Source organism: Equus caballus, chromosome X (assembly GCF_041296265.1).
Source record: "Equus caballus isolate H_3958 breed thoroughbred chromosome X, TB-T2T, whole genome shotgun sequence".
In the NCBI taxonomy this organism is placed as follows: Eukaryota; Metazoa; Chordata; class Mammalia; order Perissodactyla; family Equidae; genus Equus; species Equus caballus.
The window spans coordinates 88,476,208-88,764,565 of record NC_091715.1 but is presented as its reverse complement, the minus strand read 5'-3'; the positions used below and the strand labels follow the sequence as shown (position 1 = coordinate 88,764,565).

General features: G+C 36.2%; 1 long non-coding RNA gene and 2 other non-coding genes across 6 annotated transcripts; 2 read left to right on the top strand and 1 right to left on the bottom strand.

Annotated features, from left to right (window-relative positions):
* Positions 1-128,918: 128,918 nt before the first annotated feature.
* On the bottom strand, positions 128,919-287,678 carry LOC138921827 (uncharacterized). Of its 4 annotated transcripts, XR_011434708.1 has the most exons (7): positions 287,554-287,678; positions 253,971-253,997; positions 225,086-225,169; positions 220,493-220,630; positions 178,171-178,265; positions 131,987-132,051; positions 128,919-129,682 (listed from the first exon to the last, which is right to left on the bottom strand). It is a non-coding gene; the product is annotated as an uncharacterized lncRNA (long non-coding RNA). The 4 variants fall into 4 exon arrangements; XR_011434710.1 differs by lacking the exon at positions 220,493-220,630; XR_011434709.1 differs by lacking the exon at positions 253,971-253,997.
* LOC111771684 (U6 spliceosomal RNA) lies at positions 274,452-274,558 on the top strand. Its single transcript, XR_002805612.1, has one exon. It is a non-coding gene; the product is annotated as a U6 spliceosomal RNA (small nuclear RNA).
* Positions 286,449-286,551, top strand: LOC111771686 (U6 spliceosomal RNA). Its single transcript, XR_002805614.1, has one exon. It is a non-coding gene; the product is annotated as a U6 spliceosomal RNA (small nuclear RNA).
* Positions 287,679-288,358: the final 680 nt, after the last annotated feature.

Below are 288,358 nucleotides of genomic sequence, written 5' to 3'. Positions count from 1 at the left end.
CACTTTACAGATTGTTAGGGTGTTCCTGTGGATTTTGTGGTAACTAAGTGTAGCTCCTGAAGTATAATAGAATTATTATCATACATGTTTTCTTGTGATATTCCTCCAGGTAACCCTATAATTAGTAGGTCAGAAAGCTAATCTGTGAGCATTATTGAGTACCCAGAAGCCATTCTTTACTCACAGCTAGTTGAGTTCCCACTGAATTCTGCTTGGAACTGGTTTTTTAAATTGAATATGAAGAGAAGTAGACAATTCTGGTGAATTAATAGATAAAAGAAATAACCTTATATCCAAGACACTATTTCTATGAGTTTCATTACATCGATCTGATTTGGTTTTGTGGCTATACTCTTACTTCTCATTGCAATGTTGAGTTATTCATCTGGTGACTTAACACCACTGCATTAAGTTGGAAAAAACCACCAAGCTCTCACACATTGGAGCTCTTAACTTTGAAATCGAACATAACTTCATCGTGTGTGAGAAATATCCCTGCCTTCCCATGTTAAAAAATATATATTCTTTAAGTGTGAGAGTAGCCAGATTAGGACAGACAGGAGTAGGAATGAACTATTTCAAGGAGGAGTTGGCACTTGATGGACAAATGGAAGTTGAATAAGAGTAGGGAGAATAGTGAAAGAGATGCTGAAAGGACACAAAACCATGTCAAAAAAGGAGACACTATTCAAGGAGGGCATGATATTTATCTTTAAACATTTTGAAATCTGTCATAGAGAAGAGGGAGTAGACTTGTTCTCCATGTCCCCTGTGAATCAAATTTAGACCAATGATGGGCATTTCAAAGAAACGGTCTTCTAGGGGAAGACAGATGGAAAATTGATAAGTGAAAATATATTGCTATAAATTGAAGTGCCATGAAATTAAATAATATTTTGATATGAGAAAAAATAAGATAAATAACAGAGACACTTACTATAGTTGAAACCTGTCTGAAGAAGGTTCTTATAATGAGACCAGAAAGATGAAGCTCTAGCAATGCACAAAGGTTTGGAATGAGGAGGAAGGATAGCGTTACAACCAGAAGTCACAGTATCTACAAAGGTCCTAAGGAGGGAAATAGCTTAGTGTGTTGCTGAAACTGAAAGAAAGTTTGCGTGGCTAGAGCATGAAGAGCAAAGAAGAGAGTAGCAAGAGATGATGTGGCACAAGTAGGCAAAGATCACATCATGCAGTGCCTTGTAGGCCACGATAGGCAATTTGGAATATTTTTAGGTGTCAGAGAAAGCCACCGACGAGTTTTGAGCAGGATGATCAGAATGGGGAAAGAACAGAACCATGAAGGCTGCATTAGAAACTGTCAAAGAAATCTAGGCATAAAGGGGAATGGGCCTGCAGTTAGAGAAATGTCAATGATTATAGCTACCATTTATGAACTTCACTTTATACCGGGAACTCTGCATGTGTGTGCAGTGTGCCTGCGCACGTATGTGTGTTTCTTACAGGAATCTTGTTAGATAATATCACTAAGTCCATTTTGCCAAAGAATAACTCGTGACTACAGTGAGCCAAAGTTCACAAATAGTAAAGGCATACTTAGAAGTCATACTTTGGTCTATTTGATTCTAAAGTCAACATATTTTCCGTTGCATCACACTGTCTCCTTAAGAAAGAAGAGAAATAAGAGAAATAAAGGACGGGTAACAAAAGTGCAGGAGATATTTTGAAGGGGAATTCTTGAGACATGATGAATGATTGGGGTCGGGGTGCATTGAGAGCACTAAAATTTGCTGAGTCCCTGATAAGGGCAGGTATTCTTGTTTATGCTTGAACTTCAAACACTATTTTATGTAATCCTTACAACAATTGTTTGATGTAGATATTATCACTATTTTATGGACTGATAAAATAAGGCTCATGGGACTTCAGTAAATCACCACGTCACACAGCTAGTAAGTGGCCTAAGGTCCCAATCAGGAAACGTTTGATTCCAAACTTTTCCCTTAACATGCTACCACACACGTACTTATAGAATAGCCCTCTCTTTTGGTATCCTTACCATGTCATAGGAGAGAGTAAGAAAATGCATGAATTGACTGAAGAACACGTAAAATATCATCAAAAACTGCAAAAGAAACAGAAGGTCTTAAAATTTACACTCATGTAAGTCCACTTTTTGGAATATTCTTACTTCAACCTGTGATTGCTCTCAAAATACTTTATCATGCCTAAGTAGGAATAAAACTGCTTGCAAATGATAGGATGGTGGTGTGAATAGTTCCGTATGCCTACAGAGATCCCATGAACATTATTCTCTAGCCATCTAAGGGAAGAGGGAAGGAATGTATAGGCAAAGATGTACTTGAAGGCTCCCTTCATTAAACTTGTTCAAAAATAACTCTCCTTCACATTCTACTAATTAGAGACTCATTTGGGTTAACAAGCTCCTTTTATAAAATGCAAATGGAGGGTTGTGCCTCAATGCATATCTTAATCAATTGTAATACCTCACTGAGGGCTTTGTAGCTCTGAAAAAAATGAGGTCTCTGATTGGGCGGAAAAGATGGTGGGCACATTTTTTTGTGTGGTGGGGGAGGTATGCAAGGCAAGTCTGGAGGACAGCTTCAAAGCAGCATATAGGCACTGAAGTTTTGGATTGAGGAGAGCCACACAAGAGGTGGGAGTGGCAAAGACAAATTTTGTCTACTTTGTAGTTATAACAATCTGCATATCATTGAAACTTTGCAGTAGTTTGGAGAAGACTTAATTAAGAATTCTGAGCTAATTTTTGAAGTCTTCAAATCTCAGGTTTCTCTGGGTTAAGAAGAATCACCCTTCCCAAGCTTTCTGTTTTGGCTTCTCCATTTGGTCTATTACTACTAGCAGACGGGTGATAGTGTCACCGGTCAATCTGTGCCACAGCCTACTTTTGGAGGAGAAGAAGGCAGGAGAGAAAAGGAGATCAAAGAGAAAATGTAGACATATGTATCCTTTATCTCCTCTCTAACTTAGTCACTATGTCTCAGTACATCATTAGAGGATTATTCTCTTTCTGGGATCTGTAACATAATCCCCACAAATATGGAGAATCGGCCTATAAACTGCGTACCTAAGTGTTGAAGGAACGTGAAGGACAGGGATATTTAGAGTGTGTGGGATTTGGCGAAAGTTTCATCAAGAAAAAGGCCTTGTAGAGTGTAGCTAAATCTTAATAAATATTAACTAGTTTGGTTAAGAGGACATAAGTTAGCAGGGAGCAAGAAGAACCAAAAGAGCAAATGCAAACTTGAGCATTCTTACAAACTACCTGTGTAAGTGCCAAGGAATCCATATATCTGGATAAGAGGAATTTTTTGAGTGGTAAAGAAATTTTTAAAACAATGGAGAGGCAAATGTGGCAAGACTGGAAGACCTCAAAAGTCAGGCTGTAGAATTTCTATTTGATAGTATAGACAAGAGGAAACCAGCACAAATTCTGAAATTGAGGATGAGGGAGAGTAATGTAATATTATCTGAGGAAGATAGAGTTGAGTTAATCCGGCTGTGAAAGATAGAATTAGCATGGTAAACGTGGAGTACGGAAGAAATTTAAGCGATAGCGCAAAGAGAGAATCATTCATATGAAAAAACATGGATTTGTTGTGGGTTAAGAGGAAGAGAGAAAAGTTTATAAAAGAAATCCCCCCATATTGTGAGCCTGAGAAAGAGAAAAGAATGCAATGCCAGTAAGTGGAATGTAGAAATTGAGTAAGGTTATTCCCTCTTTAGGGCTATCTAGACGCATTGTTTTAGTATCAAAAGAAAAGAAAAGTAGGGAGATTGTTTAAGCAATAGAATATAAGGGAACAGAAAAGGGGTGGGAAGTCAGGATGAGAAACGGAGATTTGAGAGTTGTACCAGAGAAAAGGCCACTGAGAAGATAGATATTGTCACGTTCTCCCATTTCATTACTTTCTCTCAGTACTTATATGAAGTTTGCAGTGGCTTCTTTGCTCTTGTGAATATATTGTTTTATCTGGTCTAATTCCATTGTATTTGCTTCCAAAATAGTCTGTAAACGTTCTAAAACATAGAGAATGTACTCTGTTTTTGGATTGTGTTTTGGCGGTTATGGTGATGATATTGGTAATGTACATAAACCACTCAGGATGAGGATCTGTCCAGTCAGGTGCTAAATTGAGGTTTGTGCTTAAAAAGTTATTACTGAATCTTCAAAATTAGAAATGGCTTCAATGTAGATAAGCATTGCTCTTTTACTTTTATTCTTAAAATAATAAAAACACTTAACTGTATTTTTTTAATTGTACATGACTTCACTAATTCAAATGTTTAGAAAACTCCAAAGTTTGAAGTTATTCAGCATCACAAAATAAACTCATCACTTGACCTGTAGAATTCACTCCTCTGTTGCTCAGCAGGATATCCATGTTGCTACCATATGGACCCTTTAATCACCATCTCCACCACGCTGGAATACGACTTCTGGAAGAGATGTTGGTGTCCTGGGGTAATGAATGGTGAAACAATCACAGTGGGAGTTTTGTTTTGTTTTGTGTTTTTGTTCACAGCATTGGTCTTATTCTCTTCATTAATTAGCAACATTTAACATTCTACAAACATCTGTGGCAACACTAGACGTTCTTCTCCTTGAAATCACTCTGACTATTTAGAACATATGAGAGCATCTTATCTTAGAAATGGTGCACACTAGCCCTTTTAGGCACTAAGTAGAAAAAAGAAAATGAGTTATCTATTTATAAGGAGTGTTTATTCAATATTAGTAGCATTATTTCAGCAAGGATTTTGATGGCATCTTTAAGGTTGACATCTGAACCTTAATCTGAAAATGTAATAAAGATAGAGGTTTATTAGAGAATTTGTGATTGCTATAGCACCATTTTCAGAGCTAATTGGGGCCTTCCATTTTTCCTAATTCAATTTCATGATCATAATTAGAAATTAAAAGATAGAATGATATGGTTGCTTTCTATTTTCCACATAATGATGATATAATCTCCTTTCTCAAGCTGTGGATGTATCAGTTGAAATTAGTACTTTTATTTAAGACAAGAGTTTTCAGTATAGTTCTTTCTTAAAAGGCATCACTTGATTTTAGTTTTGTACAAAATGTAAGGAAATACAATAATTACTAGAATGGCGTCTAACACTACTTCATGATCTGGCTGCCTGGTTGGTTGGGTTTTGGAAACTATTGTCATATTCCGAGGAGAAAATTGACTTTGCTGACTCTGAATTATTATATTTAAAATCATTTGATTCAGGTAAAATAGAGAATAAGTAAATTTACTATTGAAGAGTTTGTCCTTTTTCTACTAAAAATAGTTGATAATATATCATAGTTCATAAAACCACTATAGAATTGGATATGTCTAAAATAATTTCTGAGTTTATTTTTTACTGGGAATTACAAAAAGAAATATTTATAAGCCAGTGTTCATGTGTTCCCATTATTGTTCATGTGTATCCATTATTTTCCATGGGGCCACATAGATGAATGAGATTAAGTGGAAACACCTGTTTTGGTCACCTCATTTTCGCATATGCTTGTCTCATAATATCTGATTCCAAATTCACTTGCCCCCTTGAAAGAAACAAATGTAGCTCACCATAGCCAAATCAGTTTTTATTTGATAGAAAATGTTGTGTCTGGGGGGAACAAATTTGTCTTTGCTTTTCCTATTTTTTGAAATATATGACAAATACAGCAAATAGCTCCAGAGTTTAGTTGGTGGTTCACAACTATTGTTTCCTCACCCACATGCACTTTCATAAGAAACATTGTGTACATCACTGTGACATTACAGAGTAGTTCTCACCGTATTAAATATCCATTGCTCAATTCACTGCATAAATTAAAAGTTGACATTCTATTTTATAAAATGCTCACAGCTTGAACGAAAAAATTGCTGAGGAAGAAAGAACATTCAAACAAAATCAAAGAATGAACAAGAACAGAATAGAAAGAAATCTACTTTTAAAAAAGTGGTTCATATAAATGCTACTATTTGTTGTTCATTTCATCAAAATGACAAATTGCAACAATCATTTCTGAATTCAAATGGTAGCTAATAAATAGGTATAATTTAACTGCATTTATGAAAGGTTAAACTTCTTTATTGTTAACTAAGAAAATATTAGATTCTATATTTTGATAGTACTACATGAATTTTGCTTCTTAGTATTGTTATTTAAAAAACAAACGTTTGTCAATCCAATAATTAAAGTTTTACGTTTGTCCATGGTCTTTACTACATTATATATATATATACATCATTTCAGAACAATAATTTCACATTATGAAGAATAAACTCTCTTCATTTAAAGCAGGAGTAATATGCTTCTTTTAGCGGCATGAAGATCATGACATTGGGCCCAAAGAGAAGGAAATATAATTCTACCACATTACTTAGCTCTCTAGTGAATGATAATTATATAAGTGTGATATCATAAAGGCTGTTTATTGGTTTTCAATTAGAATACAGCTTCAGACAGAAAATGAAATATTTAATTATGACTACAGAGTAGAATGTAAATGATATCAATGTGAATATCAATATTGACAGTGCAAAGTAAATTACAGTTGACAGAAATGTGTTATTTGACGTGAGAAGAAATGATGGAGAGAAGATTAGAACTCTAATATCCTTTCTTACATTGTGGGAAGTTAGAAGAACAGTCTAAATTGAAAATAATAAGAAGGAAATATTTATTAAAAATTACAAAATAATCCATAGAAGAAACACAAATAATACAACTATCAAGAATTAGAAGGGAGCAGATGGCAGCATAGGAGGACTCTGAACTCTCCTCCTCTCGTGGACACAACAAATATAAAACTACCTGTGGAAAAACTGTCTCTATGAGAGAACTGGACACTGGATAAAAAGAACCTCCACAACAAGAGACAACACTGACAGAAAGAGAAGAGGCAGAAACGCTCCTCTGTTGAGGAAAAATCCACATTCTAGCCACAGTGCTTCATGTCTGGGAGCAATCTTAAGACGTGAAGCTCTTCTTGGAGGAGTAGGAGATCTGAGCAGGAGAGCTATGTCACAATAAACAGCTTCTGAATTCAGCACAACCGAGACATACACCATAATCCTGGCTTTGCTGGCTATTAAAACCAGTGGGGAATAACCCCATAAAATCTATTGAACATAAGAGAATGAAATTTTGCTCTTAAAGGGGCCATGCACAGATTCATATGTTTCAGAAACCAACACAAAATCACCAGAAAAGTGTATAATACTTTGGTAAGCAAGACTCACTTGATAACCTCTGAGCACATCCCAGAGAGGCAGGAGGTAGTTGGGCTCACCTCCCCAGGGACCGAAACACTGGCAGCAGCCATTATTGTGACCCAGTACAGGTGTGCTGACACAGACACTGGCAGATGCCATTGGATTTCTTCCTCTTGCCTATCAGCACGGAGGTTTGTCCCACCCTCTGAAACATCAATTTAATCTAGTTAAGCTAAGGCAGGCAGCATACCCTTAGAACTGGATTCACCCATCAGCCAGCTCATGGGGAACTGGTGGATCCATATAGTTGGGGTGTGTGGGACCTCTGCAGTGAGATGAGTGAGTATGCCTCAGCGAGACAGGGTGTGTGCGTGGGATGGGACTGCATTGGGAGAGTGTGTAGGACTGCAAGCAGTGGGGCATGTCAGCTGCAGCAGACTTCTGCTGCTGGCCATCTCAAACAGCCTCACAGAGGATTTGCCCCAACTTCCAACAACTGAAATGATTGTGTGCTGCCATGGCTGGGGCCAGCCCCACATAGCTACACTCCTGAGAGAGCTGACAACAGTTTTGTAAGCTGGATGACTAGAGCAATTGTGAGCTCCTGAGCCCAGCAACCAGCCATACTGGGGGTCTAATTCACTTAACAGCAAAACGGGAGCAGGTGAATGTTATTAGACCTTGCAGCCAGCCGTACTGGGGCTTGTCCCACCCAACAAAGTAACTAAGGTGGCAATAGCAGATGCACATGGCTGAGCCTTACTACAAGCCAGCCTGGGGGCCAGCCTCACCTACCTGGGTGCCTGCAGCAAGAGCAACACTACCACAACAGAAGAGCACATGTAGCCCACACAGAGTGACACTCCTGGAACATTTGGAACTGGTGAGGAGAGCAAAGAACATTTCTGGGCCCCATAAAGCATCTTTTCCAAAGGCCATATCTACAAGATCAGGAGACATAGCTGATCTACCTAGTACGTAGATACAAGCACAGAGAAGCAGGCAAAATGAGGAGGCAAACGAATATGTTTGAAATAAGGGAACAGGACAAATCCTAAGAAAAAAACTACACAAAACAGAAATAAACAATCTACCTGATAAAGAGTACAAACTAATTGTCATAAAGATGCTCACTGATCTTGGGAGAACGGATGAACACAGTGAGAACTTAAACAAAGAATTGGAAAATATGAAAAAGAACCAATCAGAACAGAAGAATGCAATAATGGAAATGAAAAATTCATTGGAGGGAGCCAAAAACAGAGTAGATGACACAGAAGAGTGGATCAGCAAGCTGGACAAAAGTGTAGAGGAAATTGCCTAAGCTGAACAGAAGAAAGAAAAAAGAATTAAGAAGAATGAGGATAGTCTCAGGGGGCTCTGGGACAACATCAAGTGTACTAACATCTGTATTAAAGGTGTCCCAGATGGAGAAGAGAGGGATAAGAAGGCAGAGAACCAATTTGAAGAAATAACAGCTGAAAAATTTCCTAACCTAAGGAAGGACACGGACATCCAGGTACAGGAAGCACAGAGCACACCAAACAAGATAAACCGAAAGAGGCCTACACCAAGACACATTACAATTAAGATGTCAAGAATTAAAGATAAAGAGAGAATCCTAAAAGCTACAAGAGAAAGACAACAAGTTACATACAACGGAAACCTCATAAGGCTATCAGTTGACTTCTCATTAGAAACCTTACAAGCAGGAAGGGAGTGGCATGATACACTTAAAGAGTTGAAAGGAAAAAAACCTACAGCCAAGAATACCATACCCAGCAAGGTTATCATTCAGAATGGAAGGAGAGATAAAGAGTTTTCCACACAAGCAAAATTGAAAGTAGTCTATTACCAATTAACTGACCTTAGAAGAAATATTAAAGGAACTTATTTGAGTGGAAAAGAAAAGACCATAAATAGGAATAAGGAAATTATCAAAGAAAAAAAATCACTGATAAAGGCAAATATCCAGTAAAGGTAGCAGAACAACCACCTATAAAACTAATATGAAGATCAAAAGATAAAAGTACTAAAAATATTTAACTCCATGACAAAAGGTTAAGGGATACACACACACAAAAGAAGTTAAACATGATATCAAAAACAAAATGTGGGGGGAGAGGAGTAAATGTGTAGATCTTTCAGTAAGAGGTAAAACATAACCAACTTAATATAGATTGCTATTTACATAGATTATTATGTATGAAACTCATGGTTATCCACAAAATAAAAACCTATAAAAATACACAAAAAATTAAGAGAAGGAACCCAAATATACTACTAAAGAAAGCCATTAAATCATGAGGAAGGAGCGCAAGAGAAGAAAAAGGAAGAGAGAACTACTAAAGCACCCAGAAAAAAAGTAACAAAATGGCGATAAGTTATCAATAGCTATTTTAAATGTCAACAGACTAAATGTTAAAGACATAGGGTGGCTGACTGGATAAAAAAACAAGACCCACATATGTGCTGTATACAGGAGACACATTTCAGACCTAAAGCACTCACAGACTGAAAGTAAAGAGATGGAAAAAAGATGATCCACACAAATGACAATAAAAAGACAGCTGGGATAGCAATACTTACATCAGACAAAGTAGACTTTAAAACAAAAATGTAACAGAAGACAAAGAAGGGCACTACATAATGATAAAAGGATCAATCCAGCAAGGGGACATAACACTTATAAATATCTATGCACCCAATGTAGGAACACCTAAATAAATAAAGTAATTATTAACAGACATAAATGGAGAAATAGTCAGTAACACAATAATAGTGGGGCACTTTAACACTCCACTTTCATCAATGAATAGATCATCCAAACAGAAGATCAATAAGGAAATATTGGCCTTCTAATGATGCACAAGACCAGATAGACTTAGTAGATATATACAGAACATTCCAATCAAAAACTGCAGGATACCCATTCTTTTTGAATGCACATAGAATGTTCTCCAGGATAGATCACATACTATGCCACAAAACAACTCTCAATAAATTTAAGAAGATTGAAATAATACCAAGCATCTTTTCAGACCAGAACAGTATGAAACAAGAAATCAACTACAATAAGAAAGCTAGAAAAGCCATAAATACATGGCAATTAAACAAAATACTACTGAACAAATACTGGGTCAATGAAGAAATCAAAGGAGAAATAAAAAAATACCTGGGACAAGTAAACATTAAAATGCAACATGCCAAAATTTATGGGATACAGCAATAGCAATACTAAAAGGGAAGTTTACAGGAATACAGGCCTACCTCAACAAGAAAAATCTCAAATAAATAATGAAACAGCACACTAAAGGAACTAGAAAAATAAGACCAAACAAAGCCCAAAATCAGTAGAAGCAAGGAAATAATAAAAATTAGACCAAAAATAAGTGAAATGGAGACTAAAAATACAATAGAAAAGATCAATGAAACTAAGAGCTGGTTCTTTACAAAGATAAACAAAATTGACAAACTTTCATCTAGACTCACCAAGAAAAAAAGACAGAAGGTTCAAATAAATAAACTCAGAAAAGAAAGAGGAAACATTACAACGGACACCTCAGAGATACAAAAGATAATCAGAGAATACTACAAAAAGCTATACACCAACTAATTGGATAATCTAGAAGAAATGGATAAATTCTCAGAATCATACAGCCTTCCAAAACTTAATCAAGAAGAAATAGAGAATTCTAATAGACAAATCACCGGTAAGGAGATTGAAACAGTAATCAAAAACCTCCCAAAAAAATTCCAGGGCTAGATGGCTTCCCCAGTGAACTCTACCAAGCATTCAAAGATGACGTAATACCTATCTTTCTCAAGCTGTTCCAAAACATTGAAGAGGAGGGATGTTTCCCAACTCATTCTACAGGGCCAACATTACCCTGATACCAAAACCAGACAAGGACAACACAAAAAAAGAAAATTACAGGCCAATATTACTGATGAACCTAGATGCAAAAATCCTCAACAAAATACTAGCAAACCGAATACAACAATACATTAATAAGATCATAGACCATGACTAAGTGGGATTTATGCTAGGGATGCAGGGATGGTTCAACATCCACAAATCAACCAACGTGATATACCACATCAACAAAATGAAGAATAAAAACCACATGATCATCTCAATAGATGCAGAGAAAGCATTTGACAGGACACAGCATCCATTTATGATTAAACCGCTAAATAAAATGAGTATAGAAGGAAAATACTTCAACATACTAAAGGCCATATATGACAAATCCACAGCTAATATACTCACTGGTGAAAAACTGAAAGTAATCCCTTTAAGAACAGGAACCAGGCAAAGATGCCCACTTTTGCCACTTTTATTAAACATAATATTAGAAGTCCTAGCCAGAGAAATCAGGCAAGAAAAGAAATAAAAAGGATCCAAATTGGAAAAGAAGAACTAAAACTCTCACTATTTGAAGATAATATGATTTTATACATAGAAAACCCTGAAATATCCACCAAAAAACTATTAGAAATAATAAACAAATACAATAAAGTTGTAGGATATAAAATTAACATAAAAAACTCAGCTGTATTTCTATACATGGACAATGAAATAGCAGAAAGAGAAATCAAGAATACAATCCCACTTACAATCACAACAAAAACCATAAAATATCTAGCAATAGATTTAACCAAGGAGGTTAAAGACCTGTACACTGAAAACTATAAACTGTTGTTGAAAGAAACCAAGGATACAAACAAATGGAAGGATATTCCGTGCTCATGAATCAGAAGAATTAACATAGTTAAAATGTCCATACTTCCTAAAATCATCTATGGATTCAATGCAATCCCTATCAAAGTCCCAAAGATGTTTTTCACAGAAATAGAACAAAGAATCCTAAAATTTATAGGGAGCAACAAAAGATTCTGAATAGCCAAAGGAATCCTGAGAAAAAAGAACAAAGCTGGAGGTATCACACTACCTGACTTCAAAATGTACTACAAAGATATAGTAACCAAAACAACATGGTACTGGCACAAAAACAGACACACAGATCAGTGAAACAAAATTGAGAGCCCTGAAATAAAACCACACATCTATGAACAGCTAATTTTCAATAAGGGAGCAAAGAACAGATAATGGAGAAAGAACAGTCTCTTCAATACACGGTGTCGGAAAAACTGGACAGTCACATGCAAAAGAATGAAAGCACACTATTATCTTACACCATACACAAAAATTAACTCAAAACGGATTAAGCACTTTAATGTAAGACCTGAAACTGTGAAACTTCTAGAAGAAAACATAGGCAATACTTTCTTTGACATTGGTCTTTGCAGCATCTTTTTGAATACCATGTCTCTCCAGGCAAGGGAAAGAAAAGAAAAAAATAAAGAAATGGGACTACATCAAACTAAAAAGCTTCTGCACAGCAAAGGAAACCATCAACAAAATGAAATGACAACCTAACAATTGGGAGAAGATATTTGCAAGCCCTATATGTGATAAGGGGTTAATATTCAAAGTACATAAAGAACTCATACAATTCAACAACAAAAAAATGGGCAAAGGATCTGAATAGACATTTTTCCAAAGAAGATATACAACTGGCCAACAGGCACATGAAAAGATGTTCAATATCATTATTTATTAGGTAATTGCAAATCAAAACTACGCTGAGATATCACCTCATGCCCATCAGAATGGTTATAATTAAGAAGACAAGAAATAAGTGCTGGACAGGATGTGGAGAAACAGGATCTTTCATACACTGCTCGTGGGAATGCAAACTGGTGCAGCCACTATGGAAGAGTACAGAGATTCCTAAAATAATTAAGAATAGAACTACCATATGATCCAGCCATTCCATTTTTGCGTACTTATCCAAAGAACATGAAAACATAAATATATAAAGATATATGCACCCCTGTGTTCATTGCAGCATTATTCACAATAGCCAAGACTTGGGAACAACCTAAGTACTTTCACTTATGAGTGAAATCATATGGTATCTGACTTTCTCCCTCTGACTTATTTCACTTAGCATAATACACCCAAAGTCCATCAATGTTGCTGCAAGTGGCAAGATTTCATCTTTTTTTTGTAGCTAAGTAGTATACCATTGTGTGTATATACCACATCTTCGCTATCCATTCATTCATTGATGAGTACTTAGGTTAGCTGTCAACCATTGCATTACTATCACGATATATTTGCCAACACCCAGATTTATCCAGTGTAGAAGGTAGAATTTTGGCCCTCTTGATCTTCATGCCTTTGGTTGCTCCCATGGTTATAGTATAGTTCATGATGCAAGGGACTTTCAAAATGTTATTTAAATTATTAATCATTTGCTCTTATAATAGGGAGACTATTTTGGATTATCCATGTGAGCCCAGTGCAATCACAGGAGCCGTTAAAATCAGAAGGGAGAGGTAGAGATATTTGAAGAATTAGAAGGGCTCAATATATTATTACTGACTTGAAGATGAAGACGTCTCATGGAAAGCATGAGAAGGAAATATATTCTGCCAACAATTGGTAAGCTTAGAAGACCTTGAGCCTTAGATGTGAACTGCAGCCGTGGCAAACACCTTGACTTGAACCTTGTGAGCAACGAGGAGAGAATTCAGTCATGCTGGGTCAGACTTCTGACTTACAGAACAACGAGTTAATAAATGAGAGTTGTTTTAAGCTGCTAAATTAGTAGGTAATTTGTTATGGCACCGATAGGACCCTATTACAACTAATTATCTTTAATTACAATTTCAAATTACAGCACAAATCAAATTAGATATAAACATTATTTCAGCCCTTTCACTATTCAGCTATTTACCTTTATGTTCACAATACTTTTAAAGAGCAGGCCAAACTGTGATAAGTTTACATAATTTTTATTTTGCTTTATATTGTCTTTAAATCTTTGTCTACTGAGCCACATATCAGTTCTCAATCTCTTAAGAGTCCTATGACTATACAGTGTCCCCCATCCTTTAGTATTTATTTCATGCTTAATATGTAGGAATTGTTTTTTATTTGATGAAAGATTAATGATCCTACCAGGAAAACCACTTTCCCTGGATCACAGTAACGTCATCAAAGAGAACTAATGGAAAGGAACGGAAATGACTTGAACTGAGTTGACAATACAGTGAATTCAGTGTGTATCAGTCAATTTTGCTCTGTCAATAAATAAATAATAAAGAGCTCCTCAGGAAGCCAAGGGGAGAAGAGTTGAGGAATTTAGAGGACAGAACAAATGAGAACTCAGCCTTAAAACAGAAAGAGACTTGCTTCAGGCTTGATGTCATGCTAGGTCTATTTGACACCAGTGGTTAAGATTATGCTGTCATTAGAAAGACCAAGATGAGAGGCACCATGGAATAGTGGAGAAAATAGTATAGACTAACTCCATTCCAGAAGCCAGATTATCATTGTTTAGTAACTAAGAGTTTGGCAGAAAGAAACGGTTCCAGTTTAATCCATAGTTAGATTAAGTTTAAATTAGAATTTAATTATCTTTAAAACACATCTATTTGTAGTTTGATATTCCGTAGTTTCTTCATTTGTCTTTTGAAAACATTCTGTTGTCTTACATAGCATGGTATAATATATTAACTTTCTTTTTTAATCTGGTGATTTTAGTTTTAAAAGTGACACAATGTTTATCTCCTTCATCTAATCAATCCCTGCTTCAATAGAGGGTCTTTGGTTTCCCCACACTTTTAACATCCCCATTGGAAATGGAAGTTATCTTGCCCTTGTTGTTGCTATAGGTGATACCTCCTGCCTTTGATGTTGCTTCCTCATTGTGGCCACTGAAAGGCCCACTGTGAAAAGTCCACCATGTGCTTAAACAGCCCTACTAAAGTAGGGAGAAACTCTTCACTAAAACACCCATCTACTCACTAACAGTGCCACTTTTTTATGATATTGTGTGCAAACACACCATTTCTGCTTCTGCTTCATCTTCCTATTTTCTGACTAATCAAACATTAGTCTCTGGGGTGTGGCCAGACGAGTAATATCTAATTCTCTGTGCTGTTCTTCCAGTAGTCCTCCTACAGCACGCCTGTGTCACAGCCAAAACCCACATACCTCTGTTGCTTGCTATCCTCACTTCCTCCTAGAATCCTGCAATCAGCCTATTAGATGCAAGATTTGTATTTAACTTTGAAGGTTTTGCTACATGTGATGAAAATTATTGAAATTCTTGACAACATTCATGACCTAAAATTATTTCAAATAACATGCTGACTTTCATCTGAAATATATCATGGACTATATACATAGGGGTAAGACCTGGATATCAGTTTGGCGTTTTTCAAACTCTCCAAGTGATTATTATGCACAGTGAACTTTGAGAATCATGCCTCCAATTAAGGCAGTGTTCTGCAAATTGAAGATCTTAAAATTCAAATTCGGATTCAGTAGGTCCTGGGTGAGAACTGATATTCTGTATTTTTAACAACCTCCCTTATGATGCCAATACTGCTGATCTGTTGACCACACTTTAAGTACTAAAGGCCTAAAGCATTATGTCTAGACTCAGACATCAGTATTAATTGGCAGAACCCGGATCTCTGCTGTTGTTAATTTTCCCTTCTTCATGTTTCCATGGGGTGGTGTCTATTTCCAGTAGAATTGCAGAATTAAAGAAGGTAACTTCCATCTTTCCTTTCACTCTCCTCATTCAGACCATCACAAAGAAGAAAAAGTAATTGATTTTATTGGTGAGATTAGAAAAAGAATCCTTACACACTTGCCTGTGCTAAGATTCATTTGTCTTTCTCATTTAGAGTAGCCTGCCCTTGGGATATGAGATTCTCAGGCATGCAGTTGTGGTTTCTAGTGACAGTGGAGATAAATTTAACTCTGGCAGGAAGCCTGATTCTGGGCTCAACTGCATTCTCAAAAACTGCTTTACCAGCCTTTGTTTGTTTAACAATTTGATCTTCCATCTGACTCTTGTGTTTTCCTTTCTCAGTTACGTTCATGCTTTGAATATGCAAAACATACAGGAATTCAGGCACATTTTGTTTTGCATATGAACATAAAAAAGAAAATATAAATCAATAGCAAGGAAGAACAAAATATGCTGAGTGGAAGTAACACTTGTATGTGCGTACACACATATATTTTGCTAGTAATCTGTTAAAGATTGAAGTAATGCTTTAGCCCAATCTGATTTTTCTTTCCTTTTGTTAATTTTTGTTTTTTAAAACTATTGATTTCCCTTTTACTGCTTTTGTTCTTTGTATTTAGTTAGCCTGTGCTTAGAGTATAGTGTTTGTAAAGCAAAATTTGCAGATTTGAGTGCTGTATACAATTCAGTTGCTTTTGCAGAAAACTATTTCACAACTTTTGCACTATACTTGAGTAAGTTAGTTACAAATAAAGGCCTTGAATTAAAATCAGGTCATGTTCATTGAAAATTTTTCACCATTTCAGAACAACAAAACATGCAGTTTATATCCTGGTATCATTTTATTATGTCCTATAAGACAATATTTAGTAGACTTACGTTTATCCTACATTAATCAATAGGTTAATGAAGAATTGGAGTTTGTTTCCTTTTTTGAACACCCTCCCTAAACACATCATCTTCAAGTAGCAATAGAAAATTACCTTAATTCCACTAATAACTTCCCCCGTGTTTTTCAGAAAAGGAGCAGCATGCATTTTTGCCTGGATGTGTCAGGGATCAGAAGACTATTTCTAAGAAGTTATAACTCCAAACCTTTATTTTCTGACCACAGGCAAATTGACTGAAACTGCCCATATTGAGAAATATAGTGTTTTTAATTCTACATTTCAGTTGTACCATTTTTTTGGAAATCATTAATTAAGTTACCTCAGAATCAATACAAATGTTTTAGCATATTGCAGTAGATGCTTTTGAGGAGACTAGCAGGTAACACTTAATTTTATAAGTCTAGATGAGTCTAAGAAATGTGTATATTTTTGGAAAACATTTCACTTGTTTCTTCACAAAATAATTTGTGCTTTAATTTCTTCTTGTCTATATTTTTCTCCCTCCAGAAAGACTTTCTGAGACCTATTAGGCTTTTATTATATATGTAGTTTTTAAATTAAACATTATATACAAAAGGAGAAATAATACTGTGATTGACCTCAAGAAGGGAGGATGGGAAGTGTATTATGTGTATGTAGGAAAAGTTTCTTACCTAGAATTCCAAAAGGAAATTTTAAAATGCTGAATTACCACTTAAATGAGTATCTTAAAATTCGGGAATCCACTAAGGTCATTGTGTGTCAATTAGCACAAGTTCCTCAAGAACTCTGTTAAGTAGTTCTATGATTGTTTGTATCAGATTCACATTGAGAATCTTTATTCCTGACTTTGTGGGAAAGGATTATTTTAGACAATGATTCTGAAGGACAACGACATTGTCACAGAAGAGCGATTTTCCAGGGGAGCTCATCGAGGTGCTACCATTGTAGGAGTTTTGGAGCATGGTAGGTTAAGTGTGAAACTAAAACAACTATCATGTGCTGAGTGTAAGAAATCAGTTAAACAATTCTCATCTCTTCTAAGCCAGTATTTGTGTTTAATTGAATTAGAGCAAAGAATATGGTATCTTCTTCAGCAATTCCACTCCCTACATTTCTAAATTCAAGGCATCAATATGAGCCTTGTTCTTATTCCTATATTTTCCACCCAGAATCTTGCTGTTTCTTGAAACACAGCATACACTTTGGAGGCAGTTGTATTTAGAACTTAGTGGATATTTCCTAGCCTATATATTTTGTAATTACCACTCTTTTTTTCAAATAATCACAAAAAGTGTTTTTGTTAAGGTACATTAAGGCTTTTCCCAATCTAACTGACTAACATCATAGTTGTGGAAATCTCTGCCTGTCTTCTGTAGGGGATCAGAATTTGCCAACTCAAAATGTGTGTCTTTGGCTTGATTATTTGGGGCTGAACTTCCCTCTAACTGCCTAAAAGAATTTGATAGAAGGCCTGTTCCAGGAAGGAGCTATCACCATAGAGAACTATAGTATAATATGAACGAGGTATGGTAGACACTGAAGAACCTTGCAAGGCCCATTTGATCAAAGTCCTCCCCACGTCCCATTGTCTCTGCAAGGCATGGCAAACATTTGTTTACCAAACATTTGCTTTTCCATCTCCAAGTGAATTGCCTTCCTCCCATTTGAAGACTACCCCTAACATCATCTTTTGTCTTTATCTGAAGATAGCATTCAAGGTGGTGGCTTTGGCCATTTTGGCAAGTTACTCAATTTTCCTCGGTTTTTCCCATGTATACACATTATTAAACTTCGATTTCTTCTTATCATTCTGTCTCATTTCAATTTAATTCTTACAGTAGTCAGAAGAAACTAGAAAAGTAGAGGAAAATTTCTTCATCCCCTACAGTTGGTGATGAGTATAGGATGAACTTAACTGCCTTGATGCTGCTGACCCAGGGACTACTGCAGCTGAGAGATCCTGCATCTCTGACAAGAGCAAGCAAGAGGTAAGAATTCTTACCAGGTCGGTCTCCTGAACCTCTGCCTGCAGGGTCCAACAAAAGTGAGAGTAGTGAGGGGTTTTTTTTTCTTTTCTAAATTTAGATTAGCAGGAGAAAATATTTGCGTAACTAGTTTCTTGGACTTAGTGATTCTGGCAAATTTGGTAGCATACTCTTTGGTTTTTATTGATCCCTTTCCTCCTAGAGATGGTCACTACTTTTCTTTGTCCATGTCTTTTGTGTCATTTGTCATAAAAAGGGAAATTCATAGGGCAGGACACAGACATAGGTTTATAAGCCCATTGTCTGGACCAGTCCCACAATCTGGTGACAAACTTTTCTGTGGGTTAGTATGCACATGAGGTAAAAGCTAATACTAAGGGGCATATTGGAAACCAAAGCTACAAAATTAGTGGGCAGGTGAAGCATTTAAGAACCATTAGAGCACTCACCACTTCAAGAAGTCTCCCATGATAGAATAAGTTGGTCATAGAATGGGTTAGATTGACACTAGGTCACCCACCAACCTCAATAAAACTTCAGTGCAATAAGACACACTGCAAGAACAACACACAATCCCTACCCCATGGTACCTCTTTCCTAGATGTTAGTTTGGCTCCAAGAGACCCAAGGCTTAGTCAAAACTATTAATGTGCATGTTAAAGAAAAAAAAACTAAGCGAGGTTTTCCATTTTGTCTTGCTCTGTGTCTTGAGAGCTTGGCTTTGTGGCCAGTGAGAACATCCTCTTTGGCCTCTGCCATCTGGAGGATGCACGAATCAGCATGCATCTTGGAAGACAATCCAATAGACTGGAGTTCTGAGATGCAGCACTGTCTTTGTTCTGCTATGCCAGCTCTCAGGGGAATTTGTCATAAGGGGCCCCAGTCCATTAGGGGCCTTTGTCGTCTCAACTTCTGTTGCTTGTTTGTGCTAGAAAAATCTTATTCCAGTAGCTCCTGCCCAGTGTTCACAGATTAGTGAGTTTGGAATTGGAGGTGTCCCATGTTCCTGTCAGAGGCTGGAAACTCCATTTTTACTACACCATACTTACTGCCTGTGTGAAGGCCTTTGCTTTCTTAGACTATTTTTTGGAGTGAAATTTCTGGATCTTGTGAAGGCTACTTCCTTTACACTCTCTTTTGGGGATGCTTCTTAAGTCCATGGTTAAGCCACAAAGGGCTTATTGGTTTCAGTCACTATTAAGATCCTACTAATCAGTGGACAGATGATGGATCCTTTAAATTGGAAAAACTTCTAAATTAGAAAGATTTTTTTAAAGAGCTCTCATCATAAACATCTGTTTTATTGTCACTTATGAAAAGGCCAAATTAAAAAGGTGGATACAAAGAAATGTAACAAGAAGCCTTAAGAACTATTTGAGGGGCCGGCCCAGTGGCTGAGTGTTTAAGTTCGCATACTCTGCTTTGGTGGCCCAGGGTTTCTCTGGTTCGGATCCTGGGCGCAGACATGGCACCGCTCATTAGGCCACGTTGAGGTGGCATCCCACATGCCACAACTAGAAGGACCCACAAGTATAATATACAACTATGTACTGGAGGGATTTGGGGAGAAAAAGCAGAAAAAAAAAGATTGGCAACAGTTGTTAGCTCAGGTGCCAATCTTTAAAAAAAAAAAAGAGAGAGAGAACTAATTGAATTTGCAGTCTCAGCTTCCACTCATGGGTTTTACAGATGCTAACAAAAACATTAGTTTAATTAACAAGAGAATGGGAAGAAATCAAAGGGAAAGTCAAAGAACTCTTCCCAACAAGGTCGAAACTTTTTAAAGGGCTATTAAGAAATAGTATAACTAAAGGAAATGATGAAAGGGGGAAAGAAAGAAGAATCAGAAAATGAAGAGTCACAGGACTCATCCCAGTAGGATGGAAATCTTTACATGGTTATTAAAAAATGGGATGAATAAAATGAATATTGATAGGGTTAAAACGAAGGTTTTAATACAGCACTGCCTAAGAGTAAGAAAACCAAAGTTACCTACCTCCTACTGGTCCCCCTAACATTAAACAGACCCAAACAAGTCCACTCTATTTACCCCAGTTTGGAGAAATTTAAAAAGCTGAAAGGCAGAAATTAGGAAAAGACTAACCAACAATCACTTTGGGCAACAGTAATGCTGCTAATCAAATTAAAGATTGACAAAAGGACCAGGATCCCTTGGCTCAACCTTTTGCTGGGGACCCAAAGCCTTTTGCCCAGGAATGGGCAAAATGACCAGGATATGGAGAGGAGAAACTTTCAGGACTCTTTGACGTGGAAACCTCATGAGCTATAATACCAAAACCCATTGGTAGAACCTTGGCTCAGGCTATAATTAGATTGAGAATGTATAAAAGTGTAAGGATTCATAGGATTATAAAGGTTGGAATGTTTGAGCTAGTAATATTTGAAAAAGTTATATCCACTTTGCCTGAGTGTTTTGTAGAAATGGATGTTATATCTGACTGGGAATGGTATCCAGTATTATAAGACCAAGATTCGTTGATGGAGTCCTAATGGAAGCTATGGTTAGAGATATAAGAGTTGATGGAATTAAGATGAAAGTTTTTAGGAGAATTGGTGTACTTGGATGGGCTTTATGTAAAGTGATTACATTTCTTTTGCTTGATTGTATTATAGGGACAGACATTGTGTCTCACTGGGATCATTTCCCCTGCCTGATATTGTGAAACAGAGGGCATGTAAATCCAACCTTCAGTCAATGTTGATTAAAAATGCTAAAGGGAGTCAATAAAGCTGCCTGAGTCCACACATTGTGAGATGGAAACCTGAGGCTGACATTTGGAGGCTAACAGGAAAGATGATGGAAGCTCCCCTCTCCACCAAGGTGAATTGGTCTGAGGTTGAATTGTGCACTTAGAAAGAGGACTTTTGTTAAATGCTTCGTGCAGACTTTTTGAAGGTGTAGTATATTGTCTTGAAGTTCTAGAACATAAAAATGTTTTGATTTATCTCTTAGTTAGAAATCTCCCTGATGTAAAAAAACAAATTAAAAAAATATAATTAGATGAGAGGATCAACCTTTTAATGTGATTCAGGCTACAGCCCAAGTATATGAAGAATTAAAAGCAACTATCGTTCTCTTGCAAATCTCTACAAAATCAGAAATGTAAACATGGCCCACACTCACCTGAGACTAAGCCAGGTTACCTCAATCAGTTGAACCTTAACAAAAAAGGGAGGAAGTATTTGAAAATTTGGCAAATAAAAAAAAAGTCTTAAATGTCCTCTCCACAAGTATTAGTAAAAGTCTTTAGCAGGTAAACTTAACTCTTTGCAACTGCTCAAACAAAATTTGGATCTAACTATTTTTTTAGAAACTTGTGCATTTTGTATTGTACCTGGTTCATAGCAAAAATTTAGTGGAAGCTATAGGGTCTCTGTCGGTGTCTATCTGTATTCATGTGTGTCTATATACATATGCTGTAAATGTGAGATGTTTTTCTACCTTCAGATGGTATGGCCAAACTTAAGAGTTCTACTTAATTAGATTAAAACTCAAGGACTTATAAGGATTGGGCACTTTAAAGTTCTCAGAAATATAACAGAAACTAACACAAAATGTTTTTCAAATTAATATATAAAACAATCTTTGGTAAATAACAGCTTATTCAAGTTTGTTGGTTTGATTGAAATAGGTGTGTCCTCAAAGTTATCAGCATTGGGTATAATGCAGACATACAGCCTTTATTCTGCCCGAGTTTATTGGTCAAATAAGTTCATGTTATCTCTGTTACAGAATTTGTCAGCAAACATAATAGCTTAGAATGATAGCTCATTTGTCTAAGATCTCATGAAGCTTTCATGGGTAATCCAAAGATACTGTTGTGAACAAATGATTTAGATAGATGTAATTGAGATAAGAGTTTATAGATAATTTTTTTAGAAATAATTATATTTTCTGTCATATATACTTAAAATAGCTTCCAAAATTTCTTTGGTAACTTGAAATTTTAGAGTTTGCTGAGTTAAATTAAATGATAAAAAATTTGTTGAACATCTAACTCCTTTTCAAATAGAACAAAATACTGAAACATTAATTGCTAAACAAGTCTAAGTTTACCTACTTTTGTCTTCTTATTACAAGGAAACTAAAGATATTTAGGTTTACTTGTAAACATGTCTTGTGCTGTATTGAAAGATTGCACTATAAAGTAGTGTATGTTTCTATAAATTATGAAAATTATTTATAAATTTGCCAAGTCACATAATGGTAAAGTAAAAGACAGTTCATAATTGTTTACTTCTTTATTTTTTACTAGAAATTAAGGTTTTTAAAGATTTAAAATTCTAATATGAAGATACAATTTGTTAAGGAAAAGGAGAGTAATTTGTCTAAACTAGAATTTCTGGTTATGAAGGACAAAGCTAAATGCACGCAAAAAGTTGAAGAGACAAAAAGAGATTTACTTTGTGTAGTCAAGTTGGCTAAAAATTGAATTGTTACTACAAGGGTTTTAAAATTAAGCTTTAGGGGCCATCCCTGTGGCCCAGTTATTAAGTTCAGCATGTTCCACTTTGGCAGCCCAGGTTTGTGGGTTTGGATCCTGGGTGCTGACCTACACCAGTCATCAGCCATGCTGTGGCAGTGACCCACATATAAAATAGAGGAGGATCGACATAGATGTTAGCTCAGGACTAATGTTCATCAGCAAGAAAAAAATAAAAAATAAAATTAAGCTTTAATATCAATAGTGTACTTATGTAAGACTAGAACTTAATTTTCTTTTATTTTCTAAAAGGAAAATTTCTTTACCTTTTTAAGTGATCTGCCTAGAAGATGAAGATTCTATGTTTTACCAAAATAATTTGCTGTATTTGCTGTCTTTATCAAGTCCTTTATTACTTAGGAAACTGAGTCTTCTTAATATTAAAAGAGCTAGGCTTTGTTAACATCTATGTAATCTTCTGTATTTGCTTTTAAAATCTTTTATTGTCACTTTGGTTAAATGGATAATTGGCTCATATTGATCTGTGATCCTATGTAGTCAAGTGTCCAAACCGTTGATATCTTTAACAAGTTTCCCAAATTCAAATTCTAAAAAGAAGTCTTTTTGACCTGGAAGAAACTTTAGGATTTTTCCAGAGGACCCCTGGAACATTCCAAAGATTTGTCAAAATAATTAGGTTTGCTTGGTATGTTAAGTTGTGTAAGAAGCATTGTCAAGTAAGTGATGCTAAATGTCCTTTATGGATATCCTTGTATACAGATATGTCATTAATATAAATGTTCTAAGAAATTGAATAAAATTTTTAAAATCTGATATCTGTTAGTATAATGTTTTCAGTCATAATTCTAGTTGTTATCTTTAAATGTGTATGTCACAGAAATAACCAAATTTCCTTGTCAATTGCATTGTAATAAAATCTTTAACTGTGCCATGTTAAGTCTTTAGTCATTTGCAGCTATTGTTTTACTCAGATCTTTTGCAAATATGTTTCATCTTCAGAAAGAATCACAGAAAGGACTCTGACATTCTAGAAGACAGGTTTCTGATAAACTTTCAGATCATAAAACTGAACTGGGTAAGAAATTACAAAACTCTAACAGAAAAGCTGATGGCTTCATAAAACTGCTAAGAAAAGATCAAGATCAAGAATTGATTACATCGGACTAAATGAACTGATGAAGATGATGATAAGTTTTATGACTTTTTTGTTTGGAATATTGCTGATTTTGTTTTCTTTTTCCAGATTTAAGAAAATCTTTTTCTCTTTTCTCTTAAGCTAACTATGACTATAATTATGACAACAATTTTGTAAATATTACTTTTTCTAGCAGAATTGAAATATTTACCTTTTTCTACCTGATTCCTCCAGAATTTAGAAACTCTTACTGAATGAGTATTCTCATTCTCATGGTGATATAGTTATTTACATCAGTCCAATAAGAATCCCTTCTCCTTATTACACGACACAACTGGAAATATTGGTTATATTACCAAGGCTTTGACTGGAATGTCATATTTGAGAGAGACATGTGTAGACTCAGATACGATCAGACAGCTTTAATGAACAAAGGTAGACTTTATGGAACAAAATAAAGCCCCTTGGAAAAATTAGCCTGGTGCCTTCCTCACAGGATTTCCAGCAACCTTGCCAGATGAATAAAGAAGGTCACTTCTGACAAGTACAAGAAACTCAGGATATTGGGGGGACCCTGAGAAGAGAGGCATTTGCCCAAATCTATATATATTGCAAGCGGAGTCTGATGAAAAGTCCTTGGTTTGACTTTCTTGACCTTGAGATGTCTTTCAAAGTTCAATTTAAGATTCCTTAAGAAAACTTCCAGCAAAACAGATTTAAAAGAACCTACATGATCAATTGTTATTCTTGTTACACTTATGTAAATAATTGGGCCAAGTTTATTGAAACTAGACTTGTTTTGCAAACAAGTTAGTCTTAATTTGGCTCTTTGATAGAAATGAGGGTGATTTTAGAGAGAAAAAATATGTTTCAGTAGAAACTATACTACACACTTGTGGATATTACATTCTGGTTCTGTTAATTGTCTTTGAGGTTTTATTTTCCACCTGTAAACTAGAGCGGATCCTGAATTCTTCTAGTTTCCTCAGATATTTGGCTACAACTCTCCAAACTAATACCTCCAATTTTTCTCATACTTTTGACTTAGAATCTTTGAGAACTAGAGTTGCCCTTTTCCTGAAGCCTTGCAAACTGAAACAGAACAACTTGATATAAACTTGAAAGAGATCATCACAATAGCCCATGTATAAACAATCTTCATGCCTGTTGCTGTGTAAGCCACTCAAAAAGTTACCTGAACACCCAATGACATCATCAGAGACTTTTCAAACTGCAAAAGATGCTTTGACTCTGACCTCTAGAAATCTTCTTGACTGGTTTCCCCCGGGCTCAGAAACAGGTTTATAATTTGCTCTAACCATTAACCTTTGTTTTTCTTTTGTTTCCATAGAAATATCTGTTATAAAATACCTGATTGCTTGCTTGCACAATTTAGGCTTAACCTTGGGAGCCAACCTGCATCACTGCCTCTTGAAATGAATTTAACTGGACTAACCTATAGTCAGGACTAAGAGACTGGTTCAATGAGATGAAACAATCTACCAAGACAGTGTCTGGACTGTGAAACTTCTTGGAGAAGTTTCAAAGGTGGGACTGTTAGGGAGAAGATTTTGCCAGCCCAAAACGTGTGTCTTTGGCTTGACTGTAGTCAGCTGAACTTCCTGCTAACTGCCTAAAAAAATTTAATATAGAAGGTCTGTTCCAGGAAGGAGCTATCCTCATAGATAATTATAGTATAATGAGAACTAGGTGTGGTAGACAGGGAAGAATGTAGCAAGACCCATTTGATCAAAGTCCTCTCCATGTCCCATTGTCTCTGCAAGGCATGGCAAACCTTTGTTTACTAAACATTTGCTTTTCCATCACCAAGTGAATTGCCTTCCTCTCCTTTGAAGTCCCAAACCACTACCCCCAACATCCTCCTTTGTCTTTAGCTGAAGATGATATTTAAAATGATGGTTTCACCATTTTGAGGAGTTCCTCAGTTTTCCTGAATTTTTTCCCTGTATACAAGTTATTAAACTTTGTTTGATTTTCTCCTATTATTCTGTTTCATGTAGATTTAATTCTTAGACAGTCAGAAAAACCTAGAGGAGTACAAGAAAATTTCTTCCTCTCCTACAGTTTTAAGGGAGCTTATAAAGAGAAAGTGTTTTACTACTGGCTAAGACCTAAGAGTTTAATATACTTGAACCTATGTGTTAGAAGGAATGATATTTGTTTAAAATATTGTTCTCATTTGTAGTGAAAAGAGCGGCTGGTGCAATGAGGGATAATCAAGAAAATGTGCCTCCTTCAGTATGATGAGAAATACTATTTTAGCTATATGAGATGAGATAATAAGCACCCATCTTTCCTATGTGGTTTTTCTACTGGTTTGGATTGATATCTACTTTTAAAATAGATAGCCATTCACTCTTTCATTATACCTCCCACTTAGCCTTAGAATCAAATAAAAGACTCAAATGATTTCCACAATTAACCACAAAATATTTTCCTATTGTATGTTGATAATCAATCCATGTTTTCTATACAGCTTTATTTTTTTTTTCAGATCAGTGATTTAACTCCTTCTCTTCAAGAAGAGAATAAAAAGAATGCTTCTTTACATATAAATAATACATGCCTGTATGACAAAATTTCCCAAACTTTGTTGTGAGGGCTAACTGTATGTGCTTCTCGAAAAGGAGAAACATTGCATGACAAAGTTAAATAGTTCTTTAGCACAGGACTTCTTTAAAGCATTTGAGGTGCTACTGTGTTTCTTGAGGAGGGCCATAAAACGTGGCATGCAATCCCACCCTTTTGTTCTTGGAAGATATGTTAATATTTCCCAAACATTAGTGTACCAGGGAGCAGTCTGCTCATTACTAACAAGGTGTGAAAACGATATATCTCCTCTTACTTTGTTTAAGCTTGTGCTTTTTGTCTGTCTGTCTTCTGATTTTGGCATGAAGTAGTTGAAGATCTAAAGTGACTCAGGAGAGGTGTGATTAAACAGAATTTATAGGCAGCATTAATGCCCACTTTGTTTTGCTTAAACACCGGTGGTTTATCTCCACACTTAATCCTCTTACATTATAAAATTATTTTGTAAAATGTTTTGGAAGTATCTAGGGCATATGCAAAGTAACAGTAAGTCTATGAAACAACTATTAGTTCAGTGTAGTAAAATATATGAGAATCACAGCTTCAAAATTTACTCAGCTTTACTTAGAAGTTAAAATCTAATAGACTAATAATTGTGCCAAAAGGATGAGGTTATGGGATGGTGGATTAATTAGACACACTACTTAGGCAACTTGTTTCCTTAGTTTGACCATCAAAAATGCCTCTTTTGAATGTTTTTGTGGAACTTTCTTTGATAGTCTTTTTGTATTCACTCTTCTTTAAATCTCCATCCGGAGGGGTTCATTTTGAATAATTGCTGCTTCTGCTTGCAATTTCATTTATGTGCTTACTACTGCTCATTTGAATCTTTGAACATCTGGGAGAGATAATGTTTAAAATCCTATAATCTTTTGGCTTTATTGCAACACTCCAAGTCACCTAATCTCATCCACAGTGTAGAGAAGGCTGTTTGATGAGAGACGTGAAATACTTGATGGCTCAAATGACTAAAACTTCCTCTAGTGATGTCCTTCCTTTGGAAGACAGGTAACTGTGATTGTCACTGAATTTCTCTTTCCTGTTAAACTGTGTATGTTCCTTTTACAAAATCCATTCTAAAACATAGTGTGTTACATAATGATCTTCTAATAAAATAAGACTTGATTAGTATTGAAGTGTGGGAGTGCGATCTGCAGATGTCCTATGGTACAGAAAGCCTCCAGCTCTTTGTTAGAAAGGCCCAAAAGGCATACAGCTCTCTCCACTACATGCCTTTAACAGAAAGAAATAGCTAACAATGATGGCAATATAGTAATGATTTAAGTTGAAGCAATATGAAAAAAAACTGTTTTGACTGTCTTTACGTCCCAGCTGACCTCTTTCTAAATCAAGTATGAGTATAAAGGATTAATTACAAAACTCTAAAAGATGTTTTTTCTTTTTAAAAACCCTTTATGATGTCTTCTGAAAGAGTAAGCAAAACATTTTTGGTAAAGCAAAAGAATGATGTGGGACCTATTCTAACAGATACCAAATCATACTAGAAAAAATATATATCTACATAATGTACTATATATATTAAAAACTGTGGCTTAGAAGCAGAAAAAATCATCAATGTCTAAAGAAGAGTTAAAAAATAGGCCTATGTTTGTGTGGACATTTAAAATTGGAAGATTGGACTATTCAATACATTTTGTTAATACACTTTAAAATCCGTTTGGAAAAGTAAAATAGATGCTTGTGTACTTAAAAATAATTCCAGGGGCCGGCCCGGTGGCACAGTGGCTAAGTTCGCATGTCCCACTTCTCAGTGGACCAGAGTTCGCCGGTTCAGATCCTGGGTGCGGACACGGCACCCCTTGGCAAAAGCCATGCTGTGGTAGGCATCCCACATATAAAGTAGAGGAAGATGGGCACGGATGTTAGCTCAGGGCCAGTCTTCCTCAGCAAAAAGAGGAGGATTGGCAGTAGTTAGCTCAGGGTTAATCTTCTTCTTCAAAACAAATTATAATTCCAGATGCTTTAAATGTGTAAATTTTTAAAAAGCTATAAAATTCTAATACATATGTGTGTGTGTATATATATATATAAAATATCATTTGAGAGTTAAACAATTCTTTGGCACAGGACTTCTTAAAACAATTAGGATGCTACTAAGTATTTTGGGGGAGAGAATACTATGTGATTATAAAATATTAATATGTATATGAAATATTCGTAATATTGAAAAGAAGAAGGCTTTCCTAATAAAGACACAAAACTCAGACATGTCACAGAAGAAAAGAATGACATATTTGGTTATGTAAAATTGTAAAAGATCTACTCAGCAAAAGATATTACATACAAACAGAAGACAAATGACACACTGGGAAAAAGATTTGTAATACATATAACAAAGGGTTACTATCTCTAATATACAAATACCTCCTACAAATCAATATAGAAAAAGATAGGGGGAAAAATGAAAAAAGGAACAGATAATTCATAAAAGAACTGAAATCTCAAGCATATATTAGCATATATTCCCAATATCACTACTGATAATAAAAATGCAAATTAAAAACAGATAAATTTCTTTACCTGCCAGGTGGCAAAATTTAAAATTGTAATAATATTCATTACTAGCTAAGATATGAGGAAAGGATCACTATCAATATTTTGGTCAAAATGCAAAATGAAACAATCTTTTTAAGGGCAATTTGACAATAACCAATCAATATTTTTAAGCATTATCATTTACTGAGAAAAGTCACTTCTATAAATTTATCCTACCTACACAAATATTTAGACAAATTTGCAAAGATCCTTACTGCAGCTTTGCTTGTCCATGTTAAAAATGGAGACAAAATGTCCACTAATGTGGTAATTATGAAATCAAATATTGTAGACACAAATGATGGCATGCTACGCAGCTCTTTAAAAAAAAATAAAGCAGAGCTTAATGTAGTGAAACAGAAAATATGTTAATTGTATATATATTTTTAGGTATAAAAGAAAATTTTAGAAGAGTGTGTAGAGTCTAATTCCATTTTCAGGTTGAAGACACGCAAACAAATACAGGAGCGCTTACAACCTCACACCTACAAACAAGTCTGGAAAAAATACACCGCATTTGAGCAATGGGAGTTGCAAGGGGGACGTGAAGAAGGAGCTTTCACATATTACACAATAGAATTTTGTAGTGTGTAGATTTAATTTTATGAACCAATGACATAAAATTTCTAATTTTCAATCTGTTGAAAGTAAATCTGTTTGGGTATGTTAGAAAATTAGAAATAAAGTCCATGCTTTCATAAATACCACAGGGTTGTTTTTATTTATTTTTTCCCATGAGGTAAATTTTTCAAAAAGTGAAATATATTGACCTTAAGTGTTCAATTCAATGAGCTTTGACTAAGGAATACAAGCGTGTAGCAAATACCCTAATCAAGATATAGAATATTTTATATCACCCCAGAAAATCTCATCATGTGTCCTTCTACTAAATTCTCACAAAACTCAGAACTGCTCCTGGAAAACCACTATTCTGATTTTTATTACCAGAGATTGGTTCTGACTATTCTTGAACTTCACGTAAATTGAATAATGCAGTATATACTCTTTGCTATCTTGTTTATTTTTCTTAACATAATGTTTTCATATTCATCTAAATCATCTATTGTTCTACGTTATTTGTTTAAATGCTGAGTAATATTGTAATGTATGAATATACAACAATTTGTTTCTCCACTTTCCTTGTCCTTTGAAGGACAGGTGAGTTGTTTCCATTTCTGAGCTATTATGGATAACATTGTTACGAACATTCTTATTCAAAGCTTTTTGATGATACATGTTTTCACTTCTCTTGAGTAAATACAAAGAAGTGGAATTGCTGGATTATATAATAAATGTATGCTTAATTTCATAAGAAAACAACAAATGGTTTTACCAAGTGGTTGTAGTAGTTTTTACTCCTAACAATAATTCATGAGACTACCAGTTGTTCCATATTCTCACCAAGGTCTGAGATTTGTAAAACATTTAAATTTTAGCTATTGTAGTGACTGTTTGGTGGTATCTCATTATGGAATAATTTGTATTTCTCTAATAACTAATGATCTTGAACACTCCCATGTACTTATTGCCACTAATATATTTTCTTCATGAAGTACATTTATTGAAGTTTTTGTCTATTAAGTTGTCTTTTAATTTTTAAGATGTGAGCATTTTTCATATATACTGGATAAGAGATTTTCATCACATGTGTGTTTTACACATATTTTCTCTTACTCTGTGACTTGTCCTTGCATTTTTTAATGGTACCATTTGATGATAAGTTTTTTAAAATTTTGATAAAGTCTAATTCATCTTTTTGTTTTTAATTTTATGGTTAAGACTCCTCATGTCCTCTAGAAAAATCCTTTTACTGTCTCATAGTAGTGAGAATATTCTCTTAGAGGGTCTTCTAGATGCCTCATAGTTTTAGCTTTTACGTTTAGACCTGCAATCCATCTTAAATTAATTTTGTGCATGGTATGAGTTAGGGGTCTGTGTTAGTTTGCTAGGGCCGCCATAGTAAATTACCACAATTGGATATCTTAAAAGAACAGAAATTTTTTCTCTTAGTATTCTGAATGCCAGAAGTCCAAAGTCAAGGTGTCAACAGGGTCATGCTCTCTATAAAGGCTCTAGTGGAGGAAACTTCCTTGCCTCCTGTTATCTTCTGGTGGTTGCCAGCAATCCTTGATGTGCCTTGACTTGTAGCCATATCACTCAATTTCTGCCTCCATTGTCACATGGCATTCTCCTAGTATGTCTGTATGTCTCCTCTCTTCTTCCTATAAGAACACCATTCATAATGGATTTTAGGGCCCACCCTAATCCAGTATGACCTCATCTTAACTAATTACATCTGCAAAGATTGATTTCAAAATAAGGCCACATTCTAAGGTTCAGAGTGAAAATGAATTATTGGGGGACACAATTCACTCCATGAATATGAAGGGCTTTGATATGCCAGGAGTGGTCCATATGTCCATCCTGTCAGCCAGAGGAGCAGAATACTGCTTTTGGCAACCTGACATGACCGGAATAGGATGAGTCCCCTACAAGAAGTGGGGATGGCAAAAAACAATATGTGTCTATTATTTCTTCATCAAAAGATATTTTTCTTTTTAGATTAACATTTTTTATCCATTTAAGTCTTAGAAGATCATTTATATATGGTTTAACATGGAAAAGACATATTTGCTTATGCTGCTTAAGTCAATCAACCAAAAAAAATACAGATTACAAACTAAGGTAATTTTTTATTTTTTGATCTGTAATAGGCTGGTATCACATCTGCTCGACTTACTCCCCACCTATCACACAACATGGTTTTGTCATTTCCTGTAATTTCATGACTCCAGTCAATGCTATTGATAGCAATGGTGTTATGTAAAATAGTATTATGCCCAATTTAGATCATAACACATTTATGAACTCCTTGCTGTGTATATAACCAGAATTAATTTGAGATTCCTTTTGAACTCTGGCTTTTAGTCAACTTTAGGACTTTTTAAGACTTAGTTCCTTGTGAATCCTTGATTTTTGCTGAAGATACTCTACCAAGAAAATGAAAATAGCAATAACTCATGAATTTAGATAGTAGAGTCAATGATATCATTATACTAATGTGTTGTTGCGTCTCCCACATACGTTTTACAGTTATTTTACTAGCATAATTTAAAAAATACTCTCCCTATTTAAACAAATGATATAAGATCAACTTAAAGTATTTGCTGAGTCCAAATCTTTATTGTATTACGGAAGATATAAAAGAGGTATGAAACAAGTCCTTTCATTCAAGGAGACTGTTATATTGCCTTATGACGTCAAACAGAAAAGATTGTCATATCTGATCAACTTTTATGAAACGAATTTCAATTATAGACATAAATATGTGAAACTAATTTTATCAATATTAGTATACTTATGATAATTTTAACCCCAGTATTAGAAACACTACCAAGGTCATGACAAGAACCCACATAGCTTATTAAGTTGCTAAATAATGCCAATGCAGTTTTATAAGTAAACAAATTGATTTTTATAAGCATCTATAAAACACGTACTACATATAACTCTAAGAAAAAACTGGGTTCAGGAAATCAGAGGTATGCAGGATTCTGCAGGAGAATAGTGTGGCTACTCAAGAACGTTGCACTGCGAACAGCTCTGATTAAAATGTCAAGTGTTAAATGGATGTAATCAGTTTCGATTTTTTTTCTTTCTTCTGGTTGATTTGTGTTTGGCTGAGGGCAATCATTGTGTGTATGTATGTGCATGTCTCCACTGCTCTTTAATTTATGCCAGAAAAGAATGAGCATTCAATCCCCAAATTCAACCCAAATGTCACAAAATGAACAAAGAAACCTCTCAACAGGCAAGTTAAGCATTTTTCCCTGTTGCCTGTAATTTTTTTAGGAATAAATCGTCTAATCAGTCACGCTTTACAACTCTCCTGCAAAGTACACAATAACTATGTAGAAGATTGTTTTTAAAATGCAAAATCCTGGGAAATATCTCCTCTCCTCCATCCCAATTCAGATCTGAAGATCTGAAGTAAGATTGTAGATCTGAAGTAAGGCCCCCAAAATGTGCATTTTATAGAAGATATTCAGGTGATCCTAATGCAAAATGTATTGAACTACACTTGAACATAGAGTTCTCTACAGTGATTAGGTAATTATGGCCTGGTAGAGGGAACACCTGAAGTCAGTCAGTCAGTGTTTTATTCAATATACAGGGCAGGCAGTTTGTTGCTCATTCAAGACATAAGGACAAGGAAAATAAGGTCCTCAAGGACTTTACATTCTAATGAATGAAACTAACATAAGCTCTGTCAGTGATTATGGCTTATATAGTTCCTCTCTCTGGATATGATATTCAATAATCGTGCTTATTGTGCTCTTTAAATGCTTTAAAGTTATCGAAGATGAATGTTTCCAGCATGCTAAACCAATCTGACACCATAGTATTTCATAAGATTGTCTCATATAAACCCTATTTATCAGCTATGACTAACTCAGTGGTCCCTAAGTAACTCTCTACATACAAACTGAAAAGAATATTGCTGTTTTTATAAATGGAAAAAGAGATGGAAGGTTAAAAATGATGCTGAGATGAATACCTATATACCAAATACACATATATCTGAATACACAGATGGCTAGGCTTTTCTTTTTGATTTTTTGTTTATTTTTCATGTTTTGGGCCTCTGTCAGTGTATTGTTCTTACTAAAATAAAATTTGCATTTGGAATCTCTGAAAAATTTAACCTTATGAAGCAGTCCAGCTATATATATATGCACATAATATATATTGTACATAATACATATAATATATATATACATATGTAAATAATTAAAATATCACGAATGGAAACACTAATTAACATCCTATGCAACTAGGGTACCAATCATTGGAGTAGGTAAAATGAATAAATTACTCAATGTGTAACAACCATATAAAGATAGATTTAGAGTGATTAGAATTGGAAATGGACTCGTTGCTATGTATGATTCAAAACACTTTCATCTACACAAGAATATTCTTATTCAGAGACTAACTCTTCAGTTAAATGATATACGATCAACTCAGCCACGATTTACCAAGTCTCAATATTTATTGCATTGTGAAAGTTACATTGGACATATAAAACAAAGCCTTTCCTTCCGAGAAATTGCTATAATTCTTTATGGTACAGTTAAAATGTATATGCATAAAGTTGATAATTGAAGCAATGAGACCAGATGAAATAAACCAGGAACAAAATGCAGACCCCATATTTCAGAAACAGATGAAAGAAGATAAACTAGTGAAGAAAAGCATAAAGCATCCACTATATATCTCAGTTATAGCATGTGTATCACACTAACATCTTGTGTCTGACTTTTCAGATTCTGAGAAACACTGGCAGAGACATTTTGCTATTGGCAACATCATTTATTGAGCACTTTCCATATGCCAGGGTCTCTTCTAAACACTTCACACGTACTAATTAATTAATTTTTTCTTCATGACAAATATATGAGGTAGGGCACTGTTATTACTCCTGTTTTACCTATGGGGAGCTGATTCATAGAGAGGTTAAGTAGTTTACCCAATGTCACACAGTTGGTGAATGCTAGAGCTGGCATATAGATTCAAGGAGTCCAATGCTAGTGTCCATGCTCTTAACTGCTTCTCCACACAGCCTTCCATCATAATAAGCTATGTATCCTCCAACCCCTAACATTATGACTTACACAAAGTAGTTGCTGAAATAGCTGTTTAATAATGAAGAACAAAATGAGTAAACTGCGTGACCAGAAATTGAGAAAAGATTAGTGTGGTAGAAGCCAAAGAAGGAATAACCATGTATTTTGCAAAAGTAGAAATATTCTCAAAATGCCAATATTCTGATATATTTAATTGCTATAAATCTGAAATAAGAATGGTGATTGTATATTTAAAAAAATATGTAGCGGGCAAGTCTCATGGCCTAGTGGTTAAGTTTGGCACATTCTGCTTCAGCGGCCTGGGTTCAGTTCCCAGGCATGGACCTACACCACTCATCAGTGGCCATGCTGTGGTGGTGAACCACATATGAAATAGAGGATGATTGGCAAAGATGTTAACTCAGGGCAAATCTTCCTCAGGAAAAAAAAATATGTAGTCACCTTAATAAAAAACAGAGTAAAGAAAATATAAAACAAAAATATAATTACCATTATACAACTCTAGTAAATTCAAATTAAAACATCTCCCATTCATTCACTTTGAGTAGCTCAGAGTGATTATGAGTAATCATAGTCACTGGTACTAGCTCAGTACTCTTATGGGACAAGAAGTTAAGCAAAACTGTCTCGATGGAAATGTTTATGGGACAGACAAAATACATATTATGAATTAGTGTGCTGGTTATTTTTTCACATCTATCTAGTTCTTGCACATTTTAAACTCTTTCTATTAATACTAATAATAATGACATCCGCTCACCCATTTATTCTAGAAGCATTGAGTCAGCATCTGCTATTTATGAGGCATTGTACAGAGCATGTGTGTATCTGAAAGGGCCAAATTCTATAAGCACTACCCTTACAACTTACAAAATTACTTCACATATACATTCTGAGTTTATCCATGTAACAACCATATGAGAGGAACTCTTTTGTTCTTCCAGTTTGCTTTGTTCCTTAAATAAACCATTAGTTATTATTTTCTTTACAAACCAGTTTGCCCTTCTATATTGTGAATTTTTGAAGAGGAAAAAATGTAATTCACTACTTTTTTCAACCCTCCCACCACACACACACACACACACACACACACACTCATTCTTTTCACAGTTCCTGAAAATATTAAGTAGTTAATATACACTTTTAGAAAAAAACTGAAAGAACTTGTAATTGCCTTTAAAAAACTATATAAATCTGGCCCCTTCCTACCTCTCCATCCTCTTCCATTATGCTTCCTTTGCTCATTATATTCCAGATATAGTCATCTTTTTCTGTTACTTACTTATTCAGTCACTCATTCATTTAATAGATATTTATTGAGTATCTACCATTTGCCAAGTATTGGTAATACAGCAGTGAATAAAACTTGTAAAATATCTGCCATGATTCAGGTTATATTTTATTAGGGGAAGACAGATAATAAGCGAATTTATAATATGTCAGATGGTGATGAATGCTAAAAGGAAAGCAACTCTATTTTATATAGGAAGGCCAGGAAATGCATGTCTGAGGAGTTGACAGGTGTGTAGAAACTGAAATGGAGTGAGGGGGAAAGCCGTCTTGGGGGATTTGTGATAAAATGTAAAAACTTTAAGGTAGGAACACGCTTAGTGTATTTCAGAAAGACAAATGAGGTCAGAAAAGTAGTGGATATGATAGCCATATCACAGCAGTGTTTGACGAAAAAGAAGAGTTCCTGATAGCTGCAAAATTTCAGCCTGGGCGACAGTAGAGCAGAATTACCATTTACTGAGAAGGGGAAGAAACGAAGGGTACAGTTTTAGAGGGGGGAACTCAAGAATTCATTTGGGCGTATGTCAATTTTGACATGCCTATTACACATCCCAGGTAGAAATATTAAATCTATAGTTGAATAAAAGTCTGAATTTCAGAGGATAGGTAGGGCTGAAGCTAAACATGTGTCATAGCATAAAGATAGTATTTAAAGTCATATGTTGGATGAAATAAGAAGTGAGTGTAGACAAAGATGAGAGAAGGTCCAGTCTCTAAGCCCTGGGACACTACAATATTTGTGAGTCACAAAGAAGACAAAGAATGATCATCCAGTGAGGCAGGAAGGTAACTAAAAGTGTTCATGAGGCCAAAGGAGACAGGTATTTCAAGAAGAGAAGGCCCAACCTGGTCAAATGCCGCTGAAAGTCTGAATAAGATGAAAACCGAAAAATAACTTTTAGATTGGGCAACATGGAGAAACGGTATGCAGAAAAACCTGATTGAAATGAGGTCAAGTGAGACTATGCAAGAAAAATAGAGACAGAACATATAGACAACTCTTTCTAAAAGTTTTGCTGTAAGGAAAGCAGAGATGCGGTAGCAGCTAGCTAGAAGGAGACGTGAAGTCAAGGGAGTGCTTTTTAATGATGAGAAAAATTAGAGCCTATTCGTATGCTGATAGAAATGATTCAATAGAGATGAAAAAACCAGATGAATCTGCGGAGAGAAGAGACAACTGCAGGAGCGGGAGCAGGGTTGTATGTGTAAGTAAAGGGGTTGCAATCTAGAGACTAAAAGGGCAAGTTGGTATAGGGTGGGAGCATCGACAATTTATCCACACAACAGGAAGAAAGGCAGGGTGTATAGGTAGAGAGGTAGGAAGGTTGTTGTGTATACCTGATGGTGGAGGAATGTGGAATTCTATTATTTTCTAATGGCTTCTGTTTTCTTAGAGAAATAGGAAGACCATCAGTGGACAATGAAAAGGGAGGGAGGATGTAAAATAGCCACCATGTAGGAGACTGGATTACCTAGCAAAATATAGTAGAATTGCTGGGCATCTCTAATTTCCCACTTTAGGTGAATGGTCATTAACATAAAAGCAAGGCTGGACGTCATGGTTCTGTATTTCTCTCCACTAACTATGAGGTGCTCTCTTGCAGGTTGGCATAGAGTTGGTAGACCTGAATTTATCCGAGATTGAAGTTTTGCCAGGTGAGCACAATGAAAGACAAAGAGCCTGGGTGTTGAGGGTATTTGCAAATTAGTGACTACACTGTGTGATACTAGCTGGTGTGATAGGTAAGCACTGAAAAATTATTTGGTTAATACAATAGAAGCTTATTTCTCATTCGTGTGAAGTCCACTGCAGGTGTCTTTAATCAGTGGAAACCATCTTCCACTAAATTGTAAGTCTATGAGAGCAGAGACCGTTTTCTTTGTTAACACTGCTCTAATCCCAGATTCTGTAACAGTGCCTGAACATGGCAGGTTCTCAATAAACATATAAAACCCTAACTACAGATGGTCTTTCTTTAAATAAAATAAAGGAGATCAGTCTGGATTTACAAAGAAAGGTAAATACCAGCATCAACTTTTGCTTTACAACAGGATTTGCTCACGTTATGTTTTACCATAAACTTTTCATTGGATACTTGAAGATTCAGATGTGAATTTTTTGTGTATATGTTCCAAAAGCATATTGTACTAGGCAACATATACTGGAAAACATCTCAAAACCACAATTCCTACAGCTACATCACACGGCTAATTTTCAGAGTGTTGAAAGGAAGAGACAAGAGTCAGAAATGGAAAATTAAGAATCTTATGGGGGCGGCCCGGTGGCGCAGCAGTTAAGTGTGCATGTTCCGCTTCAGTGGCCTGGGGTTCACTGGTTCGGACCCTGGGTGTGGACATGGCACGGTTTGCCAAGCCATGCTGTGGTAGGCGTCCCACAAATAAAGTAGAGGAAGATGGGCATGGATGTTAGCTCAGGGCCAATCTTCCTCAGCAAAAAGAGGAGGATTGGCAGCAGATGTTAGCTCAGGGCTGATCTTCCTCAAAAAAAAAAAAAAAGAATCTTATATAGTACCTGGCACACCATCGAACATGAAAAAAGTTATCGTAATTTCAAGTTGGCAAAAATAAAATTAGAAATAAAAAACCCATCTATGCATAAACAAGAAATTTTATTTGCTTTTGAAGCCATAACAAGAATTAAATATAAACCCATTGTGAATTTGAAAGCCAGCCGCCAATGAGACAGTGCTTAGAGGAGAGTGTAGATAGGGGTATTAGAAAGAAAATATGCATTCCTTGTGCTGGACCCTGCCTTTTTATCAGGATTTTATCCCTCTGCTTATGGGAAGGCACATGCCTAGAGTTATTTCTTAATCCAATTGCTCCTCATATAGGTGGCAAAGCATCTTGTTCTCTTTGGTTGGGAGAACAGCAAAGACATTCAAAGGATCTGGTTAAACTGACCATTCCAGTTTCCTTTATCCAGGTGATCTCACACAGATTAACATGGGATTATTCCAATGAAATTTGAAAAATCGTACTTATCAGATAGGTTTATTTGATTGCAAGACACAGAAGCAGAAGGAGGGGATAAATAATTATTTTGTAGCAAAAGGAGATAGTTCAGAGACTTGAAGAAAAACCAGGCTCTGAAAAGAACAAAATCAGGGCAGCTTTGAGGATCGAGGTAGAAGTAACTCCTTTTTTTCTTCTTCTTTTTCTAAAATTCTACAACTTTAAACCATTAGTGAACTTATATTTTACTGAGTAAATATGGTCACATATTACTCTGCTTTAACAACTACCCTTAATTACTGAAATATTTGGTTGCATTACTTTAACACGTTCTGAACAGCCTATCGCTCGCTTCATATGCATCTTTATCATTTAATTGTTGTCATATAAAGATATGGATATTTGATCTGCAGGATACTTACCACGAACACTGTGTAATAGGACTGAGTGACAGCTGAGTGAACTACCAGTAAAAGACCTGAAACAGAAAGCCATAGACGATGGTAATTCAAGGCACTGAAACAGGCAGTGTTTGGAATGCCTTGAGGGAATGTGTCAGGGGATTTGAGCAGCTCGTTATTTGTGTAACTTCAGAGTCTACACTGCTAAAAAGCATATCTGTCTAAAATATGCATAACTGGTTGCTTTCCTTTGACTACCATCTAATCACTCCAACAGTTTCGAAATGGTACAAAAATCACTGCCAAGAATACTTTTTCTCATGCAGAAGAACAAGTAGCCACATTATGCTGCATTCTGCTTTCATAATCAAGCAACCCTTTTTCCATGTTACCCAATGCAATCATAAAGCTGATAGGCTTATACCCTAATTATAGTATTGCACTCTTTCTCTCAGCACATACTCTAGGCCTTGGGCAAAATGCTGTATGTGCTGTCAAAGCGAAGGTTTGTTGAACTGAGTCATTAACTGTATTCTCAGTTATAGCATTATCAACCTCGTTTCATCTTTTAAGTTAAAGGTGTTTATACAAATGTCTATGCTGTTTTCTTTGCATGGTTGTTTTCGAAGAAACGATTTATGTAGGCGACTAGTTTAATATTTCCCTTAAGGCGTTCTGTTCATTTACAGGTAAAGATTGAATCTGATAAATGTACACTGAGAATCCTGGGCAAGAACAGCAGCATTTTGGAAACCTTATCTGACAGTCACTGAACCCTGAACTGCAGATACAGGAGGCAGTCACTTCCTGTTCAGTAGACATTGGTAGAGATCTGATCTACATAATACCTACCACGATCACTGTGTAAAGGGGATTTGCTGCAAACCAGTAAATATTTAAAAAGATAGCTCCATGATCCTGTAAAAGGTTTTTGAGTAAGGCAACAAATTGGATAGCTAGACCCACTTATTTGCTGTTAATAAGTAATTTAGTTGCTCCAAAAGTTTCACTTTCAAAATTGTAGCCAGAGAATTTATTTCAGTCATGTGTTAAAGTTAGATATTTAAAGAAGTACATTAGGGGGTCGGCCCTGTGGCCAGCTGGTTAAGTTCACGCGCTCGCTTCAGGGGCACAAGGTTTCACTTGTTCGGATCCTGGGTGTGGACCTAGCATGGCTCATCCAGCCATGTTAAGGCAGGGTCCCACATAGCAGAACTAGAAGGACCTACAGCTAGAATATATACAACTGTGTACGGGGGAGCTTTGGGGAGAAGAAGAAGAAGAAGAAAACGAGATTGGCAACAGATGTTAGCTCAGGGCCAGTCTTAAAAAAAAACAAAACAAAGAAGTAAATTAATATTTGTTGAAAACCGATGACCATAAGAGAATCTAAAAAGTGCTTTGTTTTGTCTCTGAATTTATTCTGCTTAGGAATCATCCTGAAGGAACACACGATGTTGTTCTCATACTCCAGATCTAAATGGTTCGGTCCCTATCCCCTGTGCAGTTGGCAAATTATAGCCTCTTCCTTGTACCGCCTCTCAGTCTGAATCCTATCATGAAAATATATTAATAAACAGCTTCCAGGAATAGGGACTAAAGGAACAATGCTCCTGGACTTTTCCTGTAGCATCATTTACTATCTTCACCTCTCCCATCACATGAACTTCCCTTGGGAAACTATAGAAAACACACAAAGAAATTGACCTATGTGAACCTGAAGGACAGTGCCATTTGCCTTCCTTGCAGCTGGGTCATTAAAAATATGGATAACAAAACAGACTTTTGATATAGCCTATTATGCAGTTTGTTATTTGCTTCTCTTAATCCTCTAATTTTCCTGAAGGGAATTGGTACTTGAAAAGTAATTTGCAATTGGCATAATAAGGGCTTAATGACTACTGCTGGCCTGTTTTTAAATAAAGAGGTAATTACTATCTTTGAAATGGTATTTGACATAAAAATATCTCGGCCACTCCTTACCAACTTTGAAATTGAAACATTGTTACAAAGTCTAATGGATGTATTATACATCTTTCAATCTTTTTTTGTTGTAGTACTTTTCAGCATTCTATTATTTTCCTCCAAAACACACAACAAAATATGTAGTAATGGCGTTTGGACTGCCAGCATCAGCAAAGTCTGTTCCTCACAGTTATGACGAATGTACTGCAACTTTACTGACAAATTGATGCCATATATTTTCATTCATTGCTCCATCTAGCAACCTTGAGAGGAAAATTACATTGCCCATTACAGCACCATTTGGCATTTTCTCAGAGAAGGAAGAATTATCACGGATTAGTGTTTCATGGTAGAACTGAGTAATGTTCTCAGTACTATGCAATATCATATTCTGCAGAAACTACCAGAAAGAACTTTTTGGGAGAGACTTGAATATTTGTGAGTACTGTAGATGTCTAGATTTCTAGAAATATCTGAAATAAATAGTCAATTAACAAAGACTGATACTTTGTACGCTAAAAATCTAGAGTAAAAGAATATTTGTGATCTGAAACGAAGATTGTCTTAAAACACTGACTTCTCCCTAAAAACATACTCACAAACAAAGGTGCTTAATCATTATAAAAGTAGCCTGATCCCTTAAGCATGCTAATTAGAGAATAAAATAAGTGTCTTTTGTTTCAAATTGAGTGCTTAATGTATTTAGTCAATTTAGTAAGTCCAAATGTTTTAAATGTCTTGTCAGAATTTCAAAATTTAGCTGTGTTTCTATTTTCTTCTTCACCAGTTTAGACATACTCTCTTTATTATCCATTTATCACCAGAAAGAACAAACTTCTTTTCGAGGAAAATACCCTCAGAGTTCCTTTTCTTTGACATAATTTCTCTCAAACAATAACCAATATAAAGATGAGGCAGAACTTATATCTTTTACGCCTACCATCAGATGCCCTTCACGTTATACATAAGAGATTTCTGAGTTTTCTGAGCATGAACTTGTTATCATGACCAAGCAGGGAAATATTTAAAAAGAAAATTTATTTCCCCATTTTTATTGAGTTATAACACATGCAGCAAAGTACACAAATATTAAGTGCGCAGTTTGATGATTTTGGACAAATGACCACACCCACATAATAACCATCCAGATCAAAATATAGAGTATTTTCAACACCCCAGATGGTTCCTTCATGCCCTTTATCAGCCAACTTCTTACAGAGTTAACCACTATTCTGACATCTATAACTACAGATTAGTTTTTCCTGTTCTTGAACATCATATAAAGGAAATCATATAGTATGTACTCCTTTGTGTCTGACTTCTTTTGCTGTCCTTATTATCTGTGAGATTCATTCATGTTGTTGCATTTATTAGTAGTTCATTTCTCTTCATTACTGAGTAGTATTGCATTATGCTGATATGGTGCAATATGTTTATCCATTCCCCAGTTAGTGGACATTTCAGTTGTTTCCAGTTTTTTGCTATCGTGAATAAACTGTTATGGACACATTTATAAATATCTTTTGGTAGACTTATGTACTCATTGTTCTTTGTATTTGCCTACAAGTGGAACAGCTAATCCACAGGGAAGTCATATGGTTAACTTTAGTAGATGCTCTCAAATAGTTTTCCAAAGTAGGTGTACCATGTGACACTCCCACCAGCAATGTATGAAAATTATAGTTTCTCCACATCTTTGCCAAAACTTGGTCTTGTCGATCTTTAATTTTAGCCATTCTAAAGGGTGTGAAGTGTGTGGTTTCAATTTGAAGTTCCCTGATGAAGAATGATGTTACCTTTTTATGTGCATATTGGCCATGTGGACATCCTTGAATTGCCTGTTCAGGTCACTTACCATTAGTAACTGGATTGTTTGTCTTTTTTTCTAATTGCTTTGTGGGAGTTCTTTATAAATTCTGGATACAACTTCTTCGCTATGTGTCTGTGTGAGGTATGTGTCTGTGGGTACATATATATATATATAAAGAGAGAGAGAGATTTTTCCAATAAGTGGCTTACCTATTCACATTTTAACCTTGTCTTCTGATATCTAGAAGTTTTTAATTTTAATGAAATCTAATTTTCTATTTTTTTCTTTCATGTTTGGTGTTTTTTGTTTCTTACTTTAGAAGCCTTTGCTTACTCTCAAATCATGAAGTTATTATCCTATGTTTTTGTCAGAAAGCTTTATTTTTTGATCATATAGGTCTATAATCCATTTCAAATTGACTTTTGCTCATGACATGAGGGAGATTTAAGTCTTATTTTTTTATGTGAATTTTTAAATGGAGATTAGGTCCATTTACATTTATGGTAATTACTATAGTGAAATTTAAATCTACTATCTTGTTTTTTGTTTTCGGTTTTCCCATCTGTTCTGTTTCCTCTATTACTCTTTTCCTGCCTTATTTTGTGTTAAACACATATGTATGTAACTTTTATTTCATAATAGTGTTCATGGAAAAATCTCCCATGGATTTTGCAGCATTCCTGTTAAGTTTCTGCTTCCTAAAGTACAGAAATTGACATGCCATGAAAGATGTTCATTTTTATTTTCCCCAGAAACATTTGCTTCATACATAGCATGAAGATTAGATCTGCAGCCATTTTGTTTCCACACTGGTGGAGCTAACTGCTTCCAACCAAAATATAATAAACTTTCTCTTTTCTCCCCAAGAGCTAAATGATAACATTCCTGAGTAGTCACCAGAATTAATAGAAAGGGTGGTTGCACAACCCAGACACTTCCAAAGAAATTTAGAGCATTGTCTTCCTAGGATTTTATATTTCGAGAAGAAATGATCTTTCCCCCGGAAAGACTTATTTGTGTACCAAATGGTTAAATTGAAAACTCAGGATGCATCCCATTACTTTTACAAGGAGACACCCTCAGGAGAGAAGGGATAGCAGCTTCCATTATCATTTTCAAGCAGGAAAAAGTAATATTTCTGTGTCCCTTGCTAACAGAGTGATGTCACCACTTGTGGAGGATTTTATCAGACAGGCTTTCATCACATCACCTTGTGGGGTGCTAGGCTTGGGGAACTGATGCTTACAATGTTTCTCTGGCTGCTGATTTTGCTGTGAGTAAAATTAAATTCTGATCTCTGATCAGGTGCCTGGTGTTCATTCAAGTATTTCTGTCTATAAAAATGTATAACTGCACATGTATGGTAACATCTGAGACCATTCCGTTTCTGACATAATCTTCTGTTACTTATTTGTTATATATTTTAGTATGAGTTTTTAGTTACCCTAGAAATTACAATATTCATTCTCGACTCATTACAGTCTACTTATTACTTTTCCCATATCACAGACAATACAAAAACTTGACAAGATGTAACTCCACTTATATTCTCCAACTTTTTCTCTATTGTTGTCACATATTTTATGTCTACATAACTTATAAACTGCACAAGACATTTAAATGATTGTTTATTTAAACACTCAAGAATCTTTTATGTTTACCTGTTTATTTCATCTGCAAATTCATTTTGTCCATCTTTATCTTTATTTCTTTTACTATTTTAATTACAGGTATTTTGAAATTCCTCTGTGGACCATCTCTATGACTACTTTTTTTGCCTATTTTACCTCTTGGTCATCAACCACTTTTTTTCCTTGTTCACATGTCAAAAATTTTCTTATTGTGTGCCATGCATTATGGATGGTATAATTTACAAGTTCAGGTAATATTATCTTCCTCTTGGGAGTCTAGAATTCCTTTAGAGTCTAGAGTCTAGAATTGAATTTTGTTCTGTCAAGCAGTTAAATTACTGGAAGATCGCCTTGATCCTGCTAAGGTCTGTTTTTAGGATTTGTTAAGGTGAACCTATTTCAAATTTCCTGTATTCTAGGGCAAAGTTTTTACTCCTAGAGTGTGATTCTTCCTCATAAAATGTGACTTCTCAGCTGTCTCAACAGAACACCTGGGGAGTCTCTCAGAGTCCTCAGCAGCTATTCTCTGCTAGAGCTCCCAGGGTTCCACCCTTAACATGTACAACTTGACAACTGAACCGGACCCAAAGGGAATTTTTACACAGATTTTTTTTTTAATTGGCACCTGAGCTAACAATTGTTGCCAGTCTTCTGTTTTTTTCATTCTTCTCCCCAAAGCCCCCCAGTACATAGTTGTAGATTCTAGTTGTGAGTGCCTCTGGTTGTGCCATGTGGTACGCTGACTCAGCGTGGCCTGATGAGTGGTGCCATGTCTCTGCCCAGGATCCAAACTGGCAAAACCCTGGGCCGCTGAAGCAGAGCACACAAACTCAACCACTTGGCCACGGGGCTGGCCCCCAGATTTTTGAGACTCTTTCTCTGCAGTTCTGTCTTCTCAGGTATTCTACTCGCAAATCCCAGCCACCTTATTCACTACTAATCCTAATCTCTGTTTCTTCCATGCGATGAAACTGTCATTTTCTGCTTGGACTGAATATTCCCAAGCTACTTTTTGTAAAATGACATTTTTCAAACAACTGATTAAGGTAGGGTGAATATACAGCTTACCTTATGTGTTGCCCTTCTCTCAAGGATCATAGCTGTTTATTTATGGACATCACTTATGTGTAAATAGTTGTTTTATTAATTTTCAAGTTTTAAAAATTATGTATGGTGTGAGGGTAAGTCTGATACCAGCTCTCAAAAGTTAAACAATCAATATAATTTTAAACTAAAGCAGTCTTGAGTAACATGCAAACTGCTGAGTAATCAGTGAATGTTCCTTGAAGGAAATTTTTTTTTGCAGCTCCTAAGGCTATATTGGAGGTTATATAGCCTTAAAACATGAATTTAAGCAGGGTCTATCTATATCCTGTCGAATTGGCAAGGTTCCAGCTAAGTTCTTGTAGTTATGTTGAAATTCACACACTGCAGTCATGGATGAGAGGAAACCTTTCCTTTTTTTTTTTTTTTTACCACTTTATTGATATATATTTCATGTACAACACAATTGCATTTATACACTGATTTAAAGTGTACAGTTCAATGTTATTATTACATTCGCCAAGTTGTACAACCATCACGACAATTTAATTTTGGAACATTTTCAACACCCCAAAAAGAAACCCCATATCTATTAGCAGCCAATCTCCATTCCCATTCTCCTCCCCTAGTTCCAGCCCTGGGCGACCACTAATTGACTTTATGTTTCTGTGTATTTCCCTATTCTGGATATTTTACCTAAATAGAATGCTATGAAATGTATTTTGTGACTGGCTTCTTTCACTTTGCCTAAAGTTTCTAAGAGCTAAGGCTCTTATCTTCATAATTAGTTTACTTCCTATGTTCATTTTTTGTTAGGATATATATGGATAAAGATATAATTTACATTAACAAAATTTTCCATTTTAAAGTATATGATTTGGTGGATATTAGTGTATTCACAATGTTGTGAGAGCATCATTACAGTCTAATTCCAGAATATTTCCATCACCCTACAAAGTAATCCCATACCTGTTAGCAGTTACTTCCATTTCCCTATCCCCTGACAAACACTAATCTACTTTCTCTCTCCATTCATTTGCCTATTATGGACATTTTATATAGTAGTATGATATTTTAATATGTGGCCTGTTGTGTGTGATTTCTTTAACTTTGTGTAGTGTTTTCAAGTTTCATCCCTGTTGTAGCAGTATCATTACCTCACTCTTGTTAATTGGTGAACAATATTCCACTGTGTGCATATATCACATTGTGTTGACGAATTTATCAGGTAATGGATATTTGGGCTGTTTCTACATTTTGACTATTATTATGAATAATATTACTATGAACATTCCTGTGTATACGTGCTTTCAGTTCTCTTGAGCATATACCTAGGAGTGAAAATGCTGGGCCATATGGTAATTTTATGTTTATCATTTTGAGCAACTGTCAAACTGTTTTCCAGAGCGGCTACACAATTTACATCCCCATGAACAATGTGTGAGTGTTCCAGTTTCTCTACATCTTCACTAACACTTGTTATAGTTTGTCTTTTTTGACTCCCAAAATCATGTCATTTTCCTCTAGACTCCTATTTTACTATACACTCAAAAAGAATCAGTATTGAGACTTTTATTATTCCAAGCTTTACCCACCTTGTTTTTCCTGAGGCAATAAATAACATGGTTTAACATTAGTGGTTAAATTATTGTAGAAGTATAATCTACCTTACCGGTAAGGAAAATATATCAAAAGTCATTTGAAAATATCGTTTTTATACATTTTTGCTGTCTGTTCCTGGCTTGGAAGGGGTTCATGCATTTACAACTACCTTGTTAGATATATGAGCTATTTAAATGTGTACTTCAGATTCACTAAAGGGCTTTTGGGGAAAAAAATGCTAGAATCGCAATGTTAAAAATTCTGATTGGGCCTGATCCTACGTGTGTTTATAAAATTTCACAGATAAGTCTGACTTGCTGTTTGTATTGGGCAGCTCTGATAAACACGGTGATAATATGTGAACAAGATAAAATAGCTAGTATATTCTTAAAAAATGCTTCTCGTTGGAAGACAAGATAAGTCTTTAGAGAATATTACCTATGACAATAATATAGATAGGTTTACAGATGTTACCAGTTTGCTGTCTCTAAAAAAAAAAGGAAAGAAAGAAAGAAAATCTTCAACACTGTTAGCATCTGAAATTCTTCTCTGTTGACCTTGGGATACAATATAATGTCTGAAAACATTGCTCTTAAACCAAACTTCCTGGTTATATGCTAACTCTGCTACTTATAACTGTGCATGTAATTTGGGAAAGTCACCTGAGCATTCTGGGTCTCGTTTACTCATTTATTTGTCATTTGTAAAATGAGAAGATTAGTTAACTACTTCATGAGATTGCTGTAGGGACTAGTGAATACATGTGAGTACTTAGTACAGCATCTGATCCTGAAGTGTTTAATGAATGATCATTTTCTCTCTTGGAAGAGAAGACTTTATGCTTTGCACATTGGATTGTAGATACTTACAGTGAAATCATTTCCAGTGTAAAATTTCCAAATGCAGTTGAAATATGCCATATTCTCTCTTTGATAATTGTAAATTGAATGCATAAAATGTTTTCATTTGTTGAAAGGATGAAAGGGCACAGAGATTTATGCTGTAAGTGTTGACTTTTACCAAAGATGCTAGAGGGAAAACGTTATGGCAGTTTGTGAAAAATCAAAATCCTTAACATAATATTTATTTTGATTGTTTAAATATTAAAAACTGTATAAACATTCAACACTGTTTTAAATATGTTAAGCTCATTTCTCTAGCAAATAGCTAGTTCATTTCAAGGACTCACAATTTAATGTACTTTTATAGAATGGAAGTGCTATGACAGCTCTTTTGTGGTAGCAAAATATATTCCAGGAAAATGGAAAGTTATTGGCTTTCATTCATACAGAGAACTATATTATCTATCAATCTAACTCTAGGATATTTTTAGCAAGGATCATGAAGTGATTGAGTCTTTGTTCTTAATTCCCAAAATTTACAGTCTTACACAAAACTTCACAGACAAAATGACTTTCATTTGTGTATATGCTGAGTATTCGTATCAAGCTTAAGATATAAAGTGATATTTACTTTTCTCGATGTAATATTCAAAATACAGAAAATAATACTTACAAATTAAAAATGAATTTATGATAGAGGACAATATTGAGATAAATATCACAAATGAAGAAAAACAAAGAAAAAGATATTAAAGTGCTTACAGACAAAAATACAGATAAGGAAAATGGACAATCATCCGACATGTGGATAACTGTTGCACAGAAATAAAGAACCCAACAAAATGGAAAAGAGAAATATTAAAATATGTAACAGAATAAATTTTTTCTTAAAAAATGAAGTTAATATGCAAATCTGAAGAATATACTATGTTCTAGAAAATATGGTTGTACTATTGACATGAATATACATAGTGATATAGTAACTGAACTTCAGGGATGAAGAAGGAATTATTCAGGCATTTAAGCAGAAAAATCAATTCGCATAAAAAGAGAAAGATCATGCTGACTTTAGCCTTCTACACAGCATCCAACCAACTCAAGAGTAAATGGATTACTATCTACAAAGTTTTAAGGAAAGAACAGTGTGATCTGATGGTATTTTTTCCTAGTCATGTTGTTTTTCAATTATAAAGGCAAAACACAGATACTCTCAGATGCACGAGTGTTTAAGAAATAGCACACGAACATATTGCAAAAAACCCTATCAGGACTCTAGTAGAAATGCTATAGAAAAAAATAAGCAAAAAACAAAAAAACTTTGGAGGTGATTACCAAATCTATGACTCTATTAACATTTGGAACTGATGCTAAATAAAGGTGGAAATGTCTTTAATCTCTAATTTTTATAAAAATTGACAATACAAAATTCAAATATAACAAATTGAGGCATGAGGAATGTGATTGGATGAAATTGTGCACATAGCATGGTATAAATAATATATATTTAAAATGTAAGGAATAAAGCAAGAATATGTAAAATTATAGAGTATCCATGTTGTTTTTACAAAAGGTGAATAACACTAATTTCAAAATGATGCTGGTGGCACAAAGAAAATTAGAAATCAATCATACTTTAAAATATCAGTGCATAAATATTAATTAAACATAGAATGTAAATTTTATAATCTATCAAAATAGCAATTAAATATGACCAAGTGACATTTATCCAAGGAGTATGAGGACACTTTAATATTAAGAAAATTATCACCATAATTAGCCATGTTAATAAATGAAAGGAGAGTAAAATAACAATAGATGCTTTATTGATATTATAAATAATGTCATCACCATGTTTAATGGTGAAACATAAGAAACATTACTGATAAAGTCAAAAGAAGCAGCAAATGCACAATTGTATTTGATATTGTTCTCTAAGCAATAGCCCACACAATTAAACAAGATAAACAGACATAAAGACTAAAGACCTGGAAAAAGAGACAAAGGTTCATTAAGGTATCAGGTTATTAAAGTAGTATATAAATATCACTAACTTTCCTGTATAACAACAATGACCATTTAGAGCAGGCAATACAGGAGAGTATACCATTTCTAATAGCAGCCGAAAAAGAATAAACTTAACAAGAAATATATTGAACCTATATGAAGAAAACCTAACTCCACTGCAGTGAGAGAAGATAAATAAATGCTCCTTCAAGTGCTGGCACACTTCTCAATTTTTCTTTCAAGCAAATTTTTTGAAAGAGTTGTAGATGGAGACTCTATTTAGCTCTTCCTTTTCTCTATTGTGGCCAATTTTTCAACCAGCAAAACGCACAAATCTCAAGTGTACAATTTGATGAGTTTTGACAAACTCACACAGTCATGTAATTACCACCTCAGTCAAGAAACTGAACATTTCTATCACCCTAGGAAATTCCCTCCATCCCCCTTCCAGTCAATCCTCTCTCACCCATAGGCTAACACACTTCTTATTTCTATTAATTTAAATGTGTCTTGCATAATATTGAACTTTATAGAAGTGGAACTGTACAGTATGTATCTCCTATAGACTGAATGTCTATAGCAATGTCCCTACAAAATTCAGTTTTGAAATGCAATCCCCAATGTGATGATATTAAGAGGGAGGGCTTTGGGAGGTGATTAGGTCATGAGGGTGGAGCCCTCACGAACAAGATTAATGCTCTTTTAAAGGGGTCCTAGAGAGCTCCCTCACCCACCATGCGAGGTTACAATGAAAAGACTGCTATTTATGAACCAGGAAACAGGTTCTCACCAGCCCCCTGAACTGTGAGAAACAAATTTCTGTTGTTTATAAGCCACTCAGTCCATGGTATTTTGTAATAGCAGCCCGAATGGACTAAGAGAGTACCCTTTTCTTCTGTCTTCATTAGCTCAGCATAATGTTTTAGAGATTCATCTGTGTTGTTGCAATGTTTCACTGATATATTCTGATTTATTGCTGAGTAGTATACTACTATATATATATATACAACACAACTTGTTTATCCATTCTCTTTTTGAAGGATATAAAGATGGTTTCCAGTTTGAGGTCATTTTGAATAAAGTTACTATAAACATTCTTCTACAGATCATTGGTGGGCATATGTTAACATGTCTCTTGATCAAACACCTAGGAGTGGAATTACTGAGTATAGGTTAGATGTATATTTAAGTTCATGAGAAACTGACCAACAGTTTTCCAAAGTAGTTGAACCATTTTACCCTTTCATCAAGGTAGGAGCGTTTCTGTTAATCCACCTGTTCCTCAACACTTGGTATTGTCCATCTTTGCAATGAGTCATTTCATCCACTAGGATATGCTAGTGAATGTGTAGTGATATTCATTGCAGTTATAATTGTAATTTCTCTGATTAAAAATGACATTGAACACCTTTTTAATGTGCTTTAGATCATTCTTACATCTTGTTTTGTGAAGTGTCTATTCAAGTATTTTGCCCATTTGTTGCTTTTTGGCACTTTTTTTATTGACCTGTAGAAATTCTGTATATATTCTGGATACCTGTTATTTGTCAGTTATAAGAAATTGGAAATATTTTCCTCCAACTCTACATTTTGTTTTTTAAAATTTTTGTAATGATGTTATTTGATAAGCAGAAGTTTTAAAATATGTGCAGCACAATTTATCAATTTTGAAGCATGTTTATTTTATTTTTAAAGATTTTATTTTTTCCTTTTTCTCCCCAAAGCCTCATGGTACATAGTTGCATATTTTTAGTCGTAAGTCCTTCTAGTTGTGGCATGTGGGATGCCACCTCAGCATGGCTTGATGAGTGGTGCTAGGACCTCACCCAGAATCCAAACTGGTGAAACCCTGAGCCGCCAAAGTGGAGCGTGCAAAGTTAACCACTCGGGCACAGGGCCGGCCCCTCATTATTTTGTTTTTTGTTCTAGATAGGAAATATTTACCAACCCCAAGGTCACAAAGGTAATTGCCAATGATTTCTTCTTGAAGCTTTAGTGTTGAAACTTTCATGTTTGGGTCTGTGTTTAACCTCTGTTTATGTGTAGTGTGATGTAGATTAAGAAGGTCCATTTATTTCTCAATTTTATCTGGCTGTTCCAGCACCACCTGCTTTTTGGGTTTTTTAATTACTATTTTTATTAAGATATAAGTGTAAACTGGTGCAGCCACTATGGAGACAGCATGGCGTTTCCTCAGAAAATTAATAATAGATCTACCATGTGATCCAGCTATTCCACTGCTGAGTATTTATCCAAAGAACATGAAAATATGAATGCATAAAGATACGTGCACCCCTATGTTCATCGCAGCATCATTCACAATAGCCAAGACTTGGAACAGACCTAGGTGCCCATCAAGGGATGAATGGATGAAGAAGATGTGGTATGTTACACAATGGAATGCTGCTAAGCCATAAGAAATTATGAAATCTGGCCATTTGTGAGAACATGGATGGACCTTGAGGGTATTATGCTAAGTGAAATAAGTCAGAGGGAGAAAGTCAAATACCGTATGATCTCACTCATAAGTAGAAGATAAAAACAACAAACAATCACACAGAGAGAGAGATTGAATTGGTGGTTACCAGAGGGGAAGGGGGGAGGGAGGAGGGCCAAAGGGATGATTGGGCACAAATGTGTGGTGACGAATTGTAATTAGTCTTTGCGTGGTGAACATGATGCAATCTACACAGAACTCTAAATATATTACAATGTACACCTGAAAGTTATATAATAGTATAATCCAATGTTCCTGCAATAAAATTAAATAAATAAATAAAACTGGAAAAAAGTATAATATAAATTTATATTAGTTTCAGGTATATGAAATAATGATTCGATATTTGTATATGTTGCAAAATGATCACCACAATAAGTCTAGTAAACATTCATCTGTACATAGTTACAGAATTTTTTTCTTGTGGTGAGAACTTTTAAGATTTATTCTCTTAGCAACTTTCAAATATGCAATATAGTATTGTTAAATATAGGGCCCATGCTATACAATACTTATTTATTTTATAACTGGAAGTTTGTACCTTTTGAATCCATTTACGTATTTCAATCACCCTCCTCCAACCCCCCACCTCTGGCAACCACCAATCTGTTCTCTGTATCTATGACCTTTTTTTTCTTGACTTGCGCATATAGGTGAGATCATATGCTACTTGTCTTTCTCTGTCTGACATATTTCACATAGCATAATGTCCTCAAAGTCCATCCATTTTGTTGCAAATGGTAATATTTCCTTATTTTTGTGGCTGAATAATATTTCATTATATATATATATCAAATTTTCTTTATCCATTCATCCATCAAAAGACACTTAGGTTGCTTCTATATCTTGGCTATTGTAAATAATTCTGCAATGAACATGGGGATGCAGATTTCTTTTCAAGTTAGTGTTTTTGTTTTCTTTGAATAAAGACCCAGAAGTGGAACTGATGGATCATATAGTAGTTTTTTTTTTTTAAATTTTTTGAGGAACATCCATAATGGTTTCCATAATGGCTGTACCAATTTACATTTCCCTCAACAGCGCATGAGGGTCTCTTTTCCTCCACATCCTTGCCAACACTTGTTATTGCTTGTCTTTTTGATAATAGCCATTCTTACAGATGTGAGGTGGTATCTCATTGTAGTTTTGGTTTGCATTTCCCTGATGATTAGTAATGTTGAGCATCTTTTCATGTACATTTTGGCCATCTCTACATCTTCTTTGGAAAAATGTCTATTTAGATCCTGTATTCATATTTAATTGGATTCTGCTTTTGCTATTGAATTGTATGAGTTCTTTATGTATTTTGGATATTAACCCCTTATCTGATAAATTATTTGCAAATATTTTTCCTATTCAGTAGATTTCCTTTTCATTTTGTTGATGGTTTCCTTTGCTTTGTAGAAGCTTTTTAGTTTGATGTAGTCCATTTGCTTATTTTTGCTTTTGTTGTCTTTGCTTTTGATGTCAAATCCAAGAAATCATCACCGAGATCAACGTCAGCCAGCTTACTGCCTACGTTTTCTTCTAAGAGCTTTATGATTTCAAGTTTTACATTCAAGTCTTTAATCCACTTTGAGTTAATTTTTATATATAACGTAAGAGAATAGTTTAGTTTCATTCTTTTGCATGTGGCTGTCCAATCTTCCTAACGCTGTTTATTGACAAGACTGTCCATTCCCTATTGTATAGTCTTGGAAAATTTGTTGTAAATTAACTGACCTTATATGTGTGGGTTTATGTCTGGTCTCTCTATTCTGTTCCATTGATCCATGTGTCTGTTTTTATGCCAATACCATACTCTTGAGATTACTATAGCTTTGCAATATGGTTTGAAATCAGGAAGCATGTTGTCTCCAGCTTTGTTCTTCTTCCTCAAGATTGCTTTGGCTATTTGGGGTCTTTTCTGGTTCCATACAAATTTTAAGATTATCTGTTCTACGTCTGTGAAAAATGCCATTAGAATTTTGATAGGAATTGCATTGAATCTGCAGATTACTTTGAGTACTATTGACATTTGAACAATATTAATTCTTTTAATCCATGAGCACAGAATATCTTTCCATTTATTTGTATTTTATTTGGTTTATTTCATCAGCGTCCTATAATTTTCAGTGTACAGGTCTTTCAGCCCCTTACTTAAATTTGTCCTAGGTATTGTATTCTTTTTGATGCAATTGTAAGTGGGATTGTTTTCTTAATTTCTCTTTCTGATTGTTTGTTAATAACATATAGAAATACAACATATTTCTGTAAATTGGTTTTGTATCCTGCAACTTTATTGAATTCATTTATTAGTTCTAATAGTTTTTTGGTAGAGTCTTTAAGGTTTTCTATATATAATATGTCATCTGCAAAGAGTGACAGTTTTACTTCTTCCTTTCCAATTCGAATGACTTTTATTTCTTTTTCTTGCCTAACTACTCTGGCTAGGACTTCCAATACTATGTTGAATATAAGTGGCTAGTGTGGGCATTCTTGTCTTGTTCCTGATCTTAGAGGAAAAGCTTTCAGCTTTTCACCATTGAATATAATGTTAGCTGTAGGCTTGCCAGACATGGCCTTTATTATGTTGCGGTATTTTCCCTCTTTACCCACTTTGTTGAGAATTTTTATCATAAATGGATATTGAGCTTTGTCAAATGCTTTTGCTGTATCTATTGAGATGGTCATATGGTTTTTATCCTTCATTTTATTAATGTGCTGTATCAAATTGATTGATTTGCAGATGTTAAACTATCCTTGCATCCCTGGAATAAATCTCACTTGATCATGGTATATGATCATTTTAATGTATTGTTGAATTTAGTTTTCTAATATTTTGTTGAGGATTTTTGCATCTATGTTCATCAGAGATATTGGTTTATAATTTTATTTTTTGTGGCATTCTTGTCTGGTTTTGATATCAGAGTAATGCTGATCTCATTCACTTCTTTAGTTTTTTAAAGAAGTAGGGAAGGATTTATATTGATTCTTCTTTGAATTTTTGGTAGAATTTGTCAGAGAAGCCGTCTGGTCCTGGACTTTTGTTTGCTGGGAGGTTTTTGAATACTTGTTCAAATCTCCTTACTAGTAATTTGTCTGTTTAGATATTCTATTTCTTCATGATTCTGTTGTGGAAGGTTGCATGTTTCCAGGAATTTATCCCTTTCTTCTAGGTTGTCCAATTTGTTACCATATAATTGTAGTAATCTCTTATTATCCTTTGTTTTTCTGTGGTATCAGTTGTAACATCTCCTGTTTTCATGTCTGATTTTATTTATTTGAGTCCTCTCTCTTTTTTTCTTGGTGAATCTAGCTAAAGTTGTCTCAATTTTGTTTATCTATTCAAAGAACTAGTTGTTGGTTTCACTGATCTTCCCTATTGACTTTTTAGTTTCTATTTCATTTATTTCTGCTCTGATCTTTATTTCCCTCCTTCTACTAACTTTGGGCTTCATTTGTTCTTCTTTTACTACTTCCTTGAGGAGTAAAGTTAAGTCGTTTATTTGAGACTTTTCTTGTTTCTTGAAGTAGGCATTTATCACTGTGAACTTCCCTCTTAGAACTGCTTTTGCTGCATCCCATAAGTTTTGGCATGTTGTATATGCATTGTCATTTGTCTCAAGCTATTTTTTAATTTTTAAAGCATCTTTTTGTTGACCCATTGATTGTTCAGTAGCATGATGTTTAATCTTCACATATATGTGAATTTTCCTGTTTTCTTTCTGCAGTTGATTTCTAGTTTCATACCATTGTGGTTAGAAAAGATCCTTGATATTATTTCAATCTTCTTAAATTTGTTAAGACTTGTTTTCTGGCCTGACATATGATGTATCCTGGAGACTGCTCCATTCTTGTTCTTGAGAAGAATGTGTATTCTGGTGCTTTTGAATGGAATGCTCTGTACATAATTCTTAAGTCCATCTGGTCTAGTGAGTCATTTAAGGCAGATGTTTTCTTATTGATTTTCTGTCTGGATGATCTGTACATCTATTTAAGTGGGGTGTCAGAGTCCCTTACTAATATTGTACTGCTGTCTATTTCTCCCTTTATGCCTGTTAACATTTGCTTTATATGTTTAGGTGCTCCTATGTTAGGTGTATAAATATTTACAAATGTTATATCCTCTAGTTGGATTGACCCCTTTATGATTATGTAATGCCCTTCTTTATCTCTTATTACAGACTTTGTTTTAATGTCTATTTTGTTTGATCTAACTATATATACCTCAGCTTTCTTTTGGTTTCTATTTATATGGAATAACTTTTATCCATCCCTTCACTTTCAGTCTGTGTGTGTCTTTACATCTGAAGTGCGTCTCTTGTAGGCCAGCAGCATATGGATGAGCATTGTTTTTCGTCCATTCAGCCACTCTATCTCTTTTAATTGGAAAATTGAGTCCATTTACATTTAAGTAATTATTGATATGTATGTACTTATTGCCATTTTGTTAATTGTTTTCTGGCTGTTTTGTAGTTCTTCTGTTCCTTTCTTCTTCTCTTCTTCTCTTCCTCTCTTCCTTTGTGGTTTCAGTAGTTTCTCTAGTGGTATGCTTAGATTGCTTTCTCATTATCTTTGCATATCTACTATAGGTTTTTGTTTTGTGGTTACCATTAGGCTTATGTAAAACAACTTATATTCATAACTGTCTATTTTAAGTTGATAACAATGTAAGTTTGAACACATGCTAAAGCTCTACATTTTTAATCTCCCTCTTCATGTTTTGTTTTTGATGTCACATTTTATATCTTTTTTTCTTGTGTCCCCCTTAACTAACTATTGTAGTAACAGTTGTTTTTACTACTTTTGCCTTTTAACCTTCATGCTAGCTTTATAAGCGATTAGTCCACCACCTTTACTATATATTTTCTTTTATCAGTGAGATTTATACTTTCATATGTTTTCTTGTTACTAATTAGCACCCTTTCCCTACAACTTGAAGAAGTCCCTTTAACATTTCTTGTAAGGCAAGTTTAGTGGTGATGAACTCCTTCAGTCTTTGTCTCTCTGGAAAACTCTATCTCTCTTTCAATTCTGAATAATAACTTTGCTGGGTAGAATATTCTTAGGTGGAAGTTTTCTTTCTTTCAGCACTTTGAATGCATGTGCCCCTCTTTTCTGGCCTGCAAAGTTTCTGCTTAAATATCTGCTGCTAGTCTTATGAGGGTTCTCTTGTACATAACAAGGTATTTTCCTAATGATCCTTTTAAGACTCTCTCCTTGTCTTTAACTTTTGACATTTTAATCATAATGTGTCTTGGTGTGGCTCTCTGAGTTCATCTTATTTGGAACTCTCTAGGCTTCCTGGATCTGGATGTCTGTTTGCTCCCCTAGGTTAGGGATGTTTTTAGCCATTATCCCTTCAAATAATATTTATGCCCCTTTCTCTCTCTGTTCTCCTTCTAGGAGCCCTATAGTGTGAAGTTAGTCCATTTGATCTTTTTCCATAGTCCCTTAAGCTATTTCGCATTTTTTCATTCTTTTTTCTTTTTGCTGCTCTGCTTGGGTGCATTTCAGTATTTTGTCTTCAAGTTTACTGATCCCTTCTTCTACTTCCTCTAGTGCACTGTTGAACCCCTCTAGTGTATTTTTCAGTTCAGCTCTGTGGCTTTTATTTGGTATCTTCTATCTCTTTGTTGAGATTTTTGTGTTCATTCATTCTTCTCCTGAGTTCAGTGAGTGTTTTTATAACCATTACTTTGAACTCTTTATCGGGTAAATTATTTATCTCCACTTCATTAAAGTTTTCTTTCTGAGATTATTTCTTGTTTTTTAATTTGGAACATTTCTCTATTTTGCTTGACTTTCAGTTTGGGTTTCTATGCATTAGATGAAACAGTCATCTCTAACAGTCTTGAAGCTTGGGCTTTGTGTAGGAGATGAAACTTATCATTCAACACTGCCCTAGATCTTGGTTGTCTCTCAAACCTTTGTCATTTTCCAAGCAGTCTACTTTATATTTAAAAGCTCCCAGTAGTTGAGAGTGTGCCAAGACCAGTCCATGTCTCAAAGGTGAGGATCTCAGTCCACACCTAGATTCAGGCTAATTGGAAGCCAGACCATCAGGCAGCAGCTTTTTAAGAATGCAAATGTATACAGGCCTGTGAGACTGCCAGCATAAGCCCCACTGGCCGTCAGAGCAAGGTGATCTGGAGGTGCCTCTGGGCAGCAGTTACAAAATCAGGGCTACTGATGGTTAATAGGCTCAATTTTGGGAGACATAGTTGAGCTGTTTCTAGGCAGAGGGAACGTAGTCATCCCCCAGCCTATATTCCATAACAATACCTCCATATCCTCTAGATGTGCGTCAAGCCTGAAGCCTAACGATAAGGCCGGAGCTCCAGGTGAAGCAAGTAGGGCTCTTTCACAGAAAGACAGGTATGTTCTAGTCTGCTGTCTGTGCAATGCCCTGGGAGTGGTAGCCTTCTGGGAACTATCTCTCCAATTATTACTGTCTTGTGGTACCTAAGATTCCAAGTCCCTCTAGCCACCAGAACCAGGTGATCAAAGTTATCCCCCAGAGTGGCAGCAGCAAAAGCCAGGGCGCCAGACAAAAACTGGGGCCCAGACATATAAAATAGCTCCCCTGGTGCTGGTGCTCTGGAGCACATCAGAGGGAGAGCACGACGATAGTGCCAGCCCTTTGAGGTCTCAGGAAATGGAAATGTTTACAGTCAGCCCTTACGTGTTTAATTATATGCTTGTCCCTAGGTTGCAGCTATGATAATAAGCTAATAGGCCTCTTTCAGAGAAAGACTGAGCTCCTGGATTTGTTGCTTCTTCCTGTGGCCTGAAGATAGTAACCGTTAAATAACTCTTTTTTTCCACTGGTTACAGTCCCGTGGGACCCACAAGTGTAACTACTGGCCACCAGAGTCAGGTGATACAGAAGTATCCCCCATCAGCTGTCACAAAAATCAGGGCACAGATAAGGGTATAAGCTCCTTTCTGAAAGATTCCAGCAAGGTAGAGTGAGGCAGAGGGAAAGTGCAAACATTGCATCTCCTGGCCTCCATTCCCTAAGACCACCTCTGTAGACCACAATAAATGTACCAAACCAGAGGCCTGCCCCAGAAGCCAAAGCTCCTAGACAAGCAAAGAGGCCCATCTCAAAAAGACTGGGAGTGTGTTTCAGTCTGCTATCTGTGCAGTTCCCTGAGAGTAGTAATCTGCCAAGAACTGTCTCTCCAATTTTCATAGTCCCATAGGACCCAGGAATGCAAGCCCCGCTGGTCTCGAGAGCCAGGTGATCAACGTTGCATCCCCTGGGTGGCAGTCTCAAAAACTGGGTCACTAGATGTAAAAATAGGGGCACCACTGGGGCTGGCCCCGTGGCCGAGTGGTTAAGTTCGCACGCTCTGCTGCAGGCGGCCCAGCGTTTCATCAGTTCGAATCCTGGGCGCAGAGATGGCACTGCTCATCAGACCATGCTGAGGCAGCGTCCCACATACCACAACTGGAAGGACCCACAATGAAGAATATACAACTATGTACCGGGGGGCTTTGGGGAGAAAAAGGAAAAAATTAAAAAAAAAATCTTAAAAAAAAGAAAGTAGGGGCACCAGAATGTGTGTAGAAGCTCCCCTCTTGCAGATACTGTCATTCTGGAATGTGGCAGAGGGAGAGCAAGAAGATGGCACCCACTGTTTGGCACAAGGCTGAAGGGGAGTGAAAAGATGATATTTGCTAAAAAAATAAAAAGAAAGAAAGAAAGAAAAAAGAGAAAAAAAGAGGAAAAAAATAGGAAAACAAAAGATGCTATCCACCTGCTTTAGCAAGGCAGAAAGAAAGCAGGAAGATGGGTGCCCACCAGCTTCCATCCCCAGAGAATATCCTAGCAGGCTCCTGTCCTTCAGATCAACACTCTAAAATTAGCAAATGAGACTCTTTTACATAAAGTCTGGGTGCTTTCTAAGGGGCTGCTTTTGTGCTGGGCCCTGTGGCAAGTGAGTCTGTGTGCCAGCCCTTTAAGAATCTTTTTCAGTTTGCCAAAGCCCCGGAGGTCTTCTGCGTGTAAGCCCTGTTGGTCTTCAAAGCCAGATGTTTTGGGGGGCTCATCTCTCAGGTGTCAATCTTAAAATTTGTGGTGCCAAATACAAGGTGCAAACACTTTGCTTCTTGGGGAGAAGCTCTGAACTTTGAGTTCCCTCCCCATTGTGGGTCACTGCCCTGGGTGTGAGGGGTATTATGGCAAGATTGTGTCTCAGCCTTTCCTACCCACGTCAATGTGATTTCCCTCTCATTTGTGCAATGTGAAGGGTTCCCGCCACCAGTGTTAGTTCTTTTTCAGAGGAAATTGTTGCATATAGAGCTGTAGATTCTTGCGTCCATGGGAGGAGGTAAGTTCAGGATCTTTCTTTGTCATCATCTTGAACCGGAACTCAGCTGTAGGTTTTTCATATGCACTCCTAACAAGGTTGAGGAAGTCCCCTTCTATTCCTACTTCATTGAGAATGTTGTATCGTATTGACTGTCTATTACGTGCTGACCATTTGCATGATTGGGATGCATCAATGAACAAAACAAAGATTGCTGCTCTCATAGACCTTATATTCTAGCAGAGAGAGGCAGGAAATAAACAATGATACTTTACAAAAATAAGTAAATCATGCAGTGTGTTAGAAGGTGATAGAAAAAAGTAGAACAAGGTAAGTAGTTTATGAATGCCAGGGGTGTGGGTATCCCCTAGGTGATGAAGGTTGCAAAACTAAATAAAGTGGTCATATGGGAGCCCGTTTGAGAGAAGAATTGAAAAAATGTGAAGAAGTTAGCAAAGCAGACATCTTGGAGCAGAAGTTTCCAGGTAGAGTGTAGAAGAAACAGGTCCTCTCAACACATTTCCTTGGGGGGAGTATGAATTGAGAAAGCTTCATAGGAAACCGATTTGTCAATATTTTTTAAAGAGTATATATAGATTTTGATCCAATTTTTTGCAATGTTTCTTCATTTTTATTTTAAAAAAATAGAAAAAATGTGAAAGCCCATCAAGAAGGTTGAGTAAATAAATTATGATATACCTATAAAATAGACTACTATGCAGTAATTAAAAAAGAATAAGAAAAATCTCAATGTGCTCACTGATATGGAAGCATCATCAGGGTATATTATTTATTGAATAAAAAAGCAAAATCAAAAATCTGAATATAGAAGGATCCCATTTGTGTAAAACAATGTGTTGTATATATGATGGCACATAAAATGATAAACAAGAAAATGTTATTTTTTTGGTGAAAAGTAGAAGTTGGGGAGGACAGGGAGTATTTTGCCTTTGTCATTGTACATCTTTTTCTTCTGCTTGAATTGTGTATTTTGAACATATACTATTTATAATTTTAAGAATGAATATGCAAAGTCTCATGCCTATTATATCTGTGTTATCGTGGACATGCACTTTAATAAGGTGTTATTTTTATAAAGTGGTTTCTTTATGTTTAATTACACTATATATAAAGATGACTCACTTGCACTAGAAGTTTTAAGAGCACTAAAATAGCTTCACTCTTTTTTTAGCTTTACAGTAAACATTATATTTGCAATTTTCATTTTATGTGCAGATACTTAATAATAAGTGGAGACAACCAGAGTAATTTGCTCTTCTAGAGTTGGACATCGCTTAAGCTACCCAATGCTTTTACTTCTACACCAAAGTGATGATTTAGACCATTAATTAAAGCAAAAAATCTTTCTTCAAAGCCTAAACTAGGATCTCAATATTACAATTGAAAGAAAGGAATTGCTCTAGTTGAAGTTGAGAGACTAGAAGTCCTGCACCATTAGCCTTTCTTATCCTCCCAGGGATCAATTATAAAAATGGCTAAAAAGATGTTCAAGTATTTTCTGGTTCAACCCTCGATTATTTAAATTGAATGAAAAGGAAAAAAGATGAAAACATTTCTTGTATTTCTACACCAATGCGCTGGGTGCTAAGACAGAGACCTAAACAAAAAAACTACAAGGGCTGTAAGAATGGTATATACAAGATCCTATGGGAGGTTAGCAGGGGATAACATTAAGTTATATTAGGGGAATAACTAGAAAAATCGGAGAGATCTACAGGGAGGAACTTACTAATTACATCATAAAATCAGTTTTCCCCTGATCCACTCTGTCCTCCTCCCTGGGACTGGCATTAGCACTGGAGAAAGTCTATCTTTTTATAGAAATGGAAAATTAAGTCTAGTGGAATTAAGCGACTTCTTAAGTCAAGTTAAGAGTAGAAGCAAGTTAGTGAGTAGAAAATATTTAAGTGATTATTTTTTATATCATGGAATCAAACAAAGGTGGATGCTCTCGGATACTAAGGAAGATATTTAAAAGCCAAGTACCTATCTAAAAATGATTAGCTCTCTAATATTTGAGGGAGAGTTCATATGACTAAGAATGTCTTTGAAAAGTGTCATCATATACCTAATATATGTGCTTGTGCACATGTACACACACACAACACAAAACAAAAACAAAAAATCCAAATAACAAAACTTATTAAACAACAAGTAAGTTGGGAGACAATCAGTTAATAATTACTTGCTTGATACAACTGAATTATTTCCCATCTAGATTCTATATGCAGACATAGCTTAGCATAAGATCAATTCATTGGGAGTACCTTCTTCTCTTCCACAGTAGTTCTCAACGAGGTCAATTTTGCCCCAGAGGGGATATTTGGCAATATCTGGAAACATTTTTCGTTTTCAAAATGGAGGTAAAGGGAGAATGCTATTGGCATCTAGTGAGTAGAGGCCAGAGATTCTGCTAATCATCCTACAATGTACAAGACATGCTCTCAGTAAAAGTGGTTTTCCAGCCCAAGTTGTCAATAGTGCCAAAACTGAGAAAACCTGCTCTACCATGCAGATATTTCAAAACAAACATCAACACAATCCTTTTTTTGCTTCATTGGTACAACCTATGTTCCCCTATAGATAAGTACATTTACTTGTTTTCTAAGTAAACATCATTTTCTTCAACATGATTTACAAAGAAAGGTAACAGGTTAAGCTTGCTCTAAGCTGTGAGTAATTTTTTTCTTGTCCTTATGGTTTTAAGTCTTTGTATCATTAGCTTATTCAGCATGAGTAAAAACGTGCAAATCATGTCTCTTGATTTGCATTTTATCAAGTTGCACATTACAGAGACAACAGATGGAGTTATAGTGGCCTTTATTTCATATTCTGCATGTATTTTCTGCACATTTATGGTCTTTGAGCTCTCCAGGGTATAAAGAGGCACCCATCCAAACCCAGAGATGGCTGAACACTCTGTTTTAAGACAATACAGCTGTCTGAGAGTAGCTTTAAGTTTCTGGTATAAGTAAGCATGAAATGGACATAAGAAAGCCCTGAGATTATGGGACATACATAGGGCAAGGTCTACCTTCCGTTTTACTAATAACCGTGCATATTAGGCCTGTGTTTGCACCCTAGGCTGGTGAAAATCACTGAAATCAGTAGGAGGAAGATGGATGCTTTCAACTAGGCGAAACTTGGAAAACAAGTTATCCTCCTCCCAACTTTCCATCCTTGGCCTCTTCCCAGGATGTCATACACATTTCAAGTTTCTCCTCCTTCTCCCTCTCTTCCATCCGCCTCTCCCTCCTCCTCCTGTTCATCTCCCTCTTCCTTCTCCTCCACTTCTCCCTCCTGCACTTCCTCCTTTTCTATCTTCTAATCACCTCCCTGGAAGAGAGGATGTTTCCAACTTTTCCACTGACTTATTTATGCATTAAATTAATATATTACTGCTTGAACAAAGAAATAAAAGAAACACTAAGATCAATAAGTATACTACCGTCTGCATACATTTCCTAAACAGCTTTAAAAGTGGTTGAAAATTGGGGTCAGCCTGGTGGCACAGCAGTTGAGTTCACATGTTCTGCTTCAGCAATCTGGGGTTCATCGGTTTGGATCCCAGGTGTGGACCTATGCACTGTTTGTCAGGCCATGCTGTGGCAGACGTCCCACATATAAAGTAGAGGAAGATGGGCATGGGTGTTAGCTCAGGGCCAGTCTTCCTCAGCAAAAAAAAGAGGCAGATTGGCAGCAGATGTTAGCTCAGGCATAATCTTCCTTAAAAAAAAAAAGTAAAGAAGTAAAAAATAAAAAATGTGGTTGAAAATCTTGTGGAAATTATATCTTAACAGAAACTGCCTGTGGCTCAAGTGCCACTTTACTACATTATAATTATGGTATGACATTCTTAATAGCTTTATTATATAGGAATAAAGTACTTATCATTAAAAAGCACTTTTATAGTATTATTTGGAATATGGCATTTTATTTAGATGAGAAAATATCTATGTGGAATATGGGGATATTTTAAGAAATATAAATAAATTTTATAATTGCCTTCACATATGCAGCAATAGACATTCTGACTCTATCTTAATTCCGTAATACACAGGAAAGCATTATCTACTGCCACCTCAGTGCTTTAAAAAGCTTTCCCCTGAGCTTTCAAAGAAAAGAAATGTTATCACTGTAATTGGATAGTCTGTGACAACATGTTATAATTTCTTTATTAATTATGATTCCTAATGTAGAGGAAATGAAATCTCAGTGTGTTAGAATTCAGTTGCCCAGCCAAAGTTAATTGCTCCTCAAGAGATGCCAACCTTGGGATATGCTGGGAATGTGAAAGAGAGCAACTGCTGACTTTAGTATCTTATTTTCCAGTGAATTAACATTTTTCACGTAATTAGCCCCAGTGTTCTTTTTAGATTAATGGATCAACTAATAATATGTTATGTTTTAAAAGAAACAAACAACAGGAAAGTGGAAACACAACAGAAGCATGTTTAAAGGGCATAGACTCTTTACAATAAACTCATTTTAACAATAGCGCCAGTTTAACCTTTACAAAAGCATATTTCTCTTTTTCTGTGCTATCCAAAATAAGTACAGCATCAAGTTTAACATAAGGTAGTTTTACACCTTTAAGTAATTTGTGCTGCTTATTAATAAGAAGTAATGTTGCATTATCTTTCAGAGTATATTTTCTGCATAATATATTCCTCATAATAAAATCATTTTGGTAAAGACAATACAATTGCCAGACAATTGGTATCCAGTTCCTGATAAAAGGGTGTTTGAGACCACTGATATTCCAGAAGATGAGATGGTGCAGGGGGCTTTCAAAGCATTTTTTCCTCTGGTCTGACTTCTCTAATATCTATCTCTATTATCAAGCAAATCACTAGAAAGCTACATACTTTAACTGTAATACAATAATCCCCCGTATAAATGATTGCACTGATTTGCAATTTAATATTATTACCACAGTTTTTATTTACAGTCACTAAAAGAAGTGTCTATTTGACATGCTTTTCTACAGTTTTTGAAAAACAGCAGCAATGACACTAGCATTATATTATTTGATGCTCTTATAATGTACTCACGCAATAAATATATTTTTAAGGTCACTGTAAGAAAAAAAAGTTCTTAGTCTAGTGTTTTGCTTCATTTAACTGGCTAATAAGAGGTATGTAACCTGACACATTTCAAATTTCATAAATGAGCTGAGTATGATGAAAGTAACAAAAAATACATTTGAAGATATTAAACATTACATGTCAAATATTTTAGGTTAGATGAAATTTATATGTGATGCATTTAATTCAGATTTGGATTTGGGAAAACAGAGAGATGAAGGTTGGGGTGAGAGTTAAAGTAACAAACTATCAAGTAATTAGATCAATAGTCAAAATAGCCAGATCAAGCTCATCATTTTCAGACTTAATTATTTCAATCTTCTTAATGTGACGAATCTACCAACTGTTCATCTAGTTAATTCTGTGATAACTTACCTCTATTACATGCAGCACCAATTCTATCCCCATAATTCTGTAATCTCCCCTCCACCCCCTAAAAAAATGTTTCACAAAACAGAATTTTCTGCATAGATTTTATGGTCAAAAACTATAGATGCACTCAGAGAATCATAGAACTGAGAGATAGTTCTAAAGTTGGTTCAACCCAAAGCAGTGATGTGCTGGTAAATGTTTAACTAAAATGACTCTCCAAAAATGCAAAGTCCTGATTTGTAGCATTTTATGATTTCCATGGTGTAACCATTCCCTTAATGGCTAACTCCAAGCCAGCAATACATCATTGGTCATTGAACACAGAGTTGAGAAGAGATGAGTGCAGTTGGATCTCAGGAGCAAGTATTCTGGTTCCAGCACACCACTGGACCAAAGTGATCACCACTTAATCTAGGTAATCCTAGGACGATGGCAGCCAACAGATAGTGGTCACTTGGAAGCTTGTTAAACTATTGATCATCTCTGCACTTGTGTTCTTTCTTTCTAACTGAGCTCTTGTCACAACCTATTCTAATTTAATTTTGTTATTTTGTTTAATTATTTTGTTGAGGTTGTATTAGTTTATAATGTTGTGTGATTTCAAGTGTACATTATTGTATATCAGTTTCTGTATAGACTGCATCATGTTCACCCCCAATAGTCTAGATTTTATCCATCGCCATATATATGTGTATATATATATATATATATATATATATATATATATATATATATATATTCCTTTTACCCATTTAGCCCTCCCTCACCACCCCCTTTCCCTCTGGTAACCAGTAATCTGTTCTCCTTATCCATGTTTTTTTATCTTCCTCATATGAGTGAAATCATATGGTATTTGTCTTCCTCTATCTGGCTTATTTGGCTTAACATAATACCCTCAAGTTCCATCCAAGTTGTTGCAAATGGCATGATTTTGTCTTTTTTATGGCTGAGTAGTATTCCATTGTGTAGGTATCCCATCTCTTCTTTATCCATTCAACAGTTGGTGGGTACTTGGGATGCTTCCACCTCTTGGCTATAGTGAACAATGCTGCAATGAACATAGGGGTGCATAAATCTCTTTGAAATGTGGATTTCAAGTTCTTTGAATAAATACCTAGTGGTGGGATAGCTAGGTCGTATAGCATTCTATTTTTCATTTTTTTGAGAAATCTCCATGCTGTTTTCCTTAGTGACTGCACCAGTTTGCATTCCCACCAGCAGTCTATGAGGGTTCCCTTTTCTACAAATCCTCTCCAACATATGTTATTTTTTATCACGTTAACTATAGCCATTCTGATGGTATAAGATGATATCTCATGGTAGTTTTCGTTTGCATTTCCCTAATAATTAGTGATGTTGAACATCTTTTCATGTGCCTGTTGGCCATCTTTATATCTTCTTTGGAAAAACTTCTGTTCATATCCTCTGCCCATTTTTTGATCAGGTTGTTCATTTTTATGTTGTGTGTTCTTTATATATTTTGGGAATTAATCCCTTATTGGATATATGTCTTGCAAATATTTTCTCCCAGATGATGGGATATCTTTTCATTTTGATCATGGTTTCCTTTACCATGTAGAAGCTTTCTAGTCTGATGTAGTCCCATTTGTTTATTTTTAGTTTTGTTTCCTCTGCCTGAATAGACATGGTATGTGAAAATATACTCCTAAGACCCATGTCAAAGAGTGGATTGCCTTTTTTCCTTCTAGGAGTTTTATGGTTTCAGGTCTTACTTTCAAGTCTTTAATCCATTTTGAGTTAATTTTTGTGTATGGTGTAAGGTAATGGTCTACTTTCATTCTTTTGTGTATGTTGTAAGATAATGGTCTACTTTTCATTCCATCCAGTTTTCCCAGCACCAGTTATTCAAGAGACTTTTCTTTCTGTATTGTATGTTCTTGGCTCCTTTGTCAAAGATTAGCTGTCCATAGATGTGTGGTTTCATTTCTTGGCTTTCAGTTCTGTTCCATTGATCTATGTGCCTATTTTTGTGCCAGTACCATGCTGTTTTGATTACTAGAGCCTTGTAGTATATTTTGAAGTCAGGGATTGTGATGCCTCCAGCTTTTTTTTTTTTTTTTCTCAGAATAGTTTTCCCTATTTGAGGTCTTTTGTTGTTCCATATAAATTTTAGGATTCTTTGTTCTATTTCCATGAGAAAAGTCATTGGGATTCTGATTGGGATTGCATTGAATCCCAATTGCTTTAGGTAATATGGACATTTTGACTATGTTTATTCTTCCAATCCACGAGCATGGAATACCTTTCCATTTCTTTATGTCTTCTTTGATTTCTTTCAATAATGTCTTGTAGTGTTCCCTGTATAGGTCTTTCACCTCCTTGTTTAAATTTATTCCAAGATATTTTATCCTTTTTGTTGTGATTGTAAATTGGATTGTATACTTGACCTCTCTTTCTGTTAGTTCATTATTAGTGTATAGAGATGCAACTGACTTTTGTAAGTTGATTTTGTACCCTGCAACTTTGCTATGGATGTTGAGTATTTCTAATAGTTTTCTGATGGATTCTTTAGGGTTTTCTATATAGAGAATCACGTCATCCAAAATCAGTGAGAATTTCACTTCTTCCTTTCCAATTTGGATACTTTTTATTTCTTTTTCTTTCCTAATTGTTCTGGCCAAAACCTCCAGTACGATATTGAATAATAGTAGTGGTAGTGGGCACCCTAGTCTTGTTCCTGTTCTCAGAGGGATGGCTTTTAGTTTTTCACCCTTAAATATGATGTTGACTGTGGGTTTGTCATATATGGCCTTTATTACGTTGATGTCCTTTCCTTCTATACACGTTTTATTATGAGTTTTTATCATAAATGGATATTGGATCTTGTCAAATGCCTTCTCTGCATCTACTGAGATGATCATGTGATTTTTATTCCTCATTTGTTAATGTGATGTATCACATTGACTGATTTGTTGATGCTGAACCATCCCTGCATCCCTGGTATAAATCCCACTTGATCATGATGTATGATCTTTTTAATGTATTGGTGTATTCGATTTGCCAATATTTTGTTGGGGATTTTTGCATCTACATCCATCAGATATATTGGGCTATAATTTTCATTTTTTGTGTTATCCTTGTCTGCTGTTGGTATCAGGGTAATGTTTGGCTCATAGAATGAGTTAGGAAGTGTCTTATCTTCTTTAATTTTTTGAAGGGTTTGAGAAGGATAGGTATTAATTCTTCCTTGAATGTTTGATAGAATTCTCCAGAGAAGCCACTTGGTCCAGGACTTTTGTCTTTTGGGAGGTTTTTGATTACCATTTCTCTCTCTTTACTTGTGATTAGTCTATTCAGATTCTCTATTTCTTCTTGATTCAATTTTTGGAAGTTTTATGTGTGGGGGATCAGAATTGGCCACCCCAAAATGTGTCACCTTAGCATGAGGATTATTCTGGGCTGGTTATTTTTAAAAACTGCAGACATGGGAGAAGCTCTGAAAAGTAGAAGTTACCCTTTGTAAGAGACATTTACATTTGTAAGGGCAATCTCCATGTGTAAAGGTAGCTCCTTCTCTGAACCAGGAGGAAGTGGGGATGACCTTATCTCTAGAAACTCTTATTGATACAGAAGGCAAGGACTTAAATCTGCATAATAACCTTACTCTTGTCTACTATGTTTTTCTGATAATCTCCCATAACTGACTCCCCACACCCCCAACATCCTCCTTTGTCTGTAGCTGAAGTTGGTATTTAAGATGAGAGCCTCTACCATTTTGGTGAGTTGCTCAGTTTTCCTGAGTGTCTCCCATGTATACATGTTATAAAACTTTGTTTGATTTTCTCCTGTGATTCTGTCTCATGTGAATTTAATTTACAGCCCACTCAGAAGGACTCAGAGGGTAGAGGATTTGTCTTCCTCCCTTACATATGATTCCAAGAACTTATCCATTTCTTTTAGGTTATCATTACATAACCTTTTACATTCCCTTTGAAATGCTCACCTGAACCTGCTTCAATTTTTCTTTAAGGTACATGTAGTACTTTCTATCTCACATCACAAATCATATTTGGACAATATTTTGGCATGATTTAGAAAGTTTGTTCAAGTTGTACTGACTCTCCCATCATTCAGTAGCACTTTTATTAACTGCATGAGCAGAAAAGTATTTTCAGTTTATTTAAATTTTCTTGTTAATACTCTGCTACTTTTTGGTACATCTTATATATTTGGTCCTTTTCTTTGGACTCTCCAGTTTTCTTCCTTTCCTTTTCTTCTTTTCATTTTTCTTTACCTTCCTCTCCTTTGTATCTATCTACCTCTATCAACTTCTCTCTCTCTAAAAGCACTGATTGTAATTTTTCTAATAATAAATGATATTTCAACTTCACATACTAAGATGACACTACTGACTGACTACAGTAACAGTGATGGAGATGATAAAATTCAAGACAGGGCCAGCCCGATTGCCGAGAGGTTAAATTTGCATGCTCTGCTTGGCAGCCCAGGGTTTCACCTGTTCGGATCCTGGGCATGGACATGGCACTGCTCGTCAGGTCATGCTGAGGCAGCATCACAGAAGGACCTACAAGCAGACGGACTTACAACTAGAATATACAACTACGTATTGGGGGCTTTAGAGAGAAAAAGAAGAGAAAAGAAAAGAAGAAGATTGGCAGCAGATGTTAGCTCAGGTGCCCATCTTTAAAAAAAAAAAAATTCAAGACAGGCCAACGGTCAAATATCCTGGTAGCAATGGGGCCTTGAGTAAACCGCTTAAACCTGCTTAAATTCTTTGAGCCCTATTTCCTTTATTTGTAAAATGCAAATAACACCTACCTTATGAGGTTGTTGTAAGAATGAAATATTGTATGTATTGTTCCTGGCCTATTATAAGAGCTAAATAAATAACCAGTAGAAGCAATGGTAGTAATGTAGTAAAGCTCACAATAGATTATACTTGGGTAGTAGAAATAAATGAACACTACATTAGCTTTCAAAGTATGTCGCATTCCTCTTCCTCAGTCACTTACCTGAACTTTAGGGACGTGTTTGGTAGAATACAGGCAAAGGTTATTGGTATACTCTCTATGCAACCTTCAAGCAAAAATGTTTCAAATTGACAAATTATTAAGAATCTTGAAAATTCTACATGAGACAAAAAAGCACTCGCCAATCCTTTAATTGTGATCCTTTAATGTGGTATGTGTTTGCTACCAACACGTTAGAATCTTTTAGTTCACTACACTATCATTCCTGCTCTAACTACACCAAAACACCGCCTACTCTTTCATTGTGTATTCTCTTATAATGAGAAGATATCCTACCAGTGTGTGTGTAGTTGTGGTTTCTTCAATATATATTTCTGTAGTTTGGCTTTGATACCCATGTGTACTATTTTGTAAGTGTCCCAAAGGTGCTATACTAATTTAAGAGGTCATTTTGGATACTATCTTTACCTTGCAAATTGTTTTCAGAACTTGCCAAAATTAAGGTCACCTGCAACCTTTTATATTTCCAGAGAATTAATAACACTTGAAAATGTTGGCTCCCATTGAGCCCAGTATCACTTGTGCATTTCATTGCTTCTTAAAGAGTGTTTCCAAAACCCATGGCATTAATAAAATAATAAGACCACCATTGAAGATCTGAGTTTTCATTCAGGAATAGCTGCAGGCCTGCCCTGCTCTCCCAACCCCTTTTGTCCCACCCCAAACACTCCTTAACAGCCTTTTTTACTGCCCACCAACCTCTACATTTGTATCAAGCTTCTATTTTGTGCAAACAGTTCCTACTCCCTAACCTTGAGTTTGATCACCCAGATTTTGGACCTGCTGTTTGATTTGTTCTTGGTTCAACTTCCTACTTAAACTGGAGCACTTGGTGACTTAAATTTAAAAATGTTCTACAGATCAGCTCCCAGTACCCTTAGGGTTATTTTCTTGACCTTTGCTCTGATCATTAATATAGACAGGTTTGAAGCAGTCTTACAGAGTTTTGGAAAAAAGGGTACAAAACAAACTACTTAACAATAAAAATATGCCTAGCTACTTTTCCAAGTAAAATTTACAAGGAATGTAACAAGCATAGTTTTATTAAAATCTCCAAGAGACCTATATTTCAGCCATAAAGGTAAATATTCTATAGCCCAATATTAATATAATTATAGAAATTATCTGATGATTAATAAAGACTACATCAAATTATGGAATTTTAAAGATCTGCTTATATTGGATTAAAATGCCAAATTATTTGGTAAAACAAAGCACACATCAAATTTAGAAATGTTTGTCAGCAGTAACTATAACACATTTAATACAACTCTCATTAAGGTGTAGTCAAATACAAAGTAGTCTGTGACAGATGGAGAGTACAGTCATAGAATAAAAACATTTATACAAAAAATATTTAACCTTTTCTTTTTTAATATTCTTTTCTAATGAAATTTCAAGTCTAATCAATATTTGGAATATTTAGTTTGTCTACATTTTTATAAACATCCCTGAAAGTCTAGTTTAATAGATAAAATCTCCTTACAGAATACATTATTATATGCTAATAAATTCCTCATTGATTTAGATTACAGAGTGGACTTGGAAGAGTTGGCAAAAAATGCAGAGAGATGAGCCATTTTTCAGGCTGGGATGGTTTACAAAGTAATCCGCCTTTCTTATTTGTTTTCCTGTCATGAGTTTTAATGACATCCACAGAAGCTTAGCTACTCAGTGGTGCCTATAAGATTTGAGTCTCAACATGCCAGCGTAGATAATTTATTCACTTCACACAATTAGGGGATGATTAGGAACAGCTGAGGTTTGGAACTGGTGGGAAGATTCAACAGATTCTTTATTTCCCAAGCACTAAGCTTGGGTATTGCCCTCATTATGGCCTTACACATTCTCTCTGGCAACTTATCTACACTTACAGTCTTCATGGCACCTATAACCACAGTAGCTTTCTGTTTCACAAAATTTTAAGCTGAGCTCCTTAGCATCTGATACAGCTGGTAAAACTTGAGAAGTTCTTATATTAACCAAATCCCATATTGACTAATAGCACATTATTTATAACAGTACTCTACATTTGTATAATGTGATTATCATTCAGAATGCTTTTATAATACCTTCTTTTGCAATGACTTCTTTCATAACAACTCTGTAACGTTGGTTGAATGGATTATTTCATTACCATTTTATGGTTTAAGCTGTTACAGAAAATTGAACAAATTGAATAGTACCTAATTGTGTGAACTTTAAAACAAAATTGAGAGGATTAGAATAGAATTCTACAGGATAGAATTTAAAAAATGTAAATATATTTCAGGCTATTAATATTAATTTATAAGGGCCCAGTCTCATATGAGAGGTATGATTATATATGATTCTTATATATGATTCTCAAGTGTTCAGGACAGGGAAGCAAAGTACTAAATGAAAATTTTAATTTTACATGAGCATATATTATTTGTGGGAACATTCTAATCATGAAAGATGCCTAATTTCATAGAACAAATTAGATTTTTTTTTTAAATTTGTCAACTGAGCTAACAACTGCTGCCAATCTTGTTTTTCTTTCCTGCTTTTTCTTCCCCAATCCCCCCAGTATATAATTTTATGTTTTAGTTGTGGGTCCTTCTAGTTGTAGCATGTGGGATGCCACCTCAGCATGGCCTGACTAGCAGTGCCATGTCCGTACCCAGGATCCGAACCAGCGAAACCCTGGGCTGCCAAAGCAGAGCACATGAACTTAGCCACTTGGCCATGAGGCCGGCCCCTAGATTTTTTTTCTGATTACAAGATCTTTGAATAAACTACAAGATCTTAATAAATTATAAATTAATATGGTATATAAACAATAATCTTCCTTCATCCCTTAAAATAAATATGGTTTCATGGTATTACAGCTGTACATAGAATCTTAAATATGCTGGAAAGCAGAATGTGTTATACTGGTTTCTCAAATAAGACAGAATAGCTATTTATTTACATCTACAATGATATTTGTATATTTATTTTTTATTGAGATATAGTTCATATACCATAAAATTCACTCTTTTAAAGTTTACAATTCAAAGTTTTCTAGAAAATTCACAAGTTTTGCAACCATCACTATTATCTAATTCCAGAACATTTTCATCACCCTAATAAGAAACAACCCCTTGCCCACCATCAGTATTCTCTGTCCCCACTTCTCCCCAAGCCCTGAAAATCATTAATCTACTTTCTGTCGCTGTGGATTTGCCTTTTCTGGACACTTCTGGTGCATTGGACCATACAATATTTGGTCTTTTGTGTCTGGATTCTTCACTTAGCGTAACGTTTTTGAAGATCATACCACGTCCTACCATGTAAGGTTAAATGATACTCCATTGTATATGTATACATTTTCTTTATCCATTTATCTGTTGATGGACATTTGAGTTGTTTCCACGTTTTGCCTATTATAAAAAATGCTGCTATAAACAATGCTGTACGCGTTTTTGTGTGGATATATGTTTTTAATTCTTTGAGGTACATACCTAGAAGTGGAATTGCTGGATCATATGGTGACTCTATGCTTAAACTATTGAGGAACTGCCAAACTATTTTCCATCGAAGCTGAAACATTTTACATTCCCACCAGCAATATACGAGGATTCAAATTTCTCTATACTTATGCCCACGCTGGATAATATCCATGGATTTTAGTACCATAAGTACTGAGTGGTAAATGGTATTTAATTGCAATTTTGATTTGCATTTCTCTAATGACTAATGATGTTGAACACCCTTTCCTGTGTTTATTGGCCATTTGTATATCTTCTTTGCAGAAATGTCTATTCATATTCTTTGCCCCTTTTTAAATTAGCTTGATTTTTTATTGTTGAGTTATAAGAGTTATTTATCTATTCTGGATATTACTCTCTTAAGATACGTAATTTGCAAATATTTTCTCCCATTGTGTGGGTTTTCTTTTCACTTCCTTAATAGTTTCCTTTGAAGCACAATATTTCAATTTCAGGAAGATTCAATTTATGCACTAGTTTTTCATTGCTTGTGGTTCTGATGTCATACTTCAAACATTGCCTAATCCATGATCAGGAGGAGTTACGTCTATGTCTTCTTCTAAGAATTTTATAATTTTAACTCTTGTATTTAGATCTTTGATTCATTTATTTTATTTATTTTTTTAATTGATGTAACACTGTTTATACCATGTAAATTTTAGGTGTGCATTATTATAGTTCGATTTCTGTGTAGACTATATCCATTTTCATTTAGTTTTGCATATGATGTGAGGTAAGGGCCCAACTTCATTTATTTGCATGTGGATATCCGCTTATCCCAGCAGCATGTGTTGAAAAGACTATTCTTTCCCCGTAGAATTGTTTTGGCAGCCTTGTCAGTTGACCATAGATATACAAGTTTATTTCTTCACTCTCAATTCTCTTCCATTGGTGAACATGTCTATCCTTATACCACACAGTCTTTATTACTGTATCTTTGTAGTGCATTTTGAAATCAAGAAGTGTGAATCCTCCTACCTTGTTCTTTTTTTTTTCCATTAGCCAGTAGTATGTTCATTTCTCTGCCTACTAGTTGACAGTGGGTTATTATAACAATGCTGCAGTGAAAATGTGTTTGTCTTAAGACCCAATGATTTCACTGCTAGATATATACTCTATCTATAAATACCCAAAAGTATATGCATCCTGCATATGTACACAAGTTGACATGTATAACTTATTCTTTTTTAACATCATTTCCGATATTCTTAGTCCCTTGCATTTCAATATGAATTTTTTCATTAGCCTGTCAATTTCTGTCAAAAAAGCACTTGGTATTTTGACAGGGAAGAGTTAAATCTGTAGATAAATTTGGGAAATGTTGCCATCTTAGCAATATTAAGCCTTGTTATTCATGAATATGGAATATATTTTCATTTATTTAATTCCTTTTAAATTTCTTTCAGTGATGTTTTGTTATTTTCAGGGTACAAATCTTGCATTTCTTTTGCTAAATTTATTCTTAATAATTATAATGAAGATATTGTAAATGGAATATTTTCTTAATTTCATTTTTGTGTTATCTAATGCTAACGTATAGAAATATAATTGATTTTTGTGTGTTTATCTTGTAACCTGTCTAATAGATGAAAAATATATTATCTCTAATAGCTTTCTTTTTCTGCATCCCTTAGGTTTTTCTATAGGCAAGATAATGGCATCTGAATATAGACATAGAAAGAATTCTTCCTTTCCAATCTGCATGCTTTTTATTTCTGTTTTTTGCCTGATTTCCCTGGATGAAACTTCGTTACAAGGTTAAACGGAAATGGCAAGAGCAAGCATTCTCATCTTGTTTCTGATCTTAAGGGAAAATTTTTCAGTCTTTCAACACTAAGTACGATGTTAGCTGTGTGTTTCATGAATGCCCTCTATCAGGTTAAGAATTTTCTCTTCTATTCCAGTCTTTTGAGTGTTTTTTATATTGAAAAGATGTTGAATTTTGTCAGTTGGTTTTTCTGCATCTATTGAGAGATAATAGTGGGATTTTTGTCTTTTATTCTATTATTATGGTGTTTTAATGGGTGAGTTTTCATTTGTTGAACCAAAATTATATTCCCGTGAAAAGTCTCACTTCGTCATTGTATTAAACCATTTTGTACGTTGCCGGATTTGAATTGCCAGTATTGGATGAGGATATTTTTGTCTATATTCAAAAGAATATTGGTCTGCACTTTTCTTGTGATATCTTTCTCTGGTTTTGGTATCAGGGCAATATTGGCCTCACAATATGACTTGGGAAGAGATTTCTCTTCTATTTTTTGAAAGAGTTTGTGAATAATTGGCATTAAATGTTTTTTAACCATTTGATAGAATTCAGCTGTGATGCCATCTTGTCTTAGGCTTTTATTTATTGAGTTTTTATTATTATTAATTCAATCTCTTTATTTCTTTCAGATCTATTCAGTTTTTTTCTTCTTGAATCATTTTTAGTAGTTTGTCTTTGTAGGAATTTGTCCACTTCATCTATGTTATCTAAGTTTTTGGCATACACTTTTTCATATCTTTCCATTATAATCTTTTTTGTTTCTTTAAGATTGGTTTAAGATTGGTGACTTGTCCCTATCTGTGCCTAATTTTAATAATTTGAATCTGCTCTATTATTTCTTTCTTCAGTCTAGCTAAATGTTTGTCAATTTTGTTGTTCTTTTCAAAGAACCAACTTTTGGTTTCATTGATTCCCAGTATTGTTTTTCTGTCCTTTATTGTGTTTGTCTCCACTCTAATCTTTATTACTTCCTTCGTTCTACTAGCTTTGGATTTGGTTTGCTCCTCCTCTTTCTTTCTTAAGTTAGAATGATAGCTTAATCATTTTAGGTCATTCTTCTTTTATACTTAGGCATTTCCAGCTATAAATTTTATTCTAAGCACTGCCTTAGTTACATGTAATAAGTTTTGGTGTGTCGTGTTTTTATCTTCATTCATCTCAAAGTATTCCTAATATCCTTTGTATTTTTTCCAGCCTTATTGAGATATAATTGAACATGAGGTATTAAAGTCTCTAACTATTATTGTTGGTGTGTCCATTTTCCCCTTCGATTCTGTCTATGTGTCATGTATTTTGAGCTGAGTTGTTAGGTAAACATGTGTTTATAATTGTTATATACTCCTGATCAATTGACACTTTTATTATTATAAAATTTCCTTCTTTGCCTATAGTTACTATTTGTGTATCAAAGTCTACTTTGTCTGATATTAGTACAGATTCTCTAGCACTCTTTGAATTATTGTTTGTATGGTATATTTTCCTACTCTTATTTACAATTTGTGTTTTTGAATGGAAAGTATTCCCCTTGTAGACAGCATATAGTTAGAATATGGGCTTTTTAAATCCACTCTGCCAACCTATGTCTTTTGCTTGACATTTTAAATCTATTTACATTTAGTGCAATTAATGATAGAATAGGTTCAATGTCTGCTATTTTGTTGTCTATTTTCTATATGTTTATGTCTTTGTTATTTCTCTATTCATCCATTATTGCCTTATTTTACGTTAAATAGATATTTACTTTCATATTATTTCAATTCTTTTGTGATTTCTTTCACTATTTTCCAAGTAATTTGCTTAGGAGTTTCTCTTGGAATTATAATGAACATCTTAACTTATAAAAATCTAATTCCATGTGGTACCAAATTAATTTCAATAGTGTATTAAAAAATGTGCTCCTATATAGCTCCATTATCCCCCATTCCTTTGTGCTATTATTATCATACAAACTACATCTTTGTACATTGTATGTCCATCTATACAGATTTATAATTATTATAGTATGCACTTTTCTTTTTAATCAGATAGAAGTAAAAGAGTAACCAACAAAAATATGTTTATATCCTCTTCTATAATTATCTATGTGATTACCTTTACCAATGCTCTTTGTTTCTTCATGTGGATCTGAGTTACTGTCTAATATCCCTTCATTTCAGCCTGAAGGACCCTTTTTACTATTTCCTATACAGCAAGTTTGCTAGCAATGAATTATCTCAGTTTTTGTTTATCTGGGAATGTGACAGATCGGTCCATACAGACAAGTCATAGCTTAGAAACTAAAAAAGATTGGCTGTTCATGTGGATTGAGTATAAGAACTTTAAGAACTCATACATAAGCTTTAAGACATCATAATGTCTTGTGAATCAGGTACTAAGGTTTCAGGTTAGGTTTTAAAAACTAAGAAAGCATACTATGCTATTTTTTTAATACTAGTTCATTGAAAGCACAATGTTAACTCTGAGTTTAAATTAATTGCACTCAGGCTTACTTATAGAAATATTGGCATTCAAAATAAAAGGGACATAGAGGAAAGAAACTTTGTGGCACGTAGTTTTATATACAAGTCTTATGCACATTATCAACAATCATAGGACAACTAAACATTAGAAGTGATATTGTTAAATAGAAGATTGGTTGTGTACATGATGATGGATTCTTACAATGAAGTGCCATGCATCCATTAAGAATGTTTGTGAATAGTTTGATGTAAGTAAATGCTAATGGTATAATGGTATAAGATACAAGCACAGTACGAAATTATATATATATATATTCTTTAACGTGTTCTACAAAGGTGGATGTAGAAAAATAATACAAAAACTGTGTAAATATTAATAATGATTTTTTGTGGTATAATTAAGGGTTACATAGTCCATACTTTCCAGTTTGTCTGCAATGAACATACATAATTAGAAGAAAAGTAAATAATTTTCAAAATAACTATGGAAACGGAAGCAGCTTAAATGTTCATGACTAGGCTTACCCCATTTTTCTAATACCTGTATAGATACTAACAAAACTTTGTATTCACTCTTGCTCTCATGCTCTCTCTCTCTCTCTCCCCCCACTATTCTTTTGATGAATATACAAATTAAATTGCTGTTGTACAGGATAAAAGCATTTTTATGGAGTCATGGATTTCATATTCAACACCTGGTAGTTTCTAGAGAGATTACTTCCAATTTTCAGCTAACTAAATATCAGTTCATTTGTAGAAAGGAAATTATCATGGTTAAGGGCACCTCAGGATAGAATATAGTAAGCTGGGTATGGAAGTTACCTTCAGGTATATACAAAGAATTGATATTTGAAATACATTTTGGGAAGACACGCTGGCTTTCTTTCTGTTCCTCAAAAACTCCAAGCTCCTCCTGCCACTATGCTTTGTTTCCTCTGCCTGAAGTACTCTTTCCCTTGACATTCTAATGGCTCTCTCACTTGGTTCACACAGGCCTCTATTCACATTTTACCTCCTTAGAGATTACCTCCTTAATTACACTATTTGAAATTATCACTCACTCCCTCCACTTTGTCATATTATCCAGCTTTATTTTCTTCATATCAATTGTCATTCTGAAATTATCTTATTCATCTATTTATTTATTTACTTGTATATATGATATTCACTCAACTCAGATATAAGCTCTATGACAACACGGACCTTGTCTGCCTTGTACAGTAGTTTATCCCTAGCTCCTACTGGAGGACCTGGCACTTAGTAGGCATTCAATATATGTTTGCTAAATGAATGAATGAAATACCTAACTGCTAAGTGGCAAGAGGCAAGAGTAATCAGTCAAGTTTCCAAGAAAAGGTGGTATTTGAGCTGGGTCTTGGAAAATGGATAATTTACCAAAAGAAAACTAGATTGGGGAAGGGAAGTATAATTTCAGGAATAGAAAACAGTCTGTTTCAAGACATGGAGGTCTAAAGTCTTAAGACAGGTTCTATGAGGTAATACAAAAAACCTGGAGATAAAATTCCCTCATCACATTATTTTCTATTTCCAGATGCTAAAACACAATTTTCTACTCTTTCTTTGCTTCTTTCTTTTTTTCATATTTTATGCTACTCAGTGCAAATAGATCTCAAAATGATCAATCAACAAACATTTATTTGATTCAGCATTACCTTTCTTTTGTGTGTGGAAGATTAGCTTTGAGCTAACATCTGCTGCCAATCCTCCTTTTTTTTTGCTAAAGAAGACTGGCCCTGAGCTAATATCTGTGTCCATCTTCCTCTACTTTATATGTGGGATGCCTACTGCAGCATGGTTTGATAAGCGGTGTGTAGGTCCAGGCGTGGGATCTGAAATGACGAACCCCAGGCCATCAAAGCAAAGCATGTGAACTTAACTGCTGCACCACCTGGCCAACCCCAGCGTTACCTTTTTTCTGTTGTTTTAACCTTGGAAAAATTTAATGTATTTTCATTTATCTTATTAAGTTTACTATTAATTTTTAATTATACAATCTACTATCTTTCTCTAAAAATTTTCTCATTCTTCAAAATTTATATGCTGTTGAATTCCTCACTTTCATTTAACTTATTTTCTCAGTATGTTTTTAGTTCTGAGCAATCTGCTTTGGTATGCATAAGGAAAGATCCTTATGAGAAGACTAAACAGATTCTTAAAATTAACACAATGCATTGCTTTAATTCCATATGTATTTGGATGTTATTACATAATCCCATATCTCAAGGGACTGTGAATTTAACAAAATTATAACAAAATATAAAACAGTTACAGTGTCTTGTTCCTTCTGAGGTAAAACTCAACTATGATTAATGAGGCCCGTGCTCAGCAAAGTTATCAAACACAAAACCAAAGATTCTTTAGACAAAGCAAAATAGAAAAATACTCTTTTCCCCACTTTGTACTTTTAATAAGAAAGACCTCCATGTCCATATAGATGCAATGTGGTTTAATCACCAACTATCTGTAGACGTGAGTTTAAGTGACAAAATCAAAGAAAGTTGGTTTAGTACAAACAGAAAAGTTAGAGCGAAAACATAACTCTAACTTTAGTAAAAAAGAATGCAAGCACTGATTGCTGTCAAATCTAAGTTATAGCCTTGAGAGATTTTTCAATGAATTTCAAACACCAAGAACTATAACCCAGTAACTAGAGTGATTTGTTTTGTGAATTTTTAAAAAAATCTAAAATATTAGTTGTTCTGGGGGAAATAATTCATTCGTCCTGACTCAAAATATGTTTGTTGATCAAAAATAAAGTTTCCTCAGATGAAATGATTTCTAATTTGACCTTTGTTTGAGTAAATAAGTGTTTTCTTTGACCCATTTAAAATGGTTTTTGTGAGCATTATGTTACTTCTCCAAATACTGAAATTGTTACTCTGTATCAAGTATGACAGATAGCATGATTGACAAGAAAGGAGATACACATTTTGTATTAGTTATGATCTGAACAAACAGGAAATGTATTCTGCCTGGTTTCTACTACGTTATTGGTAAGTATGGGTCAGTTGTCACTAGCATTGGCAAAATTATAGTGAAAATGGAACTTTTCTGTGCATAATTTTATTCATACATAACATAGAGCATAAAAATTTTAGACTTCTATTTTTGAAACATATTTATCTTACTCTAGTTTTATAAACAAGTTAAATATACCTTATTGATGTGTTTTTTAATTATAAAATGGATTAGCCAGTGACAAATATATATGTGTCATCTAATTGGACAAAAATTATTAATGAAAATGAATCAAATCGCTCATACAAAAGCTTATCTCCTCTCAGGCAGATCATCGCTAATCTACCAATGTATTGATGTAACTCTAACTTTATTCTATGTTGTATTTTCATTAAACTGGTTGTTATATTAGGAGACTAGAGGACAAGCTGTCTGTAAGTTTTTGAAACCTTTTTATAAATCTCAAAAGATTGATATAGCAGTGAAGAATATATTGCCTCTCCTAGTGTGCATTTTTAGCAGTCTATGGCTTGTGTGAAACGGAACTATATCCTGTGGTGTCAGAAGAGCAAGACGTAGGCTGAAAATTAGGCAACAATATGGAATGTGATGTGTTTGCAGTGAGTTTTCTTATTTTATATTGGTTTATATTTGTTAACTACCAAAATTTAAGAAAATTTTCTGACATTATTAAAACGATCTTAAGGAAAGATCAAATGGTGCCAATGGAGTGACTATCAAACCTATCACCTGAGTAGCAACTGCTCCAGAACATCAAAAGCAAAAGCCATTGAAGCCCAATCTCTGAGTACCTAGAGGTTCTTATAAGGCAAATTTAAAGCCGCTAGTATACTGAGAGGTTCAATCAAACTCAACAAATATTTATTATACAAATGCTATACATCAGGCATATTTCTAGGTACTGGCCATGCGACAGTGAACAAACTGTTTAATTTCCTCAAGGAAACCACAATCTAGTGCGAGGAAGAGAATCTTACATAACCCATAATGCACCATTAGCTCTGGCTGATGGTGGCTTTTAGCTCAGAGATGGAAGACTGGTAAAGAGATTTACTATCATCTGCTCCGGTAGCGTGACCTAAGTCGTGGCTAACTACTTAGCTATTTGGCAACTGTTGGAGACCATATGTGTCTCTGTAAATTATTTGCATACAAAAATGTATAATATATAAATAAGTTATATCGTGTATACAATGAGATTACATTTACATTATCTCTGTCATTTTTTATGGTAATTTTTACCTAAATTATCAAAACTGCTTTGTTAAAAATATCCCTAATTGATTTGAATTATACTTCCCTTCTTCTTCCCTTCCTGAAAGAAAGGAGAAGTTGGGGATAGGCAATTGAGCCATAAGAATTAAGGGGAAGAAATTGAATTGACTAAAACTTTTTATTTGGGGATATGAATATGTCTAATTATGCAAATCAACAGTCAATTTTTCAAACATTGAGAGAAACTATAAATTATGACTGCAGTCACAGGCCATTTTGGATATTCCTAGCCACTACTATAAACACAAGTAATAACTTAGTTATCTCAACATAAAGGATTCTTTACCTAGGTTTCTTCACCTAGGCACTATTGATATTTTGGGCCAGATAAGTCTTTGTTTTGAGAGTGAGAGGCTATTTAGTGCATTACAGGATGTTAATCAGTGTCCCTTGCCTTTACCCACTATGTGTCAGTAGCTCTTCCTCAGTTTTGACAATCAGCGATGTCCCAGATATTGCCAAATATCCCCCAGGAGGGAGAGAGAGCTCATCTTCATTTGACAACCACTAAGTTAGGAAAAACAAACATGTCAAGGCACCACAAATATTTATGTTAGATCGAATGCTTTCTCCCTAAGATCAGAAATGAAAAAGGCATGTCCGTTCTTACTACTTCTATTCCACACTGTATCAGAAGATCTAGTCAATGAAATCAGGTAAGAAAAATAAATGAAAGGTATCCAGATTGGAAATGAGTAAGTAAAAATCGTCATTATTTGCAGATGACATTTTCATCTAAGTAGTAAAATAGAAAAACACTACTAGAACTAATAAATGAGTTTAGGAAAATTGCAGGATAGCAAATCAATATACAAAAATCAATTGTATTTTTATATACTAGCAAAAAACCATATAAATATGAAATTAAGAAAACAATCCCATTTTTAATAGCAACCAAAGAATAAAATACCTAGGAATAAATTTAACTAAGGAAGTGTAAAAATTGAAAACTGAAAACTAGAAAACAAAAACAAAAAAAAACGTTGTTGAAAGAAATGAATGATGATCTAAACAAAAAGAAAGACATCTTATTTTCATGGACCGGAAGACTTAACATTGTTGAGATAACAATTCTCCCCAAATTGACCTACGGATTCAATGCAATCTCGATCAAAATTACAAAAATTAACAAACTGATCCTCAAATTCATATGGAAATGCACTGGACCAAAAATAGCCAAAACTATCTTATAAAAGAAGAACAAAATTGGAGAAATGACAATTATCAATTTCAAAACCTTGCAAAATGACAATAATCAAGAGAGCATGATGCTGGCATAAAGACAGCCATATAGATTAATAGAATAGAGTCAAAAACTAAATCCTAATATTTATGGTCAATAGATTTTTGACAAGGCTGCCAAGTTCTATGGTCTGAATGTTAGTGCCCCCCAATTCATATGTTGAAGTTCTAACCTCTAAAGAGATGGTATTAGTAGGTGGGGCCTTTGGGAAATTATTAAGTCATGAGGGAGAAGTCCTCATTAATAAGATTAGTATCCTTATAGAAAGAGGTCCAAGAGAGCTACTTGCCCCTTCCGCCATGTGAGTATACAATGAGAGGTCTGTGACCCAGAACAGGCCCTCGTCCAACCATGCTGGCATGCTGATCTTGGAATTTGAGCCTCCAGAACAGTGAGAAATAAATCTCTGTTGTTTATAGGCTACCCAGTCTGCAATATTTTGATATAGCAGCCCAAACAAACAAAGACACCAAGAAATTCAATGAAGGAAAGAACAGTCTTTTCATCTAATGGTACTGGAGCAACTGGATATCCACACGCAAAGAATGAAGATGGCCCCGTTTATTCCACCATACACAAAAATGAGCTCTAAAGGAAACAGACCTAAAAGTAAAAGCGAAAACCATGAAATTCTTAAAAGAAAACACAGAAAGAAATATTCCTGACCTCGGGTCCTAACCCAAAGCCTTCTTATAGATAATACTAAAGACAATGAGTGTCAAAAGAAAAAGGAGTTCAATTGATCCTCATCAGAATGAAAAACTTTTCTTCAAAATATGCTGTTAAGAGAATGCAAAAACATTGCACAGACTAAGAGAAAAATTTGCAAATCTCATAGCTGATACATTACTTTTATTTAGAATATTTAAGAATTATCAAAAGCCAACTGTAAAAAAACAAATGATCCAACTACAAAATTAGCAAAAGATGTGAAGAGTCATTTTCCTGAAAAGAATATACATATGGTAAATAAGTGCGTGAAAATATATTCAACCATTAGGAAATGCAAATCAAAAACAGTGAAATACCACTACACACCCAATAGCATGGCTACAATAAAAAAGACAAACAATATCAAGTACTGGCATGTACGTGAAGCAACTAAATCTCACATACACGGCTGGTGGGGCATGTTAAACGATACAACCACTTTGGAAAACAGTTTGGTGGTTTCTTACAAAGGTAAGTACTCACCCATGCTATGATCAAGACATTCCACTCTTAGGCATTTACCTAAAATAAAAGGAAATATATGTCTATTTAAAGACTTGTACATGAATGTTTTTAGCAGCTTTATTTGTAATAGCCAAAAACTGGAAACAACTCAAATGTTCATCAGCAGGTGAATGAATGAACAATCTGGTATATCCATACAATGGAATACTAATAAGCAGTAAAAAGGAAGGGAATATTGATACATGCAACAGCATGCATGAATCTCAATCATGATGAGTGAAAGAAAACAAAGTAAAAATAGTGTAAAGGATTTCGTTTACATAAAACTCTAGAAAATGGAAAACTAATCTACAGCGACAGAAGTCAATAAAGCTATTATCATATATTAAACATGATATCATATGTTTTATATATAAACAGATTTATGAAGGTATAATTGGCATACAATAAACCACATATTTAAAGGGATATATATTTTATTGAAATTTTCAATTATGTGTGTATGCGTATATTATGTATATATATTATATATATATATATACACACACATGATTTGTTACGATTGCCTGAATTTCTAAGTAAAGCAATTTAGAGCAACATTTGTATTATTATCATTACAAAGAAACTCAAATTGTATGGAACTAATTAAGCACAGACTATTTGCTGACCATAGGCTGGTGCTGTTAGAGTTGTTTTTATTGAAAGAGTTACATTAATGCTACAGTTGGTGAAAAGTTGATTCAGAGAACTGCTGTTTAAATAAACATTAGGCTAATAATGCCTTTAAAAATTTCTTGATAGGTTGAACTCCATCTGCTTTATTCCTGATGGGCAATAACAGAGATTAACGGTCTACTACTAAAAGTATTTTTAGAGAATTGGGTGCAATTTGTGAAGCAGTGAAGCCATTTCTTATGCATTATAAATTATATGGTAATTAAAAAATATATAAAAATTACACAGTTTTACACCAAAGCAAAATTAAGTAATAAATTCACAGAATTGGATTAGTAATTGATGTTCCCTTTTAAAGTTGACTTTTGAAGCATTTCTGCTTTGTTGGTAATTAGTTATATACTGTTCTAACTAGTGGAATGTGAAGTTTAGGATTGGAGCAATTGTTTTGCTGAGTTTTTATATTCAGCCCATTGAAGGACTTTTTCTTCCTCAAAGCAACTATTTCTAATTATAATCTTTGGAAAATCATTGGATTTAGGATGTATGAATAAATAATGAACAAACAAATAATAAAAAGCAGGGCACTGAACAAAATGCATCTTTGCTGTGATCCTCTTATTGTGGGGAGACAAAGTCAGGCAGCAACCACTCTGAGGTTTTCCTCCCTCTTTTACTAGTGAGTTCTTCCTTTCTTCCCTCACAATATTGTCAATCACTAGACACACACACACACACACAAACACAGATGTACACACAGCTGAACACTCACATACATACCTACTGAAGAATATAGTATTAGAGTAGACAAGGGTAATAAGAACAATTTCCAAGTTTGTTCACTGAAAAAAGAGTCCTGTAGTGAAGTGGTAAGGGCAACTGAAAATTAAACTATACTCACTTAACCTTGTGTTCTGGTTAAGGGCTGCATTTTCTTTAGGGACCATGTGGCTTTTTCCATTTTTTCACAAGAACCCCGAATGGGCTAGCAACAACCCTGATGGCCATGACAGTCTTATGATCATCATGGCGAGAAAGAAAAGAAAAAAACTGATCAAGAGAAACTGACCTCAGTGATGAGCTTTACCCTTTGAAAAATCTGCAAGCCAAAGTTAATGGAGATTTATTGGTAGGACTAGATAGGCACGTACAGAAGAAAAGGAAATCATCGTAACAGTCACAATATCATGGCTCATGGAAAACTGAGGTTAAGATACACAAAGAACCCTCCATTGAGCTATACTGCAATTCATTGCTCCAAATTCCAGTGCTTCACCAAAGGTGAGGGGTTTTGGGATATTTATCCTATTTGGGGTTTGATGAGCTTCCCGGACATGTGAGTTGTTTTCTTTTTTCATAAAAATTGGAAATTTTTCAGCCAATATTTCCTTAAGTATTTCTGGCCCCATTTTACCTCTCCTTTCCTTTTGAGATCTCGATTACATATATGTTATACTACTTGATACTGTAGGTAAATGAAGCTCTGTTAATGTTTTATTTCAACGTATTTGTCTCCCTTATATCAGTACGAATAATTACTATTATCTTGTCTTTAAGTTCACTCATTCTTTTCTTTGACTAATCTGATTTTAACCCTATCCAATAAATTTTTTGTTTCTGATATTATATTTTTAATTCAATGATTTCTGTTTATTCCTTTTTACAGTTTTATATCTTTCCTGAAATTTCCCACTGTTTTACCCACTAAACTCATCTTCTAACATATTTATTATAGTTATTTTAAAGTCTTTCTCTGCTAATTCTAACATCTAAGTTTCCTATTGTTCTATTAACTGTTTTTCTCTTTACTATGCATCACATTTCCCAGCCTCTTTACCTGACTACTAATGTTTTACTGCATACTGGACGTTGTAGACAATACATTACAGACACTCTGGATTATGCAATCTTTCTCTGAAAAGTGTTGACTTATAATTTAATGAATCAACATGGTTTTACGGAGGCATGAATTTAGGTTTTGATAGGGTGGGCTTATTTTGGTTTTACACTCTATCTAGTTTGGATTCTTTACCCTTAGGACATGATCTTTATTCCTTAGGTATGTCCCTCTGGATTTTCAATGAAAAGCCAAAGATTTTTATGACACATCTCCAACTCATCATACTTTGAACTCAAAATTGTGTTTCTCCAGTTACAAGAGATGCTAAAATCTCTACTCAGTTCTTCCAGACTTCCATATGTTGATTTCCCCTGGTTTATCTGAAGTCTCATCTTCTGCATACAAGTTTAAGATTCTGTCAAAGATTTGAGGGGAGTTTAGTTGAGAATTTTGAAGGTTCTCCTCTTTGTTTCCCTTCTTTCTAGAATATCCTTTCTCAATTTCCATCCCTAACTCTATTCTGTCACTCCTGCTAGAGCTCCATCTCCCAAATGTGTGTGAAATGAGAATGAGGAGTCCTCTCAAGGAAAAAGCCCAATAAATGTGGATCTCACTCACTCTGGTTTCATTTGTTCAAGAGTTGAATCCCCTCCAGTTTCTGTCTGCTCTTGGTTATTTTTCAATGCTTTCAAACCACTGTTATTATTGTTTTAATTTTGTCCTGAATGTATAGTCTTTATTGTTAGGAAGGCATAAGCTACTAGAAGTTGAGAATCTCCAATTGTTTTATGTCTCATCAAAGTTAAAGACAAAGTCATTACCATGGCATAGAAAATCTGCCATGAATTGGAATCCTGTTAGCTCTGACATCACCTCCTCTTACTCTCTATTTCATCTATTCAGGTCCAGGAACACTGGTTTCTTTCTGTTCCTTGAATGGATTGAATAAGTCTTGCCTCAGGAACTTTGAACTTGCCTCTAACACTCAATCACAAGACATTCACATGACTCACCGCTTCACATCCTTCAGATACTTGCTCAAGTGTATCCTCTTCAGTGGAGCTTTCCTTGGCCACACTAAATAAACATCAACCCTCACATGCACTTTCTGTCTTCCTTCTCTGCTTCTTTTTCTCTTTTGCCTTTATCAATATCTAATATCTAACCTTATATAAATATATATATAGAAGATATTCAAAAATATTTTTTTGACTCAATTAATGAATTAATGACTGAACAACCCTATGTTCCTTGTTATTTGCTGTTGACACTAACATGATTTCCAGAGTTAGGTTGTTAGGAGGAAACCAGTACTTCCCTGGCCTATATTCTTTGTTTAGACCCACGTACTCCCAGGCGGTATGATACAGAAAATGTCTGAATTTGACAGAAAAGATTATTCTGCTATTAGCTTTCCAAAACTGACGAGAAATTTCTACTTTCATTCTGCAGGATAAATTTTCATTTTTATTGTTACTGAAAATGTGAGAGGTAGTGAAACTAATCGTGTAAGGAAACATCCTATATACACATGTGCTTGTTTAATTAAATGTTTATACAAAGACAAGTAAATAGTATATTAAATAAACCAGATAAACTTGTGGTACACCTACTATTTTTCTCATTACAAAACAAAGAAAACTTAAGATTGATTTTCAGTGGATAATACGCTCATGTACATTTGCACAGATCAAAAGATTATAACTTAAAAAAATTCCTACAGCCTTACATTTCTCTGCAGGTGTTTTGGACAATTATAAACAATAGTATTTAAGTGAACAGAATTTTCCTTCCAGAAGACTAGTCTGAGAAGTGACCATTTGGGGTTAGTCAAAGAGTAAAAGTAGCACCTGATTTTTATTAAAAAGATTCAATATTCAGTGGCTTTAGGAGAAAATGTTCACCTTTCCAATCATTTAGGACGACATTTTTCTTTTGTAGTCCATAGAGTACAGAACGCATAAAGTAGGCCAGACCAACGTGTTAGTATCATTTTTGGCTGGAAAAAGACTAATACCAAATAGGAATTGATTGCCTTCTATGTACGAGATATGATAGCTGGCACTGTGAAACAGGCCAAAGGTCCACTTGTGATTTTCTTTTGACACAATTTCTTTTGGTTATGTTTATTACCATTGGGAAGTGTGTTTCTACTTCTTACATTGTTGAATGCTACTGATATCAGTGGTAACTGATAAGAAATTACAAGGGCCATCCCAGAAAAGAGAAGGCAGCTGATCAGCTCTTTTGCTTCTTATAAAATTACAAGAACTTTATTTTCCTTATAATTCTTTTTAAATCAGAGGACTGATTTAAAAAGTTTATAATTGTAGATATAAATATGACCTTTCTTTCTTTCTTTCTTCTGACTGTTTTCATACCTGAAGATTGACAAAAATATTGTGTGTGACTATTTTAATGTGGAACTAAATTATTATAGGAAATACCTGCGAATGAATAGTCTTAAATTATCATCAGTGCAGGGAACAGGCTATAATCACAGAGAGCGAGTTTTAGCATATGTATTGTAAGTTTGAACCAGTTACAAAGAATAAAAGAAAAACCAATATTCTTTGAAGACAATGCAAGAGAACTCTATAAGGTAGATTAGGCTTTAACTAGAAATTGGAATGATTTACTTCTCTATCTCTGATTTAACTACTTCATGTTCGTGCTTGTTTTAAGATTTAAAGACACTTTTCCTAGCCCTTCATAATCTGACTTAGTTAATTTTACACATTAGGAATGAAGGAAAGAAGAGAAAATACAAGGGGAGAGAGAAGGGACTGAAATGGGAACTAATATTCATATAAAATAGCTTACCTTAATTAACCATTACTATGTTCAAGGCAGAGTGCTAAAAGCTTTACATGAATCATTTCATTTAATAATAACAAAATCCCTCTGAGGCAGGTGCTATTGCTATTTCCATCTAAAAGAGAAAACTGGGGCTTAGAGAGGTTAGATATCTTACCAAAGCCATCTAGCTACCAAGCAGAATAACTCAAACCCTGGGCTGACTTTGTATTCTGTGTGGTGTATGAATGTGCACGAGGATATGTGTGTATATGTGGAGGTAGGCATATTTTTTATAGAGTATTACATATAGATGGCATCTGCCATTTGAGGTTGCCCAATATCTTTTGAACACCATCTTTCCATTTTGAGAGTGTATATTGATTCTTACCTTCCCAAAGTAGGATTCAGAAAACCTGCTTTTCTGGTCTGCCTTAAAGCTATGCTGCAGTTATATGATTTTGCAGATACACTAACTTGAGACCTTCAGAAAGAAGCAGTGTGAGGAAATGGGCTCCGAGTGGGCCGTGCATTGTTATGGCGTAAGTCATGGCAGAGGCAACCAGTTTGGAAAATCAGTTGCAGCAGATTTGAATTGCTGGTGACTGGTGTGTGGGCAGAACAGCGACCGCAGAAGCAACGGTTTTCTCCTCAGTCCAATTCTCTAGTGTAGCTCTCACTATTGTTTCTGGAAGCTCAGATTCATGTCCATTTACCTGGCACTTCTAACAGTTTTACTTAACATCCTTTAATAAATTCATTTTCTGCTTCAACTAGCTAGAAAGGAATTTGTTGTTTGCCATTGAGAGCTTTGACTAATATAACCATATTTATGGTACACGGATTTTTTTTTAAAAAGCATTTAATCCAAACCTTTTAAAATCTAGGAGAAAAGCATTATAAAAGAACTTTATCTCATGGATAAGGGATGTCTCTTTTAAAATTCAACAAGCTAGAGTGAGCTCTGATTATTTAAGCTATTTATTGCATATAAATAAAGTGCCATAGGCAGTTAATTTTAGTATTTATCATTGCCATTAGAAATTGCTGGGAAAAAATACATTCGAATGTCACAGAAATATTCCATTGTTTAGTGATAAGCATAACAAATAATTCTATGTGCATTTTAAAATAGCAAGCATTTAAGGTGAGGCTCTAAATACACAAGGGGATAATTTATCATATTCTTTAAAAATAAAATTGCTCTAAAACTAGGAAGCAATATTCTCTACTTTACTTCCCAAAAAAGTTGAGAAGGAAAAGATTTAATTTCCATTTATTTAGCAAAATACCATAAAATTTGTTTATTTTTAATCAATTAGAGGTTGATCTTAACAATTGAATCCTTCTTAAGTCTAACAATGGAGACGTGATGGAAAAGCAACTTCATTTCAAAGTACTCAAACTACTTCACAAATAGTGTCTTATGGTTGGCAAAAGGAAGGCAATAATCCTGATAATGATAATAGATTCACGGTAAAACATGACAGAAAAGACACACAGAATGAGTTGGAATTCCAAGTTTCATAATTCTAATTAGTACATCAGTGTTCTAGATAACCTACACCCTGGCTAACATCAGTTACCTCTTTTCTACCTAAGCAGCTCAAAATAATTGATCAGTTGATGAACACATGGCTGTCCACTTAGGATGTGATATTTTAAAATAAAATATACAGAAAACAAAACAAAACAAAAAAAGAATCAGAACCTGAGTATTGCTCATAAGCAAGTTGTAGTGTATGGATGACTTCACAAAAGTGGGGCCTATTACAATTTCTTCTAATCATCAATGACAACAATGACATTTAAAATAAAACCAGTAGAATGCCAAATAACAAATGGAGAAGGATTAATAGAAAATCATCATTTTTACAACTGCTATACTAATAACTGATTCAGGAATATTCATCAACGGATTGAATTGTTTTATTGAGTGAAAGTGTGTTGGGGAGAAGGATATACACTCTCAAAACATCAACCTATAAATTACTAATTAATTATGAAGGGGAATATTTACCTCTATAGTGAAGAAAGCTGTCAGATATCACTTTATCTTTGATAAAGAAGTACTTCTAAGACCATAACAAGAATCTGGTAATAAATAAATGTCAACGTCTACTCAACTGAGCCTAGAGACTACCCCTACCAAATGGCTGCGGTGTAATTGACATGGGTGGAACAGTTAGTTATTCTGCTGTGACACTTGTATTTTTCAAAATGCTTGTAGTTGTATTTTGTAGTTGATTTATTATATTTCATTGAGCACACCACAGGAAGCCTCGATTGACATGGATCAGCGATAGTGTATGTAGTGTCAAAAAGGTTTCAGTTATAACATGTCTAAAAGCCTTAATTCTTCTTTTATAGTTATGTTGACATTTGAGGAAAGCACCATAAAATAAAAGGCCCTATTGAGATAAACACATGCTGTCTTCTGGAGTGCTAAACTGTTGGCAAAGATAACTTCAACTAAATAACCTCAGCAGTTGGGCCCAGCATCAAGCATATGTGCCGTGCCCCTCTTACATACCCTCCACTGATGATTGCTCTTCAATTGCTATGCTAGTTTTTTTTTCTTTCATAGTAAAACTTGGAGGCAGGTTTATGGAGTTACTAGAAATATTGTTACTAAAAAGTTCTTTCAGATTTTGCTTGTTTGGTTTCACTATTATTCCTCAGCAGGTTGAAGATCAGAGTTCCTCCTGAAAATGACAATGAAAGCTACTGTAATCTTTTTGCTGTATAAAAATCCTTCATTATTGGGCTGGCCCCGTGGCCGAGTGGTTAAGTCTGTGCGCTCCGCTGCAGGCGGCCCAGTGTTTCGTTGGTTCGAATCCTGGGCACGGACATGGCACTGCTCATCAAACCACGCTGAGGCAGCATCCCACATGCTACGGCTAGAAGGACCCACAGCGAAGAATATACAACTATGTACTGGGGGGCTTTGGGGAGAAAAAGGAAAAAATAAAATCTTTAAAAAAAAAAAAAAATCCTTCATTATTTTCCAAAACTTGATTGTCCTACACTTGTATTTAGCAAGGTATCTTATTAGACAGACAATCTGAGAGTCTCTTGCCCACTCTGTGAAAATGTCTCTCCAACATTCAAAGCAGTCCTATGGGCTAAAAGAGAAGACTAAAATGAAGGAAAAGAGAGTGAAAGGCAAAAATTATTTATGTAAGGTGAACCAATGACAATACAGGAGTTAGTCATTATAAAAATGTGTGGTCCCCAAGTTATTTATGTCATTAATTCATCAAGCATCCTGATTAATTTAAAAAATTACCAGAATATACGTTGCTAACAATAAGTCTTAGCACTGAGCCATTTTTGCTATATGCCAGTTTATATGTATTCTCATTTACTCCTATGAGGACGTGCTATCATTATTCCTATTTTACAGATGAAGGATTGAAAGTTAGAGAGTTGGGGGAATTATTTAGTAAGTGGTGGAGCAAGGCCTAAAATCTAGTAGTCTAAATCCAGACCCTGTGTTCTTTGCCTCTATGTACTGTAGATTTTTGCAAGAATATTCATACACTAGCAGCTTGCTTTCTACATAATATACATTCAAGTTTAGAAAGCAGATGTTCAGAAGAGTACATCTATGAAAGCCTGACGAATATAAACTACAGTAATATCAATAATGACAACTAACAAAAATTGAGTAGAGAAAAATGCCAACTAAAATATTCATCATTTTATCCACTAACTGCAGCCAACTTCTTTTGTAAAGATATGTAATTAGAATAATAATAATCTAAGTTTGCCACCCACAAATGTCATTTTTGTGTGAACACAAAGCGAGGAGCACACTAAGAATCAATATAAGGAGACTTTAACACATTACTCTTGATATTCGATGGATAAAGAATATGGAAACTAAATAAGGTAACAGCAGAACTGAATAGTGGAATCAGGATGATCTAATACAGCTTTTCTCTGGCCAGTGTGGGATGTGAGTAGCTGCCATAATCAATAAAACAAGTTTCATGGTCAAATAAATCTGAGAAACACTACAAAGTTAAATAATTCTGTAATTACAGGAATTCACAGGCCTTTAATGTGCTAACATGTATTATGAAGAGGTAGATTGAATAGGCAGTGTTTCCCACACGTATTTGGAAACCGTTTTATCTTTTTATGAACCATCTTGAGTACCACAGAGAATATATTGAGTAGCACTAAACAGTGAAAAAATAGATATGTGACTCTACAATCAGAAAACAGAGAATATACCTTCTTTTCAAGTGACCATGGACTACATATAGAAGTAGCCATGTAATAGACTACAAAGGAAATCTTAATAAATTACAAATAAACAAACAAAAAGAAAAAGGAAAACGCATATTCCTGGATTTGCAGAAAGGGATGTTGGACCGAATCCTTGCAGTTACTTTTACTTCCTTCCAGCCCCCAGTATTCTCCACCCACAAACAAGCTGTAAAGTATAATTTTCTAAGCCATAAACCCACAAAACTAGAAGGGAGATGGATGAGTGATAAGTGATTTAGCAAACCAGAAAAAACTGAATCCAAACCTACAGGTGAGGAAGCCTAGATCCAACTCAATTAACACTGCAGAAGCCTTTTTAAAAGATTCAGAAATTGGCAGCAGCAAATGCCTGTGGAAATGGAGAGGAAGAGGATTGTAAAATGAGGATAATTTGAAAATTTGTTTAAGAAATAGAATCTCAAATCACATTTCGCATCCTAGCACAAGAAGAGAAGTTTATTTTTTGGAACAGTTAAAAACAGAGGTCTTCTGGGTTGGAGATCACCAGGCACATTGTGTGGGATTAGCACATTGAAAATAAAAAAGATTGAATGAACATTTGCTTCCTGGGTGCTGAATATCCCCCTCCCAGGTCCTTTCACCCCTCTTTGGCTCCCAGTGGCTGACATCAACATGCACGTGCAGGCAGGAAATTCGAACGTATTCTCTGGAGAAGTCAACCTGCTGTCAAGAGCAAAGACAAGATAAAGACGTCAGTCGTTGTAGGAAATCAGCCCACCTAACTCTCAGCTGTGCTCAGAACTTCAAATCAGATTTTTTATTCTCAATTATGAACAGTCAAGGGTTACCAGACATTTGAGGAAAGCCTTTAAGAAGACCAAACAGGGAAACAATACAACTTGGAGGAAATGGTGATTTTTCAGAAATAAGAAATCTGAAAAAAATACTGAGAAAAAGGAACATTCAGATAATTTTTGTGTGCTCAGAAATTTTAAAGAAATGATAGCAGAAATTTAAAAGTGTTGGAAGATATAGTGTAGGAAAGCATCCAGAAAAGAGAGCAAAAAGATAATGAGGTGGAAATGAGGAGAGAAAAGATAAGAATATTAGAAGACAAATGCAGGAAGTCCAATATCGGAAAGACAGGAATGAGAGCAGAGAGAAAATGGAGGGGAAATAATCATCAGTGAAATAATTCAAAAATATTTTCTGGAAATGAAGGACATGATCAAAAGGGGCTGCCAAGTATGCCACACATTTGAGAGAAAATACAAAGACAATAAGGCACATCATTTTAAAATTTCAAAGCACGAAAAGCCAAGGAAAGATTTACAAGCTTCCAGAAAGAGAAGAAAAAAAGTCAAATACAAATTATCAGGAGTCAGAACGACATCAACTTCTTAATAGTAACATCAGAAACTACAAGACGGTGTAGTTATGTACCACACAAACAACCCATCAGTTAAGACGATGTTAGAAAAATATGTCATTTTCCAACATTCATGGGCACAAATAACTACTTCCCACAAGCAATTTCTCAGAAATCTGCTGGACAATATGCTCCACCAAAATGAAGAAAAAAGAATAAAAAATGGAAGATGTGGGATGCAAGATATAGGATATCCAAAACAAAAGAGAGAGGTCAAGGAAACCTCAAGGAAGATGGTGAAAAGAGATCCCAGGATGACTGCTTGGCAAAAGTGGAGAGGGCAACTTAGTCTAGATTGGGGCACATGAGAAAGCTCTAAGAAAGAGCTCTCTGCAAAGATGAAATAAATAGAACACCAGATGTCTCAATACCTTGAAAAGAAGATTTTTCTTTAATTGGCACAGAATTTGAGTTTTGCAGGAAGAAAAAGTAGTCACAGTTTTCTATATGGGTTAGTTCTAGTGTTGCCATAGTCTTGGTTAAGCGTGAGCTGAATAGCAATGGAACCCAAATTGTGATATAACTATATTTAGAATGGTAGGGCAAGGTGCACGTGGATGTTGAGTGTGTGAGGAGAGAAAGATAATCTTATCTTCCATAGTGGAAAGTCAATAAAAATACTTAAAAGTGAAAAATTAGAAGCAAAAATGAAAGTGTGTTATTTAGAGATATGGAAGTAAATAGCAAAAGAATCAGCTGAAAAAGGTAAAAGTTAGATTAAAAAGTTAACAGTGGTTGCTTTTACGGGAGGGTAATTGAGCAAACAGGACAGGAGACTGCTGTTACAGTGCTTGCTTTAAACAAATCTTGTAGAAGCATTAGACTATGTGCATGAATAACAGCTTAAAGTAAACCCTATTTTAAAATATCACATTGCTTTCTTACTACACACCTGATATAACTAAGGTTGAAATAAAAACAACAACAATAATCAAAAAAACCTACCCACTTGGAAATTCATATGTGCTCTACTGAACAACTCAAGCATATAAGGGGATCAAAATCATTATTACAGAATATCTGGAAAACTTGATTTCCAAACTGACGTCATGAGCTAGAGCTGTATTCAGAAGAATTTTACAGCCTTAAACGTTTGCATTATTAAACAAAAATATTAAGCATTCATTTCAAGAAGTTTTAATAAGAAATAAAATAAACCTAAGAAAAGCAAAAAGAAGCAATGAATAAATATAAAATCAGAAAATAATGTAATACAATAGCACTGAAAAAAATGCATAAAACTGGATTGCTTGAAAAAGTAAATCAGTAAATAATCAAAAAGGAAGGTAATGCAAATTCAGAAAATTAGAAATGAGAAAGAAGAAACAACCACAGATACAGAGGAAATGCATGAGAATACATCATAACCTCTATGCTAGTACATTTAAAAACCCAGATGAAAGAAATTTTTTCTAGGTAAATATGAACCACAAAGTGCCTTAAAAAGACAGAAACACTAAATAGACTAGTAACAATGGGAATAATTAAGAAATCGTGAAAGGTTTACCCTGCAAAAACAGGTAAAGATCAGCTGGTCTAATAATGAATTCTTTAAATCTTTAAAGAATAGCTATTTCCAAAGTTTATAAACTGTTCTGTAATATAAAAAACAAGAAGGAAGCCTTTCTATTTCTTTTTTTTATAAAGCCAGTGTAATACCAATGCCAAAATCTGACAAAGATAATACATAAAGATAAATTGTAGACAAACTCCCATATTATTATTGCAAAATTCTTGTGACTTCCCACTTTCTACGTGTATATATAAACAAGAGCCACATGTTTGAGTAAATAACAAAAGCATCTGAACTAAAGTAAGAAAAATAAAAGGTTGGTTGATATATTCCCCATTTTTTAATATTGGCTGTGCCTACTGAATAGAATCTCTGAAGTTAGAACCAAGAATCTGAATTTTAAGAAGTAAAAAAGTAATTTTGATACACCCTGAAGTTTGAAATCCATTACACTAAAGTGTACCTTAGACTTACAATACATTGCAATGATAACATATTTCACAAAATCATAAAATATAAGATATATGTCAACACTCCGTGAAAGAAGATTCTTAAAGCAAATGTAAAGCTGCTATTGTCTTGTATGTAGATAAGCATTCTAATTGTAAAAATAAGTTATTCCTTTTAAAATTTTGTTCTGGAAGTAAGTGCTCACCAAATCAGTCAGATCACAGAATAAAATATGATATGACACACTGGGAAAAGGGAGAAGCAAAATTATCATTTTATGCAGATGCTATGATGGTATCAAGGAAATCCAAGAAAATCAATTTCAAAACCTATTAGAAAAAATAAGAAGCTTCAGAAAGTTATCTCTTCATAAAATTAATGTCCATGAAGTAATAGCTATCTTATAAAATAACAATAGTTAGTTCAATATATAATGAAAAAGGATAATATCAATGTCAAAACATGAAATATTTAGGAATGTACTCAACAAGAAATGTGTAGGACCAATTTGAAGGAAATTTGAAAACTCATCTACGGATAATAAAAAAAGAAAAGGCAAATATGAAGACACACATCCTTCTTTAGACAAAACAGATATTATTTTAAATATATCAGTTCTCTTTAATTAATCAACAAATCCAGTGCAATCCCTAACAAAATCCCAATGAAGTGTTTTTATACATCCTGAGGAAATAAGTCTAAAGTCTCTCTGAAAGAAGAAACATGTGAGAATAGCAAGCCAAATTCTGAAAAAGAAGACTAATGGAGAAGCGTTGACCTACTATACATGAAAATATAACAAAACATTAATTAATACACTGAAGCACTGACAGAGAAAGCCAAATGAATAAATGGAGGAGAATGGAAAGTATTCTTTCTAATTAGTGGGGGGAAATGGTATAGTGTACATTTGCTTATTCCCTTTGCTTTTTCTTACAGTGCAGGATTTTTACTGTGGCATTCATGCCTTTCCCATGTAGCAAATGTGCTTTTACAGCATCTGACACCGTCACCAGCTCCAAATGGGGAAACTAATTGGCATAAGTACACTAAGTACCTTCCTTGGTCATGGTCACTGGTTTAGGAGAAAGTATATAATCTAGGGCAATCTAATAGGTGTGGCTCTCAGAAGCATTCTCTCCGTCCTTCTTGATGGTGTGGCATATGGACATAAAGCTTAGAGTTGCTGCAGCTTATTTGCCTCAAAGAGAGAAGCTGGCTTTAGGATGAAGCAGAAACTCTATATGACATAGCAAAGAAATTAAGTGAATTCAGTCCACTAGAAGAACCAATCCTTAATTCCACCTGAACACTGAGCTTGCAATTACATGAGCTAATAAAGTCCTTATTATTTGACTCAGATTAAATCAGAATTTCTGTTATGTGCAACTAAATGCATTTTGACTAATGCACATATATAAATTATTCATTAAATTGTATCAGGGCAACTAGTTTCCCCTGTGTTCCTTACACCAAAATAAATTCCAACTGAATCTAAGATTTACTTGCAAAAGAACTCCATAATATACTATTAAAAAATATGAATATGAGATCTCTTTGTAAATTTAGTGCTAGACAGATGTGAGGAATCCTGTCATTCCAAAAGGTGGAATTTCAGAATCAAGGCTGAGTTCATATGACCAAAGCTATTTGTACCTCTGTATTTTAACAGGCCATCAATGAGGCACAAAAATGGAGGTCTCTGTTGTTGAATAGGCACTTTTGTCAATTTGATTAGAAATTTTAGTCTTGTCCAATTTTCCTGAGATGATATGCCACAGATGACGTATGATAGCCACTCTGCCTCCACACCCTGTAAAGAGGCACTGTTTGGGAGTTTTGAATTGCAACAATATGTAATTAAAAATAATGGTTTTATCATTTCTTCTACATGCTCTTTAAATGGAAAACATAAATCCTTTACCACAAATGCTATCGTGACCCTAGTTCTTACATTTCTTATTGACAATAAATTATAGATGAGAAATAGGGACTATTAACAAGATACTGTCATTGGATGCTTAGCAACCTAGAACAATTTGTTAATGATTTCAGAGACTAATAGTATTTGATGTTGCTCTCTTGTGAGCTTCGCTTTATGTTTTAATTTGACAACATTTGGTATATATTTCATTTCTACAGAAGATTTTTTTTCTTGGAATTGCCTAGTCATGAAGCTGTTGAAGTTTGCAAAGATCTGAATCCAACTTGAATTGAAAACAGATAAGAATTGAAAGAAAGTATATTAGGTATCCCACTGGAAAGGACAACTTTCTTATTCCAATATCTAAAGATATTGAAAAAAGAAAAATTAGACATAATGAAATGAAGAGTCTACCTATTTGGCAAATAAAACATTTAAATTCCTTTTATTGATTCTAAATATATTTATTAAATATGTATGTCCTATGCGCCACATACTAGTGATATAGGAACAAACCAAATTAGTTATGCAATGCCTCTGTCCTTACAGAGCTGAAAAGCTAATGGGAAAGTCAGATATGGACCAAGTAAAAACAATTGGATAAAATATTTACAAGAAGCAACATCCTACTTGCAAAACAAAACCAAAAACAACCCAAGAATTAAATGTAAGCATCATCCAAATGTGTGTCACCATAGTTATTAAAAAATAAGCATAGGATCTTAGAGCTCAAAGGAAATTATAAAATCAACTAGTTTGACTGCCTTCTTTTACTAATATGAAAACTAACATAGAAGAGCAAACAATCTGATCTCAGGTTGCCCATCACTGACAGAGATAGGACTAGAACTAGGTAATCTGGGTCCCCGTCCAGTATTCTTTCTACTATATTCTACTGCCGTAATGGACATTTAGATGAATCTTGGTAAGTTCCATGTTCATATTCAGGAACTATATACTATTAGGAAGATTAAGTCTAATATTTTATTAACATTTCCATGTTGCTATATGTGGCTTATATAAAAGGGAAGCAGAATATTTAGCAAAACCATGAACTGAAAATTTTCAGTTCCTTCAAGGTTTACTTCAATTTCATAGAGCCTTTATGGGCATCAATATACATCTATTTATATTGGAAAATTTCCCTGTACGCTGTTCAATTCCTGCACGGAAATTGTTTTACCAAACAGGTCCTCAATGAAGAAAATCAGCTCATTGCAAAGGTAATGTTTTTTCAGGAATCAACTTAGGTTTTAGATTGACAGGTTAGAACCAAGCTTTCCCGAATCACCTCAGGGTTATCAGTTATCAAAAAAACTGCAAAAAACTTTTAAATATCTGTAAATACCTGTGCTGACGGAGAAGAACTTGGCACAAATAATGTTCAAATCACTTGTGCTCAGTTGTGGAGCGTGTTATGAGGAAGCAGAACTGTAGTTAGTCTGTCTCACTGGTAAAGCAGTGCAGCCTGAGTGACGCGTCAGTACCAGAAATTCTGACTCAGACACATAGAGGGGCTGCAATCGCTCCAACGAAAGGATCGCCTTATAAAATGTTAGATTTGGTATATTCATTACATTTACTGAAACCCTCTGAAGAACTTCAAATGTTTGTATTAGTCAGGGTCCTCCAGAGAAGCAGAATCAATAGAATACAACAGAACCAATAGGATATTTATTTGTTTATTTATTTAGAGGAACTGGCTCATGCAGTTGTGGAAGCTGGGAAGTCCCATGATCTGCCACGTGGAAGCCAGTGGTGTAGTTCAGTCGAGCCTGAAGGCCTGCGAACCAGGGAGCCAATGGTGTAAGTCTCAGCTGGAAGGCAGGGAGGACTGATAACCCAGCTCAACAGTCAGGCAGGAAAAAAGGGTGAATTCCTCCTTCCTCCTCTTTTCGTTCTATTCAGGCCCTCAACCGACTGGAAGATGCCCATCCACATGGTGGAGGGCAATCTGCTTCACTGAGTCCACTGATTCAAATGCTAATCTTATCTGTAAACACTCTCACAGACACACCCAGAAATAATGTTTAGCCAAATATCTAGGTACCCTTGATCCAGTCAAGCTGACACATAAACTTAACCATGACAAGGTTCTTGAAAATGATTCACTCTCCTAAGTGATTTACATTTTTTCGGAGGTGGTTCTGGCTTTTGTGTTAAGTGCAACTACCAAGTTGGAAAAGAAACAAACTTTTGCACATTTAACACCCTAAAAGATAAGAGTTTTGCAAAGCTTTTCTGAATGGAGAGCTGAGGAGAGTAAGCAGCTCAGGCAGACTGAACTCTGTGCCTTTCATATCAGACCAGAAGTGGCCATGCCTGATGTCATAGTGAGGCGTTAGTAGAGTAAATAGAGAGATACATCACCCTCTCAGACCCAGCCACAGCATCCGAGTGTGCTGACCAAGCCTCTCTTTATTCCCTCCTCCTGTTGACCAATATGGCATTATTCAATTTCAAATTTCCTCAGCACAATTTAAAATTTGTCTCCTGGTCACTCCTGTCAAAATGTACTTGCCTGAGAGGGAGGGGAATATGTAGTGGGATGTATATTGTCATGCACTGAAGAGACATTCCCTGCTCAGGACCAGCCTTGGTGTCGGTGCATGCTGTTGACGCTCTATAACAACTTTTAAGAGTCGAAACTCATCATAGATCTAGAAGGCATCCGTTCCATTGTACTGCCTTCAGTAGGACCATATTTATACTACACCAAATAATTAGAAGATTTTAAGAAGAAATCTTGTAAATTCAAAAAGTTTTATATATTTTTAAAGTATATTATTTAATATATTTAGCAATGACTAACATTTATTGACCCTTTATGTTCCAAATACTGTGCTAAACATTTTATGTATGTAATCTCATGTCAGTGGGCCTGGAGGTATGATAGTTGCTACTTCTAGACAATTTGTCCTTCCTCCCTCCCCCCAACACTGAATCTCATATCATCGGATCATACCACCCGTTACTGCTCCCTCTTGAAGGCTTACAGACCTTGGGATCGTTCCTCCTTATTCTATGAAGATTTTAGCTCCCAAGTCACTATAGTATTCTACAATATTACTCATGTCATAATACTTAGTGATTTCTTTAAAATTTTGTATTCTAAGTTTTTAAACATCCCCTCCTTTAATGATCTTGGTCATCCACCTGCCTCAGCCATTCCCTCCCATGGTTCATTCCCTAGATCTTTCCATAATCTCATTTGCATGAAACTCATTCTCCAGCCACCACTGTCAGCATCTCCAATTCATTTTCTACAGGGTCCCAATTCCAAATATGCTTCAACCACACCGGCATCTGCCATCTATTGATTCCACCACCTTTTCACTGTCACCTGTTTCATGTCCTTACAAACTTCTTTATCCAGCTTAGATACGATGGCCCATGATTATGGTCACTTTCTTGTATGCACACTCTCTCTCCCTTCATCTCATTTACCTGGCAAAACCCCAACTCTAATTAAATCCAACACTCTAAGGCCACACTTGCACAGCTGGACATAGTGAAGAAAACCACACGCCTATGTTGACTGGTTCCCCTTTAAATTCACGACCGCTAACCTCATAACACTTTTCATCATTTCTCTACTCCCTTTTTAAAGCAAAACTTCTCAAGAGTTGTCTATATTTGCTGTCTCCAAAATTCTCTTCCCCCATTGTTTTCTGTACTCATTCCAGTCAGGCATTTGGTCCTAACAAATCTGAAAACAGCTCTTGTCTAGGACACAAAGAGCTCCACGTTACTAAGTATGATCTTCATCTTACTTGCTCTATCAGCAGTTATCCTTTTGTTCACTTAGCTTCCAGGATACTGCACATTCTTCGTTTTACCCCTCGCTAACTTACCTTTCCTTCTTAGTCTCCTTTGTTGTTTCCCCTTCAATTATCTGTGTGACCCAAGACCAAGACTTCAAACTTCATTTCAATCTAGTGTCATTCCCTAGGTGATCTCCTCCAGTCTCATGGCTTTAAAGACCATCTTTAAGACTATATCTATAAATTATTAGTCTTTCTTGATCGTTACCTCTGAATTTCTGATGTATGCATCCTTATTCCTTCCTGATGTTTTCTTTTAAATGTCTAATTGGCATCTCAAGCGTAGCGTATCTAAGACAAAACTCCTGAATTTCACTCGCAAATTTGTTCAACCCATAATTTTCTCAATCTCAGTAAATAAGAACTCCTTCCTTCTTGCTCAAACCAAAAATCTTGGAGTCATCTTTAAAACTTCCTTTTTTTCTCTCATTCCATATCAAATCCATCAACAAATTCTCCTTTTTTGAAGAAGAAGAAGATGAGCACTGAGCTAACATCTGCCACCAATCCTCCTCTTTTCGCTGAGAGAGACTGGCCCTGAGCTAACACCCATGCCCATCTTCCTCTACTTTATATGTGGGATTCCTGCCACAGCATGGCTTGACAAGAGGTGCATAGGTCTGCACCCAGGATCCAAACGGGTGACGCTTGGGCCGTGGAAGCGGAACCTGCAAACTTAACCACTGTGCCACTGGGCTGGCCCCCATCAACAAATTCTCTAGACTCTATTTTCAATTTATATCCAGAACCCGACCACTTCTCACCGCCTTCACTGCTATCCCCTTGTCCAAGTTGCTGTTATCCATCACCCAGATGATTGTAGTATCTTTCTCTTAGATCTTCCTGGTTCTGTCCTTCATCCCTTCAGCTTATTCTCAACATAGTAGACTGGTGATCTAGCTAAAATCCAAGTCAAATCATGTTACAACATTGTTTATTGCTCTACCTGACCTGGCTCCCAACTCCCTCTGTGAACTCCTCTCCATACTGGCCTCTTCACTGTTCATCGAAAATGTCAAGCAAGCCTCAGGGCTATTGCACTTTCTGTGCCTTCTGCCTGAAATCTCTTTCTCAGATATGAACATAGTTTTTTCTCTAACTTTCTTAAAATACCTATGCAAATGTCACCACACTACCGATAATTTCCCTAATTACCATATATAAAATAGCAATCTCATTCACAACCAACTTACATATCTCTCATCCTTCTTACTCAGTTTTATTATTTTCTGTAGTACTTATCACCATGTAGCATATTTTATATTTACTTGCTTATTTGTTTCTCTCCTCCATCTCAAATAAAATGCAAATTTCATGAGAGCAGAGCCTTGGTTTTGTTAACTGCTTTATCCTCACTGTCTGGAAGAATATCTGGCTCTTAGTAAAAATGCAATAAATATTTGTTGAATAAAAGAATGAGCCTTATTTAACTGTGAAATAATCTTATAAGGTAGATAATATCATTCTTATTTAACAAATGAGAAAACTGGGCCTCAAGATTAAGTCATGCTATTGCCTGAATGTTTGTACTCTTCCAAAATTCATATGTTGAAATCCTAATGCCCAATGTGTTGGTATTAGGGAAGTATGGCCTTCGGGATGTGATTAGTTCATGAGGGCAGGGCCCTCATAAATGGAAGTAATGCCCTTATAAAAGAGACCAGACAGAGCTCCCTTGCCCCTTCTACCATGGGTGGACACAGCAATAAGTGGGCAGTCTAATAAAACCTGAGAGAGGGCTCTCACCAGAACCTGACCATGCTGCCACCCTGATCTTGGACTTCCAGCCTCCAGAACTGTGAGAAAAAAATTTCTGTTGTTTATAGTCTACTCAGTCAATGGTATTTTGTTATAGTGGCCTAAATGGACTAAGACAAGTCACACGGCCAAAATCAGAAAGGTAGTAATTTGCTACACCTGCGTTTGAACCTAGATCTGTATGACTGCAAACCCTTCATTCATCATCACTATGCGGTTGATAAGTCCTTACTTAAAAACAGACATGAGTTTGCAAATAATTAACTATGTATTCATATTTATAAATAAAAACTACCCTTTTAATCCTTTCCATTTTAAAAATTTCAATGTTCTTTGATGACTTTCGAGTTGCCCTTCCAGGCAAATCTTGACCTACCTACCTTGAAAGGATTTCGGAAATTAAAGTGAGACAAATAATGCACAACGCCTGATAAATACTGAGTACTCAATAAATAGTAATTTTATTTTCAAAACAATATCTTTATACCACTTCAGTGACTCTGTTGTTCCAAACACTTTATATGTGTTGTCTTTTTGGTAACACTTTTTGGTGTATAACAATCATCTTTAGGGAATAATATTGCCCTTTGTCCAACTGTGGGCATTGGTCATAGTGGTACCGTTTCTGCAAGTGAATACCATGTATGTAACGCCTTTTGCGCTTGCTCTCTAACATATATGAAATACACAAGAAATATAACTCAAATATCTCTTCCTGTAGTTAGCTCACAAGACAGTCGAATTGGCCTTATATTTTTTTCTTTGTTCCTCTTATAAAACTGAAAACTGTTTTTTCCCCAAGTAAAACAATGCTTTTTTGTGTGTGGGCATGCGTTTGAGAAAATATTCTCATCATCACATTGTTCGTCACATTGAGAAGAGATTTAAAAAGCTCATTTCCCACTTAGAGGTCGAATTTTAGGGGATAGAATGAGTCAAGATTCCAGGTGCTTAATTCTTCCAGGTTTCTAAAAACACTATGACAGCATGCACACATGCATACAGACGCACGCATATACCACATGTCACGCACACACATCATACACATCACACATGCTCAAACTAGGATTGGAAAAGCCAACTGCACGATATTCATCCTCCCACACTGGTGCTGCTTGTGCCTCCTGGAGGGACCAGTCAGAGTCTCCTGGGAGTAATTAGAGTAGGAAACTGCTGATCACATTAACCTTGTTTTTTTCTAATTTTTTATCTCTCCAGTTAGTTTGAAAGAGTCTTTTAAGGTGGGAAAAAATAAAATTTCAAAGTTACTTTGAATTATTGATTTAAAAATGTCCTTGTTCCAACCATACCAGTTCTAGGTAGCATCGAGTAACCAGGGATCAGAGGCTGACACTTCCCCAGGGATCAGAGGCTGACACTTCCCTTAGAGTCTATTACTCTCTATTTTCCAAAGATCATTTCTCAAGCAGCCCTTAGTCAATCTTTCCTCTCTAAATAATACTGCATGTTATATCCTCAGGAAGACATATCCATTCTCATAAAAGATTTGCCTACATAGATGTTCTAATATCAGATTAAACTCGATAAGTACATATCTAAATGAATCATTGCCACTAACATTCCCAATCTACCACTCAGAAGAGGTCTCCTTGTATGTCTGTAAATTAGCACCACTATTCACTCACTTATTTAGATTGGAAGCCTTGAAATCTTTCTTTCCTTCTTTCAACTAATATTTATTGAGCACTTACTTTATGCAAGACATGTGCCAAGCCCTGGGAAGGCTTCTTAACCTACTCCTGTCCGTCTTTTTAAATGTCCCTTATATTTATATATCCTCCCCACTGCTACCATCCTGGTTCTGTTTATCAGTGCTTCATGTCTGGATTGCTGTCTCGTTCTCTGTTATATAATCTTTCAAAAGTGCTATCTTGATCCAGTTTTAAAATCACAGTTAAAACTCTCAATTCTCCTTCACTGGCAGTTTGTTAAGTCCTCACCCAATTTCTTTCCTTATCAACCTCTTACTCTGGAGCCGGGTACCAAAAAGCTAGGAATAGAACTCTGCCCTGGAGCCAGGGGAGTTATTCAAATTAGCCAACCCCCAGGAAGCCAGTGAAACCTGGCTACTCTCATCCCTGCTTCACACACAAAGTCAGCCACTTCCTACAGCTCCAGCTTGCCCTTACCCTGGTTCCTAGTTTAACCCCCTAGGCATCCCTTCACAGCAGCCTTCTTTCTTATGCAGCTGTAGCAAAGAGCTCTGCCTTCCATGTCTTTGTGTTGCTTCCCTCCATCAAAAGACTCTTTAAATCTTATAAACCAATCTCTGAGCTGTTATTCCTCTTTTCCTACGCTCCTTTTACAAACTGATTTGTAGACTTATGTTAAGTATCTCTCATTACTGATTTCCTCACTGAATTCCTTTACTCTTTTTTTCCTAGTTTTTTAAATTTAGGTCACATTGGTTTATAGCATTATATAAATTTCAGGTGTACATGATTAAATTTCAATTTCTGTGAAGACTACATCGTGTTCACCACACAAAATCTAATTACCATCCATCGCCATACATATGTGCCCTATCATCCTTTTTGCCCTCCTACCTCTCCCCTTCCTTTATTCTGACAGCTAGTTTCCTACTATATCAAGTCTCGCCATGATTGTCTGGATTTCAAGGCCCTCTATAATCTGGCTCACTCTGCCAATGCAAATTTATGCAATGCTCTTCTCCCTATCTTCTTTTGTTCTCAATCTATCACTTACTGGTTTTAAACACATGCTTATTCACATCCTCTTCTCACTTTCATTCATTTTGTTTTCTTTGTCTGGAATATCTTTCTTCCTCTCTTCCAACTGTCCAAATTTTAGCTATCTTGGTGGCAAGAAAGAATAGTTGGTAAGAATATGAGCTCTCATTTTAGATTGCTTAGATTTAATCCCCAGTTCCACCACTTATTGTGTGATTTTATACAAGTTCCTGTACTTCTTTGTCCATATTCCTCATAATTAAAGCAGGAGTGCATGTAGTGACCCCATAAATACATAGCACATAGCAATTGCTCATTAAAATTGACGTTTAGTATTGTTCCTATCTAATTTAAAATCTACTTCTTCTTTAAAATTGTCCTTCATTATTGCAGTCTCCCTCATTCTTCCCTCTCTTCTCAATTCCTATAACATCTATAGTCTGAATATCCATCTAGCAGTTAATTTTATATTCTGTTTTGTAATATTTGCCTATAGTTTCTTGTGTGTCAGTCTTGTTTCTCCAACTAGAGTGTGAGATCACTCATGGAAGGACTTTATGCCTGTCTAATCCCCATAATAAAAATAGCAAACATATATAGCCTTTATTAGGGTCTAGAAACTGTTCTAAATGTTTTACCTATATTAACTCTTTAATCTTTTCAATAATCCTATAAGCTAGATAGTAATTATTAGCTTCCAATGACAAATGAACAAACTAAGGCATAGATAGGTTAAGATTCCTACACACGGTCACCTAGCTAGGAAATGACAGAACCAGGATTGGAAGCCAGCCATTTTGGCTACAGAATCCAAGCTTTGTAACCAATATACCATAACTACCCTTAAAAGATCCAGTACAATATCTACCAATAGCAAATGCTCAAGACATATGTTTTTGCTGTTTTTCTTGACCATATTCCAATGTTCACAATGCAAGTAATAAGTAAACAATCACTGAGATTTTAATTTTAAAATATTAAGAAATAATATGAAAACCCGCTTTGGAGAAGTATGTGGTGTAAAGAATGGTTGAAGACTAATGCTATTGAAGAATTTTTAGCCCCATCTATGCATTTTTGTCAGTCTTGCTTTTTATTCTTATATTTTTTTATGACTCTCTACCTTTTTAACGTCTTTTCTTCTCCTCTCTTCTTATTTCTCCAATAATCTGCCTATATCATCAAATGGGGATTGTATACCCTACTGGTAGCTATATAGCAGATCTGATAATTTTGTTGGCTTCTAGATTAAGGACTAGATTTGAGGGCAGGAACTTTTGCATTTTTTTCATTCCAGTTACCCTCTACATAACCTTTCACAAGACATTGTCTCTTTTTTAGTTAATTTCTATACTCCCTTTAATACAGTAAGCAAATATATACCCCCATACCATTATTCTATGTTTTAATTTATTTTAATCAATACTTGTAAGCCTTCAATTGAAAGTCAACACACTATTAATTTTCTTAAGCTGTCAGACTATCTAATTAGGAAACATCAAACAGATCATCCTGCCACAAAAATTACTTTCTTAGTTCCTCTTTTATTCAGTTGAGAGTTAAAACTGTTAACAGGCATATCGCTATGATACATACCTATTAAAATAAACCTAAGTTGTCACCTTTCAATATCAGAGAGTAGGCCAAATGTTTCTTTATATAGATTGAAAATATCTTTCTGGACAAAATTTCTTAATTTAATTAAAACTGAGTAGGAAGAAAAAGACAAAAGCAATTGGGGGAGATAGGGAAGACAATATTGGAGCAATGTACTCGAAACAGTCTAATAGCACCTCCTCTAAACCTCATCAATAAGTCCAGAATCAATAGAGACTAGTCAGCTTCATCAGTCAACTCAATCTCTGCAGTGTGTTGGAGGGGGACTCACAGGGACATTAGCGTTGCAGTCAGATGTTGCGGCCGTGATACCTAGGCAGGAAGATCAATCGACCGCCTTCACAAGGAAAATCTAAGCAGGTTATACAAGCTGAATCAGCACTCAAATCCTCAGTCTGTCACCTTATTCATCATTGTCACATAGACACAGCTAGTTAATCACAAGACATTCTGACCAGACATCTTTCACCACCACCCTGTACCCCTGCCTCTCCCCAAATACTGAAATGCAGATTCTATTAAAAATAGAAGAAGAAACAGAAATCTATACTTGTCAGGACCAGTTTTTGTTTTCTTCCCAAAATATGTGAAATATATCTGCAATGTTTTCATTATAAAAGTGGACAAACCATATAATTATACAATTGAATTTTAGTGACTTATTAAAATTAAGAACAGTTTTTTCAAGAAAAAATAATTGTTCCTGATGAAGATTACATAGGTGGCTGCTTTACGATGAGTTTTTAAAAGTGAAAGCCCCAGTTTTTCTTCCATTACTGTGATGATTTTCATAGACAAAGAAGTAGACTATAGTGTGTAGTTAGCCATTGTAAAAAAGAAAATGGCAACTAATAATTGAAGATGAATGGGAAGTAGCCATTATACCTGTATCTTATTCAGATGGCAGGGGCATGTTGCATTTTGCCAGGTTCAAATATTTTAAAAAATATTACCTAAAAAATATACAACTGCTTGCTTCAATGGTATGTAGCCCTTTGGCAAATTATAATAGAGTTAAGAATATTAAGGCTGATTATTAAAACTAAATGATGTAAACCATTAAAAATGGATTAATCAAATCACTTTTTTGTTGTTTGGGCTCTTACATTTACCCCAATAGTATTTCAAGTAATCCTTTATACTTAATGGAATTCAGTTATATCAGACTATTATTGATTTTGTGCTTGACAGTTTGGTCTGAGTATAATTTTTATGCATCACAGTTATAGAGAAAGCAAATTGTTCAAATTCTATTTCATTATATTCTACTAGAAAATCAATGCCTTACACATGTTGCAGAATATCTTTTCATAGGTCAACTACTTTATGAAAATGTCTTTGACTCATAGAAATAAAATATTCTTGGTAACCAATGAAAAATGTGCCTTGTCATTTGCTTTTATAAATAGTACTCCTTAAATTTCTGTAACATCTAGTCATAGTCAAAGAAAGTTTTCAGCCACTGCTCTTACACATTGATGTAAGGGGTGGGAGTAATTCTGTTTTATTGTTTTTAAAATAAAGCTTCAACCAAATTTATTAAAATCTTAAGCTATTTGCTACATTATTCATAAAGGGTTGACAGTGGAATGAGGAGACAGAGTTATTTATCTATGCTAACACACCACAACAAGACACTGCTTTCACCTGTCCCTACCTAGATGAAGCTTCTGTCATAAGGCTGTGTCTTTTGGGGTGCACATCCAGGGCACAGTCAAGTAGCTGCCTACAAGACACTGGTCAACACTGAAATGACTTTTCCTGCCTCTAAGTAAAAATAGTTTCTCCTTCTACCTGATAACGTTGAGGTTTATTCCTTTGAGTAAAACTTTTTTTTTCCAATTCCTAACTTTTAAAATAGAAATATGTTCAAGTGGACATGGTATGAGTGCTATCAATCACTCACAACTTGAGTAATTTTAATTAGTCTATTTAACAAAAGTTATGGAATTAAATTAGTTCATACAATGTTTCCCTCTGTGATGTAATAAGATCAGAACTCTGCAGAAATGAGCCTCTTGATTGTAACCTGAACAGTTCAGATTTCTTGTCTAATTCTTCATGACACAAGACTAGATCATATTCCCTTGTATCTTTGAAGTAACCTTCACTACTAAAGGCAAGTTCATGTGTCTTTCTACCTTGCAAACTTTAAGCCCTGATAGAGATGAACTTTTCATATAATTGAAGCTACAGCTTCATAATACAACTTTCTTCACTGTTCTAGGCATTTGAGATGGAAATCTTTATTGAGTGAATGGTACAATTTTCTGTCTTCGTTTAAACACAAGATACTGAAATTAATTTCAGTCTCATACCACCTATTAATTTCCATGGTCAATGTTTTTGAATAATTTAGTCAATTGCTTCAGATTTTAATAAAATTGGCTAAAGTTCATAAAAACCACAGAAGCCTCCTATCCCAAATCCAGAAACCTAAGTGTGGACTAGCATTGGCTGAAAACTTTCTTTGGATATAACTAGTTATTGCTAATGATGTACAATTATCATTACCAAGGTCATTTATTTTATTATAAATATCCTCATAGTATATTGAGCTACATTGGTCCCTATATATACCATTTAATGCCCCAGCAAATCTTGCTTACTTTTTTGTTGTGGCTGTTCTTTGATTGCTTAGCACATGTTTACTAAGAACCTACTAAGCACAAGGAATGGCAGAAAAATATAACAAGGTCCCCTTCCTCAAAGAACTTACAGAAAGTTGGAGTTTCATCTTTTTCGTTTCTTTCCACCAATCTTCCCTATATCTTGTAACCGTAGAAACTCAAAACTGTGTACAAAAAATTTCCTAGTTGAATTCTGAATTACACAGGACAACCAGGGAGGAGAAGTCAAGTGTCAAAAACAATCCACAAAACAAAACGCTCTGTCGTCCATATGGTCTTTTTTCTGTTTCCTCCTCGTTTCCAGCTACTATATTTTATTATTGTCAGAGGGATTGCCCTTAGCAGCTTCCTCCTTACTCCCACCCCATCCTAATTTTCTAAAGCACTGCTGTGAAATGAGATAGTCAGGGTTGTTGGGACTCTGTATAAAATATACCCAAAGTAAGGACCTGAGATGATGGTTTACTGGATATTTTACATTAGCTTTATGGCAGACTATTTCTGTCTCCTTTCAACAATTTTCGCTTGTGATCAGGTTTTCAACTATGTGGCAGAAAATATAGAATCTAAAAGTCTGACTTCTTAGCAAGTGAGGCATTGGTCTTTATTAGCTCATAAAGGGTGATGTTTCATTCAACAACACGTGTTTTTGAGCATCAATTACATGACCGGTGTAGGGACCTGAAATTGGCCACCCCAAGATATGTCTCTTTGGCATCAGGATTATTTGAGGCTGATTACTTTTGATAAACTGGGACAGGGAAGGAGGCTCTGAGGAATGGAACTTGCCCTTTGTTAGGGCACATTCACATTTGTAAGGTAAATCTCTATCTGTAAAAGGTGCCTCCCTCTCTGTACCAGGAAGAAGAAAGGAGATGACCTTCTCTCTAGAAACTCTTAATCAATACCAAAGGCAAGGACTTAAATCTGCATTTTATTCTGCTTCTCTGGTAACCTCCTGTAACTACCCTCCCCCTCCCAATGTTGGCATTTCTTTAAGGATTAAGCATCTTTCCTTAGGCTAGGAACTGATTGCTGTGCTCACCTGTGACCACCCAGCTCAAGACAATAGACTTGCCTCCTGCTTTGTCCATCAAGCGCTGTGCTAACAGGGCAATCTTGTGACTATTGTGGGAGGGACATTTCAGTCACATGTGAAACACCCTGTTTGGGGGTATATAACCACTCTATGCACCCCACTTCTTCGGTGCCCTTTCTTCCTTTGGGAAGAAAGGCCCCGGGCCATGGGTCCTCATAAAGCTTTGTTTAATTTTCTCTTGCTATTCTGTCTCATGTGAATTTAATTTGTTCTCTGGCCAGACGAACCCACATTTGGGAAGAGGAAATGTCTTGTCCCCTACACCAGCAATATGTTAGTACTTTAGTATGCAGTGGACTCTGCACTCAAAGAGTTTATATTAGTACAGTGTGACACTCTCAAATAACTTTAAAATAGGTTTGCCCTCTAACACTCAATCTATTATAATCCATTCACAATAGATATGGTCAACAACACTGAGGAAAAACCAAGAAGTTACAAATGTGTGACGAAATAGTATGGAAAAAAAATAACACTCTAATCAAGGAAATTTGGGAGTGATCTCAGGAAGGGAAAACTAAAACATGATTGTAATTTTGGAAGTAAAAGCTTAATAAATCATGTCATACAAACTTTTTTGAAAAAAAGTGTGAACCAACAGGAATTGAGCAATCCACAGAAACGTGAAGATTCACAGAAGCAAGCATTTGACAGAACCTTCCACTCACTGTCCAAAAGAGAGAAATTCTTGACAAAGAAGACGCATATTCATTTTCCATGGCAGTGTGTCCCTACAGTGGGTGAGAGTACCTCAAGTCAAGTGTCTGGTGTCTCTGAGGTTTCTCAAATTTCCATTGTTCTGATTCTGTGCTCATTAAGCAAAGCTTTTGATGATAATTTGGAATCCTATGTACCTTTCCCACAGGTACAGAACGGTCTAGTCAGCTTATATGAACGTTAACTTTACCTGACAGTTCACTTCTTATTGTAAATTAATCAATTGGAATTCTGGTATGTGTGTAAACTTGACTGATATAAGTATACTTCTGAGAGTTGGATCTCCTCCCCAATGTTAATACCAAGTCATTTTCCTAGGTCTGCAAGGATGAGACCAGCCAGCCTTCCCCCTGAAGCTACTCTCTCTGTTTAATTGTATGTCTTCTTTGAAGTGAAAAATTGTCTTCTTTGAAGTGAATGTCACACTTCACCCAAAAGGTAATATATACATGCTTTGTAAATAAATAGAAGTCATTTGTGAATAATATCTATTTTTCTCAAACTGGTTCTTCAAGTTACACTGGCATGGGAAAAGGAAAATAAAACTGCAAAAGCTCAAACGTAACCAGGAAAACACACTGGGACCACATTCTGCAGTCCTGAGGACGGGACTCTGAACTCAGGTATCGGTAACAAATCCCTGCTGTCTGTCTTCTGTGTAGGGGGATAGTGATGACAGACGAGATAGCATATTTTATCTCCTTCTCTGAGTCATCACACTCAATTCTCATGTACCACATAGAACTAGGTGTGCTCTGAGGTAGAAGTTAATTCTTTTGCTTTAAGGACACACAACTCTAATTCGTTGTGCTACTCTGAGAGAAAAATAAAGAAAACTGTTAGAGCTAACAGCTAGCCGTAGAATCTTAGTTCGGGGAGAACAGTTCTCTATCCAAAGCTAGTCATAAACCTACATTATTGAGAGAACTGGAGAGAGGCTAGTGAATGCCACCCACTCATCCATCCCACCTCCACTTGCTGTTATTTGTGTCTTGGTTTGAATGACAGTATCACGCTAATTTGTTTCAAATACCCACTTCTGGTAACTGTCCAGTTGCACTTAAATTCCTACTCTCTATAAGTTGATACCGTTTTGATATTCAGAAGGCTCTCCAGAGAGAAACGTACAATTTCAACTTTCTTATATGCTATACAGTGAATCGATATTTGTCAACATGGTTTATATGGTGCATACAACATTGAAATTTAACAAATTATTCCTCTACCCTTCAGTCAAGGCCTTCTGGCTTGGAATGAACATATTTAGGAACATAAAATGCTGCTACAAAAAAAATCAATATAATAAGCTGATGTGTTCATAGATGAACAATTAAATGGCTTTGAGCAATGGATTTTATATACGATTTGAGCTTTTGGAATATGAAGTTTTTGTAGCTTTATAGAGACAAACTTTAAGGAAATTAAATCACTACAGTTGTGATTTTAAACAATGAAGAAAACTTGTTAGTGATGCTTTTGAAATGGAACAGTCTGATAAATGAGAGCAGGCTAATAAATTAAAGATAGAAGTTCTCGAAAGAAAAAAGAACATTGGCATAGTGTGAGCAAGTACAGATAAGCTGTGTGAATGCACTTGGTTTTCATTTTGTAATGCTTGCCAAAGAATAACAAAGGGACTTCAAGAAAGTACCATGATAAATGAGAGGCAGTTTAGTATAGTTGTGTGGGCTCTGGAGCCAGAATGCCTGGTTTCAGATTCCAACTCCACTATTTACTAGCTTTGTAACCTTGGAGAGGTTAATTAATCTTGCTGTGCCCTGATTTCCTTAAATGAGGAAATCGAATTCAGATTAACAAATGAATGTAAAATGCTAAGAACAGCACTTGGCTCATAGTAAATGAGAGGTGGTAGCTATCACCACATGGTCCCAAACATGCATTTTTCTTCTCAGTCACTAATTCTATAGTACTTATGTGATAGAAAAAGTTGTTCAGTGGATGCTATCCCCAGTGCATCATGTGATGTAGATGTCAAACATTATGGAAAATAGAGGTGATCCTCTTGAGGTCTGTGGTCGTCGAACTCGGCCGAGCAGCAGAATCACAGATTCGAAAGCCCCACTCTAGATATACAGAATCACAACTCACGGCAGTGGAGGCGAGGAATCTATATTTTAAAAAATGCCTTAAATACTTTTGATAGAGCTGGCATGTCACAGGTCAGTGGACGGGATTTAAGAACCACTGGTTTAGATAATATCAAGCTTTCTTAGAGTCAGTGGTAACCATCTAAAGCCTATTTTACCTGGATTATCACTTTCATATGGGATTAGAATCTACAGTTTATAAGTATGTGTCCCCTAACTCCCACCCAATATCTGTGAATCTCTGCAGTGCAGTAACAGTCTGACTGTGTTTGTGTCTCTCCACTGACCATGTCCTCATGTCTCTACCCCAACTTCTAATGAAGTGCCTGACCTACAATTGATAATGAATAAAAAGTTTGTTAAATAACGTGAGGAAAGGAAGGAGGAAGGAGTCATATTCTTTCAATGATTTCTCCTTCTGGACTTAAAAGGTAGACTCAGTTTTTGAAATCAAGATTTGCTTTACATTAATCAGAGGCTGGATTTAGAGAGCTAATTTAAAAAATCAGCAGTACCTGTGACCAGACTCAATAAAAATGGAAGCATATATCTGGATAGTCAAAACTATATTAATTAATTAATTTCCTGCCTTGTTACAAAAAGGATTGGAAGTGGTTTGTCGATCCAATTCACATGCTCATTGAAAGGGCTGAAACGATCAAAGCACAGAAGGTTGGTTTGACTGTTTCTGTTGTCTTAATGATCCAACTGAATCAAATATTCACCAACTTGTTAGTCAACACTCAACCTTTAAGGCATCTGATTAAATGAATTTGGCTGTAATGGTCATGCTGATCTGCTGCGCAAATATAAACAGAGCAATACATTGTCTGTTATTATTGATATGGTAGCTGGGTCAGTAGGGTGTACTTCGCTTGATTAACTGCTATATGAGCCCACAACTACAAGCCGAAAATACACTCCTCTTTATACAAAAAGAATCTTATCTGTTTTGCTCACATATCCCTTAAAAGAGTTTTGAAAATAGGCATAGCTCCTTGCATATTAAGTTGATATCTACACTTTTTCACCATGCATTTAAAAAGCAGCAAAAACTATAATTCTCAACATATTGTAAATAATAACATTTTAAAATAAAATAGTTGCAGCCTTCTTTTAAATGTATCTGATGGGTCCTAACTACCACAGCAATTTGAGGCTGTCATAATCCGTTTTTAAAAACACATGAACACGTTTTTAAAAGTCAGGAAATTTAGATCATTTATTTTTCTTCCTGAATTCAGAATTCCTTTCCACTTCACTCATTGAATTTTATCTTAATGAAATGTAGCTTCATTTCATTAGGATAATGAAACAAAGTCTTTTATTTTCCCCCTACTATATACAAATATAAATTCATATTTATTTTCATTTAAAATGATCATGAAGTTCTAAGTGTTAAAATTTGTCTTCTAAACTGAATTATGATTAAACTTATTAGAAATATGCAATCGATCAAAATAATTTAAATATCTAACAGTTTTTTAAAAATAATTATTAATCCTAAAAAGTAAAATTTTATTGGAAGTGTCTCTCTTAAAGCAATCAATAGAGAATATTTTCAGTTAGCACATGTATTTGTAGATAATATTACTTATTGCTAAAAATGACAAAGGATTCAGAATAAATTGTTTTCCTATTTTTATTGTTCTATATAAATATAAGCAATGGAAAACCTTGTTTGCTTATACAAGGAGATAGGGATGGAAAGAAGTTTGTTATAGCACTGTTACTCAATTATTTAAACTTCTTCCAAGTTCCATATGATATACCCCCAAAAATTTTTTAATGATCTATCAGGTGATAACTTGATTATGTTCAAGTTTAATTTCATAAAAGCAAAAGATTGGAATCCATTTGGCTTGCAAAAGAATTTATTGGTTATTCTTTACCATCGTTCGCCTTCTCAGCAAAAATATTTAAATTTATTCCTTTATTGGGCACCCTAAATACTTTATACCCTGAGGCAATATCCCAAAGCAAGATCCCTTGTAAGTGAAAGCTATATTTTTTTTCTTTTTTGTAAAAGGAAGGTGAAATGCAAGAGAAATATGAGAAAGAAAAGTCTATATGACATCTTTTTAGGCATAACATTTTTAACAAAAGCAATTCATGTTCGTTGAAATCTAGAATTTGATTTTCTTAAAACTATTAATGCCAGAGTACTTCTTGGAGAGTCTTCATGTATTTCCAAGGGCGCATGTCCCCACTTTCAAGACCATTGATAGAATGCCGAATCCTAAAGCTTCTGATGTAGCCTCTTTGTAACGTGTATACCTGTAGATAAGCTGGTGGCTTCGAACGAAAACCCCATTTCCATTCATTCACATTTTAAATTTGAAACAAGGTAGATCTACCCCCTGTAGGTTGTTTTATTTTGATGATTTATAAAGTCAAGAATAGAAAATGTTAATCTTTTTCTCCCCCAAATGGTATCTTTCAACTCTCACAGCATGCTATAGGTATTCTAAACCAGTTTTAAATGATAACATGAAAGAACAGAAAGAGAATTTATTGGAAGTACAGAATGCAATTCTTGAGAAAAAGAGAGAGGAAAGAAGGCATAGGACAGTTACTATATTCTACATTCATTCTGTCAACGAAAATAATCCATAACCAATCTATAAATGAAAATTTGGGTGAGTTTATTCTGAGCTGAAATCTGAGGATGATAACCCGGGAGAGTCTTTCCACAAAGGAACAGAGCATTCTAAAGAAGTGGGGGTACACAGGGTGGTTATATACCCTCAAAGAGGGTGTTTCATATATGATTGAAATGTCCCTCCCACAATAGTCACAAGATTGCCCTGTCAGCACAGCACTTGATGGACACAGCAGGTAGTGGGTCTGCTATCTTGGTGGGTGTAGCAGGAGTCAAGTCTATTGTCTCAAGCTGGGCGGTCACAGGAGAGCACAGCAATCAGTTTCTAGCCTAAGGAAAGATGCTTAATCCTTAAGGAGATGCCAATTTTGGGAGGGGGGAGGGAAGTTGCACCTTTATCTCAAGGGCCTTTGCTCTTGCCATAGGGAATCTCTAAAGCAGATATACAATGCATGCTCAATGGCCTCGGTCAGGCCCTTTTGGAAAGACAAGGTCAGGCCGAATTAGATTTACACCAAATGGCTTCCTCATATATTCCAATATATCCTATTACTTGCCATTTTTATTTGTCAATTCATTTATTCATTCACTCAGCAAATATTTACTGAGCACATCCTACATTCCAGGCACCTTTCTGAGAACTTGGAACACTGCAGTGTATAAGAGGACAGAGATCCCTGCTTTCATGGAGCTTACATTCTACTGGGGAGAGATAGGCAATAAACAGTAAACATAACAAAGGAGTATATTTTATAGTGAGCTAGAAGGTAATGAGTGTTCTGGATAAAATGAAAAGTAAAGGAGGTAATGGGGATTATGACTGGTGGGAGGGAAGTGGTGGGTGGGAGTGGAAGGGGCAGACAATGAAAAGCTTACAGGCCACTGTAAGGAACCCTTGGTTTTATTCTGGGCAAATAGGGAGACATTACGTATTTTTGTTTGTTTTTTAGTTTTTATTCTGTTTTCAGCACTCAAGTGACATGACCTGACATATTCTAAAATGGTCACTCTAGCATTCCTAATTTGTGCCCTTTTTTAGGAAAATGAAAAACTTAAATCAATAATATTTATGTAAATGAGGCAATACTGGGAATGAGCTCTTAGCAGTCCCATCCCTAATCCATTCAAGGAGCATATCTTGAGGAGGATTTACTGAGGACCGCCATACGTCAGGCAGTGTATCCAATGCTAGTGGGTAGAAAAAGACATAGAGTTGTTACCCTCAAGGAATTCATAGTCTAATGGGGGAAACAAATGTAAATGGACGTGCACCAAAGCATTACAAAGAGCTTTGGAGGAGGGGACATTCAAGGATTCTTCAAATTTGGGTAGTACCTTGAAAATATGCCCACAAAGTATTTATTTGAGGAAAACACTTCACTCCTTTAGGGAATGAAGAGATACTTAGGTTTGTGTGACTTCAAGTCTTTAGTGTAGCATAGAAAACAAGAGTATAGGAGCAAATGTATTAACATTTCCTTTATTTTGGACTTCACTGTGACTACTTCATACATGTACCATCAATATGTAATAAAATATCTATAATATTGCAGGTGCTTAATGTTTGCTAAACCAAACTACTAATGTATATCCATTTTCCATTTTTTCCCAGATTAGAGTCCCAAAGAGCACTCTTCCAGAAGATGTTGATTTTTCTATGACCAACAAGTATGGGATTTGCTATCTTCTATATCTCTCTCTTAGAAAGGCACAATGTTCATTGGTACATTAGACTCTTTCAGGAGTCATACAGTAAGGAAACCTGGGTAACGATGTTTAACCTAATGCTTTGTGAACTTATGGACACACGATACAACTCTTTCTCTAAAGAATAGGGTTGACAGTACACCAGTTTGGAAAATGTTGATGTTGATAAAGTCTCTTTTCTCTATTATTTTTCTGTCTGCCAACCTAACTTGGGCCAATTGTGAAAGTAGGGGTGTGTGTGTGTGTGTGTGTCTGTATCTGTGTGTATATGAATGAATGAATGAGAGAGAGAGAAAGAGAGATGGTGTATGTAACCTAAAATACATTAGGTGTAGCAGTATAGCACATTCAAGGCCAGGGACTGCTAATTACTAAAGTAGCTTGACCTCAATTTTAGAACATCCCAGGCTTCTGCCATACTGTTTTAGAAAACTCTAAGAGTAATTAATTTGCTTTTTGAAAGGTTATGATTCCTTTACAGAAAATAAATCCTCTATGTCCTGGATGGATATGCAATTATCTTTAAACCAAGTGTCCATAGGGGCTAAAATGTGCCGGACAGTTTGCACTGGGCTTATGCCAGGAAATAATAAATATTGACTTATAAAATGAATTCATTCAAGTTTCTGTTGGTTCAGTGTCTTGGGTATTTTCTTTTAGGAAATTTATTACTATTATCTTTCCTAACATTAAATATTTTTTCAGTTTTTTTAAAGAGTTTAGCCATTGATTGATTAATTTTCACACTAACATATGACTCTAGGCAGAAATATTATTTAACCACTTATATGACTTTTTTAAAGAAAAATCTTATTTATTTTGAAGTCAGTTTTCTGAAGTGTCCTATCTCTGTTCCCAGCCTTGCTAATGACAAATAGAAATGGCAAGCAATAGGATATATTGGAGTATATGAGGAAGCTATTTGGTGTAAACCTAATTCGGCCTGACCTTGTTTTCCAAAAGGGCCTGACCTTGGCCATTGAGCATGCATTGTATATCTGCTTTAGACATTTACTATGGCAAGAACAAAGGCCCTTGAGATAAAGGTGCAACTTCCCTCCCCCTCCCAACGTTGGCATTTCCTTAAAGATTAAGCATCTTTCCTTAGGCTAGGAACTGATTGCTGTGCTCACCTGTGACCACCCAGCTGGAGACAACAGACTTGCTTCCTGCTGTGCCCACTGGGATAGCAGACCCACCCTGCTGTGTCCATCAAGTGCTGTGCTGACAGGGCAATATTGTGACTATCGTGGGAGGGACATTTCAATCATATATAAAGCATCCTCTTTGGGGGTGTATAACCACTTTGTGTACCTCATTTCTTTGGTGCCCTTCCTTCCTTTGGGAAGAAAGGCCCCGGGCCATGGTCCTCACATTTTAGCTCAGAATAAACTCTCCCAAATTTTCATCTATAGATTGGTTATGGATTATTTTCGTCGACACTGTTCTCCAGTCCATTTTCTACCCCTTAGACTGAGGGAGCTCTCTAAAATTTTAGTCTAACTATGTAAATGCTTCTGCTTAAAACATTTCAATGCCCCTCCCCTTATCCACAGAATGACATCCAAAATCCTAACATGATCTACAAGATTCTACATAGTTTGGACCTATCTACTGCTTTAGCTTCAGAATTCTTACCACTTTCTGCTTGCTCACTTTGCTTTGGCCACACTGAAGTATATGCAGTCCCTTCTATGTTCTATAAGCTCTCACTTTTGCCTAAGCTATTCCTTCTACCCTCTACGCTCCTATGCCTATCTGCTCTTCATCTGATTAGCCCATACATATTCAGTATTCTCTTCTAAGATGTCACTTCTTCAGGGTAACTTTCCACAACCTCTAAGACTAAGATAAGTGTTCTTCAAAGTACCCTCATAGCATTCTTCTTACTCCCCTATCATTGTAGCTATTATGTCCTACTGAAATGGTGTGTCAATAATATAAGTTTAATAATTATTTGAGAGAGAAGAGTGAGAACCATAAATTATGCTTCAGCTAAAGTAAAGACAAAAAGATCACACTATATTTCTTAAACTAAAAGCACTTGTTTAAAGTGTTTATTTACATTTCACAGTGTTACTTAATTGGGTTTAGCTTCCTCATAATGTCTTCCAATACCATTAAGACAAAATGCTGATTTGCACATAGACTTCTTCAGAGGAAAAAAAGTACACTAATTATTTTGTTTCCTTTTTGGAAAGAGGCTAAGTCTCAAAGGAGAGGATAAAGAGTAGAATTTTGAAGATTTAGCTAACAGCACATCATTCTACTCTGATGAATGAACTATTGATCAGATTGCTAAGGATTTTAGCATGTTTGAGGCTGGCAGAGAGGGATTGAAGATAAGACCCTATAGACTCTCTCTCTTTTTTTTTTTTTGAGGAAGATTAACCCTGAGCTAACTGCTGCCCATCCTCCTCTTTTTCCTGAGGAAGCCTGGTCCTGAGCTAACATCCGTGCCCATCTTCCTCTACTTTATATGTGGGACACCTACCACAGCATGGCGTGCCAAGTGGTGCCATGTCCACACCCAGGATCTGAACCAGCGAACCCAGGGCCACTGAAGTGGAATGTGCACACTTAACTGCTATGCCACCCAGCTGACCCCTAGACTCTTGAACTTTATTCAGAAAACTTATACTTTTATCAATGGGGGATGACGCAATTGAATAAAAGCTCAACACTGGTGTTTCACTAGAGCAACTCAGATGTGTATTCAATTATCATAGATAAATCCATCATTTTCATCTCCACCCAAACCTGTTCTTCTTCCTGTCTTCCTTATTCTGGTTAATGACACCATCATCTAAGCTATAGAAGCCTCCGCATTATACTTGACTAGTTTTTCTCTCACTACTCACATTCAGTGACTTTGTAATGTCCTGTCAATTATACTTCCAAAACAATTCCTTCTTTTCCATTCCCATAACTACTGTCCTGTTACAGGCTTTTATCATTTCTTCAGTGATTCTCTAATTGATTATCCTACCTAAAGTCTCACCTCATCTTTCACAGCATAATGGTAGAGTGTGTACTCTGGAACCAGAGTGCCTGGGTTTGTTACACTGGTTCTGCCATTTAGCAGCTGTGTGATATTGGACAAGCTATTTAACTTGTCTGTACCTCATTTTCTCTATCTGAGAAATGGAAATCACAATAGTATCTTCTTCATTGGATTATTATAAATATGAAAGTATGTATAGCATGTGAACAGTGCATGGCACATAGCAAATGCTGCTTCTATATGAGATAGTGAGAGTACCAAGAGTAGTAAAATCTATCTGTGTTTATTATGCTCCTGCTTAAATATTCTTGATGTTTCTTCATTGCCTAGGTCCACTTTTCTTAGTAAGATATACAATATTTTCACAAACTTTTCCCAGCTGATGGAGTCCAGTTCTATTTCTAGGTACCAAATAGTTTACATTTTAGCCACATTGAACTATTTGGCATTCTCTGAACAAAACATCTACTTTTCTAGACTGTCACCTGGAAAACACTTATCTAATGCTTTCTACTACCTATAAACTTAACTAATTCATTCCACCCTCACTCAAACAGAATGAATTGCTATTTTATTTTTATTCTCTCCAATAGTACTTCACACATTACTCTAATATTCATTAAACAAATACTTATTGAGTGCTTATTGCATGCCAGGTACTGTTCTAGGGCCTGGAGTTATAGCATTGATTAAAACAAGGTCTCCTCTACTATTCTTAGAGAGATACAGACGATAAACAAATATGTCATCCGATGATAGTTTCTACAGAAACATATATTACAAAGTGAGGGGGGTATGGGATATTAGGAAGAGGGAATGACTATTCTATAGGATGGTCATCGAAATGAAAAACATGCTCCAGGAAGGAGCAAGAACAGTAGTGGTGAAATGCTGCTGATACATTGAGTAAGAGAAGAACTGAGAATTGATCGTTGGTTTTGTCACTTTGCCACTTGTATTTCACTAGTTATTTACTCATGTGTCTTTCCCACTAGACTCTGTGGTCTTCCAGAACCCCAATATTCAAAACCCGTGTCAGACACATGCTAGACAGTAAATATTGATTGAATTGAATTAAATCCACTTGCCATTTGAGTATCTCATTGAAAGCCTTTGTCATAGAAGCAAAGATATTTCTCTGTCAAAATTTTGAGTAGTTTGTGAGATGTATACTGAAAGCCAAAGTTTTTAAAGAATAAAATTTAAGAGATGGGACATTTGGATTCAACTGTGTGACCTAGGACAGGATACACACAACTTCTATACATTTTATAAACAGATAATAGGATGAGCTGCATTGCAACTTTTGGAGATTTTTCAATCTCTATGAGTATTTTGAAAAATAATAAGGCTGCGAGGCTTGATAAAATGTTCCAGAGGTCAATTCCAAGAGTTACCTGCTTCATAATGTTAAATCTTGTTTTCTTCAACTAGATTGCAAAATCTTTTTATATACTTTAAATATAGCAAGCTCAAGAAAAATATATTGGATTGGGACCTTTGTATTGTATAAGCCATCAATTTTTCTATTGCCTATTGAACCAGAGGTTGAAGTACTGGCCAGACATGAGATATTTGCATTCTACATTATCAAGATCTTCTAGTTCTTAAAAGCTTCAGTGTGGCCAGTCATCTTGGCCTTCCTTACTTAGATTTCTGGAGATTCATGTCTAGCTTTTGTAAGACAGATCACTTGTCTAGCCTATTTAAAATATTTTGTCTTGAAATGGGAACACTAGCTATAACACATTGGATTTACTTTTCAAATCCTTAGTGCATGAATACATTTTTATTCACTAGTGAAGTCCAATCTCCTCCAAAGCTTGTCTTGCCCTTATGCAAAACCTCTGCATTCTGGCTTTCAGAGAATATCTTTGTTCGAAGAGATTTTAAAAATGTGTTGTACCTCTGTGCTCACCACAATATCCCATTTACTTTCTTTGCTACCTGATACTGATAATTTCCTTTAACAGGTAAAACTAGATCAAATCAAGGGGGTACAATCTTACAGAACACATTTATAAAGGTGTTTGGTGTCATGATTAGAACCAGACCTTTGAGTAAAATTTGTAACAGTAAGGCGTTCACTCAAATTCCAAGCCTTGCCCATGGCTGTTTGGCTCAGTCATGTCTGAGTTGATTTTCCTATTTAAGTTCCTGCATACAAATTCAAAAATGACTTTTATTTTTATTGCCTTTTAACCACAAAAGTAATGTGTGTTCATTGCAGAAAATTTGGAAAATTCCAAAATATAAAGAAAATAAGATATAAACAACACAGAGATATCACTTTAGCATTTTGATATGGCTCCGTCAGTGTCTGTTCTATGCACTTTAAATAAACTTTAAGAGGACACAATTGTGACCATACTTACATACTATTTTTAACATATTTTCTTTTAGTAAACACATCTTATATCAAGCATTTACAAAAAGAGATATTTATGATGATTTTAAAGTGCTATTTCATATTAATATTGTATGCATAATTTATTTATTTAATCTACTGATATTTGGATATTTAGATTTTTTCTATTTTTTACTATAATAAATTATAACAAAGATAATTTTTTAAAAATCATCCTTCATTGACTTCTGTTTAGTAATTCATCTATACAATTTATACAGGATTATTCAGAGCTCCTCTTTGCATTTAATCACTATCCTTGGACTTGCTATTGTCATTGTGGACTTTTATATCTTTCACAGAGATGAGAAATTTATAGAATTTGTTGTTTAGATCTTTTAGATGTATTATTATAAGATATTTTGGTATTTTTTATTTCTTGAATTTTAAATGTTTTTGCTGACCTTTAATTTTTTGTTGATGCATAATTTTGTATTTGGCTTCCAATTAGTTCTATATTTTGATAAAATAAAATCGGTAGAAATAGATAAGATGGTGTGGGGACCTGGAAATGGCCACCCCAAGATATGTCTCTTTGGCATGATGATTATTTGAGGCTAGTTACTTTGCAGACAGGAAAGAAACTGAAAAGAAACTGAATTTACTTACCCTTTGTAAGAGATATTTACATTGTAAGGGAACTCTCCATCTGTAAAGATATCTCCCTCTCTGCACCAAGAAGGGGAGATGACCTTGTCTCTAGAAACTCTTAATCAATACCAAAGGCAAGGACTTAAATCTGCATTTTCTTGTGCCTGTTTCTGGTAACCTCCTGTAACTGACTTCCCTCCCCCTCCCAACATTGGCATTTCTTTAAGGATTAAGCATCTTTCCTTAGGCTAGGAACTGATTGCTGTGCTCACCTGTGACCACCCAGCTCAAGACAATAGACTTGCCTCCTGCTACGCCCACCGAGATAGCAGACCCACTACCTGCTGTGTCCATCAAGAACTGTGCCGACAGGGCGATCTTGTGACTATTGTGGAAGGGACATTTCAATCATATGTGAAATATCCTGTTTGGGGGTATATAACCACTCTGTGCACCCCACTTCTTTGGTGCCCTTTCTTACTTTGGGAAGAAAGGCCCCGGGCCATGGTTCCTCACAAATCTTTGTTTAATTTTCTCTTGCTATTCTGTCTCATGTGAATTTAATTCGTTCTCCGGCCAGACGAACCCACATTAGGCAGAGGAAAAGCCTTCCTCCTCTACAATGGTATAACACATTGGGTGAGGAGATGGGAAAAAAGAAGATGCAAGTTTATGATTGGTTAGTTTCTGTAACGCTTTAACACTATACAAAGGATTATAAGTGATATACTTTTAAGATGACTTCAAGTTTTGAGAAAGAAGTTTGTTTTTAAGTATTTCTTCTAGCTACATTCTGTAAGATGTGAATAAAAATATTCTTCTCTTTCAGAGTATATTTTGGATTATTGTGTAGTAGAAAGATCATTGAACTGATAAGATAATTCAACAAACAATCGTTTAATAATTTTAATATAGGGAGAAAATAACAGTTTCTTACCATATGCTACACACATTGTTATTCTCTTTATATATTTTATTTTATTCAAACTTTACAACAGTCATATGAGGCAGATATAATTATTCTCAGTTGCAGTTGAAGAAGCTGAGACCACGTTACAGGGATATCAGAGATACGAAATAGTAGACTCGAGTTTTGAGTGCAGGCGCAAACTCCAAAGATTTGTGAGTTCAATCACTCTTCTAGACAGTGTCTTCAGAATATGCTGGTTAAGTCAAGGAGAACAATCAATCTAAACAGCAACTATAGATGATCATCAATATATTTGTTTTCTGGTTTAAATATTGATAATTTGTTTGAGTACACAGCAATTTTAGGATACTAACAAATCAATATTCTAGACCTATCAGTCTGAGAATCAGAATGTAGACTGAGATAAATTCACCAAAGTAAATGCCATTTTATAAAACCCCTGTCAGGCAACCAGTTAACTACTACTGGCAACATCTCACTTACCCACACAATTTTCTTCACAAATTTATTTGAGAAGTAGGGAATATCTTCACTAATATAGCCACCTTTTTGAGTGCAAGTCAAAGAGCAACAGGTCATTTCACCGACGACTCCAGGCAGGGTTTCTCTCTGGAGAGAAAAATGACGTTTACAGGCACCACAGAGTGTATAACAGATTGTGCGTATCCGCCCTCGTCAGGAAATTGAACTGGTCGAGAAAGCAGTGGTTTCTTCTATATATCTCCCTAGTAGTAGCAGAAAAACAAATCAACACAGACACTTTTAACGTCCAAATTATTTAACATACAAAAAGTGTTGGTTGGTAAAATGTTTAACAAAGAGTACAAATAAATCAATTTATTGTGTTTTTTTTCAGATTTGGGTCAAAACAATAATTTATTGCTTATCTGTTAGGGAGTCTTGGACTTTTCAAACAGGAGAAAATTAATTTTCTGCTAAAATTTTTAGTTATTCCTCCTAGCCAATAAAAACACCACATCATTAACCTCAAAGGAATGCTAATAAACAAAAATAATTTAAAATCTTTATTAAGTTCAATTAATTGGTTATAACAGTCTGATTTTGTCATGCTTTGGTAAGCTGTATATTGTAAGTAATTTTGATGCTCTCCAATTCAATTCAGCAAATACGTTTTGCATGGTAAAGCAAAAATTGAGTTGTCTTCATAATTACCAAAATCATTGGCTTGTTTGGTATTTGTGATAAATTGGTTAATTAACATTTTTTATTTCATTCTAAGTTTCAGGGCTCTAAAACAAAGGTAATTTATTTTTCTGTCTAAACTAAAATATCTGTATTTCTAACTTACAATATTTACAACAAAGCTCAAGTAACTTTTTCATATAATAAAATTGCTATAGTACGCTTAATAATAGCTTCAGACATTCGTCTTATGGTTTGAGTATTATTGAGATGGGCATAATCTTAAGTTTCTGTCAAATGAAAGATTATTATTCAAAAGATTTAAGCTTATAATATAAAAATCTTATTTATTCCCCGCTCATCCTAGCATGATATTAAACTCTGTGGGTCAAAAATGTTATCGCAAAAGTCAGGAAAGGGCTATTTATGCAACATGCATTTGTGACAAGTAGCATTTTGCAAGTATGTTTGTCAGACTTTTAACACTACCTGAAATTCATGTTTTTGATTTGTCTTGAAAGAAAAATCCTCATTTCAATGTAAGAGGTACTGTGTACATATTAAATAAACACTGGCTTATGGAACATAAGCTACACTTGTGAAATGTAGACCCACACAAAATTTCATGAGCTTTACAGAATTCAAATAAGTATATTCCAATAAATTTAGGAATCTTATATCATTGAAACATTCATCTCTGTCCTCCTAACACAGAAATTATAAATAAACCTTTTTGAAGGTTAATTAAGTTCTTTTGGCCACTATCTGGAAGAATCCAGGCAATTGCTGCATAAAATATGTGACTGAAAGATAACATATAGTAGTTGTTGTTGACAATTCAACCATACAGACAAGATTCTTACTATCTAGGATGTAATTACTACCAATTTCTGAATATGTACTATGTGCCAGGCACAACACTAGGCATTTCCCACATTTTATTTCTAAAATTCTAAAAGAAGTCCTATAAAGTAGACATTATTATCCCTATTTGACAAGTGCTAATTGATAGAGATAATATGAATCTATGTTTGGGCACAAAGCTTTTGTTTTTGCAAATATGCCACTCTGTGGCATTCTACTTAAGCATGATCTAAATCAAAGAAATTCGAAAACAGTGATAACACGTGGTGTTTAATTTAAAAACATGTTTACTCACACAGTAACTGCAGTGTGATATAGCCAGTGTTTCATTCATTTAACAAATATTCATAGCAATGTTTAAAAGCATAGGTCTAGTGTATGCATAAGATCTTTGGATAGACCCAGAGAATTCTGATTCTGACTCTTTGTCTACCTGTTAGAAGACACCTACATACTAAAGCTGAGCAAAATAACTAAATAAAGTGTTCTGATTTATATCCGAATTATGAAACCATTGATGTAAGATGAACTTAAGGGGTCCTGACCACCTTCTGGAGCTAGTTTTGATGGATAGATGTGTCATAAAGTGTGATTGGTGTCCATCTGCAGATGATATGCAGTTGACTCTTGTTGTTCTAAAGTAGTAGTTCCTAATCTTTTTTTTCTTATGGATATTTTTGAGAATCTAAGAGCTATGGACTCTTTCCATAGGAAAAAAAATATATATGCAAATACACAAAGAGTTTTGCATAACTTTTAAAGGGAGTTCATAGCCCTGCCAAATCCCATTTATACACTAACCATACAGATTCAGAACTCTTTTGAAGGAAGATTTAATACCTATCCTTCTCAAACTCTTCCAAAAAATTGAAGACAGTGGAAGATTTCCAAACTCATTTTATGAGGGCAGCTGTATCTGCATACAAAACCAGACAAAGACACTACTAAAAAAGAAAATTACAGGCCAATATCCCCGATGAACATAGATGCAAAAATGCTCAACAAAATATTAGCAACAATACCTTAAAAGGATCATACACCATGATCAAGTGGGATTTATTCCAGGGATGCAAGAATGGTTCAACATCTGCAAATCAATCAATGTGATAAATCAAATTAGTAAGATGAAAGATAAAAATCCTGATTATTTTGATAGATGCAGAAAAAGCATTTGACAAAATTCAGCATCCATTTTTGATAAAATCTTTCAACAAAGTGGGTATAGAGGAAACATATCTCAACATAATGAAGGTTGTAAATGACAAACCCACAGCTAACATCATATTCAATGGTGAAAAGTTGAAAGCTTTTCCTCTAAGATCAGGAACAAGAAGAGGATGTCCACTCTTGCCATTTATATTTGACATAGTATTTGAAGTCCTAGCAACAGCAATTAGTCAAGAAAAAGAAATAAAAGGCATCTGAATTGGAAAGGAAAAAGTAAAACTGTCACTATTCACAGATGTCATGATACTATATACAGAAAACCCTAAAGACCTCACCAAAAATCTGTTAGAACTAATAAACAAATTCAGTAAACTTGCAGGATACAAAATCAATATACGAAAATCTGTTGCTTTATACACTAACAACAAACTGTCAGAAAGAGAAATTAAGAAAACAATCCCATTTACAACTGTATCAAAAAGAATAAAATACCTGAGAATAAATTTAACCAAGAAATTGAAAGTATACCTGTACACGATACACTGAAAAGCATAAGACGGTGAAAAACATTGGAGAAGACGTAAATAAATGGAAAGATATTCCATGCTCACAGATTGGAAAACTTAATAGTGTTAAAATGTCTATATTACCCAAAGAAATCTACAGATTCAATGAGATTCCTATAAAAATTCCAATGGCATTTTTCACAGAAAAAGAACAAACAATCTTAAAATTTGTATGGAACCACAAAAGACACCAAATAACCAAAGCCATATTAAGAAAGATGTCATGCTCCCTGATTTCAAACTATGCTACAAAGCTATAGTAATCAAAACAATATGGTATTGGCATAAAAACAGACACATAAAAACAGAATAGAGTGCCCAGAAATAAACCCACAGCTAATTTACAACAATGGAGCCAAGAGCATACAATGGGAAAAGGACAATGTCTTCCACAAATAGTGTTGTGAAAACTGGACAGTCACACACAAAAGAATGAAACTAGACTGCTACGTTATACCACACACAAAAATTAACTCAAAATGGATCACAGTCTTGAATGTAAGTCCTGAAACCATAAAACTCCTAGAAGAAAACATAGGTGGTAAGCTCCTTGACATTGGCCTTGGTGGTGATTTTTTGGATTTGATGGCAAAACCAAGAGGAATAAAAGCAAAAATAAATAAATGGACATCAAATTAAGAATCTTCTGCACAGCAAAGGAAATCATGAAAAAAATGAAAAGGTAACCTACTGAATTGGAGAAGACATTTGCAAATCATAATCTGATAAGAGGTTAATATCCAAAATATATAAAGAACTCCAACAACTCAATAGCAAAGAAAACAAACAGTCCAATTAAAAAACAGACGGGGGATCTGAATAGACATTTTTCCAAAGAAAACACACAAAAGGCCAACAGGCACATGAAAACATGTTCAACATTAGTAATTATTACAGAAATTCAAATAAAAACTACAATGATATATCATCTCCCACCTGTTAGAATGGCTGTTATCAAAAACACAAAGAAATAATAAGTGTTGGAGAGGATATGGAGTGAAGGGAACCTTCATACACTGTTGATGGGAATGTAAATTGGTGTAACCACTATAGAAAACAATATGGAGGTTCCCCAACAAATTAAAAAGAAAACTACCATATAATCCAGCAATTCCACTTCTGGGTATTTATCCAAAGAATATGAAAACACTAATTCTAAGAGATATATGCACCTCTATGTTCATTGCACCATTATTTACAATAACCAAGATATGGAAACAACCTAAGTGTCCATCGATAGATGAATGGATGAGGAAGATGTGGTATATACATACAATGGAATACTACTCAGACATAAAAAAGAATGAAATCTTGCCATTTGTGACAACATGGATGGACCTTGAGGGTATTATGCTAAGTGAAATAAGTCAGACTAAGAAAGAAAAATGCTGTGTGACTTCACTAATATGTGGAATCTAAAAAGCAAAAACAAACAAACAAAACAAAACAAAAACAAACTCATAGCTACAGACAATAGATTGATTTTTACCAGAGGGGGCGGGATTGGGAGGTGGGCAAAATGGGTGGAAAGGGTCAATTGCATGGTGATGGATGGTAAATAAATTTACCATGGTGATCACTTTGTAGTTTATACAAAAATCGAATTATAATGTTATACATCTGAAATTTATATAGTTATATATTAATTTTACCTCAAAAAAAAAAAGAACCTCTTACTGTAAAGCCTCTTCCTTCAGAGGGGCTTTCTTTGCAATGAGGATGATTGGACCCATTTGAAATAACAGTATTTAACAATAAGGAAAATTTTTGCCCATCAATTTCGTTAACATAAAGGCATTTTTCTTATAAATTATCATTATTGCTTCTAAGGAGGATAGGTGTCACAGCATAAAGTTAAATTGTATGTTGGATAGGCCTAAGAAATCAGTTCCAGGACAGCCCCTACTCATCTATGATCTCGATTCTTCTCATTTTACCCAGGACTACAGTTATCAGTATAGTGTCAGCTCCTAATTTTACCTAATTTGCTATGCATACAAGAGAACAAAATATTCTACCTTCATAAATATTTTGTAATCAACAACACATTTTCTTTAATCAACAAAATCAATTTTTCTATTAGCTTTAAATATAGACACATTCGTCTAAAAATTAGAAAAAAATGTAAAATATTAAAAAAATAAAGCTAACTGAATATAATGTGAATACTATATTCTACGAATTGCCCATCTCATGAGTCCTGAATATGAGCCCTAGCTAAGATTAAAGGGTTAAGTCATTCACAGGATGAGACGGAGAAGTTTGTAAGAGCTTGGCAGCTATATGTGAGACAGAAGATACAGCTGCTTTTGTTTTGCTCAAGAGCATAAACATGCCCATGAAATAATACTATAGGGGAACCCCAGATAGACATAACCTATCTAGGTGTTAAAGGTCAAAAGCTCAGAAGAGCAACTGTCCACTAAATGTGACTTAGGTTGATTGAGAAATTCAGGACTTTTGGTGTGAAAGTGCTACAATTTTTTTCCATTTCTCCATTTGGATATATGGAGTCAGAAAGAGAGATTCAGATAAACAATATGATTAACAAAATCCAGTCTTAAGATGCTCATTTCAGCACTACAATTCAGATCGTTTTAAGCAGGTTATTTTCCTGAATGTACAAGACACAGGAATATAAACTCACAATCTGCAGATACAGTTTGTTAGTTTGTGCAATATATTTTAATGAATTTGAATGCCCTTAGATGGGCATGCACTCTCCAATTTATCACAGGCCCCACCTCATCTTATCACTTTCCTCTCTCTGCTTCACTCCTTAATGTTAACTGCGTGGACCTTCAAGGCATTTGAGTTTGAGACCCTGTAGCTTGAGAGGAGTAAATATTATTAATATTTTCAGGATTTAAGGATTCATGTTTATTTTGTAGCTAAAATAGTTTACCTAAAAATGAAATTATGAAATATATATATATATATATATATGTATATCTCACCTTGCTTGAAAAGCTACTGAGTAGTTAACTGTTTAACCTTTTCCAGATCCAGCATATTGTAGTATAAGGAACACTGGTTTTGGAGTCAAATATGGGTTCCAGTCTTTCCTCTTCCATTGATGATGTCTGTAACCTTTGTCAAGAAACCCAAGACCTACGGACTTAGGTTACTAAAGGGTTAGTCTAGCCCAAAGTTTTCTTCCAGCTGATGTGCTTCTATGAATTAAAGTTGAATTCAGGTACTGCTCAGATGCTGATCAGGTAATCAGTTAGGCAACGAATATTTATTTAGTGAGAAACTACTATTTACTAGGCACTGGGGACATGAGAGTTAATGAGACACATGCAATTCTTGTCCTCATGGAGTTGCCGATGGGGCAGTGAAGCTTACAGTGCAGAATCATTAAAACTCTTAGGAAAAGCCTTTACAAGAAATGTAAAGGATCTATGTGAGGAAAACTGTAAAGACTTACTGATAAACAAAAGGACATTTTTGAGAGAAATGTTACTTTCTGATTCAAGAGGAATGAATATAGCAAAAATGCCATTTCTTTCCAAATTAATTGTAGTTCTAACACATTCGCAATCAAAATCTAAATGAGATTTTTTTGTATTTTGACAAAATGATTCTAAAGTTTATATAGAAGAATGAACAGATAATTATATAAAACAAAATTAAAGCAAAGTGACGGAACTATCCAAGCATATTATAAAACTATAATGAAGCAGAGAAATACAACTTTTTAATAATATCAATTCTTGATAAATGAGGCATCACAAATTTGGGAGTAAAGAAAGAATTCTTCCAGAATGGTACTGTGATGATTGGTTAGCTATAAGGGCAAATAATTTTACATTTTCGTCTGATACCATATATTACAATAAAAATCTGGGTGGTCTAAACAGTTAAATGTAAATCATCTAATGACAATTGGAAAACATAAAATATACAGAAAAGCCAGCCACCAAAGATAGAAAAACATTAACATTAATCTACCTTCTAAATAGAAAGTGTTTTCTCTTCCTAAGATTAAAAACAAAGCAAGAAAAAAAATTGAACAGGTTAGACTATACAGAAATTAAGATTTCTGCTTCTTAGGGAACAAAAAGTTAAAATACCAAGATAGACAAAATATATGTTATAATAAAACAAAGAATGAAAATCTTTAATATGTAAAAATCTTATATATAAATATAAATTTTATTTTATTTTATTTTTTTCCTTTTTCTCCCCAGAGCCCCCCGGTACATAGCTGTATATTCTTCATTGTGGGTCCTTCTAGTTGTGGCATGTGGGACGCTGCCTCAGCGTGGCTTGACGAGCAGTACCATGTCCACGCCCAGGATTTGAACCAATGAAACACTGGGTCGCCTGCAGCGGAGCGTGCGAATTTAACCACTTGGCCACGGGGCCAGCCCCTGAATATAAATTTTTATAAATTATACATATATATATGCACTAAAGACCCCAGTATACAAATTAGAAGGGACATAAATTGATAGATTGTAAAAAACAAATGGTTAAAGAAGATAAGAAAACATGTTCTACCTTATTTTCCAAGAATTGCAAATTGAGTATATTTCTTTATTAATTTAACACAGTTCTTTCTAATGAAAATATTCAAGCCTGGTAAGAATGCAATAAAAGTGGATACACACTTTTGCTAGAAGTGTAAACTGGAATAACCTTTCTATAAAACTGTTTGTCAATATGAATTAAGAACCATAAAAAGGTTCAGATGTTTGACATTTTCAATCCCGTTCTGGAAGCCTATATTAAGGAAGTTTACACACTTGATCTTGGCCAAAGTAATAATTAACAGACCTAAGGAACTTATCAGAGATGCTGACTAAGATTACTCTTACAAGGATGTTCACTGAACCACTATGTATAACAGGGACACACTGGAAACAGCAAAAACATCCAATGAAAAGAGAACGTCCAGGTAAATTACAGAAATTATATAATTATTAAAATATTTACAAAGAATCACAGTGACTTCGGAAAAGGATTAGAGAAATATCAAAACAGTATGGAGCTTCCTCAAAAAATTAACACTAGAACTGCCATGTGATTTAGCCATGCCACTTCTGGGTATTTATTCATGGAAGAAACTTTTTTAAATGGAGTGGAGGGAGTTGAGGAGGAGAGTTGGATACAGAGTCGATATGGCATGATCTCAATAGCATTAAACATGCACAGAAAAACAGACTGAAAGAACATATGTGAAATTATATGACCGCATATCACTGGGTGATGTTTTTCTCCTTTGTTTGTACTTCGCTACAGTTAGAACTTTTTCTAAAACAGGTGTATATTAATTTATAATTAGAAACAATAAATAGAAAATAATTATCGTATAATTGTAGTATCAGTTCACCAAGAAGAGACTTGCTTGACTCTATTTCTGACCCTCTCTTATGCTGTAATGCCACCCTTAATTCATGCCCATCTACACCTCTGTGGTAGAACTGAAAAAGTCAGCTGCTCTGCTTACTTTCATACAAAGACAATGAAGAGATTTATTTCATATAAATGATTTTTTAAATGTAATATAAAACGAATTAGTTAACAGGTTATACATGCAAGTAACTATAAAAGTCAAGTAAGTGAATGAATTCCATTCTGGATATTCCATCTACAAATCAATATCAATAAGTTAATATCAAAAGTATGTAATTCAGGGGGCCAGCCCATGGTGCAGAGGTTGGGTTTGCACGTTCCACTTCAGCGACCTGGGGTTCACTGGTTCTGATCCTGGGTGTGGACCTGCGCACCACTTGTCAAGCCATGCTGGGGCAGTGTCCCACATGTAAAGTAGAGGAAGATGGGCATGGATGTTAGCTCAGGGCCAGTCTTCCTCAGCAAAAAAAAAGGAAGATTGGTGGCAGATGTTAGCTCAGGGCCAATCTTCCTAAAAAAAATAAATACATAACTCAGTTATATTCATATTAAGAATATTCATATATATCTCATGCATATTCAATATTAAGAATATGTAATTCAATTATATTCATGAGAAAACAAGTTCCTAACTAACTTCTGACAGTTCTTAATCTACATGGAACAGCTTCTCAACTGCTCACTTGTTTTATTAAGCCCAAATTGTAATGCACTCTCCTTAGGGATATCAAGTTACATCTATGTTTTGATGTTTTCTTTGTGGTCTGAGTTAAATATATATGCCCTTACTGTATATCTTATTATTGAATCCACTTAAATAAATCTGTCATGAGGACCTATCAAGATTAAAATCTGTGTTTTCTACAATTCTATCTAAATTGCCTCTTCTAATGTCCTAAAAAAAAGCATAGTCACAAAACATTACTTTCCAAAATTCTTATATTCAAGGTTCTTCATTAAATTTTATTGTATAATAGATGTAATTTTCCCATTTGTGTCTCTGAAGTTCAATAGGTGATAGTTGGTTACTTGCTACAAGTATATGTGACTTATTGCTGTATCTATAGATATGATACCAAAAAAGAGAAGCCTTGGTACACCAAAAGCATTGTCACCCAACTTTACCTGACAAAAAGAGATGTCTATCTTTCTCAACTTTATTCCCAGTATTCTTTTTTCTTTTCTTTTTTTGTGAGGAAGATTGGCCCTGAGCTAACATCTATTGCCAATCCCCCTCTTTTTGCTTGTGGAAGATTGTCTCTGAGCTAACATCTGTGCCAATCTTCCTCTATTTTATGTGGGATGCTGCCACAGCATAGGTTGACCAACAGTGCTAGGTCCATGCCCAGAATCTGAACCTGTGGACCCCAGGCTACCTAAAGGGATCACGCAAACTTAACCACTATGCCACTGGGCTGGCCCCATTCCCAGAATTCTTAAACCTCTGTTTGATTATCATCTTGATGTGAATGTGTACAACCTACTTGCTTGCATCTTTTCAATCACTGAATAAGTGTAGGTTTCTAGAGAGCAAGTTTTAACACTCCAGTGCACATTATCAACATACAGGTTCCTACTGATATACAGTTAATAGAATCTTCTTTCTCAAGGACATATTGCCCTCTCTGATATTTTCTGGAGAAAGAAGATACTATTAGCTTTGTATTTCTTTTATTTAAAATCATTTTCATTCCTAAAACATTGGACATAAATTAAGAAATTTATCTTCAAATCAATTAACACATTTTCCCTAGATCTTAATTTTTTTCCACGTATCCTAGTTCATTTTTAAATAAAACAACAACATATACACAACAACAGGCGGCAGTGCTGTCTAGGAGAAGTCTGGCTGAAGCTGGGCAGGCTGTGGCATTGAAGTACCATATTCTAGAATCCGGAGCTCTCTTTAAAATCCAAATGCTCACTCTGTCGGTGCCAAGATATAATCAGAACCTGAAAGCCTGACTCAAACTAATCATATATACATACAAGACTTCATAAACAACAGCATCCCAAATTATGAATTTACATGATAATATAATTGTCACATAGATTAAACTATTTGTGTTGGCCTGATTCGTGCATTCTCTATTTGCAATCAGGTCACACAGGAAACAAATCTAAATCAGAAAATACTATATGAATTTACCCCCCAAAATGTCTGTTTTTAAGAGTTCCTATATTCAGCACATTCTTTCTCCAATAGGTAGCCAAACAGTGGAACTTAAATCATATTAGGTCACTTTATGATCTTTGAATCAAACAAAGGGAGTTAGATGAATCAAATATTAAGTGATATCAGCTTAAGATAATCTAATACACCCTTATAAATGGAACTGGAGATGCTCAAAGTCTGATGGCTAAGATTCTCTATTTCTTAGATATTAATTTAACAGATTGGGCCAGTGTTGGTCTCTGTAGTTCACCATTTGATATAGTTCTAATTTGCATATGTCACTCATATCCACATGTTTTGATCTTAGAGTTGAAGATCAGCACTTAAATAGAGTGGTTGGCATCTCACTGTACTAATACTTCCTTGCCACTATACCAATTTTCTGTTGTCATCAGCATTATCAGTCAGTATCTGGTCAGGAAAATAGAATCACCATGGGTATTTTAAGCAACGGGAATTTAATTCAGACACTTGGTAACAAGTGTTGGAAGAACTGAAAACCACAAAGGGCTCTAGGTTACAGCAGTTTTCCTTTTGCTTCTCGAGCCTAGAAATATGACTGGCTGCTCTAACCCAGGAATATTGGTGTGGGGTGGGAGAATGTTTTTATAGTTGCAATGCCTCCACTGATTTTTCTTTTGACATTTATATCCGGCTACTAAAATATATTTTGCAATATGACAGCCACTATTATCAAGGGACAAACTGAAACATCTTCCAATTAACATCAATTGGAACAAGATGATTGATTTCCCAAAACACTGGGCATTATCTATCTGCTAAAATGACAGATGAAGGTTTCTTCATATAATATTAGCTAGTATAAAGGACCCTTTATCAATGAGAAAAACTCACATAACCTTTGATCTCTATGCCCTCATTCCATGAGGGTCATGTATTGAAAGGTGGTCATTTCATGGTAGATAGCAAGGCTCAGTAGCTGAGCAATAGGCCTGAAAATGCTGGTATGTTAGCTTTGAGCTTTAATTTTGGTTAAATGCTTTATTGAGTGACCCTATAAAAGTTATTTTAAATGGAGACATAAAACTAGACGAGGATGTTGGAGAATTTTTTTTAATTTGAAGTCTATAGTTATTTCTGCCTTGTCAATCCTCCTACTCACAAATACTCTGGACAAAATTAGAAGGTGGCTGAGGAGACACTGATTTCTGAGATAATTTTCTCATTTATAAACACTTATGCATTAGACCAAAATAAAGTCTAAAAGATTCGGAGTTTTGTCTTCAACTGTTTTGCAAATAGGTGAATAAATGTCGATGAAGCTTTGATAAAGGTATGAATTTGATCCCTCGTGCATAGCAACCTCAAGGTTTAGGGCTGCCTTATAGCAGGAATTGTAAACTCAAGTGCCTAAAGGAGTGAAGCAGGTAAATTGAATTAATGAAGCTCTTGGCACCGTCTTATGTTTTCATACATGTGTGCAGATTTATCAGTTGTCCGTGAGAAGTCAAAAAACCAAACGTATATGTCAAATTTCGTGACTTTTAAATGCTGACGAAAAGTTTTAAATATTTTTTAAAATACTGTGGAATAAACTAAATATATTTGGTGGTTTGGATTTGGCCTCTGGCCACCAGATCGCAACTGTTGGTAATAGGGATGCAGTGAGTAAACCGATGGCTCATGTTCCCAACTGACCTTGCTCAGGGACTATTATTTTGAGCTGGCAACAAGCCTCTTGCATAGCATGAAAGCAACACTCACTACACATCAGATATTATGCTAAGTGTTTCATGCGCATTACCTTATTTATTACACGGTTCTTCCTAGTTAGTTATTATTGTCCCTATTTGCATTGGAAGAAGCGTAAAGCTTATGCACTTGCCTAAGTTTAAACAGTAATAAAGTAGCAGGAAAAGGACTCAAACTGGATCTGACTGATTCCAAAGCATAATCTCTTAATGATTCTACCAGAGGAACCCCAGGGTTATAATACACAAAAACTTTAAAGACCAGGATAAATAAAAAAATGACAACAATAACTCCCTTGGCTCAATATCCTCTTCCAGCTTCCACTCTCTCTCCTGCCCCACATAGCCAAACTTGTAGGATGAGTTGTCTGTGCCCTTTGTCTCCATTTCCTCCCCTTGTACACTATTTAATCCACTTATTTGACTTCTGTTCCCAATTTTCCACCCAAATTTCTCATACTAAGTTCACCAGTGACATCCATTATCACTATGTTCAATCCAGTTGCTTTAATCTTGGCCTCTAAACATTTGACAGTGTGACAACACTGTACTTCTCAAGGCATTCTCTTTTCTTGATTTCTATCTCCCGAATTTTTTCTTACCTCTTTATCTCTTTTCCCTTTGCCAGGTCACCCTCTTTTATTAGACCTGACCCATAATTAGTAAAATTACTCAAGACTCTCTTAGGTCCTATTTTCTTCTTATGCTCGCACCATTCCTTGGCCATCCTATCTACTCCAATGGCTTTATATACCATCTATGTACTGATATATCTCAGTTTTGTATTGCAAATTCACAAATCTTCCCTGATTAGTAACATGCAACTGCCTACCTAACATCCTTGCTTGAATAATTCATGTGGATCTCAAATAGATATAACCAAAATTTAAGTGCTCAACTCCTCCATCTTGTTTTCCCCCAAAATCTTCCCCAAGTATGGAAAGGGCACTATTATGTATCTAGTTTGCTTAAACCAGAAAGCTAAAAGTTATTCTTGATACCACCTCCCGTTATCATACCCCTCACATCAAATTAGTCAACCAAGTCTTGTTGATTCTATTTCCAAATTATTCCTTAACATCATCCGATTATCTTAAGCTACACCGACAGCAGTCTAGTCTAAGTTACCATCACCCCTCATCTACTGCAATAGGCCTGAATTTGTAACCCCACATCCGTATCCTTTTTGTATATGCTTATGTCACATATGTCTTCAAAGATGACATGTTCAACCTCATAAGATCACAAATGCCTGCATTTCTCCTATACAAAGATGAGCAAAAAAGTTGGTATTAGAACAGCCACTCCTAATTAGACTTCTTGCCTAATCTGTCTCCTAATTATAAAAGAAGGCACAAAGCACTGAAGAAGACACAGAGCACTGAGGCACCTGGCAGGGGAGTTCAATCAGTATGTTTGTGGATCTCTGTGTTGAAGGCAAGAGCTTCAAGGTATTACTCTGTCAGGCTTCCATTATCTTGGCCTTGGAAACCTTTGTGGGAGAAAATAACAAGCAATAGAGTTAACATGTTAGGCCACTGAAACTTTAAGTCCCAGGGACCTGGAAGGCCATGTTTCAGCAGGTAAAGGAATACATATTTGAGAGTGATAGAGAAGCATGATATAGTCTGCAGGGATAGGGGAGAACATAATGGCAGTGGCAAAATTGCTACCCAGCATAGAAGTCTAACAATTTCCTTGGGATAACTCCCTATAATTGGAATTTCTGGGCCAAGTTTATATATATTTATAAAGCTTTTGCTAATATTACTAAACTTCTATCCAAAAGGTTATAGCAATTTACATTTGCAGTAGTATATGAGAGTATCCGTTTCACTTAAGACATTCTAGACTGAGCAGATGAGTAAAAATAAATTCTTGCCTTTACTCACGGCTATGGCTACACGGGCTACACCGTTTTATCTCCTGGTATTCTAAAAAGTGGTGTTCTTATTTTTTGTTTAGCTATATTCTCACAATCATTTCCATATAATTTAATGGACAAATAAAAGCTATAATGTTTTGAATGCTCACAATATTCCATGTATTGCTCTGAAGTACTTTATAAATATTAACTTTAAAAAAATTTCCAAAAAGAGCCTGGGAAAGCAGAGATTCAGTTACTTGTCCACAATCTCTGATAGTAACTGGTGGAGCAAAGATATCAATCTGGACAGTCAGGCTCCACATCCTGTGCTATGAAGCACTATGCTATACTATTACCTGTTTATCTCTTTGAATTATGAAAAGTATAACTATTGGATCAACTGGGAATTCCATCTATATTCAAATATGTATTATTTCCAGGCTTTGAGCCTATTATGCAAATTAAATTTGCTTAATATTAGATTCTTACAGCCACGAATACAAATTAAAGAAATGTTGTGCTCATACCATTTCCTAACAAATAAATTAATCTTCAGTTCTACTATGTAATTTCCATATATCTCCTATATTTTAAGACTTTATTTCTCTCCTATGGCAGTTATTTATACCATTTTTTAGTTCTAAATTGTCCCAATTATGACCATCACTATTTTGGTATACTTATAATGGGAATTGAGGAAACAGTCTCATCAATATAATCACACACTACTAAATTTCTTTCAATCATTAATTTTGAATTCTGTCCAATCTCAAACATTGTCGTCCTCATATGGCTAATATGTAATAGAGTTTTCCAGTTTAAAATTGACAATAGTGATAACTAGCATATCTATAATATTTTTCCATATGTTATTTCATTTGCTCTCCATAATAACCCCATGAAGTAGATCTACCACTGTTCTTATCCTAATCATCATAGAGATAACAAGACTTTCTATGGGTGATTCAGCTAGTGAAATGGTAAAATCAAGATATAAGCCTATTCTTTCAAAGCCCAAGCTCTTTCCTCAGCAATGCTTCCTCTTCCTCAACGTTTCAAGGAGGCTAACAAGCAACGAAATGATCAAATGTGAAGCAAAGGAGCTAATTAATGAATCATTCAATCAAATTTCAAACACTAACTAATCCTCGGATGGCATCAAATACAGCAGCACGGTAGACTATGGGCGTTTTACTTGAGGACATGCTGTGCCCCTTCCCCACCAGTAAGACCTGCTTCATTGTGTGGTTCGATTGGAAATGAAGAGAGCAGCAGAGGGATTTTTTTTTTCAGCTTGTTTTCACTTCAAAGAGGGGATTTTTTTCCCCTGGTCATTTCTTTGTTCTTTTTTCTGTCTTATATCATTGTCTTTGGGGCCCCACATATTGAAGAATTGTTTCTGAATTAAGCATAAGCTCCTAGTGCAGTGAAAACCAACAGGTCGTCACAGCTTAATATTTACTTCTGATTTTGTGGTCAAAGAATGACACTGGACATTTAAAACATTTTGTTTGGTTGATTTTTCCTGATACTCATAGTTTCATAAATGGCTGTCTGAAGATTGCCTAGCTATAAAGAACTTTAGAACTGGACAAGATCTTAGAGGTCACCTACTACTTTATATTTGCAACATTATTCCTCATATCTAATATGGTATATGAAACTATTATTTGATTTTGTCTTTTTTATTTTAACTGAACTGGTGTTTCGGAGAAAATTCTGGAAATGTTCTACTTAATCAAAAATCACTGTGTAAATAGTATGAAATACGATATGGAGCTGTATGAAAAAAATTGTATGGACTATTTGAAGTACTTCAGGACAGTGATTGTAAAGGAATGCATTACTGTACAATGCCCGAATTTTATAACCCTTTTTTTCTGATTTGAATTTAATCAAATTTTGTTAACTAGTATAAAAACGCATAAACCCTTTTTATAAAGTGCATTATGTTTTACAACGTACACACAAAACAGGATAGTATTGAAAGGAGAACTAGAAATCATCTAGTCCAATAGTTCTCAAACATTTTTCTTGTCTCAGTATGACAGTGATTCTCAAAAACACTTTTTTGGTGCTTGACATAATGATGTATATATATACATAAAAAAGCTGATTCAGGCTATTATTAAAAAGACAAGAAATAATAAGTGCTGGAGAGGATGTGGAGAAAAGGGAACAATCATACACAGCTGGTAGGAATATAAATTTGTGCAGCCACTATGGGAAACAGTATGGAGATTCCCCAAAATAAAACTACCATATGATCCAGTTATTCCACTTCTGGGTATTTATCCAAAGAACACAAAAACACTAACTCAAAAAGATATATGTACCCCTATGTTCATTGCAGCATTATTCACAATAGCTAAAACTTAGAAACAACCTAAGTGCCCATCAATGGATGAATGGATAAAGAAGATGTGGTGTATATACACAACTGAATACTACTCAGCCATAAGAAAGATGAAATCTTGCCATTTGCGACAAGATTGATGGACCTTGAGAGCATTATGCTAAGTGAAATAAGTCAGATGGAGAAAGACAAATACTGTATGATTTCACTTATATGTGGAGGATAAAACAAAAATAACAACAAACACATAGACACAGAGAATAGATTGGTGATTACCAGAAGGGAAAGGGGTGGAGAAAGGGCAAAAGGGGTAAAGGGGCATATTTGTACGGTGACAGATGGAAAGTAGACTTTTGGTGGTGAACATGATATAGTCTATACAGAAGCCAAAAATAATACTGTCCACCTGAAATTTATATGCTATTATAAAACAATGTTATCTCAATTTTAAAAAGCTGATTTATTCCTACCATCCCCAGATAATCATGTTTCAATGTTATTAGGACATAAAATTTCAGCTGCTTATGGGTTATCTGGGATGAGCCCAGGAATCGATTATTCAGAAGTTCCAGGTAGTAAAATCAGTAACATATCAGATTAGAGAGCTCTGGACCCTCACTCTCCCCATGGACAAATAACTCAACTACAAACAGATTACTTCCCTTTGTGAAAAGTCCAGAAACAAGTTGAGAGGCCTGTGCATTGCAAGTAAGCATGAAATCAGCCACATTAGAGATGGAAGGAAAATTTGAGACACACTCTCATCATAATCCCTACATCTGGTCCAGCAACACACAATCAGGAGGAAAGCCATAGGACCCAGCTTCTCCCTGGGAAAGGAAGGAAAGGACTGAATCATACATCCAACACTCTGATTTTTCTGGGGGCTGCCTGAAGCACTGCTTTTGTCTCATCTGACTTTAAGTGCTGACAGGACCAGGCATACTGTAGACACTTGGAGACCACTGAGAAAAAAGACAGTTTGAACTAACGTGGTAGTTAGTTCACAGCCCCTCCCCCTTGGTCGGTTCAGAGCAAGCGGGCAAAAATCCCAGCCCCCAGCTCATTTCTGGGGAGGGAAGGAAAGTACTGCATCATATGTCCTATGTTATGATTTTTCTGAGCTTCCCAAGGCACTGAATTTTATTTCTCCTGTGTCAAGTGCTGACAGGACCATAGTGGGTGGAATGGTAAGGACAAAAACAGTGGTTTGAACTGGCACAAAGATTTGAGAGGTCCCCAAAACATCTGGCCTGGCTGATTGGTGAGGATCTTCTCCTGAGTGAAGACAGCCCATGAAAAATGGGAGAGGTGGCTGTTTCTTTTCTAATGTACACATACCCACACAAAGAATCAAGGAAAATGAAGACAGACAAATACATTCCAAAAAATGAATAAAGATAAATCTCCAGAGAACAAACCTAATGAAACAGAAACATATGATTCATTGGACAGATAATGCAAAATAACTTTCATAAATATGCTCAATGAAGTCAGGAGAACAATGCATGAACAAGTGAGAATTGAAACAAAGAAACAGAAAGTAGAAAAATGTATGAAACAGAAATTATGGAGCTGAAGAATACAATAACTGAACTGAAAAATTCACTATAAGAATTCAATAGCAGACTATATCAAACAGAAGAAAAGATCAGCAAACTCAAAGGCAGACCATTGGAAATTATCCAATCAGAGGAGAAAAAAGAAAATAAATGAAGAAAGCTTAAGTGATTTATGAGACTTCAAGCAGACCAGTATGCACATTATGGAACTCCCAGGAAGAAAGAGAGAGAGAAAGTGTCAGAAAGTGTATTTAAAGAAATAATGGAAGAAAACTTCCCAAATCAGGGGGGAAAATGAACATTCAGATCCAAGAAGCTCAATTTAACTCAAAAAAACATAATTTCAAAGAAATTCACACGGAGACACGTTATAATCACACTATCAGATGTCATAGACAAAGAAAATTTTGAAAGCAGAAAGAGAAAAGCCAATTGTCACATATACGAGTACCCCCCCCCATATAACTATCTGTGGATATCTCATCAGAAATATTGTAGGACAGAAAGGAGTAGGATGATATATTGAAAGTGCTGAAAGAGAAAAACTGCCAACCAAGAATGCTATGCTCAGCAAAACTGTTCTTTAAAAATGAAGAGGAGAAAATGATTATTCCAGACAAACAAAGGCTAGGAGAGTTCATCACCACTAGACTTGCCTTACAAAAATGCTAGAGGGAATTCTTCAAGTTGAAATAAAAGGATGCTAAAAAGGAACACAAAAGTGTATGAAAGTATAAAACATGCTGTTAAAGGTAAATATATAGACAAATACAGAATACTATAATACTATAACAGTGGTGGGTAAATTACTTTTAATTCTGGTATAAAAATTAAAAGACAAAAGTGTTAAAAATAACTATAAGAATATATTGATGGGGGCCGGGCTGGTGGCATAGTGGTTAAGTTTGCACACTCTGCTTCGGCAGCCTGGGGTCCACATGTTCGGATCTCAGGCACAGATCTATGCACTGCTCATGAAACCATGCTGTGGCAGCATCCCACATACAAAATAGAGGAAGACTGGTAGAAATGCTAACTCAGGAACAATCTTCCTCATCACAAGAAAAAGAATATATTGATGAATATGCAATACAAAAAGAGGTAAATTGTTACATCATTAACATAAAATGTAGGGAATCAAGATGTATAAATGTAGAGATTTTGGATGTGAATGAAGTTAAGTTGTATCAGACTAAAATAGACCGCTATAATTTTTTTTCTTCTTTTTTATTTTTGAGGAATATTAGCCCTGAGCTAACATCTGCTGTCAATCTTCCTCTTTTTGCTGAGGAAAAGACTGGTCCTGAGCTAACATCTGTGCCCATCTTCCTCTACTTTATATGTCAAGCATGGCTTGATGAGTGGTACATAGGTCACACCTGGAATCCAAACGGGCAAACCATGGGCAGCCAAAGTGGAACGTGTGAACTTAACCACTGTGCCACTGGGCTGGCACCTGGTATAATTTTTTTAATGTAAGCTTGATGGTAACCACAGAGATAATACCTATAGAAGTTACAAATAAGAAAAAGAAAAAAGATCTAAGTTTATAAATACAAAAAGATTAATGAAAAACAAGGGAAGAGAGCAAGAGAGAAAAAGAAAGACAAAAGAGCTACACAATAGATAAAAAAAAAATTAAGAAAATGGCAATAGTCTTTCCCTATCAGTAATTACTTTAAATTTAAATGGATTAAACTCTTCAATCAAAAGACACAGAGAAGCTACAAGGGTTTGTTTTTTACAAAGAGTGAACTATATTCTGTCTAAAAGAGACTCACTTTAGATTTAAGGACTCACATAGACTAAAAGTGAAGGAATGAAAAAAGATACTCCATGAAAATGGTAGTCGAAAGAGAGCAGGTATGGCTATGTTTATACCTGACAAAATAGACTTTAAGTAAAAAACTGTCATAAGAGATGAAGAAGGATATTATACAATGATAAAAGGGTCAATTTACCTGGAAGATATGACAATTATAAATATATATGCACACAATATCAGAGTACTTAAATATAAAAACAAATACTGACAGGAAAAACGTGAGAAATAAACAGCAATACAAAATACAGTAGGTAAATTCATTATCACACTTTCAGTAAACAGAATATCCAGACAGAAAATCAAGAAGGAGACGGCAGACTTGAGCCACACTATGACAAAGTGGACCTAACAGACATATATAGAACATTCCACCCAACAGCAAAGGAATACATATTTCTCTCAAGCACACATGGAACACACTCCAGGGTGGATCACATGTTAGGTCACCTAATAGTCTTAACCAATTTAAGAAGATTGAAATCATATTGAGGGTCTTTTTCAACCACAAAGGAATAAAACTAGAATTCAATAGTATAAGGAAAGCTAGAAAATTCACAAATATGTAGGAATTAGATGACATGCTTGGAATAACCAGTGAGTCAAAGAAGAAATCAAAAGGGAAACTGGAAAATATCTTGAGGGGCCGGCCTGGTGGCACAGCTGTAAAGTTTGCAGGTTCAGCTTTGGTGGCCTGGGGTTCGCCAGTTTGGATCCCGGGTGCAGACATGGCACCACTTGGCATGCCATGCTGTGGTAGGCACCCCACATATAAAAAGTAGAGGAAGATGGGCAGGATGTTAGCTCAGGGCCAGTCTTACTCAACAAAAAGAGGAGGATTGGCAGCAGTTAGCTCAGGGCTAATCTTCCTCAAAAAAAAAAAAAAGAAAGAAAAGATAATCTCTTGAGACAAATGAACATGAAACAACACACCAAAACTTATAGGATACAGCAAAAGCAGTACTGAGAGGGAAGGTTATGGCAATAAGCATCTATATTAATAGAGAAGAAAAATTTCAAATAAAGAACCTAACATTGCACATCAAGGAAGTAGAAAGAGAAGAGTAAACTAGGCTTAATGTAAGCAGACAGAAAGAGATAAATATTAGAGCAGAAATAAATGAAATATAGGATAGAAAAACAATAGAAGGAATCAATAAAACAAAAAGATAGTTTTTTGAAAAGATAAATAAAATTGGCCAACCTTTAGCTAGACTAAGAAAAAAAGAGAGAAGACTCCAGTAAATAAAATCAGAAATGAAGGAGGAGACATTACAACCAATGCCAAAGAAAGAAAAGGTATCATAACAGACTACTATGAATAGCTATACACCTGTAAATTGGATAACCTAGCAGAAACAGATAAATTTCTAACATGCAACTCACCAAGGCTGAATCATGAAGAAAGAAAATCTGAACAGATCTGTAACTTACAAGGAGATTGAATCAGTGCTCAAAAACCTTACAACAAAGAAAAGCCTAAGACCAGGTGGTCTTACTAGTGAACTCTACCAGACATTTAAAGAAGAATTAAAGTCAATTCTTTTCAAAATCCTCCAAAAATATTGAAGAGGAGGGGACACTTTTAAACTAATTCAATGAGTCAGCATTACCCTGGTACCAAAGCCAGAAAATGTACCTACAAGAAAAGAAAACTACAGATCAATACATCTAAAGAAGATACATGCAAAAATCCTCAAAAAATAGTAGCAAACCAGGACCGGCCCTGTGGCCGAGTGGTTAAGTTTGCAAGCTCTGCTTCAGCAGCCCAGGGTTTCACCAGTTTCGATCCTGGGCAGAGACATAGCACATTAAAGAGTCATACACCATGACCAAGTGGGATTTATTCCTGGGATGCAAAGATGGTTCAACATAAGAAAATGAATTATTGTGATATACCACATTAACAGAATGAAGGATAATACCACATAAACATCTCAATAGACTCAGCAAAAGCATTTGACAAAATTCAACATCCATTTATGATAAAAATTCTCAAGTAGGAATAGAAAGAAATTACCTCAAAATACTAAAGGCCATATATGAAAATCTTGCAGCAAACATCATACTCAAAGGTAAAAAACAGAAAGCTTTTTCTTTAAGGTCAGGAAGAAGGCAAGAATGCCCACCCTCATCACTTCTATTCGATATAGCACTAGAGGACCTAGCCAGAGCAATTGGTCAAGAAAAAGAAACAAAAGGCTGCTAACTTGGAAAGGAAGAAGTAAAATGATCTCTGTTTGTAGGTGACATGATCTTGTGTGTAGGGAATTCTAACTCCCCCCAGAAAATATGTTAAAACTAATATACAAATTCAGAAATTTTCAGGATATAAAATCAACATCCCAAAATCAGTTGTGTTACTATACACTAACAAGGAACTATCCAAAAAGTAATTTAAGAAAAAAAATCCCATTTAAAAAAGCATCAAAAAAGAATAAAACACATAGGAGTAAACTTAACCAAGGAGGTGAAAGATTTATATACTGAAAACCATAAAACTTACATCTTTCTTGATGAAAGAAATTTAAGAAGATACAAATACATGGAAAGACACCTTGTGTTCATAGATTGGAAGTCTTAATATTGTGAAAATGTCCATAGTACCCAAAGAAATCTATGTATTCAGTGCAATCCATATCATAACCCCAATGGCATTTTCACAGAAATAGGAAAAGCAATCCTAAAATTCATATAGAAACACAAAGGACACCGAATAGTCAAAACAATCTTGAGAAAGAAAAACAAAGGTGGAAGCATCACGCCTCATGATTTCAAAATATATTACAAAGCTACAGTAATTTAAACAATATGGTACTGACATAAAGACAGACATATAGATCAATGGAACAGAATAAAGAGCCCAGAAATAAACCTATGCATATACTGTCAACTGATATTCAACAAAGGTGTCAAAAATACACAATCAGAAAAGATAGGTTCTTCAACAAATGGTGGTGGGAAAACTGGATATTCACATGCAAAACAATGAATTTGAACCTTATTTTACATCATACACAAACATCAAACCAAAATGGATTAAGGACTTAAACATAAGACCTGAAACTGTAGAAGCCTTAGGGAAAAACAGAGGGGAAAAATTTCTTGACATTGGTCTTGGTGATGATTTCTTGGATATGACACCGAAAGCACAAGACGCAAAAGCAAAAATAGACAAATACGGGGCTGGCCCTGTGCCACAGCAGTTAATTTCACACGTGGCGGCCCAGGGTTTGCCAGTTCGGATCGTAGGTGCAGACATGGCACCGCTTGGCAAAAGCCATGCTGTGGTAGGCACCTCACGTATAAAATAGAGGAAGATGGGCATGGATGTTAGCTCAGGAACAGTCTTCCTCAGCAAAAAGACAAGGATTGGCAGTAGTTAGCTCAGGGCTAATCTTCCTCAAAAAAATAGACAAATACAACTGCATTAAACTAAATCACCTCTGCACAACAAAGGAAACAATTAATAGATTGTAATACCAATCTATGGAATAGAAAAAAATATTTGCAAACCATATATCTAATAATGGGTTAATATCTAAAATATATAAGGAACTCATACAACTCAATAGCAAAAAAACCCCACAAAAACAAAAAACAAATAAACAGATAATCCAATCAAAAAGGCAAAGGACTTGAATTCACATTTCTGCAAAGAAGATACACAAATGGCCAACAGGTATATGGAAAGGTGCTTAACATCACTAATCATTGGGGAAGTGAAAATCAAAACCACAATGAGGGCCAGCCAGGTGGCATAGTGGTTAAGTTCGCATGCTCCACTTGAAGGCCTGGGGTTCACAGCTTTGGATCCTGGGTGTGGACCTAGCACCGCTTGTCAAGCCATGCTGTGGTGGCATCCCACATAAAATAGAGGAAGATGTGCACAGATGATAACTCAGCAACAGTCTTCCTCAAGCAAAAAGAGGAAGATTGGCAACAGATGTTAGCTCAGGGCCAATCTTCCTCACCAAAAACAAACACAAAAAACACAATCAGGTTATCACCTCACACTTCTTAGAATGACTATTATAAAAACAAATAATAAAAAGTTGTGAAGAAATGTAGAAATTGGAACCTTTGTACACTGTTGGTGAGAATGTAAAATGGTGCAGTTGCTAAGGACAACAGTATAATTTTTGCTCAAAAAATTAAAAATAGAGCTACCATATGATCCAGCAATCTCATTTCTGGGTACATATCCAAAAGGAATTAAATCAGCATCTCGAAGAGATATCTTTACTCCCATGTTGTTTGCAGCACTGTCCACAATAACCAAAATATGGAAACAACACAAGTGTCCGCTGACGGATGAGTGGATAAAGAAAATGTGGTGTATATATATATATATATATATATATATATATACAACGGCATATTATTCAGCTTTAAAAAGAAGGAAATTCTGCCATATGTGACAGCATGGATGAACCTCAAGGATATTATGCTAAGTGAAATAAGCCAGACACAGATGAACAAATACTGCATGAGGAATTTAAAACAGTCAAACTCATCAAGCAGAGAATAGAATGGTGGTTGCCAGGAGGTGGGAAAGAGGGAAATTGAAGTTGCTGTTCAACAAATATAAAGTTTCAGTTTTGAAAGATTATTAAATCCTACCGATCTTCTTTACAACATTGCTCCTGTAGTTAAAATACTGTATTGTATATTTAAAATTTTAAGAGGGTAAGTCTCATTTTAAGTATTCTTATCACAACAAAAAAAAAGAAAAAAAAATCTTAGTTGAATGCAAGTGAACTGCACAACATGGTTTTACAAATTTTGGCCACTAAGATCAGAAATAATGCTAGGATTTCATCTCTCACCACTCCTATTAAATATTGTAATGGAAGTCTTAGCTAACAGAATAAGACAAGAAAAAGAGAGAAAGAAGTATACAGATTGGAAAGGAAGGAATAAAATTGTCTTCATTACCTGATGACATGATTATCTGTGTGGAAAATCCCAAAGAACTGACAAAAAAATCTCCTGGAACTAACTAGTGATTAGTAATTATGACAGCATTGCAAAATACAAGATTAATATACAGAACTCAATCATTTTCCTGTATTCCATAAACGACTGGGATTTGAAATTAAAAACACAATACCACTGGGATCAACATGGCTGCATAGTGGTTAGGGTCACATGCTCCACTTCAGTGGCCTGGGGTTTGCTGGTTCGGATTCCCAATGCAGACCTACACTCCTTTCGTCAAGCCATGCTGTGGCGGTGTCGCACATATAAAATAGAGGAAGATTGGCACAGGTGTTAGCTCAGGGCCAATCTTCCTCCTCCTAAAAAAACTCAAAAAACACAATACCATTTATATTAGCACCCCAAAAATAAAATACTTATAAATCTAACAAAATATATACAAGATCTATATGAGAAAAACTATAAAACTGATAAAAGAATCCAAAGATCTAAGTAAATGGAGAGATATTCCATGTCTATGGGTAGAAAGATTAAATATTCTTAAAATTCCAGTTTTTTTCCAAATTGATCTCTAGATTCAACACAACCCAATCAAAGTCTGATCAAATTATTTTGTGGATATGGATATTAACAAGTTGATTCTAAAATTTATATAGAAAAACAGAAGACCCTGATTAGCCAACATGATATTAAAGGAGAACTATCAAAGGGTGTTATAGTCTGAATGTTTATGTCTTTCCAAAATTCCCATGTTGGAATTCTAATGCTCAATGTGATGGTGGCAAAAAGTAAGGCCTTTGGGAGGTGATTAGCTCATGAGGGAGGAGATCTCTTGAATGGCATTAGTGCTTTTATAAAAGAGACCACACAGAGCTCCCTAGCCCCTTCTACCGTGTGAGGATAGAACGAGAAATCTGCACCCTCGAAGAGGGCCCTCACCAGAAGCTGACCATGCTGGGACTTTGATCTTGGACTTCTAGCATCCAGAACTGTGAACAACAAAAGTTTGTTTATAAACTACCCAATCTATGGTATTTTCTTGTAGCAGTGCAAACAAACTAAGACAGAAGGCTAACGTTACTCAACCTCAAGACTTATTATAAAGCCACAGTAATGAATACAGTGTGATATTGACAAAAGAATAGACAAATAGATCAATGCAATAGAAAGCCAGAAAATGATGCACCCGAATATGGTCAACTGATCTTTGACAAAGGAGCAAGTACAATTCAATGGAAAGAGGATATCCTTTTTCAACAAATGGTGTTAGAACACTTGGGCATATTTGGGCAAAAAAAAAAAAAATCTAGACACAAGCCTTGCACTTTCACAAAAATTAACTCAAATTGTATCATAGACCTAACTGCAAAATGCAAAACTACAAAACTAGACAATAATATAGGAGAAAATTTAGGTGGCCTTGGATTTTTGATGACTTTTTAGATACAACACAAGCATAATCCGTGAAAGAAAATATTGGATAAATCAGACTTCATTAAAATTAAAAACGTTTGCCCTGCGAAAGACACCATTAACAGAACGAAAATACGAGCCACTGACTGGGAGAAAAATATTTGCCAGACAAGTATCTGATAAAGAACTGGTATCCAAAATATACATTAAATCTTAAATTTCAACAGTAAGAAAACAAATAATTTTAAAAATGGGCAAATGGTCTGAACAGATACCTCATCAAAGAAGATCTGCAGATGGTAAAAAAAGCATGATAAGATGCTCAACATTTTCTCTCTTTAGGGAGTTGCAAATTAAAACAATGAGATACCACTACACACCTATTTGAATGGCTAAAATCCAAAACACTGACAACAGCAAATATTTGCAAGGTTGTGGAGCAACAGGCACTCTCATTCACAGGTGGTGGGAGTGCAAAATTGTGTCAGCCACTTAGAAGACAATCTGGCAGTTTCTTACAAAATTAAACATCCCCTTACCATGTGATCCAGCAGTCACTCTCCTTGGTATTTACTCAACAAGTTCAAAACGCGACCACACAAAAACCTGCACACGAATGTGTATAGCAGCTTTCTTAAAATTACTCAAACTTGAAAGCAACCAAAATTTCCTTCAATAGGTGAATGGATAAATAGTTTGTGCTAGATCCACACAGTGGAACATTATTCAGCAATAAATAGAAATGAGCTATTAAGCCACAAAAGACATGGAGGAAACTTGAATACATATTGCTAAGTGAAAGAAGTGAATCTGAAAGGGTTCTGTACTGCATGATTCCAATTATTTGACGTTTTGGAAGAGGCAAAACTATAATACAGTAGAAATATCAGTGGTTGCCAGAGGTTTGGGAGGAAGGAGAGAGGGATGAATAGGTGAGCCCAGATTTTTAAAGCAGTGAAAATATTCTGTATGATACTGTAATGGTGGATGCATGATATCATACTTTTCCCCAAGCCCATTGAGTGTACAAAACTAAGAGTGAAACTTAACATAAACTATGGACTTTACTTAATAATATTGCATCAATATTGACCCATCGATTGTAACAGTTGTGCCACACTGATGCAAGATGTTAATAATAGGAGAAAGTGGGGGTGGGGAGGAGAGAGTGGCATATAGGAACTCTTTACTTTATGCTCAATTGTTTCTGTAAACCTAAAACTGCTCTAAAAAATGAATTTAAAAATATATATATTTCTTGATTTTTTTAGCTTCTTTAGAAGGTTAACTACGATTTAGGCTCAAATTTTGGAGAGAGTTTTTTTTTCTGATTTGTTCCAGTTTTGAGTTCACAAACTACTCTAATCTTGACGTTTATACTTCATCAGTCTCTTGGTTTACCTGTTTATAGTCTTCCATCAGCCGATACGGCAAATCTTGGCAATGTTGAAATCCAAGTAAAAACTTTAAAATAATCATTAGTGTTTTGCCCTCTCTGTTTATTTTGCTCTGTTTGTGTATTTTAAATGCAGCTACATTGCTGTTCCCTCCACCTCTAGCTTTGTATTTTTTGTTACTTATGATGCACAAAAGGGAAAATAATTAGTATATCTGTCCACTTTTCCTTTCCTGGTTTATTCATTCTGTCTCTGATAATCATTACTTAATATTTAAAGCCCTTGCAGGATTCACCTGATTATGATTCATTTTTTTTCTTTCACTTAACAAAACTGTGATAAAAAATGGCATCCTTTGGACTGTGGCATGGAATTTGAAAGGCTTTGTTTCTATTCTTGATCTTTCTGCTAATGATCTTGGTAACCTTGGACAAGAAGCTTTTATTTCGTTTCTAACCTTCCGGAAAGTACAAATGCCATGTGTCTGCTTCATAGCTTTTCTATCTGTAGTGCTCCTCAAACTAAAGCCTGTAGAAATATGGATAGTCTTAAGTAACTTGTAATCTTGCTATAGTCTTAGTTTTATTGTGTTTTTTGCAGTGTAGATAGGTCTTTATATTATCCTAACTATATGCTGGTGTCTCATCTTTCTGCTTTCTTCCTTACACCTTTCCAAAATCAATTCGAAGTCTGGCATTAATCTTAAGAGCCTGACAGGGGATCTTGTGAATTTGTCTCCCTTTGGCGAGACTCCAGAGCAGACCACTGTGAACTGACACAAAAGGTGCCGTTGCTTGTGCTTAAATTTTTAAAAATCATTTGCTATCCTAGGGTTAACTAAACAAGGAAAGGGGCAATGAGCTTTTAAAACATGATTGTCCCATAAGTTCTAGAGCATGAGTCAAACTCCTATCTATAGGGACCTTGGAGGTTTCAATTATCCGGATATATGACAATTATGAGTGGTGAGACTGTGACAGATTAAGTCACATGCCCCATGTAAAGGGGGCGGCTACTCCTGAGTCCAAGCTGATTGTTGCCATGACTCTCAGTATTATCACATCCTTTTATTTTTTTCAAAGGATTCAGGAAATGTAATTTTTAAATTTAAAATCGTACTTTTTTGAATGTTTAAATTAATTTTACAAATATTTGGGTCAAACAAAATGTACCTGTGAGCCAAATTCAAGCCATGAGCTAATTCAAAATTTTAATACACTTTCACAATATTTTCTTAAACTTAAAACACACATTCTCCCCATTGTAGGAGTGTAATTGAGGCCTATACAGTGACATAGATTACCAGGACGGAGTCACATAGGGATGAGGACTAATTTCTCTATCTTACCATATCTTCGTCTTTGAAAGAATTTTCATAAAGAAGAAAAAGCCTGAATTAAAGAACAATGCACTTTTTCACATAAATAAATATCTAAAAGAAATTACATGGTCATATAAAATACAATTGGTACCTAATATATAAGAATAGAAACCAAAAGATTTTCCCCACCCTGAGCCTCTAGTCCCAACCCCCAGAAATAGTCATTATCAAGTCTCTAACATATCCTTTCAGAAATTTTATTTTTATAAATAGATTCCTACAATGCATGCAGCTCTTCAAATTGTTATTTTCACTTAATGGCAATATTTACTGGCCATCTTCCAAATCATAAAATATACATTTACTTCCGTTCATTTTAATGGTATTCCATCGTATGCCTGTACCATAAATATACTAAATCAGTCCTCTACTGATAGACATTAATTTTTGCCAGGTTTTTTTTTTAACAATTATAGATACAGTAGTGATGAAGATCCTTCTATGTATATGTTGGCAGACTTTTGCCTGCATTTACATAGGATAAATTCCTTACAGAGGGAAAGTATGTATTTTTAAAAAGATGCTTGTTGCCAGACTGTGCTCCAAAATAGGTTACACCAATTTACATTCCCAGCAGCAGCAGATGTCGTATTTAGTCATACTTTTTCCAATACTAGAGAGTAATCTATTGGCCGCGAACATTCAGCATGCCAGGTGCATCAATCGGTATGTCTCACATAGAGAATGAAGAGAATTATCTAATCTGGTGAGTTGTTCAAATGAGATCAGTTAAAACAGCTTCAGTTATTTTAATCCTCCTTATGGCTTTGTGTCATGTGTTGAAAGTTTTCCCCCCACTCAGATTATTTAAGAATGCAATCCATGTTTTCTAAAATAGATTTTTAAGCAGCTATCTTTAAGCATCTGTAATGAAATAATTAAATTTTAACTCAACTCTGAGTCAAGTAAAATAATCTTAGATAATCTCGATGGAAGAAGTCACACATAAATCTTTGCAGACTTGCAAATGTCCTAATTCAATGCCTTTTGAATAAAATTAAAAGTCAAATGGGAGACTGTAGGAATGTTTTCCCAGAACAGCAATGGAGAATTTATATAATTGTCATATGAAGATCTTTTAACAACACCCTAATAAATTACGCAAAGGACAATTTCCAAAAGAAGAAATATAACTGACAATAAACATAAGAAAATACGTTCATTCAAATTAATAATTTTAACAACTTAAACTTACCATGTTTTACTTATATAATTCTTAAAGTGAAAATAGTTGCTACTGTTCAGTGCTGGTAAAGATGTAACGAGATGAGGGCCCAGCCTGGTGGCACAGTGGTTAACTTTACATGTTCTGCTTCGGCAGCCCGGGGTTTGCCAGTTCGGATCCCGGGTGTGGACATATGCACTGTTCATCAAGTCATGCTGTGGCAGGCGTCCCACATATAAAATAGAGGAAGATGGGCATGGATGTTAGCTCAGGGCCAATCTTCCTCAGCAAAAAGAGGAGGATTGGCAGCAGAGGTTAGCTCATGGCTAATCTTCCTCAAAAAAAAAAGTTGTAATGAGATGATATCATACATTGGTATAGCATTCAGTTAAGCTTCAAGCTTTTCCAGTATCCAGATTTAACCTGAATTTCCCTAGGCCCCAAAAGCCAATTGGAATAAGCAAAGTCACATTAGCATCAAGACTCAAATTATCTTGACTTTAGGTTCTTTTATATTCAGATTGATACTCCAGTTCACTGCATAATCTGCCTCTCTTATGCAAGCATTTCTGAGAGTTCCCAGGCAGTGTTCCATATGTGCTCAAAAATTAGATGATATCCTATGTATATTCTTTCTCTTCTACGAGATTTCATCTGGAAATCCACCATATTCATCCAGCATTCAATGTACGAGGTAAGCAACCAACATCTTGAAAGAATGCTCTGTTTAGGGGAGTGCTGCATTCATGCTCAAGAAACAGACTCCAGAACCCAGCAAGAATCAAGATAATTGAATTTAGATAACTATTAGAAAATTGCCCCAGACTATGGATCCCCTCCTCCTGCGATTATCCCTCCTTATGATAAGGAGATAAAGTTGAAAAGAGATTACTGCAAAGAAAGTGAAATATATGTTAGATGACACAGACTTTGATCCTGTGGATTAAGGAGAGTTTTCCAAGAAGTACGATTGACGGTCCTAGTTTGGGTTTATATACCCAAATCTAACTGTACTGTTTAAACTGGTTTAATTTTGCTGTTGCTAACAATGAACTCAGAAATAACAATGTTCAGGTAAAAATCAATAGCCATAGGATAATAAGGCCCACATCACCTTCTTAGAAGAACATCAGGCTTACTCCTTAATGTAATTTCAGCAAAACTGTCAAGATCAGTACTGGGGGAGGCAGTGAGGAGATTAAAGATCAGATTTAATATATGCAAATTTCCACAGAAAATTATCAGATCAAGAAAAATATATTTAGAGATTAAAGTCATGGATTTATAAGGTTATCTGTTTGGTTAGGTGGGTTTTTTTTTAAGTAACTCTTCTTTCTTGATACAGCATAATAGAAATAGATGTTAATATTTCTATCAGTGAAACCAAAATTAAATGTATACCTAAGAAATGTCTTTTGCCCTGAATCTGCGTGATCCGATAATTATTAGGTCTGAGAAAAATAACTCTAATTTTGAGCAATTTCTTCCCCTTACCCAAATCTGTTTGAAACTAGAATTAATATCTAAGAATTTTAGCACTATAAAACTATTTAAATTATTATATTCTTAAGCTTTTTCTTATTCATACCTGTGCCTGATTGAACCATCCTTGAAAAAGAATATGCAAAGGAGAACAAAAGAAATCTTGCAAAGTAATTCTTCTTTGTAGACAAAATGCAAACTATATTAGAAGATTATTCAGAATTGAATAGTTCTAGCATTTTCTTAAGATTAGATAGGATGCTTTAAAGGCAATAATTATAGTCCAAATGATTGTTCGATGAGTCTGTCTAACGCAAGTTACCAGAGTTATAAACAACAAAAACTATCATGTGCTTAATAGAGCAAAACTGTTGAAAAGCAACTGATTTATATAAAGCTATACAACACAAGAAGCAAGGTCATGCCTTTCTTATTGATGTTGTGAAAATAACAACTGAAATCCAACCAATTACATTGCTAATGGGTGGAAAAGTACAATGTATAATTTGATCTAAGAAAGCCCTAATTGTCTTAATCCATATTTAGCAACAGTAAAGAGATAGACGCTTTTACACATCACGAAAGGAACTGATGAAAAGGAAAGGTCTAAATATTTAGTGGAAGTCAAAATTTGGTGGCATGCTTTGGTTTTTCCAAAAACTGGAAGAGCAATATCTAGCAATGTGCTTTCTAAGTTTGAGATCTTTTTTTCTCTAGTTTCTGATACTTATGCATAAAATGGGGCATCAGTCTTTCACCACTCTGCTGGGTTATCAGATATATCCAGTAGGACCTAGATATGCTTTGCTCAGTTGTTAAATATAGTTCTGTTCTATTTACTTGCCTCTTTTATACCAAAACTATTTTACACTATTCTACACAAGTTAATGAACAGAGTGCACATCAACATACAATAGTTGCTCCTATATTCCTGTCTTGATATTTTTACTAGATATCTCCTAACTCAAAATGGCAGAATGTAGCCCCTCTATATATTCTACAAAATAGGGAGAAAAAACAGGCCCACAGTAGTGTCCCTTAATTAACACTTCTGCCAGAAGGATGACGTTGCACAGTAAATTGACATCATCATGCTGCAAAATTGGAGACTTAATTTTTGTTAGGGCCTTCATATGGAAATAACTTCCCACCAAAGGAAGTTAGGAACATTTCCATGTCTAAAACATGAGTCAGAAAACACAGCCAGCAAAGAGAATGCAGGCAAGACAGGCAAGAGGCTAAAGAAAGCTGTGAGACAACAAATGGCAGAAATATATGCAAGATTTGCACTTCACATACTTGACGGTACCCCCTCTGTCTTTAAGAGACTTTTTTCCCCTCTGGTAGAACCAACATTCATTGAATGTATAAGGCACTTAAGACACAAATGAGTGAGCTATGGTGTCTGCCTCAAGGATCTTACAGTCAAATGAGGGGAGACAATCAGAATCCCATGGTTTCAATTAACATAAGTGCTAAGACAGATATAGCTATATGGTCCTATAGGAACACAAAAAGGGACATTTCTCCTTGACCTGGCAGTTCAGGGAAAGCTTTCTGGAGTAGGTGATACGTTAGTTGAATCTTGAAAGATGAGTAAGAGTTATCCAGAAACTAACTGAAAGATAGGAAGCACAGTGACAGGAAGAGGAAGGAATATGAGCAAAGGAAAGGAGGTGAAAAACAGCAGGACATGTTGGAGAACTATAAGCAGTTTGTTATTAGATCATCAAAAGCAAGACAGGGAAGAGTGAGGGATGAGACTGGAGAAATATAGAATGAGATTTTGAATAACCGGGAGTAGCAAGCAAAGGATATGAGGTTTTATTTTGTAAGCAATGAAGAACCCCAGAAGTACACTAAACATGAAAGGAGTATGATCTTGTTTGTATTTATCTATATTCCTCTGAATGATGTGTGCTGGATGGATGGATGGATGAGGAAGCAGGGAAAGTGGTTAGTAGGTTATTATAATAGTACATAGGAGAAACAATAAAATATGCTAATGAAAGTAAGGGTGAAAAAAAAAGGAAAGGAATCTGAGATATACTGAGAAGGAAAACCAACTAGACTGGATAGTAATTGGATGTCAAAAAGTCTAGGATGAAGCCACCGTTTCTTATGTTCGTAACCAGGTGGATAGCAGTGTCATTTACAGTGGTCTAGAATGCAGGAACAGGGGTATCTTTAAGGAGTGGTATGAGAATTTCAGTTTTGGATATTTGGAATTTGAGGAAACTCTAACATATCTCAAAATATATATGATGAACAGGAAATTGGTTATAAATATTTGAGCTCAGGAGTGAGGTTAATGCTGGAGAGAGAGATTTAGGAATTATACATTCAAATTGTCTTTACAGTCACGGAAGTAGATAAGATTGAGAGAGAAAAGTATTGCTAAGTATGGAGCCCTGGGCAAGTCCCATGGCTAAAGAATAGAGAAGAGAAACCCATGAAGATGAACAAGAGGAAACAACTAGAAAAGTGCAAGAAGAAATAAGGAAATGGAGAGTTAATGAGAATAGAGGAGCAGAATATAAAGTGCAAGAGAAGTCTAGCAAGACAATGGAAAATGTCCAGTTGGGAGACCTGGAAAACTTCGCAAGAGCAGTTTTCACTAGGGTTGTTGTTGAAGTGGAAGTCAGATTGCCGTGTGTTGAGAAGTGATGGAAAGTGAGGATTTAAAGAATGCACATAGACTACTTTTAGGGAAGTTTGACTAGGAAGAGAAGGAGCAATAGGACGATAGCGAGAGGAGCACACAGGGTCACAAGAGGGTTACTTGAAAAACAATTTTGAGGTGAAATTCATATAAAATAAAATTCACAATTCAAATGAATGATTCTGTGGCATTTAGCACATTTATGATGTTGTACAACCACCACCTGTATCTAGTTCTAGAACATTTCCATCATTTCACAGGAAAACCCCTTAACCATTAAGTGGTTTTGCCCCATTCCTCTATCCCACAGCCCTTGGCAACCACCACTCTGCATTCTCTTACTATCGATTTACCTCTTTTGTATATTTAATATAAATGGAATCATACAATATGTGACCTGTTGTGCCTGACTTCCTTCACTTAACAACATTTTTGAGGTTCATCTACATTGTAGCACATATCAGTACTTCATTTTTCTGGCTAAATAATATTCCATTGCATGTATATAGCAAAATCTGTTTCTCCATTCATCCATTAATGCACATTTAGGCTATGTCCACCTTTTGTCTATTGTAAACAGTGCTGCCACGAACATGCACATCATGTACTTGTTTGAGTACTTGTTGTTAATTCTTTAGGGTATATATACCCAAGGGTAGAATGGCAGAATCACATGGTAATTCTATGTCTAAATTTTTGAAGAACTGCCAAACTGTTTTCCAAATTGAAAAGGAATAAATAAAATTAATTATGCTTTCAGATGACATAAATTTTTATATGGAAAACTAACAACTCCATAAAAAAACTGTTAGAACTAATGAACAAATTCAGTAAGTTTTCAGGACACAATATCAACATACAAAATCAGCTGCATTTCAATACACTAACAAGAAACTCTTCAAAAAAGAAATTAAGAAATCAATCACATTTACAGTAGCATCAAAAAAAATACTTAGGAATAAACTTAACCAAGAAGGTAAAAAACTAGTTTATTGAAAACCACGAAACATTGATGAAAGAAATTAAAGACACAAGTAAATAGAAAGACAGACTGTGATCATGGATTGGAAGTCTTAATATTGTTAATATGCCCATACTACTGAAAATGATCTATACATTCAGCGCAATCTGTATCATAATCCCAAAAGTGTTTTCTACAAAAATAGGAAGAATAGGGGCCGGCCCGGTGGCGCAGCGGTTAAGTTCGCACGTTCTGCCTCTCGGTGGCCAGGGGTTCCCTGGTTCGGATCCCGGGTGCGGACATGGCACCGCTTGGCACGCATGCTGTGGTAGGCATCCCACATATAAAGTAGAGGAAGATGGGCACAGATGTTAGCTCAGGGCCAGGCTTCCTCAGCAAAAAGAGGAGGACTGGCAGTAGTTAGCTGAGGGCTAATCTTCCTCAAAAAACAAACAAACAAATAGGAAGAATAATCTTAAAATTCATATGGAACCACAAAGGACACCAAACAGCAAAACAATCTTGAGAAAGAGCAACAAAGGTAGAAGCATCACACTTCCTGAGTTAAAAATATATTTTAGGGGCTGGCCCCGTGGCCGAGTGGTTAAGTTCGCGCGCTCTGCTGCAGGCAGCCCAGTGTTTCGTTGGTTCGTATCCTGGGCGCGGACATGGCACTGCTGTCAGACCACGCTGAGGCAGCGTCCCACATGCCACAACTAGAAGGACCCACAACGAAGAATATACAACTGTGTACCGGGGGGGCTTTGGGGAGAAAAAGGAAAATAAATAAATAAATAAATAAATAATCTTAAAATATATATATATATATTTTAAAAAGCTACAGTAATTTAAACAATATGGTACTGACATAAGGAAAGACCTATAGACCAATGCAAGAGAATAGGAGTCCAGAAATAATACCACTCATATATAATCTAATAATCCTTGGCAAAGGTGCCAAGAATACACAATCGGAAAAAGACATTCTCTTCAAATGATGCTGGAAAAACAGATATTCACAGGCAAAAGAACAAAATTGGACCATTATCTTACACCATAAACAAAAGTCAACTCTAAGTGAATTAAAGATTTAAATGTAAGACCTGAAACTAAAACTCTTAGAAGAAAACAAAGCGACAAAGCTTCTTGACACTGGTCTTGGCAAAGATTTCTTCAATATGACATCAAAAGCACAGGAAGCTACAGGAACACAGACAAATCAGAATAATTAAACCAAAATTTTCTGTACAGCAAAGGAAACAGTGAAATTGCAACCTATGTACTAGAAGAAAATATTTGCAGACCACATATCTGATACGTGGTTAATATCCAAAATACATAAGGAATTCATACAACTCAATAGAAAAAACGCACATGACCCACTTTTAAAAATAGGCAAAGGATTTGAATAGATATTTCTCCAAAAAGACATATCGAATTGCCAACAGCTACATGAGAAGGTGCTCAACATCACTAATCATCAAGGAAACACAAATCAAAATGACAATAAGATATACCACTTCACACTTGGATGGCTATTATAAAAAAGAAGAAGAAGAAGAGTACAGCGATACATGTATCTTTTCAAATTAGTGTTCTCATTCTCTTTGGATAGATATCCAAAAGTTGAATTGCCGGATTTTAATGATAGTTCTATTTTTAATTTTTTGGGGAACCTCCATACTGTTTTCTATAGTGGCTGCACCAATTTACACTCCCACCAGCAGTGTATGAGGGTTCTCTTTTCTCCACATTCTCTCCAACACTTATTATTTCTTGTCTTTTTGATAATAAGATGTGAGGTGATATTTCCTTGTGGTTTTGATTTGCATTTCCCTGATGGTTAATGATGTTGAGCATCTTCTCATGTGCCTGTTGGCCATCTATGTGTCTTCTTTGGAAAAATGTCTATTCAGTCCCTCTGCCCTATATTTTGGATATTAACCCCTTATTGGATATATGATTTGCAAATATCTTCTCCCATTTGGTAGGTTGTCTTTTTGTTTTGTTGATGGTTTCCTTCACTGTGCAAAAGCTTTTAGTTTGACAACTGTTTTCAAAGACGTGGAGAAAAGGGATCTCTTGAAAACTGTTGGTAAGAATGTAAATTGGTGCAGTAACTATGGAAAACAGTATGGAAGTTCCTCGATAAATTAAAAGTAGAACCACCATATAATCCAGCAATCCCACTTCCGGGTTTATATCCAAAAGAATTGAAATCAGGATCTTGAAGAGATCTCTGCACTCCCGTGTTCACTGCAGCATTATTCACAATAGCCAAGAGGTGGAAAAAAACTAAATGTCCACTAACGGATGAATGGCTAGAAAAAAATGTCATATATACCTACAATGAGATGTTATTTAGCCTTAAGAAAGAAAGAAATCCCACCATTTATGACAACATGGATGAACCTGGAGGACATTATGCTAAGTGAAATAAGCCCACTACAAAAGCACAAAAACTACATATATCACTTATCTAAAGAATCTAAAATAGTCAAACTCATAGAAACTGAGGGTAGAATGGTGATTTCTAGGAGCTGGGGGAGAGGGAAATGGTGAGGTACTAGTCAAAAAGTACAAAGTTTCCACTTTTACAAGATGAAAAAGAGCATGAGATCTACCGTACAACACAGTGCCTAAAGTTAACAATACTGTATTGTATACTCAAACGTGCTAAGAGGGTAGATCTCACATAAAGTATTTCCACAATAATAATAACAATAAGCTGGTTATCTAGGCTGTTTACAAATCTACCTTAGTCTTCATTTCCTGTTTGAATTGAGACTGGAGATCAGCCAGAGTTAAAAATTTAAGGTCTAGGCATGAACCTAGCACTGCTCATCAAGCCACACTGTGGTGGCATCCCACATAAAATAGAGGAAGATTGGCACAGATGTTAGCTCAGCTTCAATCTCCCTCAAGCAAAAAGCGGGAGAGTGGCAAGAGATTTTGGCTCAGGGCTAATCTTCCTCACCTCCCCCCAAAAAATGTAGGGTCTTATTAGATCTTTTTTTTGAGCATGTGTCTTGCACTGGAAATGTTTATGGCTTTCTAAATTCCTTAATATACACAGACACTTTAGAATACCCTAATTTGCCAAAGAAAGTCTCTCCCCAGCTTTTCTTCCAGTGCTTTAGGCAATCCATTGTCTCAACCGTAATCTTTGCCCCAGATAACCACTGGTCTTTAGTTCACCTTACAATGTTTTTGAGCAATGCATTCAAATATAAAGCTTGCCACGTTTCATCTCTGAATGAATTCTGAGTTAGGCAAAATATAGATGAGTGCCTTGTGTCGGTCCTTCAGGTAGCCTCTTGACGGGTTAGAACAGGCAAGCACAATAACTTGTCAATAAGGTATGTTCTGATTCCTTTGGAACCAGGGACCAGGGTTCTACACTGGGAATGTGTCTTCAAGACCATCTTTTAGCTTGGGACAGGGTGGGGCAAAAGCAAGTAAAAATGCCACAAATCTCTCATCGGGGCAGAGGAAAATCCCCTTTCTTTCCTTCTTGTGTTCTTAAGGCTGGACTAATAGTAAAATTGATGTAAGATTAGATTAACAGGAGCAAAACCCAGTTTAATATGTATGTATTGGAGATCATAAAGAAATGATGCTCAGAGAGTGAACAAAGAGGCAGTATATATATCTTTTACACGAAGAAACATAAATTTGTGAGGAATGACAGCACAAAGAAACAGGTTTGGGGTAAGTAGTTAGTGAGGAATTTAAGCAGAGTTTAGGCTTGAGGTAGTAAATTAGCAAGATTTGTTGATGCAGGCTTCTCGGCCCTGAATTCCTACTCTGGAGATGATGCCCTTTCACGTAGGAGATTTATTTTCTGCTTTCAGGGGGAACAGACAAGAGGGTCAGAACGCCATTTTTGTTTCTCAAGTAACTTTCATTCAAAATAATCAGTATGTTATTATGGCATATTTTGGGTGGACTGTCCTTGGCCCCAACACTTTTTAGCCATTTTCAGTTGCCTGTTTCTTGATTTTGCATTCACTTGGTTGCTGTAAACCTTTGACTGTTTTCCAGAGTTCTGACAAATCTGATTCTGACAGTTTCTGCTTTTTTAAAAAAGAATATTTCTGTGGAGGGGCTGGAATTTGGAGCTGCCTACTCTGCCATTTTACTTATTTCACTCCCCATGAGAGCGCTTATTTTTAAATGGATGAAAGTTGAGAATATTTTAAAGCTGAAGGAAAGAGTCAGTGGAGAGGTAAAAATTGAACATATAAAAGAATAGAAGATAATTGATGGAGCAAGTTCCCAGAAGAGGTGAGAGCTAAAATGTGAAACGTTATTAGGCATAAAAAATTGCAGCTCTTTGATTCACATGTGATTTTAGATAAACTTTTTTTTAATTTATTGAAGGAATTAGACTGAGGCATGAAGTATAAAGCACTGCAGGCTGTATATTACTATTACTTTTTTTAAAAGAATTCTCAGGGGAAAGTTTAAAGATTTATGGGGATGGAGAATTCAATAAATGAGGTTTCTGAAGAGGCAAGACTTTGAAGTAAAAATTGAAGCAGCAATAGATTTTACATAAAATAGTTAAAGTTTATTGAAATTCCTTTTTCTGTAAGGATGGCAAAAACTAAAGCCAAAATTGCTTGTATACAGATTTGGGGAGAGTGAGGATACAAAGTACACTCATGAACTCTTTGTGGGGTGTACATATTTAGAAGTCAATTCAGCAGTTTCAAGCCTAACTTAAAATGCCTTCTCCTTTTGACTCAGCAATTATATTCTAGGAATGTCTATTCTTGCAAGTTTGCACAAGAATATATGTATAAGGATGTTCATTCCAGCCCTGTTTGTAAGGCAACAATTCCAAGACTACTAAGACATCCAGAAATATATCAATAAGTGAAAAAATTACCCACAAACCAGATGTGTAATTGGATCCATACTGTAGTGTATATGCCTCTGTGTATAGGTTCATATAAGCGCAAAAGGTCTAGAAAGATCCATGCCAAACCTTTAACTGTCATTCACCCTGGGGGATGAGATGGAAGAAGAGTACTTCCACTTCTTACTTTATACATTTTTGCATACTTTTATTTTTACAATGATCATACGTTACTTTTTAATTAAGTATATATATATATTATATATATATATTATGATTGCAAATATAAGTATCACAATGGATAGCACAATATCTTTATGCTATTTATCGCCAACCCAAAAAGGATATATTAATTGCCAAGGCTTGGGATAAGAAGTATAATATGGCAGGAGACCTGACCCAAGCTTACCTTCAGCAACTATGGCTAAAAACTAGATTTTTTTAAAAAGCTATATAGTTCCTATTTGGTGAGAAGTAAATTTATCTGTTTCTTTTTTTTCTTTCTTTTTTTCTCTGTGTATTTTTCCCTCCAACCCAGAATGAAAGGATAAAGCTTATTTGGTATGTAAAAAGTTCTTTTTGAAAATATCTAAATATTTTCATAGGACTTCAGAGCAGTTTTCAAGTTTCTTAAATAAATATTCTGTGTGTCTTGCATGTGATTTTCCCTCGGCTGTGTTAACACGTGATCTCTGACACTGAGCTCACAAAGCTTGCCATCTTCTGTTTCTGGTAGTTTTCCCACATATACTGCACGAGTATGCATATTCATTAAGAAATAAAATATGTAATTCAGGACTCATTTTTATCTGCGTGATTTTGATCCCTGTATTCTGGTTTAAAACCTACTACTCCTACATTGTTCTGGAAATCATTGATTTCTGTCGGTAGCTGACAATTCCCTGATCATTTTTCTGGTAACATCTTACTGATGATGTCATTCTATACCCAACTAATCTGGTTTTCTGAAGCAGTTCTTCTGCTGAATAGACCAATTAAAGAAACTTATATCACTTTCTACAGTGATGGGAGAAGTTTTCTTAACTTCTCTGAATTTCTTTAAGTATGATTTACAGATCAAATTATTTCCCTTGCCTGGATTTCTTGTCGCCATCCTCAGTCAGTATACATTATACAAGGTACAAATCATCCCCAGTTCCCATTTCATTTGTGCAGTTTCTGGCAATGAAGGACCAAGTTGATTTCAGGGCTTTAGACATTGAAATTAGTTGAAGATTTGAAGCGTGTTTTGTTCCCAAAGCTTAAATTACTCCTCAGTTTTGATTAAAATCTGTCATAGTTACAATGAAAATGAAGCAACTTAAGAATGCACCATTGCTACTATGTCCAAGAAACTGTCCAAATAAACAAAAACATCCTTTACTCATTCTCAATTTCATGTATTTATCCATATACATCTTGCACTCACAGATAGTTTCAGAAGCACGTTCTCTGAATAGACAAATGCACACTTATTCCAGAAAGTACGTACAATTTATGTGCACGTAAAAACTTACTGCACAATACTTACTTCAGGAATCTGTACTTTGAAAATAGGGTTCTAGCCTCAGGCAATGTCATAGATGAATGCCCTGCAAATTATTCTATAGTAAAATTGGAAAATGTCAAAATGAGAATATGATGTTAGATGTTATAAAAACATGAAATTCCTACAAATGCTAGAGCACTCCTATATTTCTTTGGGGTAGGCATTCTTGACTTATAATTTATATATAAGCCTAGACTTATTCTTGTCAGAGTTCAAATATTACTAGATTGCCCCAATCTGACATTTACCATGCAAATTGTTAAGGCAATATTATAACCAAAAATTACATAAAGCCACCAGAGTACAGGGTACTACTATTATTATCTAAAATGCATGTGTACTCAGCTCAGAAGCCATTTATAGCTATGTTTTCCTGGCTGTAAAATGCTACAAATTTTCCTTTTTTGAATAAGTTGAGTGAATAGACATGCACTATAAAGACTATACCTTTTACAAGAGATACACTTCTAGTATTTAGAAATTAGATTTCTGTATAAAGATTATCGATGATAATCACATTATCAGCTCTTGCTCTGTCATCTCCCAAGTTCTATTAAATTACTCAATAAAAGACAATAACTAGCAAAACCATTGAAAACCAAGGATATGGAGCAATTCAGTTGTTCATACCCTTGCCAGGGTATGGGGAGAACTCCTACTAACTCTTACACCAGTAGAGGTAGACGGACAAACATATAGGTAGTCTAAAGTAGTCCACCAATGAAGGAAAACAGCACAGGCAGCAAAAATGTAGCCATGAAGAAGCTTCGCCCCTCCTATATCAATTGCCCACAGATTTGTAGCAGCCATCTATTCAGTTCCTGCAGCAGCCAGAACTGCTTCCCCTCACAAGCCCACGGGTGACTCTGCCTCCATCCAATTGGAAAGAACAATTCCCAACGACCAACACAGAAACGAGGGCTGTAGAAGCAGAACACGCCATCTTTTCTACGTACTGGATATAGCCAAAGAATGACATACTACCCAGGATATAAATTGTTCTCCTCACAGGAAATAAAGAACAAACAAGCAAGCAAATAAAAAGTCTACACAGTGAAGACAGGATAGTCTTTCCCTCAGTTCAATAGAATTGCGCCTTTTGGTAGTCTACTGCAGTGCCACTCACTAGCTATGCGACCTTGAGCAAGATCCTTGATCCTTCTGAGCCTCAGTTTCGTCTTTACAATGGATGTGAAATGACTCCCAGTCTTAAGTGAATTATGAGAAATATATATTAAAGTGATGAACATAGAATTTGGCTCATATTAACTGCCTAATAAACACTGTTTTTCCTTCTTGTGACATGTATTAACCATATTTGCAGCATTGCTGTGTACATGGTATATGTTGGACCTAGATTCCTAGAACTGTGATTTAATAATCTTATTTCCAGGAATCTAGTTTAAGGGAATAATCAGATTTTGGGAACTCTTGACTCACATAAATGCTTCCTGCAATGTTATTCAGAACAGTAAAAGTGTAAATATTTTAAATGAGTGAAAATAGACAAATACAATGAAATATAACAAGGCTATTAAAAATATGATTATGAGAAGTTTTCAGTAGCGTGGGAAAATGTTAAATTTATAATATTGCTTGAAAAGTAAGATAAATACTTTATATAAGTGAAAAATACGTTACAAACAACTGGAAAGAAAATAGTAAAATGTTAATATTTTCTTTGAGTGGTAGGAAGTAGGGTAATTGTATTTAGATAAAATACTTTCCTATGATGTTCGAATTGTCTATAAGAAACACATATGACTTTTATGACTAAAACACTGTGAAAAATTAATACAGGCGAGTGCAAACTATTTGTCTCAGATAGTGTGGTTTTACCTGAAAGTTACTCTAGACACCTGCATTAGTCGGCCAGGGCTGCCACAAGAAAGTACCACCGACTGGGTGGCTTGAACAACAAACTAGTTTCTCACAATTCTGGAAGCTAGAAGTCTGAGGCCAAGGTGTTGGCAAGGTTTGTTTCTTCTGAGGCCTCTCTCCTTGGTTTGCAGATGGCTGTCTTTTCCCTGTGTCTTCACATGCTCTTCCCTCTGTACGTGTACATGTCTGTGTCCTAATTTCCTCTGCTTACAAGGACACCATTCGTACCGGGTTAAGGCCCACCATAACGATCTCGTTCTCACTTCATGACCTCTTTAAAGACCCCATCTCCAAATCCAATGGTATTCTGCGTTACTGTGAGTTAGCACTTCAACATATGAATTTGGAGGGACATGGTTCAGCCCATAACAACACCCCTTACTAGATCATTTTTAACCACTTACCTGAACTGACTTCCCATTTCATAAAGGAGTCAATGTCATGAGCAAAATATAGCTAACACGATTTCCTGGAGTCAACTGATTTGCTTTTTTATCCCAACTATGCCACTTAGTACTCATGTACCCTCCAAACATCAGTTTTCCGATCTGAAAAATGGGGGTGATAATATCTGTCTCATAGGATTATTGTGAGTATTAAAAGAAATACGCTATATAAGACAAATATCACAGCGTATAAATGAAAGTAAACATGAAACAAATTTAACTTTCTTTTCCTTTCTTCCATTAGTGAGAACTTCTTCAACATCATCTTCTCAACTATAGAACTTACCAAATTCATTCCTTCTTCCTGACTCTTTTCCCTGAAACAAAATACTGTACCCATGTTTTCAGTTCCACTAACTCCAGCCCCTTTTGGTAGTTGGCTCCATAAAAATGAGCTTGAATTCATAGCTCAGGTCTTTCATTCTGTGTGATCTTGGGACAGTCAGTTAACCTCTCTGAGCTCAGTTTCTCATCTGTAGAATGAGGATAGTAATACCTCCCTCATAGGTTTGTTGTGCCTGACTGCAACCCAACATCTATAAACATTTTGTTGAGTTAATATTGATAATAATAGCAATTAACACTTATTGAGCATTTACTATGTAACGGGCAGTGTGTCAAATATTTTACATCCTTGATTTGATTGAACTTTAACAAGAATCATATCAAGTGGCTCAACATACTCTCTTTATTTTGCATAAGCTGTAACAACATGGCCTTGTTCATCTTGTAACCAAAAAACTCTTATTAATAAAGTAGTCAAATTTTTTTAACATCCTGACAGGAATATAATTTGTGATAAAATGTCACAAAATATTACACCAAATTAAGCATAATCTATCTTGATATATATTTCATTCCCATTTTGAATCCAATGCCATAAGATATTTTCTTGTAAGAGTGAAAAGCAAAATTATTTATATATTATATAAAAACCACAGTGCATAGCCCTGATGTCCTCACTTCTAACGAGAGAACAAGAGGCAGCTTGAAGCGATGGGAAATTGGCATCAAAAGATCAGAAAGGTAGGGACAGTGCTAAAGAAATGAACCATTCTTTGTTTATCCAAAGATGAGTTATAGTCAAATTCACACACAAACACACATAAATGCAAAAGGTGTTGTTTCATTGTTATTAAAATTTTAATTTTTTCTGGATTTTTTTACAGCTTCTATTTTCCCTCCATTAAAATATTCTAATTTGCCTTCCTGCTGAGGCCCATTCCCAATACTGAATTCTTAGTATGAAGATAGTGGACCAAATTGAATAAAAAATTAATCTCTCATTCTAAATAAGAAGAGATGTAACCCACGTATTGTGTGATTATCAGGACTATCACATCGCCCACCACCTTGGATATTACACACTACTCCAACGACATTTTGTTGGCAGATCTTACTCCTTCTCATCACTTCTTTCTCAGTGTAAATGTTTAAGAGTAAGAATGACCATAGGAGCATTTTAAGGAAAACCAATTTGCCTTCTCTGCTCATCTTCTATCTTCGCTTTGAGCCCGTAGTAATACCCTAAATAACACAGTTCTTCTAGACACTAATTTCTTTTACCTCTCAAACATTTCTTATATATTCTATTCTCCATTCACTACATCCTCCATGCTTCATCCACAATGATATTTCTAAAATTCAAACCTGACCATGTGCCTACCCCATTTACAACCTGTTAAACACCCTCCACCATTGTCTTCAGGACCAAGTTCAAATTCTTCAGCTGGCAAGCAAGTTTCTCCATGTTTTCAGGCCTGCACATCTCTCCTGCCTTTCCTTTGTCGCATCACTCTCAAAAGCACTCCTTGCCTCAGAGCTTTTGAACTTGCTGGAATTCTCTCCTTCAGATATCAGAATGGCTTGTACCCTCATCTACGTTTCTAGTCAAATACCACTTGTCAGGACACAGGACTGGGACTAGGGTGAGGCAAGCAAGTCACCCAGGACACAAAATTTAAAGAGATGCTCACTCTCAGGCTTGTGCAAGTGCAGGGTCAGCAACCGTGACTGCCTCCTTAAATTTTGTGCTCTGGGTGCCTCCCATGTCTCACCCTACTCCCAGCCTTCCCACTCTACACTCCTTAATATTGTAACCATGTTCCTGACACAACTTAGCCCTCCTCCCTTGCTTTATTTCCCCATATCATTAATCACTATCTGACATACTTATTTACTTATATATTTGTTAATTTTGCATCTGCTGCCAATACAATGCAACCTCTATAAAGACAGAGTTTTCTTAAGTTTTGTTGACTGCTGTATATCTAGTGCCTAGAACAGTGTCTGGAGCATAGTACGTGCTCAATAAATATTTGTTGAATGAAGGAAGTACAAATCTACTTGTAATTTCCACAACCACCTCTCCATGACTTGCATATGCTGTTCCCTCTGCCAGGAATATCCTCCCTACCTCAATACACCAGATTAGATCCTATAAGCTCTTATAAAAAGATTCAAATCACTTTCTTTTGGAAGCCTTGCCTAACTTGCATTAAGGTTAATTAATTGCCCCCCTTCTGCAACCCTCATGTTGTCACAGTATATTATGGTTGTGCTTCTTGTCTATAGTCTCAACTAGACTGTGAGTTTCTTGAAGGCAGTGAATCCCTGGCCAGGATGGCTTGGCATAACACAAAGTGTTTTGAAGACCCTGAGACATGAACTAGAATCCTGGCTTAGTCACTCACTGGACAAATCACTTAATCTCAGGGAGCATCAGTTTCCTCATCTAACAAAATGAAGACAATTATGCATGTTTTATATTGAGGTTATGAAGGTGAAACAAGGATATGTGCCTAAAGGACCTAGCATTTGCCAAACACATAGTACACACTCAAAAAAATCTCCCCCCACAAGCTCTTAACAGAACCCCAGTTATACAGCAGGTACCAAGTACATGTTTGAATCAATAAATAAGCACTTCCCCTTGCCTGTCCATGTCCTCACAGGTTCATGTCCTAGATCTCCCTCTCCGTGGTGTTCCAGAGGCAGCTCATACCAGTTTAAAAGAGCTGATTGTGTACATGTCTTCTCAATTTTGTGTTCAGTACTGTCTCATTGGTAGCTTGAAGTCGGCAATGGTGGGAGTATTTACACAATGGAAATCATCAAATGCTACAAATCAAGGCTTTCTCCTTTCCCTCCCAAATCATTTTATCAGCACACCACTACCCGATGCAACTTATATACAGCAATATAACAATGGATAAGGAAGACAGCGGAGATGATAATGACTATAATTTATATAACCTATGGTAAATAGAGTGGACTTTGGATGTCCATTAAAATATAAGAGCCTCTAGGTGCGAAAAATGTTGGCTTTCTATAATTCAAATATATTTTCAACAAAAAAAAAATTTTGAAAAAATACATGTGATTTGTGCCAGACGTATTAATTATATGGGGTCTGGAAAGGAGCAAAAATTTGTGGCAGGTATAACCCCTCTCTAGGAGTTAGAGCGATCTGTGTGATCTAGAGCTAGAAGTAGAGAAGTCATATGGCATTTGGGCCTCAGGGACCCCATCTAGTAAACAGAAATGCTATCTTTCTTGATTGAAGTCAGTCATCCAGATCTGACGCTTTTGAAGTCCTTTCTGGAAGCATAGTATAATAGACAGACCCTGGACTAGAACTTGAACTCAAATTAAGAAGACATCACTCTCTAGTCTTAAATCTGCCACTTGCTAGTAGGGTGTCAAGATAGATCATAATTAAAATGGGATACAAACTCATGTCTTCTGCCCTCGATGGGACTATTGTGAGGATAAAATGTAATGATGCACTGGAATATTTTCTATAAACCTTAGCATGCTATTTAAATTATTAATATGATGATAAGGCTGTGACTGTGTGATCTTTGATTCATTTTACTACCAAATAAATTGTCTGCCAGATGAATTTCTGCCTCACTAGGGGGCAGGTTGAAAAAATTGGTACTTGCTAATGAACTTTTTCAATAATTCTTGGCATTGGAAAAATAAACCATACTCAATCCATGTCAATTTTCTTTCTTAATCATAGTGACTGATGAAAATCTCAGGATCTCGCTCTCTTTTCTGCTGCTGGTTGAGAGAAATCGTTCTTCTATCCTGATATCTCTAACAGCTCCTCAAAATACTAGTAGTTAGGAAAACGGAAGTGCGAAGGGAATTACTTGTTGGAAGGAAGGCTCAGTCCTGCCTCATATTGTGGCTTTTCTAGCCACATTTGTTACAGGTTTTGTCAGATTAAAAAGATTATGGACTTACTGGAGAGTTAGCTGTTAAGTCTATTGTCTTTGTTGTGTAAATGCAGTCCCTGCCTTCTCAGAGTTTCTCATATAAAACAGGCACCAATGATTCATTATAGCCGTACAAACACTTAACCAGATCATAAAGGGACGGAACGTACTTGATGTTAGTATAAAGAGGAACAGGATAAGCAACAGAACCAACAACAAAGGGACTTTCTCATCTAGGTTTTACATTACCTGGGAGGCTGACTTCTGGTTCAATTCCCAGTTCTTTAACTGGCACAGCACACTGCCTTGGGCCAATCACTTAACCTCCTTGTGTGCTTGACTCTCTGTGAAGAGAATGAAGCAAAGACACAGCTTAATGTTTATGCAACACTTAGGTCTCCTGGAAGCATAATGCCACCGTGTATTGGTGGTAAGGATAAGAAAACATACTTTTTAAATTTTAGCTACGATTCTGTAGATTCTTAGCGTCCACATGAGAGCATCATATTTGAAGTTTGATACACAATTACAAGTCTTACCCTTGTAATGGCAAACAGTCAAATTGATATCATGCTGCCCAGACTAAAGCAGTCACCAGCTTCTCTTCAAGGATACAGACATTTGCCTTCTGTTAGTATCTCTTTCAAGAGCATAAAAGAGCCTCATCCAATCGTGTGCAGAAAAGGTCTGAATGTTCATCCAGGGTCTTGATACAGTACAAATAAGCCTACTCATCCCCAGACTGACCTAAGCTGACTGTTGCTGGGCATTACAGAACATAATAATACTGGGTATTTAGGAGCATGCAGCAATAGTCAATAAAAATAACTGTCATTTATTGAGTGACTGCAATATGCCAGTTCTTTATCTAGAGTCTTATGTAATCCTCACAGCTACTCTGCAAAGTTAGTATTATTTACCTTCACATGTGAAAACCCTAAAGCTCAGAGAGGTAAAGAAATTTGATCAAGGCCAAAAAATTAGTAAATAACAGGCTGAAATTCATATTAGAATCCAAACCTTTTAGATTCCAAAACCCATGCTCCTAACCAGTAAACCACACTACTGTCTTGTCCGGGATCTGCCCAGTTAAAGATCAACTCCATTTCTTGATATCTCAAAGCATTTTTAACTTATGTACGCAGAGGAGATTTTGATGACAACTTGGAATATCCAGTCTAAACCTTCAATAGACATGTCTCTGAAGTCTTTCTGATGAGGATTTTTAGGCTGGTTAATTTTAAAACTACAGATGAGAGGCAGGCTCCGAGGAGTGGAATTTGCTTGCCCCTTTGTTGGGAAACATTTACATTTCTAAGGGAAACCTCTATCTGTAAAGATGCCTCCCTCTCTGTGCCAGGAAGAAGGGGGATGGCCTTATCTCTAGAAACTCTTAATGCCAGAGGCAAGAACTTAAGTTGGTTGCTGTCTGGCAATCTCATGTAACCGATTTAGGGTGGTGGCTTCTGACCTTTACTTAATCCGATTTGATTCTCGTCTAAAAGTCATGGGATCACCCAATGTCCACACCCCACCTGCACTGATACCATTTGAACTTTTTTTCATGTTCTTTCCTTTGTCTTGTAAAGAGATGACTCACATACCCATGCCTTATAAAATTAGCCCCAACCCTCAACTCAGGGCAGCAGCAGCGGCTCCTCCTGCCCGTGGGCCCTGTCCCCACGCAGCAGCTCTGACTGCCCATGGGTCCTGTCCCCATGCTATTCCACACTATTCTCTAAATAAAAGAGCACTACTGCCAGATCTTGAGAGTCCAAGAAATCTTTCTTTCGACTTCTCGGCTCACCGACCCCGCATCATTTCTGCTAAAGGTTGACAAATAAAAATGGCAAATAATAGGATATATTGGAGTATATGAGGAAGCCATTTGGTATAAACCTAATTTGGCCTGACTTTTTTTTTCCAAAAGGGCCTGACTGTGGCCATTGAGCATGCATTGTATATACATTTCCTATGGCAAGAACAAAGGCCCTTGAGATAAAGGTGCAACTTCCCTACCCCCCCCCCCCGCCCCCCGCAACATTGGCATTTCCTTAAAGATTAAGCATCTTTCCTTAGGCTAGGAACTGATTGCTGCACTCACCTTTGACCACCCAGCTCACCTGTGACCACCCAGCTGGAGACAACAGAGTGCCACCCTGCTGTGTTCACCGAGACAGCAGACCTACCTGCTATTTCCTTCAATCGCTGTGCCGACAGAGCAGTCTCGCGGCTATTGTAAAAGGGACATTTCAATCCTATGTGAAACATCCTCTCTGGGGGTATATAACCACTCTGTGCACCCCACTTCTTTGGTGCCCTTTCTTCCTTCGGGAAGAAAGGCCCCGGGCCATGGTCCTCAGATTTAAGCTCAGAATAAACTCACCCAAATTTTCATTTATAGATTGGTTATGGATTATTTTCATCGACAAAGTAATACCAGAATTTAGGACTACACTTCTTTGATCTGTTAAGACATTATAGTAGGACGCGTGGGCAAGTATCAACAAGATAGAGAATTGTTGGGGAATTTTTTTTTCTTTACTTAGGACAAGTTTTCTTCAACTAAAATTTTATAATGAGATGGAGAAAAATATAGTCACTGGAACCCTCTGTAAGGCAAGGACTGTATTTCTCTGGAAGAAATTCATTGACAAAACACTTTGGGGCATAAATTGAGACAGAGTTTTATGTTACATAAATTGTTCACTGTAAGGACATGGGGACAGGACCCATGGACATCTGAGAGATGGAGCAACTGAAGGCATGAATTCAGGACACACTTGACTTGCCAAGCTTTGCATTCTGTTGCAAGGCTGCGACAGCCTGGAAGAAGAGATGCCTTAGGCTTTGCACAATGGTGCCATCCAGTCACCAGGCCTGCACTCTTGAGGTTGTATTCACCCAGAGATGACATGCTTTTCTAATTTGTGCAAGGATACACTATAGGTTAGAGAAAAATAGTGATCCCTTCTAAATCTATGTTTTTATTATTTTATTTCTTGAGTTTTTTTTATTTTATTGAGGCCATATTAGTTTATAATATTGTGTACTTTCAGTGAACATTAATATATATCAGTTTCTGTATAGATTGCATCGTGCTCTCCACAAATAGTCTAGTTTTTATCCAACACCATACATAGATGCCCCTTTAACCTTTTCACCCACTACCTGACACGCTTCCCCTCTGGTAACTACTAATTTGTTCTCTTTATCCATGTGTTTATTTATCTTCCACATATGAAGGAATTCATGCAGTATCTCATGTCTGGCTTATTTCACCGAACATCATACCCTCAAGGTCCATCCGTGTTGTTGCAAAAGTCATGATTTTGTTTTTTTTATGGCTGAGTAATATTCCACTGTATATACACCTCACATCTTCTTTATCCATTCATCAGTTGGTGGGTACTTGGGTTGCTTCCATGTCTTGGCTATTGTGAATAATGCTGTGATGAACATAGGGGTGCATATATCACTTTGTATTGCTGATCTTGTGTTCTTTGGATAGATACGCAGTAGCAGGATAGCTGGACTGTTTTTTTTTTTTAAAGATTGGCACCTGAACTAACATCTGTTGCCAATATTCTTTGTTTCTTCTTCTTCTTCTTCTTCTTCTTCTTCTTCTTCTTCTTCTTCTTCTTCTTCTTCTTCTTCTACTTCTTCTTCTTCTTCTTCTTCTTCTTCTTCTTCTTCTTCTTCCTTCTCCTTCTCCTTCTCCTTCTCCTTCTCCTTCTCCTTCTCCTTCTCCTTCTCCTTCTCCTTCTCCTTCTCCTTCTCCTTCTCCTTCTCCTTCTCCTTCTCCTTCTCCTTCTCCTTCTCCCCAAAGCCCCCCAGTACATAGTTGTATATTTTAGTTGCAGATCCTTCTGGTTGTGCTATGTGGGACGCTGCCTCAGCATGACCTGACAAGTGGTGCCGTGTCCGCACCCAGGATCCAAACCAGTGAAACCCTGGGCCACTGAAGTGGAGTACATGAACTTAACCCCTCAGTCATGGGGCCAGCCCCTGTATGGTATTTTTATTTTTAATTATTTGAGAAGTCTCTGTACTGTTTTTCATAGTGACTACACCAGTTTGCATTCCCACCAGCAGTGTATGAGGGTTCCCTTTTTCTCCACATTATCTCACAACACTTGTTATTTTTTGTCTTATTACTTATAGCCATTCTGACAGGTGTAAGGTGATATCTCTTGTAGTTTTGGTTTGCATTTCCCTAATAATTAGTGATGTTGAACATCTTTTCATGTGCCTCAGCCATCTGTATATCTTGTTTGTAAAAATGTCTGTTCAGATCATCTGCCCAAGTTTTGATCAGATTTTTTGTTGTTGTTGAGTTGTATAAGTTCTTTATATACTTTGGAAATTAACTCCTTGCCAGATACATGATTTGCAAATATTTTCTCCCAGTTGGTAGGCTGTCTTTTCATTTTCTTCATGGTTTCATTTGCCTTGCAGAATCTTTTTTAGTCTGATGTAGCCCCATTTGTTTATTTTTTCTTTTGTTTCCCTTGCTTGAGTAGACATGGTATTTGAAAAGATACTGCTAAGACTGATGTCAAAGAATGTACTGCCTATATTTTCTTCTAGGAGGTTTTTTTTTTAAGATGCTATTTTTCCTGTTTCTCCCCAAAGCCCCCCAGTACATAGTTGTGTATTTTTAGTTGTGGGGGCTTCTAGTTGTGGCATGTGGGATGCTGCCTCAGCATGGCCTGACGAGCGGTGCCATGTCCTCGCCCAGGATCCAAACCGGTGAAACCCTGGGTCGCCAAAGCAGAGCACGCGAACTTAACCACTCGGCCACGGGGCTGGCCCGTTCTAGGAAGTTTTTGGTTTCAGGTCTTACATTCAAGTCTAATCCATTTTGAGTTAATTTTTGTGTATAGTATAAGATAATGGTCTATTTTCATTCTATCACATGTGGCTGTCCAGTTTTCCCAACACCATTTATTGCAGAGACTTTCCTCTCTCCATTGTATGCTCTTGGCTCCTTTGTGGAAGATTAGCTATCCATAGATGTATGGATTTATTTCTGGGCTTTCAACTCTGTTACAGTGATCTGTGTGTCTCTTTTTGTACTAGTAGCAGGCTGTTTTGATTACTATAACTTTGTAGTATATTTTGAAGTCAGGGATTGTGATGCCTCCAGCTTTATTCTTTCTTCTCAGGATTCTTTTGGCTATTCAGGGTCTTTTGTTGTCCCATACAAATTTTAGGATTCTTTGTTCTATTTCTGTGAAGAATGTCATTGGGATTCTGATTGGGATTGCATTGAATCTGTAGATTACTTTAGGTAGTGTGCACATTTTAACTATGCTTATTCCTCCAATCCATGAGCATGGAATATCTTTACATTCCTTTATGTCTTCTTTATTTCTTTCAATAGTGTCTTATAGTTTTTGGTGTGGGTGTTTTACCTCCTTGGTTAAATTTATTTCTAGATATTTTATTCTTTTTGTTGCAATTGTACATGGGATTTTATTCTTGACTTCTGTTTCTGCTAGTTCATTATTACTGTATAGAAATGCAACTAATTTATTTATTTTTTTGAGGAAGATTAACCCTGAGCTAACATCTGCTGCCAATCCTCCTCTTTTCGCTGAGGAAGACTGGCCCTGAGCTATCATCCGTGCCCATCTTCCTCTACCCTATATGTGGAACACCTACCACAGCATGGCCTGCCAAATGGTGCCATGTCTGCACTCTGGATCTGAACCGGCGAACCCCAGGCCGCCGAAGCAGAACATGCACACTTAACCACTGCGCCACTGGGCCGGCCCCACAACTAATTTTTGTATGTTGATTTTGTACTGTTTAACTTTGCGGTAGTTGTTGATTATTTCTTATAGATTTCTGGTGGATTCTTTAGGGGTTTCTACACATAGGATCATGTTGTCCACAAACAGCAAGAGTTTCACTTCTTCCTTTCCAATTTGGATTCCTTTTATTTATTTATTTATTTTCGCCTAATTGTTCTGGTCAAAACCTCCAGTACTATGTAGAATAAGAGTGGCAAGAGTGGGCACCCTTGTCTTTTTCTTGCTCTCAGAGGGATGGCTTTCGGTTATCACCATGAAGTATGATGTTGGCTGTGAGTTTGTCATACATGGCCTTTACTATATTGAGGTACTTTCCTTCTACACCCATTTTATTGAGAGTTTTTATCATAAATGGATGTTGGATCTTGTCAAATGCTTTCTCTGCATCTATTGAGATGATCATGTGATTTTTATTCCTCATTTTATTAATGTAGTGTATCACATTGATTGATTTGTGGATGCTAAAGCATCCCTGCATCCCTGGTATAAATCCCACGTGATCATAGTGCATGATCCTTTTAATGCATTGCTGTATTCCATTTGCCAATATTTTGTTAAGGATTTTTGTATCTAGCTTTATCAGTTATATTGGCCTGTAATTTTCCTTTGTTGTGTTGTCCTTGTCTGGTTTTGGTATCAGGGTAATGTTGGCCACATAGAATGAGTTAAGAAGCATTCCAATGTATTCAATATTTTGGAATAGTTTGAGAAGGATAGATATTAAATCTTCTTTGAATGTTTAGTAGAATTCTCCAGAGAGGCCACTTGCTCCTGAATTGTTTGTTTTGGGGAGGTTTTTGAATCTCTTTACTTGTGATTGGTCTATTCAGATTCTCTATTTCTTCTTGGTTCAGTTTTGGAAGGTTGTATAAGAATTTATTCATCTTTTCTAGGTTATCAAATTTGTGGGCATGTATTTTTTCATACTATTCTCTTATAATCCTTTGTATTTCTGTGTTAATCATTGCAATTTCTCCTCTTTAATTTTTAATTTTAGTTATTTGAATCTTCTCTCTTTTTCCATAGTGAGTCTGGCTCAGGGTCTGTCAATTTGGTTTATCTTCTCAAAGAACCAGCTCTTAGTTTCAATGATCAATTTTATTATTTTTTCGGTCTTTATTTCATTTATTCCTTCTCTAATTTTTAATATTTCCCTCCTTCTGCTGACTTTGGGCTTTGTTTGTTCTTCTTTTTCTAGTTCTGTTAGGTGTAGTTCAGGATTAATTATTTGAGATTTTTCTTGTTTGTTGAGGTAAGCCTGTGTTTCTATAAATTCCCCTCTTAGTACCACTTTTGCTACATCCCATAAGACTTGGTATGTTGTATTTTAATTTGTCTCCAGGTATTTTTTGATTTCTCCTTTGATTTCTTCGTTGATCCAATGTTTATTCAGTAACATGTTGTTTAGTCTCCACATATTTGTGACGTTCTCAGCTTTTTTCTTGTAGCTGATTTCTAGTTTCATAGCATTGCAGTTGGAAAAGATGCTTGATATGATTTTAATCTTCTTAAATTTATTGAGGCTTGCCTTGTTTCCCAACACATGGTCTCTCATTGAGAAGGTACCATGTGCACTTGAGAAGAATGTGTATTCCACTGTTTCTGGATGGAATATTCTATATATATCTATTAAGTCCATCTTGTCCAGTATTTCATTTAAGGTCACTGTTTCCTTGTTGACATTATGTCTGGATGATCTATCCATTGATGTAAGTGGGATGTTGAAGTCCCTTACTATTATTGTGTTGCTGTCAATTTCTCCCTTTTGGTTTGTAAATAGTTCCTTTATATACTTTGGTGCTCCTGTGTAAGGTGCATATATTCATAAGTGTTATGTCCTCCTTTTATCATTATATACTGACCCTATTTGTCTCTCATTGTCTTTTCATCTTAAAGTCTGCTTTGTCTAATATAAGTATGGCAACACCTGCTTTCTTTTGATTGCAATTTGCTTGGAGTATCGTCTTCCATCCCTTCACTCTGAGCTTATGTTTGTCTTTAGAGCTGAGAAGTGATTCTTGGAGGCAGCATATTGTTTCATCTTGCTTTTTAATCCATCCAGCCACTCTGTGTCTTTTGATTGCAGAATTCAATCCAATGTTTCTTTTCCCTTGTATTTCTGATTCCCATTTCAGTTTGGTGGTTTTCTGTGATGGTTTTCTGATTTCCCTTTACTTATGATTTGTGGCTCTGCTCTGATTTCTTTTGCTTAGTGGTTACCATGAGGTTTCCATAAAAGAGCTCATAGATGAGACAGTCCTTTTTCTGATAGCCTCTTATCTCCATTAGCCTAAGCAGGTTCCATCCCTTTCCTCTTCCCCCTTCTGAGTTATTGTTGTCACAAATTATTCTTTTTTCTGTTGTGAGTCTGTGGCTAAATTGAAGTGTTTAGAGTTATTCTTGATGCTTTCCTTCTCTTTATCTTTTATGTTATAATTAAGCCTTTGGTAACCTATTCTGATATAGAGCTTAAATTTTCTGATTCTATCTGTCTATTTATTTCCTTGGTCAAGGCTTTGTAAATCTTTGCTTTTCAGCCTTACATATCCTGTAAGGCAGGCCTATTGCAATGAACTCCCTCAGCTTTTGTTTTTCTGGGAAAGCTTTTATTTCTCCATCATATCTGAAGGATAGTATTGCCAGATAGAGTATTCTTGGCTGAAAGTTTCTGTCTTTCAGGATTTTGAATATATCATTCCATTCTCTCCTAGCCTGTAAGGTTTCTGCTGAGAAATCTACTGAAAGCCTGACAGGGGTTCCTTTGTAGGTTACTTTCTTCTGCCTTGCTCCCCTTAAGATTTTTTCTTTGTCCTTGACGTTCACCAGTTTTACTATTACATGCCTTGGAGAAGGTGTTTTTGCGTTGATGTAATTATGAGTTCTATTGATTTCTTCCTCTGGTTTGGGAGGTTCTCAGCTATTATTTCTTTGAACATGCTCTCTGCTCCTTTCTCTCTCACTTCTCCCTCTTGAATACCTATAATCCTTATGCTGCATTTCCTAACTGAGTCAGATATTTCTCGAAGAAGTTCTTCATTTTTAAAAAATTTTAGTTCTATCTCCTACTCCACCTGAAACATTTCTATATTTCTATCCTCTAAATCACTAATTCTGTTCTCCATAACATCAGCCATGTTTTTTGTGGTTTCTAGATTATTTTTTGTCTCCTTAATCTTGCTCTTATCTCCAGAATTTCTGGGTTTTTTTGTTTTTTTTTTTTTTTTTTTTTAGAGCTTCAGTCTCTGGTTAAGTCTTCCTTCTGCTCATTAATTTTATTCTTGAGGTCATTGTAACTCGTTTGAAACTCATTTTCTTGTAACTCATTGAGTTTCTTTATGACAATTATTTTGAATTCCCTGTCATTTGATTGTAAATTTTTGTGACTTCAGGATTGGTTTCTGGAGACTTGTCATTTTCCTTCTGCTCTGAAGTGTTACTGTAATTCTTTATGGTGTTTGATGAATTGATCCTTTGCCAGCACATTTGTGGTAGTATCAGGTCACAGATTCCACCTGCCACTGCTGTGTTTTCTGATCCCGCCCCCATCTGCTGGGACTTGTACTGATAGGGCTGCTCTGCATTTGTGTGGCCTGGCCACAGCTGCTTGGTGGGTCATGCACACATGCACAGGCAGTTCACGCTCCTCTGGACAGGACCACTGTGCTCAACAGTGGACTGGCTGAGCTGCTAAGCTAGGTGGGAGAGGAGGGGCACTTTTTTTTTTGTGCTGGCCAGCTCTGCACTTGCTTGTGGGTACCTTGGCTGAGCTTCTGTGCTTGGTGGGCAAGGTTCTTTCATGGGACTGAGCCACCACCACTCAGTGGGGAGCATTCCTATGGGCGAGGCCACAGCAGCATGGTGCATGCTTCCATGGTCCAGGTCACCACTCCAGAAGTATTCACACACAGACCAGGCTGCTCCTCCTCCTCTTAAAATCACCCTGGTTGCAGTGTGAGGACCCACAACCTGTATCACTGCCTCTGGGGTCAGGGAGGGATCTGTTCATCCAGTTCCACCACTTCTGGGGGATCCAATCCACCTATCTTCAGATGAATGGCTGTGTTCTCTGGCATCCCATTATGCTGTGAAGGGAATCCTCTGTTGGTTAATAAAAGTCCCTTTGGTTGTAACTTACAGGGGAGAGACAAAGGGAACAACTCTGCATTGTTGCTGATGTCACTCACTGGCTACCATTTTATTCTTCAATTCTTAGCTAATATCTATTTCAAACTTTCTGCTAAAGCTTTATAAACGTTGTGTGGTTTGATCTTCACAACAACCTACAACTATCTCCATTTTATAGACACATGCTCAAAGCCACACAATTCTTAGGGGCAGAGTCTGTATTTGTACACAGCTTTGTCTGACTCCAAACATGCTTTCATCTTTAAGGCTATACTGCCATCACAATATCAACATTGGCTTTTGTCCATAGAGTAAACATCTCCATGTATTGACAAAATAAAAGGTGAAAATACAAAAGCCTATCTATTGCTTGTTTTATATACTTTGAGATGTATAGCTAGTTTGCTGATTTGTGTATTTGCTCATTATAACTAAGTCAATCTTGACCCTCCCATGTTTAGTTCACCAAAAACAATTTCACATTTGTTGACATAAAGTCATTTTTATCCAAATTTTCCTAATACAACTTTAATACTAAACACACAGAATTGTGATAAACTCAAATGGTTCTGGAATACTGTGTGCAACTAATAAATACAACACGATGACTTCAGTAAAATAAAATTATGTATATACAAGTATCACAATGCCTTAAAAACATTGTCTTAAATGCAACATCATTTACCTAATGTCCTTTGAACTATTTCAAAATTAAGATGATTTCAAAATTTCTGCCATAGTAATTATCTTTGATAATAATTCCCCACCCACAGTCTCCAATGCTCTTTATCAAAGAATTTTTAAACATCAAGTACAGACCAATTGATCAAGATTCAGAAAGCCTTCTGAGATAAAGACAATTCCTGCTTTGTAAGTAGAAAAGTGATTAACGTCAAAGTATTAATAAAAGAGTCAAAAACAATAAGAATTTCTGTCAAAATTCTCATGCATATTTCCTGCAATGATCTAGGAAAAAAATATATTAGATAGGATCCCACAGATGAGTAATATTAGTAGATGTAATATTATTTGGAATCACTGTTAAAATATTCAGATCACTAAGGTATTTTTCAGTAAATTACAATCAATATGCCAATGTAGTCTAGTATCTTGAAACTTAACTTCTCTGAGCATCTAGTTTGTGCGGGAAAGACTACCACGAATCTCCCACTTTGGTTTGAGGTTTCCAGAAAACACCCATAATTTATGTCATGTATTAACAGCTATGATTTTAACTTTTATGTATCATGGCCTATAAAACCATCTGTACTGAATAGGTATCTAGTTTCACTGCTGCTTATGAATTGAACTCAATGAGTGTATATATGCCTTGCTTTTTTGTTGAAATTTCATTCTAATTTTTCCCTAGCTTCAGCATTTAATCCATTCTAAAAGTCTGATTCCAAAATTTAAAAAATAAGCAGTACATGAAAATGAGGTACAATACTTTAATACAATATAAAAGAAAGCCACATGACCAATCCTGAAGCTATAATGACTGCATTTTGTTCCCTGCCCATCTATAAAATGTTTCAGTGCTAGACCTATTAAAACCTCCAAATATGTTATCAAGTAGAGTAAGTAGAAAGTCTGAATCTATTATTTAATATAAAGATATCTGGAATACACACACACACACACACACACACACACACAAGAAATGATCTTTTACTTTATTATGAAGGAAAAAGCCATCTAGTGTCAGTTGGACAAGAGTGTGTATAGTTCCATGTTTCTTACCTATAATGATTTTGTCTTTTTAATCATACTTCCTGTGTTGCATCGAAGCGTATTGTGAACATCTGTCAAATTTGCCTGCTCAGCATTCCTTATTCTTTCTTTTAGTAATAGCATCTGATTTTCTTTTTAAGAAGCACCCTTCTGTTAACTATCGAAATTCGTATCTATTGGGTGGGTTGACATCATTCATTCCAGAGCTCCGAGCCTCATTCAAAGCCAAACTGGGATAATGGGCCTGGGATATGGCTAAGGCCTGAACAATGAGAGTAGCACCTCCCCTTGGGTATAGCAATTGTTTCCGTGGTAGGCACAAGAACCAAGCTAAGCCAATGTAAGTCCTCACTGAGACTTTTGCCAAAATTATTGGGAAAGAGGAATTTTCTTATACTTGAATTTCAAGCAGTATAGACGAAATAAAGCATGGTAATATCTTTGCTTATATCATAGGGAGGGCCTAGTGGAGAATAAAGCTAGTGTATGAGGAAAAAGAAAGAATTCTAATGACATTCGTTAAAACCCTGGACTCTAACATGCCTAATGTCTATTAAATCCTTGAACTTCTCAGTTATGAGCCAATGTATTTGCCTTTCTGTTTATTCTAGTTTGAGCTGTCACATGCCACCAAAAGCACATAGGTGAGTACACAGCACTCTTTTTCTTTAGCAGATTTCTTCTCCTTCTGTAGTCTAAATAAGTTACTTTCGGTAAAATTTTTATTTCCCTATTTTATGAAGAATGAACCATATGATACAATTATCCCTCTCATAATCACAAAATCACATTAACTTGGAAAGGTTCCTAAAAGAGATAATTTAGTTCTTTTAGCTGCCTCAAGACAGCATCGTGCTCTTACAATCTCAGGAAAACAGTGCTTAACCCTTGTCATCAGGATTCCCAGAAAAGAAAAAATTACAACTTTTCCTCAAACTATCCTCAATTGATTAGATTTCCAACCTATGGGCTTTGGAGCTGAATGTAGGCCAACTAAGCAGGGCAGTTTGAAATTTCTAGCCTCATTCAAACCCAAACTAATAGGCCTGAAACTTGACAATGCAAAAACATCTGTCCCCAGTGACAAGATAAATTTGCTTCATGAATTCCTATATAATATCACTACACACAAAATGGCAAAATTCTGTCTCAGGTAATCTGGTTCATTTAGCAGAAACAAGGAAACTATAAACCACATACCAGAAGAGCCTAATTTAAAGGATTATCTTAACGGTGAAAAGCAAAGAAAATCACAACTGGTTTTCCCAGATGCAGTACAAATAACAGTTCTCCAAATACTTCAAAGTTTCCTTTTTATCCACAGAACAAAGAATGACAGAGAGTAAATAACACATGCATGTCAAGATTCAGATTTCACCAATATGACTGACACTAACTTCCTTTAGTCAAAGCCAAGTATTCTCAAAAAAATTCTCCCTTGGGAATGAATGCTAGATTGGCATAACCAATAACTTGGGAGTACTTCCATGTACAAAATGTATTCATTCCTCCTTGCACTGTTTCATTCATTTGAAACAATTTGGAATCAGTCTGAAGTTTTGTTACAGTTAGAACTTTAATTGACATCTTTATAACTCTCTCCTTTTTCAGTCCATCTATATTTCTTTGTCTTTTCCCCAATCTGCTGTTACTCTTGTCCCACTCTCTTTGTCTAAACCTTTAATCAGCCACTTTACACTCATTAAGAAGGGAATTGTCCAAATATCTAATAGTCATCTCAACTACTATAATGCTATTGCTTGTGTTAAATATCACCCACTCATGATAGTGTCTCACTGCTCTCACTGACACAGCCTGAATTCATTTCCCGGTCAGGGAACCACACCAACCATCTGTCGGTTGTCATACTGTGGCAGCTGTGCGTTGCAGTGATGCTGAAAGCTATGCCACCAGTATTTCAAATACTAGCAGGGTCACCCATGGTGGACAGGTTTCAACAGACCTTCCAGACTAAGATACACTAGGAAGGAGGACCTGGCCACCCACTTCCAAAAAGTTTAGCCATGAAAACCCTATGAATAGTAGCAGAAATTGATATAGTGTTCGAAGGTGAGAGGATTGTGCAAAAAGACCAGGCGGGGTTCCACGCTGCTCTACACAAGGTCGCTAAGAGTCAGAATTGACTCCGTGGCATTAATAACAATGTGACAGTATCATAAAGTGATTTTTAATTGTACACTCTAATTTCCTAGGGAGAATCAAGGTTTCCCTTCACCTCTACATACACGCAACTATTCTCTCTCTCTCTGCCTGCCTTCCACCCTTCCTGCCTCCTCATCGGTCTTTCTCTTTCCCTGGGAAATTATCTTATAGGTTGCATTGGTAAGGATTATTTTCAAGATAAGCTAATAAAAAAATCTGACAAATAATGTGTTATATATGTAAACATTTATTATTTGCACTTAAAAAGATATCCACCCGTAAGTAAGCAGTCCAAGGCTAGTAATGTGGCCCCACTATGTCAAGTGTCTTCTCTTTTTCTGCTGTTAACTCTAGGCAGGACAAAAGGGGACGGGCAAAATACTCATTGCAGCTGAGTCTCTCTCTCTCTTTTTATCAGAAAAACAATAGCTGCCCTACAAGCCTCACAGGTAAAATCCACTTATATCTCTCTGACCGAAACAAACTTACATGGCATGCCTAGTGGCAAGTGGGTCTTGTAAATGTAGCTTTCCCTCATGAAAACGAAAAAGGCACTATGCCACTTCCTTCCAAAATTAGGGCTCTCTTAGTAAGGAAGAATAGGAGAACAGATGAGATGGCCCTGCCCTTGATTAAATTAGAAGACCCAAGTGAAAAATCAGTGAAAGAAAGCATGAAATGAGCAACTTATCCTAGATATTAGGGAAGAAGCGCATGTCTTATTTGCTTTTTTTAATCCTACCTCTGGAAAATGTGAGCGAGACTCAAGGATAGCCCATGGAAAAAGGGAGACACATCTCAAATTAGTCTGTGTGCTAAACAGATAGATGAGAGCTCATGAAATGGGAGATGACAAGATTGAGATTCAGAGCCCTAACCATTGGCCTATGCTATTCTTGGTGTATAACACTCTGAACAACTAAGCAGATTAAATAGCAAACATGGATGTTACCATTTTAAATTTTATGATTTGGATATCTCATCTAAGCCACGTTTAATATAACTAACAATGGGAACTGTAGGAGGAGATAAACCACCACTTCCCAATATAGTTTTCTGATTAATGTGTTCCTTACTTCAAGTTATGGCCAATTTATAAATAATACGAACATTTTCTTTAAAATTCTCTAATTTGGCCATGACTGGCCATTAGCAACATGGACGAGGGGACCTTACACTGACTTCAAAGATGAATAGGCCCATGGTATGAAGAGACCAGGAAACAGTGCAGGAAATGGCTTCATAAAGGGTCCACACTTACAGAAGGCCTTGGATTTTCTGATTTCACGTTTTTTTGGTATCTGATTTTATCCATGAAAATGTGAAAACTGACAGAATATTGAGTTAGCCTGACATTCTCTTACATCAACATGCATGGGACTCTAAGCATTCTTACCGAAATGATGCTGTGGCTTTAATCAAAGAGTGATGCGATAGAAAAGAAAGAAAATGTAAATGTCACAAGCCAATCCAGAAGCCAAAGCATCATCATTCCTTTGCAGCGGGCGGCGTTCCTGGCTGCACTGCCACCTGAGGCAGTCCCCAAGTCGACAGGTGCTGCATGAAATCAAAAGAGCTAATATCCCTGCCGTTTCCTGTTCCCATTAAAGTGACTGAGGACGAAATCGTTCTCGATAACTACTCTTCTCTGCTTATCACAATTTATGGTCCATCATTAATTGAATATTTTTATAGTTGACCTTTCGAATATTTTGCATTTAGAATGACTGGTCATTTCACCTGCTCCCCATGGGTTAGTGAGAGTAGGCACTCTGGAAAAACTCGCATGGAGGTGCTATATCAGAACATTGAAAAGGTTAATGATTTAGTTGTTGATATTTTCTACAGAATATAATTCTCACATATTTTTAATGGGTGATAGAGCATTTAGTGATTAATGTTAAATACCTAATAATAATGATTAGGACTGCTGGGTTAAATTATGAACAATTCACTTATCTGGGAACAAAGCACTAAGAAGACATCAAGAGTACAATGCAAAAACAATGGCCTATAATGGCCTCCAGCATTGCATACCTGTGGGAGAAAAGTAAGGTTGTGTGGCAAATTTATAGAATACTAAGATTTGAAGAAGCAGTTTGATTTGTATCAAACCACTCCAAACTCTCCGAAGTGAAATGACAATATGGCAGACTTCAGCATTTTGGCAGCTTTCATGGTAGAATAACCTGTCAGTAGGACTGATTAATTCATTCATTATTAAACAAACATTTAGTGCCTATTGTGTGTAGGACATTGTACTCACTAATTTGGAGTAATGGGTGTGAGGTGGTTGTGACATACCTAGTGGTGTGACTGGGGATAAGGATGAGGTGAGACATGGCTACATACAGAGGTTTGTTAATGGTGTCACACAGAATGTGCTGTGGCACAACTCAGATCCCAATGAGCATAAGTCCCCTCAGTCTTTCAGCCCAAAAGTGTTTGGGCTGAACACCTCCCATCACCATAGTACTAAAACACTGATGAGATACAGAATGTAGACACAATACAAAGTGCTCAGTTAGACAGAGCCACAGCAGAACTGCCATTTATGGGTAAATAAATAGAATTGGGCACAGCATGTTGGATGGAAGCAGAGCCTTAGGTAGAAGTAATTGGATAAAGATTTGATTTGGAGAAAGCTTTATGCAAATCTGTAGATAGAAACTCAGATTAAAGACAGCAATACAAGGACAAAACAATCCCAGTGTGACAAGAAGGGCACGCAACTCAGTAAAAATCATCAGTTCTTAGAAAAGAAGAACTAGACACAAGCAGACTAGAAATTATTGCATTCATCACCTGGCTAATATATCTCAAAAAATACTTAGCATGGAGAATGATATAATACGCATGGAGACAAGCTCAATTTAACAATTCTTTTGTCTTCAAAAAAACACATATATATTATTGGTTTAGATAAAAGAAGTCTAGATAGTATTCATAGAGACAGCAAAACTCAAACTGTTCTTTTCTCTTCAAAATGGTCCTACAAGTTTTTGGTGTGGTGGAGTCAGAGGCTGGGTTGAGCTTCCTTTTACAGGCAAGGTTCTGGTTCCCAGGACTAGCAAAACAAGATAAGGAATATCTCTTACAGATTCTGTCATCATGGGGCTAATTTTTGTCTGAGTGTGATAAATATTAGACTAGGTTCTATGCAAAAATTCTTTAAAAAAATTTTTGGGGGGCCGACCATTTGGCCCAGCAGTGTACTTCTGAGAAGTACACTGGGAAGACAGATTCTGAGAATCTGTCCTCCTCCTGCATATGTGCACTATTATATATACATACAGATTCGTGCATTTTTTTTTTCCTGGTAGTATTTGCAATAGGGATAGACTGAGAATAGCCTGAACGCATATCAATAAGAAATGGTTAAATATTTTATAGTCTATCCGTACTTTTGTTTAATACGTAGATTTAAAAGATAATTCAGTAAATCCATATGTATAAAATAATAAGATTCCAAAGGTACATTACTAAGTGAAAATACCAAAATACCAAGTAGCAGAACAAACATTCTTTCTTTCTCTCTCTCTCTCTCTCTCTCACACGCACATACACACACACACACACACACACACATACACACACACCCTTAATCTGAGAGATAGAGATCTGGAAGGATACACACCAAACCACAAACAATAACTACTTCTGGAAAAGAAAATAGGGTGGGGGGAGATGACAGATGACTTTCATACTTTTTGTTTCATGAATTTGTTCTGTGAATTATTTTAATTGAATCGTGTATTGATTTTGTAACTAAAATTATTTAACCAACAGAAGTTATTTGGAAATATCCCAATAAATGATTCATTTTTATGTGGTTTTTTCATTGGTCTCTAAGGCAGTGTATATCCTCATGGGTATATCTTTATATGTGTTTACATATATGCATGTTTCACACAGCCTAAGCTCAATAAACCTATGCAAATGTGCATAAATATATAACAGAAATACTCAAGGATAGGACCAAAGAAGGAACAAAATCTTCAGAATTGTTGTTCTCAGTTAATGAGTTAAAACACAGAATCCATTATTTTGTTTTCCCAAGTAGTACAATAACCTTCAATACATGAATATTCTATCAAACAATAAAAAACAAAACCAAAAAATCTTCTCTTTTTTGTTTGGGAGTATTTCCTTGAATTTTCAATGGAGCATTTAGAGCTATTGATGAAGATATGCTTATATGCTTATTTTGTTTCTGAATGTTACAAGGTGTCTATTACTCCTTTAAGCAAAATGGCACATAAAAATTATTTTTATCACAGACGTTTTATTCTCTTTAAGAGAAAAAAACCCACTTATTACTGTTCCCACTGTCTCACATAGTTATAAATCTTCTGAACAAATGACTTTTGGATTCTCGGTTCTCTTCTGGGTTGTGGATATAGTAAATGGCGTAATATTAATGGGCCTAACTGAGAGTAAGTTGAATCATTTGCCTAGCACATTTCATCATTAGGCCAGTAGCATTCGTTGCTAATATCCATTCTCTACGCCTGTATCATCGGGCACTAATTAAAACAAAATGTTCTATGGGTAGGTAAGATTTCATTTTATCTCCCAGTTTCTGCCTCAGAAACTTATCTGAACGTATTTCTAAAATGCATGGTTTTAAAACACCATGATTTCAACCCATTCTTGCTCAAAGACTTCTAATCATCTGTTTTGATATTTGCAAGTTTCTCGTACTACAAAAATGTTGTCATTTTGGGCTCTTCCAGCTATTCAGCTTTTCTTCCTCTATGTGTCTCACTTCTGCTTATCTGTAGAAACCACTATACATGAAAATGAAGGCATATTTAAACCCAATACATTAAGAATATCAATGAAGCAAATATTGCTTTTATGGAGTAAAATTATTTAATTAATATATCTTACTGTATGGAAATGGTCATCGTCATTCAAGTATACAGAACATCACTATTTTTTTCTATTTCTTTTCTTCAAGGTTAAAACAGGAGTAGAAATAAAATATGACAGTCCAATTCTGAGCAAAATTTTGGCATACTAATTCGTTTATCTGCATGTGAATATTTTATCCTCACCCTTTCTCAGTACAGTCATGGTGCAAACATGGAAAGAGTTTACTGCTCTGAGTTGCTACGCTATATTCTAAGCTATTATGTGAAAGATCCATATAACAGTACAGTCGGAGGGACAGTATGTCTGGTCTGAAAGCCATTTGCCTGCCGACTGTTTCATTTTGTTCAGAGGCTCTAAAACAGGGATAATGATGGAGAAGATCATGAATTTTTCTAGTTACATTTACACATTTATTGGAGGAGTTCAGAGTTTTCAATTTGTATAGGATTTCCATAGCATTTTTATTTCTAAGATGTTTATAGGAAAGACTTTTACTTGAGGAATTTATTCATTGACAGGAACCTTTCAGAAAAGGCAAGTGACTAAAAAACCAAAAGAATGGCTTTAATTATAAAGCACAGTGTTCAAAAGAGGAGAGCCGGGGGAGGAGTGGCAAAAGAGGAGGAGAGGGAGCTTGTTTGCGCTTCATGTACCAAACACAACCAGGGAACAAGGAGGCCGTCAGAAATGCTCCTTGCTGCTGGCTCTCTGACCTCTCGTTTTCCCAGGAGCATATTCAGTATACTTCTAATGCACAAGGTAGATTTTTTTTATCTTGTTCACAGTAAAAATACAAGCAAGCAGGGTATACGAAGAGAAGGAAATGAGCACAAAGACCAATTTCTGAAGGGAGCAATCGTGCCCTTCACTTAATATATGCCAAGTAGCCAAGGACCGTTGATGTCCTTTGTTTTACCCTCACTCCCTCAGCGACAATAGATTGATTATTTTTTAAAGTATGAGTTGTTAGTTTTTGTACACATGTTCAGGGATGATTTATATGTATTTTAGAGCAGTTAAATTTTGAAAAAAATACATTCTGATTTCTTCTATTGTTTATTTTCTGGAACCTTTTCTGCTTTAAAATGGATGCCAGGACCATCCACAACATTCTGAAAATGCAGAAATTCCCTACACACATACAACTGTGCTTCTGGGAGTTTTTTTTAAAGTAATTTAAACATGTAAGTGATTGGAAAGGAGAGGCCAGGTGTTGCTCTGGATGACCCCTAAAATTCTTATTCGGTTCTATCGAACCCTCATTTTGCCTTTATCTTTAGAAAGCAGTTTACAGATTTCTCAGCCAGCCAACAGATGGCAGCAAAGACTTGTAGACGGCCACATAAATTTTATTTGCACAAGTAATTATCCCCAAGCAGCAATTAAATGTCTAAAGGCAGAGCTGTCATTTTTAAGCCTAGCAACCCTGGAAATCTTTAGTCTTTTTTCAGGCAAAAATTAATAATAAAAATTCTCTTTGTTCTTTAAGCATCAAGCCCAGCTTTGGTTTCGTGCTTATAATTTCCTTTTTGTGCATTTATGTAAGATTTACCAAAAATTATGAACATATCCATACCCTTTTTCTCATTTGACAATTGAAACAAGAACCAAAATACGCAAGATTTCAGCAAGCCTCATATTTCTATTTAAGTTAAAACTTCAAAAAGTGCTATCGTCATGGGAGTTAGTTTTCAGTTCGTTTTCCTAAAGCTAAATAGTACTACATTTGCCAGAAGGTTCACATTAGAGTGTAATGCTAAAAAATCTGACTTCAGGCATACAACGATTACTGATACTTTTAACATACTCAGAGATGAACTCCTTAGAATAAAGATTAGTAAAAAACTTAATTTCCATTATTCATTCTTAATTTTCACCTCAGTTTATTGTACTCAATGAGTCTCAGCTGAAACACATTTGCAAGGAGGGGAAAAAAGTCACCTCCCAAAGACGCTAATATATTTCATGTCAGCTCTGCGAGGGGAACCTTGCCATTAGTCTCCTGTACTACTTCATGTCAAAAATATATATTATGCGCAGCTCTCAATTATTCAGAAACGTATTATCCAGGCCTTTTGTCTGAACTTCTTTACCTTTCTGCTGCCTATCAAATGAGTATTTTACTTTCCTTAGCTACTAAAATATCTGAAGGTGCTCGAGTCTCACCTCCCCACTTCCTCATAGTCCTTCACTACTTCCTCCGAGCTACCTCTGTCGCTTGTATTTCTGTTAGGCCCCTTAACAAGTTGATTGGATTTATGTACATATTTGTCTCCCCACCCTCAAACTGTGAGTTCCTGGAGAGATGGTGTCTTATCGTCTCTATATTGCCAGTGCTAAGCACACGGTTAAAACTAAGAAATGATAGAGCGAAAGTGATCTCAAGCAACCTGACTGCTTTTCAGTACTGTTATTAAATGTTCATCACATTTAAAAAGCACTTTACTAGGAACTTTGGAAAGATGCGAAAGAAATGAAAAATTATCTCTGATCTAAAGATGACAACGGTCCTTAAAATACAGGCTTACTTAAGGAAAGGTACAAAAATCAACTCAAGGACAAGTTAATGTGGTCCAAATAAATATGCCATGCCATGCGAAGAGCTGCAACATGTTTAGAGTAAGCCAGCTATTTGGGACAAGAGTCAACGATCAAGGCCGAAGTTTAGATTGTGGTTGACAGGTGGTAGTTTAGACCTTTTTGACAGATGAAATCTCTGAAGTATTAAAAGATCAAAGATTAAACTGTGAAGGATATCCAGAATTAAAGGGCAGAAGAAGGAAAAGAGGCTAGCAGACATCAGAATGCACCAGACTGAGAAACAGAAGAACAAGACAACAGAATCCTAGAAGCAACTGATGGCAAGAATTTTTAAAGAAGGTATGGTAGCAGAGAGATCAAGAAGAATTGAAACTAACTAAAAAGAAAGAAAGAAAAAAGCATAATTGGCTAAGATAAGCTCCCTAGTGGATTTAGAGCAGCTTGTGGTAATTTGTGAAGAAAAGATAGTCATGTAGCAGGGAGCTGACACAAATTTTTTTACCTTTTTTATTTTGGAAGATTAGCCCTGAGCTAACATCTGCTGCCAATCCTCCTCTTTTTGCCGAGGAAGACTGGCCCTGAGCTAACGTCCGTGCCCAACTTGCTCTACTTTATATGTGGGAGGCCTGCCACAGCATGGCTTGCCAAGTGGTGCATAGGTCCGCACCTGGGATCCAAACTGGCAAACCCTGGGCCACTGAAGCAGAATCTGCACACTTAATCACTGCGCCACCAGGCCAGCCCTACCGTTTTTTTGTTTCTGTTTCTGGAGTATTTTGTTTGTTTGTTTTCCTGTTTTGCTTTGTTTTAGAGGAATTTTATTTAGACAACTAAAAACAATTAGATGCTCTGAAGCAGTGTACATGAAAGAAAAATCAAACCAGCTACTTCATCATGCATGCCCTTTTTACAACTAAAGCAAAAAATGGGCTTTCTATTTTAAGGTAAAAGACGGAAAAATTAGACGGCGTTTTTTTCTTTTTAATATCATAAACAACTACAAGAATTTTAATTAAAATAAGAGAAACTGGATGTCGGTTTGCACGTGTTCATTCAAAAACACAGTAGGCCATTGTGCTATAAAAGAGCATAGCAACTCCACCCAGCTTCTTCAGGTACCATGAAGTTTTCACTTATAGACAACACCAAGGTTGTTCCAGTGCCCATAATTATGTGTGTGTGTGTATTATTTGTTTTGCATTTGTAGAAATTTAAGTATATGGTTAAAACAAGTCTTAGTGGTTTCTATTAATGTTGTTCATTTATAATAAAAATTTGGTCTATAAAAAATTAAAATAGCTACACAACTTTTAACATACTTTTTGTAAGATATAGAAAAAGAAGAAACGAAAGTAATTATTTTTAGTTTTTTGAAAGACCCAATAAGAGTAACAATGTCTCCTTCTGGTCCCATCCCCATCTTTTGTGGAAGCTCTAAGTTTTTCAACTTCCTCCCAGCTAAATCTGAGAGTTCTCAGAGGGCATCTCATGTGCATTTATGAAATAATCCTCTTGTCTACCAGTCATCACTAGCCATTTGCTTCCTCTTTTCTGTGGCTGCCAACTTCCAATGCTATGACCACAGCCGCTGCAGTGCAATGGCCTATCCTACTTCTCTGGTTCAATGCCCTACTCAGACGAAGGGGCCCAATTCCATGCCTCCAAGTGCAGACGTCCCAAGAGAGTACTCTGCCTTTAGCTCCCACTTGTGCTTCTCTCAATGCTATACTGTAGCTTGTGAGCTCACTTCCTACAAAGATGTTAGTGAAGCAAGTCCTTTAGAATTGACTCTCTTTTTATTTATTTATTTATTTATTGCCCTCTCTGTGAGAATTGGGTATGAATTTGGATGAACTGAGCTGGAGGACAATTTGAGGGCAGATGTCATGCTTCACTCAAAATCCTCTTCCCCTCTCACAATGGGCAATTCTCCTTGAGCATATGGCAAAGTTCTCAAGGTTTTGCTTTTGAGGGGAATGAGTTCTTTCTTAGGAAGTCCCCCTTCCCATACTTCACGCAAATAAATCCCTCGTGATGATCCTATTGGCTCTGAAGGGCCAGATATGTCTTCATCCTGGACTGAACACTACTTAGTCTATCAATCTGGAATAACCACCACCGTATTATCTACAATTACTAGGACTCACTTTCATTCCTAAAATCTTCCTTTCTTTGGTTTTGAGTGGAAATTTCATATGTAAAACAAATCCAAAATAAGGTGTGGAGATTCACTATGCAGACAAAATAAAATTTTACCGATGCAACTGAGCATGTGTCCTTTAGAAAACTGTATTTAAGTAAATTTATCGTTAAGTAATAGTGAAATTGCTAAAGTGAAGACCTTCAATAGGAAAATCAGTACTTGTTTGCTGGAACAAAGTAGAAGTTATTCAAAAAGTTACTGTCTATTTTGTACAAAACTAAGAAAATACTAAAACATATTATTAAATGGAGATGTTTTCTTAGACCTGGAAATACTGAATAAGCTAAAGCTTGCCCTTCCAATGAAGGGACTTGAAGTCTGAAGCTTCAGCACATGACAACAGGGTGGTAACTGTGAACAGACATGTGAATCTGGAGCTGAGAAGAAAAAGCTAGGCAGAAGACATTCATCGTTGCACAAATGGTAGATGAAGCCGTGGACATGATGGTGATTGCCCAAGCAAAATGTGTAAGAGGAGAGAAAATGGCCAAGTACGGAACATCAGTATTAAAAAGATGTAAATTTATGTCCCGCTGAGCTTATTAAAATTTGCCTGCATACTTTCATGTAACAATGAATTTGGGGATAAAAGCAAGTCAGTCAAGTATCTTTTATAACATATAAAAATATAGTTTACCTAACTGGGTGGGATGATCTTCAGCTTAAAGGCATTATAACACAGTGGTTAAGAATACAGACTCTGAAGCCAGATTGTCTGAGTCCACAGCTCAGCTCTACTACTTAGTAGCTGTGTAACCCTGAGAAAACCAGCCTCTCTGTGCCTCAGTTTCCTCATCTGTAAAATTGGCATGATAGTGTTACCTGCCTCATGAAGGTCATTGTGAAAATTGAATAATGAATGTTTGTAGAGTACTCAGAAAAGTGCTTGGCAGATGTAATAAATATGTTAGCACAATACTAAGTACTAAAGACAGTGCTAAATTAACAGAGTACTTTAATAAAGATAAACGAAATAAAAAATGGAAATCTTTGTCAACCAAATTTCCAACTGGGTTATTTTTTTCCCTCTGGAATTTAATTACTACATTAAACTTTTGTGAAGGAAGGCCTGGGTTATCAGTCTCTGTGTATTAATCCAGAAAGTAATTAATTCACTTTACACATATGATTTCAGGTACATTTTATATGATAGCAACATATACTACTTAAAACAAGCAGTTTCTGCCATGATAGAATATTCTCCAATACCAAATTTTTTCAACAAAGCTGTATGTACTTTGTCGATGTTTCTAAATTGGAATATGTACACCTTTTTAAAACATCCTTCCAATAAATACAATTGATTGTTTCTACTCATGGCTCATCAATTCTTATTCATGCAGTGAATGTTGCGATTGAAAAGTATGTGCTATAATAAGTTGCTGCAAAATAAACAAGCACAAGGTAATTTGGAGAAGAAAATACTAAATCCACTTTTAAAAAGACATCCGTTTTGATATAACGTTCTTTTCTGCAAATGAATAGTATTTTTATCCAAACTTTCTGTCTATTTTTCCTGTTAAAAGCCAGAGGCTTCACCTGACATTTCATTTATGTGAAAGTCCAAGAATGTTAGAAATCATTCATTGGTTGGACTCATGCTGTCAAGAACAAATATTATGAAGGAAGATATTTTGAAAGTTTTGTGAATACTTTGAGAAACGTTATGGGTAAACATGTAATGAGTGACAAGAAAGTTATGAAAACAGCTTTTCAAATAAAACGGTTTTAAGAAGAAAGCATCTGATACCTGTGAAGGAAGATTAGTGAAATTCTGTCATTGAGGTTCTGATGGGGCCAAGCAATTAAAAATAAATTGATTTGGCTGAAAAATTATTTGAAATCTTATGTTGACATTCTTGTGTCATTAAAACCCTTTTCTGCCACACATTCTCCATGTAAATTTTGGAATATTTCTTTTGCATGGAGAGCATAACACATACAGTGTCAATAGTATGCTTTGTTTTTTTGCTATGGTAAAATTATATGTAACAAGCATCACTTACTGACAAATGTAGGAAAATTTAAGCTATAGTAAACTTCAAATCCATTGCCATTTAATCACTTTAAGATGTAGTAGCATTATGTGAAAATATTGAGAAAATCTGTGCTTTCAGAAAATCCTCAGAAATAGTCAATTAAAAGTTACTGAAATGCGAAACAACTTGTCATATAGGAGTCCACAGTTTCTATGTTTTCATAATAAAATTTAGTTATAAATGTTCTCAGTGACTTTTAGAAAATAATTAAAAAATTGAAAAACCTATTTACTATGCTTAGTTCTTATTTTCTCATGCCTGCCAGTGCTACAAAAAGAAAGTAGATCCCACAACTAGAAGGACCTGCAGCTAAGATATGCAACTGTACGGGGGCGGGGGGCGGTTGGGGAGATAAAGCAGGAAAAAAAAAAAAGAAAGTAGAGATAATCATGCATGTGCTTATGCCAATTTTCTTTCCCTATACCTCATGGGATTGCTAAATTCATTGAAAAATCTTACCTCCTTTCTTGTCCCAATGGACAACGTCCCCCTTGTTTACCAAGACAAACTCTTCCACATTATTCCTCATCTCATCGTCTCCCACACACTACAAAATTTATTTTCTCTTTATCTTCCTCTTTTCTGTCTCTTTTCGCTTTGTATTCAAACATGCTCAAGTATCTTTATCTTAAAACAAAACAAAACAATAACAGCAAAGTCTTTCTTCAACTCTGTTTCTCTGTCATACTTCTTAATACCATACCACCAAGCTTTTTGAAATAGAAGCCTACCTCTCACTCACTCATCAACCGCAGGAATCTGACTGCCTGCCCCCTTCACAGCTCTACGGAAACCACTGATGTGGTATCCAAATTAAATGGTCTCTTTCTAGTACTCTGTCTACTTTATCGCTCTCGGCATTTAATGCTGTTGACTTTGTTTTCTTTAGAATAACTTTTTTTCCATGGCTTCCATGAGACCACTAGATCATGGTTCTCCTTATACCTTTGTAATCAATTCCTTCATCTCCTTAATTTATTTTTCTTCCTCTTACTGCTTCCTAAGAGCTTCAGTACCCCAAGGGTCCATCCTCACACCTCTTCTCTCCTAATTCTATAAATCTCTCTGCGACCTCACCCATGTCTATAACTGGAACTATCTATACACCAATGACTCTTAAATTTCTAACCTTTACATTTCTCTGTGAAACTCAAGACTAGACCCACATATACCAATACCAACAAGACAGACATCTCTGCCTGTCTTACAGGCACCTCAAAGTAAGTCCAAAACCAAATCCATTATCTTCTGTTAACAAATGTTCTCCTCTTTACTCCTGCTACAGACTGAATGCTTGTGTCCACCTAAAATTCTTATGTTGAACTCCTAACCCCTAATACAGTGGTATTAGGAAGTGGTACCTTTGGGAGGTGATGAAGTCATGAGGGCAGAGCCCTCCTGAATGGAATTAATGCCCTTATAAAAGAGATACCAGAGATAAAGGCCCTCTGTTCCTTCTACCATGTGAGGGTTCAGCTAGAAGACACAGTCTATGAACTGGGAAGCAGGTCCTCACCAGACACTGAATCTGCAGATGCTTTGATCTTGAACTTCCAGTTTTCAGAACTGTGAGAAATAAATTTCTGCTGTTTATTAGCTCCTCAGTCTCCGGTATTTTGTTATAGTAGCTTTAACAGACTAAGATCTTAATGTGATCTCCATCTACACAGTTACCCAAATTAGAAACCTCAAAACCAGCCTTGTTTTCATTCTTTGCCTCACAATACATTCATTGTTGTAAGATTATTAACTTACCTGAGTTTCCTAAAGAAGAGAGACCATGCTTTATTTATCTTTTCTTTCCCTCCAGGTTAGTTCAGGAATCATAGAAGGCTCTTATTAAATGTTTGTTGGACTGAATTGCTAAAATTTTAAATATCATTCAAAAGGCTCCACTCAAAATAATGAGGACAGAGTCTCTAAGGATTGGGCAAAATTTGAAAATACCTTAGTGACTTAGGATACAGAACAAAGTGGAAATTTTTGCCTTAAAATTTGGGGGCTAATCTAACCAACAACAAATTTAAGATAATGTCCCAAGTCCCGAGGTGGAACAAAACTCAGACTGACTCAAGGAAGATCAAGTAGTGATCTCCTAATGAGAAATGGACCTGCCTTTTAATTCAGTTTTCATGAACATCTGCAAAAGTGTGTATGTGTATATGTGTTTGTGTGTGTGTGTGTGTGTGTGTTATAGGAGAAAGACGGTGTGGAGAGATGAAAGAGGAGAGATGAAATAAAGAGTGAAATGGGTGGGGAATAATAAGTTCAACCAAGAAAATTAAATCATTACTCATTTTAGTCCATGTTTTAGCCTCTTTCCCCATAGCCAATGCTATCTACCAACAGCAAAACCAACTTCTCTGAGTGGTACCTTCTTTACTTTGGTCACTCTGAATACCCTTACATCTCCGTTTACTCCACTATCCGCAGGTACACAAACACAACATTTAATAAGTAAATGCTGCTCTACATATTTTATTCTCTGTTCATCCTGCTTTTCTTTGAATCAAGATGCCCTCTTTCACTTGTCTCAGTCCTCCATTCCTCTTCCCTAGAGTCACTTCCAAAAATAAACTATCTGCACAAAAAGCCCATGGCACACACAGTGTCGGCTAAAGCAGGTCTCAAATCACAGCAACCAACTTTTGGAAAGAGTGAAAAAATAAACTGAGGCTAAACTGTCAAGTTATATAGTCCTGCTTCTAGAATTCACAGACCTAAAGCTTCTAAAGAAAGTGAGTCTTCAGAAAGGGAGATAGATAGATAGATGATAATAAATATAAAGATATAGGGATATCCATACACACACACCTGCATTCTAGCATTTAATAAGAACCTCTTTTTTTAATATTTTTTTTTCAGAAATGCACACCAGTTGTAGAGCCTCACTATAATATTTGGGCTTGGGCTATATTTTTCAGAAACATAAGAAATTCATTCAATCCGTTTATTAACTGCCTATTACATGTCAGGCATTATGTTAATGTTGGCAAAAAAAGTGATGAGCAAGAAACACAGGGTGCCTGGTTTCATGGATCTTTTAAGTAGGAGGCCAAATTACTGAGCCTAAATTCCAATAAACTTTGTCCTTGTTCTTCAGCAAGTGGTGATGACAATCTCCAAGGCGAATAAAAGTGGCTGAGAATGGTTGTACACCAGTAAGCAGCTGCTCACATGACAGGGTCTGTTGTATTCAGGGGCGAAAACACATTACCCCAGGGGAAATATAGAATGGGTATTAATAAGCATCATAATTTCTAAAAAGTAAACAATAGGGGAGAAAAAAGAGGAAAAGAGGAAACTGACATTTAAGTAATTGTTTGTACCAGGTTAACATGGCAAGATAAATGCCTGATATGTCTTCTCTGATTTTCCCCTTCAAATGCTTATGTAGATACAGAGAAAAAAAAGGTTAGCACAATTACAATACTGCCATTGGACTCATCGAGGGATTTATAGCAGCACCAAGGAACCTGGATTAATGTTTCCTCCGCATGTTCTACCTTCTGTCTCAGAACAACAGGGTAATTTTAGAAATGGCAGGGGGAGGTTTTAGCCTGCCCCCACAGGAAGCAAACCCTAGAGACGATAACCCTAGAAAGCCATACCAGTCAGAAAACCTGACCGCCACTTCCTTATTGAAGAGGAGCTACTTCTAAAAGAATAGGGGCATGTTCTTCTTCCTTATTCCCATCAATGCCTCTTTTTTCATGTCCAGGCCGAGACACCATCTCCTATAGTCTATCACTGACCTACAGATGGCATGTCCTTATAAAAATGATATTTCTACGGGTCACTCTTTCCCTACTTTGCCCTCAGAGAAAGAAGCTGATCAGAAATAATACAGTTTTCAAAAAATTGGCCATAGAAGGAAACGAGAAGTTACTGGAGAAAAATGCCAGAGGCAAAATGCCCAGGAGGAACAAGAAATATCATTGTATAGGAAGGGGGGATGACACCTGTCAGAGAGACACCTGCCATTGCATGCCAATGGCAGAATGGAGATGGGTTTCATTTGCAGTTGGTTTTTAAGTGCCAACCCTCAGACAATGATGGGCAGAATCCAGGAAATTGACAGTAGGCATCAAATGTTACGTACTTCGAGAAAACGTGTTTCTGTATTTGTCTGGCTAAACAACTGATCCTCCTATATAACACATTGTAATTTCATACAAGTTGTGGTTTCTAGGAAAAAAAAATGTGTTTTCTATATATTTGAAAGGTGGGCCACAGGAATAGTGTCACTTGGGAAATCCTTTTTATGGTCAAGAGAGAAAGAAACACAGACAATGTGTTGCATAAGGAAACTGCCTGGAGGCACTCTGTGTGGGCTGCAGGCTCACGGTAGACCAGTTTAAGATCAAAGGTGTCAAGGTGATGGAGAATAAAACTCACTTGGTGCAGTCACCCTGGGAAGAGGGCAAACAGCCAGCGGCACCTAATCCTGGTTCTTTCCTTGACTTTTCAAATTCATATTTGCCACACATCAAATGCAGTAGCTGTTGTTCACGCGCATTAGTTCCACCGGAAAAGCTCCATGTGTTTTTTTTTTTCTTTCTTTTCTTTTGTCTCTGGTATTTAGATGTGACTCAGAGACGAGAGAGGCCAGAAAAGCCATTTTATTGTTGCAACCACCTCTTTCTCAGTGGAATTCAGAAGCCGGAACTAAGTTTTATAAAAAAATGGCAAACAAAATTCTCAAATTGCTTTGCTTTGGTACCTGCCAAAGTTGACCTACAAATGTATTTAGAGTTTACTTTATTGCATTGACACACAAAATTATGTTCTTTATTTTCTTTCTTAGTGCCTGTTTTTCTCAAGATTATGCACTATCATAATAGTGCTTCCAATACAATCTTACTTTCTCAAAGTGTTTTTACAATCACATCATATGATCTTAGGTAAGGCAAAGATAATTGTTTTCTCTTTTATAAATGAGAGGTGGTGTATGGCTTGTAAAAGAATGCATGACAAATAACAAAGCTGGGGCTAGCACCAGGGTTTCTGACTCAGAGTTCAATACAATTTTTAAACAGCTAAAGTGTGTTTCTGATTTAACAGCTATATAGTGTCTATGTAGATAGAGAACTGTGTGCCCTATTATTAAAGTGACGCCATTGCTAAGATGATATGGAAGCTGACAGCCGCAACGTAAATTTAGGAAGTTATTTCCTAAAGAAAATTTCCTGAGGCCCCGCTCATTGAAACTAATTTCATTCTCCCTCTTAGATTGCTGAGGTTTACAAGTTTATTCTTGTTTGACCATCATAGACAGCTTATTGACTGCAAGAAATAGCCTTGAAGGACCTTGTAATGGCGTTAAGGAAACTAATAACAGCTACGTTTTTAAAGCACCAAATAACTGCTAACATTTATCAAGCATGTACTGTGTGTCAAGCATTATACTAAAGGTTTTAATGCAGTATGTCAGTTAATCCTCAAAACAAATCATAAGTTTAGGTAGAATTTCCGTCTCCATTCCACAGATGGGGAATGCAAAGCTGAGAGGTTAGGAAACCTCCCCAAGCTCATACAGCTTCTAAGCGGAAGACACAGAATTTGAGCTCAAGCAGTCTTTCAACATTCAATCACTAAAACACATGTGCTATGTGCCAAGTATTTTATAAGCATTTACTATCTCATCTAATACTCGCAATAACCCCGCAAGTTAGGTATTTATATTCCAGTTTCACAGATGGGAAAACAGACTCAGAGACACTCAAGAGTATCATTTGCTTCAAGGCCACATTGGTAGTCAGTAGGAACATAGGAACTGAAACTCGGCTCTGTCTGACCTACCACACTTCTATTCACACCTGAGCAATTCTTCACCCAATGTAGAAAGAGATTATTGGAAGTCGTTTATCCTTTTCTGCATGAAAATAGTTTATTGAAAGATTACCACTCACAGTGATTGGTCAAAAATAAAAAACCCAAAAGACATGGTGGACCTGCAGCCAAAACTGAAGTTTCAGTTTCCTTTCTTGTCCGTTTCCAGTCACTTTCCCTTCCTGGTGTCTTCACCTCCAAGTACCCATTGTCCTCATTTATTCAAGTGTCCTGATTGTCCAGAGCCAAGTAAAGTACATCTCTCAAGCTTCTCTCCAAAATAAGTGGTCCACACCCCATGAATTCATTTGCCTGCACTACCCTCCACCTCCACTCACCCCATCTTAACCATTAAAATTTCTTTTTCTCAGGGGCCGGCCTGGTGGCGCAGCTGTTAAGTTTGCACGTTCTGCTTCTGGGTAGCCCAGGTTTCACCGGTTCGGATCCCAGGTGTGGACATGGCACCACTTGGCAAAAGCCATGCTGTGGTGGGCATCCCACGTATAAAGTAGAGGAAGATGGGCATGGATGTTAGCTCAGGGCCAGTCTTCCTCAGCAAAAAGAGGAGGATTGGCAGTAGTTAGCTCAGGGCTAATCTTCCTCAAAAAAAAAAAAAATTTCCTTTTCTTAGTACCCAGTTCTGAGAATGGTACTAGCAAGAAAAACTAATTCACAATAAATTGTGTACGACTAATAAACTCCTAATGTTATTATTCCCTGCAATATTCATACTTTGGAAGATTCAATCTGTCTTCAACCAAAAGAATGAATTCTGAATGTTGAAATCACAGACGTGTGGCTAGTATGTGCATTCTTTATTAAAAGGCTTTCTAGAACTCCTCTACTCACATTAACTAGCTGCAATCGGTTCAGGATAATCCCCCCAAATCTAACTCACCTAAATATTTTAAATTTAAAATGAAAATTAGTATTAAATTAGTCTTTTCAGACTAAAGTTGATGGAGTTTTGATTTCCAAGAACTTCCTCTGCCTCAGTTGTCTCATCTTTCAAACTGGGGCTCCCTGGTAGACCAGGACCACTACTTCTCTCTAAATCTCAGGCCTTGTTGTTGAGTCTGACTAGCTTGGCCAGACTCTTTATTCTCCTTTCATTTATCAAATATTTATTGAGCATTCACTGTATGCCAGACATTCTTCTAGGAGTTGGGGAAAGTATCAGCGATCAAAACAAAGATATCTGCCTCATGGTACTTACATTCTAGAGAGGAGAGATGGGAAATGAAAGTAAACAATGAATAAGTCAATTACTAATATTTTAGTAGATGAGCACTATGGAAAAAATAGAGCAGAGTAAAGGAGGTTGGGAGTGAAGGCAGGGTTTGTATGTTTCTATTCTAAATAAAATGATTGTGGTAGTCCCCAATGAGAAGGTGGCATTTGAGCAAAGGCCTAAAGGAGGTGAGGGAGGGAGCCATGCTGATATCTACAGGAAGAGTGTTCCAGGAAGAAGGGATAGCCGTGCCAAGGGTCCTGAGGCAAGAGTGTTAGAGGAACAGCCATTGTTTCTGGAGCCAAGTGACCCAATGATCCCCAGTCCAAGGATCAGTATATTTTTTTTCTGTAAAGAGCAAGATAGGAAATATTTTAAGCTCATGGCCATACAGACTGTGTCACTACTCAACTCTATCACCGTACTGTGAAAGCAGCCATAGACAACATGAAAATGAATGAGAATAGCTCATTCATAATAAATTCATAAATAAGAGAGCATTTATAGACACTGAAGTTTGCATTTTATGTAATTTCACAAGTCACTAGATATTTTTTGTTTCATTATTTTCAATTATTTTAAAATATGAAAACCATTCTTAGCTCATGGGCTGTACAAAAACATACTACCAGCTGGATTTGGTCGGAAGGCAGTATGTTGCTGACCCCAGATTCAGGAGATGAGCTCAGAGACATAAGGGCACAGAGAGAAGGGGAGGCAGCATGGACAGAAGGTGTCAGGTTGTGTAAGACCTTGTAAATCCATTGTAAAGACCACGGCCTTTACTCTGAGTGAGATGAAAAGGAACAACATCATCTGGCTAATATCTCTTGAAGCAACCTGGCCTCTCTCATCTCCATTGCCAAGCTCCTTGCCCAACATCATCAAAAAGAGAATGATAAGATGTGATTTTCAGGCAAAGAGACAGGGTTCAAATCCTGACTTTGCCTTTTTCTCACAGAGTGACTTGGAAAAAGTCATATGCCTCTTTGAAATGACAATTCTTGATTTGGGATTAATAATGCCTAATCCACAGAGTTGCTTTGAGATTCAAAGAGATGATACGTATAAATCTCTTGGCACTGAGGCTGGACATAGTAAATAATACTTAGTAAATATTAGCTATAATTTTCATTTTTAAAATTATTTCTCCTTTGTTTCTCTTCTCCCTGCTTAACTTCATCTCTCATCAGTCTTTATTTTTCTGTTCTTCCTTTTCTGCTAATTTTTATCTATCTTTCTGTCCTGGCCAATCCCAAATAAAATATAAAAGAAACTCTTGGATGCCTTAGTAAGCCTGTCACTTTAAACAAAATTTGGAATATGAATTGATTTTTCTCTTTGATTTATTGTTCTTCCATATTCGCATGTGCATTTAGTCTCATTTTGTTCGGGACAGGTCAAAACTTATGCATTAACTTATCAAATGTATGTAGCCCATTCTTTAAACATGAATTCCTGCCAATATCTTTCCCAGTAAATTATTTTTATGCATCACTTTATTTTCCTTTACTTAGGTGTCCATCTTTGTAAACCAACAGCTCTAAACTTTTCCACTATGTGAATCACCATTAAGTTCACTGTCAATCTTTTTTGTTTTCTGATTTTCACTGTAGCCTCCCCTTAATATCCAAACATTATCTTTTCAATCTTCATTACACTTATTAAATAATTCTATTTAACTACTTTGCCATTTTAATAACTAGCACCTTGGGACAGCCAGCCCTTAAGATGGCCCCCAGTTATTCTCATCTCCTGGTATTCACCCCCGCAATGTTGTCCCCTCCCACAGTAAATAGAGCTGACTTGTGGGTGGCAGCCGTGAGAATATCTCCTACAGTAGGAGCATAACTGACCAAGGTCCACAGTTGCCGTGCTCTGAAATCCAGGTTTGCCTAAGTCACACCTCGCACAAGCTGCTCCCGAGCAATGATTGAGCACAGCAGGGCTACTGACGCAGACCCATTCCTGGGAGATATGGAGCATGTCTGATGGGCTACTTTGGCTCGAGGACTCCCAGACAGTCTTGCCAAACTTTTCTTAGAACTGAACTGCAGCCTAAGATGCTTCCACCTGACTTCCTTCTTTCCATTCCTTTCCCCTTCTCTTGGAGGTCAGATTTGCATCCTGGTTTAATGGCTCTCTGAGCTTCCCCCAGCTCCTTCCTCATTTTCCCTCACAGGTATTTATCCTAACAAAATGCATTTCACATGTAATCCTGTTTTGACATTTCCTTTCAAAGGACCCAAACTAACAAAGGTAGGACCAGTAGTGGGCCAAGACAGCAAGTAGTAAAATAGGGATTTGGAACTGTTTTATCAACCATTTAGGAGCAAAGAGAATATCCAGTAGGCAAGCAGATCACATATAGTCACTGGCACAAGGCAATGACTGAACTGATAAATATTTTACCATGATTTGCTTAAAAAAATGTCCCAGTGGAGCAGAATGCAATGGCACGGGCAACAATATAAGCATTTGAAAAGTATGGCACAAATAATGCTATCTTAGTTCATTTGTGCTGCTATAACAAAGTATCAAAGACTGAGTAGCTTGTAAACAACAGAAATTTAATTCTCACGGTTTGGGAGGCTGGAAGTTCAAGATAGGTGTGCAGGCATGGTAGGGCAAGGGCCCTGTTCCAGGCTGCAGACTTCTTATTGCATCCTCACACGGTGGAAGGAGCAAGAGAACTTTCTTAGGACTCTTTTTAGGGCATTAATCTCATTCTTGAGGGCTCCACCTTCATGACCTCATCACCTCTCAAATGCCTCATCTCCTAATACCATAACATCGGGCGTTAGGATTTCAACGTAAATTTTGAGGGAACACACACATTCAGACCAAAGCAAACACCTACAAAGACAGCAGAACTGGCTGGTTGATGTTAAGGCATATTGACACCTTGGAAAAGAAAAATAAGAGACTAAGGGCCATTAAGGAGTAGTTAATGGCTAAGTGTTACTGTCACATGGCTTCTGTGGGGGTTTTCCAGCGCTTAGCTCCTGCAGTAGAAGAGAAGACACAGCTGAGTGGCAGACTGAAGGTCTAACTGTTCTAGTCACAGAACTTTCATTGAAGGCAGGTCGGTTATGCAAAGGTCAAGACCCTGGTAGAAAAACCTGAAATCTTTGAACCTTGAGATGGGGGTATCTGAATGTATGCCTCCCAGTATGTTGGCTCTGCAGTCACCGCCTACCATATCCTGTGGGCCTGCAGACATGACCCCCCCATTCTTTAGTAAAGCTTAGCACTTCCTCTGTGCTAGAAGATGCTGATGAAAACTATTTCCCTTAAAGCAACAGGCAACTCCTCTCAGAAACTGCCCACATCTTCTCTCCTGGCTGCCAGGCTGATAACTGGAATTGAGTCCCAGCATAATTCAGCTGAGAACACATTGAGCCTTCAAAGGAAGAGGAGAGATTATAAAGAGTTACAAAAATTATCTGTCATGTACTGCAAAAGTGCTCCTGGGATTGGATTTTGAGGGTGTTTTATCCAAAGAGGCTGGAATGTAAGACTGGATATGTTAGAACAAATTGACTTGTGGGCACTTCCTTGGGACATGGAAGCAAATATCCCAGGGAATGGAGAGAGCTCTTTTCTAAGGGTGGTTCTTAAAAGCATGGAGAAAGCAGTGGCCCTTGCTGAAGAAGTGGAAATGACTGAGGTTCACTGGCATAAAATAGATCAAGAAACACAAAGTCTCATGGAGGTGGACTGGCTGAAATGACTAGATTCTGAGAGGCCAGAAGACCTAGGTGAGGATAATGTTCCACAGAGTGGCTCAGAGGATACACCATTCATCAAGGTCATCAGGAATATGCTGGTGAGAGGGGAACCAGCATCACTAAGAAGTTCAGTGGTGGCTCTCCTATGCGGACCAGGTATGATGGTAGGAGAGGTGGTAACAGAGCTGGGCTCGTTAATATCCATGGGAATGATAGGGCCCTGAAGTAACAGAATGGGGTAGGGCTTAACTGCCGAAAGCCAAGAGGCCGCAATTACTGTAACAACCAGTTAAACAGGCAACAGAGGAAGCGTTACTCACAGGGAGTTTTGAATTTGATTAACAGAGGCAGATGGATGAATATATGGGTGAAGACACAGAGTGTGAAGATTTTTGAATTACGCATTAGTGCTTACCAGAAATCATCCACCACAGAGAGGCAATGAATAACCAAGTACTCAAAATGACTCTACCAGTTGATATTAACTAGCATTCATCATCAGCCAGCCCAGAACTGGCACAATGGGCACATAAACATAGAGACCACAGTGGCATAAACTGCATATGGACCTAACAGCATGGACTCCCACTTACCAAAGCTAATCCAACTACTGCTGCCTCTGAATGTCCAACCGGCCAGTAACAGGAACCAATATGGAAGCCCCTATATGGCACTATTCCTCAAGGAAACCAAACTGAATACATCAGGCCCCTTCCAACTTGGAAGGGCCAGCAGTTCATCTTCACAGGAATAGACAGCTATTGTGGATATGAGTATGCCTTTCTTGCTCACAGAGCCTCAGCCTGCACCACTATTCAGGGGCTCTACAAAATACCTGCTCCACAGGCAAGAAATCCCATATGCCACAGCATCTGACTAGAGGACTAACTTCAAAGTGAAAGAGGTATAGCAGTGTGATCAACATACCACACCATGCAAAAGCAGCTAACCTCAGAATTCTGAACGGGGTTTATAAAGATGCAACACAAAGCATGAAATCAAACTGAAAGAATGGGGCACCATCCTTCAAGAGGCACTGTATTCATTAAATCAGAAACCATTTATGTCCCCGTTAGGAAGAATACACGGGTCCCAGAGCCAAAGGATAGAATTAGGAGTGGCCTCAGTTACCATCAATCCCAATGACCCATTAGGGGACTTTCTGATTCTTGTCCCCACAACTCTAGGCTCTGCAGGGTTGGAGACCCTGGTCACAAATGAAGGCATTCTCTTGCCAGGGGACACAGTAAATGTTCCATTGGACTACAAGTTGCAGCTGCTACTAGGGCTCATTTACTTGCACCCAGAGAACATCAGGCAGGAAGAGGAGTCACTATCTTGGCAAATGTCATTGAGTTTAAACAACAGAACTTCTTTTACAGAATGGGTACGAGGAGGAATACAGGAGGAAAGCAGATGACTCACTAAATTCCACTTTTCACATCCTTGACCCGTCGTAACAGTGAACAGACAAGTACAGAGACTGAAGGCCGAGGAGTATGATCGTCAAAGGTTCAGACTCCTTGAGAATGAAGGTTTGGATCCCACCACTAAGACCTGCCAAATTGATAGCTCAGGGTGAAGTGAATTTAGAATGGATAGTGGAGGAGGGAGACAATGAGTTCCAGTTGTAGCCCCAGGATCAACTGCAGAGTTAGGCACTGTAGCTCCTTTCACTAACATGTGCATTCTGTTTCCCGTCAGAAAAAAAAGGCCCATAGGAACCACAGATGAGTGACTTCCCAGAAGTGCGTGGAGAAATAAAGCTGTGTGGGTCAAGGGATTGATTGTGGTAGCCATGAGAATACATGTTGTAGACCTCTTACTATGGGGTGCATTATTGACTGAAAGCTCCAGCTTCTGTGCCCTGAAATCTATCACTGTGATTAGGCCAAAGTTACATTTCCCACGGGCTGTTCCCAGCCAGTGACTGAGTGTGGATGAAATATTAAAGCAGGCCTTCTCCTGGGAAATGTGGGATGCTTCTAATGGGCTGCTTTGGCATCAGGATTTCTTCACAGCTCTGCGGAACTTTCCTTAGAACTGCATTGGTGTTGAAGATGCGTCCACCCAACCTCTCTTCCTTCCTTGCCTCTTTCTTTCACTCAGAGTCAGAGTTGCATAGTCTGTCAGTTTTCCTATGGATGGTCAGTTCTCTCAGCCTCTCCCAGCTACCTTCCCATTTTTGCTAAGAGGTGTTTCCCCTTATAAATTTCTTGCATGTTTGATTGCATCTTGGTGTCAATTTCTAGGAGGACGAGCAGTAACATATGGCGTAATCAACAGGATCTTGCAGACATGATGGAGTGTGACATCTGACAGTAGGCCAAAACAGGCATTGTGGCTTCCACCTTGCTCTCTCTTGGATCATTTACTCTAAAGAATCCACTTGCTGTATCATGAGGATACCCTAACAGCCTTAAAAGAGATCCATGTGGGAAGGAACTAAAGCCTCTCGTCCAAAGCTAACATTGATTTTCCAGCCATGTGAGTAAGCCATCTTGGAAGAGGATCCTGCAGTCCTAGTCAAGCCTTCAGATGACTGCAGCTCCAGCTGACATCGTGACTGCAGCTTCATGAGAGATCCTGAGCCAAGAAAGACCCGGTTAAACACTCCCAAATTCCTGACCCGTAGAAACTGTGTGCAAGAATATTTTCATTATTTTAAGCAGCTAAATTTAGGAATCATCTGTTTTGTATTCAATAAGTAACTAATATACTCCTGACATGAGATACTCCTTTTAAAAGTGATATAAATCAATGATCATATCCAAAAACAAAGGCCATGAGTGTATTTTCTTTTTCATGACTGTAGAGGAGAGAAGATGAGTTCAAGGTTACACTGTGGTATGAGTTAAAGTCCATAGGCTAATTCCAAATTCAGTACTCCATTAATGACTTAGTTCTATGAGTGCTGTTAAAATGGTCTCAGGTAAAACTTAAATATTAGAATTGTGGATGTTTTTCAAATCTTAATGAAGGATAATGTTATAAGCACTCCTATATATAATTTCCCATCAAGCCTCAGGCCCTGTTACCTTACAATTATTCAAAGAGTATACTCTGAATTTCCAGTTATGATCATGTATTATTGATTTCTCAGGAACCAATGCCCGATCAGTAAAACATGTCAGTAAGAAATGATAGTTTAAAGAAGAAGGCATATTATATAGCCTTAGGATAGTAGAGTGAGAGAGAGTGAAACTAATGACTTCTTTGTATTCCTCAGACAGCCAGAGGAAAGCTGGAAAATGGATTTCAGCAGTCTTTTCCACTAATCTTTGGTTGGGATGCCTTAGTTCCAATTCTCTCAACTATCGCACAAAACCTTTTATATGTCCATGGAAAAAAAGTCACATTTCTTACTCAGAACTGATTGGTGTTATCCAGAAAGAACAGTGAAAGTATAAGCAACATTGCAAAACTCCTAAATTTAAAAAAATAACGATTTTAATACAATTGATATATAAATTAGTGATATTTTAATGAATTCTTTAAAATAGAGTTCTGAATGATTAGGGGTCATTACCAATTTATGGAATCTCTGCTATTTTTATTCTTAAGCTGGCCATTTCACCTTAAGCAGTAGTTCTCAGCGGGGAGAGGGCATTTTGTCTCCTAGAGACATTTGTTAATATCTAGAGACATGTTTTGGCTGTCAGAGCTGGGAAGGAAATGCTACCAACGTCTAGTAGGTAGAAGCTAGGGATGCTGATAAACAACCTACAATGCACAAGACAGTCCTTCCACAACAAAGAATTATCTGGCCTAAAATGTCAACAGTCCCCAGATTGAGAGACCCTGAATTAGCGTCTGAATACTTTCTTTACGCTGTTTTGGAAAACAAATCCAAAGGCAAAGTTTACTCTCAATTGAGCATTATTAATTTAGCTGACAAGTATTCCGTAGATTAAAAGGGCAAACAAAATTTCCACTACTAAAACCGTTAGATAAAAATGTTCAACTCCCTGGCAGAAGTTGAAAGACATGTTAAGTGAATGAAGAACTAAAATGAAAAGAAAATATCAGCTGTTTTTGGTTGTTTTAACATATCCGTATTAGTTTACCACAAACTTGGTGGCTTAAAGCAACATAAATTTATGTCTTACAGTTCTATAGTTCAGAAGTTTGGCCCAGGTCTCACTGTGCTAAAATCAAGGTGTTGGCAGGGTTGTAGTCCTTTCTGGAAGCTCTAGAGAAAAATCTATCCTTGCGGTTTCCAGCTTCTAGAGACCTTGGCTCATCACCCTCTTCCTCCATCTTCAAAGCCAGCAAAGGCAAGTCAAGTCTTCTCACACAGCATCACTCTGATCACTTCTTCTGCCTTTCTCATCCACTCGTGATAACATTGGGCTCACCCAGAGGACCCTTAATTCCCCTTTGCCATGTAACGTCGCATATTCACAGGTTCAGGGGATTAGGACGTGGACATATTTGGAGGGGACATTCTTCTGACTACCACAATATCTATCGAAAAGTGAAATATTAGAAGGTTCGGCATTTACCAATGAGTGTAAGAGAACGGCAGTCTGTGTTCAACAAACTCGGGCTTAATTAGCTGTTTTGATATTACAGTCAAATACCAATGTATCATCCTTGATCTGATTAACTCCTTGGTTATAAATCCCATCAACTCTTTCTCACAGGGAGACGTACCCTGTAAGTTATGCATTAAGTCCTAATGAAGGAATAGTGCAGATCCAGGCACTATATCATTTTGCAATTAGAAACTATCTTCAACTTTTGAATTTAGTCCTCTATTTTGCTCTACAATTTGCTACTGCTGTTATAATTTTTTCCCTATCTCTATCATATCAGCTTGTCTAAGTTCATCACATTAGAGAGGTTGATACCACCTGAAAAATCCCTCTGACCTGCCTTATATTTCTGGAAATAATCCCTGTAACATCTCTTTCTGTGATATTGGTCTCTGTGGACCTGCAAATATAACAAAGGCATCTTTGCTAAGGGAAAAATGTCATCTGTTACTGACTGACGTCTGTAATTATAAATAAAAATATCAGAGGGGGGGCCAGCCAGGTGGCGCAGCAGTTAAGTTTGCATGTTCCACTTCGACGGCCCGGGGTTCGCTGGTTTGGATCCCAGGTGCGGACCCACACACTACTTGTCAAGCCATACTGTAGCAAGCGTCCCACATATAAAGTAGAGGACTATGGGCATATAAAGTAGAGGATGATGGGCATGGATGTTAACTCAGGGCCAATCTTCCTCAGCAAAAAGAGGAGGATTGGCAGCAGATGTTAGCTCAGGGCTACTCTTCCTCAAAAAAAAAAAAAAAAATATATATATATATATATATATATATATATATATATATCAGAGAGGTAAAGAAGTGTCTGTGGTGTAAAAATGACTATAATTTCTACCAAGTTCTAGGTCTATATGCAATTACCTCCTTCTTACACATCAGGTAATCTAACACCAGATGGCTCAGGATGGTCATTATTGGTAGGTTATTGAGTGATCTCAGTACAAAAATTACCGTACAAAAAACAAATTTTCTAGGTCCAGAAGAGAGAAAAGTTCTTAGGTGCTAATCACCCTGCTACTCAGAGTGACTGCAAAATGGATAAAGTGACAGTTCTTACCATTTAACCATGTGTCTGTCTGAAAGGATGACTCAGACTTTTAAGGATGACTTCTTGACTTTAAATATCATAAGCAACAATCAATAAAAGGAGTTTTCATGTGTTCTTCTGTAAACCACTTTGAGTCTTATAGAATAAAAATGATTGTCCAAAAAAACCAGGTGCTGTCATAAACTCAGCCCAAAATAGACTTATCATCAGCAGAGACATAAAGCAAACAGAGACATATTTGGCATGCATCACCACACATCTCTTAATTCACTCATATTAGTAAAGAGACATATTCCTCATAAAAGCTTATGACATGATTTACATCCATATATAGGGCACTTGATGGCTAGACTTTTTCTATAACAGAGAATACTCGACAAGGCATAAATGCTAATACTGATAGATACTTTTATAGCATCTGCCTCTGTGTACATACACTGAATGCGGTGATTAGGAACGTGTTAGAAGAAAACATGCACACTTCATTATCTAATATAATTGGTGTTGGGCATACGACCTAAGCTAGTTTTTATCATACTGTCAAAGCCAATGAATATCTAAGGCAGTTTCAAACTGAAATAAATGCGCTCCAGCAATAACTGCTTCAGGAGACTGTGACTTTATGTAATTCGATATTTCTATCTTGGAACAATTATGTTAGCAGCAACTTGTTCTTACCTTGGCTAGACAGCATGACATTGGTGTCATCCATTCTGTCAGAGCGACCTTCTGGAGATATTAGTTGGTTTGTCAAGGCCATTTGAGTGATCCACTTCTGACCTCTCTGGAAGAAGTCTTCACTGAACCAAATCATTTCTGTAATCATTGGTATTAGCTCAGAGAAAGGTTTAAGGCTAAGGGCCAGAAATTTATGAGATAGTCTCCATTTTAGGAAATAAATCTGCAATTCCCAAATGGCACTGCCTGCCAACTTCCTTCAATAGCAATTGGCCAATTACCAGTACCCTCTTATTAGGACCTTGTAAAAAAGAGAGAACAAGGGACCAATACCATTGCCTGAATAGGTCTGATTTTGACATAATTTCTGTGGGATATAGCCATAAAAAAGCAGGTTAATATTATTTTCACCTTATTTCATTTTTGCTGCTTTATCAAAAAGATGAACTATAATGGGAAAAAATCTTGATATTTCATTGATTTAATGGTTTCCATTTAGTCATCTGTGATTTCTCCAGTAAGTATTTGTATTTAGTTACTTTTCCCCTTAACTACCGATATGTGATAAGATTATATTAGAAAATTGGATTGCTATTTAAATATTCACGTATTCTTAAAAAGAGACTTTGAAAGATTCAGATCAGAGGAAAAGATTGGAATTTTTGTTTTCCTAGCTATCTTTTCTTGGCACATAGGCCAGTATCAATTTATGTTTCATATTGACATTACCCAATATTTATTTCAACTCTCCTCATTATGGTGCCCATTTTTCTCATTAAAATATAAAACGTATATAAACATAGATAGTTCCCACTATAACACCTGACATAGTAGGTGATCAACAAATTTTACCTATTTTTATACATCTATATACACCCTTAAATTAGACATGGCTTACTAGATAATTCATATAGAGAGTAAATGCCTTGTAACATTACCATATTATTTACCCTTAAACACTGCATCCATATCATTTTGCCAAATATATCTAGAAAGGGTATTTTGAATGGAAGTAGGAAAATAACAAAGCACTACCATTTATTAAGTGCTTACTCTGTCAAGCATCATGGTAAGCCCTTCATATTCTGCTATAGATTGAATGTTTGTATCCCCCCAAAATTTGTATATTGAGACCTTAATCCCCAATGTGATGGTATTTGGGGATGGGCCCTTTAGGAGGTAATTAGGTCATGAGGGTGGAGCCTTCATGGTGGGATTAGTGCCTTTATAAGAACAGACAGAAGAAGGCTTGTTTCCTCTCTCTCTGTTCTCCGCCACGTGAGGATACAAAGAGAAGATGGCCTTCTGCACACCAAGAGGAGAGCTTCTATCAGATACAGGATCTGCTGGTACCTTGATGTTGGACTTGCCAGCTTTCAGAATTGTGAGAAATAAATGTTTGTTGTTTAAGCCACTCAGATTATGGTGATTCTGTTATAGCAGCCCAAACTGACTAAGACACATATATTATGTCATTTAGTACTCACAACAAAATTCTATGAGTTTGGTCTTATTATTAATGCCATTTTATGAAACTGAAGCACAGAGAACTTTAATAGCATGCCGAGGATCACACTATTTGATCACCAGGCTGAACATGTGACATGAACTCTTGCCCATATGACTTCTGAATGAAGCCTACCCAAGAAGAAAGTCTAACAACCATAGCCACCTTTTGCAAATCATGTCTGATGAATTCTATTATAATCTACAGTGACAATCACTCCGAACTTCTCCACCAAGTTAGGATAACATTAAAGTTGAAATAAAAGGGCAAGTCAGAGCATGTCTTTTGTTTCTAATATGCCCTGGTTGTCCCCAGTGGGGTGGTTTTTACACACGAGAGTTTCAATAAGTTTGTGTGTCTGATATCTTTTAGGGCAGAAGCAGGTTCTATCAGACAGACAAAACAATGTATTGAGTACTCACTCTATTCACAGCCCTATAATCAACCCCATAGGAAGGAATAAGGAAAGTACAAGCACAGTTTGCATCTGTTTGTATAAACCCAACCAATTTGACTGAATGAAAACTGTTGGAAACATTTCCCAAATATTTGTTTACTTTTAAGGCACTAAAAATGTGCTATCCAATATGGTAGCCACTAAGAACATCTGGCTATTGAGCACTTGAAATGTGGCTAGTGGCACTGTCGAAATAGTAATGTTTTGGATATATTAGCTTTAATAAAGTATATTCTTAAAGTTAATTTCACCAGTTTCTTTTTATGTTTTTTAAAGTGGCTACTAGAAATGCTAAAATTACATATGTGATCATGTCATATTTCCACTGGAAAGTACTATGACTAAAACATGATATGCAGCATGCAGAATTTTATTTTTGATGTTAGTGGGGTGGTAATTTCAAGACCAGTGCTTTCCTGGCTTGTCTTGCTAACTCTAAGCCTGTGTGGGCATGACTGGATGATATTCATTAGTATTGCTTATGCATTTTGCAATAACTTTATACTCTTCATCATGTGCTACTTTCCAGAGGATTAGTCTTCTCTTCTGTTTGTGGGACACTCAAATGCCACTAATCAGGAAAAGCAAGGCAGGAAGTCATGTGTCTTAACTACTTCAATCAGGTACTGCAGATTTTTAACAGAGAGGCTGAAATCTTACACTCACTTCACTACAGAACAGTCCTGATCCCTAAGCCAGCCTTGGTTTTGCTAATTTATGGCAGAGAATTGATTGTTCTTTCAGTTATGCCTTGATCAAGTCATGCTGTTTTGCCTGATTATAAATAGAACATAGTAATTATGAAAGGGAGGGAGCAATTGTTTTTAACTGAATCATTATTCTCTTGCTTTCTCAATAGGGATACAACGTACAACATAACTGAACAGTTTAATCTTCTATATGTTGTTTTTAATTCTATTACCATCGGGACAATAGTCATTTATATTCGTTATGTTGAAGGGTATAACTTAGTTTAATAGAAGTCTCAAAATATGGGGGCACCATATCATCAAACGTTATATTTATTGAGAACTCTGAAAGTGCCAGGGCCAAACGACAGAAAGGAGCATACCAGGATGTTTGAAATTTGGAGTGTATGTGTAAATTCAGTAAAGACAGAAATATGAGTAGAAACCTCAATAAAATGCACAACTCCATGAAAGAGTGCAGGGTAGCAGTTGGAAGCATAGACTTTGAAGTCAAAATATTTGAGTTTTAATGCAGGCTCCACCACCTCCTGTCTGACCTTTGGCAAGTTACTTATCTATGAAATGTGCTTCAAGTTGCTTGTCTGTCAAATCATGTAAATAATAGGACCTATCTCCAAAGATTACTGTAAGATTAAATGAGACGATAAATATAATAAGGCATACAAAGCATAACACCTGGCCAAAATGTATTCCTTACTAAGTGTTAGCTATTATTATTATTAATATTATTATTATTAAGTGAAAAGAAACATGAACATAGCACATTTCAAACTACATATAATGTGATCAGATCAGGACTGTAACTGGTTAGCAAGAAATAGCTTCACTTTGAAAAAATATATCTAAAACAATTCTCAGAATTCTTATATCTTGTAGATCCTGAACTATACAACCCATGACCTGATTATTCACTGACTTGCATTGTTCTCTACTTGTTTAATTTATGTGTGTCTTTTTTCCAGTCAGTAAGAAGCATCTTGAGAAACATGCTGGGAACACAACAGAGGCATCGCCACCAGTCTCCTCTGATTAACCTCCTGAATTTGATTGGAAAGGGTTAAGCTTTTTAGCCCAACTCTTAACTTCCTAAATGGATCTCCTCTAGTCCTCCAACATGCCTGCACACCCGTCTTACGGTAAACATCTCCAACGTGAGGAATCTGACAACCTCATTTACAAGCTTACAAGCTTGTTCAGTGTTTGAGCTCCCTGCCACTCAAGATGGTCCTTCTGTTTTATTAAAATCTATACTTGAAGATAAAATATATCATTTAATCATCTTTCTTTCCATCCAAATGTCTCAAGTCTTTTCCTTACTCCTTTTCCTGCTGTGCTCCTTTTAATACATTTTCTAACTACTTTCCTTATGGTTGCTTTTTGATCTTCCACTACCTAAAACTCCTTATTGGATTTTATTCATTTTTCATTTGTTTTTGACAGAGTTAACATATTTTTGAGGATTATTTTATATTTGGATTTTTGGCTACTGGGCAAATCTGACAGCAGTGACACACTTAATAAATATTTTTTCTTTTATCCATTCTTCTACTTTATGAATTATAGACAAGAGCCTCATGAATGCATAAACCTAAATTATTGAAGCAGTGGTCTCATGTTTTAGTGTGCATGTAAACTACCTGGAAATCTGGATAAAATGCAGATTCCTGGTCTCAAGCCCCAAGGATTTTGACTCAAGTTTAGGCTCAGTTTCCAGAAATCTTCATTTTAATAGGCAGCCCCCAAATGATTTTAATGCAGAGAAGTAGTTAACACAAGGAAGACATTTTGAGAAATCATACTTTAAAAAGTACGATTTCCTAAAACATGTCAAATTCAAGAAAGCAAACACACACACACACACACACACACACACACACACATTAGTCTTATAAGCCTTTCTTTCTCATGCTTTTGCTTACACTATACTCCCCTAGAATTCATTGGCAACTACTTTAGTGTATGAAGGAATCCACGCTTCTCCACCACCCTGGTTTTTCTTGTATCTGAAAGAAAAAGAAAATAAAAAAATATCACAAAGGATCTTGATTGATTTGGGGATTTCGGGTTTTTTTAGCTTTGGTTTAGGCTTTCGGTTTTGTGTTTTGGTTTGTTTGGCTAACATTTAATGATGACTTACTATTTGCAAGGCATCCTGTTGGGTCACTGACTACATACATTATCACATTTAATCTTTGCAACTATCTTATAGAGTGTGCGCTCCTACAAGCCCTGTTTTACAGATGAGAACTAAGTTTAAGCTTACCTTACCCTACCTGAACACCCCAAAGTTTCAAGCCACAAAATTGTCTAGAAATGTGTCTTTTACCAGAAACATCATGATACCCAATATCCTTCAGTCTTAAATCAATGAAAGTAAATTTCCAGTACATTTCAGGATTTCAGTAGAGGAATGGGAGAGTAAAATCAAATAAACAATGAGACAAAACCAGCTATTTAATAGGATATTTGCTAAATCTGGTGTGTAAAAACTCAGTTTGAGAATAGTCATAGCTGTGTAAAAAGAAAGTTTGTTTCTTTAGGGTTCGAAAGCAACAAACTGAGAGGAACTTGGTTTCAAGCCAAATTAATAAATTATTTTTTTTCCCAATGCACAGGTCAAATCCATGTAAAAATAACTCTGACTATTCAAACTTTTTAAATTATATTGTAATTTTTCGGCATTGAACATAGTTTGCAACAAGCAGGCTAATGTGAGAATCTTATCTAGTACATTGTGTGGAAAAGTTTCCTTGGTTGTAGTTATTTATGTAATAATGGTATTTAAGCTATATCTTTGGTTGTGACTAAGAAATGCAAAATGTTTCTATTAAACTCAGATTAAATCAGAAATGTTAATCTATGGGCTTTAAGCTCAGATGAATAAATGACCAGTTATATTAAAACATACAGTGAAAATTTTGTTCCCATCAGCTTTGTATGGTTTTGATGAAAAAAATCAAAATAAAACAATGTTCGTCTAACATAAAGACTGCATCACTGTTCCCTTATATGTCATTTATCTTGAAATTGTAACCTATTATTTTCGTTAAATGGAATAATAATGTTTCAAGATGCTAAATTGGTCTCAGTAGCCCCAGCAGGTTGAATCTTTATCAGGTAATTATCAATGGCAATTTTCCACTGAGAAATCAGTCCAGTCCTAGTATTTGCAGCATCCAAAAAAATGATTAGCAGTTTGTTCCATATTCATTAAGAGAATACCTGGATTCTTTACTATTTCCTTCTTTGATACATTTTAACGTTATCTAGTTGAGCGGTCAGAGTAAGTGATGCTATGACCTTTCAGACACGATTTTTTTTAACCAAAAATATTTTTCTGTTGAATAGAAATGTTTCTAGGGCATTGGTAACATTTGATGTTTTAAATAGCTGGAAGACATCATTGTAATTTATTGTGTGTATTTATTGGTTATTCATTATGAAAAGCTAGTAATTATAAAAAGTATGATCAACATATCTGTATTTCATCATCAGTTGTATTATAACAAGTCATACATTCGCAGGTTTGTTAAAGAAGGAAACAATTATTTTGAATCCTCATTGATGATGACTAGTGAGTAGTTCAGACTGGAACAGCACTGTCAGCTGTAATACATACGGCACTACCAATACATATTGTTGATGCTTGGGCTCCGGGGCGCAGGTACACCAAATCTCATTCACATAAAATACATATTTTTTCTACTTTTTCTAAAAATTAAAGGATGGTTATTATCCTTTCATGCTATACATTTAGGAAAATGTGTTTTTGTAAATATTTTGCCACAGAAAAATTAAATTCTAAGCCTAGAATTTGCTATTTGAAGCAGAGACATCTGCAACGTTGCTTAAACAGACATTGAACCGTCATGGTGGATGCTCTGTATCATTTTCCAGGTTAACAAAAAATCATCAAAATGAGGGCACACTAAGCTAAAATGAAGGTCTCAACATATCAACATTTTTTGAATGGTTACTATAAACATTTGGGAAAATCAAGTGTCAAAACCAAGGGTTCTTGAGCCTGCCTTATCTTCAAGAGCGTTTAATACTCAGTAGAGCTCTGAAGGGAAAGAGTTCCTCTTTCAGAGGATCTGGTGGTTATTATGAGTTATTATAATTAAGTTGACTTTAATTTGTGGAAATAATTGTCAATATTTTCCTATGGAGAAAAAGTAGCCAAATACATTAATCAAAATAACTTTATTATTGAATTTTGACACTGCAGACTAGTGGCATGAAAATACAAAGGAAACTAGGAATCTTTTGTGTGGGAGCGAAACTGGGCATTGAACTAGATGAAAGACCTTTGCAGAGGAAATTTTAAATTCAAATCATTTCTGCAAAGGAGTGAAGAAGAATAATTTTCTGTTGTTTAACAAGTTCTCCATTGTAGTTATTTATAGTCATGCTTACTCTCCTCATATGTTAACCAAATCTGTCATCAAGTCACAGTTCTTTGTTAAGTACATCCCTTCATGAAATGTTACCCTTTATAATCTTTTTATACATCCACCTGCTTGGTTACCTTTAAAATTACATGTAGCAGGGTGTTTAGGTACATAAGACATCTTGAAGCACACTTTGAAGTGAATATAACAGAGAATGAGAACAGTTATCCTAACTATTCTCTTCACTCTTTTGCTTAAACTATACTCCTCAAAAATTCATCGGCTCCTGCTTCAGTGTATTAGGGTATACATGCTCCTCCATATCCATGGAAGGAAGAAGAATGAAGAGACCAAACAGGAGAGCTTAGGGTTTTTGTTTGTTGTTTATTAACTTTGGCTTTGCTTTAGACCTTGGGTTTTTGTTTTTTTGGTTTTTTTTTTTTTTTTTTTTGGCTACCATTTAATAATTATGTCTTACTTACAAGGCACCACACTAGGCCCTTGACTACACACATTATCATATTTAATCCTCACGAATATCCTATGAGGTATGTGCTGTTATAAGCCCCATTTTATAGATGAGAACTGTGTTTAAGCTTGCCCTACCCTTTCCAAACATCCCAAAGACCTAAAACATAAAATTATCTAGAAATGTGTCATTTATCCCAAACATCCTAATTCTCAATATCCTTCAATCCTAAATTGATGGAAAGTACATTTCCAGTACATTTTAGCATTTCATTATAGCATGTACTCTCAGCTTTGTCTAACCCTCTATGCTTTCCAACATCCACCATAAAAATAAAATTATAATTGTAGCTTTCAAATAAGCAAACAAACAAAACAACGTGAAAACATTGCTACTTCATATGACAGTCGTATGAGTAAAGGCAGACCTGCTTCGTTTGGTTTTCATCTTTGTGATCATTAAAGGCAAAGCAAACTTTTAAATTTAACTTTAGTAATCTTTAGTATCCATGATTGAAATAGACCTCTCTAACATACATCAAATCCTAAAAGTAATAATTACTAAGATCCTCTCTATGCGTGGCTCAGGTCAGCCTTCAGATATTAATGCTGGATCAAACTTGAAGTAACTTGTGCCCACCAGGAATTAGCCATTGGTGTTGCTATCTCAGTTCTTACTCAGTGCCATCCTCAGTCACCTTCTTCTTCCCTGCTGGGACCCCAAAGCATGTTGCACATCAAAGGTCTCTCTAGTGTCCATATATATAGACTGTAGGACCTTGGGAAAATTACTTGGCGGTTCTGTGCCTCAATTTCCTCATCTGTAAAATAGGCATAATAATCATTCCTACTTCCTACAGCTGTTGTGACAAATTAGATAATAAATCTGAAAGCATCCAGCAAGCTGCCTAGAAAACATTGTATTCAAGTCTGATCTATTAGGGAATAATCTTACCCAAAATTTGTGTAACACCCAACAATGGGAATTCTAAGAGAATAATTCACTGAGGTTAAACCATAGCACAACATTGCATTCTTAACATTATTCTTCCTTGCCACCTCTTCACTCAATCAAAATGCCTGTTTAACGAGCAATAGGATACCCATAAAATTCTCTCTTATGTTCAGGAGAGCAGGAACATTAGGTGACTCCTCTCCTGTAATTGCTGCGGTCAGTGAAAAACTGGTGCTTGGTTCACATTCTCCAGAGAAAATTCAGACAAGAACTAAGCACCAGGTATCTCTAGAGCAGTATTTTTCCAAGGATCGTTACTGGACTATCTGTTTCAAAATCACCTGAGGTACTTGTAAAAACATACAGATCCCTGGCCTCACCCACTTACCGAAACCACCTCTTGGAGTTGGGTCTGGACAGATATATACATATTTCACAAGCCCTCAGGTGATTCTCACGCACAATATTTTTTGGAACCATTTCTCTAGAGAATATTTTTAACCAGAGGACAGAACCAGGATCAATGGTGGTAAGCTCCGTTTCAGGAAGGGAACTTTCAAACATAGATAGCTCTCTATGTGAAGTTTCTAATGAATTTATTGCAGTCAAATCAGACCTGAAAGAAATTACCTGCTATGGGTCCATCTGCACTCTGGTCTTTGTAAATCATAAGCACTATAATTTCAATTACGTAAAATTTTAGAGAAGTCTAAAACTTGTGGTTTAAGAAATGAGAAAAAAGTTAATAAAGCAGTGTCTAGAAGGCATTGATTGTATTGTTCATCTCAACTTGAGGTTGGATGGAGATGGCTTAGGCAAGTCTGAAGACATTTGCACTTTGATAATTCAATGAGACTAATTCCCGCCATTTAGACTTGGAATGATGTTCTCACCTCTGGGAAACCTAGCAAGTGTTATTGAACGATCTACTCCTACAACATGCCTCAGCGCATCCTTAAGAGAGTGAACCTTTCTTAGTCTAATGTTGGGGCTATACAGCTTAATGGTAAGGACTTAAATAAAGTCTCTAGTCACAAATGTTCTTAAACCCAACAGAGATAACAGAGTCCCACTATCAGAAACAAAGATATGTACAGTCTATGTGTTTTAAGTAGTATGAAATTGTACTCGTAGCAGATATGTGAGATAGGGTTATGAGCAGTTTGAACCACTTTAAGCAGGCTACAAAAATCCAGAAATTCTTCCCTGGATATTGTTCTACAAAATTGGTATTAATTCCTTGTTGTTTTGACTCTCCAGCACTCATTCACTCTCATTCCAGTAACTATAGCTTAATTTTACTCCATGTAAAAACTCTGTTCTCAGTCCTCATTATTCCAGTGGATTTGGTTCCCTCCTTGGCTTTAGGGTTTGCATGTTACACAGTACTGTCCAACAAGATCTTCCTATACCCCTGGCCAGTGTTATTGGTTCAGATATGACGATGAAATTCCATCAAAGTCAATGAGATTTTTGTTAGGACTTCTAAGACAAAGTGGGCTCTTTGCCCACAAGATTTGAAGCTGGGAGAATATAGGTAGGTCCTGGAACTGTTGGCGGCTATCTTGCTACCACATGAAACCTGAGACTGATGCCCACAGACAAAGCTGGATTGGAAAGGAATTCAATGTTAATTACAATGCTTGAACCCTACACTCAGCCTTGCCTGTCTGAGCCAACAAATTCCTGAAATTTCAGCTACATTAGTCAATACATCCCCTTTTTATCTAAAACACTCACAGATTCTATAAAGCTTCACCTATTGTTAATCTTTACTAATAGCACAACTGAAGCTATGAGTCAATATGAAGGCTAACATTGTGAAAAAGCAATTTACCCAACAAACATCTATTGAATGCTTACTCTCTACCAATGGGTTTGAAGGTAACTTATTTGAGCACACCAGTGACTTTCATGCTGGATTCCACATCAGAGTTCTTGCAATGTTTTATTCTAATACCTTTTTTTAAAGTAATATTTTGTTCATTTGAAAACTATACTAAAAAGCACACTTGAATGAATTGTTTGTATATACCCGATTTGAATGCACTAGAAGTTACCAGTGCATTAATAATGCTGGTTGGTCAATTCATTTTTGTCCCCTTTACTGTCACTTGGAATATATTAAAAAGTCTTATAAACATGTTATTAGTTAGGAGGGTGATAACTGTGCAAATGTCTTTTCTCCTAAATTCAGTCCCTGCCTATCCATTCACCATAAAATTGTTCAAGCAGGTGCACTCTTACAGCATATGGACACCATACACAGTTAAATGCCAGGCAAGGCTCAGTTCATCTGTTTTGGGCACAGAGTACATGCTCTCATTACACATATTGTTGTGTAATTAAAAACAAATGTAAAACATATAATAATGCTATATTAAACAGTTTTAGCTCATAAGTTGTTTTGAGGTGGTTTGTAGCCAAAATAAGTATGATAAGAAGTGAAAGTTATTATTATACCTACTAATGACAATGATAACATCAAGTGTTTATTATGTATCAGGTACTATCTTGAGTAATTTACATGGATTATTCATTATACTCTTACAACATCAGGAAGCATATACTATTTTCATTTCTATGTTGCAGTTGAAAAAACTGAGACTTGCGGAAGTTAAGTTACCCTTGATTGTAGAGATGGCAAGTAACAGAGTTATGGTTGAGTTTAAATCCATTTAATCACCATGCTAAAATGTCCATGCTCTTAAAAACTCTGCTATTCTATCTTTAAATAGTTAGTGATTCAACTTTGAAATCTTTAAGTTTCTAGATCATTTTAAATGGTTTCAAAAATTGTCAACAAATTTTTGAAGGTTAAGTTCTCTTCAGCACCAACAAGTATTGTTCTGAAATGTACAATGTAACAAAAAATTGTTAACAATGTGTTAACAATTCCTACAACTTATATGTGTAAATGAGGATTGTCTAGCTAACTTTTTTTTTTAAGATTTTATTTTTTCCTTTTTCTCCCCAAAGCCCCCCAGTACATAGTTGTATATTCGTCGTTGTGGATCCTTCTAGTTGCGGCATGTGGGACGCTGCCTCAGCGTGGTTTGATGAGCAGTGCGGTGTCCGCGCCCAGGATTCGAACCAACGAAACACTGGGCCGCCTGCAGCGGAGCACGCGAACTTAACCACTCGGCCACAGGGCCAGCCCCTAGATAACTTAAAAAAAAAAGAAAATATACACAAATAAACTGGATGCTAACACTCATATAAGACTGCTACCATCACCCATAGGTTTGGATTTAAAATTTTGGTGTGCGTAATGATAGCATCAATGTTTATATTGATTGACTTTCTAATAGGTGTATGTTGTCAATTTGAACTTTAAAAGTGTAGCAAATTAAAATTCCACCGTGTACATTTTCTTGTATTGATTTAATATTTTACTTTTAAAAGGTATTTTAGTTTTAAAGTGCCAATTTTTCCGCATCTTAAGTGACTAGCACAGTTGACACACAAAGCAAAACCAAAATAAGTGTTGAATGCAAGAAAGAGCGATGCAAGTTCTGGTTTACAATGCTGTATGAAAAAGTCAAGATCACTTCAGAAGTAAAAAGAGTGTTTACAGGAGTTTATGGACTTCTTTCTAATGGAATTTGAATCTTTTCAGTTGATAAAATGGTCCTTTCTCTTGCAGAATCAGCATTACACATCTCTGAATCTGTAGACTAGACCTGGGCATAATCTTCTACATTTGATGCAGGAGGAATGTGCCTCAACTTCTCTGGAGTGTTTCCTATATTGTGTTGCCCTCGATAGCAAAGTGATCTCTACCTATAGTGGACAGTTTTTGTATTAGAAACAAGCTTTTGTTCTTTTACTATAATGATGCAATGTCACTGGTTAGGTCATTCTCATAGGCCATTGCACATTTCAGAACAATGCTTGTTGGTGATGAAGAGAACTCCGCCTTCAAAAATCTTGATAAGTTCATTGTATACTCTAATTTTAGACAAAGTAGATATGCTGAAAGACATTATTTTTATACATGTCCAGGCCCCATAAATTGCCAGGAGGACAGCATGCCATTAGTTAACTAATGCTGCATTTTGTCATTATAATTCAGTTAGGTGGCTTTTATTCTATGCTTCCCGTCTTTCCTTTCTACCCTTTTATTTTGCAGAAATACTTTCAGGGCCAGCCCTGTGGCTGAGTGGTTATGTTTGTGCGCTCTGCTTCGGCAGCCCAGGGTTTTGCTGGTTCGGATCCTGGGCATGGACATGGCACCACTCATCAAACCACGTTGAGGAGGCGTCCAACATGCCACAACTAGCACGACCCACAACTAAAAAATATACAACTATGTACTGGGGGGATTTGGGGAGAAAATCAGAAGAAAAAAAAAGAAAGACTTTCTCTCATTTTGAATTTCATGGAGTCAAAACTTTACTAAACATTTAGTTTACCAAAGAAAGACATTAATAACTATCTTAGTATGTCTATAGACAAGACACTGGATGATTCTTAAGCAACAGCCCAAATGATGAAATGTTTGCACAAATACAGTATAATCACCATTTGGTATTTATTTCTGCAAATACCAAAGACTGAATCAATATTTTGACTTTCTATTTTATTTGTTTTTAAAATTTTCCCATGAGTGAGGAAATATAGTATGCTATGTTTACAAAACTTAATTATCTCTCTTTCTTAATGTGCTATCTGGACATTTCAATGAATTATTGCACATGGTTTAAACACATTTGCATTAATTTTAATAACATGCTCATTGTAAACGATTTATAGAATGCAGAGGAGTAAAAGAAGAAAATCACCCAATCTCACCATCCAAAGATAAGCATTATTATATATTTTGGTATAAATTCTAATCTTTATTCCTATAAGTTTGGGGTCATTTTTAAAATTTTGCATACAGATTTAGAACTTAAGATTTTTAAGCATTTTATGTTAATCAATATCCTTATATTCATCAAAAAAACATAATACTCAATGATTGGATATAATTCTACCATTTAGACTTCAGGGGAAAAAACATAGAACTTACAGTGTATAAAGGTTCAAAGATAAAAGAAGTTTAATTTCATTGACAAAAAAGTACAAGGTGGATGTTCCTAATTAATGGTATGGTTTTAGGGAGCCTGGCTCCTACTGTCTTGTGGCTCTGCCGTGTCAAGTACACAGCTCCCAATGTTACCCTGGGTGCTCCCATCACAATAAGCCAAAAGAGGAAAAGATTAAGGAAGGAAAAGTGTTTATAGGTTAAGCAACGTTTATGTAAAACAAAATGTATGCAAATAAACTGGGTATTGACACTGACATAAGACTGCTACTATCCCCCATAGGTTTGGATTTTAAGAGACAAACATCATTTCTGCTCACATTACATAGAAGAAAACTTAGTCACATGACCATACCTAACTTCAGAGCATGCTGGGAATGTAATCTAGCTTCATGCTCAAGAAAAAAAGGGAAACAGTCTTTGGTCAACAGCTAGCAATGGTTTTAGGTATTTTCGCCATAAGAATCTTTGCCATAAGCAGTTTTGCCACCAACATTTTCACCACACAACTAATTGGCTATAAAGGTAATATTTCCATAAAAGATAAAATAACTGGTTAATTGATGGTTTTGGTCTCACTATGGTTTCATTTGGTTACAAATGGTTTTCATTTCATTTCATTTGGTTTATAAAGTTTTCATTTGGTTACAAATATGCATCCTGGTATTTGGATGAAACTGATACTTCTGTTAATACAGAAAGACATTTTAGCAAAAAAAAGGAAAAAAAATGAGATGTCGAAGGAGGAGACAAATCAACAAGCAAAAAAAAAAAAAGTACAATGCTATGAATGAAAGACTTGGAAGACAAAGTGCTTAGGATGTAACAATCCACAAAATAAAATCAGATTTTTGCACAGTATTGCCATGAATACACACAGATTTAAATATTCAAATATTTGTATTCAAATGTTTTTTATTTTCATTTTTTGCAGTCAAGTGTTTTTAATTTTGTTATTCATTTTTCATGCTTCATTATGAAAACCATCTGTAACCAAATGAAACCAAAACTGTCAGCCAATTATTTTATCTTTTATGGCACAATTCCCTTACTGCCGATTAGTTGTGCAGTGAAACTTCTTGCAGCAAAGATGCTTATGGCAAAAATTCCAGACACAAAACCAGACATAGCTAAGCAATGTCTTCCATAACTACTGAAGTGAAGAATTTCTCTATGTTTGTTACTTAGTTAGATGTCTTATTTTGTTCATGATCTTACTCCCATGTTATCTAATGATGTATTTATCTTTTAGGTATGTATTGGGATATTAACAATTTATCTGTCTTATAAGTAGCAAATATTTCCATTTTTAATACCATTTTATTTTCCCTTATTCTCACAAATAATAGCTTCAAATATTTAAATTACAATTCTAGCAATATTTTGCTTTGTTTTTATTCTCAGGAATCCCATCTCTCTCTCAAGATGAGATAATATTCACCTATATATTGTTATTTTATGTTTTCATTTTTTTAGATTTAAACCTTCAATTCATGTATAATACATTTTGATAATACAGTATGAAATATAAGTATAACTACATTGCTTCCTCTCTATGTAACCATTTCTATATTGCCATTTCCTTCCCCCACTGATTTAAATTGCTGTCTAAACTTTTATATATTCTCCAGTTCTGCAAGGATATGGCACTGAAAATGAGGAGGGAAAGTAGTGGTCAGATTTCGGTGACATTTCAGGTAGAAGACACAGGAATTGGTGATGAGAGTAGGATGAAAGAAAGCAGAGTGGAGGTTAGTCTGATGTTTGTAGCTTGTGAGACAATGGATGGGTGACACTATTAATGAAGTTTGTTAATATACGAAGAAGGTCATATTTGGGATAGAAGATAATTTCTGTGGTTTTAGACATTAAGTCAAGATGTCTTTTGAAATACTTAGTTTTAGATGTAAGGTAGGCAGTTGGATATAAGGTCTAGAACTTAGTATGGGATGTGAGCTGGTGCTTGGAGAGCCATCAGCTTGTTTTATCTATGAGAACAGTTTGGATAACCTGAATTGAGCATGTATACATGATCAAAGAATCTAGTAATGAATCCTGGGAAACTCCAAAAGCTGGGGAATTGGCAATGAAAAATAACAAGCAAAGTTAATTGAATGGTAAGGTCAGAGTGATCAGAGGAAAACCAAAAATGGTATCATATATGGAAACCGAGGGGAGATTTTATTGAAGGGAGAGAGAATGAACAATGTTAAATGCTGCAGAGATGTCAAGTTGAAGGAGGAATAAAAATAAACCACTGGCTTTCAGAATTAGCAGGTACCGATGACCTTCTTAAGAACAGTTTACATACAGTAGTGGAGGAAGAAGCCATATTCTAATCATCATATAGATATTAATACGGGTAAGTCTCATATATCATGTGCCTGAAGTGTGCCCACTCAAATACATATTCATAACAGATCTATGAGTTATATTACTAACAGCACTTTACAGATATTGAAAATCAGCTTCAAGAAGTTAAAAAAAAATTCAAAAGAGGTCACTCAGTTAGGGAGTAGCAGGGCCAAACCAATTTATTTATTGAGGAAATCTTGCTTATATTCACAAACATCAGTCTATTTTTATCCTTCTGATAAAAGTATGAGGAATAAACTCATACTTTTTCTCTTTCAATCCCTCTTTGTGGCTTCAAAAATTATGTCCTTTCCATTTCACCACATTGTGTTTCTGGCAGACTGCTTTTTCAAGACCCTTTGGACTGGTGCTGAGATGGGGAGGGTAGTAGTTTGAAAGAAATGTAGGCTCATGGGAAAGTTTAAGATGAAGACTTAAGCACATTGGTAAATTTAGATTGGGGAGAAAGAAGCAATGGATCCAACTGAATATACAGGAATAAGGAGATTATTGATGGAGAGTGCAGAAAGCTGTGGAACGTGGAGTACAAGCTGACTCAGTTTTAGACGAAAGGATACATCATTTTTCGTCTGAGGCCGGAGAGAAAACGTCAGATAAGGGGATTACCTATATTATAGTCAAATTCAGAAGTAGAGAGAAGTTGACGTGGTTCCCTACTGAGCAACTATACTTTGTCTGTGATATAGGGGGCTTGCTGCTGTATATTGCGAGTGAGAGACGTAGAGAGAAGTTAAGGGAGAATGGTAAAGCTTTGGACCAGCTGCCATGGGATGTGTGATCAGGAGCTCTCTAGGAATAAGCAAAAGGATCATTAAGCAGCAGGGGAAAATTAGTGGAGTTTAGAGACCACCAATTTATAGTGGTTCCAATTTTGAGAACTGTGACAAACTGCAAAAAATGGTCCCAAACCTCCATTCCTCGCTATATCCCCTCCTTTGCAATGTGATATTGCAGCTCCTCCCTTCAAAAAGGGGAGTTCATGTTTCCACTTTCCGCATCTTTACTGACTTTGTGATTTGTTTTGGCTAATAGGATGTGGCATAAATGACATTGGGTCAATTCTGAGTTTAGGTTTCAAGACTTCCACTCTCCCTCCTGGAACCCTGCAGTCACCATGGGAACAAGCCCAGGCTGCTGTAATGGATGATGACAGACATGAGATCTAGTCGCCCTCCATCTCCCCTTTACTCCAGCTGAGAGCCAGCCAACCCTCAGAAGCAGAGGCATCTTACTGACCTGAAGCTGACTTCAGATGCATGCGACAGCCCAGCCAAGGACAGAAGAAGCTCTCAGCTGAGCTGAGACTAACTTGTCAATACTCAGAATCATGAATTAAATAAAAGGTCCTTGTTATAAGTCATTGAGTTTGGGCATGTTTTTTAATACAATAAATAGCAAATAATTCAAAGGTATGTGATTTCCCCCCAAAATACTTAGAAGTCTTGAAGCAGGCCTGGCAAATAAGTAGCCAAATTTATTGAGTCAGCATCTTGGACTCTCCCAGAAGGTGAGCAACAGGACAAAGGGACAAGAAAATTAAAGGAGCTTCAGAGAGTGTTTGTAAACTGATCAACCAGGGGGGCCAGATGGGCAAGGGATGGAAATGAAGCCATGAATCGGCTAATAGAATGGACTAAAATTGGGGGAGGGGAAGGAGGCAAGGGACTAGAGTCACAAACATATGCCTTGATTTTTCAGACATGCCCTGAATAAAAATACTGGATAAAAACAAACCTTCATTCTAAATCAAAACTGCCTGTTATTTATTAACAATCACTTTAGTTGCAAACAAGTGCTGAATTTGACTTATGTGTCTGAACATTGTAACAAGAATTCCTAAAAGAAATGGATGGTTTTTAAAAGATACATTACACTTGAAGAATTAGTGACATACTAAATGTATTCAAGTTAGCATTTATAATGAAAATGCCGTTCATTCAAATGCAATTTTCAGGAAACATATTAATTAGTTCTAGCTTGCCTTGAAAATAATACACTACTGCTTTACGAAAATAGGAAAAAAATAGCATAGTGTGCCATTTGATGAAATTCTTTGGTCCAAACATGAGAAAGAAGTCAAAGGATTCATAATTTGCTCTCCATAAGCTTCTGAAAACGTTACAACCTCTGAAATATATTGAAATTAACAGTTCTTACCCACCACAGCTGGCTGTCAGTAAGCACATTTGTACGTTTATTTGCTGCATAAGAAGCACACATTCACCAGAATTACTGAAAATCATGCACTGTACTTCCAAAATGCACTTCCAAAAATGGAAGGAAATGTAACTTTCAGTGAATGCCCTACATGATTCTCTCTGCTAACTCCCAGTCATGTCATCTCTCTGGGCAGACTGGCATGGCCAAGACATTACAACGAGGATAAGGAAAGGTCCCTGGTGCCTTACAGCTAGGACGCAAACCTCCATCCTATATGCACAACAGAAAACTATTTTGGCAGCCACAAAATTCAGCTAAGAACTGGTTGATTTTCACATTGTGAATGAGCCAGATTCATTTCCTTACTGAGAAAGTCCTCTTTATGTCCACAGGTACCCATCTAATTCTATTTCTTCTAGAAATAGACTAGGGGTGCTCTCAATGTCTCTGTAACACAGTAATTGTCTCAAGCTCTATCTCCATCTATTTCTCTTTATCTCCAAGTCAATCTCTTGCTGCCTCAATCTCTCTGGCCCAATTGCTCTACACACAAACACACACACACACACACACACACACACACAGTGGTTTGCAGCACAAAAGGTAATTATCAAATGAAACTCACAAATATGTCAGTTTGAACAACAAAGTCCCCTCAGACCATATGTTAACCTGAAGAGTTTTATAAAACATACAGACTCCTTGGTCCTACTCCTAGAGATATCAATCGAATACATCTGGAATTAGTTGCCAGTAATCTTATCTTTAGTTTTCCACATGATTTTCATGGTCAATCAGGATTGCAATTCACGTCTTGTTGGTATAAAGAGGCCGCTCACATCCTTTGCTACACTTTTGGAATATCAGCTCCCTCAGATATCTCTCTCCATGTCTGGATGTTTACTAAGAGAAGAGGTCAACAAATGGGAACTCTACATTCTGCTCCTCTTTGGGAGAACCTATCTTCTGAGGAAAAATAAGCCCCTCCCACAGATATACCCTTGGCAAAAGAAAAGATTAGAGTCTACTTCACTATGTATGTGCAAATACTTGCCTATTTACGCCATCCTTTCAATATAAAATAGGAAAAGAAAAGGGGAAAAGGAGGTAACATTTACTGAGCACTCACAAATTTGCCAGAAAATAGGCTAGAAGCGTTTGCACAATCTCATTTTATTTTTCTAACAAGCTTACACATTAGATATGAGCAACCCCAACTTACGGATGCGGAAACTGATGCTCAAAGAGGAGAAGGAGTCCACTCACAATTCCACAGCTAACAAGGAGCAGAACAGAGATTCAAAGAACGTTTCATTGACCTAGATTTAGGAGCACAGCCTGTTACTCAGAGCCTCTGAGCCACATACACATGCACGCTCAACACGTATTTCTTTTCTTTCCCTAAACAGCGCATGCTGTAGTGGAAAGAACACTGAAATAAGACTACCGAACTCAGGCTTCCAGCTCTAGTTCTTCCCCTAATTAGCTTTTGTGACCTTTGTGAACATTCTGAAATTTTCCAGGCCTCATATTTCTCATCTATTAAATAAGGATGGGATATGATGTGATTTCTAAGTCTCTTGTCACACTAAAATGTCCTAGCTGCCTCTATTATCCTTAAACATTGCGAGCCCAGTATGGACTCTACTGCGTGCACTACCCGGCATTTTCAGAACCTGATCTTCCTAATCACAGAATAACTCTGAGATAGTAAATATTCATCTCCCCTTATATATTGGAAATCTTTTTGTCTTACATCCTGTTGTCCCTCATACAAACTCACCACCTCTAAAATATCTCAGCCCACTCAAGTGTTTCAAGATGCCTTCCAATTCTGACATCTATTGCTTACTTTGTGTTTGTAATGCACTTGACGGGCAAGTTATTGTAGAGTTTCTGCTTATAGAACCACTCTTTGGAGAAAGAGCTTTGTTTTTTTGCAAGACTGTCAATGATGCAGAGCAGTGCATTGGGAGAAGGCCTCCTCCACATCAAAAGGTATATTCTAAGCAGGAGTTTGAGCATCTGGAAAGGAAATACATTATGAACACACAAGTGAAATACACAGAAGTGTTTGATCAGAATGAGCACTGGGACCTGAACTTGAGTTCAAATCCAGCTATTACCTAGATGTTTAATCTTGGATAAGACATTTGACCTTCCAGGCTTTCATTTCACCTCTATAAAACGATTCTCCAAAGACAATGAAATATTTTGCACAAAATAGGAGCACTTGAACAGCTCTGCCATCTTGTAGGTTTCCCCAGACTGTTCATTGTCCTTCTCTCCTCTCTACTCAAATCTCTAACACCTCTTCTTTACCTTCTATTTCATTAAGAAAACAACAATTAGAAGAAAATATCTGCAGCCTTCCCACACCACATCTCCTCAACTGCCTGCATCCGTGCTCATATACTCTGACTTCCTTCCTATTACAGTGAAAGATACAATTCCCAAAGAAGATCAACTACTCCATTGGTGCCCTGGATCCTGAGCCCCTGGTACTTAAGGACTCTGGTCCTGCAACTATCCTTTTCTCTCCTGTATCACATCTTTCTCCCTCCTCCTGGATCATTCTCATCAGAAATCTGGTTCTCATGTTTTAGGACCTCTCCTCTTAAATTGAAAAATAAAAACATTTAAAATAAAAACACTTTTGGCCCCATGTCCCTGTCTATATACCTCCCAATTATCTTTACAGCAAAGCTTTTCCAAAGAGTAGTCTATATTTTCCTCCAATCCCTTCTCAGTTGACTCAATGGTCATGTTTTCGTCCTTTAATTATTTCACCTCTTACCAGCATTTGACAGAGTGGACCACTCCATCCTTCTCTGGCTTTCTGACATGACCCTATTCTGATTTCCCTCCTATTTCAGTGGTTCCTCCATCTCAGAGCTCAATACTCTATTTATTTAACTCTACTCCCATGATGCTAAACACCATCAGTGTCCTAACAACTCGCAAATTTACATCTTCAATTCAAACTTCTTCTGTGAACACTGGACTCATATATCCACCTACCTACTCAATATGTGGAAAGGCATGATAGTGTAGTGCTGCACAATATGGGCTTCCTAGGCAGGCCCCAGCCAAAAACTGAACATGACAGTGATACAAGAACTCATCATTTCTGACCAGCTGACCAGTGCAGAGCCCCTCTGTGAGCAACCTTTGTGCTAGAGCTCCCTGTGGGGCTGGTCAAGTACTTTCTCAGAGCTTCACCCAAGTCTGTCAGCCAAATGTGCTCCCATAGCCAGTACTCTCTTGAAGGGAGACTTGATTGACTCACTTTCACGGCTCACATAAAGGCTACAACTTTGAGCTCAGAGACACCAACGCTGGCAGAGAAGCGCCTCTTCCTTAGAAGTCTGAATTTTAGTTGTGGGGGGATCCTCCTCTAAGCTTTGAGGTTTTAATCATTCAGCCTCTTTCCTTTTGTTCCACCAGTCCAAGAGGTGATAGCTACTTCCTTTATTCGCTACTTCCCTAGAATTCTCTTTTGATCCTTTCAGGCAATTTACCTGGTTAATAACTTTATACTTAGTTTTAAAAAAATTGTCTTAAATTCTTTCTGATCAGATAAATGGTATTTCTCTTTCCTGATTTGACCCCGCCTGATGTCAGCATTATCTAATGACTTTCTCTTTTGGATGGTGAATATTCAACTTTCTTCAACCAATCCTGTACCACACCTCCTACATATAAGCATACTTCTCCTTAGTCTCCAACATTAGTTACATTCTATCATACATCAGTTCAATGTTAAAGTTATTTTGACTTTGCTAAAAGTAGTCTCAGCTTAACCTTATAGTCTATTCTTTGGTCATGTTTCCCTCCCTGATAAGAAGGTTTTGGGTTTTGTTTGAGTTAATGATTGTCTTGAATTCTATATATTATAATTTTCTTCACCTCAACCAACACCCTTCCTCAATTATATAAATATATTCTCAAAACATTCATACACATTTTGTATTTTATTATTATCATCCAAAGACTTATCTCTATACTCCATAATCAATCTATAAATCAAAATTGAGGTGAATTTATTACACACTAATTTGAGGACTATAGCCCAGGAGGACTTTTCCAGCAAGGAAGGAAGCTCTCTGAAGAAGTGGGGTATACAGAGTGGTTCTAGACCATCTTGGAACAAAGAGCATCCATCACATGTGACAGGAACATCTCTTTTACTACTGTCACGAGATGTTTTGCTAGCGCAGCAGGTCAGTGGTCACAAGGTGAGCACAGCAAGTTGGTGCTCAGCAGGTCAGTGGTCATGAGATGAGTTAAAGCAAGTCGGAAATTAATCTTTAGATTCTGGGAAGAAATGCTTATCCTCAAAGAAATGCTGATATGGAGGAGGCAACATTATCTTTAAGGGCACCATTCTTGGCTTTGGGACATTGTAAATGTTTGAAGCAGATGTACAACGCATGGTCAACAGGCTGCATCAGGCCTTTCTGGAAAAAAAAGGTCAAGCCGAATTAGTTTTAAACCCAATGTCTTCCTCATATACTCCAGTATATCCTATTGCTTTTCATTTATTCATCATCTCCCAGAGCCTTTCGGTCTCCTCCAGGAATTCTAGCTGTTCCCTGGGCTGCTGTTTAGCGGTTGTCTGGGAATTCCTGTCACTGGATCCCATCACCCTGAAGATTCTCGTAGACACCTTTTTATATTTTGCATCTCCTGTTTACACCTGCTTCTAAATAGACCAATCTCTAATGCAGAATCCAGCAGCTGATTAACAGGACCCGTCAGTATCATAAATTTTAAGGCTAAAAAAAATGAAGATGGAGTATGTAAAGATTTCAGCTGAAGTAATGAGAAAGTCAAGGCAGGCAAACCATACTAACAAAATGATAGATTATGATGTGATTTTTGGATCCCTGTACATATTCCATCTTCTTCAATGTCTGGTCCACAGGTGCCTGAATAACAGGAAGAATTTGCCAGGTGTTCACTCACTAGAAAAGCCATTTCAAAGAAACTGAGATGCCCATTTGGATTATGTGCCCAGATTATTTTCAGAGTAGCAATGCCACCATTAAATAAGAATGTTTTTAATTGTGCCTCATTATCTTGAATCTGCAGAAAATGTAACGGACCAGAAACCTGCATTTGTATGTATCTGTTTCTCTTTGGAAATTCAGATGTTGTCAGGGCCATGACAAATGTAACTAGAACACGAAATGTCTGCTACTTTAATAACTGACCTAACTTGGCCCAATTGATTTGGAAACTCATTTTAAAATATGTTCACATAGAAGTACATTCTAGAGCCAAAGTAAAAAGAAAACAAACAAAACAAGCAAAAAAAGACATGGGGAGCTGACCCAGTGGCATAGTGGTTAAGTTTGCCCACTCTGCTTCAGCGGCCCAGGTTCTCTGGTTCGGATCCCAAGGGTAGACCTATGTACTGCTCATCAAGCCATGCTGTGGCAGGCATCCCACATATAAAGTAGAGGAAGATGGGCACGGATGTTAGCTCAGGGCCAGTCTCCAACAGCAAAAAGAGGAGAATTGGTGGCAGACGTTAGCTCAGGGCCAATCTTCCTCAAAAAAAAAAGAAAGAAAGAAAGGAAAAAAGAGGAGGAAAAGAAAAGGCAAAAATGCCAACGAGAAAGGTATAATATCAATTCAGTTCACTCAAAAAATGATATTATGTCATGAAAGACAAAGACAAAAGTAAACTAATCGCTTCAGATTGATTACAACAAAGGTTTGATTGGTTTGCTTCTTGATGAGAAAAGAGAAAAGAACCATCAGCTGCTTTGACCAGGAGAGAGGAATTATATACTTTAAACCACTGACCTGAGTTTGTGATACAATCATATTGAAATTAAAATGAAGCTTAAATAATAGTGCCAACTGGAAAATCATATTAGGACTTAAAAGTTACCTTTTCAAGGGGGCTGGCCCCGTGGCCGAGTGGTTAAGTTTGTGCGCTCTGCTGCAGGCAGCCCAATGTTTCATTGGTTCGAATCCTGGGCGCGGACATGGCACTGCTCATCAAACCACGCTGAGGCAGCGTCCCACTTGCCACAACTAGAAGGACTCACAACAAAGAATATACAACTATGTACCGGGGGGCTTTGGGGAGAAAAAGGAAAAAAATAAAATCTTAAAAAAAAAAGTTACCCTTTCAAAACTAAACATTCTTCTCCAAAAATGGCTAGACAACCTGCACCACTTTCTGTTATTTTAAAAGTTACCACGAGAGGGCGATATCTCCAGGCCTCACTGTGGCTTCCCTCCCACTCAAAGCCTCAGACCGTCAAGGTTTTTTCAGACAATCCTCCCGAGCTAGTTCAGATTTTTCCGCAGTGCAAGTGAGTCTGCGCGGCCTTAAAGCCCGCAATTAGGCAGCATCCACTGACGTCCAAAACTTACATAATGCTGTGTGTGCGTTATTGCAGCGCTTCTCAGCCCTGACTCTGCATTAGCGTCATCCGGAGTGCTTTAAGAAAAAACAAATCAGATGCCCACGGCATGTCTCAGGATGGGGCCAGAATCAGTACACTGTAAAACCTTCCACAGTGAGGCTGTCACAGAGGAGAACACCGTGCAGCCCAGTCTCAGGGTATCAGAAAACAGTGGGTATTGAGGCGTTTGAGGATTTCACATTTGTGTGACTGCCCGTTCCTTGTCTATAATACCATTGTTTCAGGGGACCTTATATTGAGGGAGACGTTTGAATCATCTTTCTATGACTATTCGTTTTATTCAGCCCAATATTTAAGATTAAGCTGCCTATAGCAGTCTACCTTTTATTATGTTTATTCTCATCTGGAAAGTTGAATACTTTTTAAAGGGGGCAATGCCATTTTATTATTAACGCTACTAAATTATAGCCAGGCAACCTTTGGCAGAGTACACTTTGCAAACTGTCATTTCAGCTCAATGCCGCAGAAATGGCTTTAATGTAAGAAGCATAGATGTGGATCCTCATACGAACAATGACCGAGTTAATAAGGGGGCATCTGCTCTGATTAACGCGGATCCCATCACTTCAATTCTAACTTCAGGCACACCACAAAACGAAAATGCATTGGAACTCAGAGTGAGTCAAAACTTTTTGTAAAGAGTTAAAGGTTTGTCTTCAAAGCCATTAAAAACAAAATCTGAAAACCAGATTTTGGCATCCAGGAAAAAGAGAGGCATACCAAGGTTCTATTCCTATAGGTTGGGCGAAAATGACAGTCTGGTTTACCTAGGTTATCTATTGTACTACTGGTAAGTACTGCATGGTCAAAAGAGTCTCTGTACTCAGACAAAGGTCCTTTAAAATCCTAATTTTATAAATTACTTACTATGCAGCATAGGCAAAAGACTTAACCTCTCTGAGCCTCTGTTGTCTTATGTTTAATAATAGGGACAATCACTATGTCACAGAGTTGTGTGAATGAAATGGGGCAACGAATGTAGAGAAAACGCCATGTTCATAGGTTGCTCAATACAAGGCAGCTGGTATTAGAGACTGTTTTGGTAACTGACATTTCAATTCTGGGACGTTCCATCGCCGCTGCAACTGCCACGGCTGCTGTCAACTGCTTGCTCCCTAGGCATGTCCAGGGAGGTTAATGCCGGATCTCAAGCCTCACCCTCACTATTTGGTATTTCCCACTTGGCTGCTATTCGCAGTACCCCCACAAGCCACCCTTCACCAGGGCTTAATCATCATGCGTCAGGGAAACTACAGCCAGAGGACTGGAGAAAAAAAAAAACAGTGAAATAAAGTCATGTTGAAATGTTAATGGGGTCATGTTCAGCATTTGCACATCTCTTGGAATTCTTTAGCAAATGGATTTTCAATTAACATTTCACTGTCACATTGGGATGGGTCTGTCTTATAGTATCCTGTGACCCTTTCTCCTCCAGAAGCCAGGAGAGCAGCAGTATAAAATAGGAAGTGTAAATTATATTACATTGAAATTATATGTTTATCTTAATATTTACTAACTTGCATTTAAGTTAACTGGATAAGCTCCTCACAAGCAGAGACAGGTCTAATTCATCTTTGCATTCGGATCAAGCTCAAGAACTAGTACCAAAGAAATGCAAATTAAAATAAGGTTATCCATCCATCAAGTTGGCAAAGCCTGAAAGGCATGGAAATACCCAATGCTGGCTACAATCCAAACCTTTCTGGACTCAGCAATATGTTCAAGCAGCCTTAAAAATGTCCATGCCCTTCGACGTGGCAATTTCATTCCTGGTAATTTGACGTAAAGGGAGATTTAAGAAATGTTCAAAGTTGTAGTTTCAGTGTTCACGTAGTGTTGCTTATAGTACAGAAAAATAAAATAGGACATCCCCAGAAAAATCTTAAGTCATGACACAGCTCATGGTTTTAACCTAAGAAACGAGGTTTGATTCATAATAACTTTCCTACTCTAAATGATAGGAATCTATTTAATAACCTAATAACAAAGCAAAATGAGAACTGCCCTCAGCCCTCCAGTTTCAATTCTACCCCGATCTCACTCCCATTCTCACTACAGTTTTAAAGCCCAATGTCACATTCAATTCTTGTCAAGTTTCTTAACATTTTTGTTTTTCTCACATATGGCATTACCTCTCACACCATACCTAGATCTACCTGGCCTTTTAGATCAAGTCAGCACGTATCACTTAAAGCCTTAAAAGAGGTGGATGGGTGGCAATGAGTTGAGAGGGAAATGAAAAGTAATGGAGAAAGTGTTGATCACTTCGATCATTTTCACAGAGGTAGCCTGAGGATTGCTGAGTCTGTATGAAATAACTTTCAAAAAACTGCTGTAAGATGTGAAGTTATTTAAACAAGAGAGTATTAATTCTTTATTGACTTAATTTAAAGAAACCATACTTTAGACTCATAAAAATAGGGAAAAAAATGTTTTTACCCTAAACTCAGGCACTGTAGAATTGAACAGCCTTTTCCTTCTTTTTATAGTTTTTAAAGACAGACAAAGACGTGAATGTGGGAATTTGCTTTTAGGCTTTATCAACTATGATGTTATGTTCTAGTCAATTAGGATAATCTTGTAAAGAAATAAAGTTTGGGTGTCTGCTGTTGGCCTAAAGTGACAAAGTGTTTACTCCTATTTAGTCATCAACTATCACATTAGATAATATGTAATGATGAGTTATCTATCACCGAGCTGTTATGCAGCAAGATTAACATTTATACCTGTGAGGCCTAAAAATCTTGCATGTTAAAGTAATTCTTTTTATGGTAAGGGATGGTGAATGACTTTATCCCACAGCTTTTTCATTGTTCCAAGGAGCATTATAAGCTATAGTTTCAATATATATGTTTCATGTTTTTTATTTAAAGACACACTTCTTTACAACAGTTAGTAGAAATCTGAACTGAGAATGAGATTTCTCATTCCAGTTTCTTCAGTATGTTTTTATAGTTTATTGAATCTCAAATTATGAAACTTACGCTTTTTCAGTTGACTAAAGAATCGTTATCTTATAGAGGTTAAGAGAACAGACATTGAAACTAGCTTGCCTGGTACTGAATCACAGGTCTGCCTCTTTGCTGTGTGACCTTGGAGAACTTACTTAACCTTTCCTTGCCTTAAGCTACTCATCTGTAAAATGGGGTTAATAATAAGATCTACTTCTAGGGTTGCTAAGTGAGTTAATAAGCACAAAACTTTGAATGTGGCACAGAGTAAGTGCTACATAAGTATTAGCAGTAGTAGGTGTGCTCTCCAATGACAGTCTTGGTTTCTGAAATTCCTTTAAAGAAATCCTAATTCTCAAGTGTGGGAGTTTCCAGAGTGGAATGATTTCAGACGTAGGTTTTCCACAGTTTTGATACTTTTTGATTTTCTTTTTGTTTTCTTTTCTTTCTTTCTTTTTTTGGGGGTATGTTTTGTTATTTGATTTACTCGTAGGTCAAAATGACCAACAAGGTCTGGAAATTTGTTCTTTAAGCCATTTTTAGTTGAAGAGTAAAATTTGCATGGATTTTCTCTTGTGAGAACAGTGTTATTAGTTGAATTTGTTAGCAGGAATGCTAGACACTAAATTGCCATTCGCGTTGCTTATTTTCTCTTGCTAGCTTGTGGATCATTTCCATTGCTATGCTTATGTTCTTCACCACGAATTTGCCTCCGTTCCAACACTTACAATTTTGCCTTGACATTTAGTTCTTCTGGAATTTTCTCATTCACAGCTGTCAGAATTTAATCTCACTGTCAAAAACACAAAGAAAATTTAATCTGCATTGCAGAAGATTCAAAAATATAAGATGTTCAGAAAAAGTAGAGAAGTTCTTAACAACATGTCTTCTTCTTAATACGTCTAAGCTTGACGCTCTTCTACTTGGATTGTGAAGGCCCACTTATGATGGAAGGCAAGGCCAAAACAAGCTGCCTACAAATCTTAGAGGAACACCCACACAGTTTGATTTTTCATTTGCTTCTGTCTCACTGATGACCCTTTTCCTACTACTTGTTAAAGCTGGGAAAGAGTGGGAGAAACAAGAAAGATCCCGTTTACGTGACCCCTTTTGATCCTTGAATATCTCCTGTTTTTAAGTTCAACTGAAATCATAATAATATTATTAGCTATTTATTTATGTACATACAAGAAAGCAAGCACTGTGCTAGATAAATACTTTGCATATTTCAAAAAAGTTATTCTTGTTTTACAGAGGTCAAAACTAAGGCTCTAGAAGTTAAATAATTTGCCCAAAGTCATGTACCCTTGTAAGTAGCAGAAGCGTAATTCAATCACTGGCTGTGTTCTCTCCAGTTCACTGAGTAATGGTGACAGAGAAATTTAGAAAACGTGACCTGGATCTCAGACAATTTTAGTCAATTTTTCTCACGTGCACACACAGACACAAATAGCTACACATGCCTCACGTGAGTTTACTGCTACCATTTCCCTACAGAAATAGCTCTCTTCACCTAATCAAATTTTTAATTTTAAGCTTCAACCCATTATTTGTAGATTTTTTCAAAATATAGTGATAAGACAGTAAGACAGACTATACAAAGACTATATATATCTCTGTGTGTGTGTGTGTGTGTGTGTGCACTCCTCACACCCACCTCTCCCCATCTCCCGGCAGAAGACACAGAACACTAAACACTTCCCTTGAACATTCTTTGTTCTGGAACACAAGTGTGATTTTCTGCCTTTGTTTAGAGTTGAGAAAACTGAAACAAAGCAAGGTTATATAACTATTCAAAGGCCAAACAATGGTCAAACAAAATCTAAGAGTTTTTTTTCCCCTTTTGGCAGGGAAAGTTTCACCCTGAGCTAACATCTGTTGCCAGTCATCCTCTTTTTTTCCCTCTTCAAAGCCCCAGTGCATGGTTGTATATCCTTGTTGTAAGTTGTTCTAGTTCTTCTATGGGAGCCCCTGCCACATTATGGCAACTGCCAGACGAGTGGTGTGGTTCCACGACCAGGAAGCAAACCCAGGCCTCCGAAGCAGTGATAGCACTGAACTTTAACCACTAGGCCACCAGGACTGGCTCTAAATCTAAGAATCTTAATGCTCATAAGTCCAGTAGCAAACCTTTATATCCAAACCTTCATATCATCCATTTTTTCTAGTATAAACATATGATGCACTTTTTCCTTAATAAAGAAGTATATCTACAGTGTAGCTAGACTATAACAAAAATGGTAATAGCTTATAAGTTTGAACAAATATGTAACGGCATATAGGCATCATTATAATATCATACAGTGTATTTTCACTGCCTTAAAGATCCTCTGGGCCCTGATTATTCGTCCCTCCCCCAACAAACACCCTTGGCAACCACTGATCATTTTATTCTCTCCATAGTTTGCCTTTTCCAGGATATCATATGGTTAGAAATGTACAGTAGGTAGCCTTTTTAGATTGGCTTCTTTCACTTAGTAATATGTATTTAAGTTTCCTCCATGTCTTTTCATGGCTTTATAGCTTATTTTTTTTTAGTGGTGAATAATATTCCATTGTCTGGATGTTTTACAGTTTATTTATCCATTCACCTACCTAGGGACATCTTGGTTGCTTCCAAGAATGCACAACACCAAGAGTGAACCTTAAGGTAAATGGTGGACTTTGGGTGGTTATGATGTGTAAATGTAGGTTCATCCTTAGTTAAAAAAAAGTACCAATCTAGTGAGTGATGTTAATAATGGGGGGAGGCTATGCATGTGTCGGGGCACGAGGTATATGGGGAGTCTCTGTATGTTCCTCTCAATTTTGTTGCAAACCTAAAACTGCTCTAAAAATAAAACTTTTATAAAAAAGGTAAAATCTTTGGGAAAACAGATATACAATTGATTTAATGATTTAATGTTGAACAGGAAAATGATTTCAAATATAAATAACTACATAAAATAACGTCTTTAAAATATTAATAAGTCAATTTCATAGAAGCAAAAGTAATATGAAGATGTGAATGATGAACAAAGGAGAAATACAAATGTGAACAGAAAAAAATTTAACCTCTGAAACCAAAATGAGATCTATTTAGTAACCAGTCAAGCGTGGCACATAACTTATTGCAACTAATAACAAGGGTAATTTACGCTCCTGACATTAATTTCAATTACGACATATTGAGGTATGACGATAGATCACGAGAGAGAGAGAGAGAGAGATGGGGGGATTGTTTGTTTTGTCTGTTGCAAGAGCAGGGGAAGAGGAGAGAAGAGTTCAGGAAGTAGAGATTGTTCCAGAAGCCTAAAGGTCATCAGTGAGCCATTTGAGGCTACCCAAATACACATTTGGTAAGATAAACACATCCAGCTACAGTGCCCAGCAGATCTCATTAGTGATTTTTGGAGGGATTAGATATGAATCATCACCTCTATCTGCTTCCTGCAGAACACGGTCTGCCTGATACAATCTGCATGACTCATAGCGTGCTTGAGTCTTAGGTAAAATATGAAAGAAAATATATTTATGTATGGAAGTCAAGCTCATCCATATAGAAGGGCTCTCAGTTTATGGCTCTTATTATCATTATCACCATAGGGAGTTACTGCAAACACCTCCATCTGTTGACTGTAGAATGACTGAACAATATATCATGCGCTTTGATTTAAGAAAACTAGGGCATATAAAGTTATTACATAGGAGATTAAATCCTAAACAATAAATCTTCTAAATGGATAAATTTTAGCTAAATGTAAGCCAAATTTTCTGACAAATTTATGTTTCCAATGACAGGTTACAAGCGGTTTGTTACTTTGGTCCAGTCCGCAAATGTTGAGAACTATTTCTTTTCCTGTAAGAAATCTGGGTCTATAGCTAAAGTAATCCCCACTCCTCAGTGGGCTGCCAAAGCTACACAGACTTCTCACCATGCAGGGCTTATTTCGAGCACAGGAAAGACACAACCAACAACAGAGGCTGTCAGAAAACCAGCAGGGGAGAAACCACAATGGAAACATGTTTAAAATCATAAACACCCCCTATCACTATACAGTTGACAGTAAACTGTCCCCTGCAGGGAACAAGATTATTTGAAGTGTGGTCTTCCAAAAAAAAAAAAATGGGTAGAGATCATTCCCTGTTGTACTGCTAGTGTTCGAAAATTGATTGCAACCGCTTACTTGTTGGGTAGAGATTGAATTAGGCAGTTGCAATCAAGCTTGCCAAACATCTTATAGCATATTAAACAGAAAAATGGAAGTCGTAAATTTTAAAATGAAGGAAAGAAAGAAAGCCGGAGAGAAAGATAACCCGCCAGGGACATATGAGCTGCTTTTTGCTTTGTGTGATAAGGACAAGCTATTCGACTACTGTAAAAACAAGAGGAATAAAGAAAATAAAACTTAAAGATGGTAAATATACAACCAATCACCTCAATCTGTCAGCCAAATCAGTTGTGCATTACTTGCACACTAAGAAACAAATCAGGAAAGATTCAGGGATTTAAGAGGAATTGTTGGATGAAAAGGCATAGTGGGGGACTTTCTTGGAGCTGTTTTTGCATAATCAATGCTCTCTTTTACTTATACTGTATGTTCAGTGTTGAATGCTGCCACTTAATTCTATATTACAGATCAATAAAAATAGAAAAGATTTATAAAGATACTTTTACTTACTTATTTATTTATTTATTTATTTATTTATTTTGAGGAAGATTAGCCCTGAGCTAACTGCTGCCAATCCTCCTGTTTTTGCTGAGGAAGACTGGCCCTGAGCTAACATCTGTGCCCATCTTCCTCTACTTTATATGTGGGACACCTACCACAGCATGGTGTGTCAAGTGGTGCCATGTCCACACCCGGGATCCGAACCGGCAAACCCCAGGCTGCCGAAGCGGAACCTGCACTTAACCTCTGTGCAACTGGGCCAGCCCCAAAGACACTTTTATTAACACTCAACTTATGTTTGAAAAGAATAGCTATACTCATTTTCAAGGAGAACCCCAAAGGATAGCTTGGGAGGAGGGTGTTAGTCAAAGTATCTTCTACCACAATCTATCTTCGATAAAAAAAACAAGGATAAGATGAAAACTAATGGCCAATTGTCAATTTTTCTATTGCTTTAACTTTACTGTTCTTCTATATACAAGTTTCTTTTCTGATTTAACAACATGGACATTCATTTCATTCAACCAATATAAGCATTACATATAAATATTATATATTATATTGTGTATATATAGTCTGTTCTGCTACAACGCTATAACAAGGTTTACGTATTGCAATAATCACTGCACTATACAAATGTGCAATAAAAACTGAAGGACTCATGGGGAAAATGGAGTTAGGATGAAGTTTGGTTTTTTTTGTTTTGTTTCATTTTTGTGAGGAAGATTGGCCCTGAGCTGACATCTGTTGCTAATCTTCCCCTTTTGGATTGAGGAAGATTGTCGCTGAGCTAACATCTGTGTCAATCTTCCTCTATTTTATGTGAGATGCTGCCTCAGCACGGCTTGAAGAACAGCATTAGGTCCATGCCCGGGACCCGAACCTGTGAACCCTGGGCCGCAGACGTGGAGCACACAAACTTAACCACTATGCCACCAGGCCGACACCAGGATGAAGTTTTCAAGTGTCGTGTGCCTATCCTTATTTTTTCCATGAGCCTTGTAGTTTTTACTGTATTATATGTATAGCACAGTGATTTTTAGGACTACATATGTATTAGAAGAAATTCATATTTTCAAAATAAGCATTATAGCAAAAACTCCTGGATATGTACATAATATATCCAACCTAGGAAGAAAGCCCTCCTTTCCCACCCCAGGACTCTAAACTTAGCATGCTCATTCATCCATTAATTGCTTTATTGAAATGATAATCATCACAGTTTTGAGTGAACACCAAGGTCACTTTTTTCTTATAACCAGAGTACCCAGATGGCTAGTGAATAGATAGTATCTTTAAAGTAGAATGACCCAAATGTTTCTCTTCTGATTTATTACCAAATAAGTGATCTTCTGTTGACACAGAATGGTATATACCTTAATCCAAATTGTTCTACTGGGACTCTGAAATACAAGAAAATAGGAAAGAAAGTCTCAGAAAAATATAGATTGTGAAAGGTCGGTTCTTATTTTATATACAGCTTTTTCTTAATATATACTGTTATTCCATCAGCTGGGCTTAAAATTATACATGGATCTTGCATCATACTAAGCATATTTAGAATGAAATTAGCTCAGCTCTAACACCCCTGATTATAGTCTCACAGGGGACGAGAGGATGAAAGACCTGAATGCTCATGCACAAGATGTGAGCAAATGATAACATTACCTTTAAAAGCTTAAATTACACAGGGTGAGAGAAAACAAGTACCGGATCAACGTGCATAGTTTGTGACAGGAGTTAACAGAATTTGTTTAGTTATATCTTTGCAGCTATTTTCCCTAAAAGGAAGGATGGTTTTTTAGAAAAAGTATTATGATGAAAGTTAACGTGCTGACTAATTGCTAAGATGTGAAGCAGCAGGAACCATAAGACGTTGCCGGTGGGTGTGTAAAAACAGACAATCACTTCAGAAAACTGACTGGCAGCTTGCAATAAAATAAACATACATCTACTCTATGATTCAACAATTCTACTCCTAAGTTTATAGTCAAGAAAGAGGAAATCTATGTCTGCCAAAAAGAAAAAAAGTTTGTACAAGATTGTTCATAGCAGGTTTATTCATAATAGCCAAAAACTAAAAATAATACAAACATCATTATATGGGAAAATGGGTAAAAATTGTGGCATATTCATGCCATGGATTACTCCTCAGCGATAACAAGAAATGAGGAACACAAAGTAACATGAATCTTGTAGATATTATGTTGAGCAAACCAAGCCAGATACAAGAGAGTACATACCATACAATTACATTTATATGAAGTTGGGAAGCAGGTAAAACTAATCTATGGTGTAGAAATTAGAATAGTGGTTGCCGCTGCTATGTGACAATAAATTACTATAACCCAGCAATCTATTATATAATGTAAACATGTGATGTGAGGTAGAGAAAAGAGTCTATAGATTCATGAGAAGTTGAAGGCCTCAAAAGCAGTCAGAAGTGACCATTCCAACAAAAACTTAAGCCATGTGGTATGGCAGGAATTGCATCTGGAAAAGAAAAGAAAGATGGCAACCTTGAGACGAAGTAGTTAAGGCATCCTTTTTCTCTTCAGAAAATATGTCTCTGGGTGCTCTATATTTGATCTCTGGATTTCAAGGTAATTAAGGGAGACCTTTGAGTAACCCACCTATCTCAGCAGTCTCAGAAGGGCAGGAAGTAAATAACCTATGAGGCTGAAGATAAAAATGGTTGAATGTCAAAAGTCCACACTTCAGGGGTAGTGCAGTCCCAGTGGAATGACACCTCTTGTCTTTAGCTATTATAAGTGAGATGGAGGGCATTTAAAAGACCAGGAATCTGGCAGGCAAGTGATGAGGTCTTGCCAATTTCATATGCTAGCTACAAACATGATATGGTAATATATTACTTTAATTAAATTTCTTAATCTAACTTCATGCCATAATGATCACAAGGTAGAAGGAGTGGAAAAAGAATGCTAACTTGTTCACTATAAGAGATATTTTCAGGAATACTATATGCAAGACAAAGTGAAATATTAATAATCCTTTCATAATAAAATTACAGAGCAATGAACCAACTGGGAAAATATTTACAACATATACTATAAATAGTATGTAAATATCCCTACTCTACAAAGAACTATTAAAATTCAGTAAGCAAAGTATGAATATCGAGATAGAACAATGGATTAAGAGCATTGACAAGCAATTCACAGAAAAGGAAATATAAAGACCAATAAATATATGAAAAGTATTCAGATTAACTAGTGATTAAATAAACGATGAATGAAAACTTAAAGACCAATAATATTCTATTTTTATTTCTTGAAATTATATTTATAAAATTATCAAACAGCCATGCAATATAATTCTAGAAAAATATTAAATATTTTTGTTTTAGAAAGATATTTGATGTCATGGGAAAATGTTTGTGATATATTGTAAAATAGAAGGGAGATTTTCAAGACATTAGGTACAATATGAACAAATTTCATATTTTCAAAAGTGGACATATTCATAGGAAAGGATGCAGGCAAAATAATGTAAGGAATATTTTTGGGCTGGAGATAACTCTTTATACTTTGCGATTCAACTGTTTATACTTTGCATCAATTTCTAATGATCTCTTTTGATTTATTAAGAAACAACTATTATTAAAATATGTAAGAATAGTAATCTGGAATTTTTGAGGTGCCAATAGGCAGCACTGATTTTACATGTGAAATCACATAATCATTCCTACTTACTTAACCAGAATGTTTTGAAGAAAAATAAAATACAATCCCTGCCTCATAGCCTTTGGTAATGTTATGAGCTGAATTTTGTTCCCTCAAGATTCATTATGTTGAAGACCCAAACTCCAGTGACTGTATTTGAAAATAAGGTCTTTAAAGAGGTGATTACATTAAAATGAGGTCATTAGAGTGGGGTCCTAACCCAATATGGCTGGTGTTTTAATAAAACAAAGAGACACCAGGAGTGCCTGTGCACAGAGAAACTACCATGCAAAGGAGCAGCAAGAGAGTGGCCAGCACAAGCCAAGGAGAGAGGCCTCAGAGGAAACCAACCCTGCTGGTACATAGATCTTGGACTTCCAGCCTCCGTAAGTGTGAAAACATAAATTTCTTTTGTTTACACCACCAAGTCTGTGCTATTGTGTTATGGCAGACTTAGGAAATGATACAGGTAATATATGTAAGATAGACATAAGAATTGAGTATAGTTCGTCTTTTGAGATTGAAGATTAAAACCGAGTGTCTTCCATGTCCTTCAGTTGAGTGGAGAAATCAGAGGCCTTCTGAGAAAGAGAATATTGATTCTTCAGGAAACAGTTTAAATAGCATTTAGAAAATTGTATAATTCCAAGTATAGAGATCTCCTTTCTTTCATAATATTTCTTACTCAGATGTCATCCCTACAAATTGATAAATAGCAAGTTTACAAGTAAAACAAGCATTCCTAAAATGATTAAAGTTGAAACAAATATCAATTCTAACCAAAGTCTTGAGACCCTTAACTAAACAAACAAATACGGAAAAACTAGTTTGGAACAAATAGCTAATAAGCTTTTAAAGTCAACGCAAAATTGCTATGCCTAACTTGGCAAGGATCCTTTTAAAATAAAAATTGCTAAATTGGGACGACAGAGAAAGTGAAATTAAAATGAGGAATTATTTGTAACTTTCCCAGAAGTCCCCTGTGTCTAGAAAACCAGTAGGCTGACAGGGTATTGGAAGGCCCAGAGAGAATTCTAAATCCTCTGTTCACTGCAAGTTCAGACACATGTTGGGTATTTCTAGCTGGAGGGTCAACCTGTCATGGTTATTTGTTTGTAGGAGGGACTAAGCGTGGGCTTCATGGGAGCAAGAATACCCAGACATATTGAAGTAGAAAGCCAGTCTCTCAAAACTGTGATCCTTAAACTCTTGCGGAATAAAAACTCTCTCTTGTCCCCCATCTTGTCTCCTTCACAGGACATATGATGGATAAAGGAACTGGCCCTGAGGGGAGAGAGTAGTGGGGACGCAAACTTTATCAAGAACAATGGTTTGTGGACAGTGGGGCAGTATGACTTGGAACATGTAAGAGCTTGTATTCTCCAGTTCACAGGGGCTTGTTGTCAGAGACTAGGGAATGTGAAGAGGGATTTCAAAGGAGGACAATAGAAAAAAGTATTGATCATTTGTGGCCTAATAATATAAGAAAAACTCCAAATTAACAGCATGCATTGACTGAGCACCTGCTGTGTACCAGGCATCTTGCAAGGTGCTGTGTATACCAAGACCAAGAAGGCAGAGTTTCTGGCTTTATCCCTTGAAACAGATCTAACATGACTTTCCTTAAGAGACATCGAATAAAGATAACCGTAAACTATTGAGTCCCTTGATCTTTCCATCTATTGTCCTAGCCGCTGGGCACTTCAAGCAAACTTCAATTTTATCAGTAAACAGTAAAGGAAGTAAGGAGCCAGTGAAGTTTCAGAGATCTTTCAAAAGATACATCCAAGATACATCAATACTACATTCTTCCCTTTGTACTCTGTTAATCCAAGCCACCTGTAGCATTCATTTATTCATTCAGTAGTCATCTATTGGGCTCAATTGTATGGTCAGGCACTGTGCTGGGCGCTGAGGATACAACAGAGGACATAATGGAGCTTATAGTCGAGATTAAAAGCAAAAGAAGTCGATGACAACAGCCAAATCAAGGCATCGTCTATATGTATAAAACAAAATTAGTAACCCTTGGCTGTTAAAACTTTAAATTTCAATTTTAAAACTTGATTACATTACCCCAACAGATTTTGTTTGAGGTATATTCTATGGAAATGAATGATTCCTTTAAAAAGAAACACAGTAGCTGAAATCAGAACTGTTCATTGAACCAGCTGTTAGATAATCAAATTGTTCACCACTATTCAATTCCTCGCCTGTAACAGAGTCGTACGCTCCCATGCTCACCGTGTAACTTGCAAGGCCCACTTGCAGGTGAAGTGCACGTTGCTCTCAGTTATCGGGGTTGGCCATGCGACTTGCTTTGCAATGTGAGTAGACATGATTTATATCATATCCTAGAAGAGGCTTTAAATGTGATCACATGTTTGGCTCTGCCTCTTGCCATGAGAATGGCATGTATGAGATAGGGGCGGCTCAGCTAAGGTCTGAGAACTAGAAACACGTGCAGCAGGGTGAAGCAGAGCCACAGCTCATCTACAGCCAACACATAACACGAACAAGAAATAAATGTTTACTATCGTAAGCCCCTGCACTTTCGGGGTGTTTATTACTACAGTAAAGCTGACTAATACCTGACTTTTCCTTAAATTTCACTTGACATAAACCATAGTAGTTTCACAAGTGAACATGCTAAAGTAGAGGTAGAGAGGGGAGAAAGCCTCATTCTTTTTCCAAAAGGACCAGCAGATTAGAAAGTTTATATTTAAAATGGTTGTGTGATCCATGGTAATCAAGGTCTTTAAATAAGATTATTAATAGGAATAAATAAATAGTTACTTAATGATTTTTAGCTTTCCAAATTATACTGTTTCCTTAAAAATTTAGTATTTAGGCAATTTGTAGTAAATGATGTAGGTCTAGTTTTAAATGTTTAATTTTGCTACTTTAATAGAGCTTTAAAAAAAATAATTTTATATCCATTATAGAGAGCCTGTAAGTCCATTGACCACAGCAGTGTTTCTCAGTGTATGGTTGAAAGACCACCGACATAGGAATCACTGGAGAGGCTTATGAAAAATGCACCTTCACAGGCGCCCCTCCCCTCAGACTTGTTCAATCAGAATCTGGCAGTGAGTGGGCAGAAAGCTACATTCTTAAGAAGCTCTCCAGTATTTCTGATGCAAACTAGAGTCTGAAAATCACTGTTTTAATTTTCCTTTTATTGTTCCGATCAGTATTAGTGAATTCAACTATCCCCTGACTTCACCCTAAGTGCAGTTTCAGTTGTTTTGACTAGAAAACGTCTTGAGAGTTGAATCAGCACACAAAATGTTGGAAAACATAATGTTCTGCTTATAGACAGAAATTGTGGGGCTTGTAATGCTATTAATAATCACTTGAGGGGTGAAAAAGGAACAGTTCTGGGAAGCTTGCGACAGAAGGAGAGACCTGCAATTCTTTGAATGGTTTGTGGAAAAGTGGAACCATTAAATTACATAGATATGCACATAAAGTCTTATTCATTTTAATGATCTAGCAAAAGTGCACTATGAGCCCTGCCAAATTAAGTCTTCATTCCCTGAAAGTGCCTTCTTGTTGATTTGTGAGATATTTCATTATTTCTTTAATGAGCAAATATAACTCATTCTTCAAATGCACTGCCCTCCTAAATTATAGTCAGGGACCTAGTCTTGCAGAATTTTGAAATAAGAAGGGACCTTAGAGATCATCTAGCTCAACGATTTCATCTAATAGATGAACAAACTGAGATTTGGAGAGACTACGTGATAGCTTAACTGTAGACGAGCTACCAAATTATTCACCGCAATCTGAATAACATTGGGAATATTTTTATCGCAAAGCCCTAGAAATGAAATCCAGGATCTCTAGATCACAGAATTCTAAAAAGCTCTATTCCGCAAGATAAAATCGGGAATCTGAATTCATTCTACAAACAAATATTGAGCTTCTACTCTGGGCCAGGTACCTTGTTAATCCCATAGCACGCAAAGATAAATAAAAGATAATTCCTGCCCTCTGAGAACTCCAAGTTGTCTGGAGAATAACAGTTAATACTCAGTGAGTGTTTTCCATGTGCCCAACACTATTCCAAAACACTTACGTGTATTAATTCATGTAATACAAATAACAACCCCACAGGGCAGGGACTATTATTATTCCCTTTTTACAGATAAAGAAACTGAAGCATAGAGAGGTTATGCAACTCACCTGAAGTTGCACAGCTAGTAAGGGATTGTATTAGTTGGCTAGCACTGCTGTAATAAAGTACCACAAACTGGGTAGTACTGACTTAGAACAACAAAAATGTATTGTCTCACAGTTTTACAGGTTAGATGTCCAAGATGGAGGTATCAGCAGGATTGGTTCCTTCTGAGAACTGTGAAGGAAAAGTCTGTTCTATCGCTCTCTCCTAGCAACTTGTGGTTTGCTGATTATCTTTGACATTCCTTGGCTTCTGCTGCAACACCCCAATTTCTGCCTTCATCCTCACACGCTGTTCTCCCTGTGTGCATGTCTATGTCCAAATTTCCCCTTTTTTATAAAGACACTAATCATATTAGATTAGGGGCTGTTGGTTCACAATCTCAGGAGTTCCACAAGTGAAATTCAAAACGGTCCCCCAAACACAGAGGGCAAGGTGAGACGGAAGAAAGAGGCAGACCACTCTAGATTGGTAGGTGGCAGTATGAACAAGCAAGGCAACTTACATACGTGGCTTGTCTTAGGAGGCCACAAGATGAGTAAATCTCTCCACTTGCCCACCAGAATCTTAAAAGTTTATATAAAGGCCTTAATGGGGTTCAGTCACATGCCCAGTGGTGGTCTCAAGAACACGTTACTCTCTCAAGGCTGTGTCCTTGAAAGTGCTCCTGGTGAGCATGGGCAGAACGTAGATTCCAACAACAGGGGAAGGGGTAACCAGCCTCTGATTGCCCGGGTCCAGCTCCTCAGTCAAACAGCGGTCATGTCCTCTTGATGGCAACCTCCAATAGGGGCCCATCCTATTTCAGTATGACCTCATCTTAACTAACTACATCTACAAAGGCTCTATTACCAAATAAGTTCGCATTCTCAGGTACTATGAGATAGGACTTCAAATTTGGGGGGCACAATTTAACTCATAACAATCCATCCTCTAGCCCTCAAACACTCGTCCTTTTCACATGCAAAATACATTCACCACATTTCTACAACCCCCAAAGTTTTAATCATTCTAGTATCAACTGGAAGTTGAAAAACTCATCCAAATATCATCTAAATCAAATAGGAGTGAGATCTGGGGTATGACTCATCCTGGGGCAAAATTCCTCTCCATCTGTGAACCTGTAAAACCAGATAAGTTGTTAATTCCCAAAATACAATGGTGGAACAGACACAGGACAGACCTTCCCATTCCTACAGGGAAAAATCTGAAGGAAAAAAGGGGCCACAGATCCCCAGCAAGTCTGAACACTAGCACGGTAAATGCCATTAGATTTTAAGCCTTGATAATAATTCTCTTTGGGTTGATGCTCTGTCCTCTGGGCCCACTAGGGTTGCAGCCCTGACCTCTGAAACCAAGGAGGAGCTAGTCTCTGAACCACCTTTGGGATCTTTCCTCCTTTTGTTGAAGATAATACAGTTTTCAGCTGAATATCTCTATAGACTCATTCCTATAGAATCTCAGAAATCCAACGACCTTCCTTCATTTCCTTCCATTTCTGGCACCTTCAGTCCAAGCTGACAACATTTCTCCTGGGATGCTGATTAGATACACAAGTCATATGCTTACACTCTTTAGCAAACGGTTATCCAGCCATGACATTTACTGTAGTTTCCACAGTATACTTTCTCATTTTTTGTAATATGGATAGGCTGAGAATTTTTCAAATCCTCAAGTTCTGGTTCCTTATTGCTTAATATTTCCTGCTTCAATCTCTCTTCTCTCTCTCTCTCTTTTTTTTTTTTTTGAGGAAGATTAGCCCTGAGCTAACATCTGCCGCCAATCCTCCTGTTTTTGCTGAGGAAGACTGGCCCTGCACTAACATCGGTGCCCATCTTCCTCTACTTTCTATGTGGGACGCCTACCACAGCATGGCTTGCCAAGCAGTGCCATGCCTGCACCCAGGATCTGAATTGGTGAACCCCAGGCTCCCGAAGTGGAACGTGCGCAGTTAACCTCTACGCCACCAGGCCAGCCCCTCTCTTCTCTCTTATTTTACTATAAGTGGCAAGGAGAAATCAGGTACACCTTCAACACTTTGCTTAGAAATCCCATCAGCTAAATATCTAAGTTTATCATTTTTAAGTGCTACATTCCATCCAATAAAACAAAATTCAGCCAAGTTCTTTGCCATTTTATGTTAAGGATTGCCTTTCCCCCGGTATTCAATAACATGTTTCTCATTTCTGTCTGAGATCTCACCAGAAGCACCTTTAACATTTATATTTCCAGCAGCATTCTGTTCATGATGATATATGTATTCTCTAAGATGATAGGAGCTCTCTCTACAAATCTCTTTTGTTTCTAAGTCCTCACCAGAATCTCCCTTAACATACGTACTTCTATCAACAATCTCTTCAAGGCAATCTAAGATTTTTCTATCAAGTGCCTCAAAACTCATATCTTCTACCCATCACCCAGTTCTAAAGCCACTTCCACAGTTTTAGATATTTGTCACAGTAGCACTCTACTCCAATACCAAAATCTATTAGTTTGCTAGAGCTGTAGTTACCAAATACTACAAAATGGTCACTTAGAACAACAGACATTTATTGTTTCACAGGTCTGGAGGCTAAAAGTGTGAGGTCAAAGTGTTGTTGGGATTGGTTCTTTCTGTGGGCTGTGAGGGAGAAATCGGTTCCATGCTGTTCTCTTAGCTATCGATGGTCTGCTGGCAATCTTTGCATTGCTTAGTGTTTAGGAGCATCACCCCAATCTCTGCCTTCATCTTCACATAGTGCTCCCTCTGTGAGCATGTCTTTGTCCAAATTTCCTCTTTTTTTAGAAGGACACCAGTCATATTGGATTAGGGGCCCACCCTACTGCAGTATGACTTTACTTAAGTAATTATTTCTGCAATGAAACTATGACCAAATAACATCACAATCTGTGGTACTGGGGAGTTGGAATTTCAACATATGACTTTTGAGGTGACAATTCAACTTACAATAGGGGTACAGACAGGATTTCCTTTCAAACAATCTGGCTCCAAAGTTTTTACATGTAACCACTCTGCTAGGTATGTGGTATAATAAAGGTCATAAGAAAAATCGTATGAACCCAGATAAGGAAGCAATTAATTTTGTCTGATGGAGCATGGTTGGGAATTGGAGGAGGCTTTCCATAGAAGTAATGGTTGAGTTGAATTTTAAATTATGAATCAGGGTTCACCAGATAGAAAGAGCTGAATGAGCAAGTGCACAGAAGTGAGAAGGTATCTGGTATGCCACCACCTCTCACCCATATTACTGCAACAGCCTACTAATTGGTCTCCTTGCTATTGTCTTTGCTCCCCTGTAATCAATTATCCATCAACTGCCAATAATCTTTTTCACAAAGGCAAGTCAGATCATGTGATTTACCTGCTCTCAACTCTCTAATAGTTTCTCATTATACTTAGAGCAGTACAAAGTATTTACCGGACCTTCAGGACCTACCTGATCTGATCTTTCCTAACTTTCCAACATCACTTCCTACCATTCTTGCCCCGATTTTTAAGCCATGGTTACACTGGCCTCTCCCCTGGCTGTTCCACATTTCGGAATATTTTTCTTCTAGATTTTCACATGACTAGTTCCTTCTCATCATTCAGCTCAAATGCCATCATCTCAAAGAGGCCTTCTCTGATCATTGGATCTAAGTGGCCAACCCCCAGTCATCCTCTATCACATCTTATGTTATTTTTCCCCTCGTGGCACTTGGCTGTGGCACACAAATAAATCATTGTGTATTTATTTGTTTACTTGTTTATTGTCTGGCTCCCTCTCCAGAAGATAAACTCAGTGAAAGCAGAGATTTTGTCTTATTCATGGCTCTATTCCCAGTACCTAAAAAGTACCTGACACTTTATAAATAATTGTTAAATAAACATCTCTATTCAAAGGCGTTTTTGATGCAGTGATAATGGCAGAAACCACAATGCAATAAGATGAGGTGTGAATAGGGGTAGAGAAGTAGAATAGTGGGCATAGACCACTTTTCCAGGTAATCTGTGTGTTGCAGAAGAGAAATTGGGGATTAGGGGAGGTTTTATGTTTGGTTTGTGGTTATGATTGTCATCGCAGATAAGCACACACACAGGCAGACTAGAACAAAATGGAGAGAGAAAGAGAGAGAGTGGGAGGCAGAGAGAGAAGAAAGAAGGAGGAGATAAGAGAGATAGGGAGAGAAAGATTAGATAAATGGGAAAAACTGGGTAATTGATAATAAAGTCTCAGTGGAAATGGAGGGTAGGAGATCAAGAGCACCATGGATAGGTTATCTTTGGAAAAAAGCGAGGGCACATCTTCCTCTAAGACAAAATTAAGCAAGGCAGGGATAACTGAACGTACAGACATGTCTGAAGGCTGAGGGAAGGGATGTTGAAGAATATCACTGAGGTAAGCTGCTAAACCCTCTGCCAAAAGGAAGGCCTGAAAGGTCAGGGATCTTAATGAGATTGGTAAGGTTTAGAATGGCTACTGCAGGGTTCAGGAAAGGGAACCACTTAGGGGTGAGTAAAAGAATGGTTGAGCTGTGTTGACAGCTGAGGTCGGAGATCATAAATTTGTAACGGATCCAGTCTAAAAGGATATGTGCTTTTTCTCCAGTAGAACTCTACAGCCCTGAAGCAGAAGTGGGGAAAAAACGAATGTTGCAGAGTTGGTGATTGGCAGGGCAAGTTCAGCCGAAGATTAAGACAGCTGGAAATAATATAGTTGAAGAGTTACCATTTTAACTAGTTAGAGAAAGAAGCAGAGCTAGGAGGACGCTAACCATCAGGAGACCAGCGAGATGGTATTGAAAGCTGAAAGTAAGGGACTGGGGAAGACGGTGTGTTATGGTCATAAAATTGGAGTTCAGAGTTTAAAAAAAGGAAACAAAGGTGAGCTGAGGGAAGGATGGATTTCAAAGAAATAGAATTTTGGAGAGGATATTAGAAATGCTCTCTATCTCGATAGTGGTGGTGGTTTTATGGCTGTATTACAGCTGTCAAAACTCATTAGATTGTACATTTTAAATGGATGTGGTTTATTGTACGTAAGTCAATCCTCAATCTACTTGATAAGAAAAAAGTTTTTATTTTTTTTAATTGAAAGAATTTTAGGTAATGGCAAAGTTCAGCTTGCAGCAGTGTTGCTAAACTGTAATGTTGGTAAAGGTCACTAGAAAAGAAATGTAGAAATTGTAGGACCAGGTATTCGCAGTAGCCAAAGATGAGTGAGGGTACTGGATGAGCCAGACTCAGTCCTCAATGCCTACTTAGTAACCTGGAAGCGGGGTTGTTGAAGAAAACATTTTAATCATTCATTTATCATGTTATTATTTTTCGTTTGGTGTTGGTTTACTTCCAATTGACAAGTAACTATTTTTAAGTCCAGATTATCTAACTGCAATACTGTCAAATTTACTCAAGGAATTCCAAATATTGCCAATAAAGGCTCGGGTTAAATGTGAAGTATTAAAATCAGGATTATTATCATCCATTGAAAAAACTGAAGTCATTCTATGAATCGATACAAAATACCATTTACATGACTATATTCCTTGGAACAAAAATTCTCTGTCTCTGGGCCGTTGTGGTTTCTAATCCTGCTGCTATTTTAGGTCTTACCTTTAATACCCATGTTCCTAACAAAATAAAAATGAAAATCGCACTCTTTCTCAGAACACTAAGCTTCCTCAATTCATTCTCATAATGGATTGAAAAGAAATAGTGTGAAATTTGGAATACAAAGAGAAGGAAATTAGTTGCCAAAAATAGAACTTTGTCTTTTTTTTTAAAACCATATCATGTTTCTTGCCAGAAAATACCAGATTTTTAATGCATTTCAATAAGATACCTGTCTTATAATTGGCAATACATTTTAAAATAATAGTATTTCCCCCCAAGGAATAAAAACCTAAAAGCTGCCTTCCAGATATAAAAATCAGATGCTATTATTTTGATTAAAATGTACATACACACAAATACACACATTTCACAATGAGGAGATACCAGATATAGTATAAGAAGGAAATGAAGTGGTCATTTAATAAGGATTTGTTAAAACTGAAAGAAGAACCTCACTCCAGTCTCAATTTAATTGCATATCACAAAGTTTGAATATTTACCTAAAGGATTTTTCCCTCTTCCTACTCCTCCTACACACACACACACACACACACATACACATACACACATGCGTGTGCACACACTTTTTTTCACCAAACTACTCTAAAAGCAACCCTTTTGAAAGAGATCATCTAGGCAGAAGCACCTAGGCATAAAAACTGTACAAAATTAAAATGTATCTTCATACTGTATACATTTGCTTTACATTATCTCTATGAACATAAAGAGGAAAAAACGACAACACAATAGAAAAAAAGGAATTTAAGCTTATTGGGATCATTTAAATTCTTTTGCAGCAATTGTTAACTCAGCCTGTATTAACTTAAAAAATAAGATTTTAGAAACCACATATTTATGGGTAGCTATGATAAGTTAAAATGCTCTGAAACGATCAAGAAAAAATTAAGTGAACTTATTGCTAAAACCAGGTACAGTTTCCTAAACCAACCCTGAACTATGTCTTTAAACAGAATAAAAATATTGTAATTTAGAGATTCATTGTAATCTAATATAAAAACAGGGCTCAACAGTAAAATTGGCCTTAATATTCATACATTCATTCTTTCACTCACTAATTCATTGATCCATTGGTTAAACATTTGTTAAGCATCTACCATATGCGACTCTGTATCCACAGAGATGAATAAACCAAGTTCAAAATTCAGTAGGAGGACAGTCAAGGAAACAAACAACTGCAATAAAATGTGATGTGCACAATAAACTGGAAAGGTTTGCACACACTTTGAAAATTTTGATTCTCTCTTTCTAAGGCAAAGAAAAAGGAACAACGCAGGCTTTAATGCATTTTGAATTGTATATTCTGATTACAATATTAATTTTTTAAAAAAGACATAATGAAGAAAAGTCACCTGTAATGCTGCAACCCAGAGACAGTTTATGTATATCTACTTCCTATCATTCAATGGGATATATATACATATACATATATGTAGCATATAAGGTATATTATATATGTACAAAAAATGTATTATAGAAAATTGGAATCATACAGTACATAATTTTTGCAATTTTATTTTTTAAATTATTTTTATTTTGTAAGCATTTTCCATGTTATTAAATACTTTCTTAAAATGGCCGCATAGGATTTTATGATATGGATGTATTATAAGCTATTTAGCCATGCCCTGTGTTAGACATGTAGATTCTTTCAAATTTTCTGCTAGCATAAACAAGACTTAGATAAATATTCATCTGCTTTTTTTTGTTTTTGAGGAAGATTAGCCCTGAGCTAACATCTGCTGCCAATCCTCCTCTTTTTGCTGAGGAAGACTGGCCCTGAGCTAACATCTGTGCCCACCTTCCTCTACTTTATATGTGGAACACTTGCCACAGCATGGCTTGCCAAGCCGTGCCATGGATCCAAACCAGCAAACCCCAGGCTGCTGAAGTAGAATGTGTGAACTTAACCGCTGCACCACCAGGCCAGCTCCTCATCTACAATTTTATGCATAGCTCTGATTATTTAGCATAACTTCCTAGAAGTATAATTTAAGGGACAAAGCAATAAGGAAGATTTTAGGTACATACTGTCAAATTGCTTTCCAGGAAGTTTAAACCAGTCTACATTATCACAAGTAGTATATGAAAGTTCCCATTTTCTCCATCTCATTGATACTACTTATTAAAATTTACTACTCTTTTACTACATGAAAATGGTATTGAGTTATTTAATTAACATTTGTATCATTATTAGTGACTTTAACTTATTTTTCATGTTTATTCATTTTTCTATTTTCATACCAATTTTCCATATTTCCATGTTTTCATATTGTTATTGATTTATAAAAGCTCTTTATATATTAAAATATATTAAGACGGTCACTATTTGTCATATATATTTGTCTGGCCATTTTTTACCACTTTTTTTCATTTGCCTTTCAATTCTGTTTGTGCTTTAAAAAAACATAAAAACTTTAATTTTTCATTATGCTAAATCCATTAGTATTTTCCTTTTGTTTTCTTTTTTATAAAGGATTTCTTTAACTGGCAATCAGATAAATCTTCTCTTATTATTTATATCTATTTGTACATAGTTTGATTTATTACACCTAATTAATTAATCCAGCTGCAATTCATTTTGATGCATGATATGAAGCAGGGACCTATTTATTTTCCCAGAATCATATAATTATCCAATCACTACCTATGAAATTACTCCTACTCTCCTAGTAGTTTGAAATACCATCTTTATCGTGTATAAATTTTTATAGCTCTCAGTTATTTTGCTGGTTTTCCTTTTCAAGTAAATTGTTCTAGCACCAGGACTGTATCATTTAATTATTGTAATGCTACAGTACATTTTAACGTGTTGAACAGCAACCTCTCCCAATTACTTTCGATTTTTCAGATTTTTTCCTCATTATTTACCCAGCTTTATTTTTTCAGGTGAACTTAGAATAAGTCATCTTCTTTTTCATATCAACCATTTTATGGGAAAGAAGTTTGTAGGCCTGTCATCTTTCCTATTACAGTATTTTGACATCAAAAATAAAACGCTGAGCAGAGAAAGCAAGTCACAGAAGAATACATACAGTTTGAGTCCACTTACACAAAGCTCAAAACAAATGATACATTGTTCAGGGATACACATACCTATGGCAAATTTATAAGAAAAGTAAGGAAATGACTGGCTCAGGTCTAAGGATAATGATTTCCTCTATTCCAGGAAGTGAGATCAAATCCAGCACAGACACAGTAGGAGTGCCAAAGGTATTGATGAAGTTCTACTCCCAGAGCTGTGTGATAGGTACGTGGGTGGTTTATTATGATTATTATCATTAGTAACATTCTAGTTAGTTGTTATATTTCTTGGAAACTGCAATATTTTAATATGAAAACATTGAATTGACAAAACTAAATTAATCCAGGAAAATCAACACCTTTCCTTTGTACTACCATTAATCAGGAAAATATAAATTAAAATCATTACATTAATAATAGCAATTCTACATATGACATACCTAGCAATGAACTTAATAAGATATATGTAGAAACTATTTAAATTTTATGAAGAAATCCATATGCTCTACTGAGAGAAATTTAAAAAAAAAACTTGCATTAATGAAGAGACATAACATGTTCTTCAAACTACTCTATAAATTTAATGCAATCCCAATTACAATCTCTACATAATTTTTTTTCTTTGAGGAAGATTAGCCCTGAGCTAACTGCTGCCAATCCTCCTCTTTTTGCTGAGGAAGACTGGCCCTGAGCTAACATCCATGCCCATCTTCCTCTACTTTATATGTGGGATGCCTACCACAGCATAGCGTGCCAAGCGGTGCCATGTCCGCACCCGGGATCCAGGCTGGCGGACCCCGGGCCCCCGAGAAGCAGAGTGTGCGAACTTAACCGCTGCACCACTGGGCCGGCCCCTCTACACAATTTTTAAACTAAACTAAATGTCTCTAAATTTTGTCTCAAAAAATGATTATTAGATTTGCCTACCAAGAAAATCTTGGAAGAAATTATTAGTGAAGAGGGACTTGACCCACCTGATAGATATTACACCCTATTGAAAAGCTGCAACTATTAATACAATGGGACGCAACTGTCAGAAGAGATTGAGAACATTAATAGCATTTGGTGATTTGTAAGTACTTGCTACAAACTGTATATTCCTTTAACTCCTTTACATTCATTATCTCTTAATCCTCACAATTATTTCAGGTAGATAATGCTATTACTTCAATTTTTACAAAAGAAAAATCTAGCGTGGCTGACCATCCTGGTTTGCTCACGACTGTTCCAATTTTAGCACTTAAAATCCAGAATCCCTGGACACATCTCAATCCCCCGCAAACTGGGATGGTTATGCACCCTAGAATTGAACTGGGGAGCTTATGTAATTTACTCAGAATATCACAACAGGTCACTGGTGGAGCTGAAATTTCAATCCCCCTCAGATTCCAAAGCCCGTGTTTTGACATTGCATACACTCATATGATTAATGTGGCAATGTAAATGACCGCGGCAGAACATTGTGGAGCAACTGGCTAACCACGGACAAAACACTTAGACCAACACCTCACCCTTTACGCTAGAAAAAATTATCGACAAATAAATAATTTAAATTTAAACATAAATTGTGGATGAAAATATAAATGAATAGATGTGTAATCTTGGAGTAAAGATGGACATTCTAAACATGACACAAAAGCTAGAAACCGGAAATGAAAAGATGAATAAATATGTTTGCATTAAAAAACATATCTACAACTTAAAACATCACAACAAATTTTTCTTTAAAAAGGATAAATAGGGAAAATATTTGTAACACAGATGATAAATACTTAATGACCTAAATATATAAAAATCCTCAAAACTTATTGGGAAATATCTAAACTACACAATAGGAAACTGGGCAAAGGACATTAGTAAGCACTTCAGAAAAGAAGTACGAATGACTAAAAACATGAGTAAAATGTCATACCTCGAATGGTGACAAAATAATGCAAAATTTAAAAAAATGCTATTTTTCCTGAAGCAGATTAACAAAGATTAAAAAGAATTAATAATACCTAATGTTGATGATTGCATGTAGGCCTTCCATACATATGTGGTTGGTAGGAATGTAAAACAGTAAAACATGTGAAGGCATTTTGACAATATGAATCAAAAGCCTTAAAATGCATACCTTTTTTTTGGTGAGAGATTGTCACTGAGCTAACATCTGTGTCAATCTTCCTCTATTTTGTATGTGGGACACCACCACAACATGGCTTGATGAACGGTGTGTAGGCCCGGCATCCAAACCTGTGAAGCCCAGGCTGCTAAAGCAGAATGCGTGAAATTAACCACTATGCCAGGCTGAGAGAGGTTAACAGAAGGACCTAGACCCATATTTATTTATATGCAGGGCTTAACTTCCCCCAAGTAGACATATGTCAAAGATTCAACTACAGGGAATATTCAAATTTGTTTCAAGACATGTTTAATATGTGCTATAATCAGTCAAGCTCCTTATGATCTGTCTTAGAGATCAGAGCACACATGCCAGTCAAAAAATGTCTTTCCAAAATAACAGAGAATTCAGTCTCTACCCTGTAATTAACAGAGCTATCACCACCGAAGTCTGCCTGAATATCCAGACCGTGTGAGTTCTGCTCTGCCACAGCTCTCTCTGAACTACGCATTGACCACCTGCTCAGATTCTTCACCTTGTTTCTCTCTATATATTGATTTTTGATTACTTTCAAGGCATCTACTTCTAGTGTATTGAAAGATGGAATTGCTGATATTCAACCATTTTTGACCAACTAAAATGACAATTTCACATGTTCAACTTACTATTAAAAAAAACACAGTTCCTCCATGTCTGTATCCTGAACTACTTTGTTTGACCAGCCAAGACAAATGTCTGCCCTTCTGCTGCCCACATTGCAGGTGCTGTCAATGAACCATGAGCTGACAACGTTAATAGACTCCACTTACAACCCTCATGGCTCACCTACATATTTTCTTCTAAAGTCTGACATTTAAAATAACATGCTAGAATTTTACACTTTATTTTCATGATATCATTTATCTAGATGGCCGTCCTACAAGGAAGAGGATGGGAGGAGAGTATACTCAGCTGAATATTATTCAAGAAAGATCTATTTCTTTCAGTCACTTTTTTGGGGAGAACACTAATTAACTGTGTGAATTTCAAAGGTATTTGCCATGACCTCTGCCTCAATCTAGAAAATGAAGGGGCATTCATCAAATTTATTGTCCAAAATGTAGTATTTATAGACACTGCAGCATAGCTTAGCCACTACTGCTACAAACTTTGGAGTCTGACAAGCTCAAATGTTTGAACAAATTTGTGAGTCAGTGTCCTCATCTGCAAAAGAGGGGTAGGAATTAGACCTACCTCATAGGACTATTAGGATAATTAGATGAGCTAACACATGTAAAATGTACTCAGTACAGACAGATACATAATAAATGCTTAATTAAAAGTAGTTTTATGGCCTCTTAAAAATTTTCTTATGCTTTTAGCCTAATTCCCTAATCATGAGCTAGAACCAGGTCACCAGATTTGCAAAACAGTCTGCAATATGGGGTGAGAAAAAGCAGAGAAAATGCCTTACTGTAGATTCTCTATGAAGGAGCCCAGCGATTCCTCATTTGGCCGACACTTCTACTTGCCCTTCAGTTCCACTCATTACACAGCCAATTAAGGTAGGGAGTGAATGATAGGGTAGAGGAGAGTTCCCTCACCCCCAAATTGCATTCAGGGAACATAATTTTCTGTGTGCAGAGGAGAAACATTTAGCATTATTCTTAGTGGATTTTATATCACAGTTTATAAATAGAACTTTAAGATTGAAAAAAAATGCATCCCTCCCCCAGCAAGTTGGCCTTGAAAATACAGAGTGGATACAACTACAGTTGAAGCCACTTCTTTGGGCTTACCACAGATACCAGTAACTTATCCTGACCAGCTGAAAGGCAGGGGGCAGAAATTCGGGCTTTGGTTATCTTCAGCTAAGGCCAGACAGATGCTCAGCGGCCATCTAAAGCTACTGCTCAGCAGCCAAATAAGGGTACGCCCACATAGCAAACAGAGGACAAACTTGACAACTCTGCTTTCTACATGAGAATCCAAGATGTCAATCGCTAAGCCGGGTCAGCAAAACCCTCTGAACTCTGAGAAGTTTTTCCCTGAAAAGACTTCCAAGTATTTGTTCCGGAGTCCTAAGTGCAGGCATAGCTGGCAGCACCTGCAGCTGCCAAGGGCCCTTCATTCAAGGGATGCTAAAGGCCTAGTCTGACCACTTTGGGTACCAGAATGTTAACTGCAATTATCATTTTAGAAACTTTTTTCTTAATATCTGATCAACTTCTTCACAAAGACAGGAAAGATTATATTTCCCTGAGTCTACATCCTGTCAAGATTCTACTTTTCTTAACTAATTCTGAAATTGTCCCCTAACCCTGACAGCTGGTCAATATAGCCCAGAAGAAAATAATCCCATGCAGCAGGGATCAGATCCCAACTCTGCACTTACAAAGGATATGACATTGGGCGAGTTGTCTTGGTTTAAAAATCTGTAAAGTTGGGTCAGCCTGGTGGCGTAGTGGTTAAGTTTGTGCACTCTGCATTGGCAGCCCAGGGTTCACAGATTCAGATCCCAAGCATGGACCTACACACAGCTCATCAAGCCATGCTGTGGCAGCATCCCATACACAAAATAGAGGAAGATTGGCACAGATGTTAGCTCAGCAACAATCTTCCTCAAGCAAAAAGATGAGGATTGGCAAGAGATGTTACTTGGTGCTAAATCTTCCTCAGCAAAAAAAAAAAAAAAAAATCTGTACAGTAAATATAATAACAATACCTACTACATAGAGTTGTGACAATAAATTATATATACTTATATATATAACTTATATACTTATATTATATTATATATATAACTTAATGAAGTGTCTGGCCCTATAACGCCACTTAATAAATATTGACTCTTTTTATTACCTTTAAATTATTTTTTACTTGATCCCATCCAGATCCCCTCTTCTATCAACCAGCTCTGCATCATTCCTTGTCCTTTACTGAATCCTACTGCAGTCCATGTTAATTACAGTCAGCAGAGAATTATATCTTTGCGCACAGTCGCTCAAAGATTAGAGTCTTCGTTAACTCTACCACTCTGGCCATTTACATTCCCATTAGCTAGTGAACAGATTCACATATTGCTGGAACTTTAGGCGATGATGTGGCTCCGCTCCAATCAGCACTCTGGAAAGAAGAAAGCCTGCTGCTGTCCAGAAAAATCTTGTCTCCCTTTCAACTCCTCAGGAAAGAGGAGTTTTATGGTCTGCCCTGTCTTTGGCTACATGCCACCTAAAAGCATTCATCCATTATCAAACTAAAAATGCCTTCATGGTGCTCACTTCAACAGCATGTATACTGTAATCGGAATGATTCAGAGAAGATTAACATGGCCTCTGTGCTAGAATGGCACGCCAATTCACAAAGCATTTCATAATTTTGAAACAGGCACTTTTATATATTGTGCTGAAAGTGAAACTGGTAGAACCTCCAGCATGGTGAATCCAGCAATATCTTCCAAAATTACAAATGTATTTACCCCTTGATCTAGCAATCCCAAGTCTAGAAATTTGTCCTTCAGCTAAACTTTCATGCATATGAAATTATGTATTTACAACATCTTTCATTGGGCTTTGTTTGTGATTGCAAAGGATTAGAAAAATATAAGAGTCTATCAAATGGAGACTGATTAAATAAACTCTGTTACATCCATACAATGGGTTATAATGCTGACAGAAAAAATGAGGACATTCTCTACGTATTGATATAGAAAAATATGCAAAATATACAATAAAAAGTACTGTTTTAAGGTATGCAACAGTGGTATATCTTAGGTTAACTTTTGTATATGAAAGGGAGCATGAGAATATACACTCACATTTGCTTGTATTTGCATAAATAAACAAAATAAACTAATAAAAATGATTACCTAGAGCAGGGATAGAAAATTATGGCCAGCAAACCGGCTGCCTAGTTTTATAAACAAAGTTTCATTGGAACACAGCCATACCATTTGTTTCTGCATTGTCTGTGGCTGCTTTTGCACCACAATGGCAGAATTGGGTAACTGCAACAGAGACCAATTGGCCTGCAAGCCTAAAATATTTATTACTTGGCCCTTTACAGAAAAAGTTTGCCAACGCCTCACCTCTGGGCTAGGGGACGTGGATAGGGACAGGGATGGAGACAAGACTTCTCAATGTATACCCTCTTTTGTATGGCTTTGGGTTTTGAACTTCTGAATGAATGTACTGCCTTTTTATAAAAATAAAATAAAAAACAAAATCAACGAAATCTTGTTTGAATCTTCCGGGTAGAAAACAGACAGCAGTAAACCTAGAGCAAGGATTGGTGTTTGTGCTTGGAGTAACCCTATTTATTTCTGAACATATATGTGTGAAATTAAAAATAATCAACTTATAAAATTCATTTTAAAGGAAAAAATTGCATTATGGTTCCTTCCTGTGTTGCACTCTCAAAAATCCCCCACATAGAGAGTCGCCTGAAGTCTTGTTCCTCTTTGCCTACTTCATACATGTGTATGAAGCCTACTAAGTGCCAGGCACTGTGCTAGGCAGATAGTGAGAATTATAATTGTTGTATTATGATTAGATGATTTCAATCTAAAATATATTGAGTTTCATTATGTGTCACATATAGTTTTTGGTGCTTTATATACATTCACTTTAATCCTCACAACATCCCAAACTTATAACTTCAGCCCAGTCTTCTTTCCTGAACTCCAGACTCATATAACTGACTGTCTACTCAACTTTTCTACTTGAATATCTAATAAACATCTCAAACTCAATTCCTCCCAAAACTAAGCTCTTGATCTTTCTCCACACACATACACCTGCTCCATCCACAGCTTCCCCCATCTCACTGGATAGCAATTTCATCCTTCTAGTTGCTCAGGCAAAAATACTCAGAATCTTCCTTAATTGTCTCTTCTTCTCACATGGCATATCTTATCCTCCACTTGTAAAATTACCTAGAATCTGACAACTTCTCACCGTCTCCACTACCACCACCCTGTTCTGAGGTTCTGAGCCACTGTCATCCTTCCCTAGATCACCATAACAGCCTCCTCGCTTATTTCCTTGTTTCTCCTCTTGCCCCCTTATAATCTATTTCCAACATAGCAGCCAGAATTATCCCTTTAAATGTAAAGTTGGCCATGTCACTCCTCTTCACAGTAACCCACAGTGGGTCCCTTTCTCACTCCAAGTAAAGACCATTGTCCAACTCTTTATTCATCTGAGGCCTACCCTGACCGTTGTAGGGAAGCAAAATTTGCCACCCCAAAATATGTCTCTTTGGCATGAGGATTATTTTAGGCTGATTATTTTTAAGAAACAGAAGACTCAGGAAGGTTTTCTTTTTACCTCCCTCTTAACTGCCTAAAATAATTTAGATAGAGGGTCTATTCCAGGAAGGAGAGCTATCACCAAAGATAATTGCAAAGAATATGAGATAGGTGTGGTAAACTGAGGGGAAGGCAAGGCCTGTTTTTTCACATTCCTTTCTTTGTCCCTTTGTCTCTGCATGGCATAGCAAACATTTCTTTACCACGTGTTTCCTCTTCTCATTTCCCTGTGAAATATCTTCCTCACCTTTGAAGTCCCAGACCCCTACTCCTTCTCCTTAGCTCAGGAGAGGCATATAAACCTCAATTGCCTGACTACCTTTCAGCCTCACATTCTTATGGAGCCTCTATACCTATGAAATTAAATTTGATTTTCTCCTGTTAATCAGTCTCATGTCAATTTAATTCTTAGACCAACCAGAAGAACCTAGAAGGGTGGAGAAAAAATTTTCCTCCCCAACACTATTTTATTTTTAAAAAAAGGTCTGTCCTCCCAACTCCTACCCCAGCACTATCCATCCGCTTACACTATTCTACAGTTTTTCTATACTATTTCCTTATGTCTTTTTGCTTATTATTCATCCATGTGGTAAAAAGTAGATTCAAATATTTGTTGAATTGATGAACAACTTCTTGGGATGTAGGTATTATTTCTTCCCCAATTGTACAGAAGAGGAAACAAAGGTTCAGCCAGGTTAACTGATTTTCACCAGGGTCAGAAAATTAATCAGGCACGGGGCAGGGAATTGAACCCAGATACCTCTGACTCTAAAGCTCATGGTCTTAACCACTCAACAACCTCATGCAATTTACAGTATAGTGCAGGCCAGGCTAACCTGTGTGTCTATCACTCAGACACAAAGGTAGTTGCAAAGCAGGATCAGCGGTTGTCATGGAACTTGAACATAGCTCTCCAGAGAATAAAGCAAGCAAGTTGAAAAAGCACATGGGTGATGAAATGGTGCCATTCAGGTTGACAGTTTCTGATATAGCTTTACCTGGATAATGGGTGAAAGGCATACTTGAAGGGTTTTACCATCAACCTACATTTTCTTCTTCACTTACTCTGCACAATTGTGTTAATGATACTTAGGCCAAGTCAAATAAAACATTTCCAACTGCCTGAGTTAGAGTCATTTCATGAGTAAATATCCATTAAAGTTTCATGCCAAGGTATGGTGGGAGTGTTTAGGCAGGGTCCTTTGGGCAAAAGAGCCCCAGGAAATGGAAACCTTTGTTAAAATGTGAATTGAGACTAATCCTTCAGCACCTCCCTTCAAGTGGGCTCCAACTTCTAATGCAGCCTAAGGGGCGCAGAGTACACTGAAAGAATTCACAGTTTCCACAGAATTACCGTGACCTAGTAATTCTGCTCTCTTACAAATGCCTACTAAATGTTTTGTTTTGCTTAGTAAAAGCATTTAGAGGATGGTGGCACTCAGAATATGCTTATAGCGCAGTTCCTCCTGAGATAAGGCGCTGGTGGGCTCTAGGCAAATTTGCCCTTCATAGTTCCATGTAATTCGCCATTGTCTGCTCAACACTCAGTGGGAGCAAACTAGGCCAGAGCCTTCTAAACTGGGTCCTAGCACCCCTATAGAGCTTAGTAAATTAATCATGATAGTTTACAGGTGAACTTAAGACTACAGATGATTTTATAAAAGTACTGATTTTTTAAAAAATAACATTGTGTGATTGGTGGTTCTATATCCATTTTTTTCCCTCACCTTAATATTATAGTCTTTTCTTTTCCCTGTAGTGCAAGCACTAGAATATAGTGGCATAGAAAACTGATCCTAGAGCCGGAATGCCCAGAGTCAAATCCCGACTCTGCCATTTACTGTAAGTTCTTGGGCTTATTAATCATTAGTTAACCTCATTAACCTGTTCACTCATTGGTAAAATGGGCTATTTTGAGGATTCAATGGGATTATGTAGCCAAAATGTTTAGTAGAATACTGACATATAGTGCTCTTATTTTCATATGCTCCCAAGTAGGAGACTCTGTGACGGAGGTGGTGCAGTGCAGTGAGAGGAAATGTAGACTTGGCGTCAGCAGGCCTGGTTCTAGAATCCCAGCTTTGCCACGGACCACTGTGAAACTTCAAGTTAAGCAACTTAATTTCACCCCACAAGTTTCTTTTATTATAAAGTGAGAGGACTGAACTAAGTTATCTCTAAAGTCTCTTCCAATTCTAACACTGAATAATGTTCTATAATATTCTATAATAAAGACCAATCCAGAAAAAAGTTATAATGCAATAGTTTTCAATTCTAGACCTAAAATATATTTTTACTTCATAAAGAATACTGTGAAACGAAAAGAGAAATTTTATTATAACGCACATAAGATCTATTCCTAATTTTAGCCCCTTAATATTTGCCTTCTTATTGCAGATTATACCCTCCCCTTGAAATGGTTCATTGGTTACAAACCAACATGGATTTTGTTTCATCACAATTTGCTTCATAAAAAGAGATGCACTACCAAACTTTACAACTCATTGTTCAACACATTTTTCTCTACAATATAAAGGTTATTTCACACACAAAAGAAGTACAGATCTCTGGGGGCTGGCCCAGTGATGTAGTGGTTAAGTTCGATGCTCCACTTCAGTGGCCCAGGGATGGTAGGTTCAGATCCCACTCGTCAAGCCACACTGTGGTGGCATCCCACATAAAATAGTGGAAGATTGGCACAGATGTTAGCTCAGCAACAATCTTCCTCAAGCAAAGAGAGGAAGACTGTCAACAGATGTTAGCTCAGGGCCAATCTTCCTCACAAAAAGAAGTGCAAATCTCTGAATTCGAAAACAAATGAGTGATGTCTTATGCTGTCTCACGGTGATAAAGAATTTACCATATATTGAGAGCTTGGGAAGAAACCGAAGTTGGGTTGAAGCATTGCTCATTTCACTTAGTGAAAGTGATCCAACTAGAGACAAAAATGGGGAGAAGAATATCCTTCTGTGAAGATCTAAATGCCCAAACTCTTCAGAACTAGTCAGCTTTAAGAATGAAAAGCTCTGTATTAGTTGGCTTTGCTGTGGCCACAAATGATCCAAGAATCTCAGCAATTTACAATGACAAAGATTTAATTTTCACTTGCATTGCATGTTAGCTACAGGTTGGCAGCAACTCTGGTGCTGCTCCACGTGACTTCTTCCTTCCTAGAGCCAGGCTGAGAAGCAGCTCCCAATCTGGACCTACTACTCTCATGGTGGGGGGATGGCAAGAGAATTTACAAAACCACTTGATGGCTCTTAGAGCTTTTCGTTAGGACTGGCATGATGTCAGTTGTGCTTGTATTTGTTTATCCAAAGCAAACCACATGGCCCAACCTGATGTCAACAGGGCAAGGAAGTATGCTTCCTCCACAGAAATGTATTGCAAGTCACATGGAAATGACTGGGGATATAAACTCCTCTTTCAAGGAAGGGGCCAGAGAGGAATTGGGGACAGTGCTACTAACTACCACAATCTGCCTTCTGAATCAGAAATGTTTATTTTTCTTTTTTCCACATGCAAAATATTCTCATAAATTTTCATGTCTTCTCTTTGCTACCTTGGTAGGCTCCGTGAGGATAAAACCATGTCTATTTTACTAACCTGTCCTCAGCACTATACTTAAAACATAGTAGCTGCTCAAAAAATAATGTTTAATCGATGAATAAAGGAATAAATTGAAATAGCATATTTATGTTTTGTTTGGAAGAGTAAGGGGAAAGTACTCAGGATTTGGTGAAAGGCTCCATAAAGCTGACGCAGGGCTAGAAGTGGATTAAATGACGTGAGCCTAACAGAAGGCACTCGGAATTGATATGGCTGCTTCCCGTCGAGCTGTGGAGAAATCAACTTGATTAGAATGAAGCTTACATTTTGCAGTGATATTTATAGCTGGTTAACAATTAACCCCTCTCATCAGAAACATAATACCCCAAAGTTCTTTCCTGTGTTGCAAATAAGTCCCCATGGAGTCAGCTGACACTCCTTGACGAAACGAGAAGGGGGAAGGCTTTCTAGGCCCATGATCCCTTGTTAAACTTCAGTATCCACCCCCTAAAAGAGAAAACTTTGAAATTAGCATTTGAGAGTTTTATATTTTCAAGTCTTGATGCTTTTCTGTAAAAAAATAAAATTTTATCCACAAGATGAAAACAAACTGCCATTATTTCAAGAGAAACATTGCCTTTGTTATACCTTGAATTGTAAGGCATTTTCCTCCCACTTTTTTTGAGCTGTTGAATATGTATTAACCATCAATATATCCAAGGAGGCAGGAATCATTATGTCTTTTGTAATGATGATAATGCCAAGGGGACAAAATGACTTGCTGAGGGCAGAGCGAGTCAGTGAGTCAACAGCTGAGATAAAAACAAAGTCCTGGATTCCTAATTAGCAGGCTGGCAGTCTGACTGCCCAGGCTCATGGCTTCATCTCATGTCCCCTGGCGCTGTTGGCGCAGCTCGGATAAGGTGATCTTATTATTCTGCATTGCTGCAGCTCCAGTGGGCCCCTTTCGCCTAAATGTATTTGCTAACTATAATTACACATTAGTAATCTTGAAAACTAGCAAATGGGAGGGTGAGCATGAAGTCATGCAGATGCATATTCATATAATCAGTTGCCATGTCATTATAGCTCCTTTGAGCACACAAGCTGTGAAGGCAGCACCTAGCCAGAGCACGTATGCAGCAACTGCCACGTAGCATGAAAAGCCAGTGTGTGAGGGGCAAGGAAAACAGAGAGCTACAAAATGTTCATTCATCTTCTCCACCTCTCCCTACTTTTTAAAAAAAATTTTCTTTCTCTTCATACGTGCGGACAGTTGAAACACAAAGAAAGTTGCTCTTGGCCATTTTGACCAAGCCAGAAATGCCTTTCTCCTATTAGTATGCTATAATAATGAGTTCATTCCCACTTTGCCCCATGGCTGTTCAATCCTGAATGAAGGAAAGAAAATTTGTAGTGGAAAATAGAAGACTCTTTTTGCATTCTTATTACGGAGCAGAGAAACGAGTGTCATGTTTTCTCCATCATCAATTTCTCTCTCTCTACTGGATTTTTCTGGCCAATATCTAAACATGTTTTTATTTCTCTCAAAAGCAAGCAAGTATAATGGTGGAAGAACTATTCCTCTACCCTCTAGGTCCTTCTGGCTGCACTAAGAATTAAATTGATGTGAGACAGAATAACAGGAGAAAATCAAAGTTTAATAACATGTTTATATGGGAGAAACCCAGGAAAACTGGGTAACTCACCGAAATGGCTGAAACCACCACCTTAAATACTATCATCAGCTAAGGACAAAGGAGGATGTTGAGGGTAGTGGTTTGGGACTTCAAAGGGAAGGAAGGCAATTTACATGGAGACAGAAAAGCAAATGTTTGGTAAATAAATGTTTGCTGGGCCGTCTATAGACAATGTGACTGGAGAGAGAACTTGATGAAGATGGGCCTAGGGAGGTTCCTCCCAGTCTACCACACCTAGAGTTGTCTATGGGGATAACTCCTTCCTGGGAGAGGGCGTCTATCTTAAATTCTTTTTGGCAGTTAGGGGAAAAGTCAAAGTTTATCTCTGAGTCTTTTGTTCTTAAAAATGATCAAGCCAAAGAGATACATTTTGAAATGGCAAATTCTGATCCCCCACACTAGCCAGAAAAAAGGAAAAGACCTATGTTGACCCCACTTCCTTCTCCAACTATGTCTCATCTTTCTCTTTCATTTTACATCAAAACTCCTCAAAAGTGTTAGCTATACCAGCTGTTTCCAATTTCTTTTTATTTTATCTTGAGTCCACTTCAGGCGGGCTTTGCTATGATCTCTTCATTAAATTGGCTGTGTCAAGGTTACTAAGAAGACCCATAGTGCTAAATTCAGTGATCAATGCTCACTGCTCATCTTAGTTGACGTTTCAGCAGCATTTGACACAGTTGATAGTCCATCCTCCTCTAAATACTGTTTTTCTGTTTGTTTTCAGGATGCCATATACTTTTAATTTTTTTCCTACCTCACAGATCACTCCTTCTCAGTCTACTTCGCTTATTCTTCCTCATCACCCAGACCTTAAAACGGCGAAGTGCAAAGGGCTCAATACTTGGTCCTCTTCTCCTCTCTAAACTCATGTCTTTAAAAACATTCCATATATTGAATAACTCCAAAATGAGTTATCTCCAGCCCAGACCTCTCCTGTGAAATTCAGGCTAATATAATCAGCTGCATACTCTATGCCTCTATCTAGATATTTAGTGGACAATCTCAAACTCAATATATCCAAAACCAACGGTAAACTCCCCTAAACCTGATATTTCAGAAGTCTTCCTCATTTAAATTAATGGCAATGCCATTCTTCTAGTTTCTTAGACCAAATCCTTAGAGTCATCTTCTACCCTGTTTCTTTCACACACCAAATCCAAATCCATCAGGAAGCAAATCCTCTCAGCTCTACCTCCAAAATATAGAGTATCCAGGATCTTACCACCTTTCATCACCTTCACTGCCAGTCCTCTGGTGTTTCATCATTGCTACAGCATCTTAACTGATCTTTCTGCTTCCACTCTTGTTTCCATTCAGTCTCTTCTCAGCACAGAAGTCAGAATGACCCTGTCAAAACTGAATCCAACTCATATCATGGCCCTTCTTCAGAATCTTCCAGTGAAAGAGGGAAAAACTAAAAAACATTTTCAAAGGCTTCTAATAGTACTCCAAGTAAAAGTCAAAGTAAATTGATACAGGATCTAGTCCCCTGTTAGCTATCTGACATCGTCTCCTACTACTTTCCCCATTGCTCACTCAACTCCAAGTGTTCCCAAAAATGTGCTCCAGGTATGGATCTGCCTAATGGCTTTGCACTTATTATTATCTCTACCTGGGAAACTATCCATCCAAATATCCACATAATTTACTCCAATACTTCATCCATATCTATATTCAACAGTCAACTTCTCAGTGAGGCCTTCTCTGACCACCTGATATGTAATTATAAACTTTACCGTGAAACTTCTAAAAGAAAACATAGGCAGCATGCTCTTTGACATTAGTCTTAACAGCATATTTTCAAGTACCATGTCTGACCAGGCAAGGGAAATAATAGAAAAAAATAAACAAATGGGATTACATCAAACTAAAAAGCTTCTACGCAGCAAAGGAAACCATCAACAAGACAACCTAACAATTGGAAGAAGATATTTGCGAACCATATATCTGATAAGGGGTTAATATCCAAAATATACAAAGAACTCATACATCTCAACAACAAAAAAACTAACAACCCAATTAAAAAATGGGCAAAACATCCGAACAGACAATTCTCCAAAGAAATGTACAGATGGCCAACAGGTACATGAAAAGACGTTCAACATCATTATCAGGGAAATGCAAATCAAAACTAAATGAGATATCACCTCACTCTGGTAAGAATGGCTATAATTAACAAGATAGGAATCAATAAGTGTTGGAGCAGATGTGGAGAGAAGGGAACCCTCATACACTGCTGGTGGGAGTGTAAACTGGTGCAGCCACTATGGAAAACAGTATGGAGACTCCCCCCAAAATTAGTAGATCTACCATATGATCCAGCTATTCCACTGCTGGATATTTATCCAAACAACATGAAAGCATGAATGTGTAAAGGTACATGCACCCCTATGTTCATCACAGCATTATTCACAATTATTCACAATAGCCAAGACTTGGAAGCAACCTAGGTGCCCATCAAAGGACGAATGGATAAAGAAGATGTGGTATACCTACACAATGGAATACTACTCAGCTGTAAGAAATTATGAAATCCGGCCATCTGTGACAACATGGATGGACCTTGAGGGTATAATGCTAAGTGAACTAAGTCAGAGGGAGAAAGTCAAATACTGTACGATCTCACTCATAAGTAGAAGATAAGAATAACAACAAACAAACACATAGCAACAGAGATTGGATTGGTGGTTACCAGAGGGGAAGGGGGGAGGGAGGAGGAGGAAAGGAGTGATTAAGCACATGTGTGTGGTGATGGATGGTAATTAGTCTTTGGGTGGTGAACACAATGTAATCTACACAGGAATCAAAATATATAACGATGTACACCTGAAATTTACATGATGCTATAAACCAATGTTACCACAATTAAAAAAAAAAACTTTACTTTTTCCCTTTGCACTTATTACCACCTAGAATATTATATATTTTAATTATATGTTGCTTATTTTCTGTCTCTCTCCACTAATCTCAGAAAGATGGAAATATTGCTTTTGTTTTTTCCACTGCTGGCACATACAAGTGTTTATTCATATTAGTTGAAAGAGTCGGTGAATGAATGAATTTGGGGGGTAATAAACTAATATTTTATATAATGTAGCAATTAGCTCCTCCTGAATATTAAACCACCCCAAAAGTTGGTGGTTTAGAACAATAACTATTTATTTAGCTCATGATTTATGAATCAACGATTTTGTCTGAACTCAAACCAGACAGTTCTTCCTGTCTTGACTGGGCTAACTAATGTATTGTAGTCAGCTGTAGGTCAGCTAGGTAGTTTTACTTCTTAAATTTAGCTTGCTGTCAGCGAACGAAACATTGGCAAATAGGCCACATCCCTGTCATCATTGAGATGGCTAGTCTGAACTGTTCACCGGGTACCTAAACAGGGTTCTGAGAGAGAGCAGCAGTGTACAAGACCTCTCAAGACCTCGGCTCAGAACAGTCACAACATCATTTCAGCCACATTCTGCTGCTTAAAGTCTAATAACCAAGATTCAAGGGATGAGGAAATAAACTCCTCCTCTTAAAGGAGGGAGTTGCAAAGTCACATTGCAAAGGGGCATGGATCCAGGGAGGAGAATGACTTCAACTATTTTTGCAAATAATCTACAACTGCAGGCTACCAAGGAAAGATCAGAAATATTCTCCAGATAGCTTTCTGGAATAGAAACAGATGGCCAACTCGCCTGAGTGGTTTAGCTTTCTAAAACAAGAATTATTAATCTCTTACCATCCATGAATCTTTTGATGAGACAATACTTTCCATTCAAGTAATCTGATCTTCCACTTTTTGTCATTTATGACCCTGGATCAATATTGTGAAACAGCATAATAGAGTGGAATAAGAATGGTGATTTTTAACACTGAGGATTGCATTTTTAAATTCATCTCTTACCGCACGAATTTATGTGGGAAACAATTCTCCATGAGTCTCCAATGTCTCTGCGTGTCTTCTGAGCAGAGGCACTATCAGCTTTTGTTCTCTCCCATATTTTCAAATATATTTATATAGCAGCTGGCTTTGGAAGATAAAGATGCTGACTCCCTTCAGGGCAAAGAGCAGGTTTGTTTATTCTCCAGTGTACTAAAGATAATATCTCCTAGGGCAAAGTTCAGGCAGGTTTGTTTACAGACCATTGTAAAAGATTCTGGTTCCCTGAGCTCAGTGTTCTTCAGCTGTTATACAAATCCAGTACATGTGCAGAATTCACATAGGACCACTCCATGTCACCCCCGTGGGACTTGGGGCAAAGGCAACTGACAGAAGCGTGAAGATCATGATGGCTACTGTGCTGTAAATAATAAAGTCCTTTGACTCTGACCCAGTAGTCTTTTGTTTTCTGCCAGTATCCATGAAATAGCAAGATAACTGCTTAGTATACAAGTATGGAAAATCCCAGAACCTTCACAATTCTTAATATTTTTTTATAATTTGCATCATTTAAATAATTATACATGTATTATTTTAATCACATGGGCACCCACTAGGTTGTTCACAAATATAGTGATAAAGACATCATCACTTTTTTTGAGTATCTACGATACAATCTGTTATTGTGGTTTGGCTACTTAGGGGAAAAAACATCTTACATGAAAGTGAACTGTTGTGGATTTTGCTTTACGTAGTGTATTGTCCAAAATAATATCCACTTTTTTAAATCACAAAGTTACACTAAATCAAAACTTCTAGTTTAAAAAATGCCATTTTCACTCTAGCAGTACACATACTAAAGTTAATATGATACAGAGAAGATTAACAAGGTCTGTACTCAAAGATGACATGAAAATTCATGAAATGTTTCATATTTTGAGAAGAAAAGGAATAAGAGAATGTATTTGACTAGTATAAAAGAAGACAAGAATGCAGAGAAAAAGGAAGATGAAATAGTTGGGATAAATATAAAACTAATAATAAGATGGTAGATAGAAGCCACATATATCAATAATCACTTTAAATGCAACTGATAATCTAACTAAAAGACTACAATTGTCAGAGTGGATTAAAAAGTATATGTTCTTTAAGTAGAAATTGAAGGGCACTTATAAGGACACAGATGTTTGAAAATAAAAAAAGACAGTAAAAGACATACCTTGTAAGCAATAATCAAAAGAAAATTGGTATGGCTACACTATTATGAGACAAAAAAGATTTTATGGCTCGAAACATTACTGGAGAAATAAATTGGCATTACATAATAATAAGAAGGCATCCCCAAACCCCACTCGAGGGGCATTCTGTAAATACCTGACCAGTACTCCTCAGAACTGTCAAGTTCATCAAAAACAAGAAAAGTGTGAGAAACTGTTATACTCAAAAGGAGTCTAAGGAGGTATAATGACTATCTTCTCAATTTTTCTAATTTAAATTATTTTAAAATGAAAATTTTATTGAAAAAATGATATATAACACAAATATACAATATTAGCAAAAACTCCTAAAAATCTATAAAGAAAGAGCAGACAAAAAAATAAAAATGAACAAAATACTTGAATAAATATTCACAAGTGGGACATCCAAGGGGAAAAAAACACATGAAAACTTTCCCTATTTCATTAGTCCTTCAGGTTATCTAAATCAAAATCACAGTGTGATACCACCATACACCCATGAGAATGGCTAAAATGAAAAAGACAGATAATACCAAATAACTGTTTGAAAGTGTTGGAGCAACTAGAACTTTCATACATTGCTGTAGGAGTGTAAATTGGTGCACTTTGGAAAGCGTTTACTAAAACTGAACATATACCTACTCTGTGATATAGTAATTCTACTCCCAGATATATACCACCCGGAATGCTGACATATACTCACCAAAAGACGCACATGAGGATGTTCACAGCAGCACTATTTGTAATAACCCAAAATCAGAAGCTATCCTTTGATTCTGATTTTCAGCACACCCAACTTTGGCTAGAGAACCTGCCTGACTTTTTTTGGTCCTGATATTACTTCCTGTTTACAATCTCTGTTTAACTCTGGATCTTCATTCAAGTGTCTCCAAACCCCGCCTAAGAATGTTCCCTTAACTCAAAGGATAATCAGGGAACTCCTTTGGCTAAATTAGATGAGTTACCTTGAGGCACTGCCACAAAAAATAGGTTCAGGAGATTTCTTCAACTAAGTAGAAAATCTGCACTATGGATGATGTCAGAAGGGAAGACAAAACCAGTACAAATCTTGTCTGCCTTAGAGAACTTTTGTGTAAGGCTAGGAATGTAGGCTAGTCATTTTGCTTTCACTCTTTCTTCAGGCATTGTTTCAAAAACAGCAAGGACAATAATAAAAGCCTAACACCATGTAATGATATATAATGTCATGTGTTCACTTCATGTATACTTGGCTATAATTCTCCCAAATAACACATTATGAATGCAAATGAACCATTTTAATTTGTAGTGAAGTGGTAAACAGTGAATAGCACGTTTATGTCATGCTCTGTGGGACCTAACATGGGGAAAGAATGGAAAAAGGAAAAAGTTCTCCAGTGCCTACTGCAGTGTTTGGTATAGGGGGGTGATTAAGAAACGTATGTTGAAAAAAGGGGACTGGAAGAATCCTCTACCTATTTGTACAAGGAGAGAAGAGGCACCACCTGGTGAAAGAGTTCTTTTTTTTA